Genomic DNA, 231336 nt, shown 5'->3' with positions numbered 1-231336 from the left:
TTCCTTTGTTCATCTATGTTGTGTTTCATGATTCTGTGGGAATCCCCTTGTAAGTTGGGTTAGCACTTTACAAGTTGTAATCTGTTTGATTATAGTGAAATTCCATCATTGTTGTGATGGAGACTGGATGTAGGCTGCACTGCACTTAGCAGCCGAACCAGGATATATCTTGGTGTGATTTTCTTCCTCTCCTACTTCATTTCTGTTTTCTATTGCACAGGAGCAAAAACCGAAAATGTCTCGTGCCAAGTGACGAGACAAAATGAAAATGTCTCGTGGCTAGGGACGAGCTAAAAACAGAAAAGTCTCCTCTGAATCCAGCAAGTGTTAGCAAGCGAAAAAGGGGCTAAGATTCAACCCCCCCCCTTCTCTTAGCCACTGAAACCATCAATTGGTATCAGAGCTTGGTCTCAAAGAGATCAAGCTTTGCATCTTGGAGTAAAGATCCTCATGGCAGAAAACAGTGGCGCAAATGTGGTGTCTTATAATCTAACTGAAGGACAATCAAGCAACAGACCCCCTCTTTTCAATGGGAAAAACTATACCTATTGGAAGGAGAGGATGAAGATATTCGTACAAGCAGTGGATTACAGACTTTGGAAGATTATCCTCGAAGGGCCTAAATTTCCAACTACCACAAGTGCAGAAGGAGTTGTTTCTATCAAACCAGAAGCAAGATGGACCGAGGAAGATAGGAAGAAGGTGGAGTTAAATGCCAAGGCAATAAATCTGCTCAATTGTGCTATCAGCTTTGAGGAGTACCGACGGGTATCAAGATGCACAACGGCAAAGGAAATCTGGGACAAATTGCAAATCACCCATGAAGGAACCACCATTGTCAAGAAGACTCGGGCAGATATGCTAAACAGAGAATATGAAACGTTTGCAATGAAGGAAGGAGAGTCCATTGATGAACTCTTTGAACGTTTCAATGCTATCATTGTTGGCTTAGATGCTCTGGGAATTACACATTCTGATTCTGTGCTAGTGAGAAGAGTGTTGAGATGTCTCACAAAAGAGTGGGAGACTAAAGCTTTAATTATTTCTGAGAGTAGTAGCCTAGACTCCATAACACTTGATGATTTGAGAGGAAATCTTCTTGCTTTTGAAAATACCTATTTGAAAAAAAGATACAAAAAAGAAAGGAATTGCATTTTCTTCTGTGACTAACCCCCTGGATGATGAATCCAGTGATAACTCTTCTGAAAATGAGTTTGTTTTATTTGCAAAAAAATTCAGGAAAATGGCTAAGCTCAGAGGCAAAGGCAGCAGCACAAGGAAAGTGAAGAAAGACCTCAGCAAGGTAACTTGCTACAATTGCAAGGAAATGGGGCATTTCAAATCTGATTGTCCCAAGCTGAAGAAGGAGGAAAAGCCAAAAAGAGGAAAGAAGAAAGGACTGATGGCCACATGGGAAGACTTGGAGAATGATTCTGATGATGATGATGAAGAAACCGAGACCAAGTCACAAACATGTCTCATGGCAGACCACATAGATCAGGTAGTCTTTCATAACCCTAACACTGAAGATCTCCATCTTATGATAGACCACCTTTCTGAAAAAATAAGATGTTTTCTGCTGGAAAATCAAGAACTTGAACAGCAAATTACCATTCTTAAGGCCGAAAACAGTTTTCTAAAAGAAAAAGTGAGAGAGGCCGAAACTGCTTGTGATCTTGTTGAAGAAAATAAGCAGTTAAGAGCCCAAGTTAGGAGCTGTGAAAGTAACCATTGTGTTCTTGCATATGTGGACTGTTTTAAACAAAATGAAGAGTTGCTTAAAAAGGTTAAAAGACTTGAGGAAGACTTAGCCAAATTTACACAAAGTTCTGAAAGTTTAAATCACATCTTGGCTAGTCAAAAACCTCTTTATGATAAGGCTGGGTTGGGGTTTCATAAATCTGAAAATTCACATTTTGAAAATATTGCTTCATCTTCTAATGACATAAGATTTCAAGATCCCACCTACTTTAACAAAAAGGCAACTCCAAGATTTTGTAGACTATGCAATCGGAATGGACACTTTCCCATTCAATGCTTTTTCGGTGAAAGAATGGTTGGTAACAAGGTTTATAAAATTGTTTTTGATTACAATGGCTTAGGACATAGAAGATGGTTTAACGTAAAAGGATCCAAAAAGATTTGGATACCTAAGGTTACTTAAGCATTGTTTTGTAGGTGTGCCTAGCATCCCAAAGGAAAGAAAATGTGTGGTATATGGACAGCGGATGCTCTAGGCATATGACCGGAAAGGCAACCTTCTTCATAAAGCTTGATGACTATGATGGAGGACTTGTCACTTTCGGTGATGATGCAAAAGGAAAAATTGTGGCTGTTGGGAAAGTTGGTAAAAACTTTTCTTCTTGTATAAATGATGTTCTCCTTGTACATGGCTTGAAACATAATTTGCTTAGTGTTAGTCAACTTTGTGATTTGGGTTTTGAAGTTATCTTTAAGAAATCTGTTTGTTTAGTTGTGTGTGAAAAAACTGGGAATGTTCTTTTTGAAGCTAAAAGATGCAACAATGTGTATGGATTAACTCTTGAGGATTTAAAGGAACAAAATGTAACATGCTTCACATCTTTTGAATCTGAAAAATGGCTTTGGCATAGAAAGTTGGGACATGCTAGCATGTATCAAATCTCTAAGCTAGTTAAAAGAAATTTGGTTAGAGGGATTCCAAACATCAAGTTTGATAAGGATCTTACTTGTGACGCTTGTCAATTGGGCAAACAAGTAAAATCCTCTTTTAAATCAAAAGATGGAATATCAACCAAACGGCCATTGGAAATGTTACATATTGATCTTTTTGGTCCTACTAGAACTCAAAGTTTAGGAGGTAAACATTATGGTCTTGTGGTGGTAGATGATTACTCTAGATTTGGTTGGGTACTTTTCCTTGCTCATAAGAATGATGCCTTTTATGCTTTTTCCACCCTTTGTAAGAAAATTCAAAATGAAAAGGATTTGAAAATTGCCCATTTAAGAAGTGATCATGGAAGAGAATTTGAAAATCAAGATTTTGAAAAATTCTGTAATGACTTAGGGATCTCTCACAATTTTTCATGTCCTAGAACCCCCCAACAAAATGGAGTGGTTGAAAGAAGGAATAGAAGCCTTCAAGAAATGACTAGGGCTATGTTGTGTGAGAGTGAAATTCCTAAATTCTTATGGGCTGAAGCTGTGAACACAGCATGTTATATTTTGAATAGAACAATCATTAGAAAAGGGTTAAAGAAAACACCTTATGAGCTATGGAAAGGAACCCCTCCAAATCTTAAGTATTTTCATGTTTTTGGATGCAAATGTTTTGTGCTTAATAATAAAGAAAACCTTGGAAAGTTTGATCCAAAATCCTATGAAGGAATGTTTGTTGGATATTCCACCACAAGCAAGGCCTATAGAGTTTATCTCAAGGAGCATAGGACAATAGAGGAATCCATACATGTTACCTTTTGTGATTCTAACTTAATTCCCAGTATTGTGAAGGATATTGATTCAGATTGTGAAGAGGCTGCAACAAGTAAAGAAAATCCCAAATCTGTACAAAATGAAGAATCTGTCAGCCCGGTTTTATCTCGTCAGATTGTAGGAGAAACTTCCAATTTATCTCCTGAGCAGACACGAGAAACTGAAACAGTGAGACCACCAGAAGTTCATCAAAGTTCAACACCTGGCCGAAAACCTAGAGAATGGAAGTCTATGAGGGGTTATCCTCATGACTTCATCATTGGTGATCCCTCTCATGGTGTAACAACAAGATCCTCCACCAAAAGGCAAACCGAACCTAGCAACTTAGCTCTCTTGTCACAAATGGAGCCCAACAATGTCAAACAAGCTCTTGAAGATCCATCATGGGTCAAAGCCATGCAAGAGGAGCTAGCTCAATTTGACAAGAATGAGGTTTGGACATTAGTACCTTATTCGGATGGTATGAAGGTAACGGGTACTAAGTGGGTCTTTAAAAATAAACTTGGTGAGGATGGACAAGTTGTTCGTAACAAGGCTAGATTAGTGGCCCAAGGTTACGATCAAGAAGAGGGTATAGATTTTGATGAGTCTTTTGCTCCGGTAGCTAGAATGGAAGCAATTCGGTTGCTTCTTGCCTATGCCGCCCATAAAGGTTTCAAAATGTTTCAAATGGATGTTAAGTGTGCTTTCCTTAATGGCTTTATTGATAGAGAAGTGTATGTGGCACAACCCCCCGGTTTTGAACATAAAGAGTTTCCAAATCATGTTCTTAAATTATCTAAGGCTCTTTATGGGCTTAGACAAGCTCCAAGAGCTTGGTATGAAAGGCTTAGTGCCTTCTTGTTGGAAAATCAATTTCAAAGGGGTACCACCGACACTACTTTATTTATTAAAGCATCTAATGATGACATACTTCTTGTTCAAGTTTATGTTGATGACATTGTATTTGGATCGGCCAACATTTCTTTGTGTGAAGAGTTTGGAAAACTCATGACTAGTGAGTTTGAAATGAGTTTAATGGGAGAGCTTACCTTCTTTCTTGGCCTCCAAATTAAACAAACTCCTAGTGGTACTTTTATTTACCAAGGAAAATATGCAAAAGAACTTATTAAAAAGTTTGGCCTAGAAAACTCCAAAGCAATGGGAACACCAATGCATCCCAACACAAAACTTGAAAAGGATGATGATGGTCAAGATGTGGATGAAACAAAGTATAGAGGAATGATAGGTTCACTCATGTACCTTACCTCCTCTAGACCGGATATTGTTCAAAGTGTGGGTGTATGTTCAAGATTTCAATCTCACCCAAAAGAATCCCATCTTACGGCTGTTAAACGCATCATTAGATACATTAAGGGAACTTGTGATTATGGCTTGTGGTATCCTAAATCTGATGAATTTTGTGCAGTAGGGTTTTGTGATGCAGATTATGCGGGAGATAGAGTGGATAGAAGAAGCACGTCCGGCATGTGTTGCTTCCTTGGAAGCTCACTCAACATGTGGTCAAGCAAGAAACAAGCCACAGTGGCTCTATCCACAGCTGAAGCTGAATACATTTTCGCATCTGCATGTTGCACTCAATTAATTTGGTTAAAAACACAATTAGAAGATTACAAATTAAAAATCAATAGTATTCCTTTATTTTGTGACAATATGAGTGCCATAAACATTTCAAAGAATCCTGTTCTGCACTCAAGAACAAAGCACATTGAGATAAAATATCATTTTATTAGGGAACATGTGCAAAAGGGTACTATTGATATTCAATTTGTAAAATCTGAAGACCAAATTGCTGATATTTTTACAAAACCTCTCTGTGAAGACAGATTCTGCACCTTAAGAAAAAGTTTGGGAATGTTTGATTTAAGTTTCATTGAAAATTTGTGAATATGTGACTCTGCTCAGTTTTGCTCGTAGGTTTGGACGAGATAAAATAATGGCATAATGGAAGAGCTGTGGTCAAGGGGGAGGCAACGCAGAATTTAATTCCTATTGGGCCCACTGAATCTCTTTGATCTCACTCTGACCGTTTTGTTAGTTCATCATTTTTTCTGAAAATCAAAATCTTTCTGTGGTCTTATCACATCATATCTTAATAGGGGAGGATAGTAGAAAAAGAGAGTGACTGATCTAATGATACTCTGAATTTTCTGATGCTTATTGCCTGCCAATTTTATTTGATCTGATATGTTGGCTGAACTTTATGTTGCTGGATATTTTTGCTTGATTGAATTGTTTGGCAGGAAATATTTTTGAACATGTTGAGTTTTGGTTACCTGTTGCTGCTGCTGAATGCTCTGTTATTTTGCTCTATGTGTATTTGACTCACGGGAACTATTTTCATGTGTCTTGGATGGCTGTACCAAACTTAACTCGATGCTGTTTTGTTTTATACTTGAATTATTATGGATTGCATTGCTTTGCAGGGTCCCTCCTTGATGACAAAAAAAAAAAAGGGCTGAATTGAAACTGTTATGTTTCATTAACTTATTTTGCTTTGTATAATGTGTTGTCCTATTTTGCTTTGTTCTGATCTGTCTCTATTTTGAACACTCTGTGTTAGTGGATTAATTTCGAGTTAAGCTTTGATTGTCATGTGCTCAAATACATGTGTGCTGACTGGACCATTGTGTTTTGGTGAAAAATAAATATTTTGCCTTTTGTATGTTGTTTTCATTTATTTTGCAGTGCCCCTTGATGCCAAAAGGGGGAGAAAGTGTTGAAAATTGAAATTAACAAAACAGGGATGAAATTCCTGTTTTGGATTTATGACCTCCCTCGTTTTAAGCTTCAATATTTTATTATGTGTTTGATGTTAATAATGCATCTGATTGATGCTTGCTGTTTTGAGTTGATGCTTGAAGCTTTGAAGTTTGTAATTTAATATTTATCTTGATAAAATGTTTGTTGTATGACATTTGACTTACCTTGATAACATTATTGTTGTTTAGGTTGCTATTTTGAATTATTTTTGGCAGTTCCTTTAAATTGTGTAATGTATTAAAACTGCCTTGTTTTGTTACTCAAATATTTTTCATCATGTTGTTTTGCTCTGATATCCTAAACAGAAAAATATTTGAAAAATATTTGGATATTTTTTATGATTGAAAAAAGTTTGAGCAGTAAATCAGTTTGTGATATCAAAAGAGATTTGATTATCAATTAAAACTGCTCATAAATCAAGCATTTAGCATCTTAAAATATGCTAAATAACATTGTCATTAGAAGCTTGATTAAAGTGTTACAGGTTAGTGCTTCCCATGGTAAGATAAGCATACATCAAGGGGGAGCAATGTGACATTTTGAAAGGGGGAGAAATTCAAATTCAAAGGGAGTAATCTTTACTCAATTTCTAAATTTCTTCCATTTCAATTTTAATAATGTTTGTCATCAAGGGGGAGATTGATGAGTTTGGAAAACTCTAAATTAATATTTGTGATGACTAAACATTATTAAAATAATTAATTACAAAATTATTAATTTGATTTTCATTTAACATATGTTAATTAATAATTTTGTGTTGCAGATTTTATATTTGGGCCGAAATGAAAAGAAGAGATCCCAAGCCCAATAAAATCAATATTCAGCCTTGATGTTAAAATTATTATGAGGATGGTGGCTGAAACAAGTGTTTTATTAAATGGGCTAGCAATTGTGATAAGAAGCCCAATTAAAGGTCTTGGTATGAGACCAAAAATGCTTGGTCCGAAATTAAAAGGAATTGGGGCACAATATTATTTTATTCACTTAACAAAAGAAATCCATTCCTTTGATTATGCACTGCATGCTCCAACGGAACTCCTTTACTCATCATGATGGATTTCAAAATTTATTAGAGTAAAGTTAATAAGTGCATGGGAAATATGAGAGAGAGTGTCATTGACATGATTGATGGCATTAACATTACACGCCACCCAGGGAAGTAAAAGCAAGCTATTTTCAATTAATGTGTTTAATCACTTTGAATTGCTTTTCTTCAGATTCTCTCTTCTCTCTCATCTCTTTCTTGCTTCCTCTTCAGTCACTTCAACAGAAATTATGGAAGCCATGGAAACTACTTTGAGCTATCAAAATGAAGAAAGAGCAAGCTACAAGACCATCACAATGATGGCAAGAAAACACAAAAAATATAGTGGCTGAGATTCTTATCACATATGGTAAGATATGGTGATGATATCTTAGCCTCTCCATACCAAAAATGGAGGAAGAAGATTCGGCCAGCTGGAGGAGATTCTTGAAGCATGGCTTGTCTTCGATTCTGCTCAACCACCACAGGAAGTAGCTAGAGTGGCGAAGTGATGGTTGAAGGCAGAGATTGAAGCAGATGAAGTCATCATCATCATGAAGCATCAAGGGCCAGAATTTCATCTTGGAGAGCAAGCCAAGGATGGAGAGCTCGGATTGATGAAGGGTGATGATCAAGAAAGGACTAGAGGTAATTGCATGTTGGTTAATGCATGGTTATCTCTTCTCTCTCTATGTGGCTGAACCGGATTTGTTGAAGGAGGAAGAAGTTGGTTCGGTTTTGGCTTCAAGTGTGGAGGCTTTCCTCTTCTTTAAAAAGGGGGAACAACCACTGTTTGAAGCAAGGAGAAAAATTGAGAGTGCAAGGCACAGAGTTCTCAGAGCTACCTGAGCTAACAGTTTTCTCTTCTCCTTCAATGTATTCAGTTTTGTATTTTTCTGTTTAATTTTGTCATGTCTTGAGTCTCATGGTAAAAGGCAAACAGTGAGGTTTGTAATGAAAAAGCCATAGAGCGGAAAGAGGCAGAGAGTGCAAAATTAAAAGAAAAAGCCATAGGTGTCTTAGAGTTCCTTTGTTCATCTATGTTGTGTTTCATGATTCTGTGGGAATCCCCTTGTAAGTTGGGTTAGCACTTTACAAGTTGTAATCTGTTTGATTATAGTGAAATTCCATCATTGTTGTGATGGAGACTGGATGTAGGCTGCACTGCACTTAGCAGCCGAACCAGGATATATCTTGGTGTGATTTTCTTCCTCTCCTACTTCATTTCTGTTTTCTATTGCACAGGAGCAAAAACCGAAAATGTCTCGTGCCAAGTGACGAGACAAAATGAAAATGTCTCGTGGCTAGGGACGAGCTAAAAACAGAAAAGTCTCCTCTGAATCCAGCAAGTGTTAGCAAGCGAAAAAGGGGCTAAGATTCAACCCCCCCCCCCTTCTCTTAGCCACTGAAACCATCAAGATCCCTATACTTTTTTTTTTAATTTGGTTCCTGCACTAATTTTTTTTTTCAATTGAGTCCCTACATTTTTTTCCTTTTATTTGAGTTCCTACGCCAATTTTTTTTTAGTTGGGTCCCTATACAATTAAGCCAATTACTACCAAAGGAGACCTAATTGAAAAAAAAAATTAGTGCAGAGACCCAATTAAAAAGAGAAAAAGTATAGGAACCTAATTAAAAATTTCGCAAAATTATAAGGACTAATAGAATAATTAAACTTATTTTTAAAAATATAAAAAGCCCTAAAAATCAAGTACAAGATTCTAAAATCATCAAAGGAGGTAAGCAAGAAACAAATTAGTTAGTTGTGATTTCTATTTTCAACTAATGAATAATTAGTTAGAAGTTTTACTAAGAAACGTTATATCTAGCCACATCACTCTTTTGTTCAGATTAGATGCTTAGAAAGTAGGTGTTAATTTCTAGGTTTTGTGGTTTGTCATTTCATTACTCAAAAACTAAACTAAAGAAAGAGGATGCCATGCATAATTAAAGGCATCTTGCATGTGAGTGTGACACAAATGGTAGTAACCATTTGAGGCATTTTCTATTTACTCTTTAATTTGTGCCACCTCGTCTTATTTTTCCTGTTGTTGGTTCTAAACTTCTAAATTCTAATCCTCTTGTCTCATGGACCCACTACTTCCAATCTTTGATCATTATCAATTTCAAATTAAATAATCTCATATCACTCCTTTTCCTTTGTCTTTTCACTTTGTCACTCTCAAAATCGGATTCATCGTTGATATATAATTCATGGGAGAAAATTGAACAAATTCTCTGTATTTGTGACACGATTATATTTTTCTAATTTTTTAATAGATTGTTAAAATAAAAACAAATTAAACTTATTCACGAATTCTTAGTGCTTTATGTTATTAATTGCTTATCTTTTATAGCTAGCTATAACTTCTATAGTATGTTCTTCTTTATAGTAAAAAATAAAATGATAGTAACCTAACACATTAAGTTAGTTAAGTTTTATAAATTAATTAGTGGCTATAAAAATTAAGGAGTACTAAGTTCGGTGGTTTGAATTTTGTAGCTATTTTTTTGTGAACGTTAATAAAACTAGGACATCATTTTAGATCATTTGCATCCATAATAATCATCAAACTTAACGATTAGGATGGTAATTCAAGTAAAGATAATTTGTATATATTTATTTACATATAATTAGTACAATTATATTATGTGTATACTAAAATCAACTGTTAAAGTTAGTTATCAATATAAAACCAGAAATTTAAAACTCTTTTTCAAATTCTTCTCTAGCATTTTCATCGTTAACGCTATGAATATTGGTTAATAATTCTACTGTTAGCTTACCTCTTTTTGTGGACCGTAAGTCTAACGAGACAACTTATTCCACTTATAATAATTATGAATGTATCTATTCAATTCAAATATATCTAGAGAAATATATATCAAAATTTTTATAAGAGTACATAAAGAATACGGAAAATATATAAAAAAAGAAAAAATATTTAAGAATAAAAGATAAGAATACACAAAGTGAAATAGAGTTAGACAATCTTTTTCCACCTAAAAATTATTTTTCAAATTCTTCTCTAACATTTTTATCATTAACGCTATGAATATTTGTTAACATCTCCACTGTTAACTTACCTCTTCTATCCGTCCCAATTACTATCCTGCTATCATCGACATTAGATAAGTTCCGTGTGGACCATAAGTTCAACGAAGCAACTTGTCCCAATTGTATAATTATAAATGTATCTATCCAATTTAAATACATCTCGAAAAATATGTAACTCAAAATCTCCATGAGAGTACATAAAAAGTACAAAGTGTACATAAAAAAAAGAGAGAATGTTTGAGCGCAGAAGGTGGGGATAGAAAAGTTAGTAACGGTGAAAAATTTTAAGAGAAAAAATAAAGTAAATATATTAGGATTGATAAAAATAAAGAAATATGTCGTGACTAAATTTGATGTAGTGCAATTTTGGGGATTTATTGTTGATTTGAGACGACATGATGTTTAAATCAAGTAATTATAATTGAATTCTACTAGGAACCAAAAGGGATCTAGTAAAAAATAAGCCAACAAGCGATTTTGAATTTCATTCTATATTAATTAATAATCATTAATTAATGATTATTTAAATTTTATATTTTAAACTATACAAAATTAATGATTATTAATTATCTCTTCTTATTCTAATTCACATTTTACCATTTATTACGCAAATCCTAATTTCTCTTTTTAAAAAATTTCGAAATTAAAAAAAAAACACACCAAAACATAAGATAAAGAATCACTTAAATCCTAAAAAAAATATACAAAACATATGAAAAAGAATCATCCAAATTCAAAAAAAAAATATACAAAACACAAAAAAAAAAATCATCCAAAACTACATAGAAAAAAGAATCATCCAAAACTAATAAAAAGAATTGTCCGAAATTTAGGAAAAGAAACATAAGAAACTAGTTAAAAGAATCATCAAAATTAAATAGGAGGAGAAGAAGACTGCAGGGTGGCCGGCGACGACGTCTTAGACGGCGTTACGTAGATGGTAGGAGACTTGTGGTGGCGCGTTGCGAAGAGGAAGCTACAGAAGTTGAATGATTTGATTGATAGTGTGGAGACAATTGATGAGAAGAATAGTGAATTATTGCACTATTTTTCGAAAAAATTAGAACCATGATGAATAGCAGCACTGCTAATGGCGTTAATAAATGAGTGTTTATCGGCAAGGGTGCGCTGTGACCTGTGAGTATCCCTTGGATGGAGGAGGTTGATGCTTCTTCGCTGTTTGGATTAAAAACAAGGATTTGCCTAACGCCATGGAGAGAGAGAAAATGAAGGCTCGAAAGTAGGTTTGGTGGGCTTTTCACTGTGATACCCGATGAGAATACCTCGTATCCATTCAAAATTGAATTTTTCATTAAAACCAATTAAGTACAAATATTTTATAATATAATTGAATAAAATTAATTAAGATAATTATAAATTAATTAAGCTGTTTACTTTTTAGCTGATCATCTCTTGGTTCTATATACTATTTCTTATTATAAAGGAGAGAAATAGTTGTGTGGAAAGGGTGCTGACGAATAATAATTTCAATTGTGCGTTTTGCTTGTGTGTATGCTAGAGAGGACAAGTTTACTGTGTGAGAAGAGTTGAGTTTTATCTCTGGTTATGTCAAGTCCCAATTTATTATATGGGTGACTTTAATGAGGTTGTGACAGTGGATGAGAGGAAAGAAGCCAATACATTAATAGCAGCAGCGAAAGATTTTAGAAGCTGGATACAGGATATGGAGCTAATAGATTTAGAGCTAAGCGACCGTAAGTTTACTTGGTTTAGGGGCTAATCGTGCAATCGCATTGATCGGGTGTTGGTTAGGGTGGAATGGATTAAAGAGTTTCTTGAGACGTGGCTTTAAGATGGGCAGAGAAATTTATCGGATCATTATTTGTTGATGGGTTTTGTGCTATCATCTGAAATACTTGACTCGAAAGGAATGACAGGATAGTTAGGAATAAAAAAACAAGTGTTGCGAATGTTATCAACAAGTCGATTAAGAACTACAAAGAGTGGATTTATTTTTATTCTTCTAGTTGTTGATGGTAATGTCAAAAATGACTACAGTTGAATTTTTTGTTTCGTTACTTAGTAACTAATAAGGTTGTACTTTTTAGCTGTTTTACCTTGTTGTGTTGAGTTTTTTGTTTCAAAAAAATATGTTAGAATATAAATATACATTAAAAATAAATTAAATTACACATGTATTTATATACAAATACATTAGTGATTAATTTTAATAATTAATTTTGGTGTATAAAATAGTATTTTTGTTAATTAAGTTTTAAACTATGTCTTGCTCTTTAGCTATGGAAGATCTTTTTTAATTTTTTTTTTTTACAATTTGAATTTATGATTTTGAAATTAATTAATATATATTGTATGTATATTATGTTAAATGGGCAATATAATGAATCTATGCATGGAGTATCATTTTATCAAACCTAATTTGCTTAAACAAAAAGGATAGCGTGTGAGGAGGAAATTATATATACCTTAAATTTTAATAGACCAAGTTAATTGAATTAGGTTATTTATGTTTCATGGAAAGCCACTATGCCAGCACAAAACTAATATAGTGGGGCCCAAATAAAGCATTGTTTTGATTCTTAATGGGCCCCAATAATGCCACATTTTCAGGGGAGTTGAAGTTATAAGAAATAAAATTAGATACCCTTGGCACCAAAGTCAAGGTTCTCTCTTTAGAACTAGCTAGCTAGCTAGCAAGAGAGTGGGCAATTTCCTTTGTATTAATTAATTAACAGGGATTTTGATACGATATTATACTAATGGACTTTCCAAATTCAACAAACATATGAGAATTTTGCATTTTTAATTATTTTTCTTTAATATTATATAGATTGTGTTGAGTTGGAAGAGCATATATTTGTCCAAACATGTTCCTATTGGATGGCAATTTTTCAATCACTAATGGAAGACTAAGTGTCACTGAAGGCGATTCCCAATAATTAGTTTGAAAAAATATTAGAGTTATCAAAATTTATTATTTTTAATTTTTTTTAATTTAACAATTTAATAATATATTTTAATTTATATTTTTAAATATTAATTATTAATTGATAACTAAAAATAATAAATTTTAATGACTCTATAGTATTTTTCGTTAGTTTGTGTCTAGTAGCAAGTGATTCCCATGCATTATTATTATTCCTATTTTATATATTTGCTTTATCCTATTTAATTTTTTTAGCTTCAAAAAATCCACAAAAAAGGGAAAGAAAAAAAAAAGAAAAGAAGAAAGAGCATATTCCAATCTTTAATCTTTACGACTTTCAAGCAGCTCTCTTGAAAGTTTTCCACCATATATATTCCTTTTCGGCTAAATTTCCACCATATATTTATCATTTTTTTTTTATGTATTGCCATTTTAATTTTTGGAATATATATAGTTAAAGACTTACCCCACAAATAATTAAGCAAGCTGAGAAAAAGAAAATGATGACTAGGCACATGCATGCAGCTCGTGTTTCTCACAAGAAAAATAATAAACACAATTCGTTCTGCTGTTACTAATTAATTATTCTTTAATCAAGATTAGAAGATGCATTGTAACCTAACAAAGTTATAGTAATATTAATATATATAAATGAAAAAAAAAAAAGAGTTAACGAAGATACAGTTTGAAAAAGCTAAGAGATACCTCCTTTGGTTCTTGCCGAACCTAGATTCGTCTATCTTATCTTACCAATTCATCATCAATAATTTTCTTTTACTGTATAACTATGAAGCAAATTTTATTGCAAAAATTGGTTTTTGAAGTTGAATTAGATATATTTAATTTCTAATATAGTATTAGAGTAAAGTTAAGAAATTATTTTTGAGCCATCTTCACACTAATTCAGTTCTTATCCATTCACACTAATTCAATTTTTCAATCGGTTGTTGTAAAATTCGGTTTGGTTCTGTGATAATTTTCGGTCCAATTCGGTAATTTACACCCAGCATTGCTAATCGTTAAATGTCATATATAATGGATAAAAAGAGTGAGAAAAGAAAAACATTTGCTTGACAAAATAACAATTTCTCTTATTGTAATAATAAATAAATAAACATTCTAAAAAGGAAAAAAGGATGAAAAAGCTTGCAACTATTTTGCTGGGAGAATGAGCCTCGTGATATAGCAAAATTTAATAACGGGTAAAGTGTTATTTTATTTTTTAATATTTGGGTCAAATTCTTTTTTTATAGTTAACGGTTTAAACGTTTTATTTTTATTTAGAATTTTTTAAATAAATTTAATGTTATTTTATCATTAAATTTAATATAAATAGTTAATAGAATAAGTAATATAAGCATTAACAATATTATTGTTAATTTATATCTTTTTCAATATATTAGAAAAATAAAAAACATAATCAAATTTTTTTTGTAATATTTCATCTTTTCGATTTCTTTCTTATAAATAAATTCCTAATCCTATCAATCAATCATCAATGCTTCTCAATTAAAGAAAAAACTTACGTTGTTTATCATTAACGAGTCAATTTTACTTATGTATTAAAATTAATTATTATTGACTCTTGAATATACTAATTGTTCTTATCAAATTTAACGATCAGACAATATTTAACCCATTTAAAATTTTATAAGATTAAAATAAGATGTTTAATTTTTTTTTAAATTAAAAGAACTGGCTACTTCACCCTTTTAGTAACCATATTTGGTTAAGGCGTTAAGCTCTCAAGTCTCATTCTGTCACTTACATTATAGAATGTAAAATAGAAGAAGAATGAACAGATTAATGTCACTTACATAATTTGCTATATCCACTTGTCAATGTTTCCATACTTTAACCAGAAAAATTCTTATATAGATTAGAGAAATCATCCTCGTATATTTCAAGCACAAAACAACCAGAGATTAGAGAGAACAGAAAAAGTAAAATATCTTATATGGGTTGAAATAACAAGTGATTAACAGAAACAACGAACTTATTTAAGGAAGACAAGCAAAATGTTTAATATTTTGAGACAAAATTTGCTTATAATTTTCTATCAACCCAAAATCCATAAAAGGTGGAGACAAGAAGAAGACACAAGTTTTCTATTTTGTCTTCTATTTCCTGTGTCTATTTTTTTTTGTCCTATGACACTTACTAATCACACCTTACAAATACAATGACAACCTGCTTGTATTTTTTTTTCTTCTGGGGACTTGAGCACAGTATAACACACAAACAAAGAAAATAGTACAAGATATACACATATGATATCAGTATCTTAAATGTTACAACTTCCAAAATTTGGAGTGAGTATCCTAGATATTCATGTTATATTGTGTCCCATGTCCTGTCTCCATGTTAGTATCAGTGCTATATAGTCTGTTTTTGCAGCATCCTAGTAGAACTTTCACTTTGATGCATCATGTAATTAATCAATAATCATGTATGAGAAATGTGCAATGAAACTCTAATCCTCTTCAACACTCATCTCCGGTGAACCTTGGTGCTGGAGAGAATCAATGCTGAGAAAACGTTTCAACCCAATCAGAATCCATTAATTAAAACAAAAAAGAGCAAAAGGTAAATCAAAATGGTAAGCAAGAACCAAATTAAATATAGCCAACCTGCATTCCTGAGGAACCCTCCAGGAGATAACTGACAATCTCTTCAACTTAGGAGGCAAGGTCAAATAGTATTTCCAATCCTGAAGCATAATTCTAAGATCGTGAAGCTTACTATCCATGCCATAGCAACAATTTGCATGCATTGTACAAACTTGATTTAAATCTTTGCTTGGTTCACAAAGGCCACCAAAATTTGCTGTATCCAAGAACCTCATTTTCAGTCCTATATCGGTGATGAAAGGGTCTGCCTTGATGAAATTGAGCACATCCTGATCATGGTATCCCGGATAGACTTCTTGCGAAGAATACCAGAATTTGTAAAACTCTATTGATCTATTATTGGACTTTACAAAGTTGAACCCTCCATTGGGTCTATTCTCTAAATCATACGAGCTACCCGTGAAATGATCGCATGCTATCTGGAAATCTGCATCATGGTGAAACTGAGGAAATGGGTCCCTGAACCACATGATATCGGCATCCTGGAAGAGGAATACAATCACATCAATCTAATTTAGACATCTTAGAAATGTATCTTGCTTCCTATATAGAATATTTTAATTCTTCTTTTCCTTTTAAAATTTTTCTCCATCATGTAAAAGAAACTTAGTGTGTGTATAATGGAAGAATCAACAATCAAATGCAGGGCTAAAAATTTGGCTGCGGTTGATCAGGTTATGAATAAGCTGCTATTACAATTTGGTGGATTAAAAGGAAAATTTCATACTCTGAAAAGCTTTTCCAGGTTAATAACAGTAAGAGACAATTCCAAAGATTACATCATGTGAAATAGAAAGGGATTAGCCATTGAAATACTTACTGTGAATACAAAATTGTACCCCATCTCAAGAACAGAACGTAGAAAATCTATCCTTCTCCACATCATTTTCAGGTAGCGAGAAGTCATAAAATATGCCTCTTCATGAAAGTCACTGTCTTCACTAACAAGCAAAAAGCAATAGGTGTGTATAACTTTACAGCGTGCAAACGCCCTTTGGTCCAATGCAATAATTACTAAATGATTCAAAAGCCTACGTGTACGATATCCAATTCTAAAGCTCTCAAGGAAAAGATCAATGACTGAATTTGGTGATGCCCATGCTTCATTTAATGTGGTTAAGATAACAGTTTTGTCTTCCATGGCAGCTTCTTTCAGAATTTCTTCGAGTGGATATTCATTGCTAGCCTGAAGAGCCAAACAGAATAAAAACTGTGACCACTTCTTCCACCAACAAATTGAACAAATAAAACACAAGAAGAATTCAAGAAAGCCTTGATTTTGATTCCAGACTTTGCCTCAACAACTGCAGTGTTTTGTCAAGCAAACAAAAAACCATAGTAAACAAGCCGGCATGTTCAACACCTCTCGTGGAGTGGCAGCGAGGCTTAGAAAGTACAGGCATTAAGGATATAACTAGATTTTTCTTCAACTATTACACAAGCCAACTACTTTTTTTTTTTGTAAAAAACAGGGCTAGAGCATGGACATGGAAGAAAACTAAGCTATGAGATGTGGAAAAGAAACTTTGCCCAAATCACATGACCATCTGCCACCATGATAGCTTCTCCATAAATTTGCCTGACATCCAAACTTTCCAATCACAAGTTTTTTTTTTTTTTTTGTTTCCTACGGTATTCCTCAGCCTGACAGACGAATGACTAATCAGTTGCAAATCGGAGCTCCATTTAAGAGTTTTCCACTGGTCAATGGGTTGCTGCATGCATATGGTGGGATTCAAACCATCGACACTTTCTTAAACGGACTAGTGAGCTAACTACTAAATTTGGAGAACAAGCCAACTACTAAATTTGCATAATATCCAAAGAAACAATTTTCTCAAAAAAAAAAAAAAGGAAATGGGGGCATGATTTCATGATTTTCATCCTCCTCTGTTTCATCATTGCATCGGGATTAATAATTAGTCACTGGATCATTAAAAAAAAGAAAACAAAACTATCCAAAAAAAAGTAACTCCCAAGTCCTAACCAACAACACCATTGAAAGACATTTCAATCTAAAATATACATCATAAGCTAACTAAACAACACAGATTTCAGCTCAAAATCTCAAATTAGTACAAAAAAATAAAACCTTATTCGAGAAAACACAAAATCAAACTTTTCTTTTCTACATAAAGAGGGGAGCTAAGAACCTTAACTCACCGCGTCGGCATCGTTGAGCTGCGAAGGGAAAACGGTGGGGAGATTGGGGAATCGATGAGAGGAAGGGAAGAACCGAAAGTGCTCGAAGTTTCCGAAGAGAATCAAGCAAGAGAGAGAAACGGCGAAGAAGAGGAGGGCGGCGGCGAGGGTACGCCGGAGATGGATGACAACGGGTTCCGGTGACATGGTAAGGAAGGAGTCACCGGCAGTGTGGCGGTGCGCCGTCGGCTGGAATCTTCGGGTGCGTGAGAGGTGCATTGAGTGTCGTTGGTGCGTTCATGTTGGGCGGTGTTGTGTCGTTTTGAGATAAAACGACAGAGAAGACAACAATTTTAAAAACCCACACAAGCAGGTAACACAAGTCAAAGTAGGGGGGAGTGGTGACCATTGACTAATAATGACTATGGAAATCATGGAATTATTAGACGAGAAATTTTCAGGCGCATTATATTAAGTTACTATTATTTTTAATTGAATTATATTATTAAAATGAAACTAAATAAATAATACATAATAAAAATATTATTTATTCTCAAACCACAAAAAATTTCTAAAATTATCTAATGGTTGGGTTTTGGTGAGAATAATTTGGTATTTATTATTGGTGACACTTAAAAAAAAGGAATAATTTAGGACATGAAATAATAAATAAGTTTAACTAATATGTGTATTAAAAACACATATTAAAATTATTAATTGATACTTTTTTTTATAGAAAATATATAAAATGTAAATTTAAAAAAATTTTACATAAATAAATCAATTGAAAACCAATATTATGCAAATATCTAACATTCTATGATGCATGGACACTCACAGGACACGCAGGCACACGAATTTTAAAATCTTATAAGCTAAGACATGGAAACACGGCATATATATAGAATATAAAGTATTTTTTAGATAAATTATAATGATTTTTGATATTTTATTGATATTAAAATATAAAATAATTTTTTAATTGTTTTTAATTAATTCTTCTTTTAATTATATAAAAGTATCTAAAATATTTTTTATCTTACTAAAAATAATATATATTAGGGATAAGTACTTTTTTGTCCCCACTGCGTTTGTTTTTAAGAACAGGACAGGACAAGACACTGATGGACAGAGACACAAAATTTTGTGTTCTTGTATTCTGTTTGGTGACAAACTAGAACAAATTATGAAAATTCAATTTATTCTCATTTTTTTCATTCAAAAAATTTGAAATGAAAAATATAACAATAAAAAATATAATTATAAAAAATTAACAAGAATAATAAAAGAAAAAATAAAAAATAAGTTGTGTCCCTTGTTAGTGTCTCTGGATACATTGTCTTTGTCCATGTCTCCTCTGCCAAACACGATTTTGTGTCTCAGTGTCCCTGTCTCAGTGTCCGTCTCTATAAACAAACGCAACCCAAGGTCTGGAGTCAAAATCAAAATCGTCCCCGACCTTTTTTTTTTATTAAAATCATCATCAACGTTACAAAACGTTATAAAATCGTCCTTTTCTATTTTTTTTTACCAAATTACTCTTAACTATTAATAAAAATTAAAAATAATATTAAAAAAATAAAACCCCACCCCCACCCACACCCATCAGCATCTCTCCCCCCCCCCCAAACTTCCCTTCCTCCTACACCTACCCCCAAACCCCAGCCCCAAATCCCATCCCATCCCATCATCATCATCAGTTACAAAACGTTATAAAATCGTCATTTTTTATTTTTTTTGAACTAAATTACTCTTAACTATTAATAAAAATTAAAAATAATATTAAAAAAATAAAACCCCACCCCCACCCACACCCATCAGCATCTCTCCCTCCCCCCCCCCCCCAAACTTCCCTTCCTCCTACACCTACCTCCAAACCCCAGCCCCAAATCCCATCCCATCCCATCATCATCATCAGTTCCCACTCTCCCACCTCCTCACTCCATCAACCAGAGAACCAGAGAACCACCATCGCCGAACCACCTTCGCGTCAACCACCTCCACCACGCCAGCAACCCTAACCGCCAGCGAGCCTCTCTTTCTTTCCTTCTTTTCTCTTTCCCTGCCTCGCACACCCCTGCACCTCCTCAAACCAGAAACCACCATCATCAGCGAACCACCGAGCCTTCTTCTTTCCAGAACCCACATCGCCACCGGTTCTCCTTTATTCTGTGCGAGACCCATCACCTCCAGCTCGCTCTCCTTTTCACTGAAACGGAACTTTCAGAACAGCGGAATAGAGCCTCTCTCCTTCTCAAGCACAGAACCGAATCACAGACCACCATGGCAGTCCTTCTTCTCCCTTCCGTCATGCCCAGACCGCCAGCGACCCATCAGCTGCAGCTGTCCCTGTCGCTATCTCCCTGTCTCTGCGTTTTCTTTCCTTGTTTGCAATTAGGTTCTTAATTAATTCTGTTTAAATTTTGTTTGTTGTTTTGGTTAAGAAAAATTAAAATTGAAATTGGGGTTGGGATTTTTAAGAGAGGGGCATTAGAAAGGGGATGGGGGGTTACAGGAGTGGGGCGGGAGTGGGGTGAGGGGGTTACGGGAGGGTGAGGGGGTGAGGGAGTTACGGGAGTGGGTAGTGGGGTGAGGGGGTGAGGGGGTTACGGGAGGATGAGTGAGGGAGTGGGGGAGTTACGGGAGGGGAGGGGAGGGGGGAGTTTGTTTTAATTTTTTAATATTATTTTTAATTATTTTTATTAATAATAAAGGATAATACGGTAAAAAAAAATTGAAGTGGAAAAGGACGATTTTATAACGTTTTGTAACGTTGAGGATGATTTTAATAAGAAAAAAATGTCGGGAACGATTTTGATTTTGACCCCAGACCTTGGGGACGAAAAAAGTACTTATCCCTATATATTATTTATAAACTCATTTAAAAAATACATGTTAAGAATAAGGTTTGACACACTGATACGTGATGGTATTTAGATGTGTCCAAGCATGTCCGAAGAAGAATTTTTATTTTTATTAAGATACGGTTGAACAAGTGGCAGAAACACGTGTCGGATGAGTGTCGATGAATGTCGTATCTAAAATGTGTCCAACACGCGGATACGACAATTCAACGAAGTGTCCGCTAACATTAGTTTTAAATTGATTTATATATATAATTTTCCTGTAAATTTATAATATAATTGTTATGTATTTATTTTAAAAAAATTTTAAACTTTCTATTTATAATAATTTTAAACATATTCTTAAAATACATATTAAATTCAATAATAAATTTTAGATTTAGCATTTAATTTATACTTGTGTACAATTTTTAGTAGGATTTTAGATTTTCACGTGCATGTCATTGTATGTAAATCACATTATCTCACAAATTAAACAAGCTTTTACATCCAAAAGGTCACTTCAAAAATATGATTTAAGTATTTAACCAAGATGTGTCAATACAGAATTAAAGATATGTGTATTATTGATAGATCGTTGTTTGGTCTTTTTATGTAATTATTTGTCCAAATTGAATTTAAGTAATTTATATATAAATTTAATTCCCATGTATCCTACTATTTGTAAAAGAATTTTTCACAAAATAATCAATCATATATTGAAATATTAGCAGAATTAGCAGCTAACTTTATTTTAAATACTAGCAAGCATATAATAAATATGGAAAAAAAAAGTCATATTCCCAATTAACTTACTAACTATGTTCCTATTGAAAATAATTAGTATGACCTTAATTTAATTTATTATGTGTTAAATAATTTATTATTATTAATATATATTATTTAGTGAAAGGATTAATACAATAAAGTTTATGATTAAATTTAAAAACTTATTATTATGGCAATAAATATAATGTTAAAAAATAAATATTTTTTAATTTAATTAAGTTATTTTTAATTATAAAATTATTAAAAAAGACATACGTTATATATATATATATATATATATATATATATATATATACTTTCTTGCATGAAAATTAATAGATCTTATTTATTAAATTATATATATAGATAATGCATACAAATTTTTAATGGTTATAATTACTGTATATTTGTCTATAGGATATTCTCAAAATGAACATGATAATAGAGTTAATTTCTTTTTACGTGTGACTATCATAGTAATTAATAACGTATCTATTATACTTTGATTTTGGATACCTAATATGCTAAGGTACTAGTTGAATGAATATTGTGATGTATGATTTAAATAATTGTAGAATTAATGATTGGTTAATAAAAAATTCGTCAACTCTGAATAAAGAGTTTAAGTAATTGAGATAAATAAAACATTGGTCAAAGAGATTGAATTTTTTTGGTGACTGTCAAAGAGATTGAATGAATAAAGAAATAAATTTCTTACATTATTCATAGTTCATTATAATAAATGATAACAAGTTAGAGTTTGACAATTAAGCTACATACTCTAAGAATTAGTTAAGAATTAAAAAATAAAAAAAATTATACTTTATTCTTTTTATTTTCTTAGTAAAACTATACTCCTTTATATTATTAGGTCATTAAAAAGTATCTTAATTAATAAATTTAGATATTTATACTTAATTTATGTTATTCGAAAAAATTTTAAACACAAAATAAATTTTTAAAATTATTTTATTATTACTTCTGCTGTATGTTATAAGTACATTATTGTAATCCATCAATTGCCACTTCCAATTAACATATGTTTCATCATGAAACATTTTAAAATTTTGTATATGATCAAAAATTGCAAATCATGCAAGATGAGAAATGGATTCTGACTTGTTAGATTCCTTCAGGTGGGTGACTATATATAGGTATGGAGAGAGGGAAAGGGTTTAAGATGCTTTCTTTTTGTGTACAGTTTGGTTTCTCTTTCCCTCTCCTATGGCTTCCTTTGTCTTTTTCCCTCTTATTAGTCTCTCACGGTGCCTATGTAATGAAAAATGGAAGCTATGTGAACCATAAATAAACCCCCTTCAATTCCCTCCGATCCCCCACGTGAATCATCTTCTAGGATCTGAAAAAACATTACTTCATAGATATTTTTTTACTATTAACTAGAACATGAAATTCGTAGTTAGAAACAAGAGACTAAACTAGAGAAAAGATTTGTGTATTATATTGAGTATAATCAAGTTGTTTATTCAAGTTGTCTATTCAAATTATTTTGAATGATACAATATAAAAAAGTATTTATAGATACTAAAAGAATCGTAATAATAAAGACGTAATTTCCTATAATAAGTATTCAGATATATTAAATAATACTAATTAATCCTAATTGATCTTAATTATATTCTATCATTCGTAATATTAGATTATCTCATCACATCTAATAGTTAAAAGATGTCGATGCTAGCTACAATGAAAATGTTTGGAGAACAAAGTTTAAGTTAGGAAAGAGCGTTATTATAAAATATAATTGTTTGAAAGTCAAAGTTATTTGAGATTAAAAATAATTATAATTTATTTTCTTTATTTTTATTTATATTCATTAATTATCGCTGAAATAAATATATAATATTAAATATAATAAATATATAATTATAAATATTATATTTATGAAATTATAAATATTAAATAAAAAATTCTAAATTTTTATCCCTATAGCATTATTCTTATAAAATAACTTGTTATCAAATTTAAAAAAAAAAATTATGTTATATGTATATTTAAATTAGTCATTAAAATTAGTTATTAGTATAAAATATATGTTAGAATATAAATATACATTAAAAATAAATCAAATCACAGATATATTTATACACAAATAATATATTAATAATTGATTTTAATAATTTATTTTAACATATAAAATAATATTTTTTTAGAAAAAAATGATTAAATACTCTTCTTGATTTTTCAAAGGAGAGATACATGAATTAAGATCTTAATTCATAGATATAAATTAATGATCCAATAGAAGTGAATATTTAGTGTGAACATATAAATCAATGTTTTACGGAAATATTTGATAAAAAAAATTAGTTAAAATCAGTTAAAATTTAACTTATTTAATAGAGGAATGCTAGGAGGCCAGTAATTTTTGTGATTTGTAGCCATCAAATAGCCATCAATGATGGTTTTAATGGTGTGAGATTGGTGTGAGATTTCATCCAATGGCTCACTTTTCTTTGCTGGTTACATGCTGGCCACAATTTAACAAAGTTGCTGGCCTCCTAGACTTTTCCTATTTAATATTTATTGTTGTAATAATTAATAATAATTAAATAAAATAAATTCTAACTTTTTTTTGTCTCTCTAACGACTTACGAAATTTTAATATTGTACACTCATTATTCTGTAAATGGATCATTTCCAGTTTTTTCAACACTTATAAGAAATGCAGTGTGATCTCTCACACTTAACTTTATAAATGGGGCCAAAATTAAATATGAGAGAGAACAATAAAAGGTGAAAAATCACAATTGACACCATCCAATTTTTTTTTCACTGGAGAGGATCCACTCCCTATTATTCTTCCTAATTTTTAAATTATGATCTCTAAAATAACTAATTTGAGTTGGTTGAACAGTCAATTTATTTGTTTATTTCATTTTCTCCGAAAATAATCAACATGAATATTTTAAAAAACATTTGTGTTGTGACTGTACCGCAGCAAAAGGAGCCTAGCTAGATTTCTCGTTAGTTTGTCCTGGATGGGAGACATGTCCAAATAATTTCCATGTTCACGTGTTGTTGTTTAATTTTGCCGTGAACAACACAGAGAAGATATCTATACAAGAAGAGGGTACACACTACAGACAGTCACACCATAAGTACTAAGTACCCACTGCCCTGCTTAAATCATTATTGTGTTACGTTCTTCTTGTTTCAATCTCCATTAATAATCATCATCGCTTCTCACATGTAGCTGATCAGAAAAAAAAAATTGTAGTTCAATGTTATTGTATTAATATAAATATTTCTTGTTAATAAATTATATTAAAAAAATGAGGAAAACATTCTCCACCTTCATTTATTGAACTCCCAGTTGTGTTAACTATTTGTTGATTGTTGATGATTAGTTATGGTGCACTTTGTCATGTTTTCGTTGAATTAAATTCTTCAACCACCACCAACATGGCCAAACACTGACGATGTGCCACGTGGCATGAATAATAAGGTTCGTAATAATCATTATCTTTATGATAAGGTAGAAACTCAGGTGCAGTGAACTTTACGTAAAGTTGATACTTGAGAGTCGTTAAATGATTTGACTGATTTGACTAAATTTTCATCTAACGACTCTCAGTCTCAATCTCTCTTTTAAACACAGTTTTAGATAATCATCGGCTGAGATTTAACAACTAATTTATAGTTCTATTGGAATAATTCATTTTTTTATTAGGTAAAAAACCTACTGTAAATTAAATATAAAACTCACAGCATACACACTGTCTTAAAAATTAATTAATTCAAACCTAAAACTAATGCTTAAATAATCCAAACACCTACTACTTATATTAGAAACGATGATTTCCTCGTTGCAGCATATATTGTTGGAAGTGGAGAAGTCAATTGTACTTTCAGTGATGATGAGTGTGTATATATATGTATATATATATATAGTTTTTTTTTTGTTTACTCAAACGGTATCTTTCAACCCCGACAAGTTAATGACTAATCCGTCGCGGATCTGAGCTCCATTTAAAGGTCTGTCACTGGCCAATGAGTTACTGCATACATGTACAAGGCGGAGTTCGAACTCCCAACACTTGTTTAAACGGACGAGTAAACTTGTAACTAGATATGTTTTTTGGTCCGATGGTTAAAAAGTTTAATAATTTTTGTTTTAAAAAAATAAAAAGCATGTTATCTCTTTCTAAGAATGCCTGGTTTTGTATGGAATGAGCATGGTTGATAAACTCTCCTTGTTATTTAAGGTAGAAATTCAAGTCCAGTTTTTACGTAAAATTATTAGTTGAGAATCGTTAAACGGTTAAATAATAATGTAATTAAGTATATTAAATTATTTAATAATTTTAACTAGTAATTTTTCATAAAAATAAATTACATATAAATTTTTATTTTATTTAAGTGTCTCTAAAAAATAAGGGCAAAAAAAATAACTTAAAATAAAAGGAAAACAAAGTACAACATGCATAAAGACGATATGATATGGTCACGGACTAAATGATATCCCTATGCCCAAAACAAATAATGGAATCACTCACGACAAAAAAATGTCACGTAATGTTATCGCTATGCATGAGTAAAATAAAATTCAAACATCTCACATCTGTTTAAGTAAACAATTAAATCGATTATTCTACATTTGGTCCTCATAATATATAATTGGTAATATATATTAAAAATCATTGACAAATTAAAATTGACTCGTAAGCTAGCTAGCTAACCCTAACTAACGTTCTAAGAAAAAAAAAGTACGCTACCTCTACAATATAATGCATGCTATATCATGCAATAATAACTTGAGACATAAATATTAAGAGAGAATATGTGAACACAAAATAGTACCTAAAAACTATATATGGCTAGGATACAGAACTACCTTAGCTTAATTAGCATCAAATTAAATAGAATTATTATTCTTTAATTATATGGTATTAGGTAGAAAAACTAGCTAGTAGCTAGCTTTACTTTTAAGGTTAGTTTTGGGAATATTATATATAGACGGTAAGAAAAATAATAATGAAATAAAGTGAAAGGAAATCATATTTGTCGCTTCCCTTGGAATATAGCCAACATGTGAAGATTCTCAGAAAGTGAGAGCCAGCTTCCTCGTTTATATTTATATATGTTTCACTATCCACATTACTCTTTACTGCTAGTAATTATTTTATTTTATTTTTTTCTATCCTCGGAGCCATGAAAATTCAATGCAACAGTAAATATTTATAAATATAAATCTATACAATATACATTATTAATTAATTGGTTGCCTATCACTTTCAAAGAACTAGAGAAAATGGACACTAAAGGACGTGTTGATGAATATTTCACACTTTATATTATCGAAACCCTAATTATCAAGAGAAATTATTGAACCATTTTTTTTATCAACTTAATTAGGGAGTTCACAAAAAATAACCAATATAATCAACAAACAAATTCAATTATATTACTCTCATTTTTTAAAAAAATTAATTCCTTTATATCTTTTATTTCTTTTCACTCCTTCTTCTTTTTTTTTTAACACCATAATTTCATTTATCCACCGTTAACCTACCCACCACCTTAAATTTTAAATTATAAATCTTAAATTTTAAATTTTAAATTGCTAAAATCTTAAATTAATTTTACATTTTTTCATTCTTAAATGTTCTTTTTAGTTAGACTTTGGTTTTTTTATTTTAAATATTTTATTTTAATTTTTTTTTTGTTTGGAAAAAGGGTTAGTTTTCAAGATTTTTTTTTCCTATGCATATTTCTTTATCAAAAATGCTATTTGTACACTAAAATCAGTCACTAAAATTAGTCACCAATATATTTGTGTATAAATACATATGTAATTTAATTTATTTTCAATATATATTTATATTCTAGCATGTATTTTATATTGGTGACTGATTTTAGTATACACGTAGTATAACTCATTTTTTATTTCTTACCTTTCACATTTAATATTAAAAACAAAAAAGTATACGAGAAAGAAAAGTATAAGGTACCAATATACTATCTGTCAACTTATTACCAATAATAATTAATTATTATATTTTAAACACATGTATAAAGAGACACATCTAGAAAATACATCTATAAAGACATTTCCATTAGACACAGCCATAAAAAAATATTTTTATTAGACACATCCATAAAAACACTTCCGTTAAATACCGCTATAAATCAGAGTTGGCAGAAATTGGTAGAAATGTTGTTGGTAACGTAGCGGGATTGATTAGAGAATTATATGCACAAAAGTGATGCTTATGACATATATTACTTAGTTAACAATGTCATCATGTATAAGTTGGCATTGCAATTAGACATTCTTTGGAAAAAAAAAAGTGAAAAAAAATAAAAGAAATTAATCTCTAATACACATTATATTGATATTAATTAATAATAAAACTAGGTTATATATCATTGCATTGTTGGGTCGAAAGAAGTAGTACTGATCCCAGTGATGTTTCTGATAACTCCTCCAACACCAAGAAAATCTAACGTCAACTTATCATCAGATCCTCCAAAGCACACACCAGCAAGATTGTTGTTATTGTGGTTGTTTCCATTCTCTTTCACGTTGCCGAATATGGAAGAAGATATGTTTTCATTTGCCAAAGAGTTCATCAATCCGCGAAGATTGTCGTTGTGTTCATCATTGTCCACGTCAGCATTGAGGTGGTGGTGGTGGTTGTTATTATTATTGGCCATTGCTCTTAGTAGAGAAGAAGCACTGTGGTTACTGTTATTGGTGGTTGAAGTTGTTGAACCCATTTGTGCAGCTTTCTGGAGCAATGCAGTTGCAGACATGTGTGGAGAACACATGTTGTTGTCGCTGTTGTTGTTCTCTTGTTGTTGTTGTTGTTGTTGTTGTTGCAGTGATGAATTATTGTTGCCGAAGATTGAAGATGAAGAAGAAGAAAAAGCTGATCCAATTTGATGATGATGATCGGTGATAATGCTACTTCCACCGCCACTGCTATTATTGCTTCTTGGGAAGAAACTGAGGTTGAACATGTTCATGTTGTTATTATTAGATGAGAATAATAAGGGTTCTTGTTGGTGTTGGTGTTGATGATGAGGCTGGAGTTCTTGAAATCCTTCCATGAAGAATGGTGATGGTGATGATGACGAGTGATGTGAAAATAATAATGCAGATTGGTGGTGGTGGTGGTGGTTGTTGTTATTGAATGGTGGTGGTGGTGGTGGCGGTGGTGATATTAAATGCTCAAATTTTGGTGCAATGAAAGTGGTAGTACTATTTCCAAGGCTCAAGATGTTGTTGTTGTTGTTGTTGTTTGTGGGATAGAGATTTCCAAAAGGGTTTAGAGGAGGGTGTCTTGATGCATTTTCATGTGCTAATGCATCACAAAAGGCTCTGTGAGTGATGAAACTGTCACGCCTGCCATGCAAACAAGAACCACAATTAAATTATATAATTGGAAGAAGCAGCAAAGTGGGAATGATAATTAGGGTTCACAAAGATTTTTGCTTATCATCAAGTATCTTTCTCATGAGAAATGTTGTGTGTTCTATAGTATATAGTTATATCTACGATAGAAACTCAGGTGCAGTTGATAATTGAGAACTGTTAAATAAAAATTTAGTCAAATCAATCAAATTTTTATCTAATAATTTTCAATTATCAACTTTACGTGAAAGTTGACTGCATCTGCATCTGAATTTTCACCTGATTTTTTCTTGTGAACTTGATTTATGTAAGACCTAATGATGAAAGTTTAAACAACATAACCTAGACTAGTTACACTAGAAATGCTCGACTAGTTAACTTAGCATGTTTATATCACATATGATTAAATGACAAAAGATTCTATAATAAGATTTAATGAAGGAAAAGTATAGGTATCAATATATTATCTGCCAACTTATTATCAATAATAATTAATTATTATATTTTAAACACATGTATAAAATGACACATTCAGAAAATACATTTATAGAGACACTTTCATTAGATACCGTCATAAAAAAATTATTTTTATTAGACATATTCACAAAGACACTTCCATTAAATACCATTATAAATCAGAGTTAGCAGAAGTTGGCAGAAATGTTGTTAGTAACCTAACGGAATTATTTAACATAGGAGTGAAACAACGACCAAATCTATCTAATATACTATATAGTATATGGTAATATATGTAAAAAATTTAAAACTAAATTAAGCAATCAATTAGTTATAATCAAATATGAATCTTAATATAATTTTTGTTGAAATTAAGAAAACTGCATCTCTCTGAAAAAATAAGACAACTAGGTCAGAAGAAGAGGGCCCAGTGGATTATGCCAAAAATCTGATACACACAAACAACTCCATATCAAGCTACCAATTTGAGGCTTCTCTTTGATATCATGAAAAGAGAGGAATTATTTTGCCAAATTGATGAAAGTGAATGAACAATGGGACCAGCATCAATAAATGCAAGCTAAGCTAAGTTGCCCCATGTGTTGTCCATTTTCTACCATGAACACACTCTCAGCTTCTCAAAACATTCGTACTAGCAAATTCGAGTTCCCAATTTTTTGGGAAAATCTCTGTGACCATTACATATCTACATGCATGATCTCAATATATAGATTTGCAAATTAATGGTGAAGTTTGTTGAATCAAATAAATAAAATTACACTTGAAGAAATATAGAAGGAATTATTTTCACTTGAATATATAAAATGCCATGTAGAAAATTAATATCCAGGTGGAAACTCAGGTGAAGTCGACTTCACGTGAATTTGATACCTAAGAGCCATTAGATGATTTGATTTATTTGACTAAATTTTCATCAAACGGCTCTCAACTATCAACTTCACGTAAAGTCGACTTCACCTGAGTTTTCACCTAATATCCAAAATCCAAGTAGAAAGAAAACAAAAGCCAGTATCACTGTGCCTGTGCCCCTTTATAACATTGTTGCTTAAAACTACACGTGAATGGGAGAAGAAAAAAAAGGGATGAAGATTGAAGATAGAGGGCGTTGTTTCCAATGCAATTGAACAAATTAAATAAAGTAGAACTTGCTTGTTTTTTTCTTCTCAAAACATTTCAAATTTTTGAACCTCATTATTATTATTTATTTTTCGGTAAGGTGTGCTCACGTGTGTGCAGTCTTCTGCCTCTGACGCTGCCACCACTAACACTCGCACACAATACATAGAACTTCTTTTAATTTCTCTAAATTCTTTTTTTTTTATGATCATATTTTTTATCACACATTATAATATGCATGCTGACAAAGATTTATAATAAAAATGTTTCTAATATGCATTAATGCTAACAGACATGCATGCATAATACAAGTAGAATAACAAATACTTATACTAATGAAAAAATAAAGATTGCTACCAAATCCGTTACTGTATTTTACAGTAACGAATTTGGTAGCTAAATTTTGATATCGGTACCTGGAGAAGAGGGTGCCGCAGTCGCACCTATACTCTTTGGTACCGCAGGTCTTGGAGTGCGCCTTCCAGTCGGACTGGACGGCGTACTTCTTGGAACACTTGTGACACTTCCACTTCTTCTCGCCGTGTTTGCGAGAGAAGTGTTTCTTGATGCCGGTGAGGTCGCCGAGAGCCCGGGAAGGGTGGTGGTGGACGCATGTGGGTTCAGGGCAGAGATAGACCTTCCTTTTAGGCTCTTTGTTAGGGTTCTTCTGCTTGAGCTTCCATGGAAGGTTGTGTCCTCTTCTGTGAAGCTGTAAGTTCTGTTCTCTTTGGAATCCTTTGTTGCAAACTTCACATACGAACCTGTTTGTCGCCATTAACGTCTTCGGCGACAGTGCTATCACCTCTGCATCTGGATCTGTATAAAACAATAATCGCCGAAAGAGAATTATATGCTTCAATTGATGATGAAAAAAGAAATTTAAGATCACATATGCATGATTAACCTAAGTATATACATAAATTTAGGATTTAGGGTTTTGGTGTGAGGTGTGTGAGAGAGAGAGAGAGAGGTACTTGCATGGTGTTCCTGCAGCGTGGTTTCTTCTTTTCTTTTGAGGGAGTGGTGGTGGTGGTGGTGGTGGTGGTGCAGAAGTTGTAGTGGATGACGATTGAAGAAGCTGCTGCTGCTGCTGTGAAATCAGATTCTCATGATGATTCTCTTGTCTGATTTGGAAGAACGGTGTTGATGATGAAGAAGTAGCAGCCATGTTAATTGCTAATTAATTAAGCAAAGTAATTAATTAACTGGAGAACTTTTCTTGGTAGCTAGATTTGTGAAAGACCTACTACAAAGTGATTAATATATAATTCATCTGCACAAAGAAAGAAAAACAAAATTAAAATTCAGTTATTAGTTCCATGCTTTAGAAGAAGAAGAAAGAAAGAATTATAAGCACCTGAATTAAGCAGGTGTTATTTATTGTGTGAGAAGGAGAGAAGAGAAGAAGAAAGCAATGAAACTTGGCTATGCTACTTCTTCACACAAACTCTTCTTTTATTTATTTTTATTCCTCAATCATTTGATGTCTTGTACATAAATAAATAATGCATATATACTTGTGTACCTATATATATACGGAAATACATACAAATATACAAGAGTGTAATTAGAGAGAGAGGGGGGAGTAAATTATGTCCCTATTAAGGAGGTGTAGATGGAGAGGGTGGTGTGTCTTTAGCAAAGGGAAGAGAGGGGGGGCCACTAAAAGAATAGGAGGGAGTAGGGCTTTGCCCTTTGCAGTTTCCTTATCTCTCTCCCTCTCTTGTTTCCTATCTTATTCCCAACAACCATACAATTTGTTCCTTCCTCCTTTGCCTCCCCCATAAACTCTCATTTTACTCTCTAATCATTTTCCTCTTCTGTGTACTTCTCTCTCAACTTTTCTTATTTATTACACTCTAAATTCCTCAATATAAGAGAAAAATTAGTTTTAGTGGCAATAGTAGTATATGAGTTTGGAAAAATTTCAAGTGTAGGGGAGAACACTGGTGTTCCAGTTGTCTTAACCGTTGATTTTAATTAATATATATTATATATTTTTTTATAATTTAGATCAACGATTAAAATAATTGGAATACCGGTGTTCTCAGTACACCTGAAACTCTTCCTATGAGTTTTTATAATAATTATATATGAGTTTAATTTTTATGTATTGACAGTGTAAAACGTTTTATATAGTCATGCAATCATAACCATTCTCTTGAATGATTATTCATGTGATTAATATAAAAAGTAGTTATTTTGACTAATATGATATTATGTGATTGGATATATTATGTAGAACAGTTTTACACTGACAGGTTATAAAAATTAAATTCATTGTATATAGATATTATTTTTTTATAACTAGTAAAAAAAATTTTATTGATGATTGTTATAATTGTAATATTTTTTGCTTTTTAAAAAAATATAAGAGGATTAATATTTAATTGTCGATAAATGTGTTAGTAATTATTTTTATTATTGCTAAAATTAAAATAAATTATTACCACTAAAAATAAATTTTCTTGTGATGATGAGTCTCTCAAATCACAGATAACTTAGTTTGGTGTTTGCAAATAAAAATTCTAATCATATTTAGTTTATCATTTTCTTTCCTCTTCTTTTGATGTCATTATTTTATGTTGATATGATTGTTAGTTATTATGGTGACACACACAAAAGAACATTGATGATAAAATATTTTTAAGAAATAAATGAGTCAATATGATGTTGAAAATATAATTGTTGAAAGTGGTTTTCATAAAGCTAATTATTGACTTATTTTTAAACATATCTTGTAGTCTTATGTGTCTAAGGTGTCAATAACAAGCTGCATGAAATTCAGAACCTCAACAAAAGAAAAAAAAAAAAACTTACTTTAATCATCTAAATATATGAGTTGACCAACCATGGATAGGCTTTTTATCTTTTTCTATATGTATTTTCTCATCGAATGTAATCCTGTTCATATATATGAGGTTAACTACTTTGAAATAATGGATATTCTTATATTTTTCTTCAGATTTATTTAAATAAAAGCTCATCAGCTCACAAAAATTTTTGGAGAAGCTAGAAAATAATAAACAAGGGAGTATCAAATAAAGAAAATTTCAAATCAACTTGGGTTGGTCGAGTGGTCAGCTCACTCGTCCGCTTAAGCAAGTGTCGGGGGTTTGAATCCCGCCTTGTGTATGCAGCAATCCATTAGCCAGCGACAGACTCTTAAATGGAGCTCCGATCCGCGACGGATTAGTCATTAGCCTGTCGGGCTGGAGGATACCGTGGGTAACCAAAAAATAATAATAAAAAAATTTTCAAACTACAATTTGTCGCATTAAGGTGAATTATATATTAATCACTTTTATTTATTATTAAGCTAAATTAAACTACTTCAGTTTGTAAGGGAATCGATAAATATAATCAAGTTTTCAATATTCAATAATATGTGGTGCAACAATACTTGAGAAAATATATATGGAAGTGATGAGTAGAAGATTAATTAAATAGGAAAAATATGAAGGACAAGACAATAACACACAAGAGGAAATTTTTCATTGATTTCTTTTCTTGGTGTAAAATTTTTCTTTGATTTATGAATTCTCAAATACAATGAAGAAATTTGTAGTTGCTTTCATAGTAAAAGAATTTATTCTGCTAAAGTTATCAGTACAAAATAATTTATGTCAAAAATTAAAATGCTATTTATATATCATAATTAATTATTATGTATCTTTGTATAAATATATGTATAATTTAATTTATTTTAATATGTATTTTATATATTTTAATATATATTTTTATTAATTTTAATAGATAATTTAGTATATATGATTCACAAAATTATGTAAGAATTATGAAAAGAATCTCTTGTTAAAAAATTATAATAGAGAATTGTATTATTTCAAAAATGTGTGTATTGTACTTATAACCTACAATAAGAATACAAGGATAGTTTTGCAATAAATTTATATAAAAAGAGATATGTTAGATGAGGTGGCATACTTTGATTTGATTCTCAAATTACATCAAAGTGTTGTAAAGGCAACGCATATGACGCGTCATTGCGTCAAGATATCGGATCACGAAGCCATTGGAGAGGCCTCCTTGCTTCGTAGCTTAACTCCTTTCAGTATATAACATATAGTTGAAGGTTGAAGATTATTTTCAGTATATATCAAGAACTTTCATTATCTTTATTGGAAACATTAGTAATACTATCATTTATAATCCAACTGTGTTTTTATAGAAAATATAAAAATAATTTCGGACATACTTACGGACATTTAAATATTATTATCATATGTCAATTTAATTAACTTTATTTTTAATATATATTCTTAAAATGAGTTTAAAAATAATATATATTATTATTTATTAAAACAAAAATATTTTAAATATTTTATATTTTAATATTAATAAAATATTAAAATATCATTATAATTTATTTAAAAATTATTTTATATTTTATATATATGTAATATCTCTGTATCTTATAAAATTTTAAAATTCGTATATTTACATGTCGTATATTATGTCGTATTCCGTACTCTTATCCTTGTCGTATATTACATGTAAAATTAATAATAAAAATTTATTAAATAATAATTCAATTAAATATATTAAATTATTTAATAATTTTTAACTATTAAATTTACATAAAAATAATTAAATATAAGTCTTTGTTCAATTCTTATTAACACAATATAATTGAAAAAACCAATAAAATAATTACAACCATATTAAGTATATATAAAAATTAACTATTAATATAATATATATAATATTAAAAATAAATTAAATAATATATATATTTATATATAAAGACAAAATAATTAATTTTTCATTTGCACCTAACATTTTTGAAAACTACACAAATAAACTTACATTATGCATGAAGCTTATTATCTTATATGAATAGCTTGTACATGAACACAATGAAAGAATAATATATAATGGACCCAAAAAAGGAAAGATACTTGTATATGTGAGGACGGAACAATTAAGCTAAGCTAGTGGGGTCTATAGTGGCACATATATAAATCACTTATTTAATCTCTATTCTCATCATCATGAACATTAGTAATTAGAAGAGCTAAGGAATAAGTGATAGAGATAATTAGAGATTAATTAATAGAGAAAAAAAGAAATTAATTAAAGACACATGGAGACATGTGAATTGCCTGTTGTAGGAGACTCAAGGAGAGTGATGATATTGACATTGGAAGGACACATGATATGAACAAATGGGGTCCCCCTCTCTATGAATTGAGAGTGAGAGATGGGTGTGGTGTGTGGACCCTTTTTCTTTTCTCTTCTCTTTGTGGCTTCCCTTTCAAATGGAAATACTCTTATTACTCTAATTCATCTACACTCTCTTCATCAACAAGAATCTTATCCTAGGTATATATACGGTTGAAACTCAGGTGCAATCGACTTTACGTGAAGTTGATAATTGAAAATTGTTAGATAAAAAATTAGTCAAATCAATCAAATTATCTAACGACTCTTAATTATTAACTTCACGTGAAGTCGACTGAACCTGAGTTTCCACCTTTATATAAGTGCAGTCGACTTCAATCGTAGGTATATATACGGTGGAAACTCAAGTGCAGTCAACTTCATGTAAAGTTGATAGCTAAAAACGGTTAGATAAAAAATTAGTCAAATCAGTCAAATTATCTAACGACTCTTAATTATTAACTTCACGTGAAGTCGACTGAACCTGAGTTTCCACCTCTATATAAGTGCAGTCGACTTCACGTGAAGTTGATAGCTGAAAACGATTAAATAAAAAATTAGTCAAATCAGTCAAACTATCTAACGACTCTTAACTATTAACTTCACGTGAAGTCGACTGCACCTGAGTTTCCACCAATATATATATGTATTAATTATTGGTAAACATAAGCATATACATGTGCATGGGTATGTACATAATAACTATAACTAAGCTATATAGCAAACTAGCAACATTCCATTTTTAGAGTAAAGCACAAAACAAATACATTCCTATTATTTTCTTATATCAATGTGTGTATGTATTCAATTGGATACTATTGGGGCCAATTTAGGTTACTTAGGGATCGCCGAATTCAGACTTTGTCGTAAAAGAATCTTTCTTTATTTATTATCCATACTTGTATTTATTTAAATAAATCATGAATTTTTTTTTTAAATATTTCAAAACTAGTAGTGCTTTAGTGATTTTAAGTTTTTAACCATTAATATCAATCATGAAATAACATATATTATTAGATCAACGACTAAAATCACTAAAACATCAATATTTTATTTTTAGCATACTTGAAATTTTACTAAATTATATCACCAAAGTTATTATTATTATTATTATTATTATTATTATTATTATTATTATTATTATTACAAACACAAAACACAATTATAATTAGGTAACTAAAGCATTGGAAAGAAATAGTCCTTGAAGGAACCAAATTTGATTCTTCAGCACTTGAGTATGTATGATGAGAATATTTTTGTTGGTACAAATATTGTCGTTCTCAATCACCAGATCAGCACCCTCCACCATCACTGCCTGATAGAAAATAGAAGCAATATTAAATTCAGGCTTTCAGTCATAAAAAAATGTTGAGAAGTGGGAGAAGATTAAAATCATGTCATTTTTAGGATTCATGAGCTTAAGATTAAAACTTAATATTATTTAATTTCTATGATTATGGGTCATGAGCTTAATTTATTTTAAATAATAAAAACCTAATTAACTAACACGCCAGAAAAATGAAAAAAAAAAAATCATTTACCCTTTGTTATTTTTCTAATAATAAAAATGCTAACCAACAACTCATTCTAATGTAACAACTATTTTTGACAACTTAATATATATATATATATATATATATATATATATATATATATATATATATATATATATATTTTGCATTTTAGTGAAGAATATGGGTAGATCATGGAGTTTTAGAATAGAAGAATAGAGGATCATCAGAATTTATTATTGTTGGCTATTAATTAGTCATTAAAATTTAAAAGAAAAAATATAAGTAGACAATGAAAATATTAAATAATGTGAACAATAGATATATCGGATGTTTATTTCACTAGGTGTACGAATGATTATTCTAATATTAAGATTTAAGTGGGTAATTTGGGGGTGTAGTGTGTTTTTATTTAATTGGTGGTTGCATGTTATTCCAAAAAATCATTAATTATTTAACATTACCCTACTTAAAAATATGGGTTAAAATATTTTTTGGATTACTAAACTAAAAAAATTAGATTGATGGTTAAAATTAAAGTAATAGCTAAAAACAATAAATTACGATAATCCTCTAATATTTTTCTTTAGAATATAATATACTATCAGAACTTCTATATTCGAATAATCTAAAATTCCATATTAAGTGAATGAAAAAAAATTAATATAAGACAAATGAAAAAGAAAAAAATTATAAAAATTTTAAACAAACTAAAAAAAAATATTGATTGAGAGAACATATTAAAGATATAATTATTTTTATGTTTTTTTTATTAATTTAAATTTTTAAAAGAAAAATAATTTGAGGACAACTATTAGAAAGTCAGGTGATACATATTAGAGTGGCATTTTAGTGAAGAATATGGGTAGGTATTAGGACAATAGGCGAAGTGCATGACAACAGTATTTGAGCTATTATGTGGAGCTCACCAAGCTGGACAGAATGAAATAGTGTTTGAATGGACAAATGGTTTATTGGCATATATTGACAAAACATTGTAAGGAATATAATTTGTTAAGTCATCATGTGATGAGTGTCAAAGACATGACTTTGCAAAAGATCAGATATGTGGAATAATAATAAGATAAACTATACCTATTTTTTTTTATTCCTAGAAAGATGCACACATGATATTATTAGTTTGGTCTTTTTGAAAAACAAAATTTTCTTAAGTTTAATTTATTGGCTAAAAGATATGTTTGATGTCATTTATTGATGACTCCCATAAAGATATTTGACATGGATTTAAGTTTTAAAAATACATATGAACATACTTTTTGGTCTGTAAAAGAATTATGTGAGATCTATGCATGATTGATTCTTTATGTTCTATAATAGTATTAAGTTAATTATTGATGTAAAATAATATATTATTATTTAGAATTCAAAATGAAGTCAGGTGTATCATTTATGATTAAACTTATTATTAAAAAAATTACTGTTTTAGCTAGAGACTAAATAATATAAAAAAATAGCTTTAGATATTAAGTTGATATATATCAAAAGGTTTTTTTAGAACTATATATATTCAAGGGATTCAAATAACTAATCTAGTCTTAAAATTAAATATTACATTTTATTTCCCTTTTTTTCTCTTTCTTTTTTAACTTAATGCATTTGGTATCAATAATATAAATACTAGATCTTTAGATTTATATATCTAAATTTCGATTTAAAAAATGGTTAAAATCTATGAAGCACGGACACTTCGCTGAGTTATGTGTCCACGTGTCGGACACATTTCAGACACGATACTCGTCCAATACGCGTGTCTGCTGTGTCCAACCGTGTCTTAATAAAAAATAAAAAATTCTTCGGAGACACACCTAAATATCATCGCGTGTCCGCGTATCCAGTCTTATTCTTAACATATATTAGTATTTATTAAAACAAAAAATATTTTAAATATTTTATATAATTAAAATAAGACATTAAAAATTTTAATTTATATTTTAATATCAATAAAATATCAAAATATCATTACAATTTATCTAAAAAATACTTTATATTTTATATATATATACGTGTCCTCGTATCATGTAAGATTTTAAAATTCGCATGTCAGCGTGTCCCGTGTCGTGTCGTATCCCGTGTCCGTGTCAGTATCCGTGCATCATAGGTTAAAATTGAATATCTATGTTATTGACATGAAATCTATGAGTTTGTGTATCATTGATGGTTAAGGGTACTTTTTACTTGTTAGTATAGTCTTGTTAGGAGTACTGTTAGTGAGAAAAAGAAAGAACGCCAACTTTTTCATTAATTATTGGATATTATTTCACGAAGTAAACTTCCTACTTTTCGGACTTGATTGATTAGTTTGCAATTTGGATTATTGCTTACGGCCTATTATTATGCAATGATGATTAGGGTTATGCATGCATGATGATCATTGATTGGTGAGAGACTAAGAGTAGTATCGTTGTTTCTTATTTTTATTATTATTTTTTTTTTCTTGTATTCGGATATATTATTATGATTTATGAATCCGACTAATTATTGAGAAATCGTCATGAAGAATGGGTCTCTAGCAAAGATTTCTTTTTCTATTTGGGGAATCAAATTTAAAACTAATTATTGAGATATATGTATAAGAATGTTAGATGACCAATATTTTTAGTGTAAAAGAATAGATTCAGCTAGTGTTGATTTAAATATAAGTAAAAAAAGTTCCTCGCTTTTTAAAGTCCACATTACTAATGGAAAATCCATAAAAAATTCTGAAATTTTGAATCCTAATTTTTGTGGAAATTTTCATCAGTAACGAGGTAAAATCCGTCGGAAAAGATAGAAGAATACGCTGATAAATCTGTTTATAGGGCTACGTTTGTTTATAGAGACAGGACACAAGGATACTAAGGCATAAAATTGTGTTTACCAGAGGAGATATGGACAGAGATAATGTGTCCAGAAACACTGAATTAGTATATTTTGTGTCTATCCTGACAGGAAGGACACAGAGACACTAACAAGGGACACAACTTATTTTTTATTTTTTCTTTTATTATTCTTGTTAATTTTTCATAATTATATTTTTTATTGTTATATTTTTAATCTCAAATTTTTTGAATGAAAAAAAAAGAGAAAAAATTGAATTTTCATAATTTGTTCTAGTTTATCACCAAATAGAATACAAGAACACAAAATTTTATGTCTCTGTCCATCAGTGTCTTGTCCTGTTTTGTTCTTAGAAACAAACGCAGCCTAATGGACTGTTTTCTATAGTGTGTTGATTACCTAACATTTCTTATTAAAATAGTTACCACGTTGATAAATCTTATATTATTGATTGATATTGATCTTAATTAGCTTGTTGCAAAGAGAAGGAACTTTAACAGAAATGAATGACATAACAAATTTACAGCCTTTGGCTGCCTTCCTCTTTCTTTCGTAACTTGTCTTCATTCAATGGTTTGCTTCTTGATTTTCCATTGCTTAGAGTCTTTTGGTTTTGTTTGACTTTATGAGCCGCCTTTTATTCCAAAACCCAAACTAAGTACTTAGGTTGTATGACTGTGTGTTGCTTACAAACATGATAATACAAATATGCAATGATGATGAATTTTTATGATTTATTTATTTATTACTGGACAAGTCAAGTGGATTAGATTTCCATTTATTGATTTTTCATTGATTAATGAATTACTGCATACACAAAACAGGATTCGAACCCTCAATACTTAAACAGACTAGCTAATCACTAGACTAACCCAACTCGATTTTATTATATGTACTTAAGTATATAAAAATATAAATCGCTTGAGCAAATCTTCTCGAAGAGTTTGACTGTAGAGTATCTAAAACCTTCATTTTATTGGGGCGTAAACGGAAATGTTTAGTAACCAAAGAAAATTAGCAAAAAACAGTCATAACTTGCCTTATTTAGCATTCATTAATTATCGTAACAATTAATAAATGCTAAATAAGACAAGTTTCGACTGTATTTTTTGTCTCCCTAGCATTACCCGTTATCAAAAATCTACAGGTAGGTTCATAAATGATGGAAGAATATAATGAATCACCATCCTACAATTACAAGTAGCTAGGTTTAGTGATAATTTTGTAGCTTTGTGTATTGTGTGAGAAATTCTTGGACTCTAATGTGAATGTTATATAAGGAAAGTGCTTTGAGTTAAAGCTTCGCACCATACCATCCAATTGCACTTTTTGAAGAAGCAATTTCGCCTTGGGATTTTTACTTTTTTTTTTTTTTTGTCAATTCGATGTAGAAGGTAAACTAAATTCAAAATGAAGAATATTCCCTAGCCTTTTGAAAGGACAATCTTCACTTCTCCCATATTGAATAACCTATGCAAAGAGGGACAAAAGGCTAGAAAAAAAAAAAACTGAGCAAAACGTGAAAAATATTGAGCAAACCAAATTGAACATGTAAATTAACTCACTTGTGAAAAGGAACAAATATCTAACTAGATTACAAGAAAAACTTATCACATCTTGTCCACATAACTCAACAGGACTAATGCAGTAAACTAAGTTGAACTTATATTACAGATGTAACATATTAATAATTGTCTTAAGAGATATACCAGGAAAAGTGTGTAAAATATATGAAATGCAACATAAAGCTTTCATCATTATGGCTCTAGGAGAAATGTGTAACATATCTGCTAATTTCTACCATGACTTTCTAATCATTGTCATATTGATACTCAGACTAAGATAATTCACCTTCACTACTGTCTACTCACTAGTATATGGATATTAAGGCACATGTACAACTGCATGCCATTCTTACCAATTTGTAGGGCAGGTAATACCCATTTCTCCCAACCCTTCAAAAGGATAATACAAGAAGGGTACTTAATGGAGAATATTTAATTAAAAAAAAGGACTAAAGAGTCAAAAGGAAAATACTTGGGGTTATGGTAAATTATGCTTAAAACTTTTCTTAAGCTCAACATTTTAACTCAACAAAATTGCAGATAATATCTCTCCCATGGTTTTCTCAGGCATGTTGCCTTCACTAACCTCCTCCATGGACTCGAGGACAGCAGCATCGAGTACCAACTTTCTCTTCGCGATCTCATATACATTTTCATCAACTGTTCCCCTAGTTACCAACCTGCAAGAGAGTTCATAATGAGAATACAGACGAGTAGACCCATCAAATAATTTAGAGGTTTTCGACTTTTAGAAATTTCGTCAATGATGAGAGTGAAGGAATGAGATAACGGACACATACCGGTATATGGTTACAGGCTTCGTTTGACCAATTCTATGACAACGATCTTCTGCTTGTCTATCAATCTGTGGGTTAAAATCCATGTCATGAATTACAACTGTGTCAGCTCCCGTTAAGTTCAAACCTTGTCCTCCGGCTCTTGTCGATAGCAAGCATGCAAAAATGGAAGTATTGTTGTTGAATGTATCAACTATCGTTTGCCTTTCAGCCACCTGTGTACTGGCAATCAAAACATAGAATTTTAAATGAATAAGAGGAACGCAGCATTTGGTTAGTTTGACAATCATGCATATTGCACACACCTCTTCAGAATCAGTGGAGAGAGATGAAGAAACAATTAAGCATTCATTGGGTCTCTCATTAGATGAACCTAATATAGTAGTAATATATGAAAAGGAGCACGACCAACTCTGAGAAACTTTAGGATTAATGTGACACATGGAGTTCTACCATTAATGTGACATGGGAAACATAGCCAATTTCAGACAAACAATATATTATAGGGAGTTTACTCTCCATCAGTCCAGATTCAAAAGGATAATAAAATTGGCATAGTTTGAACAACTACAAAATTTGAAGCAAGGAAAGCCCTTTGGTGTATCTGGAAGGAATAAAACATAATATTCCCTAGGCAACTTTGTGATCCATAGAGTTGTTGTAGCAAAGGATAGTTTACAGTACCAAGAGTTGAATGTGGTTGTAAATGATTGCACGTATGGCTTCTATTTGCTATATAAAACACGTGATCTTTATAAAGAAAGAGCTTCCCTTCTCAGACATGTTGAGAGATTGGAAACCTATGCTTATATCTAACTCTCTTGGTTCTTTTGCTCTTATCCACTATTTTTTATTATTTTTCTCTTGATCTTAATGAAATTCCTCCTCCTAAAAAAAAATAAAAAAGAGGCCAGTTATAGATTTTATAGATTCTTTGATGGAGCAATGCTAGCCAAAATGCACACACACTAGTGCATGACTCAGTTCTTTCTTTATATTGACTGCTGAAGATGTGACAAATAGTACTTCCTAGTTTGCATGACTCAGCCGGTTATTTTCATATTCTACTACCAAACATTAAACAAGTATAGAAACAAGAAGAGACGACCAAAAAAGAAAAAAAAAGTATAAACCGAAGCAGAAACAGCTTCTAAACTGCTTTCTGAATTTTAAAAAATAAAACAAGAAAATAGAAACATATTTATGACATGTACATACAGTCATGCACACAACATTTATAGACAATAACTACGGCAGTGATGGATGTTTCATTTCAAATAATAGCACAAGCTTCATTGCTGCCATGAAACCGATCACCACTTAAAGATATATGTAGCCCAAAAAAAAAAAGAAAACCAAAAACAAAACAGATCGTAACAAACAGGAAATGGCACTTATTATGTATCTGTTTCCACCAAATCCATCATTCCACTTATAATCCAAATATTCATTCCATTTCAACGCTTTTACAACAACACTTCTTTCACATAATATTAAACTACAAAAAGAAAATACTAGATTGCATGCATCCTCATTCTGATCAATTATTTTCTTAATTTGCATTTATTTTAAGTCACAAACAAAATATTCCACATACGCAAGCCAAAAAACACCTAATATTATATCACAGAAAAAGTTTAAATGCCAAAAGTAGCAGTACCTTCCATCAAGTCGTTTGTAGGTCAACCCAATGACATCTAAGGTCCACTCCAATATGTCAAGCATTGACGTCCATTGACTAAAGATCAAGACACGATGACCCTCCTTCTTTAGTGAAGGAAGAAGCTCTGCCAAGGCCTACATTATCCAGAGAGTAGCTCAACTTCAGCAGACAACTATGCTAGCCATGTATAGTTGGAGATTATAAAAAATATAGACTCCTAAAAAAATGAAGAATCATACCCCACATTTTGCAGAAAGCATAACATGGTTTTCGGAAAGTATCCCTTTTCTATCATTGACACCATAGTGAAGTAAAAGCTGCAAATAAGAAATTTACAGCTTGAAATTTAAACTAGCACAACAAAAGAAACAGAAACAACAAAAAAGGAAAAAAATGAAACTTGTTAGTTAACATCATGTAAAAGCTTGTAAACAAATAAAACCAATCGTATGCAATCATTTAGCATAAACTTCCTTTCCTTTAGACAAAAAGCACAGGCATTAGGCACAATCATCTTGTAGGCCAAACTTGTTTCCACAAATGTTTGTGCAACACATATTGATAACCAGAGTTCACAAGGAACTGACCAGCACTACTCAGGTGAAAATGATGACAGAGAATGTTAGGCAGCAGTCGAAACAATGAGTTGTGGTGGATAAAAGAATAGATAAGAAAAGATTAGAAGAAACCATAACCCACATAAAGTAGTCTGGTAATGTCAGGCAGATCAATCAAGGCTATAGTTAAAATGTCGGCAAAACAATAGATATAGGTATTGATTTGAGAGGAGTTTAGGATTCAGATATAATAAATTACTAATTATATTGTGTCTCCTTCTCTTGGATAATCAAGAGGCTATTAGTGGCTCTTTCTCTCTTGTGAATCTATTACAGATAAGTGGCATGCACCTTTTATGATCCGAATAGATCAAGTCTCCTTACTATAAGTAGTTATGCACTGTTTGCCACTTTTGTGGCCCGTGCTCCAAAGTTGATCATACGAACTAAATTGGGGTTGATCTAACGTGGTTAGATTTTCTTGTAAATAGTATGAAACAAACACTTGAAGATGCTAGCAAAGTGAGGAAATGCATGCCCTTGGTAGAAGATTTACCCGGTGAATAGAGAAGTCGTTGTAACTTTTAAGTTCCTCTATAACTCTGTCTAAAGTACATTCAAAACCAAAAGCACCTATTGGATGCAACTTCCTAGCAAAGCGAATGACATCGTCATCATTATAGATTCTCCGTATCAGCAAGGGATGGTTAGCAATCTGGAACGATAGTACAGAAATAAATAAATAGAATGCTATATTAATGTCCAAAGATAACTGTCTATATTATAACTCAAAAAATAAAATGTAATCTAGAACCTTTCTGAACTGAACAAAGTAGTTATTTATTTGTCGGCGTGGAAGAGCTTCAAGAACAGATTTGGTGTTAAGCTCAGAGCACTTGGCTATCCGAGCTTGTGAGACAGCACGATACTCCTCAATGGCTTCCTTATAAGCATTTTCCTGTTGCTTTTCCATTACAACATATTCAACCTGCAATAACAATATTAGCCTGATTAAACTTTGCATTACATGACAAACATACCATAAAATCAAGGTTATATTGTTAAAAAAAAAGTTAAAAACTCAGTGAAATAAGCATGGTGGGTGAGATATACATAGACCCTAGTAGTGATGTGAACATGAATATGGGTAAATCAATAAGGTTTTTCGAATCTTTATTTTCTTTCTATTTCTATATTTTACTATATGAGTTTAAATTTTTCTCCATTTAACTGATAAATGCATTAAATATCAATAGCAGCGGGATCTCAATGTCTTGGATGGTAGCACTAATACAGTTTGTTCTTTTAATCTCTAGCACCATATTACATACCTTCTGTATTTTAGGAACAAGCTGCTGCATTACATCAGATTTCAAACGCCGCAAAATAAATGGCCCCAATATAGACTTCATACGACCGATTAAATCTCTATTGTCTGGATTGAGCAGCTTTTTTAAGTCAACACCTTCAGTAGCAAAAATATCAGGCATCATAAACTCCAACAACGACCATAACTCCTGCATAAATTCATACTTACTTCAGCAAAAAAATTATTTTATATATCTTTAGCTAGCAAAATACCAATTAGGGTGCTTGTCCAAATAAAAGAGTTGCACACTCCAACCAAATGCACCAAAGTACACTTTTCGGTTTAGAAACTAGAAATATAACTTATCCCGAGCTCATCGCACAATACATTTCATGGAAGTTTGCATTATGTGGCCTATAAACTTCTAGTTTCCCACCAGCATTCAGGCCCTATTACCAAAGACCAACTACTCTGGCTCGGTTCGTGGTTGGAAAAGAATTATAGGATTCTTAATTATTCCTTTTTGACTATTGATTTCATTGAGATAAGGTTAATTTTTGGCTTCCCTTTGATGCTCAGCACATGGTCATTTTAATGGGGTTTACTTAGCTGACATTCAAAGGCATTGCCATGTTGAGTGTTTTTACATAGTAAGCACAGTTTCTGGGATAAAAGAAGAATTTATTTAAAGATGTTACAAATTGGAGATAAGTTTCCGCTATACGAATTGGGATTCTTTTTTTATAAAAAAAGAGAATTAAAATAAAATTCATTAAGACATAAAGACAAGAAGAAGGATAATACAAAATGTGGGGATAAGTGATCCCTTATGCAAAAGCAAAACAAAACAAAATTTATCTATGAAACACTAAACCAGAACTTCCAAACTTTCAAATCATAAGCTTTGCACCAAATAGAAGCTAGGCATCTAATCCTGTCCCATAAAATTTGCTTGTTAGAAAATCTGTCATTGAAGGTGAGTGCAATTTGAGAAAGGAAAGAAAAGGGAAGGTTATAAATGGGGAAGGAATTTAAGGAAACAAGGGAAGAGGTTTTTAACATTGCCTTCATTTGAAAGTGCTTAAAAGAGAAATGAGCTTTACAATTTTACTCATCATAAAAGTAACTGAAAATAATTATAAATGATGTACATAATATTTCCATTTCAACAAGGATAAAACCATAGCAAAATATTTTCTTAATCACCCTAAAACCTCTGATTTCGAGATGTTTGGAATATAACTAGGTCACAGAGGCTTTAAGAAGCAATGCCACTTATTTCCCCTTTCTAACGCAACCTCCAAGAAAAGGAAAGGTATATAATGCTCTTAATGTACCCAAAGGATTGTTTTGTTCAGTAACACGAAACAGTTAAATGGACAGAAAATCAAAAGACAAGACTTTGGCAATGACATTCAATTAAACAGAATGCGTACATGTAAATCGTTCTGAAGTGGTGTCCCAGTCAACATCAATCGTTGGTTTGCATTCCGTGCAACAGCCATCAAATTTTTCCACCTAAAGCTATTTCTGTCCTTCAAAGCATGAGCTTCATCCATCAGCACGCAGCTCCACCTCCAGCGCTTCAATATTTTACGATCATCTTTCTGCTGTGGACTAGAGTGAATATAAATTATAAACATGTAGTTAACACCGGAATATTTTGTAGAAATGGCATCTCTGTGTAGACAAACGAACCTGTGCCGTTCAAAAAGTGAATAACACACAAGAAGAACATTAAATGGAGGAGGCAACCCTGCCTTCGAGAGGGAGTTCAACTCCTTGCAATATGCTGTTCGTCCAGCCCCATGGTATTGAAGAGTAGAAACTGACGGGCACCACTTCTTTAGTTCCCTTTCCCAGTTTTCCAAAACAGAAGCAGGACATACTATGAGATGTGGACCAGGATCATTATGCAAGTGATTCAACAAAGTTAAATATGTAATGGCCTGGTAGACAATAACAGATTTTACTCTAATAAGTCAATGATTAAAAATAAAAATGAAGGCATAATCAAACCAAATGGACGAGAACATACCTGAACAGTTTTGCCCAGGCCCATTTCATCTGCCAATATGGCTGTGCCATACATGAAAATCAAATGTTAAGAATGAGACTCATCACAATCAGCAAATAATCTCTAATGCACAAACTCATGGCATAATTACCATAAGAAACATAAAATCAAATAAAATAACTTAAATTTTGGACATGATGAGATGAAACAAGTCACCAGACATTACATAATTAAAGGTCCAATAAGAAAAAATAGGGAAACAAGGGGCAAAATTTTCTTATGATGAGGTTTTGGAGGAAAAGAGAACAGGGATAAATTATTTTTTAACAAATTATATTCTTAAATTAGTATGTTTCACAGTTTTACAATACAATAAGATAGAATAAAATGATTAATCATCACAAAACCTTTCTTCTTTTGTCTTTTTGGATAGAAAAAAGAAGATCAAGACAAAACCTTCAAAATCGTCAAGATTTCTACATGCATTCCCCCCTCATGCAACCAATCATCCCCTTTGAGACAAGCATCATGCAAAAAATAAAAAAAAAATGTAGAAATGAAACATCTTCAAAGCAATGCATACTTCCGATAAAGAACACTCCAAAACCCTACAACTTACCTCCTCCAATCCGCTTCCGATACAGTAGAAGCAAGAAGTTGACACCAACAAGCTGATACGGCTTCAGTAGAGGTTGAAAATCCGAATCCTCGTCCTCATACCCACACGCAACGTCTACATCGTCCTATTCAAAAATCAAAACCACACACACACACACAAACATAAAAAAACTTAACTTTATCTCACAAAAATTCCCAAAACCTAGAAATAAAAACCCAATGCGCCATCTTTTTAGTCTCTTTGAAAGCACACCTGAGTTACGATCCTCACTGAAGAAGACTCCACTTCAGAATACCTGTCGCATGCAGTCACCGACGACCCGAAAAGCTCCCCCTTCAGCTCCGCCGATATCTTTGCGCACTTGTGCAAAGCCCTACCAACCACATCACCTTCCATAACCTCTTCTTCCTCAATTTCCTCCGAAGAAGATGACCCTATTTCATACAATTCCGCAACATTCCTATTCCTATTCTGATTACTTTCCTCTTCCTCGCCATCTTCGTCGTCATCGTCGATGATGAACCGACGGCCACGATTCGGGGCTGCAGCTGCAGTGGAATTGTTGTTATCCACGTCAGCATCCTCCAGATCGTCCAATTCGACCGGAAAAGCTGCGGAAGCGCGAGTGATTTCAACGCAATCGTCGTCCTCGTCATGGCAATTGTTGTTGTTGTTGTTGTAAGCGAAGGACTCGATGGGAGGAGGAGAAGGAGGAGTAGAGTTGGGTCTCTTGAGGATTCGTGAGGGCTTGAACTGTTCTTCGTGTTGGTCCCATTCGTCGTCGGAGATTTCATAGTAGTCGCGCTTCATTCTATTTCCGTGTTGCACTGTTGCGTGCCCTAAAGATTGGAACTTTGAGGTTTATGGGAGGGAGAGAGAGAGAGAGAAGAATCAGAGAGAAAGGAAGTGAAGGGGGAAAAAGGGGGGTTCATGAAAGCGACGAGGGCTGGGCTTGGAAGCCATACACATGGCGCTTCATGGCAATCACTCGTTACTTGTTAGTACTTAGTTCCCCCGTTTTTTCTTTTTGTGTTAATTTTTTCCAAGAAATTGAAATATAATTTTTTTTGTTTTAACCTAAAGTTGGTGGGTTTTTTTACTAGTAACTAGTAAGGCATATATACTTTCCGAGGTAACAATGAGTAGGGTGTTCGCGGTGCGATTTAGTTCGATTTTAAGGGAAAAATTCATTCGATCCAAACGCTTAATTTATGTGCGGTGCGGTTTGGATTGGATGTACTTTTTTGAAGATCCAATCCAATCCGATTACAAGCGGTTTGAATTTGCGGTTTTTTAAATTAAAAAATTAAATACATATAACATGTCTTAATCAACAATGACATAACAAGTCTTAACATATCTTAAAAAGCCAACGATAACATAACAATAGAAATAAAATTATAGGTTAGTTAAAATAAATAAATAAATAATATTTTAAATATAAAATATTTATTAAATAATAATAATACATGAATAATAGAAAAATGTATAACAAATTGAACATGTTATAAATATAATTGTAAATATAATAATAAAATAATAATATTATAGTACATTGTGCGGTTTGGATTGGATCAGTTATGAAAAGTAGATCCGAAATCCGATCCAATCCAGCAGTTTGCAAAAAATAGAATCCAATCAAATTTGAATTAGTGCGGTTTTAATCGGTTTTCGGTTTGGATTGGATTGGATGAGCGGTTTAATTTAGATCGGTTTGGATTTGAACACCCCTAACAATGAGATTGGACTGGGATATGTAGAATACAGGTGTTTCACATCTGAGTAGTGTTAGAGTAACAGAATTCGGATCATGCGAGTTCCTTTATGATAAACGGACGGTCCGAGTTGTTAAAGACAAAGAACACGGAGGGTCCGATTTCCTTGTTTCGAAATTTAAATTTTCTCAATTCCAAATCGGACCATTTGATTTGTTCTGCAAAATTTTTAAATCAAGCAATTCGCAGGGTCCGAATTCTACATCTTGACACTCACAAAAAAGTGTCCCACAGATTTGTCTTGTACCCCATGAATCCATATCGGGGCACATCACATGCAAGACTTCCATATTCATAAAATTGAACCCAAAAAGACTTTGGTAGCATTTGATTTTAAAAATAGAATAAAACATACAATATAAGGATATAAAAATTAAGAGGAAGTATAGGGAGTCAATACATGTTTCATACAATGCATATGGGAGTTAATTTTAAATTAAAATTAAAGTATCGGATGTTTATTTAAAGTTGTTCACATATACTTATTTTAGAATAGTAAAGGTGTATTTGTGTGAATAATTTCAAGTATTTTAAATTGAATATTTGATTAAGTAGGATATCAGATGTTTATTATCCCTAGTATTCAAATGGTGATTCTGGATAGTATAAGTGTATTGTGTCTGATAAATTAGTAGTATTTTACCTTAAATGTTCGAATCTGTACGACAGCAGATGATTACGTCTTCTTTTTGGGGCAAAAGATCAACCATTGTACACATTATATACTTATTATATTGGCTTCCTAGCGGGATTCAAAAATTTAATATTTTATATTTTATTTTGTTATAAATTATATATAAAAAATAATTTATGAAAATATTTTTTTATTATATAAAATTAAAAAAAAATATTGATAAAAATATAATTATAAAAATCAGTAAAAATAACAAAAAATAAAAAATATGTTATATTTTTTATTAATTTTTTTGTATTTTTTGTTAAAAAAATATAAAATACATTAATTTAATATCTTAAAATATTATATATATCATCAATAAAGTATAATTTTATGTTTTATTGTCTTATGTATGTAAATAAACGTTATTTTTGGAACAACAATGTTATCTCTTTCATCTTGTGCTTGTAAAGTACATGCAATCAAAGTTAAAATAAAGCAATGATAGAAGCAACAATGAAAATAGATAGTGATAGAAACAACAATTTTTGCCACACAAAATAACTATAAAGTTGAAGAGAATAATTAATATTTTAGTGTTATGTGAAAATTAACATGGACTAACTAACCAATACGAGAAATTAAAAGGGTAAAAAAAGAAAATAATTTAAAAAGATTATTTATTTTTATATTCGATCTTTTAAAATGGAATATGTGATCCCGAAAACCTAAAAATAGATTTAAAATTAAATTTCATAACCTAAATTGTAATTGTATTAAAAAAAATTAATATCTAGATAATTTGCTTGTTATTCATAATAACAAAGAACACTCAAGTTTATATGGTATAATTTTCACATACTCACTTAAAAAATTGTAGGTTCGAATCTTCTTATTTTAAAAGAAAAATAGTTAAATTTAAAGTGGTTTATGAGATTAATCTCTTGCATTTGAAAAATTTAGAAATTTTAATTACAAGTGAATGACCTGACATGTTCTTTTTATACCAGACTAAAAAATACGGTGTTATTTTTGTTTTGATGTTAAATATTTGATGAAACGACATCGTTTAATCTTAATAATCATACATTTTTGTATCGAAGATAAGGCATTTTACAATTTATTAAAGTTAAATAACACCTTTTCATTAATAATTCAGTGCAAAAAATAAAGCAACGCCATTTTCGTCTAGTCTAAGATAAAAATGTGCAATTCTTTTAATTTTAGAGATATGTATAGTGTAATTAAAATTTTAAAGATTTTTTTAGTCTAAATAATCAATCTCAAAAACCATTTTAACGTTTAAATATTAAAAAAATGTTTTTATATATTCATTTAAAATAAAAACATTTTTTCTTCTATTTTGCATTTATTTTTGAATGATGTAATATGGTTGTTTTCCCAATAATAAAATTAAATGCCCGTTAAACAGGGTTGATTTTATTATCTTAATATTAATGACAATTATAAATTGGTCTTATCAAACAAAATATAATTAATGTGCATTATTATTTATTAGACGGCTATATTAAATATATTCATTAAATTTAATTTTAATATATTATTAAGAGTAAAGTATTGTTTTTATTCTCAATATTTGGGATAAGTTCCAAAGTTGTTTCTAATGTTTCAATCATCCTATTTAAGTCTCTAATATTTTAAAACTAACTCTATTTTTTCCTACCGTTAGGGATCCGTTAACAGAATTGACGGCAGGACAAAATTGAGACGATTTTGAAACATTAGGGACTTAAATAAGACGAAAATGTTGGAGACAAAAATGATACCTAAAAATAAATTTTAATTTTATCTTTTAATAATATTAATTTTTTATTATACATAGTATTCAATTATTTTTTAACCACATCTAAGTAAATTACACTTAATCATATTACTTTTATTTTAAATAAATTATTTTTTTATAATTTTACTCTTAATTAAAGATTGTTAGTTATCATGAAATGTTTGTATAATAACTAGTATATAAACTTGCAGAAAAGAAAAAAATAATATATATACAATAAAATATAAATTATACCTTTTGTCTCTAATGTATCAAATTTTTTTTAAAATTATAAAAAATAAATTTATTTAAAATAAAAGTATTGTGATTAAGTGTAATTTATTTAGATGTGATTAAAAAATAATTGAATACTATGTACAGTAAAAAATTAATATTATTGAAAGATAAAATTAAATTAAAATTTATTTTTATGTATCGTTTTTGTCCCTAACGTTTTCGTCCTATTTAAGTCCCTAACGTTTCAAAATTGTCTCAATTTTGTCCCGCCGTCAATTCTGTTAACGGATCCCTAACGGCAGGACAACATTGAGTCAATTTTGAAACGTTAGGGACTTAAATAGAATGATTGAAACGTTAAGGACAACTTTGAAACTTACCCTAAACGTTAGGGACAAAAACGATACTTTACTCTATTATTAATGTAAAATAGTTTTAGATGTGTATTTAATTATGTAATTTTATATCAACAAAAATAACTATTGTTTTAATTAACTGGGGTCAGTCTAGTGATTAGTTCACTAGTTTATTTAAGTGTCAGGAGTTCGAATTTTATATTGTGCATGCAATAACATATTGACCAACGACAAATATTTAAACAGAGTTCCGATCTGCGACAGATTAGTCTTTGGCCTGCCGAATTGAACAATATTGTGGGCTAACCAAAAAAATAACTATCATTTACATTAACTACGTAAGTAGTTATTCAAAAAGATAGATGTAATTAGATGATGTGTAAAACGTTTTTATACTATCAGTGCAAGAAAATTAAACTCACATTAATTTAAAAATTTAATTTTGATACATAAAAAACGTGTGTAAATCAGTTTTACATGTACATTCAATTAAGTATTGACACGTGACGAAAATAACGACCTTTTTTTTATTTATTGACCACATAGATGGTCACAAAAGAACAATATAATTAAACAATTGTATAAAATATTTTATATTGTCAGTGTATTAAAGTTAAACTCATTAATTTAATATTCTTAAATAAATTTTTAAGCATATATAAAAATGTAAATTCTTAATATTTCATACAATTTGAATATTAAATTTTTTTAACTCCGCCTATGCTATACTTGCGGTACATAGCCGGTCCCAATCTCAGATAAAGGAGGAAGGTTGTGTTAGGTCTTCGACAACCAACATGAAAACATAGTCGAATAATCGCATGACATGAATCAAATACATTATTGCGCTAAAGTTAGGTCATTGAGTACGGTGTCAAATGAGTAAGAGCCGCTGTATTAGTGCCCAGATGTAGTGTTAAATGAGCAAGAGTTCCCGCGTTTTCGTGAACAGACGAGAGTAAATAAGTTAGTTCACAAAGTAAAAGGTAAATATCGGAGCGATAGAAAGTTGAGATTTGGGACATGGAACATAACAGAAAAATCCATGGAGGTGGTGGACACCATGACAAGGAGGAAGATTAACATTATGTGCCTATAAGAAACAAAATGGGTTGGTGCGAAGGCTAGTGAGTTGGATACGTCCGGTTTCAAACTTTTGTATACATGAAAGGTGAAGAATAGGAATGGGGTTGGTATTATTGTGGATAAGCAATGAAAGAAGTACGTAGTGGATGTAAAGAGAGTGGGAAAGATCGGATAATTTCTATCAAACTTGTGGTGGAGGAAGGTGCTTTTCATGTGATTAGCGCCTATGCACGGCAAGTGGGTTCAGACGAACAACACAAAATATAGGTTTTGGGAGGATTTAGAAAGTTTGGTCCAAGACATACTTTCGGGAGATAAGATTTTCTTAGGAGGAGATTTAAATGGCCATGTTGGAAGAGAAGTGACTAGGTATGGAAGTATTCACGGAGGCCATGGTTTCGGGGTGATAAATGCCGAGGGTAAAACTATTTTAGACTTTTCCTAAACCTTTGACCTTGTCATCACAAATACATGTTTTTAAAAGAGAGACGAACATCTTATAACCTATAAGAGTGGCATGACAAGCTCTCAAATCGACTTCTTTTTGTTGAGGAGAGTCGACCGAAAATTTTGCATTAACTGTAAAATTATTCCGGAGAGAGAGTTTGACAACACAAAATATGATACTCGTCATAGGTTTTCGCGTTGAGTAAAAGTTGAGAAAAAGACATCATATGAAGAACCCAAGGACGAGGTGGTGGCTGATGAAAGGTGAGGAATAAAGAAGCTTTTTAAGACGGGTAAGAGAAGAGGCAAAGTGGGATGGGAATGGAAGCACAGAAGAGATGTGGAGGGAGATGGCAGAAGTTATTAGAAGAACAGTAAAAGAAAATTTTGGTGAATCTAAAGGAATAGGACCAAGAGACAAGGAGTCCTAGTGGTGAAATGCGAGTGTACAAGAAAAGATAAAGATAAAAAGGGAGTGCTTTAAAGAGTGGTCTTTTATGCCGCAATGCAGATAATTGAGAAAAATATAAGGTGGCTAAGAAAGAGACAAAAGTGGCTGTAAGTGAAGTAAGAACAAAAGCATATGAGGGTATCTACTAGTCTTTGGGTACGAAAGAAAGAAAAAAAAAGTATATATAGAATCGCAAAGAGGCCTGAAAGAAAAACGAAAGATTTGGATCAGGTTAAGTGCATAAAGGATAAGGATGGAGAGGTGCTGGTTCAAGAGGAGAAGATTAATGAAAGGTGGAAGAGCTATTTCTACGAGTTATTTAATGAAGGATATAAGACTCTTCCGAGCCTTGGTCGGCTATACACAATGGAAGAAGATCAAACTTTGACTACTATCGAAGGATTCGAGACTTTGAGGTAAAAGATGCTCTAAAGTGGATGAAAAATGGCAGGGCATCAGGACCTGATAATATCCCGATTGAGGTTTATAAGGGCTTTGGATGAAAATGCATCAACTGGTTAACCAAGCTTTTTAATGAGATTTTAAGGTCAAAGAATATGTCTGATGAGAGTGGAGAAAGAGCACTTTGGTACCTATCTACAAGAATAAAGGAGATATACAAAGTTGCGAAAACTATAGAGGGATTAAACTCATGAGTCATACCATGAAGTTATGAAAAATGGTGATAGAACGAAGGTTGAGAAAAGAGACACAAGTAACAGATAACCAATTTAGATTTATGTCAGGCAGATTCACCATCGAAACGATATACCCGTTAAGAAGGATGATGAAGAGGCATCGTAGTAATAAAATGGATCTACATACGGTATTTATTGATTTGGAAAAAGCATACGATAGGGTGCCAAGGGAGGCCTTAGAAAAGAAGCGAGTAAGGATCACATATATTCGTGCAATTAAAGACATGTATAATGGGGCAACAACTAGTGTGAAGACTCAAGGTGGTGTGACAGAAGATTTTTCTATTGGTATACGATTACACCAGGGATCATCCTTAAATCCATACATTTTCACATCAGTCTTGGAAGTACTCACAAAGCACATCCAAGAGTCTGTGCCATGGTACATGCTTTTTGCCGATGATATCGTCCTTATGAGAAAGTTAAGGGAAGACCTAAATAAGAAGTTGGACTTATGGATATAAGCTCTACAAGTGTATGGTCTGCGCATAAGTCATAGCAAGACAGAATATATGAAATATAAGTTCGGTTTGAGAAGGGAAAACCCTAATATAGAGGTGAAGATTGGAGAAAACATCCTACGAAAATTTAAAAGTTTTAAGTATCTTGGATGCATCATACAGGATAATAGAGAGATTAAACAAGATGTAAATCATAGGATCAAAGTAGGTTGGTCAAAATGACGGAGTGCATATGGTTTTATATGCGACAAAAAAGTGCCTTTAAAACTTAAATGTAAATTCTATCACATTGCTATAAGACCGGCTATACTTCATGGTACGGAGTGTTGGACGGCCAAAGGGGAGTACGAACATAAGTTGAGTGTGGCAGAGATGAAGATGTTGAGATGGATGAGTGGTCATACGCGATTGGATAAAATAAGGAACGAAAATATAAGGGCGGGAGTTGGAGTAGCACCTATTATGGAAAAGATGGTAGAATCATGTCTCAGGTGATTTGGACATGTGAGAAGAAAACCGACAGAACACCCAGTTAGGAGGGTGGATGAGATGGAAGATGGACAAGGGATGAAAGGCAGAGGAAGACCTAAGAAAACCATCCATGAGGTGGTCAAACGAGATCTACATGTTAACGGTCTCTTTGTAGACATGATACATGACAGAGCTCAATGACGTCGTTTGATTCATGTAGCCGACCCCACCTAATGGGACAAGATTTTGTTGTTGTTGTTGTTTTGTTGAATATTAAATTTTTCTCTGTTATAGAGTATTTTAAATTACACATGTTAAATCACTGAGAAAATAGTCAAATTCGTCATTGAAAAATCACCCATTATTTAAATTGGTTCTCAATTTTTTTAATCAAATTCATCCTTTAAATATTTTAAGTTAGTCACATTAGTTTTTCTATTACGATCATTATTAGTGACGTCAAAATTTGATGATATGTCACATTAAGTAACACTACAATACATATGTGACCGTCTTAATTGACTACTAATTCAATAAATTTATAAAATTAAATCAAATTAATCTCAAATTTAAATAAATTTAAAATTAATTTAATTTAATTTTATAAACTTATCATATTAATAGTCAATTAAAATTTTATTTTCATAATATTAAATGAAAATGATAAATTTATCTTGTCAAACAAGCTATAATTATTGTGCATTATTAGACACCTATATTAAATAGGGGTTAAATTAAATATATTAATTAGATTTAATTTTAATACATTATCATTATAAAATACTTTTAGACGTACATTCAATTATGTAATTTCACATTAATAAAAATAATTATTATTTTAACCAGTTTAGATCAATTTAGTGGTTAACTCATTAATCTGTTTAAACAAGTATGGACCAACAAAAAATAACTAACATTTATCTTAATTACACGAATAATCATTAAAAAATAGACGTGATTAGATGTTGTGTAAAACATATTATACTATCAGTACAAAAAAACTAAACTCATTTTATTTTAATAATTTAAGTTTGATGTGCAGTTCAGTGTAAATAATTTTACACGTACTTCTAATTATATATTGTCACGTAACGAAAATAACTACATTTTCTATTGACAGCATAAATAATCACAAAAGAACGAAGATAATTAAATAATTGTATAAAATATTTTATATCTTCAGTACATCAAAATTAAATTCATTAACTTAATATACTTCAATAAATTTATAAGCACATATAAATATGTAAAATCTTAATTTTCATACAATTTGAATATTAAATTTTGTCCGTTATAGAGTATTATAAACTACGCAAATAGTTAAATTATCCCATAAATTGTTAAATTTAGCACTGAAAGATTATTCATTCTCTAAATTGATTCTCAATTTTTTAATTAAATTTGTCTTTTAAAAATTTTAAAATAGTCACATTAATTTTTTTTATTACTTTCGTTATTAATGACGTCAAAATTTATTGATATAGTATGTTAAGTAATATTATAACATACTTGTGACACTTCTATCGTATTAGTAGTCAATTATAATTATTCAAGTGTATTATTGTTAGTGTAAAATTAAGTCACATTAAGCAACAATAATAACAAAAAAGTTAATATGATTAACTTAAAATTTAAAAGATAAATTTAATTAAAAATTTGTTTAGAGACCAATTTAAAAAATAAATAATATTTTATAAACGAATTCAACCATTTTTTCTAAGCAAAAACTACACAAGTAGTAAAGTAGCGTAGTTGACAAATGAATGAAACAAATAGATGGCGCCATCGTAAAAATGAAAAGAAGAATGAACCAAATATATGGCGGCATGGAACCAAAATATATGGCGCCATCTCTTCACTGATAAATATGGTAGATTTTTCTTTTTATTATTACTACAGCATCTTCATTTTTTCTTTTAACAAATGAGTTCTCAGTTCAACATAAAAAGATTAAAAAAAAAAAAAACAAGGAAAATGACTAATTAGCAACTACGTAAGCCACTTTTAATAAAATTTTCTTTAAAAAATAATATTATATATTTAAGTTTTTTTATGAATTAAATTAAATAATAAAATTTAAAATAATACTGATTATAAATAATTTGTTATATTAGACAATTAATTTAATTAAATTTTATTAACAAAAAAAATTTGAATATGAAGTATTATTTTTTAAAAAAATTACTATGTTCTAGTCAAATAGTCAGCCGTCAACTACATCCTTATAAAAAGGAAAGAAAATAAAGAAAAAATATATTAAAAAAAACTATGTAATAAATGAGAAAATTAATTATTTTGACTTATATAATAAAATAATTTAATTTTAATATGTTGATAGTATAAAATATTTTATATAGTCATTTGATTATATCCATTCTTTTAAATAGTTATTCGTGTATTTAATATAAGAAGTAATTATTTGTGTTGACACGACGTTACGTAATTAAATTAATATGTAGTATTATTTTATTTTAATATTATATTAAAATTAAATTTATAATAAAACAAAAAGATAGAATAAACTACAAAATTCTATATTTATAAAAGCGTGTTGAAAATAATTAAATGATTTAGATTTTTTAAATTTTAAATTTTACTTTAGAAGGTAAAGTATGATTATTACTATTTATTTTATAGGTAGGACAAAGAAAAAATTTGAGAGAGAAAACATTCAATAGTGAAAGATCTCACTTTATCTTCTAAAGTGAAAATTTAAAATTTAGAAGATCTAAATTCATCTTTAAAAAAATTATTTTCACATGCAAAAACTTTTATGTAGTTATCTTTATAATAATTAGATATTATTAAATAATAATTTTGTGAACCAACTTAAATTGATCGGGAAATTAATTCATTCGTCTGCTTAAATAAGTATTGAAAATCAAATCTCACTTTATACACATAACTCATTGACTAGCGATCAACTCTTAAATAAATTTTAGATAAAAAAAATTATAGATGAAAATGTGTAACTAACTTTGTATAAAATTGATGGTGAAGACTTAGGTCCAGTCGACTTCAGGTGAAGTTAATAGTTAAAAGTCGTTAAATAAAAATTTAGTCAAATCAGTAAAATCATCTAACAGTTCTCACTTATCAACTTTACTTAAAATCAACTGCTTCTGAATTCCACCAAAATTAATAGTTAATAACTGATAATAATTTATTTAATAATTTTTAACCATTAATTTTATATGAAATTAACTCCACCCAATATCCTGCTTGAATTATGATATGAGTTTTCTGCTTTCTGAGTGGAGTTGTAGTTTCAGCAACTACTATTTAAGTATTTAGAAACCAAGAGACACCACAGACAAAGGCATATAGACCAACAGAACTTCAAATTTCAAAGTTCAAACCTCTCTTCATTACAAGAGAAAAATCAGTGTCTGTGTCTTCTTCTTCTTCCTCTTGTTCTTCTTCAATGTTCCCATTCTAAACCATTTCTTTTATTACATAACCCACTTTCTTTCTCTCTCTCTCTCTCTCTGTCTGTTTTCTTTCCATGTACCAATAAATAAATAAGAATCAAAATGGAATCTGTTACCTCAGCCCAGAAAACCAACCAACCCAAGGAAACACCGTTCCCACTATTCCCACCTGGAATCCCAATCCCTACGACAGCCATAGAAAAAGCTGTAACCGCCACCACCACCGCCACCAACGTTCCAACGCCGTTTCTCATAATACCCAAACGCGAACCCGTTGAAGAATGCACCACCCCCATCCCTACCTCTAACAATCAAGACGTCAAACCTATATTCCCAAATGCCCCCCACCGCGAAACCCTACCTGCACCTGCAACTACACCTCCTTCAGCCACCTCCTGCGACCCAAGCGACAACGAAAATGGCCTATACGAAGAGTTCAACCGAGTCTCTCAGCTCTTCCGTACCGCTTTCGCCGAGCAGCAGCAGCAGCAGCAGCTTCGAGCATCTCAGCAAATGGATTCCTCAAACGACCTCGTTTTGGACCCTAATTCGGGGGCAATTGTTCCTGTGCCTCCTCCGCAGGAATACGGGGGTCATTGGAATGGAAACGACGCCGTTGGGTACGAGGGTTCTTCGTCTAGCGGGGGGAATATGACGCTGGCGAAGAGGAACAGGCTGAAGGAGCTTGTGAGGGTAAAAGATCTGAGTCTGAAGGACCAGCGGCATTACCGAGAGGTGGTGAGAAGGACGAGGTTGATCTATGACTCACTTCGGGTGCTGGCGACGGCGGAGGAGGAGAGGAGGATGATGCTGACTGATTGGAGGAAGGCCAGAGGGGACCTTAGGGCATCGACTTTGATGAAAACTTGCGGCCTTTGGCTTAACCGCGACAAGAGGATCGTCGGCGCCATCCCTGGAGTTTTTGTTGGGGATGTGTTCTTATACAGGATGGAATTATGTGTTGTCGGCCTTCACGGGCAGACACAGGCCGGAATTGATTATCTTCCGGCGAGTATGAGTTCCAACGGTGAGCCAATTGCCACCAGTGTCATTGTTTCTGGTGGCTATGAGGATGATATGGATGATGGTGATGTTATCATTTACTCTGGTCATGGGGGACAGGACAAGCATTCTAGGCAGGTGTTTCATCAGAAGTTGGAAGGAGGGAATTTGGCATTGGAGAGGAGTATGCATTATGGGATTGAGGTGAGGGTTATTCGGGGATTGCGGTACGACGGAACTGCCACTGCTGCCAGTAAGGTTTATGTTTATGATGGTTTGTATAGGATTATGGATTGCTGGTTTGATGTTGGGAAGTCTGGTTTCGGTGTTTATAAGTATAAGCTGTTTAGGGTTGATGGGCAGGCTAAGATGGGTAGTGCTGTTCTTAAGGAGGCTTGTATGCTTAGGAAGGATCCATTGTGTTTTAAGCCTGTGTGTTGTTTGTCTCTTGATATTTCGCATAGGAGGGAGAACGTTGCGATTCGGCTTTTTAACGACATTGATAAGAGTAATGAACCGCTTTGTTATGAGTATCTTCCGAAGACTAATTTTCCGCCTATGGTGTTTCATCAGACTGGGAACGCTATGGGTTGTGAGTGTGTGGATGGTTGTGTTGAAGGCTGCTTTTGCGCTATGAAAAATGGAGGCGAGTTTCCTTATAATCAGAGTGGGATTTTGTTGAGAGGGAAGCCTATAATATTTGAATGTGGCCCCTTTTGCCGATGTCCTCCGCATTGTCGGAACCGTGTCACACAGAAGGGGTTGAAAAGTAGGTTGGAAGTGTTTAGGTCTAGGGAAACTGGCTGGGGAGTTAGATCCTTGGACCTTATACAAGCTGGTGCTTTTATATGCGAATATACGGGTGTTATCCTGACCAGGCAGCAAGCACAAATTTTGACCATGAATGGTGATGCATTGATATATCCTAATCGGTTTACTGACAGGTGGGCAGAATGGGGGGATATATCTCTAATAAATTCCAATTATGTTCGCCCATCATTTCCGTCGATACCTCCTTTAGATTTTGCTTTGGATGTGTCAAGATTGAGGAATGTAGCTTGCTACATGAGTCATAGTACATCTCCGAATGTGTTGGTTCAGTTTGTTCTGTATGATCACAATAATTTAATGTTCCCTCACCTTATGCTATTTGCAATGGAGAGCATCCCTCCGATGAGAGAGCTCAGCCTTGATTACGGGGTGACTGATGACTGGACAGGCAAGCTCGCTATATGTAACTGATTGATATTGAAAGTTTCATGCACCTGTTAACATGCTGAAGCTGAGTTTTTGGAAATGCTCAGAGGTATAGCCAAGTTCTTTCATTTCACTCATGTGATTTCATGTTGTTTTCAACTTCTTTGCATCTCCCTTTGTCCAATTCCCGGTGTAAACTCTGTTAACAATAGTAGGTAGTTTACAGGCAGATTATATTATTCATTGTAAACTACTGCATATTGTGGTCTTTTGAATATGCAGATGTACTTTGGATGATGGAAAGTTTAATATTTAATAGAATGGTTCATGATTGATATCTTTGTCTTAATATTTTATATGGTGCTTATTTGCTTTTATCAAAGTAGAAGTTTCCAATATCCGAACACATGTAAGAGGAAAATTCCCTGAAAGGACCATGTGCTATACTGCTAATAAAGGCCACATTAGATATCCAACTAGGTTTATCAAGGTGGAAGGTTGTGTTAACAAAGGAGTTACTATCTAAAAGTAAAATTTGCAAACAAACACTTCAAAAGGACTCAATAAACAAAATCCTAGTTTTATGTGGTACTTCCTTCTATAAGAAAAAGAATCTTTATTTAGATAACGAAATGAATAGTAGAAATACATTATAGGTTTTCTTAAAGTTGAGAGATTATAGATATATCTTTGTTTTGCTTTTGTATAGAGGAACTTTTATTGTCTTTCTTCTATTATCATTCTCCTCGTCTTAATGAAACTCTTCTTTTATAAAAAGAAGAATGATATATAGTAATGATGTACTAATCATGAGCCTTCGCTGGAACTATATTAATAATTCTATTCTATTTCTATTACTGAAGTATGAAATAATTATATTTCTATTAATATTGGGGTGTGATCGGAATTGGAAATGGAATTGCTAGTATAGGGCATCAATAAAGTTACTTAAATGAAAACAGAAAGCAGATCATGGGCATGGCAAAGGGTAAATATACTATGATTAATTTGGAAAGTACTGACTGCTCAATCATGACAAAATGTGTATTCTACTCACATGCTTTCTGACACAAGCATGGTGGAATGTACTACTGGGAATGTTGTTTGTTTGTTAGCAAATATCCCAATATCAGATCTTTGCATACTTCTATCATTTTTGTTCATTCATTTTCTGGACGTTTGAACATGTATTCCATGGATTCTTTAGCTGATTTTACTAGCCAATTTGAGTGTACAAAATTATGTTTTATTAACTTGTGTGCGTATAAGATTTGTATGCATGCATGCCATTATTGCTGGTTAAGAACTTAAGATTATTGTCTTTGTATCAATGAAAGATACGATCAACATTTTTCACACATAATATTGATGCGCACTATTGTACACTAATTGATTCATTTGCTTGCTGTCAGTGGCATCTTCAAACTTGAAATTAACTAAAAGATTACAAGCTGTGAGACTTGTATTTTTCACTACACCCTTTGGCCCTTTGTGAGCAGTTGGTTTTAGGTGCTGTAGGTAGCAGCTTTGTGCTATGCTCTTGATGTTACATGTGAATATTTTAAGACATTTTCTTCTAAAACCCAGAGGTTTACTAGAATCATAGTTGTCTTTTAAGAGCAGTGTGTTTATTATTTGAGTTGAACTGTTTTTTAAATTTTAAATTTTCTAATTATTCTTAGTTAAATTTTGCCATAGTTTTGCAACCACAGCTAATATTTCGGTATGGTGATTTGTGCCGATACGAGTTTGCAGAATTTGAACTTGATCTAGCTTTGGGTTTCAGGTTTCAATCTCACCATGGTACAAGGAACTGTAGAATTGGTTGCCTGCAAATCTGTGACAACATGATGCCTGCTGTATTTTGTTGCTTTATCTAACTCATTGGCAAGCGCTTGGTGTCTATGCAATGAGCAAGATCATGAAGTCGACTTCCTTATGATCGCTAAGTCTTCTGTTGTAATGTTTTATTCTCTTTTTTATCTTCTTGTTGATGCTTTTTCTTTGTTCATTCCTTCTCTTGGGCAGAGCAGTTTCACACCTCAATCCCCATTTTTTGTGCAAGTCTTGCAGCTGTAGTCCACTCTTTTTCGGGTACTTACTTGAGCAAGTTGCGCAGCTGTATTTGTCTGCTTTGTTTTTTAGGTACTTGTAAATAATGCAAGCAAGCACCAAAGCCTGTACAGGGATGATAATAGCAGTTTAGAGTTATAGATGAATATCATGCAGCATTTTGATTGGTTAAATTAGGTATATGGTTATGTAAAGGAATGATCACTTTTGCTGCTTATGACCTTTGTATTTTATGATCAAATCTGTAGTCTATGCATCAGGAGTTGATCATTGATGAAATGATCATGTTTGTTGTAGCTTGGATGGTACATTATATTGTTGCAGAACCCTGCTACTGGGAAAACTGAGTTGCACTTTTGTATGATCAGGATAATTCTTATTTATGTACAGCAATAGTGGGACATGTTCTTGAGCATGTTTCAGTAGTTCAGTTTTAATGACATTTTAGCTGCCTTTATTTGCTATAGTTATGATTTCAGAACCTCGTTCTGCTATTTATAACTTACTTCACTATAAGGTTAAGAGAGTTTTATTACACAGGAAAAAATGGGAGAAGGGAAAGAAGTTAAAAAAAAAAAAAGTAGTTCTAGTTCCTTTTTAAATTTCATTTCTTGCCTTTTAAAGATCACTCTAACAAAATCAATATTATATTTTCTCAATAGATAATCTCTCTCTCAATTTGTGAAGTACTACTTTTAAGTTTTAATACGAAGTATATCTATTACAATCAAATTTTTATCTAGAAGTGATATTATCAAGTGACAATATTTTTTTCATATTATTTTCCTCTTAAAAAAAGTTTCACAGTTGTAAATGCTTTCAAGAAATAAATTAGCTAGTATTATGGATTTTTTTCTTTGAAAAATCCTTTAAAATAATCCATTTTCCTCCAAACTCCCAATTCCAAATTTTTAAAACTAAAAGATATTTGTACTTATATAAATACTATATAATGATCATCATGCTGATAAAATTACCAAAATAATGTTATATTGGATGAATTTTTACGAAAAATAATTTTTTAAGTGGTATTCTTTTAAAAAAATAAAAAATATTTTATGTTTAAATATCTTATATATAAATATTTTTTTATTTAACAATTATGTTTGAGTAAAATAATATAAAAATATTTATTTATTTATTTATTATGTTAAATTCTTTTAACTTAAAAAGATCTTTAAAATAGAAAATGATAGCTTCTAAAAAAAGATATATATATATTTTAAATTCTTTTAATATTTTTATTTTTACTACTAAAATTTTATTAGTAACACTAAAAAAAATTAATTTTTTTTCTAACAACTTAATAGTACACAAGTTCTATAAAAAAAAAGTGTTATTTTACTTAAAAGAGATTCTAAATTCCCAAACTAGCATAGTTATATTAGACACTTTAATTAACGAGAAAAATGAAGACGCTGATCACGTGAGAAACATGCTTACAAGTTACAAGCTTCCCAAGTTCCCATGTTGAAGAGTTATTGAATTTTGAGAGTATAATCCTGAAGAAAAGGACTGCATTGCATGCAAGTTATAGATGCTGTCGTGTTGCACGTCATAGATGCTTATATTAAGCCATATTTTCATTAACTGAGTTGGCAACCATTATTGATGAGAGAAGGTGAATTGAATTGCATGCCAACTTTACAAAGTAACTGAAATTACTGTCTTATCCTTGTGTTTCTTCATAAATTGTGTTCTTAGTTCTTACCAGAGTGACACAGTGCTTGTGACTCTGGCTGTGTTTCAAGATCCCAGCCAAGTTATGGTCACTGATGAGGTCATTGGAAGGATAGTCTATTTCAAGCAACTCATGTCAAATATGTGTACTTCAATTTTGGAAGTTCCATTGAATTCAAACCACATGCAAATGGCCATTTTCAAGAGAGTAATATGCAGCAAACTCTTTCCAACACTTTTCAAATAAAATCTCACCATCTTGATTAGTCCACTCTATTTTTCATTTAGTGAGATCTGGAGACTTCAGATACACTGAATTTGGAAAACCATCACCATATTTCTTACTGAATTTGTTTGGTACCTTCTGCAATGCCAATGAAACAGTTCTTGGTTAACCATTACTAACTTTTCCCTCCTTTCCTAACAGCAGCTTTGCTGATTCAGTAACTGTTCTAGTCAATTAGCTAACTAACTAACTAACTAATCAATGGAACTGTTGTCTGTGTGAGTATCAGCTACAACAACAACATCCATGGATTCCTCTACCTTCCAACAGAACCACCATTCTCCTTCAACTGTGATTCGTTTCTTCAAGATTGTTCTCACAAAAAGCCTTCAACATAAAACTCTTGTAAGTGAGAATTTTCTTCACTTTATCCTCTTTTTCTTTAATATTATTTAATTCATACCAATTTTCTTTTCCTTTGCCTCTTTCTTTCCTTGAGATTTTCCCTGAGGTAACAGAAAACACATGCAGCATAGCATGCTTATGAGTTTTGATTGTTATTATGCTTACAAACACTCGTTTACCAAGTTTCTTTTACTGTTCTTCTAATAACTTTCTGTCATTTTTCTTTACATCTCTTTTACGCTTTCATCTCCAAATCGTTTTAGAAAATTTTTTTTTTCTTCACCTTTCATCTACCACCACCTCTTCCTTAGATTTTTTGTAGGATATTTTTTCCTCAACTTTTGCTTAATGTGAAAATCCATGATGAATATCTTATGTTGTGTTGTTAAATTCTCTCTCGAAATAATTTTACAATTAATGCAAAATTTTTGGTCGACTCTCTTCAAGAAGAAGAAGTCGATTTGAGAGCTTGTTATTCCACTCCTATAAGTTATAAGAGATGTTCGTCTCCTTTTTTAAAACATGTATTTGCGATGAAGTCAAAAATTGAGAAAAAATCTAAAATAGTTTTATCTTTGGTATTGACCACTCCGAAACCATGGGCCCCGTGAATATTTCCATATCTAGTCACTTCTCTTTCAATATGGCCATTTAAATCTCCTCCTAAGAAAATTTTATCTTTCGAAGATATATCTTGGACCAAACTCTCTAGATCCTCCCAAAATTTTATCTTGTGTTATTCGCCCACTTGCGGTGCATAGACGATAATCACATGAAAAGTACCTCCTTCCACCATATCAAAGTTTGAATCCAAAAGTATCCAACTCCCTAATCTTTGCACCGACCCATTTTGTTTCTTGTAGGTACATGATGTTAACTTTCCTCCTTGTCATGGTATCTACCACCTCTATAGATTTTCCTGTTAGACTGCCTATGTTTCATGTCTCAAATCTTAACCTTCTGTCGCTCCGATTTTTACCTTTATCTTAATCTTTGTGAACTAACTTATTTATCTTGGTCCGTTCACGAAAACGCGGCAACCCTTGCTCATTTAACACTATATCCAAACACCGATGCAGTGGCTCTTACTCATTTGACATTGTACGCGAGCTATGAAGCATGGACACTTCGTTGAGTTGTTGTGTCCGCATGTCGGACACATTTCGGACACGACACTCACCGACACTCGTCCGACACGCGTGTCTGCTGTGTCCGACCGTGTCTTAATAAAAAATAAAAAATTCTTCTCCGGACACACCTAAATACCATCACGTGTCAGCGTGTCCTGTCTTATTCTTAACATATATTTTTAAAATAAATTTAGATATAGTATATATTATTATTTATTAAAATAAAAAATATTTTAAATACTTGACATAATTAAAATAAGATATTAAAAATAATTAAAATTTTTAATTTATATTTTAATATTAATAAAATATCAAAATATCATTACGATTTATCTAAAAAATACTTTATATTTTATTTGTATGTATGTCCCTGTGTCATATAAGATTTTAAAATTAGCTGTCGGCGTGTCCCGTGTCGTGTCATGTCCCGTGTCTGTGTCAATATCTATGCATCATAGTACGCGAGCCATACAGTGCGTTGCTTTGGAGTAACAACCTAATTTTAGCACAATAACATTTTTGATCCATGAGATTCAACTAAACTTTTATGTTGGCTGTCGAAAATCTAATATAACCCTTATTTTTTATTCGAATATGGGATCGCCTATGTAGGACAACTATTCCATAGGTGGAGTTTTGCGAAACTAACCTAGTTTTCTAAAAGAAATGAAATTAGTTCAGTATTTGAAATATTGGAGGCATCATTTTAATTTTTTAAGAGATAGATACTATACTTTTTTAGAAGTAATGTTATATTTTCTCAATAGATAATCTCTCTCCAATTTGTGAAGTACTATGCTTTTAAGTTTTAATACGAAGTATATTTATTACAATCAAATTTTTATCAAATTAGAAGTGATATTATCAAGTGACAATATTTTTTTTTCATATTATTTTCCTCTTAAAAAAATTTTCAACACTAGTAAATGCTTTCAAGAAATAAACTAGTATTACGGATTTTTTTTCCTTTGAAAAATCCTTTAAAATAATCCATTTTCCTCCAAACTCCCAATTCCAAAATTTTAAAACTAAAAGATATTTGTACTTATATAGTTCTAAATAATGTTCATGGTGCTGATAAAATTACCAAAAATAATGTTATATTGGATGAACTTTTATGGAAAAAATAAAATTTCAAGTGGTATATTTTTATTTTTTTTTTAAAATAAAAAATTTTTATGTTTCAATATTTCATATATAAATATTTTTTTATTTAACAATTATATTTGAGTACAATAATATAAAAATATTTTTTTTGTTTATTTATTATGTTAAATTTTTTTAAGTAAAAAAATCTAAAAAAATGTAAATAATAATTTCTAAAAAAAGATATATATTTTTTAAAATTTTTATTTTTATTACTAAAATTTTACCAATAACACTAAAAAAAAAAAAAATTATTAATTGCATGCAAGTCATAGATGGTGTCGTGTTGCACGTCATAGATACTTATATTAAGCCATATTTTCATTAACTAAGTTGGCAACAATTTATTGATGAGAGAAGGTGAATTTAATTGCATTCCAACTTTACAAAGTAACTGAAATTACGGTCTTACCCTTCTGCTTTTTCATAAATTTTGTTCTTAGTTCTTACCAGAGTTACACAGTGCTTGTGACTCTGACTGTGACTGTGATTGTGTGTGTTAGTTACAATAACAACATCCATGGCTTCCTCTACCTTCCAACACAACCACCATTCTCCTTCAGCTGTGATCAGTTTCTTCAAGATTGTTCTCACAGAAAGCCTTCAAAATGGAATTCTTGTGAGTGAGCATTTTCTTCACTTTCATATCCTCTTTTCTTAAAATATTATTTAATTCATACCAATTTTCTTTCCCTGTGATTGTCCCTGAGGTAACAGAAAACACATGCAGCATAGCATGCTTCTGAGTTTTGATTGTTATTAATTTATTATGCTTACAAACAATAGTTCTATTGATTAGTTAGTTAGTTAGTTAGTTAATTGGTTAGAACAGTTGCTGAATCAGCAAAGCTGCTGTTAGGAAAGGAGGGACAAGTTAGTTATGGTTAACCAAGAACTGTTTCATTGGCATGCAGAAGGTACCAAACAAGTTTAGTAAGAAATATGGTAATGGTTTTCCGAATCCAGTGTATCTGAAGCCTGCAGATGACACTGAATGGAAAATAGATTGGACTAATAAAGATGGTGAGATTCTGTTCGAAAAGGGTTGGAAAGAGTTTGCTGCGTATTACTCACTTGAAAATGGCCATTTGTTGTGGTTTGAGTACAACGGAACTTCTAAAATTGAAGTACAAATATTTGACATGAGTTGCCTTGAAATAGAGTATCCTTCCAATGACCTCATCAATGATGGTAACTTGGCTGGGATCTTGAATGAACAGCCGCAGCCGAAGAAAAAGGCGAAAGCAGCACCGAAGCCATCATCTCCTTCTAGAAGTAAAAGAGTGAAATTTACTGTCAAAACTATAGATGTGGAAGATAGTGAAGAAGATAGCGAATTGGATAGCCAATCCAAAGAGACACAGCTTAAGAAATTGCCATATGTGGATGGTATGTATCTAGTTTTTCTAATTTCTTTTGTTAGTTTTGTGAAATAGGGACAAAATAGGCCCTGTGCTGTTCTTAAATCCTTAATCATTTTGTGTTTTATGATACTGGTGGATTCAGATTTCTATCCTGGGACCAGTGGGTTTCAAGCTCTGAATGAAGCACAGAAATTCAAATCAGAAAATCCCTTTTTCATAGTCAAGGCAAGGCAAAGCAATGTATCAAGACCAACAGTTGTAAGTTTATGTCTTTACATATTATTATTGTGATTTCACAAATTGGGATTCTGTTTTCTGATGATAATGATGAGAATATGCTGTGTTGCAGAATTTCCAAGCTTCCTTTTTCAGAAAGTATTTTGAAAAGGAGCAGAATGTACAGATAAGGTTTCAGAAGATACTGATTCCTGCAAAGCTGCGCTGTTATCCATATAATTCTCATGCCATTATCGCTTCCGGTTGGGGACTTTTTGTTCGAACAAGTACACTACAACCTGGGGATGTTACTATTTTTGAGCTCATCGAAAGAGAAGATCCGGTGCTTGATGTTCATATTTATAGAGCCCAAGGTTAGGCACTTCGCTAGAACTTCAAGAGCTTTTAAAACTAATAGTTTGTGAAGAATGTGTCATTCACCTTTTCTAACAGTGAAGACCTGTTGTACTTATTCCTTGTTTGAGTGTACAAAAAGAAGCCTTGGAGCAATAATTGAGTTGTCTCCTTTGACCTCAAGGTCACGAGTTCAAGCTACTCGTCCGCCACTGATGTAATCATCAAGTTAGATTCCCTATTTTACACCCTTTGGGTGCGACCTTGCATTAACACTAGATGCTTGTGCTTGCAGGCTTGTGTTTTTGAATTCTGGTTCCATTTAAAATATCTTGATGATACGGTCGTGTGACGCGAATAACTTCATATGCCATTTGTCAATCAAGTGATTTTCTTTCTACTTTTGTGGCTGATGCATAGACCTTGGTGTTCTTAGGCAGTGTTTTTGAAGTTTAAGCAGAGCTAGAACTAATTTTAATACAAATAATGGTGGTTAACTTAGCTGTTATTATTTACTTCTTCTTTAGATTTAACCACATCATTTCTAATCATGTATAGGATTCATTCTAATAATATTTCTAATATTTTGTGGAGCTGGTGCTAGATTTCCAGCCTCAGGTCTCTGGGATTCAATCTCAGAAAGAAGCTAAGAAGTCCAAATGTCCAAAAGAATTCAAGAACTCCGAGTCACAAAATCCCTCTTTCGTGATCAAGATAACAGAAAGTGATCTATCAAAATCAAGGGCTGTAAGTTTATGTTCATATCCATGTAGAAACTTATATGATTGCTATTGTTATACTTCAAGAAATTGTGATTTTGTTATGACAATGATGATAAAAATAATCATGTTGTAGAGCGTGCCAGTTTCCTTCTTCAACAAGTATTTCGAAAAGAAGGAGCCGTATGTAGTGATACGATTTGATAGCAAGTTGTGGCCTGTAAAGTTGCTGTGTTATCAGGCTAATGCCTATATCTCCCGCGGTTGGCTGGCTTTCGCTCTTGACAATAATTTAAAAGCTGGAGATGTTTGTATCCTTGAGCTTGTCAATGGAAAAGATGCATTGCTCGAATGTCGTATTTATAGAGCAGATGGTTAGGTAACCTGGACTTCAGGGGCTATTTAGCCAAGAAATTTTCTGATATTGTTTAGCTCCTTTTGTTGGATCAACCTTCTACCATATCCAATTTAATTTTGTGTTTTGTTTAGTATCCTTGTTGACAATGTTGCTGTTTTGTGTGACCAATAATAAAATGGTATGTTTGGGAGATATGTACATTCCCATGGGAAGTTTTCAGTAGTGAGTAGTGACACACACAAAAACTGCACATTTTATATGTTTGTTTTAGTCATTATGATCTTAAATAAATTGCTTATCAAACTTTCTTCTAGTGCTCATGCATGGTTTATGTTATTGTAATCTGGTTCCATTCATAAGATCTGAATAATAAGAATGGAATTGTTAGTACTAAATAATTTTGCAAATTCAACCTATGATCCAGAGAGTAATATGCAAGATGCAACACACTCTTTCCAATCATTTTCAAACAGAATCTCATCATCATGCACTGAACAATTCCATTTGGTGCCATTTGTAGGTTTGAGAAACACTGGAATTGGCACATTAGCACCATATTTCCTGGCACCAAAAATTTAGTGTTAGCATCCATAATTAAACACTTAACTAATAAATAAATGAAGATGCTACTTAAATAAGAATGGAAGTGTTTACAAGCTTCTCATCTTGAAGAGATTCTTTTAGAGTATAATCATGAAGAAAAGGACTTCATTGGGTACTGAAGTCAAAGATGTGAGATTTGACTTGTAATAGTAGTAGTAGTAGTGACGTGTAAGTGGAATAGAATAGAATACTTCGATTGTTAAGGTCCAAAGTAGGGATGCACATGGTCCGATCCAATCTAAAGACCCTAGATTTAAATATTTTAAGGGCTAGTTTGGTGTGATTTTATCGGGTTTAGGATCAGTCTCAAAAGTATACCCAGGGGCGGATCTAGGTCAAAACGAATCGGTTTACCTGACCTAGAGAATTAAAAAAAAGTATATATATTTTAAATTAATTCTAATATTATGTTATATTAATTATAAATAGAAAAATTTTATAGTGGGGGCAAAAATATAATAAAATTTAGGTATAAATATATTTTTTTGGCTTCCTACAATCCCTAACATGTTAAGTATTATTCCATTATAAATTTGAATTTCATTTAAGAGTTTGTAATTGGCTAATGTGTTATTATACATATGAGATGAAATTCGAACTCTCAACACTTGCTTAAGCGGACGATGACTAAGCTGATCACTCGACCAACCTAAATTAGTTTAGATATATTTAAAATTTTAAATTATAACTATCTATATATATTGATAAAAACTAAAAATATACACGCAATCACTTATTATAGTATTTAAAATAATAAAAAGATAATTTCACACTTACAGTATAATTTTCAGAATAATAAAAATAATTGTTTATAATAGCTTTCGTTTTATTTTTAACATGATAATATTATTTTTTTTTATATATGTTCTTAAAAAATTATTTTATTTTTTATTATCTCATATTTAAGTATTTAACTGTTAGGTCTATTTATTATAGTCTTTATAGTATAAATAAATTTTTTTAACCAAAGTAATTATTATAATCAAGATTATTTTAATAATAAATATTAATACAATATATTAATATATAGATAATATATTTTTATCTTAAATAATTTTTTAAAAAATTACTAATAATTTAAGTTGTATTTAATTAAAAAATTAAGTTTTAATTTAATTATTGACTAATTAACTAATATAATAAAATTAATTATCACTATTTTTTGAATTTATTTATTTATTTTTTATTATTATATTAAGTTTAACAAAAAAAATATAACATAAAACAGAAAAAATCATTTATATTTTATTTTGGGATAAATATAATATCAAATGGGCAAAATATATATATATATATAAGTATTATTATTTTTTTTAAAAATTTTGTGGGGCAAATGTTCCCTCTGTATTGCATGTAGGTCCTTCTCTAATTATAAATTTATTGTTTTATTTTTAATAATACCTATTAAATTAGAAAATAGGTTAAAAAACATTAAAATAAAATTTATAGATAAATTTAAATTTAAATATGAATATTAATTTTTTGGTAATATTTTTTTTTTATAAATAAGTGCGTCATAAATAAGTTTTTTATCAATAAATTATTTTATAAATTATTGTTAAAACTTTAAAGATTCGATTTTCATTCGGTTTAAATCTAGTATAATTGTAGCTCGAAAATATTTAAATTTCATTAAATATAGAACTAGATTAAACTCTAAAAAATAGATCTGATACATATTTACGGCGGACAAATCCAGTTTTACCGACCTATGTACATTTTCATCTTACCAAAGGTTAACATGCCAATTTCTATATAATAATATATTCCTTGAAATTTGAATATGTCACATGAATTTTTATTGAAAAATGTTGTAACTCTCTCTGCTAAAGGTTCTGTAAATAGGTGAGGTTCAATGTCATCAATTATTGCGTACCATCTCTACATGTTACTTAAATTACGATCTCACCCTTAGAAAATAAGCATTTTCATCCTTTTTTTTTTTTGGGGTATTCTTCACATGTTGTCTTCTTACCTGAGAGACACAGTGTCTATGAGTGAGTGTGTAATCAACAACTTCTTTCCATGGCTTCAACTAGCTTCCAACCAAAGAGCAAGTCTCCTTCCACTGTGATCAGCTTCTTCAAGATTATTCACAGGAAAAGTCTCCAAGCTGGAACTCTTGTAAGCATTTTCATCACCTCTACCTCTTATCTTTCACTTTCTCTTTGTCTCTTTGTGATTTTCCCCTGTGGGGTAACAGAAGCACACACTGCAGGGTTCCTCAGCAGCATAGCATGCTCCTCAAACATTCATGCATTTGAGTTCTGATTCTTATTATGCTTCTTAACAACAGTTTCATTGGCTAGTTAGTTAGTTAGTTAGAGCAGTAACTGAATAAGCAAAGCTGCTGCTAGGAAAAGAGGGAAACTTGTTAGAAAAATTCTTAGAAGGTTGTTAGGAGGTTGATTGACACAAATAGAGTGGGAGGAATCAGTTTCTGTTTGTATAATCATTATTTTCTGTTATGATTGTGAGTTTTGATAATTATGCTTATTATTAGTAACAGTTTCATTGGCATTGCAGAAGATACCAAGAAAGTTCAGTAGGATATATGGTAGTAGTGTGCCGAATCCAGTGTATCTTAAGCTTCCAGATGGCACTCAATGGAAAATAGATTGGACTAATCATGATGGTGAGATTATATTTAAAAATGGTTGGAAAGAGTTTGCTGCATATTACTCTCTAGATCAAGGGCACTTGTTGTGGTTTGACTATAAAAAAACTTCTCTTTTTGAGGTACACATATTTGACACGAGTTGCCTTGAAATAAACTATCCTCCCAATGATCACACTGATGATGATTGTGTTGAGATTTTAAATAAGCCCCCATCACCACTCCGGGGGGATCTAAGGAAGCGGTCGGTAGCACCATTATCGACTCCTTCTAAAACGAAACGATTGAGAAGTGCTACAAAATCTAGAGATGTTGAAAGAGGTAGCCAATCTAAGGATACAAGCCTTGAAATGCCAGTATTTTCATCTCCCCGGCAAGATTTCCTTGGTATGTTATTTTTTAATGATTGGATGATCCTTTTATTTTGTGTTGCAACTGAGTTCTTGATTTTATTTGTTTAATTTTGGGAAATAGAGATCAAATAGGGTCTAAGCAGTTCCAAAACCAATATATATAGCTTGTATCTGACTTGTTCCTTGAGTAAGATCTGTTCTAATCATTTTCTTATTTTATGATATTGGTTTCAGATTTCTCTCCTGGGACCAGTGGGTTTCAGGCTCTGAAAGAAGCTGAGAAGTTCAGCTCTGAAAATCCCTTTTGCATTGTCAAGATAAGGCAAGCTATACGTTCAAACCGTGTAAGTTAATGTTGTTACATATTGTTATTTCACAAATTGTGATTCTGTTCTGACAATAATGATGAAAAAATATGTTGTGATGCAGAATTTTCCAGCTTCCTTTTTCATAAAATACTTTAAAAATGAGGAGCAGAAAGTAAAGATAAGCTTTGAGGGGAAGTTGTTTCCTGCAAAGTTGCGCTATTATCGACAAAATTCTACTGCCTTTATCTCTTCTGGATGGCTCCAATTTGCTCAAGCAAGTAAATTACAACCTGGGGATGTTACTGTGTTTGAGCTCGTCGATAGAGATGATCCGGTGTTTGAAACTCATATTTATAGAGCCAAAGGTTAGACAATCCACTTGAGCTTCAAGAACTCTTAAAACTGATAGTTATATGAAGAACGTTTCACTCCTTTATTTGCAACTTACTCATAACAACTTTCTTTCTTATGATGTTTCAAATGTGTTATTAAATCGGAGCCAGCTTTCAAGTCTTCGTCCTGTGGCTTTCAATCTCTGAAAGCAGCTCGGAATTTCAAGTCAGAAAATCCCTCTTTCATGGTCAAGATCACACAAACAAACCTACCAAGAACAAATGCTGTAAGTTTATGCTTTTACATTCATCTGTTTGTAAACTTATAAGTTGCTATTGTTATACTTGCACTAATTGTGGTTCTGTTCTGATGATGATGATGAAAATATTTGTGATCCAGGCCATACCAGTTCCCTTCTTCACAAAGTATTTTGCAAAGAAGAAGCCGAATATACAGATAAAGTTGAGAAACAAGTTGTTGCCAGCAAAGTTGCTCTATTATCCATCATCTTCTGCTGCCTATATCTCTGCCGGTTGGCAAGCTTTTGTTGGTGCCAGTAATTTAAAGGCTGGAGATGTTTGTGTCTTTGAGCTTGTCAATGAAAAAGATCGAGTGCTCGATGTTCATATTTATAGAGCCGGTCGTTTGTTAAGCTTTTAGAACTTCAGGACTTCTTTAACTAAGTTGTTTTGTGAAAATGTTTGTTTCTCTTTTGTAAAATCAAACTTCTACCTTATCCAATCCTTATTTGTGTGTACCAATGATGTATCCCTAGGGTTAAAAGTTTCAGTGTTGTTTCATGTTTTATCACCTTGTTGACATTATTGCAGGTTATGAATCTAATCCATGAAAATGCAACTCATTTCTTTCCAATCAAACACCCCATGAGATATATGCATGTAAGCATATTCCCATGGGAAGGTTTCAGTAGTGACTCATGTAGATTATGTATTTCTATAAGTAATTTTTGTTCTTATATAATTTGCTTATAACACATTCTTATGTTCTGAGATCTTGAATTTTATTCTCCATTGTTGTCATTGAATGGATGTTTAATGTGATTGTTTGCTGTATGCTGAAAACAGAAAAATTGTTTTATGCAATTAAATATTGCTCTGGCAAATGATGCTAGGTGGTTTTCATCACTACAGGATTTGAATGTGAAAAATGCAAAATCAGAAGAAAAGTTTTCCAAAATGGATTGTTAAATGCTGCTTCTTGTGTCCGTGCATTTATTTGATCAAGAGATTAGAGAAATTCAGTTTATTAATATCAACTAACCAACAAAAGATAAAAGCTGCATCAACAGCTTCAACTTACACCGGGCCCACTAAAGACAAATGTCAGGTAAATAAGGCATACATGTGACATCTTCAAGTGAAGACAGTTTTGGACATCTTTACTGTAGCATGCACCTTATGTTTTAAAGTAGAAGTGGTCATACTAAATAGCATTATTATATGTTTTAACCCTTTCCTTTCTCCAATGGTTTCAGTGTCCACTTAAAAAGTGTAGCAGACACAATAATTCTTACTTGTGTCAAAAAATAACCATGGCTTCATGTAGCTACCAACCAAACAAGCATTCTCCTCCAAAAACTTTGATCCGTTTCTTTAAGATTATTCTCAGACAAAGCCTTCAAGATGGAAATCTTGTAAGCTGCTTCTTTCATTCACCTGCTCTTCTCACTCTTTCTTCAGTTTTAGTTAGTGCATACAAAATCTGCATCTCTCTCTCTTAATGTTGTAACTGAACCACACACATGCATGCATGCTTTTTCTTTTCTTTTCTTTTTCCTGAACATTTTGTATGATGCACAAGCACTACTTGGATCAGAATTCTTGGTCTTGATCAGCATTAGGAAATATCAAGAGTCATATGAAAACCATGGAAGATGATTTTTTGCTGATTATGAAAAAAATAAAGTGAATAGCACAAGTGCTGAAGTGCAATGCAATACATAATTTTATACACTATAATGTTTGTGACTAATTAGTAGTTTTAGTTAACATCTAACTAACTTGAAAAAATATAACTGATTCTTAATCTCAGTTACATAGTGTGACATAGATAGAGGGAGATGTGTCATCACTCTTTAGTTTCCTTTTATGCTTATGAGTTTTGATTATTATAATTACTAACATCAGGTTCATTTGCACTGCAGAAGATACCAAACAAGTTCACTAGCAAATATGGTGGTGGTGTGAAAAATCCAGTGTATCTGAAGCCTCCAGATGGCACTCAATGGAAAGTACAATGGACTCAGCATGATGGTGACATTTTATTTGAAAAGGGTTGGAAAGAATTTGCTGCATATTACTCTCTGGATCATGGTCACTTGTTGCGATTTGAGTTCAATGGAACTTCTTGTTTTGAGGTACACATATTTGACATGAGTGGCCTTGAAATACACTATCCTTTCAATAACCGGATCGACAATGATTCGGTTGAGACTTTGAATGAGCTACCACCACAATGTTGGGGAAGAGAGCAGAAAAGATTGAAAACACCATTATCATTATCATTGCCTTTTACAAGTAAGCAATTGAGAATTGCCACAGAAACTAGAGATGTGGAAGGAGGTAGTCAACCTGAAGAGAAAAACATTGAGATGCCAATAATTCCATCTGTCATTCATCGTTCGGATGGTATGCTTCTTTTATGATCGAATCGTTGTACTTTTTGTTGATTCAACTGATCTTTTTTTGTGGCAAAATGCATAGAGATTGTTGTTCATAGTCAGCATGTTTTGAATTTAATGGCTAAATGCATAGAGATCTTACTCTGAAGGTAAGATTCTTTCTAATTGTTTTTCAAATCCTTTTATGGTATTGGAGCCAGTTTTTGAGCCTGGGACCTGTGGTTTTCGATGCCTGGAAGAAGCTCAGAAGTTCAACTCAGAAAATCCCTCTTTCATGATCAAGCTAGGGAAGAGTAATCTACAGAGATCAAGGGCTGTAAGTTTAAGCTTATACATTTATCCATAAGGAAACTTAAATATCATGCAAGCTTCTATGTGGTATTGTTACATAATGTTATATATTATCATGCAGAATTTTAAAGCTTCCTTCTACATAAAGTATTTTGAAAACAAGGAGCAGAATGTAGAGATACGGTACGAAGGCAAGCTGTGGCCTGCAAAGTTGCTCTGTTATCCCGCAGCAGCAGCTGCCTATATCTCGAATGGTTGGCGGCCTTTTAGTCTTGAGAATGATTTAAAAGTTGGAGATGTTTGTGTCTTTGAGCTCATCAGTGGAGAAAACCCAGTGCTTGATGCTCATATTTATAGAGCCAATGGTTAAGCAATCCATTAGAACTTCAGGAGCTCTTAAACCAAGTAATTTGGTAAATATGTAGCACTTATTTTGTAAAATTGAAAATCTACTATGGACAATCTCTCTTGTAAATATTATCTCTTATTTTATCATCTTAGTGAAGATGTAGCTCTTATTTTTCCCGGACCAAATACACCTTGAGAAATATGCATATTCTCATACACTGATACACAGTTTTTAATAGTCTTATAAAAGCTGCAATGTAGCATGTGTATCATTTAGTAGTTGTCATGCTAGTTTCCTCTTATTTTTTTTTTCTCATTACACACTTTTGCATTTTTCATAATGGTTTTATGTTCTTGAAATCTGTTTTATTGATCATATCTTGAATCTTTTATCTTTTTTACCCCCCTCCCCCATGGTTTATATTTTAGCATTGTTGTTCCACTAACTGATTGTGATGAACTGAGAAAGAGGTCTCATTGCTTCTTTGTTATGTTCAAGCAAGTTAATGTTTTAATCGAATCAAATAATTTACTATCATCAAGACTAAACTATGCAAAATGCTATAGTATATTGCTAAAGAATTGAAATTTTTTCATATTATTATTTTTTTACATGATATATAAGACCTTTTGGCCACATATACTTTTCCACAAGCATAAGGAATTACTAGTCTTATTCGATTAGATCATTAGGTGTGTGTTCCCTTGCACATTATTTGTTATAGAATGAATGCTAACAAAACTGAATCAATAGCCTCTGCCCTCTGTAACCAGGAAGTATATTGAACCAGAAATGAAGTGTATAGTTACATAACAGTTGTGGTATGGTTACTGCTGCATTGAATCAAGGTTCAGAGAAAATGAAATTAAAAGGAATTTAAGAAAAGTGGTGCATCAAAAGAGGTGAATTGCAGAAGGGAGCTATAAACTCAACTTCAATTTATAACTTTGTTAGATATGTTGTTCTGTTTTATGCAGAGGTTCTTCAGGAGATTAAACATCAAATGACAATCTCTATTACAAATTCATGCATACACATACATTCATACATGCATCAAACATCATTCACTTTCCTTAATTTATTTCCACCTTTGATTCTTCAAAATAAAAATAAAAACACACACATGAATACATGATCAAGCAACAACACGGCTTCTCATCATCATCCACTTCTTCAATTTTGCCATTCTTATTGTAGTTGTGACATAGATCGTGTCGGCTAAATCTTCCACCCATCTGAAGTAAGCGTGCCTCCAAGTTTTATTAAACCACAAAGTCCCAATAACTCACCAATACCCAGTTGCAAAGCCAATTGCAATAACAAAGTAAAACAACCACTTTTCCAACCTATCTGCTTTGCTGTCTTCATCTTTTTTTTGTTTGGTCGGTCTGTCTTCATCTTCAAATTCATTGCTCCCAGGAACTTGATGTGGACCACATTCGTTGGGTAGAGGAGATCCACAAAGATATGGGTTTCCAGCATAACTTGATGAATCATAAGTTAAAAACTGGTTATATGTGGGAATTGGTCCAGAGAAGTTATTGTATGACAAGTTTAAATGAGTTAGTAATGTTAAAGCTATCATGCTGCTTGGAATTGTACCGGAGAGTTGGTTACTTGAAATATCAAAGGATTCAAGTGATGTCATATCCCGTATCATGTAAGGGATCTTTCCGATCAAATGATTGTTTGATAGATTCAAGCTATGCAAACCATTGAGCAATGTTATTCCTTTTGGAATGGAGCCAACCAAATTATTCTGGGACAAATCCATGATGACTACAAGCTTTCTTATGCAGTCAAGTTCTCTTCCTTTCATGGCTTCTATAACATCCCTAGCTTCCCAACCCCATTCAAATACTTGTACAAAGTGGGATTGAGAAGTAGGAGACAAAGTGGAAGCCTCAAGAGTCATTCCTCGAAGATTGCCTATGCACCAAGGTATTGAACCATTTAAATTGTTGCGAGAAAGGTCCAAGATTTTAAGTGATGATAGTTCACATATCTGTGAAGGAATGCTACCACTCAGCATGTTTTGCTGCAATCTTAGAATTTGTAGTGAAGAAAATGTGTTAGCACTCCATGATGGGATGGTGCCAGAAAGTTGATTCTCTCCGAGATCCATAATCAATAAATGTGGCAAATTTGTCATAGATGCTAGAAACTCTCCATGAAGACTGTTATCGTTCAAATGCAACCATCTTAGAGAGGAAAGATTCCCAAATGAACTTGGAACAGCCCCTGAGAGTTTGTTGGATGACAAATTTATTTCTTCCCATACTTTGTTATCTTTCCAACAATTGGGGATTTTACCAGATAGTCTGTTCTTTGAAAGGTCAAGGATATGCAAATCAACTTGGCACAATGATTTTGGAATTGAACCATTTATGAGATTATTTCCAAGAATCAAGTCCCCCAAAGAGGGCATTATATGACCAATATGTTCAGGAAGTGAGCCACTTATATGATTATGGGAGAGATTCAAATACACCATTTCTGGGATAAACAAAGGCCAACTTTCTTCCCCTGTAATGGGTCCATTCAAATTGTTTGAAGATAGATCCAAGTATGATAGAACCCCAAGTTTTTGAAAATCAATACAAATTCTCCCATCTATTTTATTCCTTGAAAGATCGAGCCAATTAAGATTTACAAGTTCGTTAAGACTTGTAGGTATGATTCCTTTTAAATAATTATTTGACAAATCAAGGTTAGTTAGATTTATTAGTTGACCAAGACTCCAAGGAATGGATCCCATTAGATAATTATTTGAGACATTAAGAACTTGTAAATTTACAAGTTTTCCAAGATTTTCAGGAATAATTCCCTCTAAATAATTATTTGAGACATCAAGAACTTGTAAATTTACAAGTTGTCCCATGAAATTAGGAAGGTCCCCTTCTAATTTATTTTTGGACAAATATAAATTCTTCAAATTCAGTAATTTTCCAAAAGAAGAGGGAATGGGACCATAGAAAAAATTATCTTGGAGATAGAGATTGCCTAGATTTTCAAGTTGTCCTAACCAAGATGGCAAATAATCATTAAAGTTATTTTCACTCAAGTCAAGATCCTCCAAATCATGTCTAATGCAGGTAGACAAATCATTGTTTCCAATGGATTCTGTTAGGAGGTTGCTTCCTCCTATATATAACCTTTTCAGGTGACACATATTTTTTAAAATGGATGAAATGGAACATTCCATAGATGTTAATTTATTACTTGAAAGACTGAGATAGACAAGTTTCTTTAACTCAACAAACCAAGATGGAACTGAAGTGAAAAAGTTGTGAGAAAGGTCAAGGAACTCAATGCTAGTCATATTTTGTAAAGCATCCGGAATTGTACCATGGAAGCTATTAGATGAAAGAAAAAGATGCTTGAGTTTTTCAAACTTGTGAAACCAGGATGGAAGAGAATCAAAATTATTCTCAGAAAGGTTTAATAATTCAATAGAAGTTGCATTTTGAAAAGCATTTGGAATTGGACCATGAAGCCCACACCCTGAAAGATCAAGATACTCAAGTTTTTTAAAGTTGCCAAACCAAGGTGGAATTGAAGTAAGATTGTTCCCACCAAAATCAAGATGCACAAGAGATGTCATGTTTTGTAAAGCATCCAAATTTGACACACTAAGTCCATTGTAGGCAAGACTTAGGAATTGAAGTTTAGGAGCACTGATGGTGAGATTAATAATATTAACCTGAGGGAGGAAGAACAAGAAGCAGCTTTGTCAAGTCCACAAATTATTAACCATCCAAGTAATAAGTTAGGACAACAGATAGAGATAACGGAATCATGTTTAATGAAATACCTGAAATGTTTCGTAATAAGCCTGGTTCATGTCGAGATGCTCCAGCAATGACAGTTGAGAAATCCAATTGATGTTGCTGGCTGGTGAAAATTCATTCCAACTCAGATCAAGAAACTGGAGGTTGGTAAGATTTCCAAGATTGCTGGGTATTTTTCCGCCAAAACCAGCATCAGAGAGGGACAAATAGCTCAGGCGCTGCATAGAACCAATGAACATGGGTATGTGACTCTGATGGAAATAAATTCCACTCAAGTCCAAATGAGTCAAGTATTCCAATTCCAGCAGCGATGAATTAACAATCCGAGCTTCTAAATATTGATTATGGTCTAAAAGGCCACAGTCGTAGTCGTCACTCATGGATCTCAAGCATTTCACAGAAGGAGAGGCGAGATCAAGCATGACAACGTGACCGGTAACATTGTCACAGCCGATCCCTTTCCATCGGCAGCAGTCATGGCCATGCCATGAGGAAAGCATGTTTGATGAATCATTCAAAGATGCTTTGAACTTCACAAGAGCTTGCCTCTCTCTTTCAAGACATGGAGAGTGGAGGAGAGTACTTGAATTTGCACAAATGCCTGCAATTTCAGCCATTACCATCACAAGTACCAATACTGCGCATGCAGTAACATTTTGGTATCTAATTCTCATTTTCAGTGGAATATAAATAGATATTATTGATGATATCTGATTTGGTAGTGCCTTTCACTCCACTCACTCAATCACATTATATATACATAGTGATCATGAACAAGTCATGAATCATGGTTACTTTCTCGGAAGAAGCATAATGGAATAATAATGAACCCAAATTTTACGTTCAAAGACCAAGACTCTTGCGTGTGGGGTGAAGTCTTAGTCTCCGGTGACAAATACGTCTCGAGAAAATGTATACGAATCTGAGATGGATGCCACTCTTTCTTTTTTTTCTCTGCATGACCCATTCATTAATTGACCCAATATCACAGGGGAGTGCTAGGTAAACAATAACCATTTTGAACAATATGAACATCTACCAAATATAAATATACTACATCCTAATTTAATGCTATTCATTAAATTTAAGATTAATTTACTTGTTTAACCCTATTAATTCACATTGTTCAAAAATATTGTTGGTTACTATACTTTTCCCTCTCTCACCCTTTGTTTCGCCAACCAACTAGAGTCAATGATTATAATTTCGTTGTAATTTCTTCGTACTAAGATAATCAATTATAAGTTATAACACTGAATATTAGTCCACGCCTTGAATCAACATCTTATTTTTATACTTTGAGAATTTAGAATTTAATACGTGTATCTATATTATTAATCAAATAATAACAAAAAATAATAAACTTTATTAGTCGTGTAACATTATTCTTATAAAAAATAGACTGGCAATATTTTTCACCACGGCAACAATAATGAACATTATTATCAATCAATTTTTTTTTTAAAATTTTATTTAATATAGTTCAGAGCTTACAAGCTCCCAGCAAGGGACGTGAGAGTTACAAGAGACAATACAAATCCAGAGAGCAATAACACAAACAATATAGAACAAGAAGGAAATTATTATCCTCTAGGTCCAAGAACTTGCATCCTAATTATTAAAGCTAGATTAGTAAAATTGCGTATAAGGTTATTTAATTAAATTACAATAAAAATAATGAAAGTAACTTAATTATTGTATTAAAAAAAGTTTTATTCAATACTCATAATATAGTACATAATATTTCTTCATATAATGACCAAATTGCAAATTTATTGCTTATTACTCTCTGGATCATGGCCACTCGTTGCGGTTTGGTTTAGGTAGATAAAAGCTGAACAGGAATAGAAAGAGATGTCAATTACAAGCAGAATGGGTTTGTTTTACCAAGGTAAAGGTATAGCAGTGGTGGCTCTTGGCGGCAACAATTTCGACGACTCCGGCGGCAACATTCATGGCCCCAGAGACTCCGGCAACCAATGGAAAATTAAAAGCAGAAGCAAAACAGAACAATCCCTTCTCCGGTGACTTCCTCCACCTGCAACGGAGGCAACCGCAATGACAGTAGAAGAACAGAAGGCTGGCTCTATCTCGCGGTGGTGGAAGGCAGCAGCATCTCGGCGACGAGATCCAGCAGAGCTCCCCTTTCTCTCTCCCGTTTGCGCCCTCCTTCTCTGCCCTGTTTGGTGACGACGATGGCCTCAACCGGGACGGCGACGGTCTCGATCAACGGCAGCAGCGGCGACGGGAACAACGACGACGACAGGACTCCATCCTTCCTCTTCTCCGTCGCGCGCTTTCCTCTTTCTCCATGGAAGGTCTGCGATCTCACTCTCATCTCTCTCGTGCGTCTCTTCTTTTCTCCGCAACGACAACAGCTGCGCCTAGCCCCGCCGGCATCGTCTCTTCCCTCTTCTTCCTTTCTTCTTCAATCGCTCCCCCTCTGATTTCTGTTCTCCTCCCTTTCTCTCTTTCTTTCTCCTGTTGGTGGGTGTATGTGTTGTAATGAAATTAGGATAAAATTAGGGATTTTTGGATTAGGATTGAAGTTGGAAACAGAAGGGTAAAAATAGGTTAGGAATTTTAATAAAATTAGAGGGGAGGATGGTCATAAAAAAAAAAAAGCTTGGGACGTGACAACATTCTTCCAAAGGAACTAATCTGTGGTATCTGCCTTATTCCGTAATTTCGTTTTTTAAATTCTTTTTTGGTATCGGAGGCAGTTTTTGAGGCTGGGTTCTGTGGTTTTCTATGTCTGGAAGAAGTTCGGAAGTTTAACTAAGAAAATCCCTCTTTCATAATCAAGCTAGTGAAAAGTAATCTACAGAGATCAAGGGCTGTAAGTTTAAGCTTATACATTTATCCATAAGGAAACTTATATATCATGCAAGCTTTTATGTGGTATTGTTACATAATGTTATATACCATGCAGAATTTTAAAGCTTCCTTCTACACAAAGTATTTTGAAAACAAGGAGCAGAATGTAGAGATTCAGTACAAAGGAAAGTTGTGGCCTGCAAAGTTGCTCTGTTATCCCGTAGCAGCAGCTGCCTATATCTCGAATGGTTGGCGGCCTTTTAGTCTTGAGAATGATTTAAAAGTTGGAGATGTTTGTGTCTTTGAGCTCATTAATGGAGAAAATCCAGTGCTTGATGCTCATATTTATAGAGCCAATGGTTAAGCAATCCATTAGAACTTCAGGAGCTCTTAATAAACCAAGTAATTTGGTAAATATGTAGCACTTATTTTGTAAAATTGAAAATCTACTATGGACAATCTCTCTTGTAAATATTGTCTCTTGTTTTATCATTTTAGTGAAGATGTAGCTCTTATTTTTCCCGGACCAAATACACCTTGAAAAATATGCATATTCTCATACACAGTTTTTAATAGTCTTATAAAAACTGCAACGTAGCATGTGTATGATTTAGTAGTTGTCTTGCTAGTTTCCTCTTAATTTTTTTCTCATTACATACTTTTGCATTTTTCATAATGGTTTTATGTTCTTGAAATCTGTTTATATTGATCATATCTTGAATCTTTTAACTTTTTTGCCCCCCTCCCCCGTGGTTTATATTTTAGCATTGTTGTTTCACTAACTGATTGTGATGAGCTGAGAAAGAGGTCTCATTGCTTCTTTGTTATCTTCAATCAACTGAGAATCAGTGTTTTAATTGAACCAAATAATTTACTATCATCATGACTAAATTATGTATAATGCTATAGTATACTGCTAGAGAATTGAATCATTTGACATTATTATTTTTTTACATGATATATAAGACCATTTGGACACATATACTACTTTCCTCAAGCTTAAGGAATTACTAATCTTATTCGATTAGATCATTAGGTGTGTGTTCCTTTGCACATTACTTGTTATAGAATGAATGCTAACAAAATTGAATGAATAGCCTCTGCCCTCTGTAACCAGCAAGTATATTGAACCACAAATGAAGTGTATAGTTACATAACAGTTGTGATATGGTTACTGCTGCATTGAATCAAGGTTCAGAGAAAATGAAATCAAAAGGAATTTAAGAAAATTGGTGCATCAAAAGAGGTGAATTGCAGAAGGGAGCTATTAACTCAACTTCAATTTATAACTTTGTTAGATATGTTGTTCTGTTTTATGCAGAGGTTCTTGAGATTAAACATCAAATGACAATCTCTATTACAAATTCATGCATACACATACATTCATACATGCATCAAACACCATTCACTTTCCTTAATTTATTTCCACTTTTGATTCTTCAAAATAAAAATAAAAACACACATATGAATACATGATCAAGCAATTACACGGCTTCTCATCATCATCCACTTCTTCAATTTTGCCATTCTTATTGCAGTTGTGACATAGATCGTGTCGGCTAAATCTTCCACCCATCTGAAGTAAGCATGCCTCCAAGTTTTCTTGAACCACAAAGTCCCAATAACTCCCCAAAACCCAGTTGCAAAGCCAATTGCAATCACAAAGTAGAACAACCACTTTTCCAACTTATCTAAGTTGTTGTCTTCATCTTCAAATTCGTTGCTCCCATGATCTTCATGTAAATAACCACATTTGTTGGGTAGAGGAGATCCACAAAGATATGGGTTGCCAGCATAACTCGATGAATCATAAGTTGAAAACTGGTTCTCTGTAGGAATTGGGCCAGAGAAGTCGTTGTGTGACAAGTTTAAATGACTTAGTGATGTTAAAGCTAACATGCTGCTTGGAATTGTACCCGAGAGTTGGTTACTCGAAACATCAAAGGATTCAAGTGATCTCATATCTCCTATCATGTTAGGGATCTTTCCAATCAAATGATTGTTTGATAGATTCAAGCTATGCAAACCATTGAGCAATGTTATTCCTTTTGGAATGGAGCCAACCAAATTATTCTCGGACAAGTCCATGATGACTACAAGCTTCAAGATTCTTATGTAGTCAAGTTCTCTTCCTTTTATGACTTCTATGACATCCTCAGTTGTCCAACGAGATTCTGCAAGAGACAAATTGTTAAGCTCGGCCGCAGATGAAGCAGGAGACAAAGCGGGAGCCTCAAGAGTCATTCCTCGAAGATTGCCTATGCAGCGAGGTATTGAACCATTTAAATTGTTGCGAGAAAGGTCCAAGATTTGAATGGATGATAGTTCACATATCTGTGAAGGAATGCTACCACTTAACCTGTTTTGCCTCAATCTTAGAATTTGTAGTGAAGAAAATGTGTTCGCACTCCATGATGGGATGGTTCCAGAAATTTGATTCTCTCCGAGATCCATAATCAACAACTGTGACAAATTTCTCAGAGATGCTAGAAACTCTCCATGAAGGCTGTTATTGTTCAAATGCAACCATGAGAGAGAGGAAAGGTTCCCAAATGAACTTGGAACAGCCCCTGAGAGTTTGTTGGATGACAAATTTATTTCTTCCCATGCTTTGTTATCTTTCCAACAATTGGGGATTTTACCAGATAGTCTGTTCTTTGAAAGGTCAAGGATACTCAAATCATCAACTTGGCACAATGATTTTGGAATTGAACCATTTATGAGGTTATTTCCAAGAATCAAGGACCCCAAATTGGGCATTATATGACCAATATGTTCAGGAAGTGAGCCACTGATTTGATTATGTGAGAGATTCAAATACGACATTTTTGAGATAATAAAAGGATGACTTTCTTCCACTGTGATGGTTCCATACAAATTGTTTGAAGACAGATCCAGGCATAATAGATTCACAAGTTTTTGAAAGTCAATACACATTCTCCCATCTAATTTATTCCTTGAAAGATCAAGTGTATACAGATTTACAAGTTGGTTAAGACTAGTAGGAATGATTCCTTTTAAATAATTATTTGACAAATCAACGAAGACTAGACTTATAAGTTGACCAAGACTTGAAGGAATGGATCCCCTTAGATAATTATTGGAGAGATAAAGAGTAGATAAATTTACAAGTTGTCCTAGATTTTGAGGAATAATTCCCTTTAAATAATTATTTGAGATATCAAAATATTGTAAATTTACAAGTTGTTCAAGATTTTGAGTAATCGTTCCATTAAATGAATTATTTGAAAGATTCACCTCCATTAAATTTACAAGTTGTCCCATGAAATCAGGAAGGTCCCCTTCTAACTTGTTGTTGGATAAATCCAAGTTTTTCAATTTCAGTAATTTTCCAAAAGAAGAGGGAATGGGACCATAGAAAAAATTATCTTGGAGATAAAGGTTGCCTAGATTTTCAAGTTGTCCTAACCAAGATGGTAAATGATCGTTAAATTCATTTTGACTCAAGTCAAGATTCTCCAAATCATGTCTAATGCAGGTAGACAAATCATTGTTTCCAATAGATTCTTGTCGGAGTCTATTTCCTGCTATATATAACCATTTCAGGTGACACATGCTTTTCAAAATGGATGAAATGGAACATTTCATAGATGTTAATTTATTAAGTGAAAGATCGAGGTAGACAAGTTTCTTTAACTCAATAAACCAAGATGGAACTGAAGTAAAAGAGTTGACATAAAGGTCAAGGGACTCGATGCTAGTTATATTTTGTAAAGCAACGGGAATTGTACCTTGGAAGTTATTAGATGAAAGAAAAAGATGTTTGAGTTTTTTAAACTTGTGAAACCAGGATGAAAGAGAGTCAAAATTATTCTCAGAAAGGTCCAAAAATTCAATGGAAGTTGCATTTTGAAAAGCATTTGGAATTGGACCATGAAGCCCACACCTAGAAAGATGAAGATACTCAAGTTTCTTGAAGTTGCCAAACAAAGATGGAATTAAAGTAAGATTGTTTCCATGGAGATCAAGATGCACAAGAGATGTCATGTTTTGTAAAGCATCCAAATTTGACACACTAAATCCATTGTCGGCAAGACTTAGGAATTGAAGTTTAGGAGCATTGATGGTGAGATTAATATTAACCTGAGGGAGGAAGAAGAAGCAACTTTGTCAAGTCCATGAATTATTAACCATCCAAGTAATAAGTTAGGACAAATACCTGAAACCAAGTGTAAATAAAGCTCATATCAAGGTGTTCCAGGAATGGCAATTCAGAAATCCAATTGATGTTGCTGTCTGGTGAAAATCCATTCCCACTCAGATCAAGAAAGTGGAGGTTGGTGAGATTTCCAAGATTGCTGGGTATTCTCCCGCCAAAACCAGCATCAGCGAGGGATAAATACCTGAGGCGGTGCATAGAACCAATGAACATCGGTATGTGACTCCAAGAGAAGTAATTTCCACTCAAGTCCAAATGAGTCAAGTATTCCAGTTCCAGTAGGGACGAATTCACATTCGTAGCTTTTAAATATTGATCGCTGAAAGGGTCACATTCACTTGATAACGACTCCTCATAATCATGTTCTTCCGACGTGTATTCAATTTGTGCCTCGGATCTCCTGCATTTCAGATAAGGATTGGCGAGATCAAGCACGACAACGTGACTGGTAACATTATCACAACCGATCCCTTTCCATTGGCAGCAGTCATGGCCATGCCATGAGGAAAGCGTGTTTGACGAATCATTCAGGGATGCTTTGAACTTCACAAGAGCTTGCCTCTCTCTTTCAAGACACGGAGAGTGGAGGAGAGTACTTGAATTTGCACAAATGCCTGCAATTTCAGCCATTAACATCACAATTACCAATACTGCGCATGCAGCTACATTTTGGTATCTAATTCCCATTTTCAGTGGAATATAAATAGATATAATTGATGATATTTAATTTGTGAATGGCTTTCACTCCACTCACTAAACCACATTATATATACATAATCATGAGAATGGAATAATCAATCAAACCAACCTTTACGTTCCAAGAGTCTTGGGTATGTGTGGTAAAGTTTTAGTCTCCAATGCTTATCTTAAAAGTCTTTGAGCGATTCTCTCTCAGTTTCTAATTAATCCAGGAGTACCAAATACGCATGGAAAAAATGTATCAATTTGGTCTAATTCTTTGTTATATCCTTGTCACTCTTTAAATCTATATGTAGATGTTTATGACATGATATGCATTTTTTCCTTCCTTCATAAACACGGCAAAACAAAGCATGTAGCAATCAGATATGGATTCCATGCCACTCTCTCATTAATGTATGAAAATTATATATAAACTAGTGAGAGATAATATATGAAAATTCATAAATATTAGCTCAACATTTTTTTTATTAGAACCCAAATATTGTTTGGAAAAGCGTAAGATAACTTTTTTATTTTATGAATTAATTTTTGTTATCAAGTTAAATACACTCAATTTTAATCATTTATTTGATTCAAGATAGTTGTACTACCCAGCAATTGTCCAAGTATGAAAAAGAATGTGAAATAATCGAATAACAATTAATTGATTTCTCAACTTTAAACTAATGGAGGCCACTCAGATAAACATGCCTAAAACGTCTTTTTTTAAAGATGTCTTTATGTTGTGTTTTAATTGGTTTTGGTATAATTTATTCGGTGTTCCTCATCACATATTATTAAATTCCTCAAAAGATTTTCTTTCCAAAAACAATAAAAAACATTTAATTTGGACTAAAACAAAAAAGGTAATAGATTAACTATTAGATTTTTTTTTAAAAGATTATTTACATAAAAAAATATATCACATTCATCAATATATATATATATATATAAAAGCTCTTAAAAAATTTTATAAATAAAAAAATAATTAATTTTTATTCGTATAATATATAAAATAATTACTATATTATTATTATACTATAGATTAAAATTTACTAATTTAAATTTTGTTTTTATTTTTAATATAAGCATTAGAAATAAATAATTTTTTTATAACAAGATATATTGTAATAAAATATATATAATATTAATTAGTTTTTAAAAAATTCTGAAAAGATGATTTTTTTAATAAAGTGATATTAAAAAATTAACATTATAAAAACTAATTTCAATCAATATGATATAATATGATATAATAGGTTATTAAATATATTTAATACAAAACACATTGAATATAAATTTTTATTGAGTTTAAATTTTAAATAATTTTTAATTAAATTTCAAATATTTTTATTTTAAAGAGTTAGAATATTTTAACATCATTTTTTTCGTATCTTTTTAATTGAGTCTTTGATTTTTTAAATTATAAACCTTATTTATAATTAAGAGTAATGTTTTAACACCACCAATTAGTCACACATATAAAAATACAAGAACAATTCTATTGTCATAATTATAAAACTTTATAAGCAATACAATATAATGAAACTATATATAAGTAATATAACTAAATTTTATCTACTTCTATAGTCACATTTCATAAATAATATAATTAAATTATATTTATGTTTATAATTAAAATATGAATAAAAATACAAAAAAATATCAAGATGGTTAATTTTTTTCATTCATAATTTTTTATTATTTTTGTTGTGAAAAATTTAATTATTTTAATAATTAATTATTTTTAAAAAAAAGATAATTGAATAACACAAAAAAGTCTTATTAAGAGTAATTTATTTATTTATGATTAAAAAATAATTGAATAATTATATACGGTAAAAAATTAATATTATTAAAAAATAAAAATAAAATTTATTTTAAAATTAAAAATCATGGTTTTTTTTCTTTTTTCCAAAATTTATCTACGAGTAATTCTATAAATATTTTATGATGAATAAAAATATTAAACTCATACTAAAATTTATTCTAATAAAATTTATTTTTATTCTACTAAACGTTAAATAAATTATTGAAAAGAATTTTGTTTCCTCTATTAGAGAAGAATGATAAACTTCCATACTTCTATTATGTTATGGCAATAATTTGGCCTGTTATTTTTTAATGTACATAATAATAATAATAATAATAATAATAATAATAATAATAATAATAATAATAATAATAATAATAATAAACAAGTATATCACAGTAAAAAAGAAAGCACGTCACCAAATAATTTATCATCCAAATTATATATGAATCAAATTGATAATATGAGAGCTAACACTACAAAAATCGATAACAAAGTTAGAGACTTACAAAACCTTTCTTAAGATCATAGAAAAAAAAACGTTTATATTTGTGTGATATACAAAGCAATTATCATATTATTATTATTATTATTATTATTATTAATATTATTATTATATATATATATATATATGAGCAAAAAAAGTCCAACTGTATGTTTTAAAGTAAATTTTTTTTTAATATTTGATTAAATGTTCTTGTATTTAGTACTTTTTTTTGCACTTCCTCTTAGTTAAAAATATAATCATTATAATTTTTTAGTTATTATTGCTAGGGGTGTTTACAGATGGGATATGGCTGAAATTTCGATCCAATCCACACTAAACTCATTAGATCAAATTCGATATTCGCACTTTTTATGTTTGGATCAGATATCAAATATATCCATAAAATAAAAAATATAAAAAAATTTTATTTTTATAAAAAAATGTCAATAATTTTTTTTGTTTACTTTTTTAAACATATTTATTTCTATCTGATTAGAGTGTGGATCCGATTCGATCCAATCCGATCATCTTACAGATCAGATCATATTCTCAAATTACAGATCATATACGGATAAATACTGTGGATTTATATGGATATGATCTAATCTATAAACACCCCTAACTATTACTATAGGTTCATTGTTGCAAAAGAATGTTTCTTTTATTATAAACTATTATTAGATTTTAATTACCATTAAAACAACTGAATTGTCAACTTAATTACCATTATTATATCCATAGTTGTAAAAACCGAACTGGATCGGTTGGTTCAACCAGAAAACTAGTGAACCGGACTAGAACTGGATTATAGTCCAGTTCGGTTTACTCTTTGGACCGTTTAAGGAATAAAATCGGTGTGAACTGGTAAGAATCGGTGCAAACCGGTCTAACCAAACTGGTCTGCTTGAAAATTTTTTTAAAATATCTCCACAAGGTCTCAAACCAAGAACCTTGGAGCAAAAGTAACCTCTACTTGCCACTTAGCCATTGCACTTCTAAGTACTATATTTGACAAATACTAATTATATAGTATACATAAATATCTAATTTAATTTAATTTTTATTTTTTCTATTTTTAAAATTAATTATATTTTAATTATATACCATTATTAATATAAATATAAATTTCACTAAAAATTTATTAATTTACTTGATCTATTTTATTGCTAGTATTGTGATTAATGTTATTTGTTTTGATGTTAGTGTTAAAATCTACTGATATTATAGTTAGATGATAGGCTTTGTGAATTAATTATTTTTTTATTGTGTCAAAATAAGACATTATTGTAGTATTAAAATTTTATGGTTTTTTTTTATATTAGTTATTTTTAGAAGTTGAGACTTGATTCTTCATAAAATGTTAGTGAAGATATATATTTCAAATTTTAATTTTAAGTTTTTAACTATTTTATATTTTATATTTACGTGAGACCAGTTTTATCGGTTCAACCAGTGATTTATCAGTTGAACCAATAAACCAGTGAACCAGTAACTTGATCGGTTCGATCACTGGTTCAGTTCTAACAATTATATTTCAATCTAATTTCAAAAATTTCGATTTACTCAATTTAATAGTTATGACTCACAATTGGTTCCTAATCAAGCAACAACAAATTATGTATCCCAATTGGTTCCTAATCAGTTCTAACAATTATGTCTCCCAACTTAATAGTTATGACTCACATTGGTTCCTAATCTTATTTTTGTCATTGTCTCACAAAATCGTTAACGACATGCTGAAATGGACTAACGACTACTACATTATACATTCTAGCGACTATTTGATGTGACAATTGAAATTTTTTTACCTTATTTTTTATTTTCAACTAAACACTTAAAACCCTAATATGAGTCACGGATACCTAAGTTAAAAAATCAAACTAAGTAAATTGAAACTTTAAAAATCAGATTAAAGCTCGAATATAACTTCAAAACAGAACTTTAACTTATGTAGTGATTAATTTAAATGAAAATCAAATAAATCAAAATTCAACATAATTTTTATCAATGTTTTTAAATTCGAAATTTCTATACCAAAATTAACTAGGATTTTTCTTTAAATTAAAAATTTAATGAAATAGTGACTTTAATTATCTTAACCAATGTCCTAATTAATTGCTTTTATGTCTTAAAAAAACCGTATATGAGAAGAAAATAATTAATTTGTCTACTTTAATAAATAGTTATTTTACTAAAATGAGAAACTATTTTTTTTTAAATTTTTAAGAACTAATTAATATTATATATATTTTGTTACACTACATTTAATTATAAAAATTTTATTTATTTCTAATACTTATATTAAAAATAAAAAAAATTAAATTAGTGAATCTTAATCTATAATATAATAATAATATAGTAATTATTTTATATATTGTACGAATATAAATTAATTATTTTTTTTATTTATAAAAATTTTTAAACGCTTGAGTTTGTTTTATATATATATATATATATATATATATATATATATATATATATGAATGTGATATATTTTTTATGTAAATAATCTTTTAAAAAAATCTAATAGTTAATCTATTACTTTTTTTGTTTTAGTCCAAATTAAATATTTTTTAGTATTTTTGGAAAGAAAATCTTTTGAGGAATTTAATAATATGTGATGAGGAACACCGAATAAATTATACAGAAACCAATTAAAACACAATATGAAAACATCTTTAAAAAAAGACGTTTTAGGCGTGTTTATCTGAGTGGCCTCCATTTCTTTATCTTGATAAAAAGTTGACGTAGAACCTTATTTGACATTATGTCATGCCATTGCCCATTAGGCAAGCTAACTTGTAGAAAATATGGTTTTAATCAATTTGCCAATTTTATCATTAATTAAAAATTATAAGATCAATTAATTTAATTGTTATCCTTATTAGCAACTAATTTGGAAAAAAAATTATTCTATTAAATTTTAATTATGTTGCAATAAATCGTAATTAGAATAAATAAATTTTCATCTTTTTATTAAAATGTAAATTCATTATATAATTATTTACATGCATAAAGCTGAGGATCGGACTTATTAATTTAGTACTTTTTTTCCGTTAATCGTTTAATTTTGCAACTTGCATAAACCTATTGTTTTGCTACCCATAATAAGTTGAATATCCATATAGCTTAGGTATTTTATGAACTATAGTACTGTTAATGATATACTTGGCTTGATCATATAAATTGTAAATTAATTATTTAAGTATTTTTATTTGCATTGTAAATATAAATGAAAGAATTTGTCTAAATGAAAGAGATATATAATGACGTGAGTTTTATAATTCTTAACTAAAATTACGAACCAACAATATACGATAATAATCAATTTATATTCCAACAAAGCAGTTAAAATTTGATTATTCTAATTGTAAGTTATTAAACATAATATTAAAATTTGATTATTCTAATTGGTGACTAAATTGAATAATAATTAAATTAGTTTCCAACTTTTATCTAATAATCAATTTGGTCTATAAATAGAAAAAATAATCAAATTGATCTTATAATTTTTATTTAATGATCAAATCCTCCTAATTAAAGCTCTATTTTTTTTTTTGCCAAAATAAGGTTAGTTAATGACATATCTCATTTATCAATTAACTAATGATAAAATGTAATTAATTACTCTCATATTTTTTTAAGTAAAAATTCAACACAATTAGTGTGACAAATAGAGGGAGATGTGTCATCACTCTTTAGTTTCCTTTTATACTCATGAGTTTTGATTATTAATTTATTATAATTACTAACATCAGGTTCATTTGCACTGCAGAAGATACCAAACAAGTTCACTAGCAAATATGGTGGTGGTATGAAAAATCCAGTGAACCTGAAGGCTGAAGCCTCCAGATGGCACTCAATGGAAAGTACGTTGGACTCAGCATGATGATCAGATTTTATTTGAAAAGGGTTGGAAAGAGTTTGCTGCTTATTACTCTCTGAATCATGGCCACTTGATGCGGTTTAAGTACAATGGAACTTCTTGTTTTGAGGTACACATACTTGACATGAGTGGCCTTGAAATACACCATCATTTCAATAACCGGATCGACAATGATTTGGTTGACACATTGAATGAGCTACCACCACAATGTTGGGGCAGAGAGCAGAAAAGATTGAAAACACCATTATCATTATCATTGCCTTTTACAAGTAATCAATTGAGAATTGCCAGAGAAACTAGAGATGTGGAAGGAGGTAGTCAATCTGAAGAAAAAAACATTGAGATGCCAATAATTCCATCTGTCCTTCATCGTTCAGATGGTATGCTTTCTATTGTGATCGAATCATTGTTCATTTTGTTGATTCAACTGATCTTTTTTTGTGGCTAAATGCTTAGAGATTGGTGTTCTTAGTCAGCATGTTTTGAATTTAATGGCTAAATGCATAGAGATTTTTTTCTCTCATTACACACTTTTGCATTTCTCATAATGGTTTTATGTTCTTGAAATCTGTTTATATTGATCATATCTTGAATCTTTTATCTTTTTTGCCCCTTCCCCCATGGTTTATATTTTAGCATTGTTGTTCCACTAACTGATTGTGATGAACTGAGAAAGAGGTCTCATTGCTTCTTTGTTATGTTCAATCAACTGAGAATTAGTATATTGCTAGAGAATTGAATCATTTGACATTATTATTTTTTTTCATGATATATAAGACCATTTGGACACATATACTACTTTCCTCAAGCTTAAGGAATTACTAATCTTATTCGATTAGATCATTAGGTGTGTGTTCCTTTGCACATTATTTGTTATAGAATGAATGCTAACAAAATTGAATCAATAGCATCTGCCCTCTGTAACTAGGAAGTATATTGAACCATAAATGAAGTGTACAGTTACGTAACAGTTGTGGTATGGTTACTGCTGCATTGAATCAAGGTTCAGAGAAAACAAAATCAAAAGGAATTTAAGAAAATTGCTGCATCAAAAGAGGTGAATTGCAGAAGGAAGCTATAAACTCAACTTCAATTTATAACTTTGTTAGATATGTTGTTCTGTTTTATGCAGGAGATTAAACATCAAATGACAATCTCTATTACAAATTCATGCATACACATACTGTTAGAATATAATTAGGATCAATTAGTATTATTTAGCATATTTAAATATATATAATAGGATATTACGTCTTTATTATTTCGATTCTCTTAGCACCTATAAATACCCTTCTATATTATATTATTCAAGACAACTTGAAAACATTCAATAATACACAAATCCTTTCTCCAGATTAGTCTCTTGTTTCTAACACATACATTCATACATGCATCAAACATCATTCGCTTTCCTTAATTTATTTCCACCTTTGATTCTTCAAAATAAAAATAAAAACACACACATGAATACATGATCAAGCAACAACACGGTTTCTCTTCATCATCCACTTCTTTAGTTTTGCCATTCTTATTGCAGTTGTGACATAGATCGTGTCGGCTAAATCTTCCACCCATCTGAAGTAAGCATGCCTCCAAGTTCTCTTGAACCACAAAGTCCCAATAACTCCCCAAAACCCAGTTGCAAAGCCAATTGCAATCACAAAGTAGAACAACCACTTTTCCAACTTATCTAAGTTGTTGTCTTCATCTTCAAATTCGTTGCTCCCATGATCTTCATGTAAATAACCACATTTGTTGGGTAGAGGAGATCCACAAAGATATGGGTTGCCAGCATAACTCGATGAATCATAAGTTGAAAACTGGTTCTCTGTAGGAATTGGGCCAGAGAAGTCGTTGTGTGACAAGTTTAAATGACTTAGTGATGTTAAAGCTAACATGCTGCTTGGAATTGTACCCGAGAGTTGGTTACTCGAAACATCAAAGGATTCAAGTGATCTCATATCTCCTATCATGTTAGGGATCTTTCCAATCAAATGATTGTTTGATAGATTCAAGCTATGCAAACCATTGAGCAATGTTATTCCTTTTGGAATGGAGCCAACCAAATTATTCTCGGACAAGTCCATGATGACTACAAGCTTCAAGATTCTTATGTAGTCAAGTTCTCTTCCTTTTATGACTTCTATGACATCCTCAGTTGTCCAACGAGATTCTGCAAGAGACAAATTGTTAAGCTCGGCCGCAGATGAAGCAGGAGACAAAGCGGGAGCCTCAAGAGTCATTCCTCGAAGATTGCCTATGCAGCGAGGTATTGAACCATTTAAATTGTTGCGAGAAAGGTCCAAGATTTGAATGGATGATAGTTCACATATCTGTGAAGGAATGCTACCACTTAACCTGTTTTGCCTCAATCTTAGAATTTGTAGTGAAGAAAATGTGTTCGCACTCCATGATGGGATGGTTCCAGAAATTTGATTCTCTCCGAGATCCATAATCAACAACTGTGACAAATTTCTCAGAGATGCTAGAAACTCTCCATGAAGGCTGTTATTGTTCAAATGCAACCATGAGAGAGAGGAAAGGTTCCCAAATGAACTTGGAACAGCCCCTGAGAGTTTGTTGGATGACAAATTTATTTCTTCCCATGCTTTGTTATCTTTCCAACAATTGGGGATTTTACCAGATAGTCTGTTCTTTGAAAGGTCAAGGATACTCAAATCATCAACTTGGCACAATGATTTTGGAATTGAACCATTTATGAGGTTATTTCCAAGAATCAAGGACCCCAAATTGGGCATTATATGACCAATATGTTCAGGAAGTGAGCCACTGATTTGATTATGTGAGAGATTCAAATACGACATTTTTGAGATAATAAAAGGATGACTTTCTTCCACTGTGATGGTTCCATACAAATTGTTTGAAGACAGATCCAGGCATAATAGATTCACAAGTTTTTGAAAGTCAATACACATTCTCCCATCTAATTTATTCCTTGAAAGATCAAGTGTATACAGATTTACAAGTTGGTTAAGACTAGTAGGAATGATTCCTTTTAAATAATTATTTGACAAATCAACGAAGACTAGACTTATAAGTTGACCAAGACTTGAAGGAATGGATCCCCTTAGATAATTATTGGAGAGATAAAGAGTAGATAAATTTACAAGTTGTCCTAGATTTTGAGGAATAATTCCCTTTAAATAATTATTTGAGATATCAAAATATTGTAAATTTACAAGTTGTTCAAGATTTTGAGTAATCGTTCCATTAAATGAATTATTTGAAAGATTCACCTCCATTAAATTTACAAGTTGTCCCATGAAATCAGGAAGGTCCCCTTCTAACTTGTTGTTGGATAAATCCAAGTTTTTCAATTTCAGTAATTTTCCAAAAGAAGAGGGAATGGGACCATAGAAAAAATTATCTTGGAGATAAAGGTTGCCTAGATTTTCAAGTTGTCCTAACCAAGATGGTAAATGATCGTTAAATTCATTTTGACTCAAGTCAAGATTCTCCAAATCATGTCTAATGCAGGTAGACAAATCATTGTTTCCAATAGATTCTTGTCGGAGTCTATTTCCTGCTATATATAACCATTTCAGGTGACACATGCTTTTCAAAATGGATGAAATGGAACATTTCATAGATGTTAATTTATTAAGTGAAAGATCGAGGTAGACAAGTTTCTTTAACTCAATAAACCAAGATGGAACTGAAGTAAAAGAGTTGACATAAAGGTCAAGGGACTCGATGCTAGTTATATTTTGTAAAGCAACGGGAATTGTACCTTGGAAGTTATTAGATGAAAGAAAAAGATGTTTGAGTTTTTTAAACTTGTGAAACCAGGATGAAAGAGAGTCAAAATTATTCTCAGAAAGGTCCAAAAATTCAATGGAAGTTGCATTTTGAAAAGCATTTGGAATTGGACCATGAAGCCCACACCTAGAAAGATGAAGATACTCAAGTTTCTTGAAGTTGCCAAACAAAGATGGAATTAAAGTAAGATTGTTTCCATGGAGATCAAGATGCACAAGAGATGTCATGTTTTGTAAAGCATCCAAATTTGACACACTAAATCCATTGTCGGCAAGACTTAGGAATTGAAGTTTAGGAGCATTGATGGTGAGATTAATATTAACCTGAGGGAGGAAGAAGAAGCAACTTTGTCAAGTCCATGAATTATTAACCATCCAAGTAATAAGTTAGGACAAATACCTGAAACCAAGTGTAAATAAAGCTCATATCAAGGTGTTCCAGGAATGGCAATTCAGAAATCCAATTGATGTTGCTGTCTGGTGAAAATCCATTCCCACTCAGATCAAGAAAGTGGAGGTTGGTGAGATTTCCAAGATTGCTGGGTATTCTCCCGCCAAAACCAGCATCAGCGAGGGATAAATACCTGAGGCGGTGCATAGAACCAATGAACATCGGTATGTGACTCCAAGAGAAGTAATTTCCACTCAAGTCCAAATGAGTCAAGTATTCCAGTTCCAGTAGGGACGAATTCACATTCGTAGCTTTTAAATATTGATCGCTGAAAGGGTCACATTCACTTGATAACGACTCCTCATAATCATGTTCTTCCGACGTGTATTCAATTTGTGCCTCGGATCTCCTGCATTTCAGATAAGGATTGGCGAGATCAAGCACGACAACGTGACTGGTAACATTATCACAACCGATCCCTTTCCATTGGCAGCAGTCATGGCCATGCCATGAGGAAAGCGTGTTTGACGAATCATTCAGGGATGCTTTGAACTTCACAAGAGCTTGCCTCTCTCTTTCAAGACACGGAGAGTGGAGGAGAGTACTTGAATTTGCACAAATGCCTGCAATTTCAGCCATTAACATCACAATTACCAATACTGCGCATGCAGCTACATTTTGGTATCTAATTCCCATTTTCAGTGGAATATAAATAGATATAATTGATGATATTTAATTTGTGAATGGCTTTCACTCCACTCACTAAACCACATTATATATACATAATCATGAGAATGGAATAATCAATCAAACCAACCTTTACGTTCCAAGAGTCTTGGGTATGTGTGGTAAAGTTTTAGTCTCCAATGCTTATCTTAAAAGTCTTTGAGCGATTCTCTCTCAGTTTCTAATTAATCCAGGAGTACCAAATACGCATGGAAAAAATGTATCAATTTGGTCTAATTCTTTGTTATATCCTTGTCACTCTTTAAATCTATATGTAGATGTTTATGACATGATATGCATTTTTTCCTTCCTTCATAAACACGGCAAAACAAAGCATGTAGCAATCAGATATGGATTCCATGCCACTCTCTCATTAATGTATGAAAATTATATATAAACTAGTGAGAGATAATATATGAAAATTCATAAATATTAGCTCAACATTTTTTTTATTAGAACCCAAATATTGTTTGGAAAAGCGTAAGATAACTTTTTTATTTTATGAATTAATTTTTGTTATCAAGTTAAATACACTCAATTTTAATCATTTATTTGATTCAAGATAGTTGTACTACCCAGCAATTGTCCAAGTATGAAAAAGAATGTGAAATAATCGAATAACAATTAATTGATTTCTCAACTTTAAACTAATGGAGGCCACTCAGATAAACATGCCTAAAACGTCTTTTTTTAAAGATGTCTTTATGTTGTGTTTTAATTGGTTTTGGTATAATTTATTCGGTGTTCCTCATCACATATTATTAAATTCCTCAAAAGATTTTCTTTCCAAAAACAATAAAAAACATTTAATTTGGACTAAAACAAAAAAGGTAATAGATTAACTATTAGATTTTTTTTTAAAAGATTATTTACATAAAAAAATATATCACATTCATCAATATATATATATATATATAAAAGCTCTTAAAAAATTTTATAAATAAAAAAATAATTAATTTTTATTCGTATAATATATAAAATAATTACTATATTATTATTATACTATAGATTAAAATTTACTAATTTAAATTTTGTTTTTATTTTTAATATAAGCATTAGAAATAAATAATTTTTTTATAACAAGATATATTGTAATAAAATATATATAATATTAATTAGTTTTTAAAAAATTCTGAAAAGATGATTTTTTTAATAAAGTGATATTAAAAAATTAACATTATAAAAACTAATTTCAATCAATATGATATAATATGATATAATAGGTTATTAAATATATTTAATACAAAACACATTGAATATAAATTTTTATTGAGTTTAAATTTTAAATAATTTTTAATTAAATTTCAAATATTTTTATTTTAAAGAGTTAGAATATTTTAACATCATTTTTTTCGTATCTTTTTAATTGAGTCTTTGATTTTTTAAATTATAAACCTTATTTATAATTAAGAGTAATGTTTTAACACCACCAATTAGTCACACATATAAAAATACAAGAACAATTCTATTGTCATAATTATAAAACTTTATAAGCAATACAATATAATGAAACTATATATAAGTAATATAACTAAATTTTATCTACTTCTATAGTCACATTTCATAAATAATATAATTAAATTATATTTATGTTTATAATTAAAATATGAATAAAAATACAAAAAAATATCAAGATGGTTAATTTTTTTCATTCATAATTTTTTATTATTTTTGTTGTGAAAAATTTAATTATTTTAATAATTAATTATTTTTAAAAAAAAGATAATTGAATAACACAAAAAAGTCTTATTAAGAGTAATTTATTTATTTATGATTAAAAAATAATTGAATAATTATATACGGTAAAAAATTAATATTATTAAAAAATAAAAATAAAATTTATTTTAAAATTAAAAATCATGGTTTTTTTTCTTTTTTCCAAAATTTATCTACGAGTAATTCTATAAATATTTTATGATGAATAAAAATATTAAACTCATACTAAAATTTATTCTAATAAAATTTATTTTTATTCTACTAAACGTTAAATAAATTATTGAAAAGAATTTTGTTTCCTCTATTAGAGAAGAATGATAAACTTCCATACTTCTATTATGTTATGGCAATAATTTGGCCTGTTATTTTTTAATGTACATAATAATAATAATAATAATAATAATAATAATAATAATAATAATAATAATAATAATAAACAAGTATATCACAGTAAAAAAGAAAGCACGTCACCAAATAATTTATCATCCAAATTATATATGAATCAAATTGATAATATGAGAGCTAACACTACAAAAATCGATAACAAAGTTAGAGACTTACAAAACCTTTCTTAAGATCATAGAAAAAAAAACGTTTATATTTGTGTGATATACAAAGCAATTATCATATTATTATTATTATTAATATTATTATTATATATATATATATATATATGAGCAAAAAAAGTCCAACTGTATGTTTTAAAGTAAATTTTTTTTTAATATTTGATTAAATGTTCTTGTATTTAGTACTTTTTTTTGCACTTCCTCTTAGTTAAAAATATAATCATTATAATTTTTTAGTTATTATTGCTAGGGGTGTTTACAGATGGGATATGGCTGAAATTTCGATCCAATCCACACTAAACTCATTAGATCAAATTCGATATTCGCACTTTTTATGTTTGGATCAGATATCAAATATATCCATAAAATAAAAAATATAAAAAAATTTTATTTTTATAAAAAAATGTCAATAATTTTTTTTGTTTACTTTTTTAAACATATTTATTTCTATCTGATTAGAGTGTGGATCCGATTCGATCCAATCCGATCATCTTACAGATCAGATCATATTCTCAAATTACAGATCATATACGGATAAATACTGTGGATTTATATGGATATGATCTAATCTATAAACACCCCTAACTATTACTATAGGTTCATTGTTGCAAAAGAATGTTTCTTTTATTATAAACTATTATTAGATTTTAATTACCATTAAAACAACTGAATTGTCAACTTAATTACCATTATTATATCCATAGTTGTAAAAACCGAACTGGATCGGTTGGTTCAACCAGAAAACTAGTGAACCGGACTAGAACTGGATTATAGTCCAGTTCGGTTTACTCTTTGGACCGTTTAAGGAATAAAATCGGTGTGAACTGGTAAGAATCGGTGCAAACCGGTCTAACCAAACTGGTCTGCTTGAAAATTTTTTTAAAATATCTCCACAAGGTCTCAAACCAAGAACCTTGGAGCAAAAGTAACCTCTACTTGCCACTTAGCCATTGCACTTCTAAGTACTATATTTGACAAATACTAATTATATAGTATACATAAATATCTAATTTAATTTAATTTTTATTTTTTCTATTTTTAAAATTAATTATATTTTAATTATATACCATTATTAATATAAATATAAATTTCACTAAAAATTTATTAATTTACTTGATCTATTTTATTGCTAGTATTGTGATTAATGTTATTTGTTTTGATGTTAGTGTTAAAATCTACTGATATTATAGTTAGATGATAGACTTTGTGAATTAATTATTTTTTTATTGTGTCAAAATAAGACATTATTGTAGTATTAAAATTTTATGGTTTTTTTTTATATTAGTTATTTTTAGAAGTTGAGACTTGATTCTTCATAAAATGTTAGTGAAGATATATATTTCAAATTTTAATTTTAAGTTTTTAACTATTTTATATTTTATATTTACGTGAGACCAGTTTTATCGGTTCAACCAGTGATTTATCAGTTGAACCAATAAACCAGTGAACCAGTAACTTGATCGGTTCGATCACTGGTTCAGTTCTAACAATTATATTTCAATCTAATTTCAAAAATTTCGATTTACTCAATTTAATAGTTATGACTCACAATTGGTTCCTAATCAAGCAACAACAAATTATGTATCCCAATTGGTTCCTAATCAGTTCTAACAATTATGTCTCCCAACTTAATAGTTATGACTCACATTGGTTCCTAATCTTATTTTTGTCATTGTCTCACAAAATCGTTAACGACATGCTGAAATGGACTAACGACTACTACATTATACATTCTAGCGACTATTTGATGTGACAATTGAAATTTTTTTACCTTATTTTTTATTTTCAACTAAACACTTAAAACCCTAATATGAGTCACGGATACCTAAGTTAAAAAATCAAACTAAGTAAATTGAAACTTTAAAAATCAGATTAAAGCTCGAATATAACTTCAAAACAGAACTTTAACTTATGTAGTGATTAATTTAAATGAAAATCAAATAAATCAAAATTCAACATAATTTTTATCAATGTTTTTAAATTCGAAATTTCTATACCAAAATTAACTAGGATTTTTCTTTAAATTAAAAATTTAATGAAATAGTGACTTTAATTATCTTAACCAATGTCCTAATTAATTGCTTTTATGTCTTAAAAAAACCGTATATGAGAAGAAAATAATTAATTTGTCTACTTTAATAAATAGTTATTTTACTAAAATGAGAAACTATTTTTTTTTAAATTTTTAAGAACTAATTAATATTATATATATTTTGTTACACTACATTTAATTATAAAAATTTTATTTATTTCTAATACTTATATTAAAAATAAAAAAAATTAAATTAGTGAATCTTAATCTATAATATAATAATAATATAGTAATTATTTTATATATTGTACGAATATAAATTAATTATTTTTTTTATTTATAAAAATTTTTAAACGCTTGAGTTTGTTTTATATATATATATATATATATATATATATATATATATATATATATATATATATATATATATATATGAATGTGATATATTTTTTATGTAAATAATCTTTTAAAAAAATCTAATAGTTAATCTATTACTTTTTTTGTTTTAGTCCAAATTAAATATTTTTTAGTATTTTTGGAAAGAAAATCTTTTGAGGAATTTAATAATATGTGATGAGGAACACCGAATAAATTATACAGAAACCAATTAAAACACAATATGAAAACATCTTTAAAAAAAGACGTTTTAGGCGTGTTTATCTGAGTGGCCTCCATTTCTTTATCTTGATAAAAAGTTGACGTAGAACCTTATTTGACATTATGTCATGCCATTGCCCATTAGGCAAGCTAACTTGTAGAAAATATGGTTTTAATCAATTTGCCAATTTTATCATTAATTAAAAATTATAAGATCAATTAATTTAATTGTTATCCTTATTAGCAACTAATTTGGAAAAAAAATTATTCTATTAAATTTTAATTATGTTGCAATAAATCGTAATTAGAATAAATAAATTTTCATCTTTTTATTAAAATGTAAATTCATTATATAATTATTTACATGCATAAAGCTGAGGATCGGACTTATTAATTTAGTACTTTTTTTCCGTTAATCGTTTAATTTTGCAACTTGCATAAACCTATTGTTTTGCTACCCATAATAAGTTGAATATCCATATAGCTTAGGTATTTTATGAACTATAGTACTGTTAATGATATACTTGGCTTGATCATATAAATTGTAAATTAATTATTTAAGTATTTTTATTTGCATTGTAAATATAAATGAAAGAATTTGTCTAAATGAAAGAGATATATAATGACGTGAGTTTTATAATTCTTAACTAAAATTACGAACCAACAATATACGATAATAATCAATTTATATTCCAACAAAGCAGTTAAAATTTGATTATTCTAATTGTAAGTTATTAAACATAATATTAAAATTTGATTATTCTAATTGGTGACTAAATTGAATAATAATTAAATTAGTTTCCAACTTTTATCTAATAATCAATTTGGTCTATAAATAGAAAAAATAATCAAATTGATCTTATAATTTTTATTTAATGATCAAATCCTCCTAATTAAAGCTCTATTTTTTTTTTTGCCAAAATAAGGTTAGTTAATGACATATCTCATTTATCAATTAACTAATGATAAAATGTAATTAATTACTCTCATATTTTTTTAAGTAAAAATTCAACACAATTAGTGTGACAAATAGAGGGAGATGTGTCATCACTCTTTAGTTTCCTTTTATACTCATGAGTTTTGATTATTAATTTATTATAATTACTAACATCAGGTTCATTTGCACTGCAGAAGATACCAAACAAGTTCACTAGCAAATATGGTGGTGGTATGAAAAATCCAGTGAACCTGAAGGCTGAAGCCTCCAGATGGCACTCAATGGAAAGTACGTTGGACTCAGCATGATGATCAGATTTTATTTGAAAAGGGTTGGAAAGAGTTTGCTGCTTATTACTCTCTGAATCATGGCCACTTGATGCGGTTTAAGTACAATGGAACTTCTTGTTTTGAGGTACACATACTTGACATGAGTGGCCTTGAAATACACCATCATTTCAATAACCGGATCGACAATGATTTGGTTGACACATTGAATGAGCTACCACCACAATGTTGGGGCAGAGAGCAGAAAAGATTGAAAACACCATTATCATTATCATTGCCTTTTACAAGTAATCAATTGAGAATTGCCAGAGAAACTAGAGATGTGGAAGGAGGTAGTCAATCTGAAGAAAAAAACATTGAGATGCCAATAATTCCATCTGTCCTTCATCGTTCAGATGGTATGCTTTCTATTGTGATCGAATCATTGTTCATTTTGTTGATTCAACTGATCTTTTTTTGTGGCTAAATGCTTAGAGATTGGTGTTCTTAGTCAGCATGTTTTGAATTTAATGGCTAAATGCATAGAGATTTTTTTCTCTCATTACACACTTTTGCATTTCTCATAATGGTTTTATGTTCTTGAAATCTGTTTATATTGATCATATCTTGAATCTTTTATCTTTTTTGCCCCTTCCCCCATGGTTTATATTTTAGCATTGTTGTTCCACTAACTGATTGTGATGAACTGAGAAAGAGGTCTCATTGCTTCTTTGTTATGTTCAATCAACTGAGAATTAGTATATTGCTAGAGAATTGAATCATTTGACATTATTATTTTTTTTCATGATATATAAGACCATTTGGACACATATACTACTTTCCTCAAGCTTAAGGAATTACTAATCTTATTCGATTAGATCATTAGGTGTGTGTTCCTTTGCACATTATTTGTTATAGAATGAATGCTAACAAAATTGAATCAATAGCATCTGCCCTCTGTAACTAGGAAGTATATTGAACCATAAATGAAGTGTACAGTTACGTAACAGTTGTGGTATGGTTACTGCTGCATTGAATCAAGGTTCAGAGAAAACAAAATCAAAAGGAATTTAAGAAAATTGCTGCATCAAAAGAGGTGAATTGCAGAAGGAAGCTATAAACTCAACTTCAATTTATAACTTTGTTAGATATGTTGTTCTGTTTTATGCAGGAGATTAAACATCAAATGACAATCTCTATTACAAATTCATGCATACACATACTGTTAGAATATAATTAGGATCAATTAGTATTATTTAGCATATTTAAATATATATAATAGGATATTACGTCTTTATTATTTCGATTCTCTTAGCACCTATAAATACCCTTCTATATTATATTATTCAAGACAACTTGAAAACATTCAATAATACACAAATCCTTTCTCCAGATTAGTCTCTTGTTTCTAACACATACATTCATACATGCATCAAACATCATTCGCTTTCCTTAATTTATTTCCACCTTTGATTCTTCAAAATAAAAATAAAAACACACACATGAATACATGATCAAGCAACAACACGGTTTCTCTTCATCATCCACTTCTTTAGTTTTGCCATTCTTATTGCAGTTGTGACATAGATCGTGTCGGCTAAATCTTCCACCCATCTGAAGTAAGCATGCCTCCAAGTTCTCTTGAACCACAAAGTCCCAATAACTCCCCAAAACCCAGTTGCAAAGCCAATTGCAATCACAAGGTAGAACAACCACTTTTCCAACTTATCTAAGTTGCTGTCGTCATCTTCAAATTCGCTGCTCCCATGATCTTCATGTAAATAACCACATTTCTTGGGTAGAAGAAATCCACAGAGATATGGATTGTCAGCATAACTGGATGGATCATAAGTTAAAAACTGGTTATCTGTGGGAATTGGTCCAGAGAAGTTATTGTGTGACAAGTTTAAATGACTTAGTGATGTTAAAGCTGACATGCTGCTTGGAATTGTGCCCGAGAGTTGGTTACTTGAAACGTCAAAGGATTCAAGTGATATCATATTCCCAATCATGCTAGGGAGCTCTCCTATCAAATGATTGTTTGATAGATTCAAGCTATGCAAACCATTGAGCAATGTTATTCCTTTTGGAATGGAGCCAACCAAATTATTCTCGGACAAGTCCATGATGACTACAAGCTTCAAGATTCTTATGTAGTCAAGTTCTCTTCCTTTTATGACTTCTATGACATCCTCAGTTGTCCAACCAGATTCTTCTGCAAGAGACGAATTGTGAAGCTCGGCCGCAGATGAAGTAGGAGACAAAGCGGGAGCCTCAAGAGTCATTCCTCGAAGATTGCCTATGCACCGAGGTATTGAACCATTTAAATTGTTGCGAGAAAGGTCCAAGATTTGAATGGATGATAGTTCACATATCTGTGAAGGAATGCTACCACTTAACCTGTTTTGCCTCAATCTTAGAATTTGTAGTGAAGAAAATGTGTTCGCACTCCATGATGGGATGGTTCCAGAAATTTGATTCTCTCCGAGATCCATAATCAACAACTGTGACAAATTTCTCAGAGATGCTAGAAACTCTCCATGAAGGCTGTTATTGTTCAAATGCAACCATGAGAGAGAGGAAAGGTTCCCAAATGAACTTGGAACAGCCCCTGAGAGTTTGTTGGATGACAAATTTATTTCTTCCCATGCTTTGTTATCTTTCCAACAATTGGGGATTTTACCAGATAGTCTGTTCTTTGAAAGGTCAAGGATACTCAAATCATCAACTTGGCACAATGATTTTGGAATTGAACCATTTATGATATTATTTCAAAGAATCAAGGACCCCAAATTGGGCATTATATGACCAATATCTTCAGGAAGTGAGCCACTGAGTTGATTATGGGAAAGATTCAAATACTCCATTTCTGAGATAATAAAAGGACGACTTTCTTCCACTGTAATGGTTCCGTCCAAATTGTTTGAAGATAGATCCAAGTATAATAGATTCACAAGTTTTTGAAAATCAATACAAATTCTCCCATCTAGTTTATTCCTTGAAAGATAAAGTGTATCAAGATTTACAAGTTGGTTAAGACTTGCAGGGATGATCCCTTTTAAATAATTATTTGACAAATCAAGGATAGTTAGATTTGTAAGTTGGCCAAGACTCGAAGGAATGGATCCCGTTAGATAATTATTTGAGACATCAAAATGTTGTAAATTTACAAGTTGCTCAAGATTTTGATTAATCGTTCCATTAAATGAATTATTTGAAAGATCGACGACATGTAAATTTACAAGTTGTCCCATGAAATCAGGAAAGCCCCCTTCTAACTTGTTGTTGGATAGATATAACGTTTTTAATTTTAGTAATTTTCCAAAAGAAGAGGGAATAGGACCATAGAAAAAATTATCTTCGAGATAAAGGTTGCCTAGATTTTCAAGTTGTCCTAACCAAGATGGCAAATGATTATTAAATTCATTTTGACTCAAGTCAAGATTCTCCAAATCATGTCTAATGCAGGTAGACAAATCATTGTTTCCAATGGATTCTTTTCGGAGTCTATTTCCTGCTATATATAACCTTTTCAGGTGACACATGCTTTTCAAAATGGATGAAATGGAACATTCCATAGATGTTAATTTATTAATTGAAAGATCGAGGTAGACAAGTTTCTTTAACTCAATAAACCAAGATGGAACTGAAGTAAAAGAGTTGCTAGAAAGGTCAAGGGACTCGATGCTAGTTATATTTTGTAAAGCAACGGGAATTGTACCTTGGAAGTTATTAGATGAGAGGAAAAGATGCTTGAGTTTCTCAAACTTGTGAAACCAGCATGGAAGAGAGTCAAAACTGTTATCAGAAAGCTCCAAAAATTCAATGGAAGTTGCATTTTGAAAAGCATTTGGAATTTGGCCATGAAGCCCACACCATGAAAGATCAAGATACTCAAGTTTCTTAAAGTTGCCAAACCAAGATGAAACTGAAGGAAGATTGTTCCAACTAAGATCAAGATGCACAAGAGATGTCATGTTTTGTAAAGCATCCAAATTTGACACACTAAATCCATTGTCGGCAAGACTTAGGAATTGAAGTTTAGGAGCACTGATGGTGAGATTAATATTAACCTGAGGGAGGAAGAAGAAGCAACTTTGTCAAGTCCATGAATTATTAACCATCCAAGTAATAAGTTAGGACAAATACCTGAAACCAAGTGTAAATAAAGCTCATATCAAGGTGTTCCAGGAATGGCAATTCAGAAATCCAATTGATGTTGCTGTCTGGTGAAAATCCATTCCCACTCAGATCAAGAAAGTGGAGTTTGGTGAGATTTCCAAGATTGCTGGGTATTCTCCCGCCAAAACGTGCGTCAGAGAGGGACAAATATGTCAGGCGTTGCATAGAACCAATGAACATCGGTATGTGACTCCAAGAGAAGTAATTTCCAGTCAAGTCCAAATGAGTCAAGTATTCCAGTTCCAGTAGGGACGAATTAACATTCCCAGCTTCTAAATATTGTTCGATGAAAGGGTTACATTCACTTGATATAACCTCCTCATAATCATATTCTTCCGGCGTGTATTCAATTTGTGCCACGGATCTCCTGCATTTCAGATAAGGAGTGACGAGATCAAGCATGACAACGTGACTGGTAACATTGTCGCAGCCGATCCCTTTCCATCGGCAGCAGTCATCGCCATGCCACGAGGAAAGCATGTTTGATGAATCAGTCAGGGATGCTTTGAACTTCACAAGAGCTTGCCTCTCTCTTTCAAGACATGGAGAGTGGAGGAGAGTACTTGAATTTGCACAAATGCCTGCAATTTCAGCCATTACCATCACAAGTACCAATACTGTGCATGCAGTAACATTTTGGTATCTAATTCTCATTTTCAGTGGAATATAAATAGATATTATTGATGATATCTGATTTGTTTGTGGCTTTCACTCCACTCACTCCATCACATTATATATACATACTCATCATGAACAAGTCATGAATCATGGTTACTTTCTCGGAAGAACCATAATGGAATAATAATGAACCCAACGTTTACGTTCAAAGAAGACTCTTGCGGGGTAAAGTTGTAATCTCCATTCTCCAGTGACAAATACGTGTCGAGAAAATGTATATCAATCTGAGATGGATGCCACTCTTTTTTTTCAACTCTGCATGACCCATGCTTTAATCGACCCAATAAATCTCTCACCCTTTGTTACGCCAACCAACGATAGTCAATAATTATAATTTCGATGTAATTTCTTCGTACCCAAGATAATCAAATTATGTTATAACACTGAACATTAGTCCACACCTTGAATCAACATCTTATTTTTATACTTTTAGAATTTAGAATTTAATACGTGTAATTATATTGTTGATCAAATAATAATAAATTTTATTAGTCTGTAAAGTTATTCTTATAAAAAATAGAGTGGCAAAATTTTTCACCACGGCAACAATAATAAACATAATCAATTTAATTTTATTTAATATACTTCAGAGCTTACAAGCTCCCAGCAAGGGACGTGAGAGTTACAACTTACAAGAGACAACAATATAAATCCACAGAGCAATAACACAAACAATATAGACCAAGAAGGAAATTATTATCATCTAGGTCCAAGAACTTGCATCCTAATTATTAAAGCTAGATTAGTAGGATTGCGTATAAGGTTATTTAAATTACAATTAAAATAATGAAAGTAACTTAATTATTGTATTAAAAAAAGTTTTATTCAATACTCATAATATAGTACATAATATTTCTTCATATAATGACCAAATCTATTATTTATTACTCTCTGCATCATGGCCACTTGTTGCGGTTTGAGTACAATGAAACTTCTTGTTTCTAGGTACAAATATTGAGAAGCCAATAATTCCATCCGTCACTCCGTTCAGATGGAATGTCTTTTATGATTGAATCATTGTTTCATTTTACTGATTCAATTGATTGAGATTGTTGTTCTCAGTCAGCTTCTTAAGAAGTTTAAATAGATATATAATTGATTTTAATATAGATCTTAATGGTATGTCTGGATTATGGTTTTTCTTATTTAATTTCTTCAAAAAACAAATTTAGTTAACTTTGTAAGTTAGTTTTTGGCTGAAATTTAGTTAACTTATGACGGCGGTCAATATTTAATTTTTAGTTAGATTTAAACACATTTATCACAGGCCAAAATGAACTATGTCTGACGCTCAGAAAAATAATCTCTTAACTTGTCTAATTGATTTAAATATAAGTTGAATAAGAAAGTTATAAATATTTTATAAATTCTAAACATAAATAGTTATACATTTTTAACAAAAAATTAAAATAATTAATAATAATTAAAATAATTAATAATTAAAATCCATGGAAGGTGTGCGATCTCACTCTCATCTCTTTGGTGCGTCTCTTCTTTTCTCTGCGATGGCAACAGCGGCACCCAGCCCCGCCTCGTCTCTTCCCTCTTTTCCCTTTCTTCTTCCATCGCTCCCCCTCTAATTTCTGTTCTCCTCCCTTTCTCTCTTTCTTTCTCCTTTCTTTCTCCTGTTGGTGTGTGTATGTGTTGTAATAAAATTAGGACAAAATTAGGACAAAGTTAGGAATTTTTGGATTAGGGTTAAGGTTGGAAAAAGAGCGATGAGGTTAGTTTAGAGTTTTTGATAAAATTAGAAGGTAGACTAGTAATAAAAATAGAAAAAGCTTGGGACACGTTACAACATTCTTCCAAAGAAACTAATCTGTATTATCTGCCTTATTCCGTAAATAAGATCCTTTCTAATAGTTTTTTAAATTCTTTTATGTTATCGGAGCCAGTTTTTGAGGGTGGGATCTGTGGTTTTCTATGTCTGGAAGAAGTTCGGAAGTTTAACTAAGAAAATCCCTCTTTCATAATGAAGCTAGTGAAAAGTAATCTACAGAGATCAAGGGCCGTGAGTTTAAGCTTATACATTTATCCATGAGGAAACTTATATATCATGCAAGCTTCTATGTGGTATTGTTACATAATGTTATATATTATCATGCAGAATTTTAAAGCTTCCTTCTACATAAAGTATTTTGAAAACAAGGAGCAGAATGTAGAGATACGGTACCAAGGCAAGTTGGGGCCTGCAAAGTTGCTCTGTTATCCCGCAGCAGCAGCTGCCTATGTCTCGAATGGTTGGCGGCCTTTTAGTCTTGAGAATGGTTTAAAAGTTGGAGATGTTTGTGTCTTTGAGCTCATTAATGGAGAAAATCCAGTGCTTGATGCTCATATTTATAGAGCCGGTGGTTAAGCATTCCATTAGAACTTCAGGAGCTCTTGAAAATGTACCTCTTATTTTTCCTCGGACCAAATACACCTTGAGAAATATGCATATTCTCATATACAGTTTTTAATAGTCTTATAATAACTGCAATGTAGCATGTGTATGATTTAATAGTTGTCTTAGCTAGTTTTCTCTTAATTTTTTTTTATTACACACTTTTTAATTTCTCATAATGGTTTTATGTTCTTGAAATCTGTTTATATTGATCATATATTGAATCTTTTATCTTATTTGCCCCCTCCCCCATGGTTTATATTTTAGCATTGTTGTTCCACTAACTGATTGTGATGAAAGAAATCTCATTGCTTCTTTGTTATGTTGAATCAACTGAGAATTAGTGTTTTAATTGAATCAAATAATTTACTGTCATCAAGACTAAACTATGCAAAATGCTATAGTATATTGCTAGAGAATTGAATTTTTTCATATTATTATTTTTTTACATGATATATAAGACCTTTTGGCCACATATACTTTGCACAAGCTTAAGGAATTACTAGTCTTATTCGATTAGATCATTAGGTGTGTGACCCCTTGCACATTACTTGTTATAAAATGAATGCTAACAAAATTGAATCAATAGCCTCTGCCATCTGTAACTGTCACGACTCAAAATGAGTTATGATTGGCGCTCAAGAAAATAATCCTATAGCAAGTCTAACATACTCAAATATAAGTTGAATAAGCGAGTTACAAATATTTTACAAGTTCTAAAATAAATAGTTATATTTTTAATATAAATTAAAATAACTAAGAATGGTTGAATCCTGCATGTGACATATGGAGCATAGACTTCTAGAAATTCGACAAAGAATAAGTACTCATTGCAGACCGTTACTCTTGAATAGAAAGTCTCATATAGTCAAATATTTAATCCTGAAAAATATTTTAAAAAAAGGAGTGAGTTTTGCAACTCAGTGACTAGACAATACATTTATAATCGACATGAGACCATATAAATATTATTATCAAAGTAATATTAATTAGAAAGTAATAGTTGATAATAATAGGTGAATCAATAAGGGAGTTCTCATACAGAAATCAAATCAAAAGTCCACACATGGTGGCTCCACCTGTATGGGTAGCCATTTCTTCTTGTGTGTCCTAATAGAATAACAGATCTAACGTGTGGCCTACACGTTAGGCTAGCAACACCCCTGCTAGCTGGAGTCTGAGTCAGATGCATCTAAGTTAACGTCATAACCGAACCGCCGTTAACTACGGTTTTCTAATACGAGCCTCCCAAACCAATTCAAAACATATAGTTTCAAACACAATAAATCTTTAATATCTCAAATATATAAGATATCGAATCAAATCAATCGATAATACTTTCTTATCAGAAATATTTTCAAATCATATTTTCTCAATCATAAAAATATATTTCATAATTTCAAAGTGAGTGCCAACAAATACTTTAATAATTCAAAAGTATATATTCGAATAAAATTAATATTATAAAATAATATAAAGCTTTATCAAACATATATAGTCTCATATAAAATTTCTAATATATGAATTTCATAAAAATAATTATTCAACTACAATAAATCAATTATTCTAATTAAATCAAAGTTCTTCAATAATAGTTTTATAAATATAATTAAAAACTTATAGTAGCATAAACCAAAAGTTTAACGGTTATAAATGTAAAACCTACTCACAGCATGGTCCTAACGGATCGAAGAGACCAAATTCAGAGTGCGTCTCACGACAGCGACAAGGACCACAACACCAGGCAGTCATTTCAAATCGAATACAGAGACAAAGGCAGATAAAATTCTGGAAGATCCAAAACAGAACAAAGACAAAAATAAATCAAAACAAGAACAAGGTAGAAAAATGAAATGGTGGCAGAGATAAGGTGAAAACAGAACAGACTAAGGGAAGAAGCTAGACCAGAACAGTGGCAAGGTAGTGTTGCCGGTGAGTTTGGAAGCTCCGGCGTGTTTTCCGGCGACGGTAGCGCCGTTCCTGGCGACTAGAGGCACGGCGACGAGTCTCCTCTCCTCCGGTGAGTTCCTCCTCCCCCTCTGTTTGTGTATGGTGATGTTTCTCTTTCTGCGAACTCTCTCTCTCGTTCTCTCTCTCCCGTTCGAGCTCCTCTTCCCGGAAACCCAACGGTGGCAGCGGCGGCGCAGCAGCTTAGCGACGGGGTCTCCATCGGCAAAGACGGATCTGATGACGATGAGACTGACCGCGTCCCTCTCTTCCTCGTGGGTCCTCCTCCTTCTCCGTGACTATGATGACGGCACTGCAAAATGCTAACGGCAGCGACACTCCTCCAGCTTCCTTCAACTCCCAGACTCCCTCTTTCTCTAGGGTTGACGTCGATGGCGACTTGGCAGCAGCAGAACTTCGGCGGCGAGGCGTGGAGGCTGCAGCCCCTTCTGCCGTTCTCTCTTTTTTTTTCTGCGTGGGTGTATGTGTATGATGTGAGTTTTGAAAAGAAGGGGGGGCTGTGGTTGATGAGGAAGAGTGGAAGTTGTTTAGTAATTTAGGGTTGGGTTTGGGTAGGAGGAATAAGGGTAATGTAGGAATTTTGATAAAATTAAAGGGTAGGATAGTAATAATAGAAAGAAAAAAAGCTTGGGACATTACAGTAACTAGGAAGTATATTGAACCACAAATGAAGTGTATAGTTACATAACAGTTGTGGTATGGTTACTGCTGCATTGAATCAAGGTTCAGAGAAAATGAAATCAAAAGGAATTTAAGAAAATTGGTGCATCAAAAGAGGTGAATTGCAGAAGGGAGCTATTAACTCAACTTCAATTTATAATTTTGTTAGATATGTTGTTCTGTTTTATGCAGAGGTTCTTCAGGAGATTAAACATCAATTGACAATCTCTATTACAAATTCATGCAAACACATACATTGATACATGCATCAAACATTATTCACTTTCCTTAATTTATTTCCACCTTTGAATACATGATCAAGCAACAACACGGCTTCTCATCATCATCCACTTCTTCAATTTTGCCATTCTTATTGCAGTTGTGACATAGATAATGTCGGCTAAATCTTCTACCCATCTGAAGTAAGCATGCCTCCAAGTTTTCTTGAACCACAAAGTGCCAATAACTCCCCAAAACCCAGTTGCAAAGCCAATTGCAATCACAAAGTAGAACAACCACTTTTCCAACATATCTAAGTTGCTGTCATCATCTTCAAATTCGCTGCCCCCATGATCTTCATGTAAATAACCACATTTGTTGGGTAGAGGAGATCCACAAAGATATGGGTTGCCAGCATAACTGGATGCATCATATGTTAAAAACTGGTTGTCTGTGGGAATTGTCCCAGAGAAGTTATTGTGTGACAAATTTAAGTGACTTAGTGATGTTAAGGCTGACATGCTGCTTGGAATTGTACTCGAGAGTTGGTTAGTTGAAACATCAAAGGATTCAAGTGATCTCATATCCCCTATCATGTTAGGGATCTTTCCGATCAAATGATTGTTTGATAGATTCAAGCTATGCAAACAATTGAGCAATGTTATTCCTTTTGGAATGGAGCCAAGCAAATTATTCTGGGACAAATCCATGATGACTACAAGCTTCAAGATTCTTATGTAGTCAAGTTCTCTTCCTTTCATGACTTCTATGACATCCTCCGTTTCCCAATCAGATTCAAATATTCGTGCACGAGGCGAATTGAGAAGCGCGGCAGCAGATGAAGTAGGAGACAAAGCAGGAGCCTCAAGAGTCATTCCTCGAAGATTGCCTATGCAGCGAGGTATTGAACCATTTAAATTGTTGCGAGAAAGGTCCAAGATTTGAATGGATGATAGTTCACAAATCTTCGAAGGAATGCTGCCACCTAACCTGTTTTGCCGCAATCTTAGAATTTGTAGTGAAGAAAATGTGTTAGCACTCCATGATGGGATGGTGCCAGAAAGTTGATTCTCTCCGAGATCCAAGATCAACAATTGCTTCAAATTTCTCACAGACGCTAGAAACTCTCCACGAAGGCTGTTATTGTTCAAATGCAACCATGACAAAGAGGAAAGATTCCCAAGTGAGCTTGGAAAAGTACCTGTTAGTTTGTTGGATGATAAATTTATTTCTTCCCATGCTATGTTATCCTTCCAACAATTGGGGATTTTACCAGATAGTCTGTTCTTTGAAAGGTCAAGGATACTCAAATTATCAACTTGGCACAATGATTTTGGAATTGAACCATTTATGAGGTTATTTCCAAGAATCAAGGATGACAAATTGGGCATCATATGACCAATATGTTCAGGAAGTGAGCCACTGATATGATTATGGGAGAGATTCAAATACACCATTTCTGGGATAAACAAAGGCCAACTTTCTTCCTCTGTAATGGGTCCATTCAAATTGTTTGAAGATAGATCCAAGTATGATAGAATCCCAAGTTTTTGAAAATCAATACAAATTCTCCCATCTAGTTTGTTTCTTGAAAGATCAAGTGTATTCAGATTTACAAGTTGATTAAGTCCCATAGGAATTGAGCCATTCAAAAAATTATTGGAAAAGTCAAGGCTAGTTACATTTACTAGTTGATCAAGACTCGTAGGAATGGTTCCTGTCAAATAATTATTTGAGAGATCAATACTTTGTAAGTTTACAAGTTGTCTAATATTTTCAGGAATTGTTCCCTTTAAAGAATTATTTGAGACACAAAGAACTCGTAAATTTACAAGTTGTCCAAGATTTTGGGTAATGGTTCCATTAAATAAATTATTTGAAAGATCGACCACCTGTAAATTTACTAGTTGTCCCATGAAATCAGGAAGGTCCCCTTCTAACTTGTTGCTGGATAGATATAAATTTTCCAATTTCAGTAATTTTCCAAAAGAAGAGGGAATGGGACCATAGAAAAAATTATCTTGGAAATCAAGGTTGCCTAGATTTTCAAGTTGTCCTAACCAAGATGGCAATTGATCATTAAATTCATTTTGACTCAAGTCAAGATTCTCCAAATCATGTCTAATGCAGGTAGACAAATCATTATTTCCAATGGATTCTTTTCGGAGTCTGTTTCCTGCTACATGTAAACTTTTTAGGTGACACATATTTTTCAAAATGGATGAAATGGAACATTCCATGGATGTTAATTCATTACTTGAAAGACTGAGATAGACAAGTTTCTTTAACTCAACAAACCAAGATGGAACTGAAGTGAAAGAGTTGTCAGAAAGGTCAAGGAATTCAATGCTAGTCATATTTTGTAAAGCATCCGGAATTATATCTTGGAAATTATTAGATGAGAGAAAAAGATGCTTGAGTTTCTCAAACTTGTGAAACCAGGATGGAAAAGAGTCAAAGTTGTTTTCAGAAAAGTCCAAAAATTCAATGAAAGTTGCATTTTGGAAAGCATTTGGAATTGGGCCATGAAGTCCACACCTTGAAAGATCAAGATACTCAAGTTTCTTGAAGTTGCCAAACAAAGATGAATTTAAAGTAATACTATTCCCACCAAGATCAAGATGCATAAGAGATGTCATGTTTTGTAAAGCATCCAAATTTGACACGCTAAGTCCATTGTCGGCAAGACTTAGGAATTGAAGTTTAGAAGCACTGATGGTGAGATTAATAACATTAACCTGAGCGAGGAAGAAGAAGCAACTTTGTCAAGTCCATGAATTATTAACCATCCAAGTAATAAGTTAGGTCAAATACCTGCAACCCATTGTAAATAGAGCTCATGTCGAGGTGCTCCAGCAATGGCAGTTTTGAAATCCAATTGATGTTGCTGGCTCGGGAAAACTCATTTCCACTCAAATCAAGAAAGTGGAGGTTGGTGAGATTTCCAAGATTGTTGAGTATTCTCCCGCCAAAACCAGCATCAGAGAGGGACAAATACCTCAGGCGTTGCATAGAACCAATGAACATCGGTATGGGACTCTCATAGAAGTGATTTCCACTCAAGTCCAAATGAGTCAAGTATTCCAGTTCCAGTAGGGACGAATTAACATTCGTTGCTTCCACATATTGACGGATGAAAGGTTCACATTCACTTGATATGAACTCATCATCAAATTCTTCCGCCACGTTGTATTCAATTTGAGGCACGGATCTCCAGCATTTCACATAAGGAGAGGCGAAATCAAGCATGACAACGTGACCAGTAACATTGTCACAACCGATCCCTTTCCATCGGCAGCAGTCATGGCCATGCCATGAGGAAAGCATGTTAAATGGATCATTCAGGGATGCTTTGAACTTCACAAGAGCTTGCCTTTCTCGTTCAAGACACCGAGAGTGGCGGCGAGTAGTTGAATTTTCACAGATGCATAACTCTGCGATTTCAGCCACCACCACCACAAGTACCAATACTATGCATGCAGCGACATTTTGGTATCTAATTCTCATTTTCAGTGGAATATAATAAAACATATTATTGATGATATTTAATTTGGTAGTGCTTTTCACTCCACTCACTCAATCACATTATATATACAAACTGATCATGAACAAGTCATGAATCATGGTTACTTTCTCGGAAGAAGCATAATGGAATAATAATGAACCTAACCTTTACTTTCCAAGACCAAGCAAGACTCTTGCTTGTGGGGTAAAGTTGTAGTCTCCAGTGACAAATACGTGTCGAAAAAGGTGAAAAACTCAGGTTCAGTCGATTTCACAAGTTGATAGCGGAGAGTCATTAGATAAAAATTTAGTCAAATTAGTTAAGAGCAATGCTAGGGGGCCAGCAACATTTGTGATTGGTAACCATCAACTAGCCATCAATGATGATTTGATGGTGTGAGATTTTATCCAATGGCTCACCTTTCTCTGCTGGTTACATGCTGGCCAAAATGCAATAAAATTGCTGACCTCCTAAACTTTTCCATTAGTTAAATCATTTAACAGCTCTTAGTTATCAACTTCACCTAAAGTCGACTGCAATTGAGTTTCCAAAAAAATGTATACCTATCTCGGTATCTGAGATGGATGCCACTCTTTCTTTTCATCTCTGCATGCATGACCCATGTATTGACCCAATCACTCTCTCACCTTTTGTTATACCAACTAACAAGAGCCAATGATTATAATTTGGGGACCCCTTATAATTTCCTTTTAATTTCTTCCTACCTAACTAACATAATCGATTATAACACTCGATTGAATATTAGTTAACGCCTTGAATTAACATCTCATTTTTATGCTATTAGAATTTAAAATTTATAATTTAATACTTCTAATTATATTATTGGTTAAATAATGATTAAAAATAATAAATTTTATTATTCATATAATATTATTTTTATAAAAAATAGAGTGGCAATATTTTTCACCACGGTAACAATAATGAACATAATGAATCAAGGGTTTTTTTTTATATATATACTTCAAAGCTTACAAGCTTATATTTTCACCACTACTTAATTATTGTATTAAAAAAAGTTTTATTCAATACTCATAATATATTACATAATATTTCTTCATATAATGACCAAATTTATTGCTTATTACTCTCTGCATCATGGCCACTTGTTGCGGTTTGAGTACAATGAAACTTCTCGTTTTCAGGTACAAACATTGAGAAGCCAATTATTCCATCTGTCACTCATGGTTCAGATGGAATGTCTTTTATGATTGAATCATTGTTTCATTTTGCTGATTCAATTGATTGAGATTCTTGTTCTTAATCAGTTTCTTAAAAAGTTTAAACAGGTCTACAATTGATTTTAATACAGATCTTAACGGTGTGTTTGATTATGGTTTTTCTTATTTAATTTCTTCAAAATACAAATTTAGTTAACTTTGTAAGTGTAGTTACATAACAGTTGTGGTATGGTTACTACTGCATTGAATCAAGGTTCAGAGAAAATTATATCAATAGGAATTTAAGAAAATTGCTGCATCAAAAGAGGTGATTAAACATCAAATGACAATCTGTATTACAAATTCATGCATACACATACATTCATACATGCATCAAACATCATTCACTTTACTTAATTTATTTCCACCTTTGATTCTTCAAAATAAAAATAAAAACACACACATGAATACATGATCAAGCAAAAACACGGATTCTCTTCATCATCCATTTCTTCAATTTTGCCATTCTTATTGCAGTTGTGACATAGATCGTGTCGGCTAAATCTTCCACCCATCTGAAGTAAGCATGCCTCCAAGTTTTCTTGAACCACAAAGTCCCAATAACTCCCCAAAACCCAGTTGCAAAGCCAATTGCAATAACAAAGTAAAACAACCACTTTTCCAACTTATCTGTTTTGCTGTCTTCATCTTCAAATTCATTACTCCCTTGAACTTGATGTGAATAACCACATTTGTTGGGTAGAGGAGATCCACAAAGATATGGGTTGCCAGCATAACTCGATGAATCAAAAGTTGGAAACTGGTTTTCTGTGGGAATTGGTCCGGAGAAGTTATTATAGGACAAGTTTAACCGAGTGAGTGATGTTATAGCTGACATGCTGCTTGGAATTGTGCCCCAGAGTTGATTACTTGAAACATCAAAGGATTCAAGTGATCTCATATCCCCTATCTTGTTAGGGATCTTTCCGATCAAATGATTGTTTGATAGATTCAAGCTATGCAATCCGTCGAGCAATGCTATTCCTTTCGGAATGGAGCCAACCAAATTATTCTCGGACAAATCCATGTGGACTACAAGCTTCAAGATTCTTATGTAGTCAAGTTCTCTTCCTTTCACGACTTCTTTGACATCCTCACTTTGCCAATTTTTTACAGGAGGCTCAGGAGCAGGTGCAGTAGGAAGCCAAGCGGGAGCCTCAGCAACAGGTGAAGTAGGAGGCAAAGCAGGAGCCTCAGCAACAGGTGAAGTAGGAGGCAAAGTGGGAACTTGAAGAGTCATTCCTCGAAGATTGCGTATGCACCAAGGTATTGAACCATTTAAATTGTTGCGGGAAAGGTCCAATATTTTAAGTGATGATAGTTCACATATCTGTGAAGGAATGCTACCACTCAACATGTTTTGCCGCAATCTTAGAATTTGTAGTGAAGAAAGCATGTTCGCACTCCATGATAGGATGGTGCCAGAAAGCTGATTCTCTCCGAGATCCATAATCAACAACTGTGTCAAATTTCTCACAGATGCTAGAAACTCTCCTTGAAGATTGTTATTGTTCAAATGCAACCAAAATAGATAGGAAAGATTTCCAAGTGAGCTTGGAACAGGCCCTGAGAGTTTGTTAGATGACAAATTTATTTCTTTCCATGCTTTGTTATCCTTCCAACAATCGGGAATTTTTCAAGATATTCTGTTCTTTGAAAGGTCAAGGATACTCAAGTGCTTATTTTGGCACAATGATTTTGGAATTGAGCCATTTATAAGGTTATTTCCAAGAATCAAGTTCTCCAAATAATGCATTATACCACCAATATGTTTAGGATGTGAGCCACTGATTTGATTATGGGACAAATTGAAATACCAAATGTCTGAGGTAATCAATGGCCAACTCTCTTCCATTGTAATGGTTCCATCCAAATTGTTTGAAGATAGATCCACATACGACAGATCCACAAATTTTTGAAAATCAATACAAATTCTGCCATCTAGCTTATTTCTTGAAAGATCAAGTGTATGCAGGTTTACAACTTGATTGAGTCCCTTAGGAATGGAGCCATTCAAAAAATTATTTGAAAAATTAAGGCTAGTTACACTTACGAGTTGATCAACACTCGTAGGAATGGTTCCTGTCAAATAATTCTTTGAGATATCAATAACTTGTAAATTTACAAGTTGTCCAATATTTTCAGGAATTGTTCCCATTAAAGAATTATTTGAGACATAAAGAGTCTGTAAATTTACAAGTTGTCCAAGATTTTGAGGAATGATTCCCTTCAAATAATTATTTGAGAGATCAAGAAATTGTAACTTTACAAGTTCTCCAATATCTTGAGGAATGGTTCCCATTAAATAATTATTTGAGACATCAAAATGCTGTAAATTTACAAGTTTTTCAAGATTTTGAGGAACGATTCCCTTTAAATAATTATTTGAGACATCAAAAATCTGTAAATTTACAAGTTTTCCAAGATTTTGAGGAATGATTCCCCTTAAATAATTACTTGAGACATCAAAAAGTCGTAAATTTACAAGTTGTCCAAGATTTTGAGTAATGGTTCCATTAAATAAATTTTTCGAAAGATCGACGACCTGTAAATTTACAAGTTGTCCCAATGAATTAGGAAGGTCCCCTTCTAACTTGTTGTTGTATAGATATAAATTTTTCAATTTTAGTAATTTTCCAAAAGAAGAGGGAATGGAACCATAGAAAAAATTATCTTGGAGACAAAGGCTACCCAGATTTTCAAGTTGTCCTAACCAAGATGGCAATTGATCACTAAATCCATTTTGACTCAAGTCAAGATTCTCCAAATCATGTCTAATGCAGGTAGACAAATCATTATTTCCAATGGATATTCGGAGTCTATTTCTTGATAAATCTAACCCTTTTAGGTGACACATATTTTCCAAAATGGAAGAAACGGAATATTCCATTGATGTTAATTTATTACCTGAAAGACTGAGGTAGACAAGTTTCTTTAACTCAATAAACCAAGATGGAATTGAAGTGAAAGAATTGTCAGAAAGGCCAAGGGACTCAATGCTAGTCATATTTTGTAAAGCATTGGGGATTGGACCCTGAAAGTTATTAGATGAAAGATCAAGATGCTTAAGTTTCTCAAATTTGTGTAACCAGAATGGAAGAGAGTCGAAGTTGTTCTCAGAAAGGTTCAAAGATTCAATGGAAGTTGTATTTTGCAAAGCATTTAGAATTGGGGCATGAAGCCCACAATCGGAAAGATCAAGATACTCAAGTTTATTGAAGTTGCCAAGCCAAGATGAAATTGAAAAAAGATCGTTCTGTCGAAGATTAAGATACACAAGAGATGTCATGTTTTGAAAAGCATTTGGACTTGACAGTGTAAGTCGATTGCCGGCAAGACTTAGGAATTGAAGTTTTGGAGCATTGATGGTGTGATCAACCTAAGCGAAGAACAAGAAGCAACTTTGTCATGTCCACAAATTATTAACCATCCAAGCAATAAGTTAGGACAAATACCTGCAACCCATAGTAAATAGAGCTCATGTCGAGGTGCTCTAGCAATGGCAGTTGAGAAATCCAATTGATGTTGCTGGCTGGTGAAAATTCATTCTCACTCAGATCAAGAAAGTGGAGGTTGGTGAGATTTCCAAGATTGCTGGGTATTCTCCCGCCAAAACCAGCATCAGAGAGGGACAAATACCTCAGGCGTTGCATAGAACCAATGAACATCGGTATGGGACTCGGATAGAAGTGATTTCCACTCAAGTCCAAATGAGTCAAGTATTCCAGTTCCAGTAAAGACGAATTAACATTCGTAGCTTCTAATTGTTGATCGATGAAATCGCTACATTCTCTTGATAACAACTCAGCATCTTCTTCCGGCATGTATTCAATTTGTGGCCACACGGATCTCGAGCATTTCAGATAAGGAGAGGCGAGATCAAGCATGACAACATGACCAGTAACATTGTCACAACCGATCCCTTTCCATTGGCAGCAGTCATAGCCATGCCATGAGGAAAGCATGTTTGATGAATCATTCAGGGATGCTTTGAACTTCATAAGAGCTTGCCTCTCTCGTTCAAGACACTGAGGGTGGAGGAGAGTCGTTGAATTCGCACAAATGCATAACTCTGCAATTTCAACAACCACCGCCACAAGTACAAATACTGCGCATGCAGTAACACTTTGGTATCTAACTCTCATTTTCAGTGGAATATAATAGATATTATTGATGATATCTGATTTGTTAGTGCCTTTCACTCCACTCTCTCAATCACATTATATATATACATACTGATCATGAACAAGTCATGAATAAGGATGGTTACTTTCTTGGAAGAAGCACAATGGAAAAATGAACCCAACCTTTATGTTCCAAGACCAAGAGTCAACTCTTGCATGTGTGGTTCGGTCCCTGTCTCCAAGCCTTTGAGGCTACTTTGAACCCTTTGCTCTGTGAGTTTGCAATTATTGGTGGAGTAACAAATACGTGTTGGAAAAAAATGTGTACCAATCTGAGATGGATGTCCCTCTTTCTTTTAATTTTGCATGGGTGTGGTCCCTTAACCCAACGACTCATTGACTCTATCCCCTTTTCTTACTCCTACAACACTCAATGCTTATTTCTGATTCCTTTTTATTTGATCCTTGTGTTTTTCTCAAACTAATAATTTCACTTTTATTTAAGAGATATTATTCTCAATATAAAATACATATAGAACATGATCTTATCAGATTGAGATGTGTCAATGTGAACAGATCAAGTTGAAAGTAGCATCCCTTCAAGATACGCAAAGCCAATGCAAGCACCAAATAATGAAAGGGGAAAAAATGAAAATTGATACATAAAATTTTATTAAAATTAAGTTAAATTACCATGAATAATATACTGTTAATTATAAACTTTTTTGTATCTAACATGAGAAGTTAATTATAAACTTTTAAACTAAAGAGATTTTTATTGAAAATTTGATAAAATTCTAAGAACCTATAATTTATTAAATTTAAATATATAGTTTAATGACTTTGTTACATATGTTGTTCTGTTTTATGCAGAGGCTCTTTCAGGAGATTAAACATCAAATGACAATCTATATTTCAAATTCTTTTTTTTTTTTTGGTGACTATCTATATTTCAAATTCGTACATATACATACATATACATCAAACATGTTTCACTTTCTTTAATTTATTACCACGTTTGATTCTTCAAAATAAAAATAAAAACACACACATGATCAAACAACAACACGGTTTCTCATCATCATCATCCACTTCTTCAATTTTGCCATTCTTATTGCGGTTGTGACATAGATCGTGTCGGCTAAATCTTCCACCCATCCGAAGTAAGCATGCCTCCAAGTTCTCTTGAACCACAAAGTGCCAATAACTCCCCAAAACCCAGTTGCATAGCCAATTACAATGACAAAGTAGAACAACCACTTTTCCAACTTATCTAAGTTGCTGTCTTCATCTTCAAATTCAGTGGTCCCATTAACTTGATGTGAATAACCACATTTGTTGGGTAGAAGAAATCCACAGAGATATGGGTTGTCAGCATAACTGGATGGATCATAAGTTAAAAACTGGTTATCTGTGGGAACTGGTCCAGAGAAGTTATTGTGTGACAAGTTTAAATGACTTAGTGATGTTAAAGCTGACATGCTGCTTGGAATTGTGCCCGAGAGTTGGTTACTTGAAACGTCAAAGGATTCAAGTGATATCATATCCCCTATCATGTTAGGGATCTTTCCGATCAAATGATTGTTTGATAGATTCAAGCTATGCAAACCATTGAGCAATGTTATTCCATCTGGAATGGAGCCAACCAAATTATTCTGGGACAAATCCATGATGACTACAAGCTTCAAGATTCTTATGTAGTCAAGTTCTCTTCCTTTTATGACTTCTATGACATCCTCCTCTCGCCAATCAGATTCTCGTCTATTAAACGAATTGCGAGGCTTAGCAGCAGATGAAGTAGGAGACAAAGCGGGAGCCTCAAGAGTCATTCCTCGAAGATTGCCTATGCACCGAGGGATTGAACCATTTAGATTGTTGCGAGAAAGGTCCAAGATTTGAATGGATGATAGTTCACATATCTGTGAAGGAATGCTACCACTTAACCTGTTTTGCCGCAATCTTAGAATTTGTAGTGAAGAAAATGTGTTCGCACTCCATGATGGGATGGTTCCAGAAATTTGATTCTCTCCGAGATCCATAATCAGCAACTGTGACAAATTTCTCATAGATGCTAGAAACTCTCCATGAAGGCTGTTATTGTTCAAATGCAACCATATGAGAGATGAAAGATTCCCAAATGAGCTTGGAAAAGTCCCTGTGAGTTTGTTGGATGACAAATTTATTTCGTCCCATTTTCTGTTATCTTTCCAACAATTGGGGATTTCTCCAGATAGCCTGTTCTTTGAAAGGTCAAGGATACTCAAATCATCAAGTTGGCACAATGATTTTGGAATTGAACCATTTATGAGGTTATTTCCAAGAATCAAGGACCCCAAATTGGGCATTATATGACCAATATGTTCAGGAAGTGAGCCACTGATTTGATTATTTGAGAGTTTCAAATACTCCATTTCTGAGATAATAAAAGGATGACTTTCTTCCACTGTGATGGTTCCATACAAATTGTTTGAAGACAGATCCAGGTATAACAGATTCACAAATTTTTGAAAATCAATACAAATTCTCCCATCTAGTTTATTCCTTGAAAGATCAAGCTCAATAAGATTTACAAGTTGGTTAAGACTTGTAGGTATGAATCCTTTTAAATAATTATTTGACAAATCAAGGTTAGTTAGATTTATAAGTTGACCAAGACTCGAAGGAATGGATCCAGTTAAATAATTATTTGAGACATCAAAAATTTCTAAATTTACAAGTTGCTCAAGATTTTGAGTAATTGTTCCATTAAATGAATTATTTGAAAGATCAACATCACGTAAATTTACAAGTTGTCCTAACCAAGATGGCAAATGGTGGTTAAATTCATTTTGACTCAAGTCAAGATTCTCCAAATCATGTCTAATGCAGGTAGACAAATCATTGTTTCCAATGAATTCTTTTCGGAGTTTGTTTCCTCCTATATTTAATGTTTTCAGGTGACACATATTTTTCAAAATGGATGAAATGGAACATTCCATAGATGTTAATTTATTAAATGAAAGATCGAGGTAGACAAGTTTCTTTAACTCAACAAACCAAGATGGAACTGAAGTAAAAGAGTTGTCAAAAAGGTCAAGGAACTCGATGCTAGTTATATTTTGTAAAGCAACGGGAATTGTACCTTGGAAGTTATTAGATGAAAGAAAAAGATGCTTGAGTTTCTCAAACTTGTGAAACCAGGATGGAAGAGAGTCAAAATGGTTCCGAGAAAGGTCCAAAAATTCAATGGAAGTTGCATTTTGGAAAGCATTTGGAATTGGGCCATGAAGCCCACACCGTGAAAGATCAAGATACTCAAGTTTCTTAAAGTTGCCAAACCAAGATGAAACTGAAGTAAGATTGTTCCAACCAAGATCAAGATGCACAAGAGATGTCATGTTTTGTAAAGCATCCAAATTTGACACACTAAGTCCATTGGCGGCAAGATTTAGGAATTGAAGATTAGGAGCAGTGATGGTGAGATTAATAATATTAACCTGAGGGAGGAAGAAGAAGCAACTTTGTCAAGTCCATGAATTATTAACCATCCAACTATCCAAGTAATAAGTTAGGACAAATACCTGAGACTCATTGTAAATAAAAGAGCCCATCATGTTGAGGTGCTCCAGCAATGGCAGATGAGAAATCCAATTGATGTTGCTGTCTCCGTGAAAATTCATTCCAACTCAGATCAAGAAAGTGGAGGTTGGTGAGATTTCCAAGATTGCTGGGTATTCTCCCGCCAAAACGAGCATAAGAGAGGGACAAATACCTCAGGCGTTGCATAGAACCAATGAACATCGGTATGGGACTCAGATAGAAGTCATTTCCACTCAAGTCCAAATGAGTCAAGTATTCCAGTTCCAGCAGCGATGAATTAACATTCCGAGCTTCTAAATATTGATAGCCTAAAAGGTCACAGTTGTCCTCATCATCACTTCTTAACCAATATTCTCCTTCCCACATAGGTCTCCGGCATTTCACATAAGGAGTGGTGAGATCAAGCATGACAACATGACCAGTAACATTATCACAACCGATCCCTTTCCATCGGCAGCAGTCATCGCCATGCCATGAGGAAAGCATGTTTGATGAATCAGTCAGGGATGCTTTGAACTTCACAAGAGCTTGCCTCTCTCTTTCAAGACACGGAGAGTGGAGGAGAGTACTTGAATTTGCACAAATGTCTGCAATTTCAGCCATTACCATCACAAGTACCATTGTTGCGCATGCAGCAACATTTTGGTATCTAATTCCCATTTTCAGTGGAATATAAATAGCTATAATTGATGATATTTAATTTGTTAATGGCTTTCACTCCACTCACTCAACCACATTATATATACATAATCATGATAATGGAATAATCAATCAAACCAACCTTTACGTTCCAAGAGTCTTGAGTATGTGTGGTAAAGTTTTAGTCTCCAATGCTTATCTTAAAAGTCTTGGAGCCATTTTCTAATTATTCCAGGAGTACCAAATACGCATGGAAAAAAGGAGGCCACTCAGATAAAAGACGTCTAAAACGTCTTTTTTTAAAGATGTTTCTATGTTGTGTTTTAATTGGTTTCTGTATAATTTATTCGGTGTTCCTTATCACATATTATTAAATTTCTCAAAAGATTTTCTTTCCAAAAACAATAAAAAATATTTAATTTGGACTAAAACAAAAAAGATAATAGATTAACTATTAAATTTTTTTTAAAAGATTATTTACATAAAAAAATATATCACATTCATCAATATATATATATAACAAGCTTAAGCCTTTTAAAATTTTTATAAATAAAAAAATAATTAATTTATATTCGTATAATATATAAAATAATTACTATATTATTATTATATTATAGATTAAGATTCACTAATTTAATTTTTTTTTATTTTTAATATAAATATTATAAATAAATAAAATTTTTATAACTAAATGTAGTGTAACAAAATATATATAATATTAATTAGTTCTTAAAAAATTCTAAAAAAAATAGTTTCTTTCATTTTAGTAAAATAACTATTTATTAAAATAGACAAATTAATTATTTTTTTCATATACAGTTTTTTTAAGAAATAAAAGTAATTAATTAGGACATTGGTTAAGATAATTAAAGTCACTATTTCATTAAATTTTTAATTTAAAGACAAATTCTAGTTAATTTTTGTATAGAAATTTCGAATTTGAAAACATTGATAAAAATTATGTTGAATTTTGATTTATTTGATTCTCATTTAAATTAATCACTACATAAGTTAAAGTTCTGTTTTGAAATTATATTCGAGCTTTAATCTGATTTTTAAAGTTTCAATTTACTATTTTACTTAGTTTGATTTTTTAACTTAGGTATCCGTGACTCATATTAGGGTTTTAAGTGTTTAGTTGAAAAAAAAATAAGGTAAAAAAAAATTTCAATTGTCACATCAAATAGTCGCTAGAATGTATAATGTAGCAGTCGTTAGTCCATCTCAGCATGTCGTTAACAATTTTGTGAGACAGTGACAAAAATAAGATTAGGAACCAATGTGAGTCATAACTATTAAGTTGGGAGACTAAATTAAGTAAATCGAAATTTTTGAAATTAGATTGAAACATAGTTGTTAGAACCGAACCAGTGATCGAACCGGTCAAGCTACTGGTTCACTGGTTTATTGGTTCAACCGATAAATCACTAGTTGAACTGATAAAACCGATCTCACGTAAATATAAAATATAAAATAGTTAAAAACTTAAAATTAAAATTTGAAATACATATCTTCATTAACATTTTATGAAGAATCAAGTCTCAACTTCTAAAAATAACTAATATAAAAAAACCATAAAATTTTAATACTACAATGGTATCTTATTTTGACACAATAAAAAAATAATTAATTCACAAAGCCTATCATCTAACTATAATATCAGTAGATTTTAACACTAACACCAAAACAAATAACTTTAATCACAATACTAACAATAAAATAGATCAAGTAAATTAATAAATTTTTAGTGAAATTTATATTTATATTAATAATGGTATATAATTAAAATATAATTAATTTTAAAAATAGAAAAAACAAAAATTAAATTAAATTAGATATTTATGTATATTATATAATTAGTATTTGTCAAATACAATACTTAGAAGTGCAATGGCTAAGTGGCAAGCAGAGGTTGCTTTTGCTCCAAGGTTCTTTGTTCGAGACCTTGTGGAGACATTTTAAAAAATTTTTCAAACAGACCGGTTTGCACCAATTTTTATCGGTTCACACCGATTTTATTCCTTAAACGGTCCAAGGAGTAAACCTAGTCTGGTTCCGATTCTAGTACGGTTCACTAGTTTTTCGGTCGAACCAGCCGATCCAGTTCGATTTTTACAACTATGGATTGAAATATAAACATAATTTCAGAAACCAATAAGTATTATAAGATGATCAGATTGGATCGAATCGGATCCACACTCTAATCAGATAGAAGTAAATATGTTTAAAAAAGTAAACAAAAAAAATTATTGACTTTTTTATAAAAATAAAATTTTTTAATATTTTTTATTTTATGAATATATTTGATATCTGATCCAAACATAAAAAGTGCGAATATCGAATTTGATCTAATAAGTTTAGTGTGGATTGGATCGAAATTTCAGCCATATCCCACTATAAACACCCCTAGCAATAATAACTAAAAAATTATAATGATTGTATTTTTAACTAGGAGAAAGTGCAAAAAAAAAAAGTACTAAATACAAGAACATTTAATTAAATATTAAAAAAAATTTTACTTTAAAACAGTTGGACTTTTTTTGCTTTTATATATATATATATATATATATATATATATATATATATATATATAATGTAATAATAATAATAATATGATAATTGTTTTATATATCACACAAATATAAACGTTTTTTTCTATAATCTTAAGAAAGGTTTTGTAAATCCCTAACCTTGTTATCGATTTTTGTAGTGTTAGCCCTCATATTATCAATTTGATTCATATATAATTCGGATGATAAATTATTTGGAGACGTACTTCCTTTTCTACTGTGATATACTTGTTTTTTATTATTATTATTATTATTATTATTATTATTATTATTATGTACATTAAAAAATAACAGGCCAAATTATTGCCATAACATAATAGAAGTATGGAAGTTTATCATTCTTTTCTAATGGAGAAAACAAAATTCTTTTCAATAGTTTATTTAACGTTTAGTAGAATAAAAATAAATTTTATTAGAATAAATTTTAGTACGAGTTTAATATTTTTATTCATCATAAAATATTTATAGAATTACTCGTAGATAAATTTTAGAAAAAAGAAAAAAAATCATGATTTTTAATTTTATTTTAAATAAACTTTATTTTTAATTTTAAAATAAATTTTAATTTTATTTTTTAATAATATTAATTTTTTATCGAATATATTTATTTAATTATTTTTTAATCATATATAATTAAAAATAAACGGTGTTTTCATGGTTTAAAATAATTATATATGATTAAAATAATTTTCATGGTGTTTACCGTATATAATTATTTATAGAATTACCATATACAATGAATGTGATATATTTTTTTTATGTAAATAATCTTTTAAAAAAAATCTAATAGTTAATCTATTACCTTTTTTGTTTTAGTCTAAATTAAATATTTTTTATTGTTTTTGGAAAGAAAATCTTTTGAGGAATTTAATAATATGTGATAAAGAACACCGAATAAATTATACAAAAATCAATTAAAACACAACATAAAAACATCTTTAAAAAAGACATTTTACGCGTCTTTATCTGAGTGGCCTCCTGAAAAAAAATGTATCAATTTGCTCTAATTCTTTGTTATATCCTTGTCACTCTTTAAATCTATATGTAGATGTTTTTGACATGATATGCATTTTTTCCTTCCTTAGCTTCATAAACACGGCAAAACAAAGTATGTAGCAATCAGATATGGATTCCATGCCACTCTCTCATTAATGTATGAAAATTATATATAAACTAGCGAGAGATAGTATATGAAAAATTCATAAATATTAGCTCAAAATTATTTATATTAGAACTCAAATATCATTTGCAAAATTGAAAGTAATCAAGAGAAGTTTTGGATTGTGTACAAGATTCTATAATTAATAATGCAACAAAAATAATGAACGTAAATTTATTATTATATTAAAAGCAATTATTTAATACTCATGATATAGTAAATCATATTTCTTCATATAATATACCAAATTTCTTGTATTTTTGTGTTGTTGTTGTTATTATTATTACTAAAATGAGACCCGCGCGATGCGCGGGACGATAAATAATGATAATATATAATAAATATTAAAAATTGTTATGTTTTGTAGAAATAAATTAAATATGTGTAAATTGAAGTTAAATATAAAAGATGTTTTATTTTAAATAATTTGTAATACAAAAGATTTGGATGTTGGAGTTGTACAAAGTGACATTTTTATTTGGTGGTTTGATTTTTGCATTTGTTTTAGTTGATGGACTTAGTCATCTTATGTGGCGCTCGTCCTCCTTTTTTTTGTTGGTTGTTAGAGTTTGTGCTTTCTTCTTTTTGTCGTAGGTTCTTGCGAAGAGTTCTTTATGAATTGTTGAGTTTGATGCACTTTTTATTGTGTTATTTGGTTCCATCTTTGTATGTATGTTCTTCTTCCGAACATGTGTCTTGAATTTGTATGGTTTTCTTTCTCCTTAATCTCTTGATGAGGTGGTGCTTCAATGTCATTATTTTTCTGAAATGTCATTAGATTTGAAGCAGTTGTGCCCAATAAGTTTTTTTGCATCGCCATCAAATAGTACAAAAGTTATTGTAACACTTTGATCTAAAACCTTTAATTGAATTCTGAACCTAAAATAATATTGGGCTAGCAACTAATAATTTGATAGATGAGATTATGAAAAGTATATAGAGTTACCTTATTGTTGGATATTGTGGTGTTTGATTACATGTGCCGCAAATGAAGTTGTTTCTTTTTTTTATATGCTTTCTTTTGACACTTTTTACATTTAACATAGTTCCATCCTAATTTGTCATCAATTTCGTTTATAGTTGCTAAAATTGTGAAGATCTTTTCCTATTTTAATATTCAATTTATGTTATTATTAGGTATATGGTATTTGAGTAAGTATGAATGTACGATGCATGTTGTGATTTTTTGTTTTGTCATACCTAATCATCAGATTCTCATTGCATGGCCATTAGATCTTGGATAGTTATTCGATTTGTAATCGTTCTGCTCTGAAAGAATGATGCTCTATTGAGTAACTTTGAGATGTGCAGTTCGAAAATAAATTTTTTGTGTTAAATTCGATGTTATGTGAAGGAATAGTAATAAGAGACTTATATATATAGTTTAAATGGTATGGAATTTAAATACGTATAACATAAAATTTATTATGATTAATAATATTATTATGACATTTGTAATATGGATGTTTATTACCTTAGTGAGTTATTTATAAAAATTAATAAATTAATTGTTGCGGTTATAAATTTATTATATTGTTTATAACGGTAAGATATAATAAATATAGGAATATGAATTCAATGTATTTGGAGGTTACAAATTTATTGGATTCTATTTTTTAGTTTTTTATTTGTATATTTTTTTTGCTAATTTAAAAATAATAGTTGATTTGGCAAGAATTGAGTGGTTGATTCTAACCAAATAATAATTATTCTAAAATTGGCAATGCAATTGACATAGTCAATGGCCTAAATTTATGGAGTTGCGGTCAACATAATTATTGTAATAATTATATATTTAGATTTGTATCCATGCATGATGCATTTTATAAATTTATGGAGTTGCGATCAACATAATTATTGTAATAATTATATATTTAGATTTGTATCCATGCATGATGCATCTTATATGTACAAATATACGCAACAAAAGCTAAAAGTTAAATATTTTTAGTAAAAAAAAAAAGAAAATAGTTAATTAGTGTTTTGAGATAAACATGCATGCATGATGTATCTTATATACTACGAATTTATCTAATATAAAAATGTATGTCTAATATCATATATTTTTTGGTTTCGTTATGATACTCTTTTAATAAATTTGTTTTTTTTTTAGTTTTCAAATATTTTTTTTAAAATTTATATTGGTAAAATAAAATAGAATTTGTTTTTAATAATAAGTAAAAACTACAATAATAGTTCTTTGTAGCTAGTGCTACTTCTAAAAATTAAAATGATTATTTTTTTGTTACCAAAGATAAAGACTTGAATTCGCGACCAATATGGGAGATTATGCCATGTGAGGTATAATTCATTGGTAAAAATTAAAATGATTATACTAAACATAATTATAAAAATAAAATATAATTTTTATTTTTTAAACTTTTAATTTATAAATTAATTGTTGCGATTATAAATTTATTGTATTGTTTATAACGGTAAGATATAATAAATATAGAAATATGAATTCAATATATTTGGAGGTTACAAATTTATTGGATTCTATTTTTTAGTTTTTTATTTGTATATTTTATTTTTTTGTTGATTTGAAAATAATAGTTAATTTAGCAAGAATTAAGTGGTTGATTCTAAAGTTGTGCCAAGTAAGCAATATTACTGACATGGCAATAGTAGGAGAAAAAAATGTCTCAAAAATAATGTGGTGCATGCTTATGTATCTATTTTTATATATTAAGAATATATGTTTTTTGCTGCAATTCGTTGAATTGTCTCCAATTTTTTTAATTTTACATCATGAATCTATATCTATACTATTTATTTCAATTTTTCTTTAATGACTTTGTTATTAGCTATGTTGTTCTTTTTATGCAGAGGCTCCTCAGGAGATTAAACATCAAATGGCAATCTCTACTAAAAATTCGTACATATCCATACATCAAACATGTTTCACTTTCCTTAATTTATTGCTACGTTTGATTCTTCAAAATAAAAATAAAAACACACACATGATCAAACAACAACACGGTTTCTCATCATCATCATCCAGTTCTTCAATTTTGCCATTCTTATTGCAGTTGTGACATAGATCGTGTCGGCTAAATCTTCCACCCATCTGAAGTAAGCATGCCTCCAAGTTTTCTTGAACCACAGAGTCCCAATAACTCCCCAAAACCCAGTTGCAAAGCCAATTGCAATCACAAAGTAGAACAACCACTTTTCCAACTTATCTAAGTTGCTGTCTTCATCTTCAAATTCAGTGCTCCCATTAACTTGATGTGAATAATCACATTTGTTGGGTAGAAGAAATCCACAGAGATATGGGTTGTCAGCATAACTGGATGGATCATAAGTTAAAAACTGGTTATCTGTGGGAATTGGTCCAGAGAAGTTATTGTGTGACAAGTTTAAATGACTTAGTGATGTTAAAGCTGACATGCTGCTTGGAATTGTGCCCCAGAGTTGGTTACTTGAAACGTCAAAGGATTCAAGTGATCTCATATTCCCAATCATGCTAGGGAGCTCTCCTATCAAATGATTGTTTGATAGATTCAAGCCATGCAATCCATCAAGTGATGTTATTCCTTTTGGAATGGAGCCAACCAAATTATTCTTGGACAAGTCCATGATGACTACAAGATCCAAGATCTTTTTATAGTCAAGTTCTCTTCCTTTCATGAATTCAACGACTTCCTCAGCTTGCCACTCATCCGTTGAAGCCACAGCCACCGAGAGTTCCTTTCATGAATCCCGAGAGTTCATTGAATGACAAATTTATTTCTTCCCATTTTTGGTTATCCTTCCAACAATTTGGAATTTCACCAAATAATCTGTTGTTTGAAAGGTCAAGGATTTCCAGCTGGTCATTTTGGCACAATGAATTGGGAATTGAACCATTTATGAGGTTATTTCCAAGACGCAAGTTCACCAAATTGGGCATTATATGACCAATATGTCCAGGGAGTGAACCACTGATTTGATTATGGGAGAAATTCAAATACAACATTTTTGAGAAAATCAAAGGCTGACTTTCTTTCATTGTAATGGTTCCATCCAACTTGTTTGAAGACAGATCCAGGTATGATAGATTCACAAGTTTTTGAAAATCAATACAAATTTTCCCATCTAGTTTATTCCTTGAAAGATCAAGCCAACTAAGATTTACAAGCTGGTTAAGACTTGTAGGGATGATTCCTTTTAAATTATTATTTGACAAATCAAGGTTAGTTAGATTTATAAGTTGACCAAGACTCGAAGGAATGGATCCAGTTAGATAATTATTTGAGACATCAAAATGTTGTAAATTTACAAGTTGCTCAAGATTTTGGGTAATCGTTCCATTAAATAAATTATTTGAAAGATCGACCACCTGTAAATTTACAAGTTGTCCCATGAAATCAGGAAGGTCCCCTTCTAACTTGTTGTTGGATAGATATAATTTTTTCAATTTCAGTAATTTTCCAAAAGAAGAGGGAATGGGACCATAGAAAAAATTATCTTCGAAATCAAGTTTGCCTAGATTTTTAAGTTGTCCTAACCAAGATGGCAAATGGTGGTTAAATTCATTTTCACTCAAGTCAAGATTCTCCAAATCATGTCTAATGCAGGTAGACAAATCATTGTTTCCAATGAATTCTTTTCGGAGTTTGTTTCCTCCTATATTTAATGTTTTCAGGTGACACATATTTTTCAAAATGGATGAAATGGAACATTCCATAGATGTTAATTTATAAATGAAAGATCGAGGTAGACAAGTTTCTTTAACTCAACAAACCAAGATGGAACTGAAGTAAAAGAGTTGCTAGAAAGGTCAAGGGACTCAATGCTAGTCATATTTTGTAAAGCATCCGGAATTGTATCTTGGAAGTTATTAGATGAGAGAAAAAGAAGCTTGAGTTTCTCAAACTTGTGAAACCAGAATGGAAAGGAGTCGAAGTTGTTTTCAGAAAGGTCCAAAAATTCAATGAAAGTTGCATTTTGGAAAGCATTTGGAATTGGGCCATGAAGCCCACGCTCTGAAAGACAAAGATACTCAAGTTTCTTGAAGTTGCCAAACCAACATGGAATTGAAGTAATATTGTTGCCACCAAGATCAAGATGCACAAGAGATGTCATGTTTTGTAAAGCATCCAAATTTGACACACTAAGTCCATTGGCGGCAAGACTTAGGAATTGAAGTTTAGGAGCAGTGATGGTGAGATTAATAATATTAACCTGAGCGAGGAAGAACAAGAAGCAGCTTTGTCAAGTCCACAAATTATTAACCGTCGAAGTAATTAGTTAGGACAACAGATAGAGATAACGGAAGCATGTTTAAATACCTGAAATGTATCGTAAGCATAGCTCATGTCGAGGTGTTCCAGCAATGGCAGTTGAGAAATCCAATTGATGTTGCTGTCTGGTGAAAATCCATTCCCACTCAGATCAAGAAAGTGGAGGTTGGTGAGATTTCCAAGATTGCTGGGTATTCTCCCGCCAAAACCAGCATCAGAGAGGGACAAATACCTGAGGCGTTGCATAGAACCAATGAACATGGGTATGTGACTCCCATAGAAGGTATTTCCAGTCAAGTCCAAATGAGTCAAGTATTCCAGTTCCAGCAGTGACGAATTAACATTCGTAGCTTCTAAATATTGATAGTCTAAAAGGTCACAGTCGTAGTCGTCACTCATGGATCTCCAGCATTTCAAATAAGGAGGGGTGAGATCAAGCATGACAACATGACCAGTAACATTATCACAACCGATCCCTTTCCATCGGCAGCAGTCATCGCCATGCCAGGAGGAAAGCAAGTTTGATGGATCATTCAGGGATGCTTTGAACTTCACAAGAGCTTGCCTCTCTCTTTCAAGACATGGAGAGTGCAGAGTAGTACTTGAATTTGCACAAATACATAACTCTAGAATTTCGGCCACCACCACCACAAATACCACTACTGCACATGTTATTTGGTATCTAATTCCCATTTTGAGAGAAAGAAACAACTACTGGAAATAATAATAGTTTGTTGATGGCTTTTCCACTCACTCAACCATATTATATATACATACTGACCAGCAAGCTAAGTCATAAATAAATCATGAATAATTTCGTGGAAGCATAATGGAAGAATCAACCCAAGAGTCTCCAATGCTTAAAGTCTTTCTAGTCTCTATCAATTTTAATCACTCCACAGTGAACCACAATATTATTAATTTATTATATGTGGAAGATCGATCAGAGTTTCCGATACATTATATTATTCCTGGAGTAACAAATACTTTTGGGGGAAAAAAATGTGTACCAATTTTGTCCAATTCTTTGCTGAATCCTTGTCACTCTTCAAATGAATACATACCATATATTTTAATTTTCCTTTCTTTCTCTTCTGCATGGTCCCTTAAGTCAATGACTCTATTGCCTTTTGTTACGCCAGCAAGATTCAATGCTTAATTTCCTTTTAATTTGATCTTTGTGTTACTTTCAAATTGATGATGCCACTATATTTAGGAGACATTATTCTCGATATAAAATGCATTTACGACTAGATCTTATCAACTTGAGATGTCATCATTTGAAAATATCAAATTGAAAGTATCATTCCTTCTAGATAGCCATAGTCAATGCTATCAGGAAATTATTATTGTCAAGGTCCAAGAACTTGCATCCTAATAATTAAAACCAGATTAGTCCGGAAATTATTATTGTCAATGTCCAAGAACTTGCATCCTAACAAAAACTAGATTAGTTTAGGATTGCGTATAAGATTATTTAATTAATAATACAATAAAAACGAGTAAATACTCATCCGACCATGACCATTTACTTGTTATAGAATGAATGCTAACAAAATTAAATCAATAGTCTCTGCTCTCTGCTGAAACCAGCAACTATATTGAATTAGATATGTAGAGTTACATAACAATTGTGGTATGGCTATTGCTGTATTAAATCAAGGATCAGAGCAAATGAATCAACAGGAGTTTAAGAAAATGGTGCATCAAAAGTGGTGAATTGCAGAAAGGGAGCTATTAACAATTTAACTCAACTTCTCTACTACTATATAAAGGTGTTGGCTACTTGGCAGAGTTTAACTGCCATGCCTTGCCATTGTACTGAAATTTAACCTGTTTTGAAAATAACATGGATGGGAATATTCCTTCCACGATTTATCTTACATTTTCTAAGAATGTTTCTTTTTCTCTTTAACAACACCTGTTGTTACTTGTTAGGAATCTATTAGAAAATTTATATAACATGAGAATTGTTACGATGGGTAACCGGAGATTAATGAGTTGGATTAGTTTGGCTGGCCCAATCGTCTAAATGAGGAAGTATCCGAATGGGTCTGTGATCCACGGCCCCGTCCGACTTCAGTGTGAGAGAATGGGGGTGGTACCTGCAAAGACACTCCGATGCCAAAGTCAGCAAAGGGAGCAAAACAGGTCTAGAGAGTATTGGGCTTAGAGATACCTGAAGAGTGTCAGTATATTTATAGCGGTGAGCCAATAACCACCGTTGAAGTAGTTCCACCTTTTAAGGTGGATAACCGTCCCTTTATCTTAGGGAAGTTGGGATATGGCTCCTGGAAGTGGGTTGAGAAATCTTAGGGGCAGTTACTCACTTGACTGAGTGTTTATCTGCCAGCTAATCTTCGTCCCCGACTTCTTTAGAGCAAGTCGTAATGGGAACCGACTTCTTTAGGGGAAAGTCGGTGTGGAATGAGGCTCAATCCTTTGGACTGGGTCTTTTCGTTTGGACCTGGGCCTTAGTGTTGGGCCAGGGTATGAACAAGAATATAAATATAAAATTTTAAACTACAAAGATTTTTTATTAAAAATTTGATAAAATAGTAAGAACCTATAACTTAATTAAATCTTAAGTAAATTTCCTCTTACTTGATTGAAAGATCACTTCAATTTTTTACTTTAATATCATGAATCTATATTTATACTATTTATTTCAAATTTTCTTTAATGACTTTGTTATTAGTTGTGTTCTTCTGTTTATGCAGAGGTTCTTCAGGAGATTAAACATCAAATAACAATCTCTATTACAAATTCGTACATATACATACATCAAACATCTCTCACTTTCCTTTATTTATTACAACTTTTGATTCTTTAAAATAAAAATAAAAACACACACATGATCAAACAACAACACGGTTTCTCATCATCATCCACTTTTTCAGTTTTGCCATTTTTATTGCAGTTGTGACATAGATCGTGTCAGCTAAATCTTCCACCCATCTGAAGTAAACATGCCTCCAATTTTTCTTGAACCACAGAGTCCCAATAACTCCCCAAAACCCAGTTGCAAAGCCAATTGCAATGACAAGGTAGAACAACCACTTTTCCAACTTATCTAAGCTGTTGTCTTCATCTTCAAATTCACTGGTCCCATTTACTTGATGTGAATAACCGCATTTGTTGGGTAGAGGAGATCCACATAGATATGGGTTGCCAGCATAACTCGATGAATCATAAGTCAAAAACTGGTTATCTGTAGGAATTGGTCCAAAGAAGTTATTGTATGACAAGTTTAAATGACTTAGTGATGTTAAAGCTGACATGCTGCTTGGAATTGTACCCGAGAGTTGGTTACATGAAACATCAAAGGATTCAAGTGATGTCATATCCCCTATCATGTTAGGGATCTTTCCGATCAAATGATTGTTTGATAGATTCAAGCTATGCAATCCATTGAGCAATGTTATTCCTTCTGGAATTGAGCCAACCAAATTATTCTCGGACAAGTCCATCATGACTACAAGCTTCAAGATTTTTATATAGTCAAGTTCTCTTCCTTTCGTGACTTCTATGACATCCTCCGTTTGCCAATCAGATTTTGGTGGAAAAGCAAAACCTCCAGCAATAGATGAAGTAGGAGATAAAGCGGGAGCCTCAAGAGTCATTCCTCGAAGATTGCCTATGCACCGAGGTATTGAACCATTTAAATTGTTGCGAGAAAGGTCCAAGATTTTAATGGATGATAGTTCACATATCTGCGAAGGAATGCTGCCACTTAACCTGTTTTGCCGCAATCTTAGAATTTGTAGTGAAGAAAATGTGTTAGCACTCCATAATAGGATGGTGCCAGAAAGTTGATTCTCTCCGAGATCCATAATCAACAACTGTGACAAATTTCTCATAGATGCTAGAAACTCTCCATGAAGGCTGTTATTGTTCAAATGCAACCATGAGAGAGAGGAAAGATTCCCAAATGAGCTTGGAACAGCCCCTGAGAGTTTGTTGGATGACAAATTTATTTCTTCCAATGCTTTGTTATCTTTCCAACAATTGGGGATTTTACCAGATAGTCTGTTCTTTGAAAGGTCAAGGATACTCAAATCATCAACTTGGCACAATGATTTTGGAATTGAACCATTTATGAGGTTATTTCCAAGAATCAAGAACCCCAAATTGGGCATTATATGACCAATATGTTCAGGAAGTGAGCCACTGATTTGATTATGTGAGAGATTCAAATACTCCATTTCTGAGATAATAAAAGGATGACTTTCTTCCACTGTGATGGTTCCATACAAATTGTTTGAAGACAGATCCAGGTATGATAGATTCACAAATTTTTGAAAATCAATACAAATTCTCCCATCTAGTTTATTCCTTGAAAGATCAAGCACAATAAGATTTACAAGTTGGTTAAGACTTGTAGGTATGATTCCTTTTAAATAATTATTTGACAAACGAAGGTTAGTTAGATTTATAAGTTGACCAAGACTCGAAGGAATGGATCCAGTTAGATAATTATTTGAGACATCAAAAATTTTTAAATTTACAAGTTGCTCAAGATTTTGAGTAATTGTTCCATTAAATGAATTATTTGAAAGATCGACTACCTGTAAATTTACAAGTTGTCCCATGAAATCAGGAAGGCCCCTTCTAACTTGTTGTTGAATAGATATAAAATTTCCAATTTCAGTAATTTTCCAAAAGAAGAGGGAATGGGACCATAGAAAAAATTATCTTGGAGATCAAGATTGCCTAGATTTTCAAGTTGTCCTAACCAAGATGGTAAATGATCATTAAATTCATTTTCACTCAAGTCAAGATTCTCCAAATCATGCCCAATGCAGGTAGATAAATCAGTGTTTCCAATAGATTCTTTTTGGAGTTTGTTTCTTCCTATATTTAATGTTTTCAGGTGACACATATTTTTCAAAATGGATGAAATGGAACATTCCATAGATGTTAATTTATTAAATGAAAGATCGAGGTAGACAAGTTTCTTTAACTCAATAAACCAAGATGGAACTGAAGTAAAAGAGTTACTAGAAAGGTCAAGGGATTCAATGCTAGTCATATTTTGTAAAGCAACCGGAATTGTACCTTTGATGTTATTAAATGAGAGAAAAAGATGCTTGAGTTTCTCAAACTTGTGAAACCAGGATGGAAGAGAGTCAAAATTGTTCCGAGAAAGGTATAAAAATTCAATGAAAGTTGCATTTTGGAAAGTATTTGGAATTGGGCCATAAAGCCCACACCCTGAAAGATCAAGATACCCAAGTTTCTTGAAGTTGCCAAACCAAGATGGAATTGAAAAAAGATGGTTCCAACGAAGATCAAGATGCACAAGAGATGTCGTGTTTTGTAAAGCATCCAAATTTGACACACTAAATCCAATGTCGGCAAGACTTAGGAATTGAAGTTTAGGAGCACTGATGGTGAGATTAGTAATATTAACCTGAGCAAGGAAGAACAAGAAGCAGCTTTGTCAAGTCCACAAATTATTAACCGTCGAAGTAATAAGTTAGGACAACAGATAGATATAACGGAAGCATGTTTAAACACCTGAACTCCATCGTAAGCCTGGTTCATGTCGAGGTGCTCTAGCAATGACAGTTGAGAAATCCAATTGATATTGCTGTCTGGTGAAAATCCATTAAAACTCAGACGAAGAAAGTGGAGGTTGGAGAGATTTCCAAGATTGCTGGGTATTCTCCCGCCAAAACCAGCTTCAGAGAGGGACAAATACCTGAGGCGTTGCATAGAACCAATGAACATGGGTATGGGACTCCGATAGAAATCATTTCCACTCAAGTCCAAATGAGTCAAGTATTCCAGTTCCAGCAGCGATGAATTAACATTCCGAGCTTCTAAATATTGATAGCCTAAAAGGTCACAGTTGTCCTCATCATCACTTCTTAACCAATATTCTCCTTCCCACATAGGTCTCCGGCATTTCACATAAGGAGTGGTGAGATCAAGCATGACAACATGACCAGTAACATTATCACAACCGATCCCTTTCCATCGGCAGCAGTCATCGCCATGCCATGAGGAAAGCATGTTTGATGAATCAGTCAGGGATGCTTTGAACTTCACAAGAGCTTGCCTCTCTCTTTCAAGACACGGAGAGTGGAGGAGAGTACTTGAATTTGCACAAATGTCTGCAATTTCAGCCATTACCATCACAAGTACCATTGTTGCGCATGCAGCAACATTTTGGTATCTAATTCCCATTTTCAGTGGAATATAAATAGCTATAATTGATGATATTTAATTTGTTAATGGCTTTCACTCCACTCACTCAACCACATTATATATACATAATCATGATAATGGAATAATCAATCAAACCAACCTTTACGTTCCAAGAGTCTTGAGTATGTGTGGTAAAGTTTTAGTCTCCAATGCTTATCTTAAAAGTCTTTGGAGCTATTCTCTCTCAGTTTCTAATTATTCCAGGAGTACCAAATACGCATGGAAAAAAATGTATATCAAATTTGTCTATTCTTTGCTATATCCTTGTCACTCTTTAAATCAATACGTAGATGTTTTTGACATGATTTGTATTTATTTTTTTCCTTCCTTGATAAACACGAGAAAACAAAGTATGTAGCAATCAGAGATGGATGCCACTCTTTCGTTAAACTTTTTTTTATTTTTTTAATAGCAATGAATGAAGATATTCTATTATGATACGACTATGCTACGTGTACACCAAAATCAGTCACCAAAGTCAGCTACTAGTATAAAATATGTTAGAATATAAATACACATTGAAAATAAAAAAAACTATACATGTATTTATATACAAAATACATTGGTGGCTGATTTTAGTATACGAATAGCATTTTTTATTATGATACTCTCAAGATACCAACAATAAGGAAGATAAATGATCAAGTTGAAAGTAGCATTCGTCCTTCAAGATGGGAATAGCTAATGCAAGCAGAAAGTATTATCAAGGAAGGGAGCAAAGAAGAGACGGATGAGAGATGGAGCAGCATGGGGCACATGATCTGGGATATATGGAAGACGAGAAATGTAGCAATATTTCACAATCTAAAACCAGATCCTCTAAGCACTATAATCCAAGCTAGAGTACAAGAAAGGCAGGGATACCACAGAGCAAATAGAATCAAAGGCAGTTAAAAGAGGAAGCATACCAGTAAAGTGGAGGCCACCGCCCAAAGAATGGCTCAAGATCAACACAGATGCAGCGTTCTCAGAGCACAGCAAAACAGGGGTGATGGTTACCGTAATCAGGGATGACAGCGGTTCAGTAAAAGGTGGAACTGCAAGAAAAATCAGGGCAAGCTCAGCTCACACGATAACAAATCTAATGAAGACAGGGAATCTTCAGTTAAGCTGGAGCACGAATCCGCCTTACCAGGTCAGGAAACTCATCAATGAAGAGAAGCCAAGGAGAACTCCTCCCATTAGCAGAGACACCAACTTGACAGGGAAGCGCCAGAGCCACTAAGGCCAACCTGCTTGAAGACAAATGGCAAAATGAAGGATAAATAAAGTAAAATATACAAAACAAATATATATATATATATATATATATAAAATAATAATAATAATAATAATAAAAATATATATATATATATATATATATATATATATATATATATATATATATATATATATATATATATATATATGTTGAAGAATCCATCAAGGGAGCCAAAGATACACAGCGGAAGCATCAATATGAAAGGAGCAGAAAAGGGGAGAAACAAGAAAAGAAAAGAAAAGGGATACCTTGTGCAAACAACAGCGAAGATAGAAGAAGAAAGTGCAGCGGCATCGTTTCAACAACAGAGCTGCAACAGCGTCCATGATTAGATAGCGAGGGTCCTCCTTCCATTAGCGCCGGAGCAACGCAGCGAGCATGGTCGCAGTCAACAGCGGAGCTGCAGCAGTGTCCGCCTATTCTAACAAACTTTGATGTTTGCTTTGGGGAGTTAGATTCTGGTGTTGAGCAGCTTAGGTGAGAGAGTTATGTTTAGAGGGAGAGGTTGTTTGAATTAGGGAGGGTAGGCTGTGCGGTTTCTGGGGCTCGGCTTGGGTAACTGTGTGGGCCGGGTTTGATACTAACAAAAAACACAATTTATTTTTTATTTATTTTTTATTATTTTTGTTAGTTTTTTACAATTATATTTTTTATTATTATATTTTTTTTTAAATTTTTTGAATGAAAAAAAAATAAAAATAAATTAGATTTCTATAACTCTTCTGTTTTATTATCAAGAACATTAAATTTTATATCTCTATTTTTTATATTTTATTTTATCTTATTATTAAAAATAAATGCAGTCTTGATTACCATATTGAAAAAAGTTGCATCTAATACTGATAATATAGTTAAGAATATTTCTTCCTATAACCATTTTTTTGTATTTTTGTTTTTATTATTTTAGGATTTTTTGTTTAAGTTTGTATAATATTTGACTTCAAGCTATTTAGCACATGTTTGCTCTATTAGTCTATTTGAAAAAATTTTTAACTTTTCATTTTGTAAGTAGTTTATCAAAATTGATCTTCAAAATATAATTTTTAAAAATTATAAAAAATTCAGTAAATCAAACTAAAAGTGATTTTCAATAAGTATAAGTAATATAACTGTGTTTAGTAAAATAAATTTTAAAATTATTATAATACACATAAATAGATAAAAAGTTTGAATGTGAATGTAATTAGATCTTAACTTTTTTTTGTTATTTTTCATTATATCTCTCAACCTAATTGGCTAATGTGTACACAAAACTAGGGGTGGCAACGAGGCGGGTAGGGTGATTTTTTGCTCTATCCGACCCCGTTCCGCTGTACAACAACCAGTATAGAACCCGCCTCGTTTATACCCGCGGGTAGTAAAACATTCAACCCTAACCCGCTCCTACCCGTCCCTGTAATTATTAAAATCCAATAAATAAAATTAAATTTTAAAATTTATATAACCATCATCACATACATAACATAAATTAAAGTAAAAATTTAAATATGATACAATATTATTAATCATTTACTAATTATTTTACATATATTATACATATTATATAATAAAATTATATATATAGGGGTGGGTATTACCTAAACCCGATCCCGTCCCGCCACTCCTAATTACCCGTCCCGGTGTGGGGCAGGTAATTACCCGTCCCGAGCGGATAGGGGCGGGGTGGATACCCGCGGGTTCAGGTGGTATTGCCATCCCTACACAAAATAATATTCAAAATTCCGACACTTGTTTAAACAATGAATAAGCTAATCACTTGATCAACCAAGTTAACTTTTTGGCATCAACAATTAGTTAGGGATAAATTCATATATTTATTAATACATGATATTATTATTAAGTTTTTCAATTTTTTAAAACGAAAAATATCTCAGCGTTTTGAAAATCATCTCTAATTTTTCATAACTACAAAAAATAATTTTTTTAAATTTACCAAACTAGACCTAAGTAGTAAAGAGGAAAAAAATGAAAATCAATAGATAAAGCTTTAGTAACATTAAGTTAAATTAGCATGAATAATACAAAAGGAACATTTTCGATGTACCAAATTAAATTGAGATAATCAATGCAATCACTTTTAAAAAATATAAACAACAATGATAATCATACAAGAGAATCAAATGTACGTAGAAGGCTAATTGCTACTATGTCACTTCTACCTTATCCAGCCCTTATTTGTGTGAACCAATGATGTATTCATAGGTTAAGAGTTTTACTCTTGTTTCATGTTTTATCACCTTGTTACAGGTTATGAATCCAATTCATGAAAATGCAACTCATGAAATATATTCATATTCCCATGGGAAATTTTCAGTAGTGAGTCATGTAGTATATTCTATTAGTAATTCTTGTTCTTATATAATTTGCTTAGAACATATTCTTATGTTCGTGTAATATACTGATTTCATTCATGAGATCTTGAAGGGATGTTTAATGTGCATGTTTGTTATATACTGAGAACAGAGAAAACTGTTCTACTGAATTAATCAGTGTCATATGAAAACCATGGAAGATGATTTTTTGCTGATTGTGAAAAAGCTAAAGTGAATAGCACAAGTTCTGAAGTGCAATGCAATACATAATTTTATACACTATAATGTTTGTGACTAATTAGTAGTTTTAGTTCACATCTAACTAACTTGAAAAGATATAAATGATTCTTAATCTCAATTACCTAGTGTGACATAGATAGAGGGAAATGTGGCATCACTCTTTAATTTCTCTTTATGCTCATGAGTTTTGATTATTATAATTACTAACATCAGGTTCATTTGCACTGCAGAAGATACCAAACAAGTTCACTAGCAAATATGGTGGTGGTGTGAAAAATCCAGTGTACCTGAAGCCTCCAGATGGCACTCAATGGAAAGTACGTCGGACTCAGCATGATTATCAGATTTTATTTGAAAAGGGTTGGAAAGAGTTTGCTGCTTATTACTCTCTTGATCATGGCCACTTGTTGCAGTTTGAGTACAATGGAACTTCTTGTTTTGAGGTACACATATCTTGAATTGAACCTTTTATCTTATTTTAGCATTGTTGTTCCACTAACTGATTGTGATGAACTGAGAAAGAGGTCTCATTGCTTCTTTGTTAGGTTCAATCAACTGAGAATTAGTGTTTTAATTGAATCAAATTATTTACTGTCATCAAGACTAAACTATGCAAAATGCTATAGTATATTGCTAGAGAATTGAAATTTTTCCATAATATTATTTTTTTACATGATATATAAGACCTTTCGGCCACATATACTTTCCACAAGCTTAAGGAATTACTAGTCTTATTAGATTAGATCATTAGGTGTGTGTTCCCTTGCACATTATTTGTTATAGAATGAATGCTAACAAAACTGAATCAATAGCCTCTAAGCAAATGGTGCTTTAAGTAGTAGTTTAAGGCTTTAAGCAAATGGTGCTTCAAAAGAGGTGAATTGCAGAAGGAAGCTATTAACTCAACTTCAATTTTTGTTTAATCTTTGTTAGATATGTTGTCCTGTTTTATGCAGAGGCTCTCCAGGGGATTAAACATCAGATGACAATCTCTATTATAAATTCATACATACATACATACATCAAGCATCATTCACTTTTGATTCTTAAAAATAAAAATAAAAACACACACATAATCAAACAACAACACGGTTTCTCTTGATCATCCACTTCTTCAATTTCGCCATTCTTATTGCAGTTGTGACATAGATCGAGTCGGCTAAATCTTCCACCCATCTGAAGTAAGCATGCCTCCAAGTTTTCTTAAACCACAAAGTCCCAATAACTCCCCAAAACCCAGTTGCAAAGCCAATTGCAATAACAAAGTAAAACAACCACTTTTCCAACTTATCTGTTTTGCTGTCTTCATCTTCAAATTCACTGCTCCCAGGAACTTGATGTGGACCACATTTGTTGGGTAAAGGAGATCCGCAAAGATATGGGTTTCCAGCATAACTTGATGAATCATAAGTTAAAAACTGGTTATCTGTGGGAATTGGTCCAGAGAAGTTATTGTATGACAAGTTTAAATGAGTTAGTGATGTTAAGGCTGACATGCTGCTTGGAATTGTACCCGAGAGTTGGTTACTTGAAATATCAAAGGATTCAAGTGATCTCATATCCCTTATCATGTTAGGGATCTTTCCGATCAAATGATTGTTTGATAGATTCAAGCTATGCAAACCATTTAGCAATGTTATTCCTTTTGGAATGGAGCCAACCAAATTATTCTCGGACAAGTCCATCATGACTACAAGCTTCAAGATTTTTATATAGTCAAGTTCTCTTCCTTTCATGACTTCTACCACATCCTCAGTTTCCCAATCATGTACTCGTGCACGACGAAAAGAGATACCTTTGGCTAGAGTGGAAGGAGGAGACAAAGTGGAAGCCTCAAGAGTCATTCCTCGAAGATTGCCTATGCACCAAGGTATTGAACCATTTAAATTGTTGCGAGAAAGGTCCAAGATTTTAAGTGATGATAGTTCACATATCTGTGAAGGAATGCCACCACTCAGCAGGTTTTGCCGCAATCTTAGAATTTGTAGTGAAGAAAATGTGTTAGCACTCCATGATGAGATGGTGCCAGAAAGTTGATTCTCTCCAAGATCCATAATCAATAAATGTGGCAAATTTCTCATAGATGCTAGAAACTCCCCATGAAGACTGTTATTGTTCAAATGCAACCATGCTAGAGTGGAAAGATTCCCAAATGAGCTTGGAACAGCCCCTGAGAGTTTGTTGGATGACAAATTTATTTCTTCCCATACATATTTATCTTTCCAACAATCGGGGATTTTACCAGATAGTCTGTTCTTTGAAAGGTCAAGGATACTCAAATAATCAACTTGGCACAATGATTTTGGAATTGAACCATTTATGAGGTTATTTCCAAGAATCAAGTCATTCAAATTGGGCATTATATGACCAATATGTTCAGGAAGTGATCCACTGATTTGATTATTTGAGAGATTCAAATCCGACATTTCTGAGAGAACCAAAAGCCTGCTTTCTTCCACTGTAATGGGTCCATTCAAATTGTTTGAAGATAGATCCAAATATGATAGATTCACAAGTTTTTGAAAATCAATACAAATTCTCCCATCTAGTTTATTCCTTGAAAGATCAAGCCTATTAAGATTTACAAGTTGGTTAAGACTTGGAGGGATGATTCCTTTTAAATAATTATTTGACAAATCAAGGCAGGTTAGATTTATAAGTTGACCAAGACTCGAAGGAATAGATCCCGTTAGATAATTATTTGAGACATCAAAAACTTGTAAATTTACAAGTTGTCCAAGATTTTGAGGAATAATTCCCTTTAAATAATTATATGAGATATCAAAATTTTGTAAATTTACAAGTTGCTCAAGATTTTGAGTAATCGTTCCATTAAATGAATTATTTGAAAGATCGACTACCTGTAAATTTACAAGTTGTACCATGAAATCAGGAAGGCCCCCTTCTAACTTGTTGTTGGACAGATATAAATTTTTCAATTTCAGTAATTTTCCAAAAGAAGAGGGAATGGGACCATAAAAAAAATTATCTTTGAGATAAAGGTTGCCTAGATTTTTAAGTTGTCCTAACCAAGATGGCAATTGATCGTTAAATTCATTTTCACTCAAATCAAGATTCTCCAAATCATGTCTAATGCAGGTAGACAAATCACTGTTTCCAATGAATTCTTTTCGGAGTTTGTTTCCTCCTATATTTAATGTTTTCAGGTGACACATATTTTTCAAAATGGATGAAATGGAACATTCCATAGATGTTAATTTATTAAATGAAAGATCGAGGTAGACAAGTTTCTTTAACTCAATAAACCAAGATGGAACTGAAGTAAGAGAGTTGTCATAAAGGTCAAGGGACTCAATGCTAGTTATATTTTGTAAAGCAACGGGAATTGTACCTTGGAAGTTATTAGATGAAAGAAAAAGATGCTTGAGTTTCTCAAACTTGTGAAACCAGGATGGAAGAGAGTCAAAATGGTTCCGAGAAAGGTCCAAAAATTCAATGGAAGTTGCATTTTGGAAAGCATTTGGAATTGGGCCATGAAGCCCACACCGTGAAAGATCAAGATACTCAAGTTTCTTAAAGTTGCCAAACCAAGATGAAACTGAAGTAAGATTGTTCCCACGAAAATCAAGATGCACAAGAGATGTCATGTTTTGTAAAGCATCCAAATTTGACACACTAAGTCTATTGTAGGCAAGACTTAAGAAGTGCAGATTAGGAGCAGTGATGGTGAGATTAATAATATTAACCTGAGGGAGGAACAAGAAGCAACTTTGTCAAGTCCATGAATTATTAACCATCCAACTATCCAAGTAATAAGTTTGGACAAATACCTGATACTCATTGTAAATAAAAGACTCCATCATGTTGAGGTGCTCCAGCAATGGCAGTTGAGAAATCCAATTGATGTTGCTGTCTCGTGAAAATTCATTTCGACTCAGATCAAGAAAATGGAGGTTGGTGAGATTTCCAAGATTGCTGGGTATTCTCCCGCCAAAACGAGCATAAGAGAGGGACAAATACCTGAGGCGTTGCATAGAACCAATGAACATGGGTATGGGACTCCAATGGAAACGATTTCCAGTCAAGTCCAAGTGAGTCAAGTATTCCAGTTCCAGCAGCGATGAATTAACATCCGTAGCTTCTAAATATTGTTGGTATAAAAGGTAACAGTTGTCCTCATCATCACTTGTTAACCAATATTCTCCTTCCCACATAGGTCTCCAGCATTTCACATAAGGAGTGGTGAGATCAAGCATGACAACATGACCAGTAACATTATCACAACCGATCCCTTTCCATCGGCAGCAGTCATCGCCATGCCATGAGGAAAGCATGTTTGATGAATCATTCAGGGATGCTTTGAACTTCAAAAGAGCTTGCCTCTCTCTTTCAAGACATGGAGAGTGCAGAGTAGTACTTGAATTTGCACAAATGCCTGCAATTTCAGCCATCACCATCACAAGTACGAATACTGCGCATGCAGCAACATTTTGGTATCCAATTTCCATTTTCAAGTGGAATATAAATAGAGATTATTGATGATATTTAATTTGTTAATGGCTTTCACTACACTCACTCAACCACATTATATATACATAATCATGAGAATGGAATAATGAATCAAACCAAGCTTTACGTTCCAAGAGTCTTGAGTATGTGTGGTAAAGTTTTAGTCTCCAATGCTTATCTTAAAAGTCTTGGAGCTATTCTCTCTCAGTTTCTAATTATTCCAGGAGTACCAAATACGCATGGAAAAAAATGTATCAAGTTGGTCTAATTCTTTGTTATATCCTTGTCACTCTTTAAATCTATATGTAGATGTTTATGGCATGATATGCATTTTTTCCTTCCTTCATAAACACGGCAAAACAAGTAGCAATCAGAGATGGATGCCACTCTCTGATTAATGGATGAAATTATAAATTGGTGAGAGATAATGTATGAAAATTCATAAATATTAGCTCAAAATTTTTTATATTAGAACCCAAATATCATTTGGAAAATTGAAAATAATCAAGAGAAGTTTAGGATTGTCTACAAGATTCTATAATTAATAATAATACAACAAAAATAATGAACGTAAATTTATTATTATATTAAAAAAAACTTTTCTTCAATACTCATGATATAGTAAATCATATTTCTTCATATAATAGACCAAATTTCTTGTATTTTTGTTTTATTATTATTATTATTATTTTAGGGTTTTTGCTTAAGTTTGTGTAAGATTTTGATTTCAAGCTCTTTAACACATGTTTTTCAAAGTATGAAAGGGGACAAAAATGAAAATCAATAGATAAAACTATTAAAACGAAGTTAAATTTGCATGAATAATAACATAGAAGGAGCATTTTCAATGGACCAAATGAAATTGAGGTAAACCAATGCTATCACTTTTGAAAAATACAAACAACAATCATAATCATCCAAATTAAACGTAGATAATAAATCAGTTTTTGGTAATGCATAATTATTTTGGCAAGATTTGAGTGGTGGATTCTAAAATTTTGCCAAGTAAATGTTGGTGCTGACATGGCGTTAGTAGAAAAAGAGAAATAACTTAGGAGCAATGTGGATAAACCTATGTACCTACTTTTATATATTAAAAATAGATGAATTTATTATGAAATATACGTGGAGAAATATGCATATTCCCATATACAGTTATTAATATTTAATAGTCTTATATAAAACCGGACATGTAGCATATATGTGTATGATTTAGTAGTTATCTTTGCTAGTTTCCTCTTAATGATTTCACTCATTAGTCATTATACACTTTTGCATTTCTCATACTGTTTCTGTTTCTCTATTATCAGACCTTGAATCTTTTTACCTTTTTGGCCTCCTCACCCATGTTCTCATTATTGCAAGGCCTCTTAACTTTTTTCTCTCAAATATAATTAAATGATTGTGATGAACTGAAAAAGAGGTCATGTTACTTGTTATCTTCAATCAATTGGTAATTTGTGTTTTTTATTGAACCGAATAATTTATTGTCATCAAATACACCTTGAAAAATATTCATATTCTCATATACAGTTTTTAGTAGTCTTATAAAAATTGCACATGTAGCATGTGTATGATTTAGTAGTTGTCTTAGCTAGTTTCCTCTGAATTTGTTTTTCTCATTACACACTTTTGCATTCTTCTCATAATGGATTTATGTTTTCAAAGTCTGTTTATGTTGATCATATCTTGAATCTTTTATCTTTTTTGCCCCCTCCCCCATGGTTTATATTTTAGCATTGTTGTTCCACTAACTGATTGTGATGAACTGAGAAAGAGGTCTCATTGCTTCTTTGTTATGTTCAAGCAAGTTAATGTTTTGCATTTTTCATAATGGTTTTATGTTCTTGAAATCTGTTTTATTGATCATATCTTGAATCTTTTATCTTTTTTACCCCCCTCCCCCATGGTTTATATTTTAGCATTGTTGTTCCACTAACTGATTGTGATGAACTGAGAAAGAGGTCTCATTGCTTCTTTGTTAGGTTCAATCAACATAGAATTAGTGTTTTAATTGACTCAAATAATTTACTGTCATCAAGACTAAACTATGCAAAATGCTATAGTATATTGCTAGAGAATTGAATTTTTTCATATTATTATTTTTTTGATATATAAGAACTTTTGGCCACATACACTTTCGACAAGCATAAAGAATTACTAGTCTTATTGATTAGATCATTAGGTGTGTGTTCCCTTCCACAATATTTGTTATAGAATGAATTCTAACAAAATTGAATCAATAGCCTCTGCCCTCTGTAACCAGGAAATATATTGAACCACAAATGAAGTGTATAGTTACTGCTGCATTGAATCAAGGTTCATCAAAAGAGGTGAATTGCAGAAGCGAGCTATTAACTCAACTTCAATTTACAACTTTGTTAGTTATGTTGTTCTGTTTTATGCAGAGGTTCTTCAGGAGATTAAACATCAATTGACAATCTCTATTACAAATTCATGCATACACATACATTCATACATTCATACATGCATCAAACATCATTCACTTTCCTTAATTTATTTCCACATTTGATTATTCAAAATAAAAATAAAAACACACAAATGAATACATGATCAAGCAACAACACGGCTTCTCATCATCATCCACTTCTTCAATTTTGCCATTCTTATTGCAGTTGTGACATAGATCGTGTCGGCTAAATCTTCCACCCATCTGAAGTAAGCATGCCTCCAAGTTTTCTTGAACCACAAAGTCCCAATAACTCCCCAAAACCCAGTTGCAAAGCCAATTGCAATCACAAAGTAGAACAACCATTTTTCCAACTTATCTAAGTTGCTGTCTTCATCTTCAAATTCGCTGCTCCCATGATCTTCAGGTAAATAACCACATTTGTTGGGTAGAGGAGATCCACAAAGATATGGGTTGCCAGCATAACTCGATGAATCATAAGTTGAAAACTGGTTATCTGTAGGAATTGGGCCAGAGAAGTCGTTGTGTGACAAGTTTAAATGACTTAGTGATGTTAAAGCTGACATGCTGCTTGGAATTGTGCCTGAGAGTTGGTTACTTGAAACATCAAAGGATTCAAGTGATCTCATATTCCCTATCATGTTAGGGATCTTTCCAATCAAATGATTGTTTGATAGATTCAAGCTATGCAATCCATTAAGCAATGTTATTCCTTTTGGAATTGAGCCAACCAAATTATTCTCGGACAAGTCCATCATGACTACAAGTATCAAGATTTTTGTATAGTCAAATTCTCTTCCTTTCATGACTTCTATCACATCCTCAGTTTTCCAACCTTGTGCTATTGGACTCTCAGCAACAGGTGAAGGAGGAGACAAAGCAGGAGCCTCAAGATTCATTCCTCGAAGGTTGCCTATGCACCAAGGTATTGGACCGTTTAAATTGTTGCGAGAAAGGTCCAAGATTTTAATGGATGATAGTTCACATATCTGTGAAGGAATGCTGCCACTTAACCTGTTTTGCCGCAATCTTAGAATTTGTAGTGAAGAAAATGTGTTAGCACTCCATGATAGGATGGTGCCAGAAAGTTGATTCTCTCCGAGATCCATAATCAACAACTGTGACAAATTTCTCACAGATGCTAGAAACTCTCCATGAAGGCTGTTATTGTTCAAATGCAACCATGAGAGAGAGGAAAGATTCCCAAATGAGCTTGGAACAGCCCCTGAGAGTTTGTTGGATGACAAATTTATTTCTTCCCATGCTTTGTTATCTTTCCAACAATTGGGGATTTTACCAGATAGTCGGTTCTTTGAAAGATCAAGGATTCTCAAATGATCAACTTGGCACAGTGATTTTGGAATTGAACCATTTATGAGGTTATTTCCAAGAATCAAGGACCACAAATTGGGCATTATATGACCAATATGTTCAGGAAGTGAGCCGCTGATTTGATTACATGAGAGATTCAAATACCACATTTTTGAGATAATAAAAGGATGACTTTCTTCCACTGTGATGGGTCCATTCAAATTGTTTGAAGATAGATCCAAGTATGATAGATTCACAAGTTTTTGAAAATCAATACAAATTCTCCCATCTAGTTTATTCCTTGAAAGATCAAGTGTACGCAGATTTACAAGTTGGTTAAAATTTGTAGGGATGATTCCTTTTAAATAATTATTTGACAAATCAAGATTAGTTAGATTTATAAGTTGACCAAGACTCGAAGGAATGGATCCCATTAGATAATTATTTGAGACATCAAAATGTTGTAAATTTACAAGTTGCTCAAGATTTTGAATAATCGTTCCATTAAATGAATTATTTGAAAGATCGACTACCTGTAAATTTACAAGCTGTCCCATGAAATCAGGAAGGTCCCCTTCTAACTTGTTGTTGGATAGATATAAATTTTTCAATTTCAGTAATTTTCCAAAAGAAGAGGGAATGGGACCATAAAAAAAATTATCTTCGAGATCAAGGTTGCCTAGATTTTTAAGTTGTCCTAACCAAGATGGCAAACTATCGTTAAATTCATTTTCACTCAAGTCAAGATTCTCCAAATCATGTCTAATGCAGGTAGACAAATAACTGTTTCCAATGAATTCTTTTCGGAGTTTGTTTCCTCCTATATATAATGTTTTCAGGTGACACATATTTTTCAAAATGGATGAAATGAAACATTCCATAGATGTTAATTTATTAAATGAAAGATCGAGGTAGACAAGTTTCTTTAACTCAATAAACCAAGATGGAACTGAAGTAAGAGAGTTGTCAGAAAGGTCAAGGGACTCAATGCTAGTCATATTTTGTAAAGCAACTGGAATTGAACCTTTGAAGTTATTATATGAGAGAATAAGATGCTTGAGTTTCTCAAACTTGTGAAACCAGGATGGAAGAGAGTCAAATTTGTTTCCAGAAAGATCCAAAAATTCAATGAAAGTTGCATTTTGGAAAGCATTTGGAATTGGGCCATGAAGCCCACACCCTGAAAGACCAAGATACTCAAGTTTTTTGAAATTGCCAAACCAAGATCGAAGTGAAGTAAGATTGTTCCCACCAAGATCAAGATGCACAAGAGATGTCATGTTTTGTAAAGCATCCAAATTTGACACACTAAGTCCATTGTTGGCAAGACTTAGGAATTGAAGTTTAGGAGCACTGATGGTGAGATTAATATTAACCTGAGGGAGGAAGAAGAAGCAACTTTGTCAAGTCCATGAATTATTAACCATCCAACTATCCAAGTAATAAGTTAGGACAAATACCTGAAACTCATTGTAAATAAAAGAGGCCATCATGTTGAGGTGCTCCAGCAATGGCAGTTGAGAAATCCAATTGATGTTGCTGTCTCGTGAAAATCCATTCCGACTCAGATCAAGAAAGTGGAGGTTGGTGAGATTTCCAAGATTGCTGGGTATTCTCCCGCCAACAATTTCAGCCATTACCATCACAAGCACCAGTATTACGCATGCAGCAACATTTTGGTATCTAATTCCCATTTTCAGTGGAATATAAATAGAGATTATTGATGATATTTAATTTGTGAATGGCTTTCACTCCACTCACTCAACCACATTATATATACATAAACATGATAATGGAATAATCAATCAAACCAACCTTTACGTTCCAAGAGTCTTGAGTATGTGTGGTAAAGTTTTAGTCTCCAATGCTTATCTTAAAAGTCTTGGAGCGATTCTCTCTCAGTTTCTAATTAATCCAGGAGTACCAAATACGCATGGAAAAAAATGTATCAATTTGCTCTAATTCTTTGTTATATCCTTGTCACTCTTTAAATCTATATGTAGATGTTTATGACATGATATACATTTTTTCCTTCCTTCAAAAACACGGCAAAACAAAGCATGTAGCAATCAGATATGGATTCCATGCCACTCTCTCATTAATATATGAAAATTCATAAATATTAGCTCAACTTATTTTTATTAGAAATTGAAAATAATCAACTACAATGTAACCACTATCAAATATAAAAGAGAAAGATAAATCCTTTTTTAATTAAAAGAGTGAAGTTAGTGTCCTATTTTGACTATTTCTATACTCTTAGCTTACAAATTAAAACATTTTACTAGATTTTAGATTTTAAATATTTTTTTACACTTGTCTTACTTTTCTCACTTTTTAATTAATAAGTATTTTAAATATACACATTTCATTTAAGATTATAAACATATTATAAGTTCTATATATTTGTAAGAATATAGTTTATTTAAAAGCGTAAGATAACTTTTTTATTTCATGAATTAATTTTTGTTATTAAGTTAAATACACTCAATTTTAATCATTTATTTGATTCAAGATAGTTGTACTACCCAACAATTGTCCAAGTATCTATTCTTAATATTTTTTTTTTGAAACAAATGAAGCTCTACATATGAGAGTGGAGCATAAAATAAACAGATACAAAAGTAAATCTAAACACAAGGTTAACAATCTTATATCATATCTAACATTGCCATCAACAACCAGTAGGATCAATATCAGTTCACTCCTTGTAGCTCAAAAACGTCCTGTTCTATATGACATCAACAGTTACCTCTTTATTGTTAAAAATCCTGTTATTGCATTCCAACCAGACGTTCCAAATAATGAAAAAAAATTCAGTCAGCCACCTTGTCATGGCCCAAAACGAGCCATGACCGGCGCTCAGGAAAATAATCCCTAGCAAGCTTAACCGACTCAACGATAAATTGAATAAAAAAAAAACAAATATTTGAAATAGAAAATTACAGTTTCTAAAATGAATAATTACATATTTTTAATAAAAGATAAAATAAATAAAATATGGATGGATCCTGCCTGTGACATATGGAGCATATACATCTAAGAACTCGACAAAAATAGATACTCATTGCAGATCGTGACTCTTGATTAAAAAATCTCACATAGTCACGTATTTGTTCCTGAAAAATATTTTTAGAAAAAGAGTGAGTTTTGCAACTCAGTGACTAGACAATACATCTATAATCCACATGAGACCATATAAACATTATTATCAAAGTAATTTAAATTAGAAAATAGCAGTTGATAATAATAAGTGAATCAATAAGGGAGTTCTCATACAGAAATCAAATCAAAAGTCCACACATGGGCGGCTCCACCTCTATGGGTAGCCCTTTCCTCTTGTGTGTCCTAACAGAATAACAGATCTAACGTGTGGCCTACACGTTAGGCTAGCAACACCCCTGCTAGCTGGAGTCTGAGTCAGATGCATCTAAGTTAACGTCATAACCGCCGTTAACTACGGTTTTCTAATACGAGCCTCCCAAACCAATTCAAAACATATAGTTTCAAATACAATGAATCTTCAATCTCTCAAATATATAAAGTATCGAATCAAATCAATCAGATAATATTTTTTTATCAGAAATCTTTTCAAATCATAATTTCTCAATCATAAAAAAATATTTCATAATTTCAAAGTGGATGCCAACAAATACTTTAATATTTCAAAAGTATATATTCGAATAAAATCAATATTCTAAAATAATATAAAGCTTTATCAAACATATATATAGTCTCATGTAAAATTTCTAAAGTATAAATTTCATAAAAATAATTATTCAGCTATAATAAATCAATTATTCTAATAAGATCAAAGTTCTTCAATAACAGTTTTATAAATATAATTAAAAAACTCATAATAACATCAACCAAAAGCTTATCGTTATAAATGTAAAGCCTACTCACAGCATGGTCCTAACGGACCGAAGAGACCAAACCCAAAGTGTCGAATTCAAGATAAGGAGGATTGAAGTAGAATAAAACGAATGAGCGCAGAATTTGGACCGGAGTAGCGACAAAATGGAGCTGGCGATAGTCCCGGAAATCTAAAACAGGCAAAACTAAAATTGAATTAAAACAAGGACAAGACAGATTAAATGGTGGCATAATAGGACATGAAAGGTAGAGCAAAATCAAAGAAAAAGGCTGGATCGGGATAATGACAGGAACAGTTCAGCTCCGGTGGCAACGACGACTTGGTTCAGGTACATCCAAACAGCGACAGGAACAACGCAGCAACAGACGTCCCTCCTTGGCGTTTCTTGGCGGCAGAGGTGCGGTGGCCATAGCAGCAGCAACAGCAGCGGAGTTCCAACGGCGGTAGAACCTCCCTGCGACCACTTCTCACTCCACGCGCGTTCTGTTTCTCTCCCGGCGACAGATCTGGCGGCGCGAAACGGAGGCACGAACGGCCGCGATGGTGGCTGGGCTTGACGGCGACGACCCTTCCCGTGGCGGCTCTGGGTAGAACGGCGCGTCTTCCCTCTGTTTGCAAACCTCCATGGACGGCAACGATGAAGACCTCGACGGTGACGACGGCGACACGAGACGGTGATGCCTCCTTCTCCTTGCGCGGCTCTCTCTCCCTCGGTTCTGGCCTTCCTCGCGATGACACCACGGCGGCGACAGTGGCAGTGATGCCCACCGGCGCCACCTCCCTTCCGTCCTCTTCTCTTCCCTCTCCGGTTCTCCCCCTCTTCTCTTTTCCCTTTCTGTTCTTTTGTTCTGCTGTTGGAAGGGGTAAGGGTGGCTAGGGTTTTGGTGAGTGTGTGAGGGAGTGTGCTATGTCAAAGTTAGGGTTAGAATTTTGGTTTGGAAAAAAAAGAGAAGGGTATTATAGGAATTTTACATTCTACCCTCCTTAAAAAAAATTTTTGCCCTCGAAAATTGATATAACCTGCAAGACTTTATTTGATTTTAGCACTTTACCAAACATGAGAAAGAAGTATAAAGAGATGCAAAAGTTACAAGATAGGTTTTTGTTAAAAAATATGCGGTTGACATTCACCGACTCACATTTCCTTGACAGCTTAGATGTACATAGCACTCTTCACTTCGTTCGTTAATCTCCTCAAAATACCTTCTTACTTCATACTCTCCTTGGTTCTGTAGTATATATCTACGGAAGCAACCGGTCTTACGTCATGTCTTAGAATTACAACTTTTCGAACTTCAGCATCAATAAGCTGTGTCTTAATGAATTAACGTATCGTTTGCTATCTGGGAATCGCACGTGACACCGAAACAAGCACGGGTTTACTCAAAAGGATTCGAAACCTAAAAAGAGAAAAGCAAACATCACAGATGGTATTCGCACGAACGTGGAAGGATGTTTAAGATTTCAATTAAACAATGATGTACAGAAACAATGAAGTGTCCCAGAAAGAGAGTCAATTGAATCTTAACGAGAAAATCTGAATCAAAAAATTTTTGATAGAAACAATAAAAGAAAAGATAGTGCATTAGGTCAAAACAAGTTTAAGTTGGATCAAAGAAGTACAAAGTTTACTAAAAGAAGATAACCAAAGTTAATGACAGTGTTTTTTTTTTTTTCTCAAAAAGATTTAAGTGGATGATTAGGGACACGATAAGGCAAGAAAAGAATCAAATCAATAACTTTTTCAAAGAAGATCTGGAACAAGAATTCGAGGAGAATATTAGAAGATATGATGTATCATAGTAAAGCAAGTTCAGATTACATCAAGGAGTTACATAGTTCACGTAAAGGAATGCAACGTCAACACCTATGTTGTCGAGAATCTATGGAATAGCCAAAAGCATGACGATAAGATCGAGATATGCATAAGATGTAGGACGTGAAACAAAATAATCAAATTTCCAATTTCAACAAGGATTAAAACAAGGAACTCTTGATATGAAATATAGCGAAGTGAACGATAAATAAAATCACGCGGCACGGTTATAGCACATACTTCAACACAAACCATCACAAGAAGAACGCCTAACATTCCCAAACTTAAAGATTACCATTACTTAAATAAAAGAAACGAAAGAGTTTAGAAGAACTATTTCTCGCAAGTTATAATTTCTAGCTATCCGTATGCTCCATGCTAAACAATCATACCACAAGATGTGACGACGCTAGATAGAATATAGATTTTTTTTTTCAACAAAACTAGAAAGCGAACAAAACAAAACAAAGTCCAGCAGAACAATATCATCATAGCATAAGAGGCTTTAGGGCATAAGTAATTGTTGAAATCACCGAAAAAGCTTCATCATATTCCTTATTCTATAACCATTCCTCATTAGCATCATCATCAAGACTCTAAAAAGGCCAAAAATAATGAAAGTATTGCAAATAATTGAGAGAGTAAATTAGGAAAAGGACATAGATGTTGCATCCAAAATTAGAAGCTAGCATATATAAAAAATGGTATTACTTAAAAATTTTTATTTCTAAACATCAACAACCAAAACAAAACGAAATATTCAAACACAATCAATCAAAGCATACAGATAAAGGAAAGATTCAAAACAACCAAATACAACGTATGATAAAATCCAAAATAAATGAACCAATTAAAAAAGAAAACTCATGAAAAGAAAGAAAAAAAATGATAAATTTACATCTTCAAGATCAAATTGTGATCAATCCATACCCATTATTTCCTAGGTTAACAAGTTATGATGAAACAACTCATGATCAAATCCAAAAACTCAAAAAGAACTCAAAGTACAAAAATTTATTCATCAATTTATTTAGAGTATAGACATCCCCAATTTTCATACATTACAAACAAGAAATTTTTCAATCTCCATCGCCCACAATTTCAGTGCAAGGTGTCAAATACAGATGGGCTAGCAATTTAAAATATTTTCGACATAATTCTATAATCATGAAAGAAAACTTATGTAACATATAGAAGTTTATGACTCAATATAGTATTTATTCTACAAGCACATGACTCTCAAGTGAGCATTACCATACTAATCATATGAATTTAAAAGGAAAAATTCTTCCTTGATATCTTAAAAGCGAAATATCTAAAGGAAATAGCATCAATCAATCAAGAGTCATCACTATATCATAAAGCCAATGACGTATAAGTTGAGCAATTAGAATTTAGTTCTTTCACTCTTTGTTCATGGAAGAATAATAACAAAAATAACTAAATAAATAATCGCATAAGTATGAAAGTCAAGTTTAAACCATAAACACTTTATGAATAAGATAAGATATGAAAACCTCCTAGCTCACTATTAACTTATTTTAGCAATTTTCAACCAAGATTCATCAAGTTACAACCGCATCAATCACCAATTCAGCAACACTTACATATTATTAAACTACTTTACAGCAGCAACCAATAACCTCATGCATCCCTCAAAAGCAATTAACTCAGATTATTTATTTGTTAATGATCACTAATCAAGCAACATATATCAGCAAAGAACTATCTAAATTAGTAACTAACTCTCACATGCAAGCTACAATTTAACACATATTCAAGATAATCGTCATATGCTTTATAATCATTAGAATATAACAAGGAAAAAAACTTGTATATAAACTTTGTTCAGCTTTGAGAATTTAGATATCTAGTCTTTTTCGTTGAAAATCAATAAAAAATTATTTTCAATATGCAAGATCTATAATCCTAATCTCACAAGGCACTACAAATCAAGAAAATTAATCTTTCTAAACTTTTGAGAATAAAAACTAGTTAAGAGCAGGAAAACTCTCAAAAAACTAAGATTGAGAGAATTCTCAAGTTTTAGATCTTAGCCAAGAGCAAAATTCATTATCTAATCACCAACAAAAAGCAAGCGTTCATAATCTAGATATCACTTGAACAATCAGAAAAATAGTTCCATAACAGAAAAACCATATTTGACAACATAGTACCATAATAGGACCAAATCAGCAAATTAAAAAAAAACTCAACCAAACTTCTAGATTGAAAAACATTTCAATCCAGCCAATTAATCACCCAAATAATTCACTACACCTAAGTAGAGAAAATCATTAATCTAACAAACATCAATAACACTTCATTCATATGTTTATCGCATAATTCTTCTCCTTGAGCAACTGAATAACAATTTTTTTTTTCTTAAAATTATTGATTTGAAAGAAAGGATCACAAGCAACTCAAAATCTAGTCATAACTTCAAAGATTATCAACATAAAAATAAAAATTCAGATATCGCTTATCAAGTCCAAAACAAGGCATCTCGTTTAGTAACTCAAGGAATTCAAGCAATCCAAAATTTCAAATACAGCTCTATAAAGGAATTAGATAGTAATTCACAGCAAACACCAATCGGATCTTCTAAGTATTTTATGAAATATTGACATCAGGAATCATAGAGAACAACACAAAGATGAAAAAGATTAAAGCATGCATTCACAAAAAGGGAAAAGATTAGAACTAGTTACAAGGCAGAAATCGCGAACCGGAACTGAAACTGAAACTATTGCAAGAACACGTTCGAGAAAATCTAGCAAGGAATAGGGCAAGATTGGGTACAAAATGACAAGAGTAGTAAGAAGAGGCAGAGGACAGATGATCACAATAATCAGAAGACAATAATGACATAGAGGACAAAGAGGATATTCCTATAGGCCTTTGATAGTCCCACAATTTGTACAAATAGGCGCGCTTCTATTTATACAATTGTGATACTACCATAGGACACTTGCTCCATATTACACAGATTAAACCTAAGCTCTGATACCACTTTGTCATGGCCCAAAACGAGCCATGACCGGCGCTCAGGAAAATAATCCCTAGCAAGCTTAACCGACTCAACGATAAATTAAAAAAAAAAAAACAAATATTTGAAATAGAAAATTACAGTTTCTAAAATGAATAATTACATATTTTTAATAAAAGATAAAATAAATAAAATATGGATGGATCCTGCCTGTGACATATGGAGCATATACATCTAAGAACTCGACAAAAATAGATACTCATTGCAGATCGTGACTCTTGATTAGAAAATCTCACATAGTCACGTATTTGTTCCTGAAAAATATTTTTAGAAAAAGAGTGAGTTTTGCAACTCAGTGACTAGACAATACATCTATAATCCACATGAGACCATATAAACATTATTATCAAAGTAATTTAAATTAGAAAATAGCAGTTGATAATAATAAGTGAATCAATAAGGGAGTTCTCATACAGAAATCAAATCAAAAGTCCACACATGGGCGGCTCCACCTCTATGGGTAGCCCTTTCCTCTTGTGTGTCCTAACAGAATAATAGATCTAACGTGTGGCCTACACGTTAGGCTAGCAACACCCCTGCTAGCTGGAGTCTGAGTCAGATGCATCTAAGTTAACGTCATAACCGCCGTTAACTACGGTTTTCTAATACGAGCCCCCCAAACCAATTCAAAACATATAGTTTCAAATACAATGAATCTTCAATCTCTCAAATATATAAAGTATCGAATCAAATCAATCAGATAATATTTTTTTATCAGAAATCTTTTCAAATCATAATTTCTCAATCATAAAAAAATATTTCATAATTTCAAAGTGGATGCCAACAAATACTTTAATATTTCAAAAGTATATATTCGAATAAAATCAATATTCTAAAATAATATAAAGCTTTATCAAACATATATATAGTCTCATGTAAAATTTCTAAAGTATAAATTTCATAAAAATAATTATTCAGCTATAATAAATCAATTATTCTAATAAGATCAAAGTTCTTCAATAACAGTTTTATAAATATAATTAAAAAACTCATAATAACATCAACCAAAAGCTTATCGGTTATAAATGTAAAGCCTACTCACAGCATGGTCCTAACGGACCGAAGAGACCAAACCCAAAGTGTCGAATTCAAGATAAGGAGGATTGAAGTAGAATAAAACGAATGAGCGCAGAATTTGGACCGGAGTAGCGACAAAATGGAGCTGGCGATAGTCCCGGAAATCTAAAACAGGCAAAACTAAAATTGAATTAAAACAAGGACAAGACAGATTAAATGGTGGCATAATAGGACATGAAAGGTAGAGCAAAATCAAAGAAAAAGGCTGGACCGGGATAATGACAGGAACAGTTCAGCTCCGGTGGCAACGACGACTTGGTTCAGGTACATCCAAACAGCGACAGGAACAACGCAGCAACAGACGTCCCTCCTTGGCGGCAGAGGTGCGGTGGCCATAGCAGCAGCAACAGCAGCGGAGTTCCAACGGCGGTAGAACCTCCCTGCGACCACTTCTCACTCCACGCGCGTTCTGTTTCTCTCCCGGCGACAGATCTGGCGGCGCGAAACGGAGGCACGAACGGCCGCGATGGTGGCTGGGCTTGACGGCGACGACCCTTCCCGTGGCGGCTCTGGGTAGAACGGCGCGTCTTCCCTCTGTTTGCAAACCTCCATGGACGGCAACGATGAAGACCTCGACGGTGACGACGGCGACACGAGACGATGATGCCTCCTTCTCCTTGCGCGGCTCTCTCTCCCTCGGTTCTGGCCTTCCTCGCGATGACACCACGGCGGCGACAGTGGCAGTGATGCCCACCGGCGCCACCTCCCTTCCTTCCTCTTCTCTTCCCTCTCCGGTTCTCCCCCTCTTCTCTTTTCCCTTTCTGTTCTTTTGTTCTGCTGTTGGAAGGGGTAAGGGTGGCTAGGGTTTTGGTGAGTGTGTGAGGGAGTGTGCTATGTCAAAGTTAGGGTTAGAATTTTGGTTTGGAAAAAAAAGAGAAGGGTATTATAGGAATTTTACATCTACTCCTTTTTTCTATTAGGTGTTCCATTCCGACTCTCAAACAAGCCTTTAATGCTTTCTGGGACAGCCCAATCTCTATAAAAACATCTCAACCGCACCACACCTGTCACGTAAACTCACAGGGGAATATTAGGGGGACAATGACTTTGTTGAACAATATGAACAACCACCAATCAAATAAAAACACACTACACCTCTAAATTAATCTTCTAAATTTTAATATTAAAATAACCATCCGTACACTAGTAAAATGAACATCCGATATATCTATTGTTTACATTATTTAATATTTTCATTGTTTACCTATACTTTTCCAAACTCACAGAACACAAACAAATGATGAACACATTTGATCTTCTTTTTACACAAGACACAAATACTATCATACTGGCGCGTTATGCCTAATCTACTCAACCTTTCTTTAGTATTCACTCTACCGACTAAAACAAACCAATCAAACAGTTCAATTCTAGGCAGAACCAACCCTTTCCAGATCGAACTTGTGAAGCTATAACTCGTAATCTCCTCCGAAAGAGTCTCCGATTGCAACACCTGCATAAAAGAGTTAGTAGATAAAATATCTTTATTATCAAATTTCCAAACAAGATTATCTTCTCTGTCAGCTGATAGCTTCACTGGTCTTAACCTATCATAAAGTTGGTGAACTAGTTCCAACTCCCATTGAAACAGCTCCCTCCTCTAATGGAAATTCCAAATCCACTCTAACCAAAATCTTTGCTGGTTTAAAACAGAGAAGAACCTTGGAAAATGTGCTTTCAGAGGACCACTCTGGACCCAGTTATCTTCCCAAAACAGTGTCCTTCGTTCATCACCAACTTCCATTGCCAGCCCACTAATAACTTTTTCTTTTCCCTGTGCTTTTATATCCAACTGACAGATCTCTTTCTAGGGGCCACCCTTCACCAGTAAAGTCTGACTAGAAAGCATAACCTTGGGATTCAAATTGTTACACGAACAGATAATCTTCTTCCATAACGAACAATCTTCCTTGAAAAACCGCCACCACCACTTAAACAGCAGTGCTGTGTTCCTGAGCACTGCATCCCCGACCCCAACCCCAGCCTTTTTAGGTGCCTGAACCACTTCCCATAAGTTTATCCATATTACTTTTAAGACATGTTTCTCCTCCTACTAATGTCATGTCAACAACATTGCTTACTTGGCAAAATTTTAAAATCAACCGCTCAATTTTCGTCAAATCACCTATTATTTCCAAATCTGCAAAAAAAAAAAATACAAAAAAAATAAAAACACTAATAATTAGAAATTAACCTACAAAGACATTGAATGCATATTCTTATATTTATTATATCTTACCATTATAAACAATACAATAAGTTTATAACTCCAATAATTAATTTATATAAATAACTCATTAAATCTATTAAACATCCGTATTACAAATGTCATAATAATATTATTAATCATAAAAAAATTTACGTTACAAATATTCAAATTTCATAGTATTTGACCTACTTATATAAGTCTCTTATCACTATTCCTTCAAATAACATCAAATTTAGAACAAGAAATTTATTTTCGAACTACAAAATATCTCAAACTTACTCAATGAAGCATTATTCTTTGGACAATATTATCAAACAAACAGACAATTGGTTTATCAAAGTTTGCGTGGTTCGTCTATGAAAAACATTAACAACCACAAACGAAGAGGAGCCTCTTTGCTTAGAAATGATTATATTAGATGAAAAAGAGACAACTATATTTATTGCACATGTAATCAAACACCACAATATCTAACAATAAGGTAACTCTATATACTTTTCATAATCTCATTTATTAAATTATTAGTTACTAACCCAATACTTATTTCAGATCAAAGTGCTACAACAATTTTTGTACTATTTGATGGCGAAGAAAAAAAGGTGTTGGACACAACTGCTTCAAATCTAATGACATTGAAACACCACCCCTGTCACGGCCCAAAATGAGCCATGATCGGCGCTCAGGAAATAATCCCCCAGCAAGCCTAACCGACTCAAATATAAGTTGAATAAGAAAATTACAAATATTTTAAATAAATTTACAATGTCTAAAATAAATAATTACATATTTTTAACAAACAAAAATAAAATAAATATGGGTGGATCCTGCCTGTGACATATGGAGCAGATAACGTCTAAGAACTCAACAACGAATAGATACCCATTGCAGATCATTACTCTTGAATAGAAAGACTCACATAATCAAATATTTATTCCTGAAAAATATTTTTAGAAAAACGGAGTGAGTTTTGCAACCCAGTGACTAGACAGTACATCTATAATTCACATGAGACCATATAAATATAATTTTAGTTAGAAGATAATAATTTATATAAATAAGTGAATCAATAAGGGAGTTCTCATACAGAAATCAAATCAAAAGTCCACACTTGGGCGGCTCCACCTCTATGGGTAGCCCTTTCCTCTTGTGTGTCCTAACGGAATATCAGATCTAACGTGTGGCCTACACGTTAGGCTAGCAACACCCCTGCTAGCTGGAGTCTGAGTCAGATGCATCTAAGTTAACGTCATAACCGCCGTTAACTACGGTTTTCTAATACGAGCCTCTCAAACCAATTCAAAACATATAGTTTCAAATACAATAATTCTTTAATCTCTCAAATATACAAGGTATCGAATCAAATCAATCAGATAATACTTTCTTATTAGAAATATTTTCAAATCATACTTTTTCAATCATAGAAACATATTTCATAATTTCAAAGTCAATAAGTACTAACAAATACTTCAATGCTTCAAAAGTATATATTCAAGTAAAATCAAATGTTCTAAAATAATATAAAACTTCATCAAATATATATATAGTCTCATGTAAAATTTCTAAGATATGAACTTCATAAAAATATTTTTTTCAATTATAATAAATTAATTATTTTAATCAAATCAAAGTTCTTCAACAATAGTTTTATAAATGTAATTAAAAACTCAGAATAGCATAAACCAACAAAATTAACGGTTATAAATGTAAAGCCTACTCACAAATTGGTCCCAAGGGACCGAAGAAACCAAACCAGAGTGCCAAGGAAGGTTGAAGTAGAACGGAATGAAAGAGCACGAAATTTGGACCGAGGTAGTAGCAACAACTTCGATTTCTCACTGCAGCAACCTCAACAACAGCCCAAAGGAAATAAGAGGATGGAGCATCAGCAGCTCCGGTGACCCCCCACCGGCAAGGACAGAACAGGCAGAAGCAAAGCTGAGCTAGGGCAAACTTGCAGAGGTTCCAACAGCGGCTTTCGGCGACGTCAGCGCGATCCCCGGTGACCAGAGGCACGGTGGCGCAGCTTGCGACAACGGCGGAGGCGTACCAGCTCCCCCTCCTCGCGAGACTCTCCTCTCTCTAGCCATTGTGTTTCTCTCTCTCTGAGAGCTCCTCTCTCTCTCTTCGAAGCCCCATACCTGCAGCCGCGACAGCAACAACGAAGCTCCCCTTCCAGCGGTAGGGACAGTCTCCAGGGACAGCACCTCCTCTCTCGCGCATCTTCCTTTCTCCTTCCCCCATTCCCTGTTTCGAACTCCTTCTCCCTCTCCCTACCTGATCCGCAGCAACGACGGCGACGTCCAGCCTCACCGGTGTCACCCCCTTCTCCCCCTCTTCTTCCTTTCTTCTCCCTCTCTGTTTTCTCTCGCTATTTTTCTTTCTTTCATTCTCAGCAGGGTGTGTGTGTGTGTGTTAGGAGAGGGTTAGGGTTTAGAAAAGGGGTAAAGGGTAGTTTAGGTATTTTGATAAAATTAAAGGGTATATGTAAAATGTTTCAAAATATCTTGAGATGTTACATTCTACCCCCCTAAAAAAAAAATTTTCGCCCTCGAAAATTGATACTGTATGAAAAATGTTAAATGGTTTTAGCCCTTTTTCCAAACATGAGAAAGAAGTATAATCGGGTGCAAAAATTACAGCATAGGTGTGTGTTAAAATGATGCGGTTGACATTTACGCCCTCTTGTTCTCTTGATAAGTCAAACACACATGGCGCTTTTCACTTTGTCCATCACTCCCAAAGTACATTCGAAAGTCAAACGTCAACACTAACTTTTCTACTTGTACCAAAATCTCCTTAACTTCCTCCTCGAAATACTCTTAATTCATAATCTTCTTGACGTCGCAAGGTCCTAAAACTAACGTATTGCTCGCTGTATCTAGAGATTACACGTTAACCAATAGAATCTCGAGTTTACTCAAAGGAATACAAAACTTAGGAAGAGAAGAACAAGCATCTCAGATGCTGTTCGCAGGAATTCGAAAGGATGTGTAAGATCGCAATAATTAAACAAGGATGTACAGAAACAATGAAATGTGCCAAAAGAGAGTTAAGCCACATATTAACAAGGAAATTTGAATCGAGGGACTTCGATGGAAGCAATAAAAGGGAAGATGGAGTATTAGGTCGGAACAAGTTCAAAATGAATAAAAGAAGTACAAAGCTCACAAGAGATGGCCACTAAAGTCGATGACAATGTTCACAAGGATTTAAAAGAAAGATTAGAAACACAATCAAATAAGACATCCATCAACAATGAATAAAACTAAGAGAATTATTTCACATCCTCAAGGAAAAATATGAGACAAACATTTCAAAAGAAATAATAAAAGCATAAAGTTATCACGTCACACAAATTCAAGTTGAAACAAAAAGATTCAAGGTTTATGAATTTAAGATTAATAGCAATCAAGGGCAAAGGTTTTTTTTTTTTTTCAAGAACCTTGGGGGATACTAGATGCACAATCAAGCGAGGATATGCATTAGTAAAAAGACAAAATCAACAACAGAGAAAGCAAGCAAAATATAAATTAAAATAAGATAACACATTCTGGAATAGACAACTTAACAGTCATAAAATAAAAAAATAGTAACTATCACAAAGTCGGCATGCTTCTTTTCCCTTTCTATAGAAATCTTCGACTAAGTACCTTTGAGATTATTAGTTTATTACCATGACTTTGGACCTTAAATAGTTACATCAATATAAAATTTGATATCTCCTAACTCAAAATAGTAGAAAGTTATGTAATACATAGCAAGAAATGTAATTGATCTCCTTGTCCCTTAAGCAAGAATTTACATATACATTTAGGTATTTAACTCCTTATGGTCGCTGTTGGTAAAATACAGTCATGTGATTTCTTATAATCATGCAGCTAGACTTAGTATGAAGTTCTAAATAAATTCACAAATAAAATACTGATAATAATAAAACTAAACTTTGAAGTACTGCCAATTAATATACTAAAATCAGTTAAAATAACTATTTTTTTTAAATATAATCCAACACATAGTAAAAGAAATTTAGAAAATTGGTATGAGGTCATATTTTTTATAAAGATAAAACACCAAAAAGAAAATTCACCTTCATAAATAGTCAAGTGAACTTAAAGCTCATAAACTTAGGACAAACTCAAATACATATATTAAATCTAAATATTTGAAAATATATCTCCCAAATCCTTGTCGTATCTTGGAAAATATATAAAGAATTTTTTTTTTGGTATATACGGAGCCTTTCACAAATTTCCAACCCAGAAGTGAGACTAAGAAACCCAAAAATAACCATTACATACAAATTAAGAAACTCAATAGTCCAATCACCAAAGAAATTGACTTGCTTGTTACTTAGAAAATCTCAATGATCTCTATTAATATTAGTCATATAACCATATTTTGGGTTCAATCATAGTAGAAATTCATTTATCACTCTTTTCTTCATATATATTATTGTCTTGAGTGCACATGTATACAAATTGTAAGCTTGTAGCTTTCTAAGAAACATTTAGCTCATGTTATATTTTATTATCTTATTATCAAAATATAAGAAAAATCAATCAAAATTACAAAATTAATATTTAGTATACTATAATAAAATTAATGTAAAATATCAGTTAGATTATCAAAATCAAAGTACAAGATCTGGCAAGACAAACTGGAAAGGATGCAATTTCAGTGTATTAGAAAGTATAAGAGATTTATTGACAACTCTCTATTTTAGGTCAAACGTTTTTGTATTTTCTGTCACAAGAATAGCATTTAAGTATATACACAAAATACAAAAACCAAAAAGCAACTATATCACATGAATGGCAAGAGAAATGACAAGTGTGGTACGTGTCAATGTCTTTGTTGTAAGAATTAATAAGAAGAAAAGAATTTTTTTTTTTTTTTGGAAAAGATTACACCAATTAATTCATGGTGATAAAAAAAATCATAAAAAAAGTAGCATTGTCCCATGCACTCCATTAATATAACACTTAACAATAAAACTCCCAACATATGCAACAATTCAAGGTTCAAACCAGAACATGATTAACTTGCACAAGGTAAAGTAACTTGAAGCAAAATGCTTTTTTTTTGGGATCATAAATTTAAAACAAGAAACAACTGAAAATCAGTAAACAGATTAGGAACTTGTAAGTAAAGGGTCTTCAATAAAAATCCAAACAAGCAAAGCATTGCAGAAGTGCGAGAGTAAAACTTGCATTGATTAAAAGTTTAAAACAAAGATCTATAAAGGAAGGAATCTTAAACATTCAAAGCACTTTACCATAAAATAAATAATGTTACAGTATTCAAAAATCAAACAAATAAAATGCATAAAAAGAGAGAACTAACCAACAAGTATAAGTTCAAAACTTTTGAAAGGTATTGAACACAATGCTCAATTCGGGCGTTGAAAAACAACAAAGAATTTTAGATTTCAGAACATGATTGAAAAACAAATTTAGGAGGAAAGAAAGACCTTCTTCAAAATTCAATACAATATTCAATACACAATAAACTAAACTGGTTTGAGTTATTTTTCACAGCAAGACAAGAGTATTAATCCAAAGCAGCATCAACCAGTAGGAAAACAAAAAGAAAAAGAAAAAGAAAGCACGGGTTTTAAAGAAGTGATTACTACACAGAAATTTCTATACACAAAATTCATGCCCCATAATTTGCACGCTATTTTGAGTTTTCTTACCATGAAAAATATGAAGCGTTGTCAGTATAGAGCAGAAGCAAAATGAGTCAAAGTTGAAATCCAAAAATTTTAGAATTAAAGGAATCCTAAGATTGAAAAGAGAAGAACTTGAAGGTTCCAGAAGAAATAGTACCCTTGAAAGAAAAGCCACGTTCAACAAACAAAACCATAGCAGAACAAATTATCAAACAAAAAGCTCAATCAAACTTTCAGATAGAAAAAGATCTTCAAATCAGCTAACACATCATAAAAAAATTTTCCACACCTAAACAGAGAAATTTATAATTCCAATCTAGCAAACAAGAATAACACTCCATATATATGTTTGTCACGTAGTTCTTCTACCAGAGCAACCGAATAACAGTTTTTAAATTTATTGATTCGAAAGAAAGAATCACGAGTGGTTCAAAATTCTGTTAACTTCAAAGATCATCAACATAAGAAGAACAAACTTGTTTTATTGAAATCCAGAACAAAACATCTAAATCAGCAGCTAAGTAAATCCACAATCCACAAATCTAAATACAATTCTATAACAGGAATAAGATAAAAATTCACAGCAAAAACATATCGAATCTTCTAGATAATGGATAAAATCTTGAAATCAAAAACCATAGAAAGCAACATGAATATGAAGAATATTAAAGCAAATATTCACAAAAACGAGGAAGATTGGAACTAGCTACAAGGCAGGAATCGTGAACCAAAACCGAAACTAAAGTCATTGCAAAAGCTAGTTCAAGAAAAGCTACCAAATAATAACTCAAGGTTGGGTACAAAGAAGAGGAAAGAGGTGTCAAGAATCGACAGATGACTCATGATGACAAGAACCAGAAGCCAAGAATGACAGAAAGACAAGGATGACATTCCTATAGGCCTCTGATAGTGCCACAATTTGTACAAATAGGCGCGCTTCTATTTATACAATTGTGATCCTACCATAGGACACTTGCTCCATATTACACAGATTAAACCTAAGCTCTGATACCACTTTGTCACGGCCCAAAATGAGCCATGATCGGCGCTCAGGAAATAATCCCCCAGCAAGCCTAACCGACTCAAATATAAGTTGAATAAGAAAATTACAAATATTTTAAATAAATTTACAATGTCTAAAATAAATAATTACATATTTTTAACAAACAAAAATAAAATAAATATGGGTGGATCCTGCCTGTGACATATGGAGCAGATGACGTCTAAGAACTCAACAACGAATAGATACCCATTGCAGATCATTACTCTTGAATAGAAAGACTCACATAATCAAATATTTATTCCTGAAAAATATTTTTAGAAAAACGGAGTGAGTTTTGCAACCCAGTGACTAGACAGTACATCTATAATTCACATGAGACCATATAAATATAATTTTAGTTAGAAGATAATAATTTATATAAATAAGTGAATCAATAAGGGAGTTCTCATACAGAAATCAAATCAAAAGTCCACACTTGGGCGGCTCCACCTCTATGGGTAGCCCTTTCCTCTTGTGTGTCCTAACGGAATATCAGATCTAACGTGTGGCCTACACGTTAGGCTAGCAACACCCCTGCTAGCTGGAGTCTGAGTCAGATGCATCTAAGTTAACGTCATAACCGCCGTTAACTACGGTTTTCTAATACGAGCCTCTCAAACCAATTCAAAACATATAGTTTCAAATACAATAATTCTTTAATCTCTCAAATATACAAGGTATCGAATCAAATCAATCAGATAATACTTTCTTATCAGAAATATTTTCAAATCATACTTTTTCAATCATAGAAACATATTTCATAATTTCAAAGTCAATAAGTACTAACAAATACTTCAATGCTTCAAAAGTATATATTCGAGTAAAATCAAATGTTCTAAAATAATATAAAACTTCATCAAATATATATATAGTCTCATGTAAAATTTCTAAGATATGAACTTCATAAAAATATTTTTTTCAATTATAATAAATTAATTATTTTAATCAAATCAAAGTTCTTCAACAATAGTTTTATAAATGTAATTAAAAACTCAGAATAGCATAAACCAACAAAATTAACGGTTATAAATGTAAAGCCTACTCACAAATTGGTCCCAAGGGACCGAAGAAACCAAACCAGAGTGCCAAGGAAGGTTGAAGTAGAACGGAATGAAAGAGCACGAAATTTGGACCGAGGTAGTAGCAACAACTTCGATTTCTCACTGCAGCAACCTCAACAACAGCCCAAAGGAAATAAGAGGATGGAGCATCAGCAGCTCCGGTGACCCCCACCGGCAAGGACAGAACAGGCAGAAGCAAAGCTGAGCTAGGGCAAACTTGCAGAGGTTCCAACAGCGGCTTCCGGCGACGTCAGCGCGATCCCCGGTGACCAGAGGCACGGTGGCGCAGCTTGCGACAACGGCGGAGGCATACCAGCTCCCCCTCCTCGCGAGACTCTCCTCTCTCTAGCCATTGTGTTTCTCTCTCTCTGAGAGCTCCTCTCTCTCTCTTCGAAGCCCCATACCTGCAGCCGCGACAGCAACAACGAAGCTCCCCTTCCAGCGGTAGGGACAGTCTCCAGGGACAGCACCTCCTCTCTCGCGCATCTTCCTTTCTCCTTCCCCCATTCCCTGTTTCGAACTCCTTCTCCCTCTCCCTACCTGATCCGCAGCAACGACGGCGACGTCCAGCCTCACCGGTGTCACCCCCTTCTCCCCCTCTTCTTCCTTTCTTCTCCCTCTCTGTTTTCTCTCGCTATTTTTCTTTCTTTCATTCTCAGCAGGGTATGTGTGTGTGTGTTAGGAGAGGGTTAGGGTTTAGAAAAGGGGTAAAGGGTAGTTTAGGTATTTTGATAAAATTAAAGGGTATATGTAAAATGTTTCAAAATATCTTGAGATGTTACAACCCCAATTGAAAAATTTATGCAACCTTACACTTATATTTGAAGTCAAAGTAAATGATTTTAATCTCAAAAAAGATTGTCAACAATACACTGTTACCAAGACATTTGCTCCAACCAAAGACACTGAACCTCAACACCCATTACAACAAATAAAACAGTTTATACTCCAGAAAAAATTCACTTATTTAAGACATCATTTTTATTTCTAATTTAAATTATTCATTGATTATAGGAACCAACTTCGCCAATACTAATATCATCAGACGAAAATCACATACCCATCAAGAAATTAAGGAGAAAGAAAATCATACAAATTCAAGACACATCTTCGGAAGAAGAACATACACGCAAAGATGGAACAAACAACACAATAGAAAGTGCATACAACTCAACCAATAAAGAAAAAGGAGGACGAACACTACATAAAAAGACTAAGTCTATCAACAAAAGCAAATGTAAAAATTAAATCACCAAATAAAAATGTCACTTTGTACAATTTTAACATCCAAATCTTTTGTACTACAAATTATTTTAAATAAAACACCTTTTAAATTTAACTTTAGTTTATACATATTTAATTTAATTCTACAAAACATAGCAATTTCTAATATTTATTATATACTATCATTAATTTACCGTTTTATGCATCGCGCGGATCTCATTCTAGTGATAAAGAATGTGAAATAATCAAATAACAATTAATTGATTTCTCAATTGTAAATGTAAACTAACTTGTTTTCAGTTTTAATTAAACCATAAATCAAGATAATTTCTTTATCTTGATAAAAAGTTCACGTAGAGCGTTATTTGACATTATGTCATGCCATTAGACAAGCTAATTTATAAGTATGGTTTTAATCAATTTGCCAATTTTATCATTAAGTAAAAATTATAAGATGAATTTAATTGTTATCCTTATTAGCAACTAATTTGAAAAAAAAATATTTTATGCTATTAAATTTTAATTATGTTGCAATAAATCGTAATTTGAATAAATAAATTTTAATCTTTTTATTAAAATGTAAATTCATTATATAATTATTTACATGCATAAAGCTGAGGACTTATTAATTTAGTATCTTTTTTTTGTTAATCGTTTACTTTTGCAACTTGCATAACCCTATTGTTCTGCTACTCATAAGAAGTTGAATATCCATATTCCATATAGCTCAGGTATTTTCTGAACTATAGTATTGTTAATGATATAGCGTTGTTGTTCCACTAAATGTTACTTGTTATCTTCAATCAATTGGTAATTAGTGTTTTTTATTGAACCGAATAATTTATTGTCATCAATAATAAACTATGCAGAATGCTAGAGTGTGTTGTTGCCAGAGAATAGAACTTCTTTTAAATTATTATTTTTTACATGATATAATGGAACTTTTTTGGCCACATATACTTCACCACAAGCTTAAGCTTAAGGTATGGATACTGCTGTATTGAATCAAGATTCAGAGCAAATGAATCAACAGGAGTTTAAGAAAATGGTGCATCAAAAGTAGAGGTGAATTTCAGAAAGGGAGCAATTAACTCAACTTCTCTACTACTATGTAAAGGTGTTGAAGTGTCACCAATTTTTTTACTTTAACATCATGAATCTATATTTATACTATTTATTTCAATTTTTCTTTAATGACTTTGTTATTAGCTATGTTGTTCTGTTTATGCAGAGGCTCTTCAGGAGATTAAACATCAAATGAAAATCTCTATTTCAAATTCGTACATATACATGCATCAAACATCTCTCATTTTTCTTATTTTATTACCACTTTTGATTCTTCAAAATAAAAATAAAAACACACACATGATCAAACAACAACACGGTTTCTCATCATCATCCACTTCTTCAGTTTTGCCTTTTTTATTGCAGTTGTGACATAGATCGTGTCAGCTAAATCTTCCACCCATCTGAAGTAAATATGCCTCCAAGTTTTCTTGAACCACAAAGTCCCAATAACTCCCCAAAACCCAGTTGCAAAGCCAATTGCAATGACAAAGTAGAACAACCACTTTTCCAACTTATCTAAGTTGCTGTCTTCATCTTCAAATTCGCTGCTCCCATGATCTTCATGTAAATAACCACATTTGTTGGGTAGAGGAGATCCACAAAGATATGGGTTGCTAGCATAACTGGATGGATTAAAAGTTAAAAACTGGTTACCTGTGGGAATTGGTCCAGAGAAGTTATTGTGTGACAAGTTTAACTGACTGAGTGATGTTAAAGCTGACATGCCGCTTGGAATTGTACCCGAGAGTTGGTTACTTGAAACATCAAAGGATTCAAGTGATCTCATATCCCCTATCATGTTAGGGATCTTTCCGATCAAATGATTGTTTGATAGATTCAAGGTATGCAATCCATCGAGCAATGTTATTCCTTTTGGAATGGAGCCAACCAAATTATTCTCGGACAAATCCATGTGGACTACAAGCTTCAATATTCTTATATAGTCAAGTTCTCTTCCTTTCACGACTTCTATCACATCCTCAGTTTGCCAATCTACTGGAGGAGGGGCGGGACTTGCAGCAATAGATGAATCAGGAGACAAATTGGGACCCTCAGCAAAAAGTATTGAACCATTTAAATTGGGAGCCTCGGCAACAGGTGAAGTAGGAGGCAAAGTGGGAGCCTGGGCAACAGGTGAAGTAGGAGACAAAGCGGGAGCCTCAAGAGTCATTCCTCGAAGATTGCCTATGCACCAAGGTATTGAACCATTTAAATTGTTGCGAGAAAGGTCCAAGATTTGAAGTGATGATAGTTCACATATCTGTGAAGGAATGCTACCACTTAACCTGTTTTGCCGCAATCTTAGAATTTGTAGTGAAGAAAATGTGTTAGCACTCCATGATGGGATGGTGCCAGAAAGTTGATTCTCTCCGAGATCCATGATCAACAATTGCGTCAAATTTCTGACAGACGCTAGAAACTTTCCATGAAAGTTGTTGTTGTTCAAATGCAACCATAACAGAGTGGAAAGACTCCCAAATGAGCTTGGAACAGCCCCTGAGAGTTTGTTGAATGACAAATTTATTTGTCCCCATTCTTTGTTATCCTTCCAACAATTGGGGATTTTACCAGATAGACTGTTCTTTGAAAGGTCAAGGACACTCAAATAATCAAGTTGACACAATGATTTTGGAATTGAACCATTTATGAGGTTATTTCCAAGAATCAAGGACCCCAAACTGGGCATTATATGACCAATATGTTCAGGAAGTGAGCCGCTGATTTGATTATGTGAGAGATTCAAATACCACATTTCTGGGATAAACAAAGGCCAACTTTTTTCCCCTATAATGGGTCCATTCAAATAGTTTGAAGATAGATCCAAGTGTGATAGAACCCCAAGTTTTTGAAAATCAATACAAATTCTCCCATCTAATTTATTCCTGGAAAGATCAAGGAAAGACAGATTTACAAGTTGGTTAAGACTTGCAGGGATGATCCCTTTTAAATAATTATTTGACAAATCAAGGATAGTCAGATTTATAAGTTGGCCAAGACTCAAAGGAATGGATCCCGTTAGATAATTATTTGAAACAACAAAATTTTGTAAATTTACAAGTTGTTCAAAATTTTGAATAATCGTTCCATTAAATGAATTATTTGAAAGATCGACCACCTGTAAATTTATACATTGTCCCAAAAAATTAGGAAGATTCCCTTCTAACTTGTTGTTGGATAGATATAATGTTTTCAATTTCAGTAATTTTCCAAAAGAAGAGGGAATGGGACCATAGAAAAAATTATTTTGGAGATCAAGGTTGCTTAGATTTTCAAGTTGTCCTAACCAAGATGGCAAATGATTGTTAAATTCATTTTGACTCAAGTCAAGATTCTCCAAATCATGTCTAATGCAGCTAGACAAATCATTGTTTCCAATGGATTCTTTTCGGAGTCTATTTCCTGCTATATATAACCTTTTCAGGTGACACATGCTTTTCAAAATGGATGAAATGGAACATTCCATAGATGTTAATTTATTAATTGAAAGATTGAGATAGACAAGTTTCTTTAACTCAATAAACCAATATGGAACTGAAGTAAAAGAGTTGCCATAAAGGTCAAGAGACTCGATGCTAGTTATATTTTGTAAAGCAACGGGAATTCTACCTTGGAAGTTATTAGATGAAAGAAAAAGATGTTTGAGTTTTTTAAACTTGTGAAACCAGGATGGAAGAGAGTCAAAATTATTCTCAGAAAGGTCCAAAAATTCAATGGAAGTTGCATTTTGAAAAGCATTTGGAATTGGGCCATGAAGATAACACCATGAAAGATCAAGATACTCAAGTTTCTTGAAGTTGCCAAACCAAGATGGAATTGAAGTAAGATTGTTCCCACCAAGATCAAGATGCACAAGAGATGTCATGTTTTGTAAAGCATCCAAATTTGACACACTAAATCCATTGTGGGCAAGACTTAGGAATTGAAGATTAGGAGCAGTGATAGTGAGATTAATATTAACCTGAGCGAGGAACAAGAAGCAACTTTGTCAAGTCCATGAATTATGAACCATCCAAGTAATAAGTTAGGACAAATACCTGAAACCAAGTGTAAATAAAGCTCATATCAAGGTGTTCCAGCAATGGCAATTGAGAAATCCAATTGATGTTGCTGTCTGGTGAAAATTCGTTCCAACTCAGATCAAGAAAGTGGAGGTTGGTGAGATTTCCAAGATTGCTGGGTATTCCCCCGCCAAAACCAGCATCAGCGAGGGATAAATACCTGAGGCGGTGCATAGAACCAATGAACATCGGTATGGGACTCCAACAGAAGTGATTTCCACTCAAGTCCAAATGAGTCAAGTATTCCAGTTCCAGTAGGGACGAATTAACATTCGTAGCTTTTAATTGATCGATGAAAGGGTCACATTCACTTGATAACGACTCCTCATAATCATGTTCTTCCGACGTGTATTCAATTTGTGCCTCGGATCTCCTGCATTTCACATAAGGAGTGGTGAGATCAAGCATGACAACATGACCAGTAACATTGTCACAACCGATCCCTTTCCATCGACAGCAGTCATCGCCATGCCATGAGGAAAGCATGTTTGATGAATCATTCAGGGATGCTTTGAACTTCATAAGAGCCTGCCTTTCTCTTTCAAGACATGGAGGGTGGAGGAGAGTCGTTGAATTTGCAGAAATACATAACTCTGCAATTTCAGCCGCCACCACTACAAGTACCAATAGTGCGCATGCAGTAACACTTTGGTATCTAACTCTCATTTTCAGTGGAATATAATAGATATTATTGATGATATCTGATTTGTTTGTGCCTTTCACTCCACTCAACCACATTATATATACATACTGATCATGAACAAGTTATGAATAATGATGGTTACTTTCTTGGAAGAATCATAATGGAAAAATAAACCCAACCTTTACGTTCCAAGACCAAGAGTCAACTCTTGCATGTGTGGTACGGTCCCAGCAGTCTCCAAGTCTTTGAAGAAGTCTCTGTGAGTTTGTAATTATTGGTGGAGTAACAAATACGTGTTGGAAAAAAATGTGTACCAATCTGACATGGATGCCACTCTTTCTTTTCATTTTGCATGTGCATGATCCCTTAACCGACGACTCATTGACTCTATCCCCTCTTCTTACGCCAACAAAACTCAATGCTTATTTCCGATTCCTTTTTATTTGATCCTTGTGTTTTTTTCAAACTAATCATTTCACTTTTATTTAAGAGATATTATTCTCAATATAAAATACATATAGAACATGATCTTATCAGATTCAGATGTGTCAATGAAGCAGATCAAGTTGAAAAGTAGCATTTCTTCAAGATACACAGCCAATGCAAGCACCAAATAATGAAAGGGGGAAAAAATGAAAATTGATACATAAAATTTTATTAAAATTAAGTTAAATTAGCATGAATAATAACATAGAAGGAGCATTTTCGATGGACCAAATTAAATTGAGGTAAACCAATGCTTTCACTTTTAAAATACATAAACAAAAATGATAATCATACAAATCATGAAATCAAACCTAGATGATAAATCAGCTTTTGGTAATGCACAATTAAATGAATTTATTATGATATATACGTGTAGAAATATGCATATTCCCATATACAGATTTTAATAGTCTAATAAAAACTGGATATGCAGCATATGTATGCTTTTTCTAAAGTTAGGAATAAGACACAAATCCGCGATCTCTAAATGAGTATATGAATACTATGCCATTTGAACTATAGTTTGTTGGCAAGTTTCCTCTTAATGATTGTGTTCATTACACACTTTTGCATTTCTCATACTGCCTTTATGTTCTTCTTCAAAGAATGTTTCTTTTTCTTTTTCTTTTAACAACACCTGTTGTTACTTGTTAGGAATCTAATCGAAAATTTTTGTATTTAACATAAGAAGTTAATTATAAACTTTTAAACTATAGAGATTTTTTTATTGAAAATTTGATAAAACTCTAAAAACCTATAATTTATTAAATTTAAATAAAATTTCTGATTACTTGATGAAAGATCACTTCAAATCTAACTTTAGAACGAAAAAAGTGTTTGTCCTTTAATAAATCTCTCTTCACACTTCTCATAATTAATATGGTTTACTCATTACACATATACTTTTTATGCCGCAATTCGTTGAAGTGTCTCCAATTTTTTTACTTTAACATCACGCTTTGTATTATTTATACTATTTATTTCAATTTTTGTTTAATGAATTTGTTACATATGTTATTCTATTTTATGCAGAAGCTCTTCAGGAGATTACACATCAAATGACAATCATTATTTCAAATTCGTACATATTCATACATACTCAAACATGTTTCACTTTCTTTAATTTATTACCACTTTTGATTCTTTAAAATAAAAATAGAAACAAAAACACACATGATCAAACAACAACACGGTTTCTCATCATCATCCACTTCTTCAGTTTTGCCATTTTTATTGCAGTTGTGACATAGATCGTGTCAGCTAAATCTTCCACCCATCTGAAGTAAATATGCCTCCAATTTTTCTTGAACCACAAAGTCCCAATAACTCCCCAAAACCCAGTTGCAAAGCCAATTGCAATCACAAGGTAGAACAACCACTTTTCCAACTTATCTAAGCTGTTGTCTTCATCTTCAAATTCAGTGGTCCCATTAACTTGATGTGAATAACCACATTTGTTGGGTAGAGGAAATCCACAAAGATATGGGTTGCCAGCATAACTCGATGAATCATAAGTTAAAAACTGGTTATCTGTGGGAATTGGTCCAGAGAAGTTATTATATGACAAGTTTAAATGACTTAGTGATGTTAAAGCTGGCATGTTGCTTGGAATTGTGCCTGAGAGTTGGTTACTTGAAACATCAAAGGATTCAAGTGATTTCATATTCTCTATCATCTCAGGGATCTCTCCCATCAAATGATTGTTTGATAGATTCAAGCCAAGCAATCCATTGAGCATCGTTATTCCGTTAGGAATGGAGCCAACCAAATTATTCTCGGACAAATCCATGATGACTACAAGCTTCAAGATTTTTATGTAGTCAAGTTCTCTTCCTTCCATGACTTCTATGACATCCTCAGTTTGCCAATCTTTTGGAGAGTCAGGAGGAGATGGAGGAGGAGGTGGAGGTAGAGATGGAGGTGGAGGTGGAGGTGGAGGTAGAGGTGGAGGTGGATGTGGAGGAGGAGACAAAAATGGTGGAGGCGGAGACAAATGAGATGGAGTGCGAGACAAAAAACGACCTACATTAACAATTGAAGCAAGAGGCAAAGTGGGATACCCAGCAACTGGTGAAGTAGGAGACAAAGTGGGACTCTTAAGAGTCATTCCTTGAAGATTGCCTATACACCAAGGTATTGGACCGTTTAAATTGTTGCGAGAAAGATCCAGGATTTTAAGCAATAATAGTTGGCATATTTGTGAAGGAATGCTACCGCTCAACATGTTATTTCGCAACCTTAGAATTTGTAGTGAGGAAAATGTGTTAGCAGTCCACCATGATGGAATGGTGCCAGAAAGTTGATTCTCTCCGAGATCCATTATCAACAACTGTGGTAAATTTGTCACAGACGCTAGAAACTCTCCATGAAGGCTATTGTTATTCAAATGCAACCATGATAAAGAGGAAAGATTCCCAAATGAGCTTGGAAAAGTACCTGAGAGTTTGTTGGATGACAAATTTATTTCTTCCCATGCTTTGTTATCCTTCCAACAATTGGGGATTTTACCAGATAGCCTGTTCTTTGAAAGGTCAAGGATACTCAACTGGTCATTTTGGCATAATGATTTTGGAATTGAACCATTTATGAGGTTATTTCCAAGAAGCAAGTACTTCAAATTGGGCATTATATGACCAATATGTTCAGGAAGCGAGCCACTCATTTGATTATGGGAGAGATTCAAATACGACACTTCTGAGATAATCAAAGGCCACCTTTCTTCCGCTGTAATGGTTCCATCCAATTTATTTGATGATAGATCCAAGTATGATAGTTTCACAAGTTTTTGAAAATCAATACAAATTCTCCCATCTAGTTTATTCCTTGAAAGATCAAGTGTATGCAGATTTACAAGTTGATTAAGTCCCTTTGGAATGGAGCCATTTAAAAAATTATTTGAAAAATGAAGGCTAGTTACATTTACAAGTTGATCAAGATTTGTAGGAATGGTTCCCATCAAATAATTATTTGAGAGATCAAGAACTTGTAAATTTTCAAGTTGGCCAAGACTTTGAGGAATGATTCCCGTTAAATAATTATTTGAAACATTAAGAACATATAAATTTATAAGTTGGCTAAGGCTTTGAGGAATGGTTCCCTTCAAATAATTATTTGAGACATCAAGAACATATAAATTTACAAGTTGGCCAAGACTTTGAGGAATGGTTCCCTTCAAATAATTATTTGAGACATCAAGAACTTTTAAATTTACTAGTTGTCCAAGATTTTGACTGATGGTTCCATTAAAAAAATTATTTGAAAAATCGACAACTTGTAAATTTACTAGTTGTCCCAGGGAATCTGGAAGGCCTCCTTCTAACTTGTTGTTAGATAGATATAAATTTTTCAATTTCAGTAATTTTCCAAAAGAAGATGGAAAGATACCATAAAAAAGGTTTCCTTCAAGATAAAGGTTGCCTAGATTTTCAAGTTGTCCTAACCAAGATGGCAAATGAGCATTAAATCTATTTCCACCTAAATCAAGATTCTCTAAATCATGTCTCATGCAGGTAGACAAATCATTGTTTCCAATGGAATCTTTTCGGAGTCTATTTCCTGTTAAATATAACCTTTTTAGGTCACACATATTTTTTAAAATAGATGAAATGGAACATTCCATGGATCTTAATTCATTAAATGAAAGATCAAGGTAGACAAGTGTTTTTAACTCAACAAACCAAGATGGAACTGAAGTGAAAGTGTTGCGAGAAAGGTCAAGGGACTCAATGGTAGTCATGTTTTGTAAAGCATCAGGAATCAGACCCCGGAAGTTATTAAATGAAAGAAAAAGATGCTTAATTTTCTTAAACTTGTGAAACCAGGATGGAAGAGACTCAAATTCGTTCCCCGAAAGGTTCAATAATTCAATGGTAGTTGAATCTTGTAAAGCATTTGGAATTGAACCATGAAACCAACACTCTGAGAGATCAAGAAACTCAAGTTTCTTGAATTTGCCAAACCAAGATGGAATTGAAGCAATATTGTTCCAACCAAGATCAAGATGCACAAGTGATGATGATGTCATGTTTTGTAAAGCATCGAAAATTGACACTGTATGTTCATTGCCGGCAAGACTTAGGAATTGAAGTTTGGTGAGGTTAATAAAATTAACCTGAGCAAGGAACAAGAAGCAGCTTTATTGTCAAGTCCAAAAATTATTAGCCATCCAAGTAATAAGTTAGGACAACAGATAGAGACAATGGAAGCATGTTTAAATACCTGTAATGAACTGTAAGCACGGCTCAGGTCGAGGTGCTCCAGCAATGACAGTTGAGAAATCCAATTGATGTTGCTGTCTTGTGAAAATACATTCCAACTCAGATCAAGAAATCGGAGGTTGGTGAGATTTCCAAGATTGCTCGGTATTCTCCCGCCAAAACCAGCATGAGCGAGCAACAAATACCTCAAGCGTTGCATAGAACCAATGAACATGGGTATGGGACTCCAATGGAAATAATTTCCACTCAAGTCCAAATGAGTCAAGTATTCCAGTTCCAGCAGCGATGAATTAACATCCTGAGCTTCTAAATATTGATTATGTAAAAGGAAACAGTTGTTCTCGTCATGACTTCTTAACCAATATTCTTCTTCCGACATGGATCTACTCCAGCATTTCTCAAAAGGAGTGGCGAGATCAAGGGTGACAACGTGACCGGTAACATTGTCGCAGAATATCCCTTCCCATCGGCAGCAGTCATCGCCATGCCATGAGGAAAGCATGTTTGATGAATCAGTCAGGGATGCTTTGAACTTCACAAGAGCTTGCCTCTCTCTTTCAAGACATGGAGAGTGCAGAGTAGTACTTGAATTTGCACAAATGCCTGCAATTTCAGCCATCACAAGTACCAGTACTGCGCATGCAGCAACGTTTTGGTATCTAATTCCCATTTTCAGTGGAATATTTAATTTGTTAATGGCTTTCACTCCACTCACTCAACCACATTATATATACATAATGATGATGAGCAAATCATGATAATGGAATAATCAACCCAGCCTTTACGTTCCAAGAGTCTTGCATATGTGTGGTAAAGTTTCAGTCTCCAATGCTTATCTTAAAAGTCTTTGAGCTATTCTCTCTCAGTTTCTAATTATGCCAGGAGTATCAAATACGCGTGGAGAAAAATGTATATCAAATTTGTCTAATTCTTTGCTATATCCTTGTCACTCTCAATCAATATGTAGATGTTTTTGACATGATCTGTATTTTTTCCTTCCTTCATAAACACGGCAAAAAACAAAGTATGTAGCACTCAGAGATGGATGCCACTCTTTCGTTAATTTGGTTTTTATTTTTTAATAGCAATGAATGAAGATATTCTGTTATGTTACTCTCTAATTGATAATGTCATTTTTATTTAGAAAATACGTTTTATTTTAAATAGAAATCACATTTATAACAAATTTTTTTTTATCAAATTTAAGTTATTAAAAGTGGAATCATAATATCTTCTCACGATTCCAACAATATTGAACATAATTGATCAAGTTGACAGTAACCTTCGTCCTTCAAGATAGGAATAGCTAATGCAAGCAGAAAATATTATTCTCAAGGTCCAAGAACATGCATCCTAACTAAAACTAGACTAGTTTAGGATTGCATATAAGATTATCTAATCAATAATGCAGTAAAAATAGTGAACGTCAATTAGTTACTATATTAAAAAAAAGTTGCATCCAATACTAATAATATAGTAAATAGTATTTCTTCCTATAACCATATTTTTTGTATTTTTATTTTCATTATTATTTTAGGGGTTTTGTTTAAGTTTGTATAATATTTGACTTCAAGCTATTTAGCATATGTTTGCTCTATTAGTCTATTTGGGTACGACAAGATAGTTTAGTGTTGGTGGCTGCCTCCGGGGAGGAACTTAGAGAGTGGACTGAGAGCTCTTACAAGTGATGATGAGTTAAGGGAGATGTGCTTTCATGCACAGAAGAATGATGGAGTTATTGATGTATATTTATACCATGGAGTGTCTACACCATAATTGTTAATAGGGAAGGAAGTTGTGATATATCTTGATGATAGAGAAGAATATCCTAGTGAAAGAGACTTGATGAGCAAGAAGAACACAAGTGAGGGTCCAAATCTAACGCTAACACCGCCAACCCAACTACAGAACCGAATCCAGAATCCGTTTCATTCTCCAACCCAAGCCATGCTGATACAAATGCCAACTCAAACTCTATCCCCAATTCTATCCCAAACCCTCCTGAAACCAACTCTGACCCTATTCCAAACCCCACTGATGCTAACACAACCCCTAATCTAAATCCTCCTCAAACTCATCTCAAACCCATTCTTAAGCCCAAATCTAACCCAAAGCTCAAGCCCAAGTCAAAGCCCAACCCTTCGTCCATCTCCAAACCAAAACTTACCCAAAAGCTAATTCAGAAGTCCAACCCAAATCCGAAGCCCAAACTGTAAGAGACTATCAAGGCTAGTTCCACACCAAAGGGCAAAGGCAACTCAAATTTGAAGTCCAAACTTAAGTTTTTACCTAGGAGGATTACAAAATCTCAAGCTGTTGGAACATATAGAAGGTCTGCTAATAAGAACAAAGAAGTTTTTCATGTTGATTTAACTGTGAATAATGACTCTAGTGACGAGAGGATAGTTCATTTAAGTCAATGCAAGAAGTAGAAGTGTTCAAGACCCGCCTCGACTCGAAACCCGCCCCGAACCCGAGACATGTTTTGTCGGGTTTGGGTTTCCAATTTTTACCGGCGTTATTTTTCGGGTCGGATCACCCAACCCGGCCTAAAGTTACCTTTTAATTTTTACAATAAAAATATATATATTTGAATTAATTAGTAATATTATATTTTACTTTATGATTTAATTAATATTTTTTATAGTATACGGTATTATTTTTGTTTCAAAATAATTTATTTTAATATAAATATGATATAATATTTGTTAAATTTATCTTTTAAAAGTAAATTTTTATTATTTTAATATATAAAATTTACAAATTTATATATACTAATGTTCCATCGGGTTGATCCAGTTTAACCCCTTTTTTCAGATCACTTCAGGTCGGGTCAAAGGAGATCCGCTGTCATTTTAGGGCCGGATATGAATCTACTTAAATCCAGCCCGACCCAGCCCATGAACATCCCTAGCAAGAAGACAGCTCTAGTAGTGAAGACAATGCAAATATTTCCAAACCAAGGAATAAAGAGCTTAGAAATAGGGCTGCACACGGATCGGATCGGATTGGATATAGCCTAAAATTCTATCCGATCCGCATTGCATTCATCGGATAGGATTGGATACGATACCCGCAATTTTTCAGGCCAGATCCGATCTGATCCGATCCGCAAGTTTGCGGATCAGATCGGATCGGATATCGAGCATATCCGCATAATTAAAAAAAAATGTTTTCAAATTTCATTTGGCTATTTTTACAACAAAAAAAAATTCATTTTTCACCTTTTTAAGCATATTTAATTCTAAACTATTATCAATAAAAATTTTCTTGAATAACAAAAAAATAATAACACAAGATTTAAGTTTAATTAGTCTAAGTCGAAGCACAACATAAAAAATAAAAAACAAGATATCATAAAATTCATAAAACAACACACTAAAATCCATATCACATTAGGGTTTATTTTCTTAAACTATGCTATTTATATGAGATGTGCGGATATGCGGATTTGCGGATCGGATCCGCGGATATCACTGCCAAATCCGCAATCCGATCCTACCATAGTGCGTATCCGATCCGATCCGATCCGATGGCTCTGCGGATCGGATAATATCCGCAAAATTCGGATCGGATGCATATAATTACCGCGGATATGCGGATATTATCCGATCCATGTGCAGCTCTACTTAGAAATAGCAAGAGAAGTGCATCTGCTGTGGCAGTGTGGCTATGGAAAAAGAGAAAATAATGCAATCGGATGATGGTTTGATTGAGGATGTGTTAGATGGAGAGATGGATTTGGGTTTTATGGGAACTCTAGGAATTCATAATGTGTATGAAGCACTTGATCCATGTGTAGAATCTAATGGTGCTACTTCTTGGCATTCAAAAGAAATGAAGACTCCTCCTAATTCTGAGGATGAGCTATGAGGACTCAGATGAATTTTCAATCTTTAGAAATGGTGCAAGATTCGGTGAGCTACAGCTCCAAGTAAGAATGAAGTTCAACACTAAATATGACTTTAGAGAGGCTGTAAGAGTATACTATTCAAGAGGGCAGGAGGATTAAGTTCAAGAAACATGATAATATTAGATGTAGGGATGTTTGCAAGGTGAAAGAGTGTGCTTGGGTTGTCGATGCCTTTAGGGACAATGAAGACTCATGTTAACAAATCAAAACTTTCAATGACGATCATACAAGTGTGAGGCAGAACACCAATAGAGCAGCAAATTGATCATGTCATTTTTATTTAGAAAATACCTTTTTTTTAAAATAAAAATCACATTTATAACAAAAATTTGATCAAATTTAAGTTATATTATTAAAAGTGGAATGATAATATCTTCTCACGATACCAACAATAATGAAGATAAATGATCAAGTTGAAAGTAGCATTCCTCCTTCGAGATGGGAATAGCTAATGCAAGCAGAAAGTATTATCAATGGGAGAATGGATGAGAGAGAATTGGCACAAATTCAAGGAAGCGAGCAAAGAAGAGAGGGATGACAGATCGAGCAGCATGGGGCCCATGATCTGGGCTATATGGAAGACGAGAAATGCAGCAATATTTCACAATCTAAAAGCAGATCCTCTAAGCACTATAATCCAAGCTAGAGTACAAGAAAGCCAGGGATACCACAGAGCAAATAGAATCAAAGGCAGTTAAAAGAGGAAGCATACCAGTAAAGTGGAGGCCACCGCCCAAAGAATGCCTCGAGATCAACAGAGATGCAGCGTTCTCAGAGCACAGCAAAACAGGGGTGATGGTTGCAGTAATCAGGGATGACAGCGGTTCAGTAAAAGATGGAACTGCAAGAAAAATCAGGGCAAGCTCAGCTCACACGATAACAAATCTAATGAAGACAGGGAATCTTCAGTTAAGCTGGAGCACGAATCCGCCTTACCAGCTCAGGAAACTCATCAATGCAGAGAAGCCAAGGAGAACTCCTCCCATTAGCAGAACCACTAAGGCCAACCTGCTTGAAGACAAAAGGCAAAATGAAGGATAAATCAAGTAAAATATACAAAAAATAAAAAATAAAAAATATATATATGTTGAAGAATCCATCAACGGAGCCAAAGAAAAGAAAAGGGATACCTTGTGCAAACAACAGCGAAGATAGAAGAAGAAAGTGCAGCGGAGCAACGCAGCGAGCATGGTCGCAGTCAACAGCTATTCTAAGTTTCTAACCAACTTTGATGTTTGCTTTGGGGAGTTAGATTCTGGTGTTCAGCGGGTTAGGTGAGAGAGTTACGTTGAGAGGGAGAGGTAGTTTGAATTAGGGAGGGTTAGGCTGAGCGGTTTCTAGGGCTCGGGTTGGGTAAGTGTGTGGGCCGGGCTTCGTTTACCATGTCCAAAAATAAATAGTTTAGGATTGCAAATAAGATTATTTAATCAATAATACAATAAAAATATAAATAGTGAACGTCAATTATTAGTTACTATATTAAAAAAAATGGCATCCAATACTGAGAATATAGTGAAGTGTATTTCTTCCTATAACCATATTTTTTTGTATTTTTTTAATTATTATTTTAGGGTTTTTGTTTAAGTTTGTATAATATTTGACTTCAAGCTATTTAGCACATGTTTGCTCTATTAGTCTATTTGGTAAATTTTTTAATTTTTAATTTTTGCAAAATGGATTGTTCAATGCTCCTTCTGTGTCCATGCATTTGATCAGTGGATTAGAGAAATTCAGTTTATTAATATCAACTAACCAACAAAAGATAAACCATGGAAGATGATTTTTCGCTGATTGTGAAAAAGCTAAAGTGAATAGCACAAGTTATGAAGTGCAATGCAATACATAATTTTATACACTATAATGTTTGTGACTAATTAGTAGTTTTAGTTCACATCTAACTAACTTGAAAAAATATAACTGATTCTTAATCTCAGTTACATAGTGTGACATAGATAGAGGGAGATGTGTCATCACTCTTTAGTTTCCTTTTATGCTCAGAGTCTTGATTATTATAATTACTAACATCAGGTTCATTTGCACTGCAGAAGATACCAAACATATCTACAATTGATTTTAATCCAAACATACTACAAATCTTAATGGTATGTTTGAATTATGGTTTTTCTTATTTACTTTCTTTATATATACAAAGCCACCAAAAGGAAAAAAGAAAGATTCTAAATCTCTGATTAACCAACCTTTGCAACACTTATAACATCAGAGGCCAGATCTCAGGCCAATGGAAGTTAGTTTTTGGCTCAAAATTTAGTTGACTTATGACAGCTGTCTTTATTTATTTCTTAGTTAGATTTAACCACATTCTTCCAAAGGAACTAATATGTGGTAACTGCCTTATTCCATAAGTAAGATCCTTTCTAATTGTTTGTCAAATCCTTTTAAAGCTTCCTTCTACACAAAGTATTTTGAAAACAAGGAGCAGAATGTAGAGATACGGTACGAAGGCAAGTTGTAGCCTGCCTATATCTCGAAGGTTGGCGGCCTTTTAGTCTTGAAAATGATTTAAAAGTTGGAGATGTTTGTGTCTTTGAGCTCATTAGTGGAGAAAATCCAGTGCTTGATGCTCATATTTATAGAGCCAATGGTTAAGCAATCCATTAAAACTTCAGTAGCTCTTAAACCAAGTAATTTAGTAAATATGTAGCAGTTATCTTGTAAAATTGAACTTTTACTATGGCAATCTCTCTTGTAAATATTGTCTCTTGTTTTATCATCTTAGTGAAAATGTAGCTCTTATTTTTCCCCGGACCAAATACACCTTGAGAAATATGCATATTCTCATATACAGTTTTTAATAGTCTTATAAAAGCTGCAACGTAGCTTGTGTATGATTTAGTAGGTGTCTTAGCTAGTTTTCTCTTAATTTTTTTCCTCATTACACACTTTTGCATTTCTCATAATGGTTTTATGTTCTTGAAATTTGTTTATATTGATCATATCTTGAATCTTTTATCTTTTTTGTCCCCTCCCCCGTGGTTTATATTTTAGCATTGTTGTTCCACTAACTGATTGTGATGAACTGAGAATTAGTGTTTTAATTGAATCAAATAATTTACTGTCATCAAGACTAAACTATACAGAATGCTATAGTATATTGCTAGAGAATTGATTTTTTTTAATATTATTATTTTTTTTTACATGATATATAAGACCTTTTCGTCACATATGCATTGCACAAGCTTAAGGAATTACTAGTCTTATTAGATTAGATCATTAGGTGTGTGTTCCCTTGCACATTATTTGTTATAGAATGAATGCTAACAAAACTGAATCAATAGACTCTGCCCTCTGTAACCAGGAAGTATATTGAACCAGAAATGAAGTGTATAGTTACATAACAGTTGTGGTATGGTTACTGCTGCATTGAATCAAGGTTCAGAGAAAATTACATCAAAAGGAATTTAAGAAAACTGGTGCATCAAAAGAGGTGAATTGCAGAAGCGAGCTATTAACTCAACTTCAATTTAGAGCTTTGTTAGATATGTTGTTCTGTTTTATGCAGAGATTCTTCAGGAGATTAAACATCAAATGACAATCTCTATTACAAATTCATGCATACACATACATTCATAAATGCATCAACCATCATTTACTTTCCTTAATTTATTTCCACTTTTGATTCGTCAAAATAAAATAAAAACACACATATGAATACATGATCAAACAACAACACGGCTTCTCATCATCATCCACTTCTTCAATTTTGCCATTCTTATTGCAGTTGTGACATAGATCGTGTCGGCTAAATCTTCCACCCATCTGAAGTAAACATGCCTCCAAGTTTTCTTGAACCACAAAGTCCCAATAACTCCCCAAAACCCAGTTGCAAAGCCAATTGCAATCACAAAGTAGAACAACCACTTTTCCAACTTATCTAAGTTGCTGTCTTCATCTTCAAATTCGCTGCTCCCATGATCTTCAGGTAAATAACCACATTTGTTGGGTAGAGGAGATCCACAAAGATATGGGTTGCCAGCATAACTCGATGAATCATAAGTTGAAAACTGGTTATCTGTAGGAATTGGGCCAGAGAAGTCGTTGTGTGACAAGTTTAAATGACTTAGTAATGTTAAAGCTGACATGCTGCTTGGAATTGTGCCTGAGAGTTGGTTACTTGAAACATCAAAGGATTCAAGTGATCTCATATTCCCTATCATGTTAGGGATCTTTCCGATCAAATGATTGTTTGATAGATTCAAGCTATGCAATCCATTAAGCAATGTTATTCCTTTTGGAATTGAGCCAACCAAATTATTCTCGGACAAGTCCATCATGACTACAAGTATCAAGATTTTTGTATAGTGAAATTCTCTTCCTTTCATGACTTCTATGACATCCTCAGTTTTCCAACCTTCTGCTATTGGACTCTCAGCAACAAGCGAAGGAGGAGACAAAGCAGGAGCCTCAAGATTCATTCCTCGAAGATTGCCTATGCACCAAGGTATTGGACCATTTAAATTGTTGCGAGAAAGGTCCAAGATTTTAATGGATGATAGTTCACATATCTGCAAAGGAATGCTACCACTTAACCTGTTTTGCCGCAATCTTAGAATTTGTAGCGAAGAAAATGTGTTAGCACTCCATGATGGGATGGTGCCAGAAAGTTGATTCTCTCCGAGATCCATAATCAACAACTGTGACAAATTTCTCATAGATGCTAGAAACTCTCCATGAAGGCTGTTATTGTTCAAATGCAACCAAAAGAGAGAGGAAAGATTCCCAAATGAGCTTGGAACAGCCCCTGAGAGTTTGTTGGATGACAAATTTATTTCTTCCCATAATTTGTTATCTTTCCAACAATTGGGGATTTTACCAGATAGTCTGTTCTTTGAAAGATCAAGGATTCTCAAATGATCAACTTGGCACAGTGATTTTGGAATTGAACCATTTATGAGGTTATTTCCAAGAATCAAGGACCACAAATTGGGCATTATATGACCAATATGTTCAGGAAGTGAGCCGCTGATTTGATTATATGAGAGATTCAAATACGACATTTTTGAGATAATAAAAGGATGACTTTCTTCCACTGTGATGGTTCCATACAAATTGTTTGAAGACAGATCCAGGTTGAATAGATTCACAAGTTTTTGAAAATCAATACATATTCTCCCATCTAGTTTATTCCTTGAAAGATCAAGCCAACTAAGATTTACAAGTTGGTTAAGACTTGTAGGTATGATTCCTTTTAAATAATTATTTGACAAATCAAGAGAGGTTAGATTTATAAGTTGACCAAGACTCGAAGGAATGGATCCCGTTAGATAATTATTGGAGACATCAAAATATTGTAAATTTACAAGTTGCTCAAGATTTTGAGTAATGGTTCCATTAAATGAATTATTTGAAAGATCGACTACCTGTAAATTTACAAGCTGTCCCATGAAATCAGGAAGCTCCCCTTCTAACTTGTTGTTGGATAGATATAAAATTTTCAATTTCAGTAATTTTCCAAAAGAAGAGGGAATGGGACCATAGAAAAAATTATCTTGGAGATCAAGATTGCCTAGATTTTCAAGTTGTCCTAACCAAGATGGTAAATGATCATTAAATTCATTTTCACTCAAGTCAAGATTCTCCAAATCATGTCTAATGCAGGTAGACAAATCACTGTTTCCAATGAATTCTTTTCGGAGTTTGTTTCCTCCTATATTTAATGTTTTCAGGTGACACATATTTTTCAAAATGGATGAAATGGAACATTCCATAGATGTTAATTTATTAATTGAAAGATTGAGGTTGACAAGTTTCTTTAACTCAATAAACCAAGATGGAACTGAAGTAAAAGAATTACGAGAAAGCTCAAGGAACTCAATGCTAGTTATATTTTGTAAAGCAACGGGAATTGTACCTTGGAAGTTATTAGATGAAAGAAAAAGATGCTTGAGTTTCTCAAACTTGTGAAACCAGGATGGAAGAGAGTCAAAACTGTTCTTAGAAAGATCCAAAAATTCAATGGAAGTTGCATTTTGGAAAGCATTTGGAATTGGGCCATGAAGCCCACACCCTGAAAGATCAAGATACTCAAGTTTCTTAAAGTTGCCAAACCAAGATGAAACTGAAGTAAGATTGTTCCAACCAAGATCAAGATGCACAAGAGATGTCATGTTTTGTAAAGCATCCAAATTAGACACACTAAGTCTATTGTAGGCAAGACTTAGGAAGTGAAGTTTAGGAGCACTGATGGTGAGATTAATATTAACCTGAGCGAGGAACAAGAAGCAACTTTGTCAAGTCCATGAATTATTAACCATCCAACTATCCAAGTAATAAGTTTGGACAAATACCTGAAACTCATTGTAAATAAAAGAGCCCATCATGTTGAGGTGCTCCAGCAATGGCAGTTGAGAAATCCAATTGATGTTACTGTCTCGTGAAAATTCATTGTCACTCAGATCAAGAAAGTGGAGGTTGGTGAGATTTCCAAGATTGCTGGGTATTCTCCCGCCAAAACCAGCTCCAGAGATGGACAAATACCTGAGGCGTTGCATAGAACCAATGAACATGGGTATGGGACTCGGATAGAAATAAATTCCAGTCAAGTCCAAATGAGTCAAGTATTCCAGTGCCAGCAGCGATGAATTAACATTCCCACCTTCTAAATATTGATCGTAAGGAGTGGTGAGATCAAGCATGACAACATGACCAGTAACATTATCACAACCGATCCCTTTCCATCGGCAGCAGTCATCACCATGCCATGAGGAAAGCATGTTAAATGGATCAGTCAGGGATGCTTTGAACTTCACAAGAGCTTGCCTCTCTCTTTCAAGACACGGAGAGTGGAGGAGAGTACTTGAATTTGCACAAATGCCTGCAATTTCAGCCATCACCATCACAAGTACCAATACTGCGCATGCAGCAACATTTTGATATCCAATTCCCATTTTCAGTGGAATATAAATAGATATTATTGATGATATTTAATTTGTGAATGGCTTTCACTCCACTCACTCAACCACATTATATATACATAATCATGATAATGGAACAATCAATCAAACCAACCTTTACGTTCCAAGAGTCTTGAGTATGTGTGGTAAAGTTTTAGTCTCCAATGCTTATCTTAAAAGTCTTTGAGCGATTCTCTCTCAGTTTCTAATTATTCCAGGAGTACCAAATACGCATGGAAAAAATTGTATCAATTTGGTCTAATTCTTTGTTATATCCTTGTCACTCATTAAATTTATATGTTGATGTTTATGGCATGATATGCATTTTTTCCTTCCTTTATAAACACGGCAAAACAAAGCATGTAGCAATCAGATATGGATTCCATGCCACTCTCCATTAATATATGAAAATTCATAAATATTAGCTCCACATTATTTTTATTAGAACCCAAATATTGTTTGGAAAATTGAAAATAATCAACTATAATGTAACCACTATCAAATATAAAAGAGAAAGATAAATCCTTTTTTAATTAAAAGAGTGAAGTAGTTAGTGTCTTATTTTGACTATTTCTATACTCTTAGCTTACAAATTAAAACATTTTACTAGATTTTAGATTTTAAATATTTTTTTACACTTGTCTTACTTTTCTCACTTTTTAATTAATAAGTATTTTAAATATACACATTTAATTTAAGACTATAAACATATTATAAGTTCTATGTATTTGTAAGAATATAGTTTATTTAAAAGCGTAAGATAACTTTTTTATTTTATGAATTAATTTTTGTTATTAAGTTAAATACACTCATTTTAAATCATTTATTTGATTCAAGATAGTTGTACTACCCAGCAATTGTCCAAGTATGATAAAGAATGTGAAATGATCAAATAACAATTAATTGATTTCTCAATTTTAAACTAACTTGTTTTTAGTTTTAAATAAACCATAAATCAAGATAATTTTTCTATCTTGATAAAAAGTTGACATAGAACGTTATTTGACATTATGTCATGCCATTGCCCATTAGACAAGCTAACTTGTAGAAAATATGGTTTTAATCAATTTGCTAATTTTATCATTAATTAAAAATTATTAGATCAATTAATTTAATTGTTATCTTTATTAGCAACTAATTTGGAAAAAAATTATTCTATTAAATTTTAATCTTTTTATTAAAATGTAAATTCATTATATAATTATTTACATGCATAAAGCTGAGGACTTATTAATTTAGTATCCTTTTTTCCATTAATAGCTTAATTTTGCAACTTACATAATCTTATTGTTTTGCTACCCATAATAAGTTGAATATCAATATAGCTCAGGTATTTTGTGAACTATATAGTATTGTTAATGATATGCTTGGTTTGATCATATAAATTGTAAAATAATTATTTAAGTTTTTTATTTGCAAATATAAATGAAAGAATTTGTCTAAATGAAAGAGATATATAATGATGTGAGTTTTGTAATTCTTAACTAATAAAATTACAAACCAACAATATACGATAATAATCAATTTATATTCCAACAAAGCAGTTAAAAAAAAATAACTTATATTCTTGTAGTTTCTACTATCTAATTTAGGGTGTAATTTAGTTTTCAATTCCAATTTAATTTTTTATTTTTCTTTTTGGTTATACACAACACACCCCACTTCTATTATTACTCTATTAGCATGGTTCTATATTTTTTCTATGAGGATTTTTGGTGCACTTTTAAGTGAGACAAATAAAATTGTCATCTAACCATGCTTCGGCTGTAATTTCAATTCAATTTGATTTTAATTTTTTTAATATTCTAATGTGAATACCAAATTTTGTCCGATCCAACATAATATTTTTTTTTTAAAAAAAAAGAGTAGTTGATAATTTAGTTTGCACTTATTATTCTGTGTGAAAAAAAAATCAGTTCTATCGATACAAAAAGAAAAAAAACGAAAAAATCAGAAGAAAAATAGAACAAGTCTGGCCAATATAGCCCAATATTTCTCAAGATTTTTTATGGGACTTCAACACAATTATAAGTGGAACATGTTATAAAAAAGTAAAATAAAATAGAAAACACAACACATAAAACAATAAACAAAATAGAATAAAAGTTAAATCACGAATTTATAATGTACTTATACATTCTCTATCTTATATCCATTTTTTTTTTAAGTATAATATCTACATTTTATTAGTCTCAGATTATTTACTCACTTAAATATATTTATTATATTTTTTATTTTTTAAATTCATCAACACATTCACAAAAAATAAGAGAATTTTTAATAATTTAATACATTTTCATTCATATGAAATTTGTAATATTTTACGAATTTAGTAAAAATTTTGACTAATTAAATTCTTTATTTAAATTTGTTTTAAATTCTTTAACTCATCAACTTAAAACTTTCAATTCATAATTCTTCATTCTTCATAAATATTGTGTTGTCTTAACTAAAAAAATAACTTATATTCTTGTATTTTCTATTACCTAATTTAGGGTGCAACTTGATTTCCAATTCTAATTCAATTTGATTTCAAATTTTTTTTTAATTTTCTAGTGTGAATACCGAATTTTGTCCTACCCAACATAATATTTAAAAAAAAAAAAGATAATAGTTTTTTTTTTTTGTTAGCTCACTAGTCCGCTTAAGCAAGTGTCGGGGGTTCGAATCCCGCCTTGTGCATGCAGCAACCCATTGGCCAGCGACAAACCCTTAAATGGAGCTCAATACCGCGATGGATTAGTCCTTGACTTGCCGGGTTGGGGGATACCGTGGGAAACCAAAAAAAAAAAAAAAGTATAAAACCCTTCTACTATCATTATCAATAATGTGCCTTAACTCAGGTGGGGGAAGGTCAATGAAGTGAAATCCTGAAAAAGCTTTTAGGCTGTTCTTAGCAAGCCAATCTACACTTCTATTGACTTCTCTATAAACATGTTTTATATTCAACTTCCAATCTCTCTTCACGATCTGACCGATGCTTCTGACCAGAGCCTCCGGATGATTCTGGATTTCTTCCTTCTTCTGCAGAGTTTGCAGCTCTGGAATCTGTCTCCAGAATAGCTTTTTTGAATCCTAGGTCCCACACAATTTTAAGTCCCTGGAACACGTCTCAAAATTCTACTTTAAATGCTGAACATGTTCTAATGTTCATCATGTATCCTTCTAGCCATCTTTCTTGATGATTTCGAATAATGCCTCCACAGCCAGCCCTCCAAAGTGGTTACACAGACAGCGCCGTCCATATTAATCTTTATTTAGGATTCAAGGAGAGGAGACCAGCCTATTAGAATCTCCCTTTTTCTTACGTTTTAGATGAGATTTTCTTTTTTAAAAGCTTTTATCCAACCTTTTGGATATAATTTATGATGATGTATTCTATTTTAGGTGGCCTTTTAAAAGGGGTGCAAAAAGAGAGAGTAGTTAATAATTTAGTTTGCACCTATTATTATGTGTGAAAAAAAGTTCAGTTCCATCAATAAAAAAATCAAAAGCAGAAGAAAAACAGAAGAAAAAGTCTAAGCCAATATAGCCCCTATTTCTTAAGACCAAAAACGAAGGCTCAAAATTTTCTATTGGACTTTAACAAAATTAAGTAGTACAACACAAGAAAAATAATAAAATATGACAGTAAGAGAAGAAAAAGACCGTCAATAATAAAACTATCCACTGAACGAAAGCATAAAGCATTAACCCCCGGCCCACTTCTTAACCTGTCAAAAGATTCCAAATAAATAAAGAAATAAGCTAAAAGATATGAGAGTACAATTATGTCAAAAGTCTTCCATGTTCTACAAATTTTGAAGAAGCATCACATATAAAGAGGAGGGCCAAAAATTAGAAAACACATAAAAGAAAAGGAACTTAAGAAGCGAATTTTTTTGAAAAGTGATAGTTGGAGAAGCCTATTGAATATCAAAGTTAATACAAAAAAAATAAGTTGGAGAAGAAAAGTGATAGTTCAAAAACTGAAGTAAAATAGACATATTCAATATTAGGTATATTTTAAATTTTTGAAAACAATTTTTTGTCTTTTTTATTTTTTTTCTCATTTTATCATGTAATATTCATAAAAAAAATCGTCAGTTCACCCATAAAATAAGGATTTAGCTAATATGTGATGTAAGGATATATGATAAGTTTACCACTAGTGGAAAGTTTTAAATATTTTTATAATGACTATAAAATAAATACATTAAAAATTTAAATGAAAAAAAGACAAATAGATCATTGACTTTTTGATCTGCGAATATTTAAATTCTCGAGAATTTGAAAATACTTTTTAAGTTCTTAACTTTTTTAAAACTTTGACATATTGATTCCTGATGTTCACTTAGGTTTGTAGATCCAACAGAAAAATTAAATGTAACTCCCGTTGTACCGACCTGTTGGTACGAATGTACACGTGAAAAGTTTTTAAAATGGGACAAATTAAACCTATAAATCAATGTATCTAGATTTTGAAAAAGTCAATAACTTAAATGTATTTTTAAATCCGTAAAGATTTAAATATCTGCGGATCGAAAAGTCAGATATCAATTTATCAATTTTTCTTAAGTTTTTTATATTTTTAATAAAAAAATTTTTGTTTTGTAATCTTAACATGTACCTTTAAAATATATAATAAATAGACTCTTAAAAAAAATTATAATGTTCTTGCTTCTTATCAATAAAAATTACCTTTAATATCTTTTTCCTTTGCTAATATTTAAATAGAATAAGTTCAAACCTAAATATATATATTTGAATTGTGTTGCAAGTATTTATGAGTGAATAAGGCATAAAATAATAAAAATCAAGAAAATAAATGTATGTGAAATAAGAAAAATGAAAGAGAGTATTGTATCAACTATCAACAGAGAAGTAAAGATAATAAATATATTTATGGAATGTAAAAGAAAGAGTATAATGTCTGCAGTTACACAAACAAATTTGAAATTAAAAGATTGTTGGCATTCTCTTCATAGTGTGTTACGTGTAGTTTAGTATTGTACAACAATTAGGGGTGACTATAGATAGGATTCGGTAGAATTTAAAGCTAATTCTAATATTATTTGTATGTTGAGAATATTTTAATTTTAATTTATTCTTTTTTAAACTGCAGATATATATTCAATTTTATCTGCAAATTTAAAAAAATGTAATATTATTATAAAATTTGGTAATAATTTAAAATATAACTAATTTTTATTTAAAAACTATTAATTTATTAATTAATAATTAAATATTTTTTATATTTAATAAAAAAATTTAATTCAACATTTACTTGAAAAAAGATAAGATGTAATTGTCATCCCTAACAACAATACAGGTGCCATAATAAACTAGTGCATGTAGACCACGTACCTGTTTATTTTATTTTATTTTATTTTATTTTTTTTGAAATTATCGATCAATTATTTTTCTGGTTTACTTGTTCTAAAGCATGTATATCTTTCTTTTTAATTTTTTAGTTAATTTTTCAGATTTCCATCATCAATATTATTTTTTACATTTATTTTACTTTTCTCACTTTTTAATTAATAAGTATAAGTATTTTAAATATACACATCTAATTTAAGATTATAAACATATTATAAGTTCTATATATTTACAAGAATATAGTTTATTTAAAAGCGGAAGATAACTTTTTTATTTTATGAATTAATTTTTGTTATTAATTTAAATACACTCAATTTTAATCATTTATTTGATTCAAGATAGTTGCACTATCCAGCAATTGTCCAAGTATGATAAAGAACGTGAAATAATCAAATAACAATTAATTGATTTCTCAATTTTAAACTAACTTATTTTCAGTTTTAATTAAACCATAAATCAAGATATGAAGATAATTTCTCTATCTTAATAAAAAAGTTCACCTAGAACGTTATTTGACATTATGTCATGCCATTAATTAGGCAAGCTAACTTGTAGGTATGGTTTTAATCAATTTGCCAATTTTATCATTAAGTAAAAATTATAAGATCAATTTAATTGTTATCCTTATTAGCAACTAATTTGAAAAAAAAAACTATGCTATTAAATTTTAATTATGTTGCAGTTTACATAAACAAATTTGAGGTTGCCATTCTCTTCATAGTTAATTAAGTCTTTCTTTTCTTTGGAGTTATCGTCAAATATTTTTCTTTTGCAGTGTTCCAAAGCATGTGTCTTACTTTTCCCAGATTCTCCAAAAACGAAGGCTCAGGACAAAACTTGCTTCCGTGACATCCAATCAACAAACATGCAAATTAAACCTGCTGCATGTATTATGATCATGATTAAGTAATACACTACAAAAGAAAAATAACAAGATATAATAGCAAGAGAAGAAGAAGAAGGTCAATATATTTTAAAAAATAGCAACTATATAATTAAGTTTGTTTTATTGAATTAGAAAGAAAAAATTGGATTTGATTTTAATAAATTGAAATATAATATTTAATATTAAATTTAAATAATAAAAACTATTTTAGAATTAAGTTTATTTAAGTGAGTTAGAAAATATAATTTTAAATTAAAATCTTCATTAAAATTAATTTATGAAATGAAACTGATACCACTTTAGAAATACAGTATTATATTAATAAAGAATTAATAAAATTTTGTTAATTGTATAATTATGTTGATAAAATAATTAAAAATAATATAAAATTTTAATTAAACTAATATTAAGTATTAAAAGAACAAAATTCATTTTTAATTTTAAATTATTATTTATGACATATAATTTCACAAATATTTTTATAAAACCTAAAATAAAATAAAATTAGAATTAATATTAGAGATACTCTCCTAATTAATTATAAACATTCAACAGGGTATATAACCAGTGCATGAAGAGTGTAGACCACTACCTATTTATTTTATATCTTTCTTTTCTTTCTCGGAATTGTCGATGAATTAATTTTCTTGTCCACTGTTATTTTGTTGTTCCAAAGCATTCATTTTTCAATTTTTGTTACTTTTCCAGATTCTCGTAATCAGTTTCATTTGTCATTTAACATATAAATTATTATTATTATTATTCTGTGTGAAAAAAATTTCAGTTCCATCGATTAAAAAAAAAAAAAAACAGAAGAAAAACAGAAAAAGTTTGGCTAATAATATAGGTCAATATTCGTTTGACAAAAACGAAGGCTCAAGACAAAAATTGCCTCTGTGACATCCAATCAACAAACATGCAAATTAAACCTGCTGCATGTATTATGACCATGATTAAATAAATGAAGAAAATGAATTAGAAAATATGGGAGTGCAATCATATCAAATGTCTTTCCTGCTCTATAAATTCTTAAAAGCATCACAAGCAAAGGAAAGGGCCAAAAATTAGAAAATACATAAAAGAAAAGGAATTTAAGAAGCGAATTTTTTTTACTACATTAAAAATATTTCTGGAGAAAATATCACAGTTAATACAAAAAAAAATTGGAGAAGAAAAGTGATAGTTCAAAAACTGAAGCAAAATAGACATATTTAATATTAGGTATATTTTAAATAGTTCAAAAACTGAAGCAAAATAGACATATTTAATATTAGGTATATTTTAAATTTCTGAACGCAATCTTTTTTTTTTTTTATCACTACAATATTTTCAGGTTGAGGCAACATTTAAAAAGTGTTGTCTAAAGACTGACAAAAGGTTGTTTTTGATCTATGACAACACTTTTGAATCTAAAGCAACGTTTTTGGGCGGCGTTGCATATGCAGCCGTTGCCTTAGATCAAGGCAACACTTTTTTGTTTCAAAAGCAACGCTTTTGAGAGCAACACTTGGTAAGTGTTGCCTTTAGTTGAAAAACAACAACACTTTAAAGGTGTGTTTGAGACAACACTTTTGCAGTGTTGTCTCTTCTCTCGTATTTTGGTCACTACTAAAAAGTGTTGTCTATTTGCAATAAAATGCAACTCTTTTCCTATACAACTCTTTTTCTATACAAGTGTCCAACTTATAAGCAACACGTAAAAGAGTTGCATTTTATTGCAAATAGACAATACTTCTTAGTAGTGACCAAAATACGAGAGAAGAGACAACACTGCAAAAGTGTTGTCTCAAACACACCTTTGAAGTGTTGTTGTTATTTTTCAACCAAAGGCAACACTTACCAAGTGTTGCTCTGAAACAAAAAAGTGTTGCTTTGATCTAAGGCAACGGCTGCATATGCAACGCCGCCCAAAAACGTTGCTTTAGGTCCAAAAGTGTTGCCATAGATCAAAAGCAATTTTTTGTCAGCCTTTAAGCAACACTTTTTAAATGTTGCCTCAACCTGAAAATATTGTAGTGACCAAGGTAGAGAAAATCGAGATTTTACGTAAAATTGAAAAAATAAATTAAGTACGTAAAACGTAAAATCTTAACAAGATTTAAATCGTAAAATCGTCAGACCTAGTACAAATTTCGTAAAATCGATTAACTCTTTTAAAATCGTAATATCGGAAGATTTTAAGAGTTAAATCGAGATTCTAGCTACTATGGTAGTGACACGATATTAAAAGTGTTTGCTATACTGACTCTATGAACAAATAATTATGTGAGAACTCTCCCACATTTCACAAACTCTCAAACACTTGGTTCTGGATTGAATCGATACCAAATATAAGTATAATATCCACACTTTATTGGTCTCAGAATCACTCACTCACTTAAGTAACACTATCATTTTTCATCTATCAAACTCACCAAAACACCCACAGAAGAGAAGAGAATTTCTAACAACTCAATACATTTTCATTCATATGAAAATATGATTAAAATACATGTGTTTAAGCTTTTTTATGGGCAAAATTTTATAATAAAATAATAATTTTTATAACAACTAAGTACAATTATAATATTTCATAGTTAATAAAAACTTTGACTAGTCAAATTATTTATTTAAATTTGTTTCAAATTCTTCAAATTTAGTCATCAAATTAAAGCTTTCAATTCATGATTATTATTTTTTCATAAATATTGTGTTGTCTTGCACTAGAAAAACAATTTAAATTCTTATCGTTTCTACCACTTTCTAATTTAAGATACAACTTGATTTTCAATTCTAATTCAATTTGATTTTGAATTTTTTTAAATGTCTTATCACGTTGTAATTGTACATTTGTACTATTCTTAAAATTTTTTAAAAAGGTGTAAAAGCATAAGTATTTTATTTTATATTTAGTAAATAAAAAAAATTATGTGAGTGTATTTGCAACTTTTAAAAGTTCTGAGTACTTTTGAAAGCACTTAAAAAAAAAATTTAAAATTTATTTATATTTATTAAAATTAAAAAATCTAGTATAATCTTATATATTAATTAATATTTAAATTTAATATTATATTAATATTTATTATAATATTTTTAAATTTTAAAAACTATATTATGATAGACACTAGTTATTTCTTATGTTTATTAAAAATATTTTTAATTTATTAAATATAAATACTACCATTTTTAAAAAAATTATATTTAAAAATTAATTTTTATAAATTACTTTTAAAAGATAAAAATTTTATCAAATCAAAACCTAACTTAACTCCATTGATAATTAGTATTTACCTTTTATTCCATGTACTAACATTCATCGTGCCATTTTATTATGCCTCTATTTTGTTTCTTTGCATGTGCACCTTTTGTTTTTCTTTAGCTTGTCTAATGGCATTTCATATTATGTTTCAGAATGTTTGATAGCAAAAAGAAAAAAAAAAAAATAGAAAAAAATAGTTATAAGATAAATTTTGACTATTTTTTATATAAAAAATTTTATTCACCTTTTTTGAGAGAATTAAAATCATTCTTCTTCTTATGTGTAAAATATACATTTTCTTTTCTTATCACTTTTAAAAAATATCATTTTTAATATATTTAAAATTTTTTATGTTTACTAGCATTAATTTGGCCTATTTTTCATTGGAAATATTTTAGAAAAAAAATATTTTGATAAAAATATAATTTAATTAGTAAAAAAATAATTTAATAAAGAGTAAAATAAAATTTAGGATAAAGTATACTTTTTATCCTTGAAGTTCGACAAAAGTTTTAAAAATATCCCTAAATTTTATTTTGTTTTAATTTTATTCTAAAAGTTTTCGATTTGCATCAAATATATATTTGACGGCTAATTTTTTAAAAAATTTAAGACCAATTCAACAACAATTTCATAAGAACAACTCTTAACCCAAACAAATCAAGTATAATTTTCATGTATTATTGTTAAATTGGTTTTAAATTTTTTTTAAAATTTAGCCATTAAGAATATATTTGATGCAAATAAAAAATTTTTGGGACAAAATTAAAACAAAATAAAATTTAGGGATATTTTTGAAACTTTTGTCAAACTTCAAGAACAAAAAATATACTTTATCCTAAAATTTAATCATAAAGAATAAATTTTTTGTTAAGTAAAATATAATTTATTTTTTTAAAAAAAAATAGGTAAAATTAATGTTAGTTAACACAAAAAATTTTAAATGAATTAAAGAGGAGATCTTTTAAAGATTAGAAAAGAAAAAAATGACGAATAAAAAAATATATTATTTCAACATCTTTAAAAAGAGGTGAGATAAGTGGAATTTTCTCTTTTTTATATTGTCTCTCTAACAACACCGTTATCAACTAACGTTGTATAACTCTACAATCAATTACGAAGGAATGGTCCCTAACTTCCCTTTAAATTTATTAAACTATATTAAATATATATTAAAATTATTTATAAATATATAATATATACATATGAAAATATAAAATTTATATTAAAAATAAATTAAAAATATATAATTAATTTTAGTACTCATTTGTTATTTTTTTTTAATTTAATTGTTATCTCAAAATAAGGTTATTTAACCAGCACCGGGTGAGAGAGACTGAGCCTCAACAATAATCAAATCTATCCATCATTCGTTTGCTATGGCTTCCTCTAGCCGTCAACAAAACAAGCATTCTCCTTCTACTTCTACTGAGACCAGTTTCTTTAAGATTATTCTCAGAAAAGCTCTTCAAGATGGAAACTTTGTAAGCATTTTCTCGTCTTCTCCATGCCCTCTTTTTTCTTTTAATCTGTTTATTTTTTGAGATAGTGTTCACAAAAAGTTTCTCTCCTTATTCCTCTATATATGATTTTTCTCGTTTATAAACACTTTTTTCATAGAACAACACACATGCATGACTTCTTAGCTGCAAATATAGTAACAGTAAGCTCTTTCTTCTTGTTATCTAGATCATTTTCTATTTGTAATAATTTAGACTTAATTATAATTAATTTTGTAGCAAATGTACATAAAAAATACATAAAATGGAATGAAAACCTATAAACATATTTGTTAGGTGGTTACATTTTATGTACTCCGTATGTATTCTTACTATAAAATTAATTACAATTAAATCTACATTATTACTAATGAAAAATGATCTAGGTAACACTTTCACTAATCAAGATTATGAAATATTATAGGACATATTGCGGTGATTAGAAAAATTATCATATTCATCATCATTTTTCATTATTCATGAATTCTGATTTTGTTACTACTGATTTGGTCCCTACCAATTTTTATGTTGGACAATCCCGTCCTTAATATTTTTTTTATTTCACTCCTAATCTCTAATTATGCAAATAATGCTGCAAAATAGTCTTTCGAAATTTGAAATTATTTTTTCCTTTAAAAGAGGTGAGAGGTTAATCTTTACCTACATATAAAATTTAAGACTAATATGTTTGGACTATTTTATTGCACTATTTATAATTATTAGTGAAGGATGAATTGGAAGTTTAATGTTATTATTATATGAAGATGATAGCCGAGATATTTGACTAAACTATTTAACATAATACATGTCAACATCTTGGTGAAAGACATGCTAATGTGCGTCACCTTATTGTTATTACGGTTGCTAACATTAGGTTCATAATGTTGCAGAAGTTGACAAAAAAGTTCACTAGACAATATGGTTCTGTCTTATCAAACCCATTGTATCTTAAGCCTCCAGATGGTACTGAATGGAAAGTCTATTGGACTAATCATGATGGTGTAATTTTGTTTAAAAAGGGTTGGAAAGAGTTTGTTGCATATTACTCTCTTGATCATGGCCATTTATTATACTTTGAGTATAATATTGGAACTTCTCACATTGAAGTACGCATACATGACATGAGTTGCCACCAAATAGAGTATCCTGCCAATGATCATATCAAAGAGCAGTTGCCACGCAGGGACCAGCAGCCGGTGAAAAGGCCAAAAGAATCAAAAACTAGAGATGTGGATAGCAGTCCCAACACCCAAAACATGAGACTTAATGAGGAACAGCAGAAGAAAAGATTGAATGAACCACTGCCAGGAGGAGTCCGGGGCCAACCGGAGAAAAAAATGAGAGCACTAGTGTCTTCTGCTTCTAAAAGTAGACAGTTGGAAAATGACACACAAATTAGGGATGGTGAAAGAAGCCTCAGTTCACACGGTATTAAATCCAAAGAGAAAAACCATGAGGTGCCAGTGTCTGTCAATCAAGATTCTAATGGTACGTGTCTCATAATTGAATCATCCTTTTCTTTTGTGGATTCAACCGTTGTTACTTGTAACTGCTTTTTGTACATTATAGTGGTAGTTTCTGATTCTTTATTTCCTATGTCCAAGGCAAAAGGAATAGAAGAAGAAAAGATTCTGAATCTTCTGTTAGGCTCTGTCCTGCAAGACCTGAATCTCTGAAAGAAGCTAAGAAGTTTAAGCGGGAAAAGCCCTCTTTCATCATCAAGATAACGCAACGGTCTCAAACGAGAGCACCATGTGTAAGTATAGGTTAATACATATATCATGTGAACTTCCATGTGCTATCGTTCTTTCAAACTGTGTCTTATTTCTAACCATGATGATATAAATATGATGTGCTGCAGTACTTTTCAACTAAATTCTTCAGAAAGTATTTTGAAAATAATCCACAAAATGCAAATATAAGGTTTGGAAAGAAGTTGTTCCCTGTTAAGTTGATCTATAGGCCATCATCATGTGTTGCCTTTATCTCTGCTGGTTGGAACCTTTTTGCTCGAGCTAGTAAATTACAAGCCGGAGATGTTTGTTTGTTTAAGCTCATCAATAGAAAGGATCCGGTGTTTGATGTTCACATTTGTCGTCGACAACGCCGCGGTAAGGCAATTGTTTAGGATTCTTAAGCGGTGTTATTCTGTAAAAAATTAAGATATTAGTACAACATTGAATACATAATTAACTTTAAAAATGGAATAGAATTTAGCATTATCCTCATTAAAAAAATTATATTAAAAATTAATTGACCCCGTGTTTGATTTGGAGTACATTTTACAAATTTCTAATTCTTCCCTTCCTTGAAACATTTATAGCAGCAGAATTTCAATCTTAAGGAAACTATTGTTAGTTTTGCTAAGAATGCAGTATGAATGCAGTGACTATGTATTTGGTCCTTAATGTAACCACAATTTGTTATATAAACTAATCTTATGCTAAAATTTTTGTTGTCTCCAACCCTATAGATATACTTGTATCCAAAACTCTTCACAAGTAAAATTCATGCTAATTTTTTTACAATTCTTTTATGTATCAGAATCACTTTCCAAACCAGTGACTCGTGTGATTCAGCTCCCGAAAGAAGCTAAGGAGCTCAACTCACAAAATCCCTCTTTCATGGTCAAGATAAAAGACAGTGATCCAAGGAGATCAAGGCCTGTAAGTTTATTTCGATACATTTTATCCATGACAAAACATAATATGCCATGCAAACTTCTGGGTGCTAGTTTATACTTAGTTTCACAAATTTTTTAGTTTATAATTATTTTTGACCATGGTGATTCAAAATGGAATGTGATGCAGAACTTATCAGCTATCTTTTACAGAAAGTATTTTAAAAAGAATCAACAGGATGTAAAATTACAGTTCGAAAAGGAGTTGTGGCCTGCTACGATTATCTACAATCCGTCATCGAAAAACAGCTTTATTTCGGCTGGTTGGAGCTCTTTTGCCAGAGCAAGTAAATTAGAAGCTGGAGATGTTTGTGTTTTTGAGCTCATCAATAAAAAAGATCTGTTTGATGTTCATATCTGTAGAGCCCAGTGCTAGGCCAATGTTTTATAACTTCAGGAACTAAGAACTCTTAATTTTTAAGTAAGGTTAATTTCGTGAAGAATGTATTATCTTTTTTTTTCTGTTGAATCAAACTTGTACTGTATCCAATCCTTTCTGTTGTGGACCAGTTTTATATGTATGAACTAAGTGTTTTAATTTTATTTTTTGTTTTGCTGCCACTTCATGATTGCATTGTTATCTTCTCAAAGTAAAAGATAAGGTTGTGTTTGGTATAAGGATAAAAAAGTGAGGCAGAATTTTTCATGGATTTGATTCAAAATTGTAATTTGCCTATGAATCTATGAACGCATTAAAATAGTATATCATAAAAAAGATTGAAGATAAATAAAATATAAAATAATTATAATTAATTTTATGTCTATTATAATTCCAATATTTGTAGGATTTTTTTTTTTTTTGTTAGAATACTAATGTACAAAATTTGTGCTTTCTATTTTGAGAGAAACTTTTTTTTATTTATCAAATAAAATTTATAAAAATTGGAGAGGTTAAGAATTCTTTTAAAATAATTTTTTATTCTTTTCCAGATTTAAGAGCCTTATTGATACATTAAGGATAAAACCATTTTTAACTACCACTAGAATTTTAATCCCCTATGAAAGTATATAAGTGCGTGCTTATATACTTTCATGAGAGTAGAGACCATCCACCACCACATCCATGGCTTCCTCTGTGATCCGTTTCTTCAAAATTGTTCTCAGACATAGCCTTGAAGATGGAAAGCTTGTAAGCATTTTCTTCACTTCATATCCTCTTTACTTATAATATTATTTAATGCATGCATTTCTCTTTGTGATTTTTCCCTTGTAAGGTTTTTTTTTTCATTTATGCTTATTACTAAGACTAGTTTCATACTTTCATTTGAATTGCAGATGATACCAATAACGTTCAGTATGAAATATGGTCGCGGTGTTCCAAATCCAGTGTATCTGAAGCTTCCAGATGGCACTGCATGGAAGATGGATTGGTCTGAGTCTGATGGTGCGATTCAATTTGAAAATGGTTGGAAAGAATTTGCTTCATATTACTCTTTGGATCATGGCCATTTGCTGTGGTTTGAGTACAATCAAACTTCTAACATTGAAGTACACATTTTTGACAAGACTTGCCTTGAAATAGACTATCCTTCCGTGGATCACATCAGCGATGATGATTCGATTGAGATCTTGAATGAACTGCCGCCACGAGGCTGGCCGAGGAAAACAAAGAAAGCAGCACGAAAGACACCATCTCCTTCCACAAGTAAAATGTTCACAAGTTCTGCCAACACTAAAGTAGTGAAATGCTGCCCTGAAAGAAACTATCCTTCCAAGGACCACATTGGTGATGACAACATGGTTAAGGTTGAGAATGAACCGCCGCGAAGAGGCCGAGGCCGGCCGAGGAAAACAGAGAAAGCAGCAGCAAACACAGCATCTCCTTCTACAAGCAAAATGTTCACAAGTTCTGCCAAGACTAGAGCAGTGAAACGGTGCCCTGAAACAGACTATCCTTCAAGAAGAGGCCGAGGCCGACCGAGAAAAACAGAGAAAGCTGCACCAAAGACACCATCTGCTTGTACAAGTAAAATGTTCACAAGTTCTGCCAAAACTAGGTGCCCTGAAATAGACTATCCTTCCAAGGACCACATTGATGATGCCAACATGGTTAAGGTTGAGAATGAACTGCCACGAAGAGGCCGAGGCCGGCCGAGGAAAAAATTGAAAGCAGCAGTAGAAGTATCATCTCCTTCTACAAGTAATACATTGCGGAGTTCTGTCAAAACTGGAGATGTAGAGAAGGGCCCTGATAAACAAAACTGGATGCAGTGTTGCAAAATTGAAGAAGCTAGTCAATCTGAAGAGACAGGTCTTAAGATGCCAACAATTTAAAGTGCCAGTGTTGATCCTGATAGTATGTAATTTCATGATCATTTCATCCTTTTATTTTTGTAGTTTCTAATGTATTGCTTTTGTGGCTAAAATGCATAAATCATAGTTACAAATTCACCAGATAGGTAGCGTATGCATATTGCATACCATACCAGAACGTATTGCATTTCATGTAACTATGCAATAAGTATCTTATTGTTCTTTGTCTGTGTTTAAATTTCGTTCAAATGAATAAAAATTACTGTGTTGTTTGAAGCTTGAACTTAGCTACAAGTAACTTCTATGCAAATTTTTTATGGTGTACATGTAAAGTTGTTCAAAAAGCAAAGAAGTTCAAGTCAAAGAATCCCTCTTTCATAACCAAGATAAGGCAAACTCAACTATCTGGATCTTCACCAGTAAGTTGACACATTTGTCTCTGTCAGAAACATTTCATGTCATGCAAATATTCTGTTACGAAACAGTGGCCTGTAACATTGAACTATTATCCAACTCAGAAAATTGCCATTTTGTCAATAACCTGAAAGCTGGAGATATTTGTATCTTTGAGCTTGTTTACAGAGAAGGTGCAGAACTTGATGCTCATATTTTTCGAAGGGATGCTTAATTAGACAATCTTTAGAGTATCAGGATGCTTAATTAGGCAATCTTTAGAGTATCTGGAGTTCTTGTATCAAGAAATTTGGTTAAGAAATGTGTCACTCCACTTTGTTAAAATCAAACTTGAATGTTAGTCATGAATGCTTATTTATGTTAGTCATTAAGAGTTGTGACATGGATTCATGTTTTTCTTCACATTTCACACTTAATTGTTGCAGTGTTGTTCTCACTACAAATCAGAAATTAGAAAAGTACCTGTGGATCTTATTTCATACACAAGATTGTGTATTGTAATGGAACATATTCTCAACAAATTTGACAGAATTTATGGACATATTCATACCTATATCTTACATAAAGTAAGCAAAATTAACTTTTATTTTATGTTTGTTTAAATATGAAATAATAAACTTGTAACAATTTACCAATTAGTCCAATACAATGAATTAAAAAAAATTATACACTCATTAAAAGTTATTTACATTGGAATTTTTTATGTAATTACTGCAACTCTGCAAATAGTTAGTAAGTTTCTAAAAAGTGACAAGTATAATAAATGAGGGAGAATGAGTGAAATAGGATCCAAACCATAAATTGCTTTGAAAATAAGTAGTCGGGCAACTTTTGATTAGGTACTTTGTCCAAATAACATCTTATACTACCAACAATATATAATTCTACATGTGTTGTTTCTGCATGGATCACTTATATATTTCTAGTTATGGTAGTAAGGAGATAACACTGCAATGGAACCATTTAGTATGATGAAAACTATGACTCAGTGTTACAACTCTTGATCCCTGAACATACACCATTGATCTGCAACACAAGTAAGCAAAGCCATTCGCTAATCATGGCTTTGACGAAAATGAACCTTAAGATCTGGACCTTGTCTGTTAATGAGCTCAAAGATACAAACATCTCCGGCTTGTAGAAGAACATGATTGCTTTGGTTCTGCTATCACTGTTTTCTTTGGCCGGCCTCGGCCCCTTCGCGCTGGCGGTTCATCGAGTTGTCATCACCGATTCGGCCATTGGAAGGATAATCAATTTCGAGGGCACTCATGTCGAATATGTGTACTTTGATGTTAGAATGACCATTCTCCAAAGTGTAAAATGTAGCAAACTCTTTCCAACCGTTTTCAAACAGAATCTCACCATCATGATTAGTCCAATCTATTCTCCATTCAGTGCCATCTGGAGGTTGGAGTTGCACTGGATTTTGCATATCACCACCATATTTCCTACTGAACTGTTGTTGGTAACCATACTTATCAAAACTCAATCATAACACAACATTGGCCAGATAAGTTTCACTATTATTATGCTTCACTATAGAAACTTTTCAGATAAGTTTCCACTCACTCTATTTGTATCACTCAACCTCTTAACAACCTTCTAAGAATTATCCTTCCCTAACAGCAGCTTTGTTGATTCAGTTACTACTCTAACTAACTAACAATCAAAAATTCAAAACTAAAAAGCATAAATATTGAGGAGCATAGTATGCTGGTAAGAAAAAAAAAGATGATAGGAAGGGTGAAGGAAAGAAAATTCTCACTAGATATTCATCATCAAGGTTTTTTCTGAGAACAATCTTAAAGAAACGGATCATAGTGGAAAGAGAATTCTTGTTTCTTTGGAAGTTAGAGAAAACATAGTCATGGATATCTCTAATAAAAAGACAACATATAAAAAAAACAAAATAAAGTTTTCTTTACGCGTATTAATATCAGGCATAATTTATGAAAAATATTTAATTTAGACAAAAAAATAAAAAAATGAAATAAGGTTCCTCTTATGTATGTGCCTAAATTTTAATTGAGCCTCACTTTTTTTTTTATCTTTTAAGTAATAAATAATAAAAATTAAAATAAGATTCTTTAAATGTGTCTAAATTTCATACATAATTCTTGAGTTTCATAATTTTAATAAAATATTTTTTAAGTATCATTTTTTACGTGTACGGTAACTAAACTAATTTAAAATTAAAACTTGCATTAGAGATCATTTTTGAAGTGATACTGATATGTGGTATCAGTGGCAAGAAACCATATCATTTTCTTAAGTTTTAATTACTCTGTCGGTTCCTATAGTTTCGTGAAATTTAATTAGGTCCTATACTTTTTTTTTCCTTTTAATTGAGTCCTTACACTTTTTTTTTACTTGGGTCCTTACACTTTTTTTTCTTTTATTTGGGTCCCTACACCATTTTTTTTTCAATTAGGTCCCTCTTAGCAGTAATTAAAAAATTGGTGTAGAGATCCAATTAAAAGGAAAAAAAATATAGAAACCTAACTGAAAATTTTGCGAAACTATAAGGACCAATAGAGTAATTAAACTTTTTCTTAATCCATTAAACCTATTAAATAAAAGGGGTCTTTTTATGCACTAGATTTCAGACATAATTTCTAAATTTCACATTTAATTTAAATAAAAAAAATGAAAAAGAACAAAATAAGGTTCTTAGTATGCCCATAGATTTCAGACATAATTTTTTAAAATATTTAATTTAGACAAAAAAAGTTCCTTGTTATGTACCTAAATTTTATTTTGAGTCCCACTTTTTTTCTATTTCTATCTTTAAGTAATAAATGATAAAAATTAAAATAAGATTCTTGGAATGTAACTAAATTTCATATATAATTCTTGATTTTTATAATATTAATGAAATATTTTTTAGGTATCACTTTTAACCAGTACAATAACTAAACTCATTTAAAATTAAAATTTATATTGAAAATCATATTTGAACTAATGCTGATATGTGGTACGAGAAACCATATCATTTTCTTAATTTATTAAACCTATTAAATATAAAAAAAATTTCTATGCATTAGATTTCAGACATAATTTTTAAATTTTATATTTAATTTAGACAAAAAAAATTTAAAAAAGAACAAAAAAAGGTTCCTAGTATGCGCATACATACATTTCACTCATAATTTCCGGAAAAGATTTAATTTAGACAAAAAATTAAAAAAAAAATAAAATAAGGTGCTTTATTATGTACCTAAATTTTATATTGAGTTCCACTTTTTTTTCTATTTTTACTTTTTAAGTAATAAATGATAAAAATTAGAATAAAATTCTTTAAATATGTCTAAATTTTATATATAATTCTTGATTTTCATAATTTTTAATGAAAAAATTTTCAGGCATCACTTTCGATTTATACAGTAACTAAACTCATTTAAAATTAAAACTTGTATTGAAAATTATTTTTTAAGTAATAGTGACAAGTGGTATCAGGAACGAGATATTATTTTTTAATCTATTAAACCTATTAAACAAAGGGGTCTTTCTATGCGTTAAATTTCAGATATAATTTTTAAATTTCACATTTAATTTAGACAAAAAAATTAAAAAAGAACAAAATAAAGTTTCCAATATACGCATAAATTTCATGCACAATTTTTTGAAAACATTTAATTTAGACAAACAATTGAAAAAGAATAAAATAACGTTTCTTGTTATATACCCAAATTTTATACTAAGTTTCACTATTTTTTCTATTTCTACCTTTTAAATAATAAATAATAAAAAATAAAATAAGATTCATTAAATGTGCCCAAATTTCATATATAATTCCTTGAGCTCTATAATTTTAAGAAAATGCTTTTTAGGTATCACTTTTGACTTGTAAATTAACTAAACTCATTTAAAAAATTAAAACTTATATTAGAAATTATTTTTAAAATGATACTGATATGTGGTATTAGTAACGAGAAACTATATCATTTTTAAAATTTATTAAACCTATTAAATAAAGAGAGTTTTTCATGCACTAGATTTTAGACATAATTTCTAAATTTCACATTTAATATTGACAAAAAAAATTTGAAAAAGAACAAAATAAGGTTGCTAATATGCGCATAGATTTCAAGCACAATTTTTTGAAAATATTTAATTTAGACAAATAATTTAAAAAGAATAAAATAAAATTTTTTATTATGTGTCTAAATTTTATAATGAGTCCCACTTTTTTTTTATTTCTACTTTTTAATTTATAAATGATAAAAATCAAAATAAAATTTTTTGAATATACCTAAATTTCATACGTAATTTTTGAGTTCCATAATCTTAATGAAATATTTTGTACGTTTCACTTTTGATCTGTACAGTAACTAAACTCATTTAAAATTAAAACTTGCATTGGATTTGAAGTGATACTGATATAACGAGAAACTATATCATTTCCTTAATCCACTAAACCTATTAAATAAAGGGGTCTTTCTGCGCTAAATTTCAGACATAATTTTTAAATTTTACACTTTTTTTAGACCAAAAAATTGAAAAAGAACAAAATAAGGTTCCTAATATGCGCATAGATTTTAGGTACAATTTTTGAAAAACATTTAATTTAGACAAATAATTGAAAAAGAATAAAATAAGATTCTTTGTTATGTGCCTAAATTTTATAATGAGTCTCACATTTTTTCTATTTCTATTTTTTAATTTATAAATGATAAAAATTTAAATAAGATTTTTTAAATGTGCCTAAATTTCATACATGATTCTTGAGTTCTATAGTTTTAATGAAATATTTTTTAGGTTTTACTTTTGATATGTACAGTAACTAAACTCTTTTAAAATTAAAACTTGCATTAGAAATAATTTTTAAAGTGATAATGACATGTGGTATCAGTAACGAAAAACCATATCATTTTCTTAATCCAATAAACCTATTAAATAAAGAGGGTCTTTCTATGCTAGATTTCAAACATAATTTTTAAATTTTACACTTAATTTAGACCAAAAAATTGAAAAAGAACAAAATAAGGTTTCTAGTATTCATGCTCTTTAAATTACACACACTTAATTTCTTTCTTGAGATTGTCGGTCAATTATTTTTTTTGTGCAGTGTTATTTTTTTGTTTCAAAACATGCATGTCTCACTTTTTAATTTTTTAGTTAGTTTCCCAGATTTCCATCTTATGGCTCATTATTTTTACAATTCCGCTAGGGAACCAACACGGATATAGCCAACAAATATTTTTGAACTGCATTCTATACTCATTAATTGCCATTAATTGATGATTATTTAAATTTTAATTTTTAAAAGATACAAAATTAATGATTATTAATTACCTCTTCTTACTCTAATTTACTTTTTACTATTTATCGAGCAAATCCTAATTTCTCTTTCTAAAAAAAAGTCCAAATTCTAAAAATAATAAAAATAATAAAATATAAGATAAAGAATCATCCAAATCCTAAGAAAAAAACATACAAAAATATAAAAAAAAAATTATCCAAAACTAATAAAAAAGAATCATCCAAATCCTAAAGGAAAAAACAAACAAAACATAAGAAAAAAATCATCCAAAACTAATAAAAAATTCTCCAAATCTTAAAAAAAAAATAAGATTCCTAATATGCGCATAGATTTTAGGTACAATTTCTGAAAAATATTTAATTTAGACAAATAATTAAAAAAGAATAAAATAAGATTCCTTGTTATGTGCCTACATTTTATAATGAGTCCCACTTTTTTTTCTATTTCTATTTTCTAATTTATAAATGATAAAAATCTAAATAAGATTTTTTGAATGTGCCTAAATTTCATACATAATTCTTGAGTTCTATAATTTTAATGAAATATTTTTTAGGTTTTACTTTTGACCTGTAGAGTAACTAAACTCTTTTAAAATTAAAACTTACATTAGAAATAATTTTTGAAGTGATAATGACATGTGGTATCAGTAACGAAAAATCATATCATTTTCTTAATCTAATAAACATATTAAATAAAGAGGATCTTTCTATGCTAGATTTCAAACATAATATTTAAATTCCACACTTAATTTAAAACAAAAAATTAAAAAAGAAAAAAATAAGATTTCTATTATTCATACTCTTTAAATTACACACACTTAATTTTTTTTTTTTTTTGGATTGTTGGTCAATTATTTTTTTTTGTGTAGTGTTATTTACTTATTCCAAAGCATGCATGTCTCACTTTTCAATTTTTTTGTTAGTTTCCAGATTCTCATCATATGGCTCATTATTTTTACCACTCTGCTAGAAAACCAACACGGGTATAGCCAACAAACATTTTTGAACTGCATTCTATACTCATTAATTATCATTAATTGATGATTATTTAAATTTTAATTTTAAAAGATACAAAATTAATGATTATTAATTACTTCTTCTTACTCTAATTTACTTTTTACTATTTATCGAGCAAATCCTAATTTTTCTTTCTAAAAAAAACGTCCCAATTCTAAAAAAAATTAAAAATAATAAAATATAAGATAAAGAATCATCCAAATTCTAAGAAAAAAATATACAAAATACAAAAAAAAAAAAGAATCATTCAAAACTAATAAAAAAGAATCATCCAAATCCTAAAGAAAAACATACAAAACATAAGATAACAATCATCCAAAACTAATAAAAAAATTCTCCAAATCATAAATAAAAAAATAAAATTCCTAATATGTGCATAGATTTTAGGTACAATTTCTGAAAAATATTTAATATAGACAAATTATTGAAAAAAAATAAAATAAGATTCTTTGTTATGTGTCTAAATTTTATAATGACTCCCACTTTTTTTTCTATTTCTATTTTCTAATTTAAATAAGATTTTTTGAATGTGCCTAAATTTCATACATAATTCTTGAGTTCTATAATTTTAATGAAATATTTTTTAGATTTTACTTTTGACATTTACAGTAACTAAACTCTTTTAAAATTAAAAGTTGCATTAGAAATTATTTTTAAAGTGATAATGATATATGATATTAGTAACGAGAACCCATATCATTTTATTAGTCTAATAAACCTATTAAATAAAGAGTGTCTTTCTATGCTAGATTTCAAACATAATATTTAAATTCCACACTTAATTTAGACCAAAAAATTGAAAAAGAACAAAATAAGATTTCTATTATTCATGCTCTTTAAATTACACACACTTAATTCTTTTTTTGGGATTGTCGGTCAATTATTTTTCTTGTGCAGTGTTATTTACTTGTTCCAAAGCATGCATGTCTCACTTTTCAATTTTTTAGTTAGTTCCCAAATTCTCATCATATGGCTCATTATTTTTAGAATTTCGCTAGAGAACCAACACGGATATAGCCAACAAACATTTTTGAACTGCATTCTATACTCATTAATTGTCATTAATTCATGATTATTTAAATTTTAATTTTTAAAAGATACAAAATTAATGATTATTAATTACCTCTTCTTATTCTAATTTACTTTTTGCTATTTATCAAGCAAATCCTAATTTTTCTTTCAAAAAAAATATCTAAATTCTAAAAAAAATAAAAAAAATAAAATATAAGATAAAAAATCATCCAAATCCTAAAAAAAAAACATACAAAACACAAAAAAAAAGAATAATCCAAATCCTAAAGGAAAAACATATAAAACATAACAAAAAATCATCCAAAACTAATAAAAGAAATTCTCCAAATCGTAAATAAAAAATAAGGTTCATAATATGCGCATAGATTTTAGGTACAATTTCTAAAAAATATTTAATTTAGACAACTAATTGAAAAAGAATAAGCCTAAATTTTATAATGAGTCCCACTTTTTTTCTATTTTTATTTTTTAATTTATAAATGATAAAAATCTAAATAAGATTTTTTGAATGTGCTTAAATTTCGTACATAATTCTTGATTTTTATAATTTTAATGAAATATTTTTTTAGGTTTTACTTTTGATCTGTACGATAATTAAACTCTTTTAAAATTAAAACTTGCATTAGAAATAATTTTTGAAGTGATAATGACATGTGGTATCAGTAACGAGGAAACATATCATTTTCTTAATCCAATAAACCTATTAAATAAAGAGGGACTTTCGATGCTAGATTTCAAACATAATTCTTAAATTTCATACTTAATTTAGACCAAAAAATTGAAAAAGAACAAAATAAGGTTTTTATTATTCATGCTCTTTAAATTACACACACTTAATTTTTTTTTTTTTTTGGATTGTCGGGCAATTATTTTTCTTGTGCAGTGTTATTTACTTGTTCCAAAGCATGCATGTCTCACTTTTCAATTTTTTAGTTAGTTTTCCAAATTCCTATCATATGGCTCATTATTTTTAGAATTTCGCTAGGGAACCAACATAGGTATAGCCAACAAACATTTTTAAACTGCATTCTATACTCATTAATTGTCATTAATTGATGATTATTTAAATTTTAATTTTTAAAAGATACAAAATTAATGATTATTAATTACCTCTTCTTACTCTAATTTACTTTTTACTATTTATCAAGCAAATCCTAATTTCTCTTTCTAAAAAAAACGTCTAAATTTTAAAAAAAATAAAAATAATAAAATATAAGATAAAGAATCATCCAAATCCTAAGAAAAAATATACAAAAAAAAAGAGTCATCCAAAACTAATAAAAAAAGAATCATCCAAATCCTAAAGAAAAAACATACAAAACATAAGAAAAAAATCATCCAAAACTAATAAAAAAAATTCTCCAAATCGTAAATTAAAAAATAAAGTTCCTAATATGCGCATAGATTTTAGGTACAATTTCTGAAAAATATTTAATATAGACAAATAATTAAAAAAGAATAAAATAAGATTCCTTATTATGTGCCTAAATTTTATAATGAGTCCCACTTTTTTTTCTATTTCTATTTTCTAATTTATAAATGATAAAAATCTAAATAAAATTTTTTGAATGTGCCTAAATTTCGTACATAATTCTTGAGTTCTGTAATTTTAATGAAATATTTTTTAGGTTTTACTTTTGACCTGTACAGTAACTAAACTCTTTTAAAATTAAAACTTGCATTAGAAATAATTTTTGAAGTGATAATGACACGTGGTATCAGTAACGAGAAAATATATCATTTTCTTAATCCAATAAACCTATTAAATAAAGAGGGACTTTCGATGCTAGATTTCAAACATAATTCTTAAATTCCACACTTAATTTAGACCAAAAAATTGAAAAAGAACAAAATAAGATTTCTATTATTCATGCTCTTTAAATTACACACACTTAATTTCTTTTTTGAAATTGTCGGTCAATTATTTTTCTTGTGCAGTGTTATTTACTTGTTCCAAAACATGCATGTCTCACTTTTCAATTTTTTTGTTAGTTTCCCAGATTCCTATAATATGGCTCATTATTTTTACAATTTTGCTTGGGAACCAACACGGGTATAGCTAACAAACATTTTTGAATTGCATTCTATACTCATTAATTATCATTAATTGATGATTATTTAAATTTTAATTTTTAAAAGATACAAAAATAATAATTATTAATTACCTCCTCTTACTCTAATTTACTTTTTACTATTTATCAAGCAAATCCTAATTTCTCTTTCTAAAAAAAAAGTTCAAATTCTAAAAAAGATAAAAATAATAAAATATAAGATAAAGAATCATCTAAATTCTAAGAAAAAAATATACAAAACACAAAAAAAAGAATCATCCAAAATTAATGAAAAAGAATAATCTAAATCTTAAAGAAAAAAACATACAAAACATAAGAAAAAAAATCATCCAAAACTAATAAAAAAATTCTTCAAATTGTAAATAAAAAAATAAGATTCCTAATATGCACATAGATTTTAGGTACCATTTCTGAAAAACATTTAATTTAGATAAATAATTGAAAAAGAATAAAATAAGATTCTTTGTTATGTGCCAAAATTTTATAATGAGTCCTACTTGTTTTTATTTCTATTTTCTAATTTATAAATGATAAAAATTTAAATAAGATTTTTTGAATGTGCCTAAATTTCATACATAATTTTTTAGTTTTATAATTTTAATGAAAAATATTTTTTAGGTTTTACTTTTTACCTGTACAGTAACTAAACTCTTTTAAAATTAAAACTTGCATTAGAAATCATTTTTTAAGTGATAATGATATGTAGTATCAGTAACGAAAAATCGAATTATTTTCTTAATCCAATAAATCTATTAAATAAAGAGGGTCTTTCTATGTTAGATTTCAAACATAATATTTAAATTCCACACTTAATTTAGACCAAAAAATTGAAAAAGAACAAAATAAGGTTTCTATTATTCATGCTCTTTAAATTACATATACTTAATTTTTTTTTGGGATTGTCGGTCAATTATTTTTCTTGTGCAGTGTTATTTACTTGTTTACGTCTCTTGAGAACGTCGGCGAAATGAATTAAGCTTAATGTGTAGAAAGAGGAGGAGTCCTAACAGGGCCGTGAATCATGTTCCAATTAGGCGGTTAATTGCAAATTCTATTTTTTTAAAATAATCATTAATGAGAATGATTCAAATTAATTGATAAATTAAAATTAATATAATTAATTGAGTTGTTCAAATTGGCTAGTTAGAGAGTTAGTTCCTGGACTTTTCCTTATTTTTAATATGACAATGAAGTGTGTGTAACGCTGAGTTATGGAGGTACGAGGGGTTAATAGATTTTCGAAGTTAGTGGAAAGAAATCGGACTGTTCAATTTTTTTACGGCAGAAGGGGAACACAAATTGGATAGTCCGATTTGTGTTTGCAAAAAAAAATGAATATGGTAATCGGACGGCCCAATTTCATTCATGCTATAATTTTGAATTTGTATATGACTAAAATTGTTATTCCACTCACATTATCGTTTGAAGAATTAAAAGGTATAGTTTGTGAGAAAAATGAATTCTCAAATATCTAGGAGAGTGTCGTGCATTTTGTATAGGTATCCTATATCCGTATTTGGTGGGTTCATTCAGTTTCAAACCAAATATGTAACCGATGAAGCAAGCATACAAGATATGTTTTCAGTGTATATGAAAACTCCCTCATAGATATCGTTCATCGAACTGTATATTGAGTTCGAACAATCTGAAGCAGACCAAAATATTGAGTTGGAAGATTATAATAGTGATAGTGAGGAGGAGTTTGAAAGTAACTATGAGGTCGTTGATCCGGGTGGAGACGAAGATCAGGCTGACGGCACTATAGTGGCAGAGGTGGTAAATGCACTAATAAACCAGCATACGTTTGTGGAGCCTACTTTCATGCGGTCGTTGAATTTGGAGACCATGCATGCAGGGACGGATCCCCTCCTATACGTGTGGGGCAAGCGCCCCCGCTACAATTTGAAATTTTATTGAGTAATATATAATAATAATAATATTTATTTGTCCCCATTAAATTATTAAATTTGACCCCACAATAATTTTTTATTCAACTTTCGACACTTGATAATCAATTTGAGAACTTCATATTAGATGTCCATTATAATAATCAATTTTTAAATTTAAATAAGATTGGTGTTCTTTCTTAGAAATTGGCTCGAAAGAATATTATCTATCCATTTGTGTTTCTTCTTTTGAAATTAGCTTTAGTTTTTTTTTCATAATAACTACACTAATTGAATGAATTTTTTCAACTATAAATATTATCAAGAGCTAATTGTATGAAAGTTGAGTTTTAAATGATTGTTTAACGACATATATATATAAAAAAAAAGACATTTTGATTATATTGTCAAGGTTTCAAAATATGAAATATAAAAAACTAAATTTTAAATTATGTGTTATTATTTAAATTACTATTTTCGTATTTTAATTTGTAATTAGATATCTTGAAACCTAATCATATTTTACAATAATAAAATATAATTATAACAACAATTATGCTATGTATACATAAAATAATCACTTATACAGAATAAATCTTAAAATACAAATTTTGAAATACAAAATACACATTAAAAATAAGTTAATATATGTATTTATACTCAAATTTATAGTAGATAATTTGATAGCTAATTTTTTATGTAAACGTAATATTTTTATTACAAAAATTATTATCATGTTATATATATTTCACCCTACTATCAAAATTTTTTAGATCCGTCACTGCATGTATGCACTGAAATTTTCTCAGCATAATGCAGGTATGTATTTTTAGGATAGATAAATATTGCAGATTGATTAGGTATCATGACCAAAACATGTGATATGTAGAATATCAATTGGCATGTAAGATTTTTTTATTTAGTAATTAGTATTTAATTGATTGTTTATTTTTTATTAATTATTTATGTATATTTTATAATTTATTATATATTGTGATTAATAATTTATTATTACTTATCTATATTTATATTTGGAAAACGACAAATATTAATAGATTTTATATTTATATTTATATTATTAGTTATTTATAGGACAAGATGCATATATAAACCAATTGGAAGCCAATATTACCCATATCTACCAAAACGAAAAACGTTACAAGAATCTACCAAGTATTTTTATGTAATTCGAACAAGACCCATTTGAATTATGCATGAACCAAATGTTTTAGTAATTTGAATTGGTCTCATTCGAATTACCAATAAATGCCCTATAAATATAGTTAGAGTTCAGTTTTTTTTTTTTTTTTGTAATGCATGGAATATAAAACATAATTGATAGATTATTAATTTTTTAATAAATTTATTTAAATTATATCACAAAATATATTTTATTTCATGCAAAATAATTTAAAAAAATAGTTTAAAAGATGTTAAGAGTACTATAAAAATTTGTAATATCTCAATGATTTAGATAAATACATGCATGTACTCAAATTTTAAATAAAACACTTTACATAATAATAATAATAATTTTAAAATTAATTATAAATTATAAATTAATTATTTAAGTTTTTTATTTGCAAATATAAATGAAAGAGTTTGTCTAAATGACAGAGATATATAATGACGTGAGTTTTGTAATTCTTAACTAAAATTACGAACCAACAATATATGATAATAATCAATTTATATTCCAATAAAGCAGTTAAAACTTGATTATTCTAATTATAAATTATTAAATATTAAAATTTAATAGCATAAAATATTTTAAATTGGTGACTAAATTGAATAATAATTAAATTAGTTTTCAACTTTTATCTAATAATCAATTTGGTCTATAAATAGAGAAAATAATCAAATTGATCATATAATTTTATCTAATGATCAAACCCTCCTATGTAAAGTTCAAATTTTTTTTTTTGCCAAATAAGGTTAGTTAATGACATATCTCATATTATAAATTAATTAATGATAAAATGTAATTAATTACTTTCATATTTTTTAAAGTAAAAATTTAACACAATTATAAGTGAAACATGTTATAAAAAATAAAATAAAACAGAAAACAAAAAACACAAAACAATAAACAAAATAGAATAAAAGCTAAACTATGAATTTATAATGTACTTACACATACTCTATCTTTTAAATATAATATCCACACTATTAATCACAGATTATTCATTCATTTAAATAATATTATTATATTTTTTATTTTTTAAATTCACTAACACATTCATAAAAAATAAAAGAAAACTTAATATATTTTTATTCATATGAAATTTGTAATATTTCAGGAATTTAGTAGAAATTTTGACTAATTAAATTTTTATTCAAATTTACTTTAAATTCTTTAAGTTTAATCATCAACTTAAAGCTTTCATTTATTTATGATTCTTCGTTATTCATGAATGTTATGTTGTCTTGCACTAAAAAAATAATTTACATTCTTATAGTTTCTATTATTTAGGATGTAATTTAGTTTTCAAATTCAATTAAAATTTTTTTTTGGACTTGAAATTCAATTAAATTTGATTTCAAACTTTTTCAATGTTCTAGTGTGAATACCAAATTTTGTCCGATCCAAGATAATATTTCCAAAAAAAAAAAAAGACAGTAGTTGATAATTTAGTTTGCACTTATTATTCTGTATAAAAAAAAAAGTTCAGTTCTATCGATACCAAAAAAATAAAACAAAAAAATTAGAAGAAAAATAGAAGAAGTCTGGCCAATATGGCCCAATATTCCTCAAGACCAAAAACGAAGGCTCAAGATTTTTTATTGGACTTCAACAAACATGCAAATTAAACCTGTGGAGGCCATGGGAGCTTGTCTCTTGGTGAAAGAATTAAACGCTTTGAGAGAGAAGATCAGATTGGGGTTTGGGTTTGGGCGGGTTGGGTTATGGGCTCGGATAGGATTTGGGCTTAGCTCTAAATATGTCCAAAAAAACCTGTTGCGTGCATTATGATTGCCCTAAATATGTCCAAAAAAAAAAACCTGTTGCATGCATTATGATTATGATTAAGTAGTACAACACAAAAGAAAAGTAATAAGATATGATAGCAAGAGAAGAAGAACATCAATAATGAAATTATCGGTTGAACGAAGGTATAAAGCATCAGCGCCCACTTCTTAACCTGTCAAAAAGTTTTAAATAAACAAAGAATGAGCTGGAAGATATGGGAGTACAATCATGTCAAATATTTTTTATGTTCTATAAATTCTTAAGAAGCATCAGCAAAAGGGGAGGGCCAAAAATTAAAAAATATTTAAAAGCCAAAAATTAGAAAATACACAAAAGTAAAGGAACTTAAGAAACGAATTTTTTTTACTAAACAAAAATATTTTTGCAGAGAATACCACAGTTAAGTAAAAAAAAAAAAAGTCGAAGAAGAGAAGTGATACTTCAAAAACTGAAGCAAAATAGACGGATCCAATATTAGGTATATTTTAAAATTTTGAACGCAGTTTTTTTTCAATTTTTTTCTCATTTTATCATGTAATATTCATTAAAAGAAAATTCATCGGTTCACCTATAAAAAAAAAAGAGTTTAGCT

At 31.6% G+C, this 231336-nt stretch overlaps 24 protein-coding genes, 1 long non-coding RNA gene and 1 pseudogene across 38 annotated transcripts; 7 read left to right on the top strand and 19 right to left on the bottom strand.

The window, feature by feature from the left end:
* Positions 1-15243: 15243 nt before the first annotated feature.
* On the bottom strand, positions 15244-18440 carry LOC112784496 (uncharacterized protein At4g15970). The gene is made up of 4 exons (XM_025827728.3): positions 18018-18440; positions 16675-17040; positions 15855-16336; positions 15244-15752 (listed from the first exon to the last, which is right to left on the bottom strand). The coding sequence occupies exons 1-4, from the start codon at positions 18273-18275 to the stop codon at positions 15698-15700; spliced, it is 1161 nt and encodes a 386-aa protein (XP_025683513.1). The 5' UTR covers positions 18276-18440; the 3' UTR covers positions 15244-15697.
* Positions 18441-27822: 9382 nt separating this feature from the next.
* On the bottom strand, positions 27823-32275 carry LOC112783289 (uncharacterized). Its single transcript, XM_025826177.3, has 4 exons — positions 31936-32275; positions 31557-31851; positions 30995-31394; positions 27823-28976 (listed from the first exon to the last, which is right to left on the bottom strand). Exons 2-4 carry the CDS (start codon positions 31744-31746, stop codon positions 27995-27997), a joined length of 1572 nt encoding a protein of 523 aa, XP_025681962.1. The 5' UTR covers positions 31747-31851; positions 31936-32275; the 3' UTR covers positions 27823-27994.
* Positions 32276-41637: 9362 nt separating this feature from the next.
* On the bottom strand, positions 41638-49650 carry LOC112782599 (protein CHROMATIN REMODELING 19). 2 transcript variants are annotated; one of them, XM_025825072.3, is made up of 12 exons: positions 48888-49650; positions 48636-48759; positions 48038-48078; positions 47698-47948; positions 47436-47616; positions 46022-46207; positions 45505-45678; positions 45247-45405; positions 44373-44450; positions 44131-44267; positions 42474-42692; positions 41638-42353 (listed from the first exon to the last, which is right to left on the bottom strand). In XM_025825072.3, exons 1-12 carry the CDS (start codon positions 49443-49445, stop codon positions 42194-42196), a joined length of 2268 nt encoding a protein of 755 aa, XP_025680857.1. In that variant the 5' UTR covers positions 49446-49650; the 3' UTR covers positions 41638-42193. The 2 variants fall into 2 exon arrangements, with proteins under 2 accessions (XP_025680857.1, XP_025680856.1); XM_025825071.3 differs by having other exon boundaries at positions 47436-47948.
* Positions 49651-60291: 10641 nt separating this feature from the next.
* On the top strand, positions 60292-65156 carry LOC112782471 (histone-lysine N-methyltransferase family member SUVH9). Its single transcript, XM_025824863.3, has 2 exons — positions 60292-62755; positions 64433-65156. Exon 1 carries the CDS (start codon positions 60550-60552, stop codon positions 62689-62691), a length of 2142 nt encoding a protein of 713 aa, XP_025680648.1. The 5' UTR covers positions 60292-60549; the 3' UTR covers positions 62692-62755; positions 64433-65156.
* A 1201-nt stretch (positions 65157-66357) lies between these two features.
* LOC112782470 (B3 domain-containing transcription factor VRN1) lies at positions 66358-72509 on the top strand. 4 transcript variants are annotated; one of them, XM_072231691.1, is made up of 7 exons: positions 66359-67030; positions 69810-69925; positions 70221-70695; positions 70813-70928; positions 71020-71260; positions 71845-71987; positions 72096-72509. In XM_072231691.1, exons 2-7 carry the CDS (start codon positions 69827-69829, stop codon positions 72336-72338), a joined length of 1317 nt encoding a protein of 438 aa, XP_072087792.1. In that variant the 5' UTR covers positions 66359-67030; positions 69810-69826; the 3' UTR covers positions 72339-72509. The 4 variants fall into 4 exon arrangements, with proteins under 4 accessions (XP_072087793.1, XP_072087792.1, XP_072087794.1 ...); XM_072231693.1 differs by having other exon boundaries at positions 66361-67030; positions 70527-70695; XM_072231692.1 differs by lacking the exon at positions 69810-69925 and having other exon boundaries at positions 66358-67030.
* Positions 72510-74703: 2194 nt separating this feature from the next.
* Positions 74704-77409, top strand: LOC112782618 (B3 domain-containing transcription factor VRN1). 2 transcript variants are annotated; one of them, XM_025825095.3, is made up of 6 exons: positions 74704-75044; positions 75447-75924; positions 76125-76234; positions 76320-76563; positions 76702-76817; positions 76931-77409. In XM_025825095.3, exons 1-6 carry the CDS (start codon positions 74946-74948, stop codon positions 77189-77191), a joined length of 1308 nt encoding a protein of 435 aa, XP_025680880.1. In that variant the 5' UTR covers positions 74704-74945; the 3' UTR covers positions 77192-77409. The 2 variants fall into 2 exon arrangements, with proteins under 2 accessions (XP_025680880.1, XP_025680881.1); XM_025825096.3 differs by having other exon boundaries at positions 74838-75044; positions 75450-75924.
* Positions 77410-77556: 147 nt separating this feature from the next.
* LOC112782619 (B3 domain-containing transcription factor VRN1) lies at positions 77557-79997 on the top strand. Its single transcript, XM_025825098.3, has 5 exons — positions 77557-77878; positions 78027-78185; positions 78696-79179; positions 79373-79488; positions 79585-79997. The coding sequence occupies exons 1-5, from the start codon at positions 77699-77701 to the stop codon at positions 79831-79833; spliced, it is 1188 nt and encodes a 395-aa protein (XP_025680883.1). The 5' UTR covers positions 77557-77698; the 3' UTR covers positions 79834-79997.
* A 717-nt stretch (positions 79998-80714) lies between these two features.
* Positions 80715-84468, bottom strand: LOC112782617 (uncharacterized). Its single transcript, XM_025825094.3, has 2 exons — positions 83627-84468; positions 80715-83515 (listed from the first exon to the last, which is right to left on the bottom strand). Exons 1-2 carry the CDS (start codon positions 84275-84277, stop codon positions 81098-81100), a joined length of 3069 nt encoding a protein of 1022 aa, XP_025680879.1. The 5' UTR covers positions 84278-84468; the 3' UTR covers positions 80715-81097.
* A 908-nt stretch (positions 84469-85376) lies between these two features.
* On the top strand, positions 85377-86951 carry LOC114926057 (uncharacterized). Its single transcript, XR_003816253.2, has 2 exons — positions 85377-86442; positions 86536-86951. It is a non-coding gene; the product is annotated as an uncharacterized lncRNA (long non-coding RNA).
* Positions 86952-87753: 802 nt separating this feature from the next.
* On the bottom strand, positions 87754-91563 carry LOC112786620 (uncharacterized). 2 transcript variants are annotated; one of them, XM_072231690.1, is made up of 3 exons: positions 91409-91563; positions 90601-91214; positions 87754-90524 (listed from the first exon to the last, which is right to left on the bottom strand). In XM_072231690.1, exons 2-3 carry the CDS (start codon positions 90811-90813, stop codon positions 87897-87899), a joined length of 2841 nt encoding a protein of 946 aa, XP_072087791.1. In that variant the 5' UTR covers positions 90814-91214; positions 91409-91563; the 3' UTR covers positions 87754-87896. The 2 variants fall into 2 exon arrangements, with proteins under 2 accessions (XP_072087791.1, XP_025685774.1); XM_025829989.3 differs by lacking the exon at positions 91409-91563 and having other exon boundaries at positions 90601-91351.
* A 7176-nt stretch (positions 91564-98739) lies between these two features.
* On the bottom strand, positions 98740-102617 carry LOC112782615 (uncharacterized). 2 transcript variants are annotated; one of them, XM_072229739.1, is made up of 3 exons: positions 102455-102617; positions 101647-102260; positions 98740-101570 (listed from the first exon to the last, which is right to left on the bottom strand). In XM_072229739.1, exons 2-3 carry the CDS (start codon positions 101857-101859, stop codon positions 98943-98945), a joined length of 2841 nt encoding a protein of 946 aa, XP_072085840.1. In that variant the 5' UTR covers positions 101860-102260; positions 102455-102617; the 3' UTR covers positions 98740-98942. The 2 variants fall into 2 exon arrangements, with proteins under 2 accessions (XP_072085840.1, XP_025680878.1); XM_025825093.3 differs by lacking the exon at positions 102455-102617 and having other exon boundaries at positions 101647-102397.
* Positions 102618-109788: 7171 nt separating this feature from the next.
* On the bottom strand, positions 109789-111743 carry LOC114924111 (receptor-like protein EIX2). The gene has a single exon (XM_029296208.2). The coding sequence runs from the start codon at positions 110970-110972 to the stop codon at positions 109992-109994; it is 981 nt and encodes a 326-aa protein (XP_029152041.1). The 5' UTR covers positions 110973-111743; the 3' UTR covers positions 109789-109991.
* Positions 109848-113439, bottom strand: LOC112782614 (uncharacterized). Its single transcript, XM_029296207.2, has 2 exons — positions 112627-113439; positions 109848-112550 (listed from the first exon to the last, which is right to left on the bottom strand). Exons 1-2 carry the CDS (start codon positions 113311-113313, stop codon positions 111249-111251), a joined length of 1989 nt encoding a protein of 662 aa, XP_029152040.1. The 5' UTR covers positions 113314-113439; the 3' UTR covers positions 109848-111248.
* Positions 113440-117290: 3851 nt separating this feature from the next.
* Positions 117291-122220, bottom strand: LOC112782613 (uncharacterized). The gene is made up of 2 exons (XM_029296206.2): positions 121382-122220; positions 117291-121305 (listed from the first exon to the last, which is right to left on the bottom strand). Exons 1-2 carry the CDS (start codon positions 122096-122098, stop codon positions 118666-118668), a joined length of 3357 nt encoding a protein of 1118 aa, XP_029152039.1. The 5' UTR covers positions 122099-122220; the 3' UTR covers positions 117291-118665.
* Positions 122221-123563: 1343 nt separating this feature from the next.
* LOC114924115 (receptor-like protein EIX2) lies at positions 123564-124760 on the bottom strand. Its single transcript, XM_029296107.2, has one exon. It carries the CDS (start codon positions 124758-124760, stop codon positions 123726-123728), a length of 1035 nt encoding a protein of 344 aa, XP_029151940.1. The 3' UTR covers positions 123564-123725.
* LOC112786854 (uncharacterized) lies at positions 123564-127597 on the bottom strand. Its single transcript, XM_029296106.2, has 2 exons — positions 126766-127597; positions 123564-126689 (listed from the first exon to the last, which is right to left on the bottom strand). The coding sequence occupies exons 1-2, from the start codon at positions 127453-127455 to the stop codon at positions 124947-124949; spliced, it is 2433 nt and encodes an 810-aa protein (XP_029151939.1). The 5' UTR covers positions 127456-127597; the 3' UTR covers positions 123564-124946.
* Positions 127598-128347: 750 nt separating this feature from the next.
* Positions 128348-200438, bottom strand: LOC112783537 (uncharacterized). 4 transcript variants are annotated; one of them, XM_072231687.1, is made up of 3 exons: positions 199873-200335; positions 199565-199754; positions 196795-199480 (listed from the first exon to the last, which is right to left on the bottom strand). In XM_072231687.1, the coding sequence occupies exons 2-3, from the start codon at positions 199595-199597 to the stop codon at positions 196937-196939; spliced, it is 2577 nt and encodes an 858-aa protein (XP_072087788.1). In that variant the 5' UTR covers positions 199598-199754; positions 199873-200335; the 3' UTR covers positions 196795-196936. The 4 variants fall into 4 exon arrangements, with proteins under 4 accessions (XP_072087787.1, XP_029152321.2, XP_072087788.1 ...); XM_072231686.1 differs by lacking the exon at positions 196795-199480 and adding an exon at positions 128348-130910 and having other exon boundaries at positions 199565-200290; XM_029296488.2 differs by lacking the exons at positions 196795-199480; positions 199565-199754; positions 199873-200335 and adding exons at positions 128348-130910; positions 130995-131894.
* Positions 138226-141424, bottom strand: LOC112785419 (uncharacterized; annotated as a pseudogene).
* Positions 143345-148653, bottom strand: LOC112785041 (receptor-like protein EIX2). 3 transcript variants are annotated; one of them, XM_029296714.2, is made up of 5 exons: positions 148332-148653; positions 147955-148054; positions 147731-147859; positions 146130-146728; positions 143345-146022 (listed from the first exon to the last, which is right to left on the bottom strand). In XM_029296714.2, the coding sequence occupies exons 4-5, from the start codon at positions 146625-146627 to the stop codon at positions 145186-145188; spliced, it is 1335 nt and encodes a 444-aa protein (XP_029152547.1). In that variant the 5' UTR covers positions 146628-146728; positions 147731-147859; positions 147955-148054; positions 148332-148653; the 3' UTR covers positions 143345-145185. The 3 variants fall into 3 exon arrangements, with proteins under 3 accessions (XP_029152547.1, XP_072085802.1, XP_072085803.1); XM_072229701.1 differs by lacking the exons at positions 147731-147859; positions 147955-148054; positions 148332-148653 and having other exon boundaries at positions 146130-146206; positions 146314-146855; XM_072229702.1 differs by lacking the exons at positions 147731-147859; positions 147955-148054; positions 148332-148653 and having other exon boundaries at positions 146130-147369.
* Positions 151604-155424, bottom strand: LOC112786617 (uncharacterized). The gene is made up of 2 exons (XM_029296479.2): positions 154427-155424; positions 151604-154342 (listed from the first exon to the last, which is right to left on the bottom strand). Exons 1-2 carry the CDS (start codon positions 155102-155104, stop codon positions 151712-151714), a joined length of 3309 nt encoding a protein of 1102 aa, XP_029152312.2. The 5' UTR covers positions 155105-155424; the 3' UTR covers positions 151604-151711.
* On the bottom strand, positions 157529-160836 carry LOC112782347 (uncharacterized). 2 transcript variants are annotated; one of them, XM_072231688.1, is made up of 3 exons: positions 160663-160836; positions 160308-160530; positions 157529-160223 (listed from the first exon to the last, which is right to left on the bottom strand). In XM_072231688.1, exons 2-3 carry the CDS (start codon positions 160488-160490, stop codon positions 157680-157682), a joined length of 2727 nt encoding a protein of 908 aa, XP_072087789.1. In that variant the 5' UTR covers positions 160491-160530; positions 160663-160836; the 3' UTR covers positions 157529-157679. The 2 variants fall into 2 exon arrangements, with proteins under 2 accessions (XP_072087789.1, XP_029152504.1); XM_029296671.2 differs by lacking the exon at positions 160663-160836 and having other exon boundaries at positions 160308-160627.
* LOC112783539 (uncharacterized) lies at positions 181120-184874 on the bottom strand. The gene is made up of 2 exons (XM_025826524.3): positions 183977-184874; positions 181120-183900 (listed from the first exon to the last, which is right to left on the bottom strand). Exons 1-2 carry the CDS (start codon positions 184736-184738, stop codon positions 181243-181245), a joined length of 3420 nt encoding a protein of 1139 aa, XP_025682309.3. The 5' UTR covers positions 184739-184874; the 3' UTR covers positions 181120-181242.
* On the bottom strand, positions 186177-194531 carry LOC112783538 (uncharacterized). Its single transcript, XM_072231684.1, has 5 exons — positions 194390-194531; positions 194196-194267; positions 193972-194100; positions 189348-190345; positions 186177-189240 (listed from the first exon to the last, which is right to left on the bottom strand). Exons 4-5 carry the CDS (start codon positions 190014-190016, stop codon positions 186307-186309), a joined length of 3603 nt encoding a protein of 1200 aa, XP_072087785.1. The 5' UTR covers positions 190017-190345; positions 193972-194100; positions 194196-194267; positions 194390-194531; the 3' UTR covers positions 186177-186306.
* A 10541-nt stretch (positions 200439-210979) lies between the features above and the next one.
* On the top strand, positions 210980-214377 carry LOC112783426 (B3 domain-containing transcription factor VRN1). The gene is made up of 6 exons (XM_025826370.2): positions 210980-211139; positions 212045-212642; positions 212759-212910; positions 213016-213265; positions 213699-213820; positions 213965-214377. Exons 1-6 carry the CDS (start codon positions 211035-211037, stop codon positions 214208-214210), a joined length of 1473 nt encoding a protein of 490 aa, XP_025682155.1. The 5' UTR covers positions 210980-211034; the 3' UTR covers positions 214211-214377.
* Positions 214378-214621: 244 nt separating this feature from the next.
* On the top strand, positions 214622-216363 carry LOC112783429 (uncharacterized). The gene is made up of 2 exons (XM_025826372.3): positions 214622-214963; positions 215110-216363. The coding sequence occupies exons 1-2, from the start codon at positions 214898-214900 to the stop codon at positions 216106-216108; spliced, it is 1065 nt and encodes a 354-aa protein (XP_025682157.1). The 5' UTR covers positions 214622-214897; the 3' UTR covers positions 216109-216363.
* A 1306-nt stretch (positions 216364-217669) lies between these two features.
* On the bottom strand, positions 217670-218323 carry LOC112786616 (B3 domain-containing protein At3g18960-like). The gene is made up of 2 exons (XM_025829984.1): positions 218270-218323; positions 217670-217960 (listed from the first exon to the last, which is right to left on the bottom strand). The coding sequence occupies exons 1-2, from the start codon at positions 218321-218323 to the stop codon at positions 217670-217672; spliced, it is 345 nt and encodes a 114-aa protein (XP_025685769.1).
* Positions 218324-231336: the final 13013 nt, after the last annotated feature.

This window comes from Arachis hypogaea, chromosome 20 (genome assembly GCF_003086295.3).
Source record: "Arachis hypogaea cultivar Tifrunner chromosome 20, arahy.Tifrunner.gnm2.J5K5, whole genome shotgun sequence".
Taxonomy (NCBI): domain Eukaryota; kingdom Viridiplantae; phylum Streptophyta; class Magnoliopsida; order Fabales; family Fabaceae; genus Arachis; species Arachis hypogaea.
This window is presented reverse-complemented; position numbering and strand designations above follow the sequence as displayed.

What these genes read in the sequence shown, in the direction of transcription:
- LOC112784496 (XM_025827728.3), bottom strand. Translation starts at nt 18,275, where the DNA reads ATGCACCTCTCACGCACCCGAAGATTCCAGCCGACGGCGCACCGCCAC. An exon ending in AGCTCAACGATGCCGACGCG is followed by an intron (nt 17,041 to 18,017) that starts GTGAGTTAAGGT and finishes TTGGCTCTTCAG; the next exon opens with GCTAGCAATGAATATCCACT. An exon ending in AGGGTTCCTCAGGAATGCAG is followed by an intron (nt 15,753 to 15,854) that starts GTTGGCTATATT and finishes ACGTTTTCTCAG; the next exon opens with CATTGATTCTCTCCAGCACC.
- LOC112783289 (XM_025826177.3), bottom strand. Translation starts at nt 31,746, where the DNA reads ATGGCTGCTACTTCTTCATCATCAACACCGTTCTTCCAAATCAGACAA. An exon ending in CCACGCTGCAGGAACACCAT is followed by an intron (nt 31,395 to 31,556) that starts GCAAGTACCTCT and finishes TGTTTTATACAG; the next exon opens with ATCCAGATGCAGAGGTGATA. An exon ending in TGCGGCACCCTCTTCTCCAG is followed by an intron (nt 28,977 to 30,994) that starts GTACCGATATCA and finishes TTTGCATGGCAG; the next exon opens with GCGTGACAGTTTCATCACTC.
- LOC112782599 (XM_025825071.3), bottom strand. Translation starts at nt 49,445, where the DNA reads ATGAAGCGCGACTACTATGAAATCTCCGACGACGAATGGGACCAACAC. An exon ending in GCCTGGGCAAAACTGTTCAG is followed by an intron (nt 47,949 to 48,037) that starts GTATGTTCTCGT and finishes ATTGTCTACCAG; the next exon opens with GCCATTACATATTTAACTTT. An exon ending in ACTTTGTTCAGTTCAGAAAG is followed by an intron (nt 45,406 to 45,504) that starts GTTCTAGATTAC and finishes CTATCGTTCCAG; the next exon opens with ATTGCTAACCATCCCTTGCT.
- LOC112782471 (XM_025824863.3), top strand. Translation starts at nt 60,550, where the DNA reads ATGGAATCTGTTACCTCAGCCCAGAAAACCAACCAACCCAAGGAAACA.
- LOC112782470 (XM_072231692.1), top strand. Translation starts at nt 66,932, where the DNA reads ATGGATTCCTCTACCTTCCAACAGAACCACCATTCTCCTTCAACTGTG. An exon ending in ATGTATCAAGACCAACAGTT is followed by an intron (nt 70,929 to 71,019) that starts GTAAGTTTATGT and finishes GCTGTGTTGCAG; the next exon opens with AATTTCCAAGCTTCCTTTTT. An exon ending in ATCTATCAAAATCAAGGGCT is followed by an intron (nt 71,988 to 72,095) that starts GTAAGTTTATGT and finishes ATCATGTTGTAG; the next exon opens with AGCGTGCCAGTTTCCTTCTT.
- LOC112782618 (XM_025825095.3), top strand. Translation starts at nt 74,946, where the DNA reads ATGGCTTCAACTAGCTTCCAACCAAAGAGCAAGTCTCCTTCCACTGTG. An exon ending in GTCTCCAAGCTGGAACTCTT is followed by an intron (nt 75,045 to 75,446) that starts GTAAGCATTTTC and finishes TTGGCATTGCAG; the next exon opens with AAGATACCAAGAAAGTTCAG. An exon ending in TCATATTTATAGAGCCAAAG is followed by an intron (nt 76,564 to 76,701) that starts GTTAGACAATCC and finishes AATCGGAGCCAG; the next exon opens with CTTTCAAGTCTTCGTCCTGT.
- LOC112782619 (XM_025825098.3), top strand. Translation starts at nt 77,699, where the DNA reads ATGCAAAATCAGAAGAAAAGTTTTCCAAAATGGATTGTTAAATGCTGC. An exon ending in TGTCATTCATCGTTCGGATG is followed by an intron (nt 79,180 to 79,372) that starts GTATGCTTCTTT and finishes TATTGGAGCCAG; the next exon opens with TTTTTGAGCCTGGGACCTGT. An exon ending in ATCTACAGAGATCAAGGGCT is followed by an intron (nt 79,489 to 79,584) that starts GTAAGTTTAAGC and finishes ATTATCATGCAG; the next exon opens with AATTTTAAAGCTTCCTTCTA.
- LOC112782617 (XM_025825094.3), bottom strand. Translation starts at nt 84,277, where the DNA reads ATGAGAATTAGATACCAAAATGTTACTGCATGCGCAGTATTGGTACTT. An exon ending in CTTATTACGAAACATTTCAG is followed by an intron (nt 83,516 to 83,626) that starts GTATTTCATTAA and finishes TTCCTCCCTCAG; the next exon opens with GTTAATATTATTAATCTCAC.
- LOC112786620 (XM_025829989.3), bottom strand. Translation starts at nt 91,287, where the DNA reads ATGGGAATTAGATACCAAAATGTAGCTGCATGCGCAGTATTGGTAATT. An exon ending in TTATTTACACTTGGTTTCAG is followed by an intron (nt 90,525 to 90,600) that starts GTATTTGTCCTA and finishes TTCCTCCCTCAG; the next exon opens with GTTAATATTAATCTCACCAT.
- LOC112782615 (XM_025825093.3), bottom strand. Translation starts at nt 102,333, where the DNA reads ATGGGAATTAGATACCAAAATGTAGCTGCATGCGCAGTATTGGTAATT. An exon ending in TTATTTACACTTGGTTTCAG is followed by an intron (nt 101,571 to 101,646) that starts GTATTTGTCCTA and finishes TTCCTCCCTCAG; the next exon opens with GTTAATATTAATCTCACCAT.
- LOC114924111 (XM_029296208.2), bottom strand. Translation starts at nt 110,972, where the DNA reads ATGGATCTCGGAGAGAATCAAATTTCTGGAACCATCCCATCATGGAGT.
- LOC112782614 (XM_029296207.2), bottom strand. Translation starts at nt 113,313, where the DNA reads ATGAGAATTAGATACCAAAATGTTACTGCATGCACAGTATTGGTACTT. An exon ending in TTATTTACACTTGGTTTCAG is followed by an intron (nt 112,551 to 112,626) that starts GTATTTGTCCTA and finishes TTCCTCCCTCAG; the next exon opens with GTTAATATTAATCTCACCAT.
- LOC112782613 (XM_029296206.2), bottom strand. Translation starts at nt 122,098, where the DNA reads ATGTTTTATTATATTCCACTGAAAATGAGAATTAGATACCAAAATGTC. An exon ending in CTATTTACAATGGGTTGCAG is followed by an intron (nt 121,306 to 121,381) that starts GTATTTGACCTA and finishes TTCCTCGCTCAG; the next exon opens with GTTAATGTTATTAATCTCAC.
- LOC114924115 (XM_029296107.2), bottom strand. Translation starts at nt 124,760, where the DNA reads ATGGATCTCGGAGAGAATCAGCTTTCTGGCACCATCCTATCATGGAGT.
- LOC112786854 (XM_029296106.2), bottom strand. Translation starts at nt 127,455, where the DNA reads ATGAGAGTTAGATACCAAAGTGTTACTGCATGCGCAGTATTTGTACTT. An exon ending in CTATTTACTATGGGTTGCAG is followed by an intron (nt 126,690 to 126,765) that starts GTATTTGTCCTA and finishes TTCTTCGCTTAG; the next exon opens with GTTGATCACACCATCAATGC.
- LOC112785041 (XM_072229701.1), bottom strand. Translation starts at nt 145,201, where the DNA reads ATGGGACAACTTGTAAATTTACAGGTAGTCGATCTTTCAAATAATTCA.
- LOC112786617 (XM_029296479.2), bottom strand. Translation starts at nt 155,104, where the DNA reads ATGGAAATTGGATACCAAAATGTTGCTGCATGCGCAGTATTCGTACTT. An exon ending in TTATTTACAATGAGTATCAG is followed by an intron (nt 154,343 to 154,426) that starts GTATTTGTCCAA and finishes TTCCTCCCTCAG; the next exon opens with GTTAATATTATTAATCTCAC.
- LOC112782347 (XM_029296671.2), bottom strand. Translation starts at nt 160,541, where the DNA reads ATGGGAATTAGATACCAAAATGTTGCTGCATGCGTAATACTGGTGCTT. An exon ending in TTATTTACAATGAGTTTCAG is followed by an intron (nt 160,224 to 160,307) that starts GTATTTGTCCTA and finishes TTCCTCCCTCAG; the next exon opens with GTTAATATTAATCTCACCAT.
- LOC112783539 (XM_025826524.3), bottom strand. Translation starts at nt 184,738, where the DNA reads ATGTGGTTGAGTGGAGTGAAAGGCACAAACAAATCAGATATCATCAAT. An exon ending in TTATTTACACTTGGTTTCAG is followed by an intron (nt 183,901 to 183,976) that starts GTATTTGTCCTA and finishes TTCCTCGCTCAG; the next exon opens with GTTAATATTAATCTCACTAT.
- LOC112783538 (XM_072231684.1), bottom strand. Translation starts at nt 190,016, where the DNA reads ATGGGAATTAGATACCAAAACGTTGCTGCATGCGCAGTACTGGTACTT. An exon ending in GTGCTTACAGTTCATTACAG is followed by an intron (nt 189,241 to 189,347) that starts GTATTTAAACAT and finishes TTCCTTGCTCAG; the next exon opens with GTTAATTTTATTAACCTCAC.
- LOC112783537 (XM_025826521.2), bottom strand. Translation starts at nt 200,164, where the DNA reads ATGGGAATTGGATATCAAAATGTTGCTGCATGCGCAGTATTGGTACTT. An exon ending in TTATTTACAATGAGTTTCAG is followed by an intron (nt 199,481 to 199,564) that starts GTATTTGTCCAA and finishes TTCCTCGCTCAG; the next exon opens with GTTAATATTAATCTCACCAT.
- LOC112783426 (XM_025826370.2), top strand. Translation starts at nt 211,035, where the DNA reads ATGGCTTCCTCTAGCCGTCAACAAAACAAGCATTCTCCTTCTACTTCT. An exon ending in CTCAAACGAGAGCACCATGT is followed by an intron (nt 212,911 to 213,015) that starts GTAAGTATAGGT and finishes GATGTGCTGCAG; the next exon opens with TACTTTTCAACTAAATTCTT. An exon ending in TTGTCGTCGACAACGCCGCG is followed by an intron (nt 213,266 to 213,698) that starts GTAAGGCAATTG and finishes TTTATGTATCAG; the next exon opens with AATCACTTTCCAAACCAGTG.
- LOC112783429 (XM_025826372.3), top strand. Translation starts at nt 214,898, where the DNA reads ATGGCTTCCTCTGTGATCCGTTTCTTCAAAATTGTTCTCAGACATAGC. An exon ending in GCCTTGAAGATGGAAAGCTT is followed by an intron (nt 214,964 to 215,109) that starts GTAAGCATTTTC and finishes TTTGAATTGCAG; the next exon opens with ATGATACCAATAACGTTCAG.
- LOC112786616 (XM_025829984.1), bottom strand. Translation starts at nt 218,323, where the DNA reads ATGATCCGTTTCTTTAAGATTGTTCTCAGAAAAAACCTTGATGATGAA. An exon ending in ACCTTGATGATGAATATCTA is followed by an intron (nt 217,961 to 218,269) that starts GTGAGAATTTTC and finishes TACCAACAACAG; the next exon opens with TTCAGTAGGAAATATGGTGG.